Source organism: Tamandua tetradactyla, chromosome 12, assembly GCF_023851605.1.
Source record: "Tamandua tetradactyla isolate mTamTet1 chromosome 12, mTamTet1.pri, whole genome shotgun sequence".
NCBI classification, from domain to species: domain Eukaryota; kingdom Metazoa; phylum Chordata; class Mammalia; order Pilosa; family Myrmecophagidae; genus Tamandua; species Tamandua tetradactyla.
Window position 1 is genome coordinate 14,854,578 of NC_135338.1, and position 243,953 is coordinate 15,098,530.

The 243,953-nt window shown below is 40.1% G+C and overlaps 1 protein-coding gene, 1 long non-coding RNA gene and 2 pseudogenes across 14 annotated transcripts; all 4 read left to right on the forward strand.

Moving 5' to 3' along the window:
• The first annotated feature begins 22,076 nt into the window (after positions 1 to 22,076).
• On the forward strand, positions 22,077 to 127,273 carry LOC143651822 (mitogen-activated protein kinase kinase kinase 9-like). 12 transcript variants are annotated; one of them, XR_013160236.1, is made up of 13 exons: positions 22,077 to 22,486; positions 23,873 to 23,983; positions 29,255 to 29,355; positions 30,700 to 30,881; positions 67,277 to 67,340; positions 70,533 to 70,798; positions 71,337 to 71,410; positions 72,362 to 72,484; positions 73,648 to 73,800; positions 80,446 to 80,532; positions 100,811 to 101,014; positions 103,160 to 103,287; positions 114,049 to 114,609. XR_013160236.1 is itself a non-coding variant. In XM_077122642.1 (13 exons), the coding sequence occupies exons 3-6, from the start codon at positions 29,280 to 29,282 to the stop codon at positions 71,368 to 71,370; spliced, it is 558 nt and encodes a 185-aa protein (XP_076978757.1). In that variant the 5' UTR covers positions 22,077 to 22,486; positions 23,873 to 23,983; positions 29,255 to 29,279; the 3' UTR covers positions 71,371 to 71,410; positions 72,362 to 72,484; positions 73,648 to 73,800; positions 80,446 to 80,532; positions 100,811 to 101,014; positions 103,160 to 103,287; positions 114,049 to 114,199; positions 127,117 to 127,273. The 12 variants fall into 12 exon arrangements, 11 of the variants coding, with proteins under 11 accessions (XP_076978757.1, XP_076978756.1, XP_076978754.1 ...); XM_077122642.1 differs by lacking the exon at positions 67,277 to 67,340 and adding an exon at positions 127,117 to 127,273 and having other exon boundaries at positions 114,049 to 114,199; XM_077122641.1 differs by lacking the exons at positions 71,337 to 71,410; positions 72,362 to 72,484; positions 73,648 to 73,800 and adding exons at positions 64,777 to 64,911; positions 127,117 to 127,273 and having other exon boundaries at positions 100,835 to 101,014; positions 114,049 to 114,199.
• A 548-nt stretch (positions 127,274 to 127,821) lies between these two features.
• Positions 127,822 to 160,059, forward strand: LOC143651825 (uncharacterized). The gene is made up of 10 exons (XR_013160238.1): positions 127,822 to 127,936; positions 128,639 to 128,856; positions 139,820 to 139,888; positions 143,835 to 143,898; positions 144,283 to 144,429; positions 146,473 to 146,603; positions 150,070 to 150,163; positions 156,854 to 156,942; positions 158,931 to 159,007; positions 159,749 to 160,059. It is a non-coding gene; the product is annotated as an uncharacterized LOC143651825 (long non-coding RNA).
• Positions 160,060 to 162,855: 2,796 nt separating this feature from the next.
• On the forward strand, positions 162,856 to 168,133 carry LOC143651316 (large ribosomal subunit protein uL30 pseudogene; annotated as a pseudogene).
• Positions 168,134 to 176,907: 8,774 nt separating this feature from the next.
• Positions 176,908 to 216,150, forward strand: LOC143651824 (integrator complex subunit 9 pseudogene; annotated as a pseudogene). The gene is made up of 3 exons (XR_013160237.1): positions 176,908 to 179,168; positions 179,921 to 180,038; positions 215,688 to 216,150. The product of XR_013160237.1 is annotated as an integrator complex subunit 9 pseudogene (transcript).
• The last annotated feature ends 27,803 nt before the right edge of the window (positions 216,151 to 243,953 follow it).

Below are 243,953 nucleotides of genomic sequence, written 5' to 3' on the forward strand. Positions count from 1 at the left end.
TACCATTGCTAGGTATCTACTCAAAGGACTTAAGGGCAAAGACACAAACGGACATTTGCACACCAATGTTTATAGCAGCATTATTTACAATTGCAAAGAGATGGAAACAGCCAAAATCTCCATCAACAGAAGAGTGGCTAAACAAACTGTGGTATATACATACGATGGAATATTATGCAGCTTTAAGACAAGATAAACTTATGAACCATGTAATAACATGGATGGACCTAGAGAATATTATGCTGAGTGAATCCAGCCAAAAACTAAAGGACAAATACTGTATGGTCCCACTGATGTGAACGGACATTCGAGAATAAACTTGAAATATGTCATTGGTAACAGAGTTCAGCAGGAGTTAGAAACAGGGTAAGACAATGGGTAATTGAAGCTGAAGGGATACAGACTGTGCAACAGGACTAGATACAAAAACTCAAAAATGGACAGCACAATAATACCTAATTGTAAAGTAATCATGTTAAAACACTGAATGAAGCTGCATTGAGGTATAGGTTTTTGTTTTGTTTTGTTTTGTTTTGTTTTGATTTTACTATTATTACTTTTATTTTTTTCTCTATATTAACATTCTATATCTTTTTCGGTTATGTTGCTAGTTCTTCTAAACCAATACAAATGTACTAAGAAATGATGATCATGCATCTATGTTATGATGTTAAGAATTAATGATTGCATGTGTAGAATGGTATGATCTCTAAATGTTGGGTTAATTTCTTTTTTTCCGTTAATTAAAAAAAAAAAAAAAAGAGAAGGGATAATTGGAGATGAAGGGATACAGACTGTACAACGGGACTGGATATAAAAACTCAGAAATGGACAGCACAATACTACCCAATTGTAATGCAATTATGTTAAAACACTGAATGAAGCTGCATGTGAGGTATAGGTTTTTTGTTTTTGTTTTTTTTGTTTTTTTTCTTTCTATTATTGTTTTAATTCTTATTCTGTTGTCTTTTTATTTCTTTTTCTAAATCGATGCAAATGTACTAAGAAATGATGAATATGCAACTATGTGATGTTATTAAGAATTACTGATTGTACATGTAGATTGGAATGATTTCTAATTGTTTTGTTAATTCTTTTTTTAATTAATAAAAAAAAATGAAAAAAAAAAGTGTTCAAGCATATAAGGAAACAGTACACCATGTGTATTAATCTAAAAAAAAAAAAAACATAAGCAACGTATTTAGACCTCTAATAACTTCCAATTGCAGAATTACCAGGTATGAAGTATAAAGTAATTACAAATAATAAACTGAAAAGAATAAATAATTAATTCTAGAAAGGAAGTAGCCAAGAAGAAATAATTTCTAAAATTATCAGGCAGAGTTCAAAAGATAAAAAAATGAAAACTGTACTCACTGAAATTAGAAGCATTCTAGAGGTGCAAACTAGCAGCTTAGAGCTGAAGAGAAAGTTAGGAGATACACAGAATGAAGCTGACAGAGAAAAGAAGATGCAATATGCAAAACGGAGATAAAGAGACACAAAGACTGCATGAAGAGATCTTAGAAAGACATACAGACACAATGAGAGAGAGGAAATATTCAAAAGCACAAGGGCTGAGGATTTTCCCGTGATGAAAAGTTTTAGAAAGATAGCGGCAGGTGTCCATGCCTGCACGTAGTGCAGTGAGAGAATACAACGCCATAGTCAAAAAGACAACTCTACAACTCACGAGAGGAAAAGGGCAGGTGCTGACAGCACTGGCCCCCCTCCACCATGCCACAGGTTTCCTTCCAGGTCATGCAGACTCAGCATCGCAGCCACCCTGCAGAGCACTCAGCATTCCAGATAGGCCAAGCAGAAAAAACGGAGAGAAAAATATGGAAAATTTGCATTACCAAACCTAATTTAATGGATATATAGCAAAGATGATATATAGTTGGATAGGTAGACAGGTAGGAAGGAAGGGCAGAAGGAATAGGTATTTAAGGATTAAATATTTTTCTCAAGCACAAATGACACGTTTATAATATTAAGACATGAAGCAAAAGTGGAGTCCCAACAAACTGAGAAATATATTGATTTTCACTTTTTTCTATATTCTCTGATTTTGGTACAATTAGATCAAGAAAATTATCAAAGAGATCAACTTTAAACTTCTTATGAAAACTGTCTAACACAAACAAATGCAGATGGAGTGGTATACGGCGGGCTCAGGGGGCTCACACACCCCTCAAGTAGCTTCATCAATTATTCATCTGAAAACCAACCTTTCACCACCCCATTTGGGTTATTCTAAAGCAAGCGCATCCATAAATATTTAAGTCTCTAACTCCATAAAAGAAAGACTATTCTAAAAAATAACAACTACAATACCATTATATCAGCTAAAACTAACAAAAGTTCCTCAAATCGTCAAATATCCAGGCAGTGTTCAAATTTCCCTGATTATTTCATAACATTTTTTTAATTTGATCAAATCAAGGTCCAGATAATGAATATACACAATAATTGGTAGATTTATCTCTTAAATTCCAAGGATATACATTGCTAATATCCCATATGACTGGAAGTTTAAAACCACACTTCTAAAAAACTCATAGGTCACGGAAGAAATGATGATGGAACTTTAAACATGCTTATAACTGAATGAGGAGGAAGATACTAATATAGCAAACTTCTTGAAATGCAGTTAAAGCAATATATGAGGAAAATTTTATACTTATGAGGCTATATTAGAAGAAAGGGGAAAAATTAATTATTTAAACATTCACTCTAAGAAGTTAATGGAAGAGAAAAAAGCAGAAGGAAGGCCTAAAGGAAAGAATGGCTCATCAACACACAGAACTAAACATAATGGGGGACACAGGTGGCCATGGCTGTGAAGTCACCCCAGTGAAGACGGGTCCATTTTCCTTCCTCCCGAATCTTTGGCCTGTGGCAGCTTTCACCAAGATGTGAGAAATGCAATGTTTTGCCATCACTGTACCTGCCTGGCATTAGAAGGACCTGGATGGGCAGCGGCTGTGGCGGGGTGACCAGAGGGAGGGTGGACTGCTAAGGGGCTGGGCCCAGGTCCTCCTCAGGCCACTCCCTGCTGTGGACCCTCCACCCTGAGGCCCAGGGCTGAGCTCACTGTGGCTGGAGCCAGTGCAACTGTGGCCTCCGGAGCCCACGGGGTGGTGGACAGGCTCCACAGGCAGTGATACAATTTAATTCTCTTGACTTCTGGGAAGACGGTGGAATAAGGGAGGCTGAGTTCTCCCCACTCCATGGAACAACTGGAGAAATGACAGAAAAATGACTGGGGCTTCAGTCCAGGGTGCGAGTGACCAGAGAAGGTCTACAGCAGGCAGGGAGGTCCTGGAGTGGGGCCAAAGAGCACAGGGTGAGCGAGCGCATCATGACTCCACTGGGGACAAGTGGCGGTGCCCAGGTAAGTGTTGCTTCAGAAGGAGTGGGCGTCCCTGCACCCATCCTCTCCTGTGGCTGGCTCGAGAACTTCCCTCCTGGCTCCGTAGCTGGGGGTTCCCGGAAGGCAGCAGATTGCTTTCCCTACACAAGGGCACGGTGCTGGTCCCCACCCTGAGACAGGCCGCCCTGTTTCGGTTTTGGCAGAGACTGGGGGGGGCCTCCCCCTGGAAGGAGAGGGAGACACAGGGGAGACATCAGAGACCTCAGGAATGCACGGACAGAGAGGCAAGGACAGGGAAGTGTGCCAGCCCTGCGCCCCATGGCCGGCTGCACACCCCACAGGCACATTCAGGTTGGCTGTGCTCAGGGCAGCTGACATACCCAGTCCAGAGCCCAAGTCAGCTGACGAGAGAGAGCCTGGTGCCCACAGCCCCATCGGGCCCACCAATGGACTCTGTGGACGTGAACTCGGCTCACCCACAGCCTAGGGGTAGCCGCTCTTGGTACATACCAGGACCAGGGACCTGGCTGGAATTGCACGGTCTCCAACCAGCTCACCTGCACATGCTGGCCTGGGTGGGGGGGTGGGGGGTGGGAGGAGGCGGAGGAGGAGGTGGTGGTGGTGGCGGCGGCCCAAGTGTGCCACCTGCTGGGATGCAGTGGAAAGTGCAGCCTGGCAAACTGCCTGCCCGCTCCAAACGGGTCCTTGTGGAGTTGCATCCCTGCCTCAGGTCCAGGCCTTGGTCTGAAGGGGAATTACTGATGAACAAGAACAAATACAAAACCTCAGATGAGTGAAGGAAATCGGCTTTCAAAGTAACCTCATCAAGGGAACAGATGGAAGTGAAGGCAGTTCTCTAGTGAGTCTGTAAGTAATATTACCATATTGAAGGTGAACATGATTGAAATGGGTTGTATAGACCCACGTGTCCCACTGATTAACACTACAAATATAAACTAGTTCTTACAAAAACCATTTCAAAGGTATGATTTTCCCTGAAGTTTAATAGGGAAAACTGCTATTGCCTGCTACGGGCTGTATTCAACAGGAAACCATCAGCACTACCACAGCAACAGCAGAGGGAAATAATGCGGGAGGGACAAGAGCTAAGGGGAGGTTTTCTGTTTGGTGAGGGTGTGTTTATTGGTTATCTTTCTCTTGGAATCAATGATATTATCTAAAATTGAGAATGTGATGGACTGTGGACTTTGAGCACTATACTGATGCCTAATGAGTGAAGGTGGCTGAGGGAGGCACTGACTGAGGAGGAGATTGGCAAACGATGGTGTGGTCATGTAATCAAATATTGTGCGACCACAGAACAGAACGATGAGACATGCAACAATGTGAATGAACCAGTGAGACAACTAATGAGGCAAAATAAGCCAGAAATGAAGGAACAATATTGCATGGTCTCATTTAGAAAATGTGTATTAAAGGCCTAGACTGTAAGCTCTTATAGCAGACACATTTAGCCTGGACTGGTAATTGTTATTTCTGGATTTTAAGGCTGTTTCGTGTATCTATAACCTGGAATTCAGAGATAAGAATGAAGCCGATCAAGATAATTAAGAACACAGAGGTAAGGAAGACATTGTCTATATTTTAGAACAGCACCTACTCTTTGAGACCAAAGGAAGAAAGGTTTATATTCTGTAGCACATAATCTAACTCAGCCTGTCTGGATAGCTCAATTGAACAACTGAAATACAGGAGGACCAGAATAAGAAAGAGGTCTTTTAATCCTAAAAAGTTTTATGTAATGTCTGGATACATCCTAGAATACATTAAGCAGATAATCAAAAAGCATTGGCAAAGTCCCTTGAGGGATGGGAGAAAAAATATGCAACTTTTAAATTTTACCTACAGGGAATCCCCTGATACTCTGTAAAAACTTAGGGACACCAAACTCAATAGGCCATGCCCTTGATCTTGAGGCTTGCTCTTCTGAAGCTTATTAGGTAGCAGAGAAGCTTAGCCTACCTATAGGTATGCCTAAGAGTTACTTCTGGAGGACCTCTTTTTTTCTCAAATGTGGCCTCATTCTCTCTAAGCCCAACTCTGCAAGTGAAATCATTGCCCTCTCCCCTACATGGGACATGGCATCTGGGAGTGAAAGTCTCCCTGGTGGCATGGGCGAGGATTCCCAGGGATGAATCCAGATCTGGCACCGTGGGATCAACAATTCCATCCTGACCAAAAAGGGGAAAAAGTGTAACTAATAACCTATCAGTGGCTGAGAGAGTTCAAAGAGAATGTAGAGACGACTATGGAGGTTGCTCTTATGCAAGTTTCAGTTAGACCTTGCTACTTATTATACCTGCTAAACCCCAACCAGGACCATTCCAGCCAATCCTAAAGAATACCTAGGAAAATATATAAGATTTTACAAAGGTTCCATTCACTAGGGTAAATTTCCAAAATCCTATAAACTCCAGATGGGTCTTTGGGCCAAACAAGTCCTGAAACCCAGAGAGCCCAGCCTCTCCAGAACATCAGATAGTTCCATCTCCCTACCCCATATTAGTGACAGCCCCTTCCAACATGAAAAAGTTAGAATGGCCATAGCCCAAATACCCCTAAAGAGTGGAATACAGACTTCCGGAGAAGATGGCGGTTTAGTAAGACGCGCGGATCTTAGTTTCTCCTCCAGGACAGCTACTAGGGGAGTAGAAACAATACAGAACAGCTTCCAAAGCCACAACAGAGATAAAAAAGACAGCGTACCCCATCCTGGAATGGCTGGCTGGCTGAGAGAACTCGCTCTGGTGAGATCGCCGAGGGGTGTGGGCTTCACCGGGCGGGGCGGCAAGCGGCCGGAGTCACTCCCTTCCCCCTTCCCGGGCCGGCTGGGAGAATTGGACAGGCAGTCCCCTGAAACCGCGGCGGCTGGCGCCCACACCACACGCGGGCCCCCGGACCAACTGAGAGAATTGGATCAGAAATCCCCAGGCCGCGGAGAACGGTGACGGAGGGGGGCCCTTCCAAACCCGTGACTCCCCGGGAACGTGTACTCTCCCGGGCGGGCCGCTGCGGCTGGCGCCCTCCCGTCACGCTTGGCGCCCTGGGTCGACTAGGAAATTCAGACGGGTGCTTTCCCGGGCTGCGGAGGCCAGCGACCCTCCCCATGTTCGGACCCCGGGCCGGTTGGCACTCTTCCAAGCCACTTCGGCTAGCGAACCTCCCGGACGGCGAGAGTTTTCCAAAGTTAATGGACCCACAGCACCTTTTACTGGTGGGACCCGCAGACAAACGTGTGCCTCGTGCGCCACCTACTGGGCAGGATAAGAAAAACAGAACCCAGAGATTTCACAGAAAAATCTTCCAAACTTTTGGATCCAACACCCAGGGAAATCTGTCTAAATGAGCAGATGCCAGCAGAAGATAACGGATCACGCTCAAAAAGTTGAAAATATGGCCCAGTCAAAGGAACAAATCAATAGTTCAAATGAGATACAGGAGCTGAGACAACTAATGCTGAATATACGAACAGAAATGGAAAACCTCTTCAAAAACGAAATTGATAAATTGAGGGAGGACATGAAGAAGACATGGGTTGAACATAAAGAAGAAATAGAAAAACTGAAAAAACAAATCACAGAACTTATGGACTGAAGGAAAAAGTAGAAAAGATGGAAAAAACAATGGATACCTACAATGATAGATTCAAAGAGACAGAAGATAGAATTAGTGATTTGGAGGATGGAACATCTGAATTCCAAAAACAAACAGAAACTATAGGGAAAAGAATGGAAAAATTTGAACAGGGGATCAGGGAACTGAATGACAATATGAACTGCACAGATATACGTGTTGTGGGTGTCCCAGAAGGGAAAAGGAGGAGAAAAATTAATGGAAGAAATTATCACTGAAAATTTCCCAACTCTTATGAAAGACCTAAAATTACAGATCCAAGAAGTGCAGCGCACCCCAAAGAGATTAGACCCAAATAGGCATTCTCCAAGACACTTACTAGTTAGAATGTCAGAGGTCAAATAGAAAGAGAGGATCTTGGAAGCAGCAAGAGAAAAACAATCCATCACATACAAGGGAAACCCAATAAGACTATGTGTAGATTTCTCAGCAGAAACCATGGAGGCTAGAAGACAGTGGGATGATATATTTAAATTACTAAAAGAGAAAAACTGCCAACCAAGACTCCTATATCCAGCAAAATTGTCCTTAAAAATGAGGGAGAAATTAAAACATTCTCAGACAAAAAGTCACTGAGAGAATTTGTGACCAAGAGACCAGCTCTGCAAGAAATACTAAAGGGAGCACTAGAGTCAGATACGAAAAGACAGAAGAGAGAGGTATGGAGAAGAGTGTAGAAAGAAGGAAAGTCAGAAATGATATATATAATACAAAAGGCAAAATGGTAGAGGAAAATATTATCCAAACAGTAATAACACTTAATGTTAATGGACTGAATTCCCCAATCAAAAGACATAGATTGGCAGAATGGATTAAAAAACAGGATCCTTCTATATGCTGTCTACAGGAAACACATCTTAGACCCAAAGATAAACATAGGTTGAAAGTGAAAGGTTGGGAAAAGATATTTCATGCAAATAACAACCAGAAAATAGCAGGAGTGGCTATACTAATATCCAACAAGTTAGACTTCAAATGTAAAACAGTTAAAAGAGACAAAGAAGGACACTATATACTAATAAAAGGAACAATTAAACAAGAAGACATAACAATCACAAATATTTACGCACCGAACCAGAATGCCCCAAAATACGTGAGGAATACACTGCAAACACTGAAAAGGGAAATAGACACATATACCATAATAGTTGGAGACTTCAATTCACCACTCTCATCAATGGACAGAACATCTAGACAGAGGATCAATAAAGAAATAGAGAATCTGAATATTACTATAAATGAGCTTGACTTAACAGACATTTATAGGACATCACATCCCACAACAGCAGGATACACATTTTTCTCAAGTGCTCATGGATCATTCTCAAAGATAGACCATATCCTGGGTCACAAAGCAAGTCTTAACAAATTTAAAAAGATTGAAATCATACACAACACTTTCTCGGATCATAAAGGAATGAAGTTGGAAATCAATAATAGGCGGAGTGCCAGAAAATTCACAAATACGTGGAGGCTCAACAACACACTCTTAAACAACGAGTGGGTCAAAGAAGAAATTGCAAGAGAAATTAGTAAATACCTCGAGGTGAATGAAAATGAAAACACAACATATCAAAACCTATGGGATGCAGCAAAGGCAGTGCTAAGAGGGAAATTTATTGCCCTAAATGCCTATATCAGAAAAGAAGAAAAGGCAAAAATTCAGGAATTAACTATCCATTTGGAAGAACTGGAGAAAGAACAGCAAACTAATCCCAAAGCAAGCAAAAGGAAAGAAATAACAAAGATCAGAGCAGAAATAAATGAAATTGAAAACATGAGAACAATAGAGAAAATCAATAAGACCAGAAGTTGGTTCTATGAGAAAATCAATAAGATTGATGGGCCCTTATCAAGATTGGCAAAAAGAAGAAGAGAGAGGATGCAAATAAATAAGATCAGAAATGGAAGAGGAGACATAACTACTGACCTCACAGAAATAAAGGAGGTAAAAACAGGATACTATGAACAACTTTACGCTAATAAATACAACAATTTAGATGAAATGGATGGGTTCCTGGAAAGACATGAACAACCAACTTTGACTCAAGAAGAAATAGATGACCTCAACAAACCAATCACAAGTAAAGAAATTGAATTAGTCATTCAAAAGCTTCCTAAAAAGAAAAGTCCAGGACCAGATGGCTTCACATGTGAATTCTACCAAACATTCCAGAAAGAATTAGTACCAACTCTCCTCAAACTCTTCAACATAATCGAAGTGGAGGGAAAACTACCTAATTCATTCTATGAAGCCAACATCACCCTCATACCAAAACCAGGCAAAGATATTACAAAAAAAGAAAACTACAGACCAATCTCTCTAATGAATATAGATGCAAAAATCCTCAATAAAATTCTAGCAAATCGTATCCAACAACACATTAAAAGAATTATACATCATGACCAAGTAGGATTCATCTCAGGTATGCAAGGATGGTTCAACATAAGAAAATCAATTAATGTAATACACCATATCAACAAATCAAAGCAGAAAAATCACATGATCATCTCAATTGATGCAGAGAAGGCATTTGACAAGATTCAACATCCTTTCCTGTTGAAAACACTTCAAAAGATAGGAATACAAGGGAACTTCCTTAAAATGATAGAGGGAATATTTGAAAAACCCACAGCTAATATCATCCTCAATGGGGAAAAATTGAAAACTTTCCCCCTAAGATCAGGAACAAGACAAGGATGTCCACTATCACCACTATTATTCAACATTGTGTTGGAGGTTCTAGCCAGAGCAATTAGACAAGAAAAAGAAATACAAGGCATCAAAATTGGAAAGGAAGAAGTAAAACTATCACTGCTTGCAGATGATATGATACTATACGTCGAAAACCCGGAAAAATCCACAACAAAACTACTACAGCTAATAAATGAGTACAGCAAAGTAGCAGGTTACAAGATCAACATTCAAAAATCTGTAGCATTTCTATACACTAGCAATGAACAAGCGGAGGGGGAAATCAAGAAACGAATCCCATTTACAATCGCAACTAAAAGAATAAAATACCTAGGAATAAATTTAACTAAAGAGACAAAAAACCTATATAAAGAAAACTACAAAAAACTGTTAAAAGAAATCACAGAAGACCTAAATAGATGGAAGGGCATACCGTGTTCATGGATTGGAAGACTAAATATAGTTAAGATGTCAATCCTACCTCAATTGATTTACAGATTCAATGCAACACCAATCAAAATCCAAACAACTTATTTTTCAGAAATAGAAAAACCAATAAGCAAATTTACCTGGAAGGGCAGGGTGCCCCGAATTGCTAAAAACATCTTGAGGAAAAAAAACGAAGCTGGAGGTCTAGCGCTGCCTGACTTTAAGGCATATTATGAAGCCACAGTGGTCAAAACAGCATGGTATTGGCATAAAGATAGATATATCGATCAATGGAATCGAATAGAGTGCTCAGATATAGACCCTCTCATCTATGGACATTTGATCTTTGATAAGGCAGTCAAGCCAACTCACCTGGGACAGAACAGTCTCTTCAATAAATGGTGCCTAGAGAACTGGATATCCATATGCAACAGAATGAAAGAGGACCCATGTCTCATACCCTATACAAAAGTTAACTCAAAATGGATCAAAGATCTAAACATTAGGTCTAAGACCATAAAACAGTTAGAGGAAAATGTTGGGAGATATCTTATGAATCTTACAACTGGAGGCGGTTTTATGGACCTTAAACCTAAAGCAAGAACACTGAAGAAGGGAACAAATAAATGGGAGCTCCTCAAAATTAAACACTTTTGTGCATCAAAGAACTTCATCAAGAAAGTAGAAAGACAGCCTACACAATGGGAGACAATATTTGGAAATGACATATCAGATAAAGGTCTAGTATCCAGAATTTATAAAGAGATTGTTCAACTCAACAACAAAAAGACAGCCAACCCAATTACAAAATGGGAAAAAGACTTGAACAGACACCTATCAGAAGAGGAAATAGAAATGGCCAAAAGGCACATGAAGAGATGCTCAATGTCCCTGGCCATTAGAGAAATGCAAATCAAAACCACAATGAGATATCATCTCACACCCACCAGAATGGCCATTATCAACAAAACAGAAAATGACAAGTGCTGGAGAGGATGCGGAGAAAGAGGCACACTTATCCACTGTTGGTGGGAATGTCAAATGGTGCAACCACTGTGGAAGGCAGTTTGGTGGTTCCTCAAAAAGCTGAATATAGAATTGCCATACGACCCAGCAATACCATTGCTGGGAATCTACTCAAAGGACTTAAGGGCAAAGACACAAACGGACATTTGCACACCAATGTTTATAGCAGCGTTATTTACAATTGCAAAGAGATGGAAACAGCCAAAATGTCCATCAACAGAAGAGTGGCTAAACAAACTGTGGTATATACATACGATGGAATATTATGCAGCTTTAAGACAGGATAAACTTATGAAGCATGTAATAACATGGATGGACCTAGAGAATATTATGCTGAGTGAGTCTAGCCAAAAACTAAAGGACAAATACTGTATGGTCCCACTGATGTGAACGGACATTCGAGAATAAATGTGGAATATGTCATTGGTAACAGAGTCCAGCAGGAGGTAGAAACAGGGTAAGATAATGGGCAATTGGAGCTGAAGGGATACAGACTGTGCAACAGGACTAGATACAAAAACTAAAAAATAGCACAATAAAACCTAATTGTAAAGTAATCATGTTAAAACACTGAATGAAGCTGCATCCGAGCTATAGGTTTTTGTTTTGTTTTGTTTTGTTTTGTTTTTACTATTATTACTTTTATTTTTTTCTCTATATTAACATTCTATATCTTTTTAGGTTGTGTTGCTAGTTCTTCTAAACCAATGCAAATGTACTAAGAAACGATGATCATGCATCTATGTTATGATGTTAAGAATTACTGATTGCATATGTAGAATGGTATGATTTCTAAATGTTGGGTTAATTTCTTTTTTTCCGTTAATTAAAAAAAAAGGGGGGGGTAATTGGAGCTGAAGGGATACAAACTGTGCAACAGGACTGGATATAAAAACTCAGAAATGGACAGCACTATACTACCTAATTGTAATGCAATTATGTTAAAACATTGAATGAAGCTGCATGTGAGGTATAGGTTTTTTTTTCTCTCTATTATCGTTTTAATTCTTATTCTGTTGTCTTTTTATTTCTTTTTCTAAATCGATGCAAATGTACTAAGTAATGATGAATATGCAACTATGTGATGATATTAAGAATTACTGATTGTACATGTAGAATGGAATGATTTCTAAATGTTTTGTTAATTTTTTTAATTAATAAAAAAAAAGAGTGGAATACAAAAATCAAAGGTGATGGTGGTGTTAAACAGAGAACGAATATGATTGCTGAATCATTAATTGATATTTCTTTTAGTCTCCAGTATCTCAGAGCAGAAAGAAGTAAAAACAATTGGATGTGTCACATCTTCATGGAAACAATCAAACTGCTCCCACTCAACAATATTGAATGCGGATCAAAGGGTATGGCTTTTCTGGGGTCCACCAGATTCAGACTGGCACAGGGAACAAAGAATTACATAAGGAAAGAAATAAGACAACAAAACGAGCAATTCATGAAGAATAATCAGGAAGAGTAGAGGATGGATGAGCAGGAACAAAGAACAGAGGCAGGAAAATGACTCACTTTATGATACTGTACTACCAAACTTGAAACATGCATCGACCCTGCTGCCGAAATGGCTGCTGTGGGATGAGATGGAGAAGGGGGCAGGCAGCTTAGCACACCAGCGTTCTTGAGTTGCCACAGTGAGGTGAGCTGAGCACTCTGTGTGTGTGGAGCTCACAACAGCCCCTCTACTCTACCTGGTTTTACAAATGGTGAAACTCAGGTCCAATGGGGTGAAGTTTCACTGAAGGCCATGCAGCCGGTCAGTGGGGAGGCAATGGGGACTCTGAACCCAGGCAGACCCACCCTGGAACCCACACTATAAACGACCAGCCTCACTATGCACCAAAGAAAAACACATTAAGAGTCAATTTTCATACGCTAATGTCACTTTCAGCCTTAATTTAAGTCCTCTTAAAACTGGACAATGAACATACAAGAAACATTTACAATCAATATTTTGCATGAGTATTTAACAAAATCAGATTGGCATAATACTAAAATCATATTTAAAAAACTAGATCAAATATGATTTTTAGTAGCAAGTAAGCATAAACCAAAAAGGTGGCAAAAGGAATGCCAATCAAAGAAATATTATTCTAGAACTCACTTTCCATGACAGCTGTGGTACCAAAAGCATATTAATTTTCACAATGAAGAGCTCCTCCCAGGCAGGGTAAGGGAACACTGGAGCCATGTGCTGGTCCTAGGGCAGCTCTGCACAGAGTCTTCACTGGGGAGATGCCACATTCTAGCGCCTAAGGTGACGTGTGAGGGGCAGCCCATGGCGATGCCGAATATGAAACAGGGATGAGTAAATACCCTATCTTCAAAAAGCTCACAGAACAATGGCAGAGTGGGAAAAATAATTACAAAATACTGTGAAAATATACACAGTATTTATAAATGCTATAAAATAATCATCGCAGAGGCAGGGCTTCTGCATCTGTGCTGTGCCGTTTCACACCTGCTCCCTCTCTATCTGCCGAAGTTTAGGAGTTTTTAAAAGAATGTCTCCTGTTTCCAGTCTTTAATGACTCCAATTATAGGACAGCCCTTTTGTTAAACCTCTTTTTGGCCATGGTCTTTTCATTTACTGCCAGGTTATGTTGTACTCTTAGTATCATTATTTGTATATGTATTATTTTATAGCATTGTGAAAGAAATGACAGCGCAAAGAGAAAAAAGCCAAGAAATAACAGAAGGAAATGGACGCCACGAAACTTCGAAGAGCAGCGCCTTGGTGGGACCACTCAGCACCGCACATGAGGGCCCCTGTGCGCTGCGCACCTGAGCCGCAGGTGAGTGCACAGGGCCATCCTCAGGTAATGCCATCTACTCTCCTGAAAGCCAACGCGAGAGGGCAGCAGAAGGCCCTGCTCTCAGACCCTCCCTGGGGGCTGCACGAGATCCTCGGAGGGTCTCTGGAAGCCCTGCTGTTCCAAGGATCTACACCCCCAGGCCAGTCGAGCATAGCAACAGTGCCTCACCGCACATCCTCCCTTCTGGCCGGAACACTGCCCTGTAGGGCAGCAGTGACAGTAAAGAGGGCAGCTGTCCCCAGTGGGCTGCGGTTCCTAGACACCTGGCTATCTGCACCACCGCACGCCTGAAATGTGACACATGCACTGGAAACCTCTGCAGTTGTGGGAAATGCGATGCTATCAGATCGCAGTCTCAGTATGTACTAACTGAATTCTTAAAGTTTTTAAGGATTATGCATCTCCTCAGAGAATCCTCTCGTCAATTCCTGTCGATGAGGATGAAGACAAAGAAAGTAATAATATTTTTCCAACCTCTAAAGAAGTGACAAACTCGGTTTTCCAGCCTCGGATTGGGAGGCTGGAATATATATATAAAATGAGAAGTGACTGAAAACTCTGATATCCTGTAAAAATACAGTAATATGCTGCCAGGGTTGAAGAAGAAAATAAGGGTGATATTTCCCAAAAGTCCAGTAATGAATGAAGCACACACTCTCCCCACTACCACTGCACTCTGCTGGAAGGGGCACTGTGACACAGGCTTGGCGCCCCCAGTGCCAGCAGGTTGCAGGCTGCCAGTTGCATGGGCCTCGCTCCCCGGTGGGGCACAGTGCACAGCATCAGGCCCTCCCTGCAGCCATGTCCTCGAGATGTGCAGTCTCAGGCTTGCTTACAAGGGACCCCTCCTTCTAAACACACTGCACCACCATGTTTCAGACCCACCACCCACCTGTGAGAACCCCATGCTCTGAGTCAGGAGCATCCATGGAGGTTTGGCAACAAAAAGGCAGACGTTGGTCCTGCCAGGCTGGCTGAGCCACAACCTTCAGAGAAGAAACCCAGCTCATGTGCAGACACTGTGCGTGTGTTTTGTTTTTTCAGCTCCAGAAATGATTCTAAAACACAGTCACAGGTGAGAAATGCTGACAACACTGGAGGCCTACGTATAATTAAGCATTATATATAAAAGATTCATAATGTAATTTTCAGACTTCTTTTCTTCAAATCTATAATTTGTGAATTATCTTGGTATCTCCTCACAGGTCTTACATTCCAATCTGCAACTCCTCTCTGAACTAGCTTCTAACCGAATCAACAGGTATAGCAAAAAATATTGTAACATCTTTACCAAAGTTTAATATCATGCAGGATATTCCATTTTGTATATTATGACTTATGAATATCTTTGCAATATAAAACCTTTGTCAGTAACAAAGTACACTGACAGAATCGGGAAACTATTCTGTGATTTCACCTACTCAACAAATATCAATTTAAAACCTCTTCTTAAAGATCATGTATTTTTTGCCTATAGAACCAAACTTAACCCAATGAACAACAGGTTAAGCTTACTTAAAATTAGTCCTAAGAGTCACTCCCAAGAGAACCTCTATTGCTGCTCAGATGTGGCCTCTCTCTCTCTCAGCCAACACAACACAACTCATTGCCCTCCCCTTCTCTATATGGGACATGACTTCCAGGAGTGCGGACCTTCCTGGCAACGTGGGACAGACATCCTAGAATGAGCTGGGACTCAGGATCAAGGGATTGAGAAATACTTCTCTACTGAAAGGGGGCAGAGAGAAATGAGACAAAATACAGTGTCAGTGGCTGAGAGATTCCAAACAGAGCTGAGACGTTATCCTGGAGGTGATTCTTATGCATTAAATAGATATCACCTTTTCAGTTCAGTGTAGCAGAGGGGCTGGAGGGAAGTGCCTGAAAATGTAGACTTATGTTCCAATAGCCATGCTTCTTGAAGATGGTTGTATAAAGACAGAGCTTTTGCAATGTGACTGTGAAAACCGTGTGGCTGATGCTTCTTTTATCTACCTTATGGACAGATGAGAAAAACATATGGATTAAAAATAAATAAATAATAGGTGGAACAAATGTCAAAATACATTTAGTAGATTGAAATGCCAGTGATCAATGAATGGGAGAGGAAAGGGGTATGGTATGCATGAACTTTTTTTCTGTTTTCTTTTTGTTTCTTTTTATGAATTGATGCAAATGTTCTAAGAAATGACCACGATGATTAATATATAACTATGTGATAAAAAAGAATGTTCATATTGTGTTGATTGGTTTTATTAATAAAATTTTTTTTAATTAATAAAAAAAGAAGCCAGTCACAGTTCATGGTTGTAACAGATTATACTTTGTTTTTGCTACTGATGCACAGTCTTAACATTCTGCTAGTCTACTCCCCTAGAACACTGTACTGCACTCTATTCCTACCGTGGAATTTAAGAAAATGCTAAGAATAACTGAAAATTCTTAGGTCAGCATTTAAAACTTCCTTAAGCAGAACTCTATTCTAACATTTACAATAAATGCCCAATAGTGTTTGAAAATCTATGTCAGTTAATTACTTCTTCTAATGTGACTGAAGCAAGCATCTAAATGAAAAAGAAACCGTGGCATGTACACTAATAACTAATTAGAGTAGTAAATGGGATGAACTAAGTTAAATCAAATTTTTATCCCAGCATCCATTCTCAGATGCCTAATGGTTATTTTCTCAAGTACAGCAAAGTGAATCATAAAGGAAAACAAAGCATTATGAAAAATATGGTACGAAGCCTAAATAGACGGAAAAATGTGTTTCAACACTTATTTTCCTTGTCAAAAGACAAAAAGAAAACTCAAAGGAAAAGCCCTTAGCAGGAAGCGCTGCAGCAGCCGACGCTGCGGCTGCAGAGCCCTGTGGGAGGCAGGGACACCGCTCCTGAGGACACAAGGCGCACTTCCAAGAGGCCATGGGCGGGGTCGCCATGCACCAGGAGCCTCAGCAGGGAGCCAACCCACACAAGTTCCAGAAGGCACTTATTTTGAAAGGAAAACAGGATCAAAAACTATTTTTAAAAATCCCTAATTTTAAGAAGGATAAAAAAACACAAAGCATTATTTCACTATAACAAGCACACAATTTCTAGGAATATTTATGTGTTTACAGAGAACATAGTGTATTAAGTAAACCTAAAGTTTTAAATAAAGATTACTGTAAAACCCAAAAAGTTATTTTCTATTTAAAACACACTGTATTCTCCCTCATTTAGGAGGCTCTAAATTATTCTGGATTGATGCATTTTTGCATCATGGCACCAATAAATCCGATGCCATAAGCTCCCCATGTCACCACCCTCATCGTCTGCCTGTAAAACAACTTCCAAAAGGACTAATTGGGGGCCCAGAGAACAGAATCAAGAGGAAATTAGTCTTGTTCACTGAATAAAGTCATACCCATATCTGCTGATACTGAAAAACGATGCAAAGATGGACAACTATAATTTTTTCCTAGAAGTTTAAAAGACAACACTTGCCATGAAGTTACACTATGCCTATTTGCCCAGAAGGGGCATGCGATAATCTAATTCCAAAGCAGACACCGTGCACATGGATTCGGCATTAAAGAGCCTGATGAGTTGTTTTTATCCATACAATTCATAAGTGAAAATGAGGTGGTTGTGTTTTTACCAAAATGTTCGCACATCTATGAAGTCACAATATTAAAAAAACAAAAGCTCACCTTCACTTTTATCTTTAAAGATATCTATTGCATCAATCAAAATCATTAAGGAAAACATACAAATGCAAACTATTTTAAATAAAATAGGAAGTATAGGTCTCCAACAAGCTGATTGCTAAATTAATAGGTGTATCATCATGGAATAGACCCAAAAGTGCCTAATTAAGCACTTTCATTAACGTACTCATTATAATTCACCAGAAAGATACTGCTTCTTTCACAGGATCAAAAAGTACCCATGACGATAATCTGCCTTGGTACACAGGGGCTGCACTTGTGGAGCCTCTGACTTGGATAATGCAGGCAACAGTCAGAAAGCAAAGGGGTCAAAAAGGTGAAGATGCAGCCAACTCAATGGGAGAAAATATTTGGAAACCGTGTATCAGATAAAGGCTTGATATCCTGTGTAAGTAAAGAAAACATTCCACCCAACAAGAAAAGAACAAACAATCCAATTATAAAATAGGCAAAGAAGCAGTTGACCGACCGTGTTTTTCAAATACTGTTGGACATTTACTGTAAAATGACAGAATTCCAGCTAAGGAAGTTTCAAAGAAGACTGAGAGCAGTGGCACAGACAGATATTTGCACACTGATGTTCACAGCAGCATTATTCACAACTGTCAAAAGATAGAAACCATCCAAGTGTCCATCTACAGAGGAGTGGATGAACAAAATGTGGTACATACACATGATGGAATATAATGCAGCATAAGACAAAATGAGGTCCTGAAGCATATGACAACTTAGATGAACATTGAAGGCATAATGCTGAGTGAAATAAGCCATGCACAAAAGGATAGATACCTTATTATTCCACAACTATGACACCGGTAAAGATAAACTCAGAGGTTTATAATATAGAATATAGGGGACCTAGAGATACACGGAAGCTAGAGATGGGTGAATGGTCAGCTAATGAGGCTGAACTTAAATGTAAGGAACAGACAGAACCGAAGGCAGTTCATTAGTGGGTCTGTAAGTAATACTGCCATATTGAAGGTGAACATGATCGAAAGGGGTTGTATAGAGCCATGTATTCTAGTGATGAACACTATACATATAAATAAGTTCTTGCATGAACTACTTCAAAGGTATAAATCTCGTTCAAAGAAAAAATAACGTCCGAGTACAAGGAGAAAACAACTACTGCACACTGTGGTATATGTTTAACAGGAAGACATCACCAGTACCACAGCAATACCAGCGGTAAATAACTGGGGGGGGGGGAGGGAAAAGAGTTAAGGGGAGGTTTGGAAATTCTATCGGTGAGGGTATGTTTATCTGTTATTTTTCTCTTTAGAGCAATGAACACTGTCGAAGCTTGAGAGTGTTGATGATTATACAACTAAGTGAGATAATGCGAGAGATGGATTGTTGACAGTGGACATTATACATGATGCCCCATGGAGGGAGCTGGGCAAAAGATACACTGAGAAGTAGAATGGCGAACTCTGGTATGTATTTAGGATGGAATATCGTGCTCTTACAGAAAGGAATGAAGTCGTGAGGCAACCAACGAGGTGAATAAACCTTGGGGACATTATGTTCTACAAAATAAGCCAGAAAAAAAAAGAATATTGTATGGTCTCTTATAGAAAATATTTATAAGAAAATTTGGGTATGGATTTTAAGGTCTTATAGTAGTCACACTTAGTCAGGAGCTATAAATGTTATACCTAGATTTCGAGATGCTGTGCTATATACGTGGAATCCAGTACCTCCCTGGAACTTCGGCTACCTGTGTGACACCTAAGACTCAGAGTTGGAGTTCTGTAGCTCGGAAAGTCAGCATTACTACATGCAACAACTGCTAAAGAAACTGAAAAAGAGATCAGGTTTGAATTAGAGATAAGAACGAAGCTGACCAGGTCAGGAGTAAGGTAGAGCAGAATATAGGGGTAAGGAGAGCACTGTATTCAGAACTTTACCAACTATATGAGATCAAATGAAGAGAAGTTTATTTTGTCCAAAACCTAAATTTTCTGCAACACATAATCTAATTCAACATGTACAGACAGCTCATTTAAACAACCCAAGCACACAGAATCCAGAACGGTAATGAGGCCTTGTGATTCTGTACAGCTTAATATAATGCCAGATATATTTCAGAGTATGTTGACCAGATAAGTAAAATGTATTGGCAAAGTCCCTCGAGGAACGGGAGATGAAAATACGGAACTATTAAGCTTTGCCATGAAGGAAACCCCTGATACTGTCTCAAACGTTAGGCACTATTAAGTCAATAGGCAAAGCTCTTGATCTTGAGGCTTGCTCTTATGAAGCTCACGCACGTAGCAGCCATACAAAGCCTACCTATAGTATGCCGAAGAGTTACCTCCAGAGCACCTCTTTGACTGCTCAGATGTGGCCCCTCTCTCTCTAAACCCAACATAACAAGTAAAATCATTACCTTTCCCTCTTCATAGGACACGACATCCAGCGGTGAAAGTCTCCCTGGGAAAATGGGACATGACTCCGAGAGATGAGTCTAACTCTGGCACCACGGGATCCACAGTGCCTTCTGGATCAAAACGGGATAAAGAAATGTAATCAAATAAGGTATCAGTGGCTAAGGGAGTTCAAGTAGAGTCAAGAGGCTGCTCTGGAGGCTACTCTTACACAAGCTTCAGCTAGATACTGCTAATTACCACGGTCTGCCAACTCCAACCAACACCATTCCTGTCAACCCTAAAGAACACCCACGGCTTTATCAGAGACTCTACACAAGCTTCACACACTAAGATACTTCTAGAAACCTACGAACTCCAGATGGTTCCTAGGCCAAGGAAGTCCTGAAACGCAGAGGGACCAGCCTCTCCAAGAACATCAACTAGTTCCATCCCCCTATCTTATATTGTGGATACCCCTTTGCAACATGAAAAAGTTAGAATGGGCAGAGTCCAAATATCCCTAAAGATTGGGAGAAGGGTCAAAGGAGAAGGAGGTGTTATAACAGAGAATTTAGAATGTAACAAGTGAGCATGACTGCTAAATCACTATATTGCTATTTCTATTATGTCGCTAGTGTCTTGGAGCAGCTAGAAAACCCAAAATTGTGGAACTGCAACCCATATCAAACTCTTGTTTGATAACTATTTCTTACAATGTACTTCAAAATATATTCCTTATTGTATAAATGTTATATTCACAGTAAAAAAATATCATAAAAAATAAAAAGAAGGCAAAGGGGCCCACATAGGTGAGGCCCGCACCCCCTCCTCTTTAAGGTGCTTGGAGGAACTCAGAAGACCCCGCCAGACAGATGGGGCCCACGCCCCCACGGAGAAATATCTAAAACCAACCACTACAGGGGACATTTGCACACCATGGCACCAACCTCCTTAACAAGCAACAATCACTGCACTAACTTCTTAACCCAACGTAATACAATTCAATATTTTCAGCCACTGATTGCACATTTTAGGAGAAAAGCCACAATCAAACATCCAGTTGGACAGATTTGGCCTTTGGGTCAGCAATACTCATCAGACAGCGTTTCCAAAGGAAACTGAAGTCTGCGGGTTAAGCCAAAAACGCTCACAGGGAAGGGTTCCAGGCCACGCTGGTGGGGTCAGGGCTCGGCGAACAAGGACCCTAACCCTGAGGCCCGGCCAGCAGGCCCCTTCCCAGGCCGGAGCCCAGCTCCCGGCTCCCTGCTCCCTGACCCCGCTCCGCCGCCCCTCTCCTGCGCCCAGCCACCCCACTGCCGCGCCCACCGTCCCACTGCCGCGCCCGGCGCCCCACTCCCAGGCCCGGAGCCCCACTACCCACTTGCGCTACTCCTCGTGCCCCACCGCGTGTCCAGCGCTACACCCCGCTGGGTGCTCCTGCTACTCCTCATGCTCCGCACCCGTTCCCGCTACCCACCTCCCCCGCGCTCTGCCACCCTGCGCCGGCCCCGGCTCACCTTGCACAGCTGGAAGTGCTTGCCTGCAGCGTCTTGGCGATGTCTCCGGCTCGCGGCTGCCAGGTGGGAAGTTGGCGATGGCGGCGGCAGCGCGGCCTAGGAGATGGGCAGTCAGGCCGTCCAGCCTTTCCTGATGTTGAATTCGGCATGGTCTCGGCAAGCCCCCTCCAAAGGGTTCCTGCGACCCCAGGGTGTGCGCGCGACCCGTACAGGAAACACCACGACTGCGGCCGCGGGCGGCCCAACCCCCAACGCCCCCGTTGCTCCCGCTCCGGCTCAGGCTCCTGTCTGGCCTCCGCTCTCGGTGGCCACCACCTGGCCCCACGCAAATGCCCAGGACCCCGAGCCAGGCCGGACTGCCGCTGACTGGACCGCTGCGGCTCCCTGAGGGTCAGCAACGAGTGCCAACGCCAGCCAAACCGTAACAGACGCCAACGGCCGTGACCCTCACAATGTGCCACAGAGCGGCAAACAGGTCTCGACGCAGCAGGCGGCCAGTGTGCGCAGGAGCGGCGCGACCTACCAGGCCTCCGGGCGTGCGCAGGCGCAAGGTGTTCGTTCCCACTGAGCTTGCAGCCAGGCGTGCGCAAGCGCATCGAGAGGACCCCGGCTGGCGAACTTGGATATGCGCATGCGGGTCAGGGCCATTGGCATCAGTCGCGGCTTGGCGGGTGTTGGCACCCGTTGCAGACGCTCAGGGAGCCGCGGCGGTCCAGTTAGCGGCGGGCCAGCCTGGCCCGGGGTCACGGTCGTTTGCGTGGAGCTGGGCGGCCGCGACCAAGAGCGGAGGCCAGACGGGAGCGGGAGCCGGACGGGAGCCGCGAGCCAGAGACATCGCCAAGACGCTGCAGGCAAGCACTTCCAGCTGTGCAAGGTGAGCCGGGGCCGGCGCAGGGTGGCAGAGCGCGGGGGAGGTGGGTAGCGGGAACGGGTGCGGAGCATGAGGAGTAGCAGGAGCACCCAGCGGGGTGTAGCGCTGGACACGCGGTGGGGCACGAGGAGTAGCGCAAGTGGGTAGTGGGGCTCCGGGCCTGGGAGTGGGGCGCCGGGCGCGGCAGTGGGACGGTGGGCGCGGCAGTGGGGTGGCTGGGCGCAGGAGAGGGGCGGCGGAGCGGGGTCAGGGAGCAGGGAGCCGGGAGCTGGGCTCCGGCCTGGGAAGGGGCCTGCTGGCCGGGCCTCAGGGTTAGGGTCCTTGTTCGCCGAGCCCTGACCCCACCAGCGTGGCCTGGAACCCTTCCCTGTGAGCGTTTTTGGCTTAACCCGCAGACTTCAGTTTCCTTTGGAAACGCTGTCTGATGAGTATTGCTGACCCAAAGGCCAAATCTGTCCAACTGGATGTTTGATTGTGGCTTTTCTCCTAAAATGTGCAATCAGTGGCTGAAAATATTGAATTGTATTACGTTGGGTTAAGAAGTTAGTGCAGTGATTGTTGCTTGTTAAGGAGGTTGGTGCCATGGTGTGCAAATGTCCCCTGTAGTGGTTGGCTTTAGATATTTCTCCGTGGGGGCGTGGGCCCCATCTGTCTGGCGGGGTCTTCTGAGTTCCTCCAAGCACCTTAAAGAGGAGGGGGTGCGGGCCTCACCTATGTGGGCCCCTTTGCCTTCTTTTTATTTTTTATGATATTTTTTTACTGTGAATATAACATTTATACAATAAGGAATATATTTTGAAGTACATTGTAAGAAATAGTTATCAAACAAGAGTTTGATATGGGTTGCAGTTCCACAATTTTGGGTTTTCTAGCTGCTCCAAGACACTAGCGACATAATAGAAATAGCAATATAGTGATTTAGCAGTCATGCTCACTTGTTACATTCTAAATTCTCTGTTATAACACCTCCTTCTCCTTTGACCCTTCTCCCAATCTTTAGGGATATTTGGACTCTGCCCATTCTAACTTTTTCATGTTGCAAAGGGGTATCCACAATATAAGATAGGGGGATGGAACTAGTTGATGTTCTTGGAGAGGCTGGTCCCTCTGCGTTTCAGGACTTACTTGGCCTAGGAACCATCTGGAGTTCGTAGGTTTCTAGAAGTATCTTAGTGTGTGAAGCTTGTGTAGAGTCTCTGATAAAGCCGTGGGTGTTCTTTAGGGTTGACAGGAATGGTGTTGGTTGGAGTTGGCAGACCGTGGTAATTAGCAGTATCTAGCTGAAGCTTGTGTAAGAGTAGCCTCCAGAGCAGCCTCTTGACTCTACTTGAACTCCCTTAGCCACTGATACCTTATTTGATTACATTTCTTTATCCCGTTTTGATCCAGAAGGCACTGTGGATCCCGTGGTGCCAGAGTTAGATTCATCTCTCGGAGTCATGTCCCATTTTCCCAGGGAGACTTTCACCGCTGGATGTCATGTCCTATGAAGAGGGAAAGGTAATGATTTTACTTGTTATGTTGGGCTTAGAGAGAGAGGGGCCACATCTGAGCAGTCAAAGAGGTGCTCTGGAGGTAACTCTTCGGCATACCTATAGGTAGGTTTTGTATGGCTGCTACGTGCGTGAGCTTCATAAGAGCAAGCCTCAAGATCAAGAGCTTTGCCTATTGACTTAATAGTGCCTAACGTTTTAGACAGTATCGGGGGTTTCCTTCATGGCAAAGCTTAATAGTTCCGTATTTTCATCTCCCGTTCCTCGAGGGACTTTGCCAATACATTTTACTTATCTGGTCAACATACTCTGAAATATATCTGGCATTATATTAAGCTGTACAGAATCACAAGGCCTCATTACCGTTCTGGATTCTGTGTGCTTGGGTTGTTTAAATGAGCTGTCTGTACATGTTGAATTAGATTATGTGTTGCAGAAAATTTAGGTTTTGGACAAAATAAACTTCTCTTCATTTGATCTCATATAGTTGGTAAAGTTCTGAATACAGTGCTCTCCTTACCCCTATATTCTGCTCTACCTTACTCCTGACCTGGTCAGCTTCGTTCTTATCTCTAATTCAAACCTGATCTCTTTTTCAGTTTCTTTAGCAGTTGTTGCATGTAGTAATGCTGACTTTCCGAGCTACAGAACTCCAACTCTGAGTCTTAGGTGTCACACAGGTAGCCGAAGTTCCAGGGAGGTACTGGATTCCACGTATATAGCACAGCATCTCGAAATCTAGGTATAACATTTATAGCTCCTGACTAAGTGTGACTACTATAAGACCTTAAAATCCATACCCAAATTTTCTTATAAATATTTTCTATAAGAGACCATACAATATTCTTTTTTTTTCTGGCTTATTTTGTAGAACATAATGTCCCCAAGGTTTATTCACCTCGTTGGTTGCCTCACGACTTCATTCCTTTCTGTAAGAGCACGATATTCCATCCTAAATACATACCAGAGTTCGCCATTCTACTTCTCAGTGTATCTTTTGCCCAGCTCCCTCCATGGGGCATCATGTATAATGTCCACTGTCAACAATCCATCTCTCGCATTATCTCACTTAGTTGTATAATCATCAACACTCTCAAGCTTCGACAGTGTTCATTGCTCTAAAGAGAAAAATAACAGATAAACATACCCTCACCGATAGAATTTCCAAACCTCCCCTTAACTCTTTTCCCTCCCCCCCAGTTATTTACCGCTGGTATTGCTGTGGTACTGGTGATGTCTTCCTGTTAAACATATACCACAGTGTGCAGTAGTTGTTTTCTCCTTGTACTCGGACGTTATTTTTTCTTTGAACGAGATTCATACCTTTGAAGTAGTTCATGCAAGAACTTATTTATATGTATAGTGTTCATCACTAGAATACGTGGCTCTATACAACCCCTTTCGATCATGTTCACCTTCAATATGGCAGTATTACTTACAGAACCACTAATGAACTGCCTTCGGTTCTGTCTGATGCTTACATTTAAGTTCAGCCTCATTAGCTGACCATTCACCCATCTCTAGCTTCCGTGTATCTCTAGGTCCCCTATATTCTATATTATAAACCTCTGAGTTTATCTTTACCGGTGTCATAATTGTGGAATAATAAGGTATCTATCCTTTTGTGCATGGCTTATTTCACTCAGCATTATGCCTTCAATGTTCATCTAAGTTGTCATATGCTTCAGGACCTCATTTTGTCTTATGCTGCATAATATTCCATCATGTGTATGTACCACATTTTGTTCATCCACTCCTCTGTAGATGGACACTTGGATGGTTTCTATCTTTTGACAGTTGTGAATAATGCTGCTGTGAACATCAGTGTGCAAATATCTGTCTGTGCCACTGCTCTCAGTCTTCTTTGAAACTTCCTTAACTGGAATTCTGTCATTTTACAGTAAATGTCCAACAGTATTTGAAAAACACGGTCGGTCAACTGCTTCTTTGCCTATTTTATAATTGGATTGTTTGTTCTTTTCTTGTTGGGTGGAATGTTTTCTTTACTTACACAGGATATCAAGCCTTTATCTGATACACGGTTTCCAAATATTTTCTCCCATTGAGTTGGCTGCATCTTCACCTTTTTGACCCCTTTGCTTTCTGACTGTTGCCTGCATTATCCAAGTCAGAGGCTCCACAAGTGCAGCCCCTGTGTACCAAGGCAGATTATCGTCATGGGTACTTTTTGATCCTGTGAAAGAAGCAGTATCTTTCTGGTGAATTATAATGAGTACGTTAATGAAAGTGCTTAATTAGGCACCTTTGGGTCTATTCCATGATGATACACCTATTAATTTAGCAATCAGCTTGTTGGAGACCTATACTTCCTATTTTATTTAAAATAGTTTGCATTTGTATGTTTTCCTTAATGATTTTGATTGATGCAATAGATATCTTTAAAGATAAAAGTGAAAGTGAGCTTTTGTTTTTTTAATATTGTGACTTCATAGATGTGCGAACATTTTGGTAAAAACACAACCACCTCATTTTCACTTATGGAACAAAAACAGTTGAAAAATGAATTGTATGGATAAAAACAACTCATCAGGCTCTTTAATGCCGAATCCATGTGCACGGTGTCTGCTTTGGAATTAGATTATCGCATGCCCCTTCTGGGCAGATAGGCATAGTGTAACTTCATGGCAAGTGTTGTCTTTTAAACTTCTAGGAAAAAATTATAGTTGTCCATCTTTGCATCGTTTTTCAGTATCAACAGATATGGGTATGACTTTATTCAGTGAACAAGACTAATTTCCTCTTGATTCTGTTCTCTGGGCCCCCAGTTAGTCCTTTTGGAAGTTGTTTTACAGGCAGACGATGAGGGTGGTGACATGGGGAGCTTATGGCATCGGATTTATTGGTGCCATGATGCAAAAATGCATCAATCCAGAATAATTTAGAGCCTCCTAAATGAGGGAGAATACAGTGTGTTTTAAATAGAAAATAACTTTTTGGGTTTTACAGTAATCTTTATTTAAAACTTTAGGTTTACTTAATGCACTATGTTCTCTGTAAACACATAAATATTCCTAGAAATTGTGTGCTTGTTATAGTGAAATAATGCTTTGTGTTTTTTTATCCTTCTTAAAATTAGGGATTTTTAAAAATAGTTTTTGATCCTGTTTTCCTTTCAAAATAAGTGCCTTCTGGAACTTGTGTGGGTTGGCTCCCTGCTGAGGCTCCTGGTGCATGGCGACCCCGCCCATGGCCTCTTGGAAGTGCGCCTTGTGTCCTCAGGAGCGGTGTCCCTGCCTCCCACAGGGCTCTGCAGCCGCGGCGTCGGCTGCTGCAGCGCTTCCTGCTAAGGGCTTTTCCTTTGAGTTTTCTTTTTGTCTTTTGACAAGGGAAAATAAGTGTTGAAACACATTTTTCCGTCTATTTAGGCTTCGTACCATATTTTTCATAATGCTTTATTTTCCTTTATGATTCACTTTGCTGTACTTGAGAAAATAACCATTAGGCATCTGAGAATGGATGCTGGGATAAAAATTTGATTTAACTTAGTTCATCCCATTTACTACTCTAATTAGTTATTAGTGTACATGCCACAGTTTCTTTTTCATTTAGATGCTTGCTTCAGTCACATTAGAAGAAGTAATTAACTGACATAGTTTTTCAAACACTATTGGGCATTTATTGTAAATGTTAGAATAGAGTTCTGCTTAAGGAAGTTTTAAATGCTGACCTAAGAATTTTTCAGTTACTCTTAGCATTTTCTTAAATTCCACGGTAGGAATAGAGTGCAGTACAGTGTTCTAGGGGAGTAGACTAGCAGAATGTTAAGACTGTGCATCAGTAGCAAAAACAAAGTATAATCTGTTACAACCATGAACTGTGACTGACTTCTTTTTTTATTAATTAAAAAAAATTTTATTAATAAAACCAATCAAGACAATATGAGCATTCTTTTTCCTCACATAGTTGCGTATTCATCATCATGATCGTTTCTTAGAACATTTGTTGGCAACAAAAAGAAAACAGAAAAAAAACATTCATATATACCATACCCCTTACCCCTCCCATTCATTGATCACTAGCATTTCAGTCTACTAAATTTATTTTGATCTTTGTTCCACCTATTATTTATTTATTTTTAATCCATATGTTTTACTCATCTGTCCATAAGGTAGATAAAAGAAGCCTCAGACACATGGTTTTCACAGTCACACAGTCACATTGCAAAAGCTCTGTCTTTATACAACCATCTTCAAGAAGCATGGCTGTTGGAACATAGGTCTACATTTTCAGGCACTTCCCTCCAGCCTCTCTGCTACACTGAACTGAAAAGGTGATATCTATTTAATGCATAAGAATAACCTCCAGGATAACCTCTCAGCTCTGTTTGGAATCTCTCAGGCACTGATGTTTTATTTTGTCTCATTTCTCTCTTCACCCTTTCAGTGGAGAAGGTTTTCGCAATCCGTTGATGCTGAGTTCCAGCTCATTCTGGGATTTCTGTCCCATGTTGCCACGAAGGTCCACACTCCTGGGGGTCATGTCCCATGTAGGGAAGGGGAGGGCAGTGAGTTGTGTTCTGTTGGCTGAGAGAGAGGCCACATTTGAGCACCAATAGAGGTTCTCTTGGGGGTGCCTCTTAGGCCTAATTTTAAGTAGGCTTAGCCTGTCCTTTGTGGGGTTGTTTTGTTTTACAGGAAAAAATACATGATCTTCAAGAAGAGATTTTAAAATTGATATTTGTTGAGTAGGTCAAATCATAGAATGATTTCTCGATTCTGTCAGTGTACCTTGTTACTGACAAAGGTTTTATATTGCAAAGATATTCAGAAGTTGTAATATACAAAATGGAATGCCCTGCATGATATGAAACTTTGATAAAGATGTTAAGCTGTTCTGAGCTGTACCTGTTGATTCAGTTAGAAGCTAGTTCAGGGAGGAGTTGCAGATTGGAACATAAGACCTGTGAGAAGATACCAAGGGAATTCACAAATGATTGATTTGAAGAAAGGGAGTCTGAAAATTACATTATGAATCTTTTATATATAATGCTTAATTATACGTAGGCCTCCAGTGTTGTCAGCATTTTTCAAGTGTGAGTGTGCATTTACACACACACACACACACACACACACACACACCCCTATATACCTAAACACTCATAAAGGTGTGCTCTTTAGAATTTGGGTAAGGCAGATGTTTCCCAGAACCAAATCTATTGGCAGCAGGTTTGAAATCTGGAAGGCTTTTGGGCATGTTTAGTAGTACTAATATCAGTTATGTGTGTTATATCTGAAGTCTATCTTGGCTCATTTCTCAGGGAGCTCTCATGAGTACCTTGGCTGATGACACCTTACATTTGTGGAATTTACGTCAAAAGAGATCTGCCATACTCCATTCACTTAAATTTTGCAGAGAAAGGTAAGAATTGCCTTGGTTATCCTCTTCTATTTTGAAATGTATTTTCTTTGAGTTTTATGCTTTGATTTTGCTTTGCAAGGTAAGGACTTGATGTGCAGTATAACAAATAATTCAAAACTCCAGAGGATTTTCAGTAAAAAGCAAGTTTCCTTCCTTTTCAGACCCATCTTCTGCTCTAGAGGCAATCAAATAAATTTATTTTGTGTCCTTTTAGAAACACTCAAGCAAAAAATCTCTGCATATTATTCCCCCTTTTTCTTTTTTTGTACAAAAAGAACGTTCTGTTTCTCGAATTCACCACTTAATATATGTGATAGATTGATTGATATTGGCACATTTGAAACTTCCATGATCATTTAAAAACTTACTGGTATTCCATTCTGTAGAAGTGCCATAAATTACTCATTCACCCCATCAGTGGTATTTTCCCATGTTTTATCGTCCTCTTAAGGTTTCATTTTTTTGTGTATCATTTTTTGATCTTTCTGGACACATTTTAGCATGAAGGAAGAATGAGGATGCAGACACCATTGCTTCAGCCTGGGAGATGCATTTATTATGATAAAAACTGTATATGCTTCCCACTCTGCCTTTGAATTTCTAAAGTTGATTTGTTTGCCTCAAGAACTACTTGCTTTCCAGCTCATTATTTCTTTATTAAAGTATAGAATTATCATGGAAACTCTCTGACAATACAGTTGGAATAAGGGACCAGGAGAGCTCTCCACTGGAGGTGGGAAAAGGGGCTACAAAAAGTTTTCCCCTGGACCTGGGGGAAAGGCCGAGGGGCCTGTTCCAATAGAGCTGGGGGAGGGGCCGAGGGTGCTGCTTCAGTGGAGCTGGGGTGGGGGCCATGGGGCTTACTCCAGTGGAGCTGGGGGAGGGGAAACAGGACCTGCTCAGTAACAGTAAGATGTTTTTATTTATTTATTTATTTATTTAAATGTTTTAAACACAGTTTTATTGACATATAATCATCCAAAGTGTACAGTCAGTGGTTCACAGTATTGTCATACATTCATCACCACAATCAGTTTTTGAACATTTGTATTACTCCAAAATGAAATTTAATTGTAATAACATATTCTATGTATTCTGTATAACCCAGTATATCTAAGGCATTATCATTTCAATATGTAATCAATATAAAATTATGAACAAGATACTTTGCATTATTTATTTTGTACAATATCTTCAAATTTTGTTGCATGTGTTACCCTTACAGTACAAATCAGTTTGGACCAGCCCCATTTCAAATCCCCAGTGGCCATACATGACTGGTGGCTACCACATTTTACAGCACAATTTTAAAATATTTGCTTTCTCCCTTCATTAATAACCTAGGTTATCCTATATTTGGTGTTCCAACTGTTCTGTCTGATATTCCTGCCCTCCGGATTCGTTGTATCAGTGATAGGACTAATTATGGTGAAGAGGGCAATGCTTACTCGTTACTGCATCCTACCATCTTCAGCCAGAAAGGAGTATTTGAAAGAGACTTCTTCAAGACCAGATCAGAGGAAGAGGTACAGTTTATTATTTGAAAAGAGTTGAAAGAAACGTTTACTTCACCCAAACGCACAAAAATGGAAACATTTATTTATCAATGACTAGAATTTTAGGCTTTGCAAAACCTGAGCTGTTTTTTTACAGATGTCATCGGGACTGCGAAAATAGAGCATTCTTGATGAACACTGTTTGATTTGGTGTGAGATTTTGGTACAATTCTTGAAGTACAATTTATTCTATGGTAGAAAGGATATTTCGTGTCATATTCTCAATATGGCATATGTGTGAAAAGGAAGATGTTTTCCTGGACACTATTCTAAGTTAAGAAAAGGAAAGTGGTCTGATCCCTTCCTAATATAATATCTTATGATTTTGGACCTCAGGAACCAAAAAGTCAGCATGAGGAAGGCTACTTTCCCACCCTCTCTATGTACTGTTACCATATGTCTTAGATTATCTGGAAGAAGCACTGACTTAAAATATTATGACCTATTCTCACATCATGTCGTCTTTGTTTTGACTCAGAAAACATGGTCCCAGTATTCCCAGTGACCACTAGGAGCCACCAGCTAGGTCAGCACTGGCATGCTGACAGTCAAAGATTAATGGCAGTGCTTGGTTAGAGCAGCCATGGAAAGCATGAAAAGCAACTGCTTTGTCGGAACCTTTATATCAATAGCTAGAAACGATATGCAGAGGTTGCAGATGTGGTTCAAGTCAGTCTTGGACCTTGATGGCTTGAAATCTTACTATATACTAACCTAATTAGTATCAGATTCATTCCACACTTTATTCCAGCTGAGATGGGAGAAGGGAAGGGGAAACTCAGAGGCTGATGCTTGCTGACTGCCCACCCACCCCTGCCCCCCCAAAAAAGAAACTCAGTATCCTTCCCAGGGTATCAGAGAAGAAGCACCCTAGGCTGTATTTACACTTCCCTCCATCACTCTAAAGGCTTAAGAAATAGAACTTCTGCATTTCCAAAAGAAACAAAAATTTCCTGCTTGTTTCATGACGCCTAAAATTCTCTTAACTGGAAGTCTTCCTTTATCTTACAAATCTAGATTAAAAAGTAAGAAGTCGAAGACCAGGTTGGGTGATGATGCTAACTGTAAATGGGTGGGTTTCAGTTAAAGTAGTAGCTAATAAACCCCTGGTGAGACTCTGTGACAGGAGGCTGAACCGGGGGGGGCGTGCCTCCTGAGGACTGAGAAAGCAGGTGGGGAAGGTCTGAGATGCTAAAGACTGACGTGGACCACTTGATGAGTTCACAGTGGGAAGCAGTCTCTACCTACCTCTGCGTAGGGAAAACATAGAAGCTATGCACAGGGGTATTGAGGTGTTTTTGATGTATAGCTGCAGTTGCTGAAGTTCTGCTTTTCTGAATTTCAGGTGTATTTGCCGACAATGCTAATTTTCCACAAGGGTGCATCATTTCTAGTAGACCTTTTAATTCTTGTTGAGGTTCTATTCAGTGGCTGCATTCTGCAACTATTCTGTTTCTTTGTCTTTCTGGTTCATTGTCTAACCTTTCTTTTCATTTTCCTCCTTGATTTGCTCTGTGTGCTTCATAGGAAATGGTTTTCCTTTTTTTTAATTTTATTTTTTTAAATACCAAAAAATACCAAGCAAACGCAAACATTCCTATTTTGATCATTCTGTTCTACATATACAATCAGTAATTCACAATATCATCACATAATTGCATATTCATCGTCATGATCATTTCTTGGAACATTTCATCTATTCAGAAAAAGAAATGAAATGAAAACAGAAACAAAATTTATAATGCCATACCCCTTACCCCTCCCCTTCATTGATCACTAGCATTTCAAACTAGACTTATTTTAACATTTGTTTCCCCTGTTATTTATTTTTATTCCATATGTTCTACTCCTCTGTTGACAAGGTAGATAAAAGGAGCATCAGACTCAAGGTTTTCATAATGACACAGTTACATTGTGAAAGCTATATCGTTATATAGTCATCTTCAAGAACCACGGCTACTGGAACACAGCTCTACATTTTCAGGCAGTTCCCTCCAGCCTCTCCATTACATCTTGAATAACAAGGTGATATCTACTTGATGCATAAGAATAACCTCCAGGATAACCTCTCAACTCTGTTTGGAGTCTCTCAGCCATTGACACTTTGTCTCATTTCACACTTCCCCTTTTTGGTCGAGAAAGTTTTCTCAATCCCTTGATGCTGAGTCTCATCTCATTCTAGGGATTTTCTCAATTCCGTGATGCTAAGTCTCAGCTCATTCTAGGATTTCTGTCCCATGTTGCCAGGAAGGTTCACACCCCTGGGAGTCATGTCCCACGTAGACAGGGGGAGGGTGGTGAGTTTGCTTGTTGTGTTGGCTGGAGAGAGAGAGGCCACATCTGAGCAACAAAAGAGGCTTTCTTGGGGGTGACTCTTAGGCCTAATTTTAAGTAGGCTTTCCTATACTTTGTGGGGTTAAGTTTCATATGAACAAACCCCCAAACTAGTGGCTCAGCCTGTAGCTTTGGTTATCCAGACTGCTTGTGAGAATATAAAGAATTCAACTTGGGGAAGTTGAATTTTCCCCCGTTCTCACCATTCCCCGAAGTGGACATTCCAAATACTTTTTTTTTTTTTTTATTAACGGAAAGAGAAAAAAAAAAGAAATTAACACAACATTTAGAAATCATACCGTTCTACATATGCACTCAGTAATTCTTAACATCATCACATAGATGCATGATCATCGTTTCTTAGTACATTTGCATCGATTTAGAGGAACTAGCAACACAACAGAAAAAGATATAAAATGCTAATATAAAGAAAAGAAATAAAAGTAGTAATAATAGTAAAAAACAACAACAAACAAGCAAACAAACAAGCAAACAAAAACAAAAAAAACCCTATAGCTCAGATGCAGCTTCATTCAGTGTTTTGACATGATTACTTTACAATTAGGTATTATTGTGCTGTCCATTTTTGAGTTTTTGTATCTAGTCCTGTTGCACAGTCTGTATCCCTTCAGCTTCAATTACCCATTGTCTTACCCTGTTTCTAACTCCTGCTGAACTCTGTTACCAATGACATATTTCAAGTTTATTCTCGAATGTCCGTTCACATCAGTGGGACCATACAGTATTTGTCCTTTAGTTTTTGGCTGGATTCACTCAGCATAATATTCTCTAGGTCCATCCATGTTATTACATGGTTCATAAGTTTATCTTGTCTTAAAGCTGCATAATATTCCATCGTATGTATATACCACAGTTTGTTTAGCCATTCTTCTGTTGATGGACATTTTGGCTGTTTCCATCTCTTTGCAATTGTAAATAACGCTGCTATAAACATTGGTGTGCAAATGTCCGTTTGTGTCTTTGCCCTTAAGTCCTTTGAGTAGATACCTAGCAATGGTATTGCTGGGTCGTATGGCAATTCTATATTCAGCTTTTTGAGGAACCACCAAACTGCCTTCCACAGTGGTTGCATCCTTTGACATTCCCACCAACAGTGGATAAGTGTGCCTCTTTCTCCGCATCCTCTCCAGCACTTGTCATTTTCTGTTTTGTTGATAATGGCCATTCTGGTGGGTGTGAGATGATATCTCATTGTGGTTTTGATTTGCATTTCTCTAATGGCCAGGGACATTGAGCATCTCTTCATGTGCCTCTTGGCCATCCGTATTTCTTCTTCTGGTAGGTGTCTGTTCAAGTCTTTTCCCCATTTTGTAATTGGGTTGGCTGTCTTTTTGTTGTTGAGTTGAACAATCTCTTTATAAATTCTGGATACTAGACCTTTATCTGATATGTCGTTTCCAAATATTGTCTCCCATTGTGTAGGCTGTCTTTCTACTTTCTTGATGAAGTTCTTTGATGCACAAAAGTGTTTAATTTTGAGGAGCTCCCATTTATTTATTTCTTTCTTCAGTGCTCTTGCTTTAGGTTTAAGGTCCATAAAACCGCCTCCAGTTGTAAGATTCGTAAGATATCTCCCTACATTTTCCTCTAACTGTTTTATGGTCTTAGACCTAATGTTTAGATCTTTGATCCATTTTGAGTTAACTTTTGTATAGGGTGTGAGATACGGGTCTTCTTTCATTCTTTTGCATATGGATATCCAGTTCTCTAGGCACCATTTATTGAAGAGACTGTTCTGTCCCAGGTGAGTTGGCTTGACTGCCTTATCAAAGATCAAATGTCCATAGATGAGAGGGTCTATATCTGAGCACTCTATTCGATTCCATTGGTCGATATATCTATCTTTATGCCAATACCATGCTGTTTTGACCACTGTGGCTTCATAATATGCCTTAAAGTCAGGCAGCGCGAGACCTCCAGCTTCGTTTTTTTTCCTCAAGATGTTTTTAGCAATTCGGGGCACCCTGCCCTTCCAGATAAATTTGCTTATTGGTTTTTCTATTTCTGAAAAATAAGTTGTTTGGATTTTGATTGGTATTGCATTGAATCTGTAGATCAATTTAGGTAGGATTGACATCTTAACTATATTTAGTCTTCCAATCCATGAACACGGTATGCCCTTCCATCTATTTAGGCCTTCTGTGATTTCTTTTAGCAGTTTTTTGTAGTTTTCTTTATATAGGTTTTTTGTCTCTTTGGTTAAATTTATTCCTAGGTATTTTATTCTTTTAGTTGCGATTGTAAATGGGATTCGTTTCTTGATTTCCGCCTCAGCTTGTTCATTACTAGTGTATAGAAAAGCTACAGATTTTTGAATGTTGATCTTGTAGCCTGCTACTTTGCTGTACTCATTTATTAGCTCTAGTAATTTTGTTGTGATTTTTCTGGGTTTTCTACGTATAGTATCATATCGTCTGCAAACAGTGATAGTTTTACTTCTTCCTTTCCAATTTTGATGCCTTGTATTTCTTTTTCTTGCCTAATTGCTCTGGCTAGAACTTCCAACACAATGTTGAATAATAGTGGTGATAGTGGACATCCTTGTCTTGTTCCTGATCTTAGGGGGAAAGTTTTCAATTTTTCCCCATTGAGGATGATATTAGCTGTGGGTTTTTCATATATTCCCTCTATCATTTTAAGGAAGTTCCCTTGTATTCCTATCTTTTGAAGTGTTTTCAGCAGGAAAGGATGTTGAATCTTGTCAAATGCCTTCTCTGCATCAATTGAGATGATCATGTGATTTTTCTGCTTTGATTTGTTGATATGGTGTATTATATTAATTGATTTTCTTATGTTGAACCATCCTTGCATACCTGGGATGAATCCTACTTGGTCATGATGTATAATTCTTTTAATGTGTTGTTGGATACGATTTGCTAGAATTTTATTGAGGATTTTCGCATCTGTATTCATTAGAGAGATTGGTCTGTAGTTTTCTTTTTTTGTAATATCATTGCCTGGTTTTGGTATGAGGGTGATGTTGGCTTCATAGAATGAATTAGGTAGTTTTCCCTCCACTTCGATTATGTTGAAGAGTTTGAGGAGAGTAGGTACTAATTCTTTCTGGAATGTTTGATAGACTTCACATGTGAAGCCGTCTGGTCCTGGACTTTTCTTTTTAGGGAGTTTTTGAATAACTAATTCAATCTCTTTACTTGTGATTGGTTTGTTGAGGTCATCTATTTCTTCTTGAGTCAAAGTTGGTTGTTCATGTCTTTCCAGGAACCTGTCCATTTCATCTAAATTGTTGTATTTATTAGCGTAAAGTTGTTCATAGTATCCTGTTTTTACCTCCTTTATTTCTGTGAGGTCAGTAGTTATGTCTCCTCTTCCATTTCTAATATTATTTATTTGCATCCTCTCTCTTCTTCTTTTTGTCAATCTTGCTAAGGGCCCATCAATCTTGTTGATTTTCTCATAGAACCAACTTCTGGTCTTATTGATTTTCTCTATTGTTTTCAATTTCATTTATTTCTGCTCTAATCTTTGTTATTTCTTTCCTTTTGCTTGCTTTGGGATTAGTTTGCTGTTCTTTCTCCAGTTCTTCCAAGTGGACAGTTAATTCCTGCATTTTTGCCTTTTCTTCTTTTCTGATAAAGGCATTTAGGGCAATAAATTTCCCTCTTAGCACTGCCTTTGCTGCGTCCCATAGGTTTTGATATGTTGTGTTTTCATTTTCATTTGCCTCTAGGTATTTACTAATTTCTCTTGCAATTTCTTCTTTGACCCACTTGTTGTTTAAGAGTGTGTTGTTGAGCCTCCATGTATTTATGAATTTTCTGGCACTCCGCCTATTATTGATTTCCAACTTCATTCCTTTATGATCCGAGAAAGTGTTGTGTATGATTTCAATCTTTTTAAATTTGTTAAGACTTGCTTTGTGACCCAGCATATGGTCTATCTTTGAGAATGATCCATGAGCACTTGAAAAACAGGTGTATCCTGCTGTTGTGGGATGTAATGTCCTATAAATGTCTGTTAAGTCAAGCTCATTTATAGTAATATTCAGATTCTCTATTTCTTTATTGATCCTCTGTCTAGATGTTCTGTCCATTGATGAGAGTGGTGAATTGAAGTCTCCAACTATTATGGTATATGTGTCTATTTCCCTTTTCAGTGTTGGCATGTATTCCTCACGTATTTTGGGGCATTCTGGTTCAGTGCGTAAATATTTATGATTGTTATGTCTTCTTGCTTAATTGTTCCTTTTAATAGTATATAGTGTCCTTCTTTGTCTCTTTTAACTGTTTTACATTTGAAGTCTAATTTGTTGGATATTAGTATAGCCACTCCTGCTCTTTTCTGGTTGTTATTTGCATGAAATATCTTTTCCCAACCTTTCACTTTCAACCTATATTTATCTTTGGGTCTAAGATGTGTTTCCTGTAGACAGCATATAGAAGGATCCTGTTTTTTAACCCATTCTGCCAGTCTATGTCTTTTGATTGGGGAATTCAGTCCATTAACATTTAGAGTTATTACTGTTTGGATAATATTTTCCTCTACCATTTTGCCTTTTGTATTATATATATCATATCTAACTTTCCTTCTTTCTACACTTTTCTCCATGCCTCTCTCTTCTGTCTTTTTGTATCTGACTCTAGTGCTTCCTTTAGTATTTCTTGCAGAGCTGGTCTCTTGGTCACAAATTCTCTCAGTGACTTTTTGTCTGAGAATGTTTTAATTTCTCCCTCATTTTTGAAGGACAATTTTGCTGGATATAGGAGTCTTGGCTGGCAGTTTTTCTCTTTTAGTAACTTAAATATATCATCCCACTGTCTTCTAGCTTCCATGGTTTCTGCTGAGAAATCTACACATAGTCTTATTGGGTTTCCCTTGTATGTGATGGATTGCTTCTCTCTCGCTGCTTTCAAGATCCTCTCTTTCTCTTTGACCTCTGACATTCTAACTAGTAAGTGTCTTGGAGAATGCCTATTTGGGTCTAATCTCTTTGGGGTGCGCTGCACTTCTTGGATCTGCAATTTTAGGTCTTTCATAAGAGTTGGGAAATTTTCAGTGAAAATTTCTTCCATTAGTTTTTCTCCTCCTTTTCCCTTCTCTTCTCCTTCTGGGACACCCACTACACGTATATTTGTACGGTTCACCTTGTCCTTGAGTTCCCTGATACCTTGTTCAAATTTTTCCATTCTTTTCCGGATGGTTTCTGTTTCTTTTTGGAATTCAGATGTTTCATCCTCCAAATCACTAATTCTATCTTCTGTCTCTTTAAATCTGTCATTGTAGGTATCCATTGTTTTTTCCATCTTTTCTACTTTATCTTTCACTTCCATAAGTTCTGTGATTTGTTTTTTCAGTTTTTCTATTTCTTCTTTATGTTCAGCCCATGTCTTCTTCATGTCCTCCCTCAATTTATCGATTTCGTTTTTGAAGAGGTTTTCCATTTCTGTTCGTATATTCAGCATTAGTTGTTTCAGCTCCTGTATCTCATTTGAACTATTGGTTTCTTCGTTTGACTGGGCCATATGTTCAATTTTCTGAGCGTGATCCATTATCTTCTGCTGGCGTCTGGGCATTTAGTCAGATTTCCCTGGGTGTTCGACCCCACAGGTTGAAAGATTTTTCTGTGCAATCTCTGGGTTCTGTTTTTCTTATCCTGCCCAGTAGTTGGCGCTCGTGGCACACGTTTGTCTACGGGTTCCACCAGTGAAAGTTGCTCTGCGTCCTTTAACTCTGGAAAATTCTCGCCGTAGGGGAGGTTCGGCAGCCGAAGCGTCTTGGAAGAGTGCCAGTCAGCCTGGGGTTCCGAATGCGGGGAGGGTCGCCGGCCGCCGCACCACGGGAGAGTGTGCGGCCGAATTAGCTAGTCGGCCTGGGGTGCCAAGCGTGGCGGGAGGGCGCCAGCTGTCGCAGCCCGGGAGAGTGCACTGTTCCCAGCCGGACGGGGGAGTCACGTGTTTGGAAGGGATCCCCCGGTCACTGTTCTCCGCAGTCTGGGGATTTCCGACCCAACTCTCTCAGTTGGTCCGGGGGGCCTCGCGTGGTGGGGGCACCAGCCGCCGCGGCCTAAGGGGACTGCCTGTCCAATTCTACCAGCTGGCCTGGGAAGGTGGAAGGGAGGGACTCCGGTCGCTTGCCGTCCCACCCAGGAAAGCCCGTGCCCCTTGGTGATCTCACCGGAGCTGGTTCTCCCAGATAGTCAGCCGTTCCAGGATGGGGTACGCCGTCCCTTTGATCTCCCTCGTGGCTCCGGGAGCTGCTCTGTATTATCTCCACTCCCCCAGTAGCTGTTCTGGAGGATGAAAGGTGAGGGTGGCAAGGCTGTCGAGGCTGGTGGCGGAGGAGCCGGTGAAGGCGGAAGAGGGGAGAGGAGGGCGGGCGGGTCCACTGCTGCGGGGCGTGGGCGCCGCGCGGCGAGCTGGCGGACAAAAGACCAAATACTTTTTTATTCACTGTTCAAATGACTCTGGAATTTATCGGGGCATCACTCTGGACAAACCAACAAAATCTCCTGTCCTTCTCAAGGTTCCATGTACTTGTGGTGTTCAATTAAGCTGTCTACATAAGTTATATTAGGATATATTCCATTGTATGTATATACCACAGTTTGTTTAGCCACTTGCCAGTTAATGGACATTTTGGCTGTTTACCCTATTTCTATCTCCTGATGGTCTCTGTTACCAACAAAATTCTCCAAGTTTTTTCAGGAATGTCAGTTCATATCAGTGAGACCATACAATAGTTGTCCTTTTGTTTCTGGCTAATCTCAATCAGCATAATATCCTTAAGGTCCATCCATGTTGTTACATACTTCATAACTTTATTCTGTCTTACAGCCGCATAATATTCCATAGTTTATTCTGTCTTAAAGCCGCATTATATTCCATTGTATGTATATACCACAGTTTGTTTAGCCACTTGCCAGTTAATGGACATTTTGGCTGTTTCCATCTCTTGACAATTGTAAATAATGCTGCTATAAACATTGTTGTGCAAATGTCTGTATGTGTCCTTGCCCTCATGTCCTCTGAGTAGATACCTACCAATGGTATTGCCGGGTCATATGGCAGTTCTATATTTAGCTTTTTGAGGAAACACCCAACTGCCTTCCACAGTGGTTGTACCATTTGACATCCCCACCAACAGTAGATAAGTGTGCCTCTTTCTCCACATCCTCTCTAGCACTTATCATTTTCTATCTTATTGATAATGGCCATTCTGGTGGGTGTGAGATGATATCTCATTGTGGTTTTGATTTGCATTTCTCTAACAGCCATGGAAGTTGAGCATGTCTTCATGTGCCTTTTGGCCATTTGTCTTTCCTCTTCTGAGAAGTGTCTGTTCAAGTCTTTTGCCCATTTTGTAATTGAGTTGGCTGTCTTTTTGTTGTTGAGTTGAACAATCTCTTTATAAATTCTGGATAGTAGACCTTTATCTGATATGTCATTTTGAAATATTGTCTCCCATTAGGCAGGCTGTCTTTTTACTTTCTTGATGAAGTTCTTTGATGCGCAAAACTGTTTACTTTTGAGGAGTTCCCTTTTCTTTCTTTCTTTCTTCAATGCTCTTGCTTTGGGTGTAAGGTCATAAAACCGGCTCCAGGTATAAGATTTATAAGATATTTCCATACATTTTCTTGTAACAGTTTTATGGTCTCAGATCTAATGTTTAGGTCTTTGATCCATTTTGAGTTAACTTTTGTATAGGGTGTGAGATTTGGGTCCTCTTTCATTCTTTTACATATGCATATCCAGTTCTCTAGGCACCATTTATTGAAGAGACTCTTCTGTCCCAGGTGAGTTGGCTTGACTGCCTTATCAAAGATCAATTGCCCATAGATAAGAGGGTCTATATCTCAATACTCTATTCAATTCCATTGGTCAATATATCTGTCTTCATGCCAGTACCATGCTGTTTTGATCACTGTAGTTTCATAATATGCCTTAAAGTCAGGTAGCATGAGACCTCCGACTTCATTTTTTTCTCAGGATACTTTTAGCTATTTGGTACATGCTGCCTTTCCTAATAAATTTGGTTATGGATTTTTCTGTTTCTGAAAAGTAAGTTTTGGGGATTTTAATTGGTATTGCATTGAATCTGTAAATCAATTTAGGTTGAACTGACATCTTAACTATACTTAGTCTTCTGATCCATGAACACGGTATGCCCTTCCATCTATTTGGGTCTTCTGTGATTTCTTTTAACAATTTCTTGTAGTTTTCTTTGTATAGGCCTTATGTCTCTTTAGTTAAATTTATTCCTAAACATTTTATTCTTTTGGTTGCTGTTGTAAATGGAATTCTTTTCTTGATTTCCCCCTTAGATTGTTCATTACTAGTGTATAGAAATACTACAGATTTTTGAGTGTTAATCTTGTAACCTGCCACTTTGCTGTACTCATTTTATAGCTCCAGTAGTTTTGCTGTGAATTTTTTGGGGTTTTCAACATAGGGTATCATATCATCTGCAAACAGTGATAATTTTACTTCTTCCTTTCCAATTTTGATGCCTTGTGTTTCTTTTTCTTGTCTAATTGCTCTGGCTAGAACTTCCAACACAATGTTGAATAACAGTGGTGATAGTGGACATCCTTGTCTTGTTCCTAATCTTAGGGGGAAAGTTTTCAGTTTTTCCCCATTGAGGATGATATTAGCTGTGGGTTTTTCATATATTCCCTCTATCATTTTAAGGAAGTTCCCTTCTATTCCTATCCTTTGAAGTGTTTTGAACAGAAAAGGATGTTGAATTTTGTCAAATGCCTTTTCTGCATCAATCCAGCTGATCATGTGGTTTTTCTGCTTTGATTTGTTGATGTGGTTTTCTTATGTTGAACCCTCCTTGCATACCTGAGATGAATCCTACTTGATCATGATGTATAATTCTTCTAATGTGTTGCAGGATTTGATTTGCTAAACTTTTGGTGAGGATTTTTGCATCTACATTCATTAGAGAGATTGGTCTGTGGTTTTCTTTTTTTTGTAATATCTTTGTCTGGCTTTGGTGTGAGGATGATGTTGGCTTTGTAGAAAGATTCTGGAATGTTCGGTAAAATTCACATGTGAAGCCATCTGGTCCTGGACTTTTCTTTTTGGGGAGCTTCTTAATGACTGATTCAGTTTCTTTACTTGTGATTGGTTTGTTGGGGTTGTCTGTTTCTTCTTGAGTCAATGTTGGTTGTTCATGCCTTTCTAGAAAGTTGTCCATTTCATCTACATTGTTGTATATATTAGCATAAAGTTGTTCATAGTATCCTGTCATTACTTTTATTTCTGTGGGGTCAGTGGTTATATCTCTTCTTCCTTCCATTTCTGATCTTATTTATTTGCATCCTCTCTCTTCTTCTTTTTGTCAGTCTTGCTAAGGGCCCATCAATCTTATTGATTTTCTCATAGAACCAACTTCTGGTTTTATTGATTTTCTCAATTGTTTTCAATTTCATTTATTTCTGCTCTGTTCTTTGTTATTTCGTTCCTTTTGCTTGCTTTGGGATTAGTTTGCTGTTCTTTCTCTAGTTCTTCCAAGTGGACAGTTAATTCCTGCATTTTTGCCCTTTCTTCTTTTCTGATAAAGGATTTAGGGCAATAAATTTCCCTCTTAGCACTGCCTTTGCTGAGTCCCATAGGTTTTGATATGCTGTGTTTTCATTTTCATTTGCCTCTAGGTATTTACTGATTTCTCTTGCAATTTCTTCTTTGACCCACTGGTTGTTTAAGAGTGTGTTGTTGAGACTCCACATATTTGTGAATTTTCTGACACTGTGCCTATTATTGATTTCCAACTTCATTCCTTTATGATCTGAGAAAGTGTTTTGTATGATTTCAATCATTTTAAATTTATTGAAACTTGCTTTGTGACCCAGCATATGCTCTATCCTTGAGAATGATCCATGAGCACTTGAGTAAAAGGTGTATCCTGCTGTTGTGGGGTGTAATGTTTTATAAATGTCTGTTAAGTCTTGCTCATTTATTGTATTATTCAAATTCACTAGTTTCTTTATTAATCCTCTGTCTAGATGTTCTCTCCATTGATCAGAGTGGTGAATTGAAGTCTCCAACTATTATGGTAGATGTGTCTGTTTCTCTTTTCATTGCTTGCCTTATGTGTTTTGGTGCATTCTGACTCGGTGCATAAATACTTATGATTGTTATGTCTTCTTGCTGAATTGTTCCTTTTATTAACACATAGTCTCCTTCTTTGATGCTTTTAACTGTTTTACATTTGAAGTCTAATTAGTTGGATATTAGAATAGCTACTGCTGCTCTTTTCTGATTGTTACTTGCATAAAATATCTTTTCCCAACCTTTCACTTTCAACCTAAGTTTATCCTTGGGTCTAAGATGTGTTTCCTGTAGACAGCATATAGAAGGATCCAGTTTTTTAATCCATTCTGCCAGTCTATGTGTTTTCATTGGGGAGTTTAATCCATTGATATTTAGTGTTATTACTGTATGGGTAGTCCTTTTTTCTACCATTTTGCCTTTTGGATTTTATATGTCCTACCTAATTTTCCTTCTTTTCATCTTTACTCACAGTCTTCCTTTCTCCACTCTTCTCCACACCTCTCTCTTCTGTCTTTTCATATCTATCTCTACTGCTCCCTTTAGTATTTCTTGCAGAGCTGGTCTCTTGGTCACAAATTCTCTCAGTGATGTTTTTCCTGAAAACATTTTAATTTCTCCCTCATTTTTGAAGAACAATTTTGCTGGATATAGAATTCTTGGTTGGCAGTTTTTCTCTTTTAGTAATTTAAATATATCATCCCACTGTCTTCTTGCCACCATGGTTTCTACTGAGAAATTTACACATAGTCTTATTGGGCTTCCCTTGATTGTGATGGATTGCTTTTCTCTTGCTCCTTCCAAGATTCTCTCTTTCTCTTTGACCTCTGACATTCTGATTAGTAAGTGTCTTGGAGTATGGTTGTTTGGATCTATTCTCTTTGGGGTACGCTGCACTTCTTGGATCTGTAATTTTAAGTCTTTCATAAGAGTTGGGAAGTTTTCAGTGATCGTTTCCTCCATTAGTTTTTCTCCTCCTTTCCCCTTCCCTTCTCCTTCAGGGACACCCACAACACATATATTCGTGCACTTCATATTGTCATTCAGTTCCCTGAGTCCTTTCTCATATTTTTCCATTTTTTCCCTATATTTTCTTTTGCTTGTCAGATTTCAGATGTTCCGCCCTCCAGTTCACTAATCCTATGTTCTGCCTCTTGAAATCTACCATTGTAGTTTTCCATTAATTTTTCATCTCTTCTACTGTGCCTTTCATTCCCATAAGTTCTGTGATATGCTTTTTCAGAACTTCGATTTCTTCTTTTTGTTCATCCCTTGCCTTTCTTATATCCTCCGTCAATTCATTGATTTGATTTTTGATGAGGTTTCGATGTCTGTTCATATATTCTGAATTAATTGTTTCAATTCCTGTATCTCATTTGAATTGTTGGTTTGTTCCTTTGACTGGGCCATATGTTCAGTTTTCCTAGTGTGATTTGTTATTTTTTCCTGGCATCTAGGCATTTAATTACCTTAATTAGTTTATTCTGGAGATTGTTTTCACTTCTTTTACCTAGGGTTTTCTTGCTGGATGAATTTTGTTGTCTGTCTGTTCTTTGACATTCAGTTCAGCTTTTTGTGGACCTCTACCTTAGGTTTTGTTTAACAGAGGAGAATTTTTCAGTCCTTCTTTTCTTGTTTCTTGCCCTGCCTTTATGCTGTGCCTTACCTCCCTGTCCCACCCTCCACCCCACCCCCTGCCCCTGCAACCTGAACTCTAATTTCTGTCTCCCTGAGCTTGATTTTCTCTGATGGTTTGTTTGTAGTTACTAGGGCTTAACTTTAATGTCCTTAATCAATAACAGTCTTGTTTCCTTTGACACCAACTTCAGTAGTAAATGCAAACTATGTTGCTATACCCCTCCAGCCCCCCCATCTTTATGTAGTTCTTGTCTCATGTTACATTTATAACGTGTGGATTGAGTCCCAAACCACTGAATTATCATTGTATTCTATTCACCTGCCTTTTAGATCCTGAGGGAGATAAAAAGTGAAGTTCCAAGCCAAAATTACAAAAGTCCTATCATTACAATGTGTTACAGGCAAAACACATTGTTGCCCCACCAGAGATCTCTGCTTCTTCAGGCAGCTTCTAGCTCTTGTCTGTTGTCCTTTCCTTTCAGCCTGTAGAACCCTGTTGAGCATATGGGGTGGCTCGGGCCCTATGCACCCAGAAAAACATGTTCTCCAATGTAGTCTGCTCATGCAGTGTGTGCCCATTGTCAATAGGAGATTCTGATGAGGCCACCTCAATGAAGGTGTGGCCCAGCTGGCTCAGGATGCGTCCTGTGCTTTGACCAGAGGCCTCATGGGGAAAGTCACAGGGAGAGAAGGCAGGAGGGTGCCTGCAGAGGCTAGAGTCTGTGGGACACTGAAGAGAAGAGGTCGGCCAGGGGAGGCCACTGGGCACACTGTCCAGAGAGAAAGGAGCCTGGGGACAGAGGAGCCCAGAAAGGGAGGAGCCTAGGGAGGAAAGAGCCCAGGGTGGGAGGAGACTGGAAAGGAAGGAGCCTGGGTAGGAGGGAGCCAGGGGAGGGAGGAGCCTGGGGACAGGGGATTCCAGGGTCCAGGGCCAGAATTGTCTTAAGGACATGTGATCCAGAGGTTCCCAGTGTGTAACCCAAATGGTGTTTGTTTGGGCAGGTAGGAAGCTAAAAGAGCATTTCTTGTAGGGCTGGCTTAGTGGGGACAAACTTCTTCAGCTTTTCTTTATTTGGGAATGTCTTAATCTCACTCTCACATTTTTCAAAAATTTTAATGCAATTTTATTGATATATATTCACATACCATGTAATCATCCAAAGTGCACGGTGCTGAGTGTCATATGTAACTGCATTCATCGTCACAGTCGACTTTTTTGTGTAAAGAATAACATAGAAGGAAAAATCAATCAACTTCAACGCATACTGCAGCAATTAGTTGTAGAACAAATTTCAGATTTTAGTATGGGCTACAAGTCATAATTTTAGGTTTTTACTGCCATCTGCTCCAAGACACTAGAGTCTAAAATAAATATCAGTATTATGACTCAGGAGTCATACTCATTTGTTAAACCTGACCTTCTCTAAATAACTCCACCTTCTCTTTGGATCTTCCTCCCACTCTTTAGGGGTATTTGGACTATGCCCATTGAAACTTTTTCATGTTGGAAGTGGTTGTGGATAATACAGGGTACAGGGATGGAACTAGTTGATGCTCTGGAGAGGCTGGCTCCTCTGCAGTTTAGGACTTATCTGGCCTAGGGACCCATCTGGAAGTTGTAGGTTTCTGAAAGTAATCCTAGTGCATGAAACCTTTTAGAATCTCATATAAAACCCTAGGTATTCTTTATGTCACCCTCATTTTTGAAAGATGGTTTTATAAGGTAAAGAATTCTTGCTTGCTAATTTTTTGCTTTCTGCCCTTTAAATATATCATTCCACTGCCTCCTTGCCTTCATGACTTCCAATGAGAAATCAGCACAGTCTTTTGAGGCTCCCTTGTATGCGACATGTTGCGTCTCTCTTGTGGCTTTCACAGTTCTGACTTTATGTCTGACATTTCACAATTTAATTTTAATATGTTGTGCCATGGATCTGTTTGGGTTTATCCTGTTTGGAATTCATTCAATATTTTGCATATACATATTCATGTCTTTTGTTAAATTTGCAAAGTTTTCAGCCTTTATTTCTTTGAATATTATCTCTGTTCATTAAGTTTGTACACATCTAATGTTATGGCAGAGCTTTCCTTGATTGCCTGTAGTGAACCCGAAAAAAAAGGGAAAAACAGGTAACACATTCCCCAGCCTTTGCAGGTTGACCTGTGTGTGCTGTCTTTCAGGGCTTATCCACATGCTGAGTTTAGAATATAGCTCCAGACCAAGTTGTAGGGCCTCCTTGGTCCTTTCTGCTCATGAGTCTCAGGCTTGCATGCACACATGGTGCTAGGAAGTCCCCTGTTTACAGGGACACGAATGCCCCCTTTGTTCTAGGAAACAGTTCCCAGCAGTCCTGGGCCCTGCTGTGTCCTACAGCAGCAGTCCCCTCCCCCAGGCAGCACTTGACTGCTTTCCTGCAGCGTCCTGTAAGAGAGTTGGGTGAGCAGGTTCTGGGACAGACGGCCAGTCCCACAGACCACCATCAGATAGACATACATTCTCCCAGAGTGCATGCCATAGTCTCTCTGTTCCTGTGGAGCCAGGACCAGGGGAGAGGGGTCAAGGGGCTGGCCAGGCCACCACCAAGGCCTCTGGTTTGAAGTAGACTTCTCGATTCAGTGCTCATCCTGTGACCACAGTCGTTTAGCTGTTTTCTGGAGACAGGTCTTTCTGCACTTCTTGCTGGTTGCTCAAAGCTTCTGTTGGGGGAACGGAGCCCTGAAGCGTCTCAGTTCCTGATTTTAAAAATGATTTCTTTACCTATTTATTCATTTATATATTTTATTCAAAGACTATATATTAATTAGAGTTACAACTGCAGTTTCACTCTAGCTCCTTCTCTGAATTTGTCGACCTTTTGTGCACTGCAAGAAACTTTCCACCTCTGCTTGAAGTCAGGTGCAGTGTAGATCAAGATCAGCAGTCCTTTCTTTCATTCATGCTAATTGTTTGCAGAAATGACTTATTTCACCATCTTTAATTGTGTTCTTGTTTGTTTTAAATGGGTTAAGTCAGAAACTAGTAAGGATCTGCGATATTACCTTACTTACAAATTAACAATTGAATTAGTCTGCCACAATTTTACACGTGTGCACATGTACACACATCTGCATACACATGTACGGACATCTGCATGCACATGTATACACACACACATACACACACACACATGAGAACTTTGAGTTAGACACAGACAGATTGTTACTTAAAGTAGGTGCAGCAGCCAGAGCAGTGCCCCGTGTAGTGTGGTGATCGCCAGATGGTGCCTGCATGTGCAGGGGGCCCCTCACAGTAGAGGAACCCCAAATTGGGGAACTCTCATTTTAAGTAGATGATCTAGTGACCTCAGGAGAGGAAGAACCTTATCTTCGTTTTAGAATATTAGCAAATTCTGGGGAGAAGCAGGACAGTCTTTATCTTCACTGCTGGTCTCTCTGTGGATGTTGTGGAATGTCTGCTCTAGAAACATTTTTAAATTGCTATAAATGCCTTTGCTTGGGGGACCCCTGCTGTGCAGAAATGTGCAGTCTTCCTGGAGTTTTGCCTCCAGCAGTTGGGTCTCCCTCCAGCAATTTCCCCCTTTTCTTGTCTTAAAGCAGGACAAAACCCCTCTCCACTACTTGTCTTCTCCAGCTGCCATTCTTTGTCTTAGTCCCCTACACTCCTGTTCTCCCATCACTCTCTCTTCCCTGCTCCTCTTTCTCTCTCTCTTTCTTTAAAATTTTTATTAGAGAAGTTGGGGTTTTAAAGACCAATCATGCGTAAAATACAGGGTTCCTGGACACCAGCCACCCTATGACCAACCCCTTGTATTGATGTGGAACATTTATTGCAATTGATGATAGTATTTATTTTTTGATTGTGCTCCTTTTTTAAATACTTTAATTACCTTTGTTGTAATTGATGAAAAATTACCAAAATAGTACTATTAACTATCTTCCATAGTTTATAGTAGGTATATTTTTCCAGTATTACCACCCTATTATTAACGCCTTGTATTACTGTCATATATTTGTTACAGTTCATGAATCAAACAGCATTCTTGTACTCTTAGCTGTAGTCCATTGTCTACAATTGGATTTTCTGTGTTATACAGTCCTATACTTTTAATCGTTACTCCGTAGCATATGTGGCCTCAAGTTTCCCCTTTTAACCACATTCACCTGTATATGGAGTGCTGTTAATTACATGTACAATAATGTGCTGCCATCATCGCCATCTGTTTCCAAGCCATTACAGTCAAGCTAAGTGGAAATTCTGTACAGTCACCTGGTACTCTCCAATCTGGATTGGAGATCTTTGAGTTTCTTATTATAATTAGTTCGTATCAGTGAGATTGTACAATGTTTGTCCTTTTGTGCCTGGCTTCTTGCACTAGACAGTAAGTCCTCAAGGTTCATCCGTGTGGGTCTGCACATCAGGACTTCATTCCCTCTTACGGTTGGGTAGTATTCCATCACATGATGTACCGTATTTTATTTATCCAGTCATCAGTTGATGGACACTTGGGTTGCTTCTGTCTTTTGGCAGTTGGGAATAATGTCCCTGTGAACATTGGTGTGAAACTATCAGTTTGAGTCTCTGTTTTGAGTTCTTCGGATTGATGTATATACCAGTATTGATGTATATACTTGGTATATACCAAGAAGTGGGATTGCCAGATCATAGGATCATTCTATATTTAGCTTCTGAGCAACTGCCCAACTGTCTTCTACAGCAGTAGCACCATTTTTTTACATTCCCGTCAGCAATAAATGAATTTTCCTATTTCTCCACATTCTCCCCAACACTTAAGTTCTCTGATTTTTCATGGTAGCCATTCTAGTGGGTGTGAAATGATACCTAATTGTGGTTTTTGTTTGCATTTCCCTAATAGCTAATGATGTTGAGCATCTTCTCATGTGCTTTTTCGACATTTGTATGTATCCTCTTTGGAGAAATGTCTATTCGAGCATTTTGTCCATTTTTTAATTAGGCTGTTTGTTTTCTTAACGTTGAGTTGTAGGATTTCTTTATATATTCTGGATACTAAACTCTTATTGGATATGTGGTTTCCAAGCATTTTCTCCCATTGGGTAGGACCTCTTTGTAGTATGGATGTTTTGATATCATTTCACCCTCACTATATTTAAGAAAAAAATGGAGCCTCAGGTTTTGGATTAGCACTGACCTTGGACAAGTTACTTCATTGCCTTGTGTGCTGGCTCCCCACTCCCCACCTACAGACTCTTTTCTCTCCAAGGGCTGTGGTCTTCATCTTACCTGTGAAAATGAATGGAGGTGATTGTTGCACACCTTTGTGTGCCAGCCTGTCACAGCTGCTCAGGGGCTCACTAGGGCCCTGGACGGGTAGCTCCCTAGATCCCCAGAAGGCGTTTGTTCTCAGTAGATGCGCACTTCCCTTTCTGTAGCATGCATTTAAGTGGAAGGTAGCACTAACTGGTGAGTGTCCTCCTTGGCCTGTAGCCAGGCCCACAAGACCTTTCTCCACCCCAGGAGTCAGTGGCTTGGAGGGCCAGGCTGGAGGCAGGCCCTTGGCCACAATGCAGCCACTCCAGAGTGGTCACCTGTAAGATGGACATTCCTCATCTTACCAAACCCCAGGGGGCACACGGTAAAGTTAATATGCATAAAATAAGTGCATGTAAAGCGCTTAGGATAGGGTACAGCAGGAAGAACTCTCCTTGGTGGGGGTGGGGGTCTTGTTTTTAAAAGTATTGGTTTCCTTTAAGTAGTGATTTTGTAACTTGCAATACCACAGTAACTGAGCCAAAGAATTGACATAAGCAGTGTCTGCAGTGAACTTATTGAACAAGGAGCCTCCTTAGAGCCAGGGATCCTGACTGTTAGGTCAAATCTGCTCACATTGTGGGCAGCTCAGAGTGTGGCGCTCCACCAGCTCAGGGTAGGGAGCTGTCAGGGAGTGCGGCAGTGCACCCCAGACTGCACGTTGTGGCGTCCCATCAGCTCCACCAGCTCCCAGCCCTGCGTTCTGACACTTGGTGGGTGTGGGAGCTGTTAGGGGGCACATTAGTGCACCAAAGAAGTTTTATGCTCACAGGAAGATAAAATAGGCTAAAACCAACCAGCAGACTGAAACAGAAGCAGTCCTAAGCCTACCTTGACGGTGAGGGAAAACATTCCCCAAGTGCCCTTCTTGATTGGCATGTGGCTGCTGTCAGGGAGTCCCTGCCAGGAATTCCCCAGGCCACCTGCAGGCATCCCGAGTTCCTCCCAGTTCCACTTACCCACCAGTCTTTTTCATCACCCTGAGTTAGCATACCCAGGATTCTCAACATTTAAAGTTTTGAATGACAGTTTTTAAAGAATAATACTTGAAGCATTTTAAAGACTGGGAAATAAATTATTTGTGTAGGCATCCTTAATTTAGGACCTAATAGTATTATTAATGATTATCTCTCTTAATTGTATAGCTCTTTATTGATTATAAAACACATTTACATAAATGTTATTTATTCCCAGGGATCAAGAAAAATTCTGCCCCCTCCCCCCAACCTGAGTATGTTAAACACCGGAATAACTAAGCCTTATTGAAATTAATGTATTTCTACAGATACGTAGTTTTTCTTGATTCTAACAATCCAGTTTATAGTTTATATGTCACTGCTTCATTTGATGATTTAGAGAATAAAATAAGCATTAGTGCATTCTAAAGTAGTGGTTATGAAGTATAATATATGACATTCATTAATGATCAGAATTTCTTTCTAGCATAATTATCAGTGGAGCACTAATGTCTAAAATGACCTTAAGGAAAAAGGTGTTTGAAAAATTGGGTAATATATCCAGAAACCAGTCCGGTAGTGGGAAACTTGGTGTCAAAAAGGTGCTGCAGGAAGTGCCTGCTGCCCTAGCCTCCGATGTTCTCAGTAACATAAATCAATTAATGTGGAAACAAAAATTCGGTTAGCCCATTATACTCTTAGTTTGTGAGTAACATAGACTTAGACTATTACTGAAATACTACGTTTTGCATATAAGGCTTATAATCTGCTCAATGTTTATATATAGGGACTGAACACAGACTTGGTTAGCCAATGTAAAAGGACTTGGCCAAATATCGTTTCCCCAAAGGTTCTAAATTAATTCACTGCACATATTAAAAAAAAATCAGTCATAATATTGGAACAAATTAGAGCTAACATCAGAGTTTCTGTGTAGTTGCATCATCTTGGCTAAATGCTTTTCTCTGGAAGCTGGCTAAGGAGCCATGCACAGGCATCGATGGGAGGGGAACCTTGGTGGGTGGCCCCTTCCCCCAATCCCCACCCCCCACCCCAGTACCCAGACCTCCTGGGGTTCCTTTACCATTGACCTTATCATCCTCCACAAAGGAAATGACCAGCAGCCTGGAGGTTCCAGGTTGAGAACTAGGTACATAGACAAAATTTCAAAAGAAAAAATTATTCTCTGAATGTCCACAGGAATGGTAGTTATGATTTGATGCCCCCCAAAAAGTGTAAAAGATGGATAACTTCCTGGCATGAAATTGTGAGCAGTAACTAAGAAATTCTGACCTGAGCATAGGAAGGGACGTTTGAGGAGTCTGGTGTAGCCATATACCAGCTTCTCAGGCGTCCAGAGATCGCTTGGATCTCTGCCAGGAGCAGAGTGAGCTAGGGCCCAAAGGAAAGAATAAGGACAAGAGAATGAATAAATGCAGACATCTTTTCTTCTGTTAGGACAAGTTAAGTAGTTCCCCTAACTGTACTTCCATGACATGGTAACTTGTTACTGTAGAGATGTAAAGCAGTTGCAGGTGTTAGCACCTGAGGATGGGGTGCTGCTATTCCTGACCCCAGACGCAGGGGACAGCTGGAACTGGGCAGTGGGCAGTGGCTGGGAGGATCCAGGAGGGGCAGGCACTGTGGGAATCCAGAATCTGGATCTCTGTTTATATTTTTGAGGGCTTTTACCTCTGAATATAACTTTTTTCGTTACTGTCAATTTTGGTATCGGATATGCTTCCTTCATATAATAAATTGAGTAACCTTTATGTCCCCTTCCTCCCCTCCCTTCCTTCCTTCACCTCTTTTTTGTTGTTTCCAAAACAGAAGGAAAAATTAATAATTATCTGTTTCCTGAATTTTTGAGAGTATTCTTAAACTTTTTAAAACTAGTTCTTTTTTGTATACAATTCTTAAATATATTCAGTTCCATCCATGCATCCATGTTTATTAATCCTTTAGCTTTTCCAGCTTCTTGAATTAGTTTTGTGATCCAAAATATCATTGAGATTAGAGGCTTGTATTTCTTTCTTTTTTTTTCCAAATTCTCTTTACATTTAGTAAGAATGAAGTGATTAAATTAAAGTAGAACAAGCTTGGTGGACAATCAAGTCTGTGTTGGTTTGCGTCAGTTCACAAGGGCTCCTCAGAGTAGGGGCTCTTTTGCACAAATTCAGGTTCTTGTGTTATCCCTCACTGTGTATGCTCAGTAAAAGAAAGGCCTGGTGGGGAATTAGGAGTGATCGCGGTAACTTCAAATGAGGGAACTTGTCGCAACGTCTTGAAAATCGCATTTCCACTCACAAACAAAAAGCACAGCACTTTTTCCACAGGGCTCCTGCATCCTGGGGCGTGTCCCCGGGGTGGTGGCAGGTCCCCACTGGCAGGTCTCCATGCCGTCGCCGCGCTGCTCCCAGGTGTCCCACAGGTTTGCTCGTCCCTGGGCCCTGTCCTTCACTTGTTGGAAAATTGCCTCTGCTTCCCTGCCAATGCTTTCCAGATGGAGATGCTCTCTTCAGGGAGAAATAAATTCATCTCTCCATTGTATTCTTGAGTGCTTATATTTAATTTTATACAAACTATGCTTAATTGCATTATACTTATATTATTATACTTACTATATCGCACTTATATTATACTTATATTTATTTTTTTATTCACTCCTCATTTTATTTTATTTTAGTGAGCCTCATTTTTATTAATATGATTTGTCTAGTTATCTCTTTAAAGAAGGAGTTCATAGATTTATCTTATTTATTAATGTCTGTTTTACTTCTTTTTCTTTTTAAATAGTGTCTTGAGTTAAAATTTAATTTGCTTAGAAATAAAAAAATTCAGGGCAATGGGGTGAATTTGATGACAGACATAGTGAAAAAGGACAGCGGGTGTATTCTTTCTAAACAGTACATATATATATGTACATATATATATATGTAGGTATTTTTTCCCCCTTTGGACCCTTAAAGGACTCGACTAGTACTCTGATTATCAGCCCACCACAGTCTGAGATGTATCCTAGTGTTATAGTAAGCTACACAGAATTACAGGGCCTCATTTCCATTCTGGACTCCAGGAGTTTGGAGTGATTAAATGAGCTATCCAGACAGGTTGATTCAGATTATGTGTCACAGACAATTTAGGTTCTAGACATTATAAACTCTGCCTTTTGTTTCATATGTTAGATGAAGGTCTAGAGTATGTACACATCTTTTACCTTGTATTCTGATTTACCTTAGACCCAGCCAGATTGGCTTTGTTTTTAACTCTCATTGAGGACTGATCTCTTTTTCAGTTGCTTTAACTGTTTATTGCGTATGGCTGTGCTGACCTTCAGGGGTGTCAGGCTGGGACTTTTGCATGCTGTTGTGCTATACACTTAAGGTGGGTGCACCGTGTCTAGAGATGAGCAATAGGGGACAGAGAGATCCATGGGGACCTGTCCCCCCTTCTCAGGACCCATCCCACCTTCTTGACAGCACAGTGCCTCTGCTTCCCGAGGTTCAGAGACCTGCAGGCAGGCCCAGCTGCTCTCCAAGAAGACCCTGCCCATCAGCTCAGCCTTGCTAAGGGCTTCTCCCACAGCTGTCTGCACTGATGACAGCACTCAGGCTCCAGGCTAGCTCCACAATTTCCTTGACACCGCTGAGATTCTCAATCATCATAATCATATTTATCTCCTAAGCCAATTAACATATATCTAATAGCTGCTTTAATGTCCTTGTCTGGTAATTGCAACATCTGAGTTGTCTCAGGATCATCTTTTGACAGTCTTTTATTTGGACTGTAGGTCGCATTTTCCTGTCGATGTATAGATTTGTTTCTTTTCTTTTTGTTTATTTATTAAGATAAATTGTAGGTTCATAGAAAAATAATGCATAAAATACAGAGTTTCCATATATCACCATTTTCATAGCACCTTGCATTGGTGTAGTATATTTGTTACAATTGATGAGAGAAGACTTTTGTAATTTTACATTAGGGTTCATTGTTTTTTATGTGCTATAGTCCTTTCTTTTTATTTTCTGAATTTTTGTTCTAGGAACCTAAAATTTCTCCTTCAATCCACATTCAAATATATATTACAGTGATGTTAATGACATTCACAAAGTTGTGCTACCGTCACCACTATCCATTTCCAAAAATTCTCAGTCACCCCAAACAGAAACTCTGTAGCAATTAAGCATTATGTCTCCCTTCCTTATCCCCACCCTGGTCCCTGGTAACCTGTAGTCTAGTTTCTGACTCTAGGAATTTGCTTATTCTAATGATTTCATTTTAGTGATATCATACACTATTTGTCCTTTTGTGCCTGGCTCATTTCACTCTGCATAATGTCCTCAGGGTTCATTCATGTTGTCACATGCATCAGGACTTTATTCCTTCTTACAGCTGAATAATATTCCATCATAAGTGTAGATCACATTTTGTTTATTCATTCGTCAGTGACGGACACTATTCTAGTCATTTGTCCATTCTTTAATTGGGTTGTATGTCTTTTTGTTGTTGAATTTTAGAATTTCTTTTTTTCTAATACAAGACCATGAAGATGCTTCCTTATATTTTCTTCAGGAAGGTCTAGCTCTTTTTAAGGTCTTTGATCCATTTTTAGTTGATTTTTGCATATGATGTGAGGTAGGGGTCCTCCTTTTCTATTTTTGCATATGGACATCCAGTTTTTCCAACACCATTTGTTGAAGTCCAGTTGAGTGAGCCTGGCATCCTTGTCAAAAATTCATTGACTGTAGATGTAAGGATGATTTCCAAGCTCTCAGTTTGAGACCATTGGTTTCTATGTCTGTCCTTGCATCAGTACCATGCTGTTTGATTGTTGTGACTTTGTATTAATTTTAAGATCAGGAAATGTGAGTCCTCCAACTTTGTTCTTCTTTTCCAACATGGCTTTGGCCGTTCAGAGCCCTTTACCTTTCCATATTAATTTAATGATTGGCTTTTCCATTTCTTCAAATAAGGCAGTTGTAATTTTGATTGGAATTGTGTTGAATCTGTAAATGACTTTGGGTAGAATTGACATCTTAACAATATATTTAGTCTTTTAAACTGTGAACATGAAATGTCCTTCCATTTATTTAGGTCTTCATTGATTTCTTAATGTTTTATAGTTTTTTATGTATAAGTCCTTTACATCCTTGGTTAGATTTATTACTAAATATTTGATTATTTTTGTTGCTATTATGAACAAGATTTTTTTCTTCCAGTTTTCATTACTGGAAATTCATTCATAAAATTAGTAGAGAAACACTACTAATTTTGGGGTGCTGACTGTGTACCCTTCCACTTTGCTGAATTCGCTACTTAGTTCTTGTAGCTTTGTTTTCACTAGTGAGTATGATCCTTGTGGGTTTTTCATATATGCCCTTTATCATGTTCAGGACATTTCTTTCTATTCCTCTTTTTCTAAGTGATTTTATCAAGAAAGGATGCTGTATTTTGTCAGATGCTTTTTCTGAGTCAATTGAGAAGATCATTTGATTTTTCCACTTCGTATTACTAATGTGGTATATCATGCTAATTGATTTTCTTGTGTAAAACCACCCTTGCATACCTGGGATAAAACCTACCTGATCACAGTGTATAATTCTTTTCATGTGCTGTTGGATTCAATTTGCAAGTAATTTGTTGTGAATTTTTGCATGTGTTCATAAGGATATGGAATTGTAGTTTTCTTTCTTTTGATACGTTTATCAGGCTTTAGCTTTGGTATGAGGGTGATGTTGGTCTCATAGAATGACTTAGTGTTTTTAGAAGCATTTGAGTAGTATTAATGGTATTTTGCCTGGGTATTTGTTTAAATTCAACTGTGAAACCATCTATACTCCTGGGTTTCTTTGTTGGGAGGTTTTTGATGACTGATTGTGGTGGCTTGAAGCTGTATCTAACCCAGAAAATCATATCCTTAAAATTTTGAATCTGTTGATATATGAACTCATTGTAAGTAGGTCCTTTTTATGAGATTATTTCAGTTTGAGTGTGGCCCACTTTGATCAGTATGAGTCTTAATTCTCTTACTGGAGTCCTTTATAAGCAGAATGAAATGCAGGTGAAGAAAGAGAAAGCCTGAGGAAGCAAGCAGCTGAAGGTCACTGGAAGCAAGCAGCTGAAGGTCACTGGAACCTGGAATAGAAGAGAGAGGCCACCTCGTGCACTGCCAGGTGACACAGGGCCCAGGACCAAGGGCCACCGGCATCCAGCCCAAAGCACCAGTCTTTGGGAAGAAAGCATCACTGTGATGATGCCTTGATTTGGGCTTTCTTTTAGCCTCAAATCAAAGAATTAATGAATTCCTGTTGTTGACTTCAACCCACTGTATGGTGCTTGCTTGGCCAGCCAAGGAAGTAAAGGCACACTTGCTTTCCCACTAGTTACTGATTTGCTGAGACCTTATGCTTCTTCTCCTCAAGTCAGCGAGGGAAGTCTGTAGGTGTCTAGGGATTTGACTTCTTCATCTAAGTTATCTAATTTCTAGGTATACAGTTGTCCACAGTAGTCCTTTTTATTTCTGTGGGGTTGGTAGTAATGTTCCCCTTTCCATTTCTGATTTCAGTAATTTGTCTCTGCCTTTTTCTTTGTCAGTCTAGCTAAAGATTTGTCAATTTCATTGCTCTCCTCAAAGAACCAGTGTTTGGTTTTGTTGATTCTCTGTTTTTCTATTCTCTGTTTCTTTATCTCTGCTCTCATCTTTTTTTTTCTTTCTTTCTGCTTACTTTGGGTTTAGTTATTTTTTTTCTTGATTATCCAGTTTTGAGGTTAGGTCTCCGATTTGGGATTTTCCTCCTTTTTTTAATGTGAGTAAAACTATAAACTGCCCTCTCAGCACTGCCTTTGCCGTGTCCCTTAGTTTTGGTATGTTGTATTTTCATTTTCATTTACCTCCAGATATTTCCTCATTTTTCCATGATTTCTTCTTAGACCCATTGGTGTTTAACAGTATGTTTTTAATTTCCACATATTTGTGAGTTTTCCATTTCTCCCTGTGTTACTGGTTTCTAGCTTCATTCCATTGTGGTCGGAGCAGATAACTGTATGTGATTTTTGAATTTTCTAATTTTATGAGACATGTGACTTGCCACGTTGTCACTCCTGGAGCGCCTTTGCACAGCAGAGAAGACTGTGTTCTGCTGTTGCTGGGGGCGTGCCCGTCTCCACCCTCTCCCAGCTGGTGGCCCTGGCCTGGGCATCACCCTTCTTGAGGAATGCTCCTTTCTCTGTGTCCTGTGTTCGTCTGTCTGAAGTTGGGGTCTGTGAGCACCCAACAGACTGAGCAGGCTGCTTGGTCACAGCCCTGGACCGACAGCCAGAACCCCGCACACGGCTTGGCCCGCCGAGGGCCTGTGGGATGAAGGCATAGTCTGGTTCCACTGAGAGAATAGTTCCCGTCACTCAGATTGGAAATGCGTCCACTTCGATCAGCGTGGTCCAGAGTTTAGGTCCTCGCGGCACTGTGGCTTTCTTTTGATTTATGAACATGGTATACTTCACCATTTATTTATGCCTTCATTAGTATATTTCAAGAAGATTTTAAATTTTTCTTCTTTTAGTTTTTTTAAATTATTACTATGTCCTTTTTTTTAAGACAGACTTAAAAATTGTTTCTTTGTAGAATTCATTTTCTAACTATTCCTGGTGAATATGCAGTTGGTTCTTTCTTACAATGATTCTTTATCTGGCTACCTTGATAAACTTGTAGTAATAATAATTTTTATTGACATCCTTTTGGTATTTGTGTTAACATAATCATTCAACTTAGATTGAATTTTATTTATTGCAAACTTATGTGCTCCTAGGCAGCAAGGTAGTATAAAACAAAAACTAACAAATATACCCATATGCATGCATGCATGAAGTATGAAACTGCGTAACACCAGTTAGCAAGCCTGGAAATGGATAATGTAATCATTTGAGATGAACTGAATAGATTTGATAACCACTAGATCAGACAGAATTGACAAGAGAATTGGTGAATTAGTAGCAAGTTTTGGAGGATACATTCTGAGTGCAGCAGAAAGAATAAGAATAGAAGATAGAAAAACAGTTAATAGATGTTCTAGGAATAGAGACTTGAGGGAGTGTTTGAGGGAAAGTGTCTAAAGAAATAGTGAGACTGACAGTTCACCAGAACTGAAGGATTATTATATGTGAAGTTGTTAGAAGTACATATTAGCATGGTAGACGTACCCTTGCCTGGCTTGACAACTTAAGGACAAATTAATCTGACAGCAGGTTGCCCTTAACATAATAGATGCTGGAAGACTCTTGAGCTCCAGTATGATGTTTGGAAGAATTCTGTTTACAACTCATTATCATTTAATATTGAGCATATAGTAAAGGACATATTCAGACATACAAAGAATGCAATTTTACCATCTAAAGTTGCTTGCTCAGAGAACTACTAAAGGTATGCTCGTGCATGAGGAAAAGTGAATTCAGATGTGATAAGTATAATCCATGCAGTGTTGGCCCAACAGTGTGGTTGACTGCTGACTGCAAAATATGGCAAACAGTATATTTGTGATTTAAAGATAAGATGGTTAGGGGGTGCATGGGCAGTTCAGTGGTAGAATGCATGCTCCCCTTCCCTGTGGGAGACCCGGGTTTGATTCCTGGACCATGCACCTAAAAAACATGAGAGGAGGGTGCAGGCTCAGTGATAGAATTCTTGCCTTCCATGCTGGAGACCCAGGTTCAATTCCCAGAGCCTGCTTATGACAAAAAAAAAAAAGAAGATAAGATGTTTGGACATTTCTTTGAGAATAACTAAAATAATCTTATAAACAGAGAGCAGTATTGAATAATTTTTTAGAAAGTTTTAATGAGTATGTATCTTAGGAGTGTGGAGGTAACCACTAAAAGAGTAGAAAACCTTTGACATTAGAACCATTAGAGGAGCAAAAAGGAAGAAATTGAATCTATAGAGGTTGGGAAAGAGACAAAATGATGGGAAGGAAAGAAATGACTCAACCAGATGGCAGAAATCAGTTCATTATCTCCAATAATCTAGATAATTGTAAATGGATAAAATTTGCCTACCAAAATTTTAAGATTTTTCAAGCTGGATTTAAAAACAACAGTGTACAGCTGTTAAGTAGTTTATGAGAGATATAGCATAATGGCACATTAAGTTTGAAAATGGCAGGAAAAAGTTAGGAAAAAATGTACACATAATGGTAACAAAGACTACAATATTCCTAGAAGTAAGAGTGGCCAATAAGTGTAGTATTTATACGGAGAAAATATTAAAACATTATTGAAGGAATAAAAGAAGACCTAAACAAATGGAAAACTTCATCGGAAGGAATAGTAAAGTACTAAAATCTATCAGTTTCCCACAAATTCATATGTAAATTCAGTGCTATTCTAATGAAAATTGTTACAGGGTTGTTCATGAGACTTAATAAGTTGATCCTAAAATTCGTATGGAAAAAGAAAGTTCCAGAATAGTCCAAGACAATTTTGGAGAAGGAAAATAAAATGATTTCTGTAGCTATAAAGCTGTAGCAATGCTGTATTATGGTTTAGTAATTATAAGCAGAAGAAAAATGGACTTAAAAAACGGTATAAGGTGTCCAGAAACAACATGCTTGTGGAGAGTTAGAGCCTGGTCTGATAGAGGAGAGAGGTGGCCTTGCAATCAGTAAAGCACGCACTAAACAAGGCTGTCACCTAAATACGGAATACAGTCCCTACCTCGTTACAAAAACAAATTGCAAAGGAGTGAGAGACCTAAATGTGAAACAACCACAGAAAACAGACCAACTTGGGAGAATATGATGTGGGCAGTTTCTGTAAGACAAGGGACTAGAGGGCTTAAACAGCACACACAAAGGACTAGTAAGAGAGTGGCTGAGGTGCCTAAAAGTAAGAGTGCTGTGAAGGTGAAGGACACACCCCATCCATCAGATACTGCTGGTGAGAATAAAAGGCTGAGAATGACCTGTATACTATCCCTTTAAAAAAGCAAGGACTCCTTTCCCCAAATATTCTTCATGCCTTACTTATTTTATGAACATGAAGAAAAATAGTTGAGGATAAGTTCTAAGTTGTTAATATGACTTGTGAAGAGAACAGATTTTGAGGCAGAGGTGATAAGCATAGAATAAAAAATAAGACTAATAAAACAATTTAAAATTAGAATTAAAATTAGATGTAAATCAGTGCATAAAGAGGATCATATTTGTGTATATGTACTTATAGACAAAAAAGACTTTGAATAAAAATGATATAAGCCATATACTGGAAAGTATTTATATTGTATAAAGTATAATAAAAGATAAAAATCTTGTGTAAAAATGGGGAAAGATAATGAGATGTCTTACAGAAAATGAGTACAGTTCCTCATGAGGACCAGATTACTTTTATCATGCACGTGTTGTTTAAAAACACCTGACATCAGGTGGTGCGACGGTGGCTGAGTGGCAGAATTCTGACCTGCCATGCTGGAGACCCGGGTTTGATTCCCAGGTCCCATGCAAAAACAAGCAAACACCTGACATCTTCATCCCCAAAGCAAGCCGATTAAATGCAGAACTATAAGAAATCCTCTACACGAGATTTTTTCCATGTGCTACTCATTATTTCTGCATTTGATGTATTTGATGGTCACTCTTTCACTTTCTGCTGTACGGTTTCTCCATAGTTACCATGCTGCATATTGAGGTGTCATTTCACAAGAAAGGTGACCATTGAGGTTTATTTGGACAAATTTCTAAAACCTTTTAAATGTTTTATAAAAATTGAGATGTAATTAATAAGGAAATAGTAAATTAATGTAGTTCAAAACAACTTTCAAAGATCTCTAAAGCTAATTTTGTGAAACATTTATATTGTACTGTTTGACTGTAAATAGTGATAACAATGAAGATTTTTCTAAAGTAGCTGCAACCGTTTATCAGAAAAGATATACGGGATGATAAATCAAAAGGACATTCTTAGAACAGACTTACAAAGTGCTTTCAACTGACTCTGTTGTTAGTTTTAGTATATGTCTATGTTCAGTAAATTTTCATTATTTTTTCCTATTTCCTTGACCATTCATTCATTTTATAAACTTTGACTAAGTTTTTGGTCCCTGAAAATAGTGATACGTTCTGGGATATGGAAGTTATAACTGAGCAAGGTCAGCATGTTGGTAAATTAAAATACAGTTTTAATTTACTATACTATCCCTTTAAAAAAGCGATAGTATAGTAATTTCATTACATGACAGAAAATATTCTGTCATATGAATGTAATGAAATTTTCTATGAAGTTTTAAAGATTAATCAGAAAAGGGCTGTGTCTTATGTAAAGGGTTAACATGGGCACCCACAGGAGCAGAGCTGGAGTATTATTGGCAATTTGCTGCATTGCCAGGGCAGGGGGCTTTGCGGTGGGCTCTGTGGCAGTCATGATGCAGGCTGCCGGCTCAGGCCTCGCTGGGTGTGGGCCAGGGATGGTCAGTTGGGGAAGGTTGACCTGGTCTAGCTTCAGATCATCATCAGTGGGTATTTTTTGGTCTCCAGAGACTTTCAGGACTGGTGTGGCTCCTTGCTGTGTTAGTCAGGGTTCAGTGCAGAAACGGAAAGCACTCAGATGGTTCAGGCATGCAAGGTGTAATGCAGGGCATCACTGTCTGGGAGGTGCTGGGCCCTGCAAGTGGACGTATCGCTGCACCCCGGAGACCAGGTGCTGCGTATAAACCCCTGCTGCCTGCTTTTCTTCCCTATCCACAGAGCAGTAGATTCAACCCCTGAAGCAGCTGTAGGGGCTCCCTCTCCATCCTTGTGTGCTTCTACATTTGACAAGGTCCCTCACCATCCTCCTGTGCGTCTACATTTGACAAGGACCCTCTCCATCCTCATGTGTCTCCTTCGTGTGCTGAGGTCTCTCTCCATCCTCGTGTCTTCTACATGTGCTGAGGTCCCTCTCCGTCCTCATGTGTCTCCTACACATACCGAGGTCCCCCTCCATCTTCTTGGGTCTCCTACATTTACCGAGGTCCCCTTCCATCCTCGTGTGTCTCCTCCATATACTGAGGTCCCTCTCCATCTTCGTGTGTCTCCTCTATGTACCGAGGTCCCTCTCCATCCTCGTGTGTCTCCTGTGTGTGCTGAGGTCCCTCTCCATCCTCGTATGTCTCCTACATGTGATATGGTCCTTCTTCATCCTCGAGTTTCTTGTCTGTGTGCTGAGGGCTCTCTTCATCTTTGAGTCTCTCCTATATATGCCGAGATCCCTCTCCATCCTTGTCTTTCCCACATATGTCCAGGGCCCTGGGGCAGGTCCAAATCAAGGGGTCATCAAGGTGATGCTTCCCTCCCAAAGACAGTGGCAGTTGGGGTATGGCTGCCAGCATGATTGGTCCTTGTCATCTCTGTCATGTGACAGTGTACATGCAGCTTTCTCTGGCCTCTGCCTTCTCTTCTGGATTCCCGTACTTCCTTCTGGCTGTTCCTGTATCTTTTTCTCTCTCTGACCTTCCCTATAAGGCCTTCCGTAGTAAGATTATGATCCATCCTGATTGAGCTGGGCCATACCTTAGTTGAAGTAAGCTCATCAAAAGGTTGTATCTGTAAGAATTCACACCTGCAGGAATGGATGAAATTTAAGAACATGTTTTCTGGTATACAGAGCTTGAAGCTACTGTAATGGCTAAATGTTCAGTGCCATTTGTTTCATGGCTTCTTCCTGAAAATTGCTAGATTTCATCGTGGGTCATGTTCTTAGAGTCATTACATAACCCATAAATCTATGTTTTCTGTCACTATGGAGCTATAAATACAGACACGCATAGTCTTAAGTGTTCTAATATGCTGTCTCTTTAAATATTCAGTGGAATTGTCTTCTTAGTTTTAATTTTTATATGGAAGCCTTCTCCGTTATTCTTTAATTACCCTTTAAGCCCTCAGTACTCTTCCTGTACGTTCAGGGGTGTTGATGTCTTCTCACTAAGTGCTTGAGATCGTAGCATCCACTCACCTGTAGCTGACTCTCCGGTGGACACTGTAGAGGGTGCTGCCAACAAATGGTTGACTCCCTCATGGACACTGTAGAGGGCTATGCTAACCCATGGTTGACTCCCCAGTGGACACTGTAGAGGGCTCTGCTAACCCGTAGTTGACTCCCAGGTGAACCCTGTAGAGGGCTGTGCTCTCCCCTAGTTGACCCCAGGGGAACATTCTAGAGGACTGGAGCAGAGAGCCTGTGCCTACAGGCCAGGAAGTAGATCCGGCCACTCCTCCAGGCCCGTGAGAGTTGGCCTGTGGACTGAAAGCCAGGTGAAAGCCAGGGGTCAGGAGCATTCTGCCTGGAAGCAGCCTGAGCCCAGGTGGGGATGGTGATGGGGCCAGTGATACTCATGGTGGCTTGGAAGGGCACATGGCTGGACCACCAAGGATGTGCTTGGCACCCCAAGACTGCTCCTGATTCCTGACCCTTGCCTCCTCCTGCCCCAGCCCACGTGTTTGTGTGTTCTCGCCCCTGTGGGGAGGGGCATGGAGGGTGGCAGCCCACCCTCCTTGCTTTTCTGGAAGTACATGTGCGAGGGATCCTCTCACACATCTCCTGAAACCTGTGCACCTTTTCTCTCATTGCCTTTTGGGTTTTTCCTCTGGCAGGGTGACGTTTTTCCATCTGCCGTTCCAGAGTAGGTGGCTGTATATAGGTGCCAGATGAGGCAGCGTCCCAATCATGAACATGGAGGCCTTCTTGCTGTCTGGCCACGTCATCATGTGGAACAAAGCCATCGAGCTGTGAGTCCCCCACCTGCCCAAGAGTGCCTGGGCCCCCTTGGCCTCCTGCTCCCCTGTGCACACCCAGTTGGCAGTTTGCAGATTTGAGTGCTTTGTGCATACACCTGCAGGGACCCCGTGCACACCACAGTGCGTGTTTTCACATGAGTGTGAACCAGAACATGCTGTACACATTCATAAAGGTAGAATAATCTGTATTCAATACTGTATGTTTGAAACTGTAATCAGATCATCTCCCTGGATGATGTGATTTAGTCAAGAGTGGTTGTTAAGCTGGATTAGGTGACGACATGTCTCCACCCATTTGGGTGGGTCTTGATTGCTTTGCTGGAGTCCTATAAAAGAGGAAACATTTTGGAGAAAGAGATTCAGAGAGAGAGTAGAGAATGCTACAGCACCATGAAGCAGAGAGTCCACCAGCCAGAGACCTTTGGAGATGAAGAAGGAAAACGCCTCCCCGTGAGCTTCATGAAACCAGAAGCCAGGAGAGAAAGCTAGCAGATGACGCCGTGTCCACCATGTGCCCTTCTAGTCAAGAAGTCCTGACTATGTTCGCCATGTGCCTTCTCACTTGAGAGAGAAGCCCTGAACTTCATCGGCCTTCTTGAGACAAGATAGCTTTCCCTGGATGGATGCCTTAGATTGGATATTTCTATAGACTTGTTTTAATTGGGACATTTTCTCAGCCTTAGAACTGTAAACTGGCAACTGATTAAATTCCCCCTTTTGAAAGCCATTCTGTTTCCAGTGTATTGCATTCTGGCAGCTAGCAAACTAGAACAGATTTTGGTATCTGAGAGTGGAGTGCTGCTGCAGTTTGCAAATACCAGATATGTTGGAATGGTGTTTTGGATGGCTAAGGGGAAGATTTGGAGGAACTGTGAAGAGAATGAAGAAGTCCTGGAGTCCTTGAAGAGACTGTTGGTGTAAATGGAACCACTGCCACTCTGGACAAAGGTGGACACAAAAGGGAGAGATTGGAGTTTGCAGAGTAAGAACCGTGGAAGCTTGATCTGAAGCCAAGAAACCTCAGCCTGGAGAGTGGACACACCCATATACATGGAGAGGGTGAGTTTACCCTAAAGGGTGAGGATGAGTCTCCCACCTTGTTGCAGTGGAAGAGTCGTGCAGCCTCAGGCCTTGGAGAAGGTAGAACATGCTCCTTGGGGGACTGGGGAGAGCCTGGCTGCCGCCACATGGTGGGGTTCAGCATGTGGCCCAGAAATGGCAGAAAGCCCAGGGGTGGCCCTGATGCCTGGAGAGAGTGGAGCCAAGAAAAATGTGGTCTCCTTGATGTTCCCTGAGGTTGATTTGGAAAGAGGTGGGCCACTGCATAGGCCCTTGGAAAGGGTGGGATTGCCAGTTTCTAAAGATGAAGGGTAAATGACTTTCAGACTTTGAAATCCAATGGTGTTTGCCATGCGGGTTTTCCTTCCAGTTTCTCTGATCCTGTGACTGTCCTCCTTTGCATATTGGCATCAGATAACTTGTTTTGGGATTCACACGTCCACAGCCAGAAGAGAATTTTTTGCACCTGTTTAAGGTGATGCTTGTTATTGCCAAGTTGACGAGGGGTGGACATGTGGTAGTTAGATTCAGTTGTCAACTTAGCCAGGTGAAAGGCACCTAGTTTTGTTGCTGTGGATGTGAGCCATTAGTATGTGAATCTCATCTGTTGCTGCTTACATCTGCAGTTGGCTAGGAAGCGTGCCTACTGCAATGAATGACTTTTGACTTAATTGGCTGCTGCTTAAATGAGAGAGCGCAATGTAGCACAGCCAAAGCAGCTCAGCATACCTCATCTCAGCACTCGCAGCTCAGCCTAGGCCTTTGGAGATGCAGAAAGAAATCACCCTGGGGAAAGTTGTTGGAACTCAGAGGCCTGGAGAGAAGGCCAACAGAAACCATCCTGTGCCTTCCCACATAAGAAAGAACCTCAGTGGAAAGTTAGCTGCCTTTCCTCTGAAGAACTAACAAAATAAATCCCCTTTTGTTAAAAGCCAATCCATCTCTGTTGCGTTTCATTCTTGCAGCTAGCAAACTAGAACAGGCGGCATGAGGCCAACACTGACAGTCGTGTAGAAACCTCAGCTTGGAGAACTCTTCTGGGTACCGGTTTCTGGGGTATGGAATGCTTTGACTAAATCCAAGAGTCTTTCTTACACAGGAGGTCTGTAATTGCAAATTTTGCTGGCAAGTTATTTCCATCTTTTTTCCTCTTCCTGCTCTGATCCATATCAAGGTATTACTTACTGAAATGTTTGTATCCTTTATACAGACATCTTTATTTCCCATCTATTTACTCTCATTTAGTTGTATTGAAATTTTTGAGAAAAAAAGTCTAACTAACTTTTTTCCCTTTTAGGTCATCTAAATCTCACCCAGGACCTGTGGTCCATGTAAATGACAGTCCAATGGATGAGAGAAAGGTAGAATTTCTTCTGAAAGTTATATTTATGATATAAAAGAATGAATCTTGGTATCCTTAAGTATGTAAACTCTTCTAGGACTGTACTTACCAAACCTGAGATTGCTTACAAAGGTTGTATATCTCATATACCAAATGGCTTATTTATACATTATGAAAAACAAGTGAAAAAAGTAGAATCATTTAAAATTTTAAAGAACCAAAAGTACCCTAAAATTAACAATAAAGTTCAATACGCTTGAAAGTTTTTTGTTTATAATTGGCTTGTTCTAAATAGTTTACCAGATTTTTCTGATAATCCTGACTAAAAGTATTCTTTGATGGTTTTGAGTTATTTTCAACACACTTGATCAGTTTCTATGTTGATTATTACATGTTGCCTTGTGTTAGCATCATGTCTAGATCTCATCTCCTCTAAGCATTTCTTCATAAATTAACAATGTAGGTATTAAAGTGCATTATTTAATGTAACATTTTGAACCATCTTATGTCAATTATATGTAAGTTTTTAATTCTGAAACTAGTTTCATACAGTTGGCATTTCAATAAACTTAAAAAGAATAGAGTTTCCTTTCCCATAAATCTGGTTGCTAATCAAAGCCAGCCTGTGAGGTAGTTCTGTGTAATAGTAGCCTGCCTTCTGCCATAGAGTTTTCTGTGATACCTAAGTGAATGCTGGACAGTGTCTGTGCTCCCAGGGCCTGGCCACCTGGATGTCTGGGCTTGGGGTTGGGGTTTGCCCAGGTCTTCCCACCTTCTGTCCGTGGAGGCCCACAGTGTCTGTCGCACTACCCTCTTGGTAGAAATTATGATGAACCTGTTTACATAAAGTTTGCATTTAGAAAATTATCTTCTATCTCTTCTTCCTATTTCTAGTTCATTCATTCATTGACTCAGCAATTATTCAACAACTATTGGTACCCACCTTGTAAGTTTTTTTATTTTGGCTTTACATTTTCTGTATTATCTTTTTTTTTTTAATTGAGGAATCTTCAGACACATGCAGTCCATACATAGTGTACCATCAGTGACTCACATTATCATCACATTGGTGATCACCCTAATCATTTCTAGGACATTTGCATCACTCCAGAAAAAGAAAGAAAAAGAAAAAGAAAAAGCGCACACATTCCATACCCCTTCTACCTCCCTCACATTGACCACAAGTAGGTCAATCTACCCAAGTTTTTATCTTTTATTCCCCCATCCCCCATTATTTATTTATTTTAACCTTATTTTTTCACTCATCTGTCCATACCCTGGATAAAAGGAGCAATGAGACACAAGGTTTTCATAGTCAAACAGTCATATTGTAAAAGTTGTTTAGTTATACAGTCGTCTTCAAGAATCAGCGCTTCTGGAACACAGCTCAGTGGTTTCAGGTACTTCCCTCCAGCCACTCCAATACACCATAAACTAAAAAGGGATATCTACATAATGCCTAAGAATAACCTCCAGGATAACCTCTCTACTGTTTGAAATCTCTCAGCCACTAAAACTTCATTTTGTCTCATTTCCCTTTTGGTCAGGAAGGCTTTCTCAATCCCATGATGCTGCTACCCTGGAACACTTTTCCAGGTGCTAATCGTCTTCCTGTGTATCTCCTTTCCACTTTCATGGACATTTTGACATTCTCTTTGGGATGGAGGGCAAGTTTTATGAAAAGTTCATAAGTGTTTTATTCATATCTTGTCTCTGTTCTTTCTTTTTCTGTCCTCTACCTGCCTGCTCAGCTTTCCCCATAGCACATGCACACACGCACACGCACACACACACATATATGTATTTTTTTACTTCTGAGTTCCTTTTTTGCTATATTTTATTTTAGTCAAGAATGATTCTTGATAGTGGAGCATTTCATTGGGGAAAATTTAAGTTTCAGCCATTGAAGTGTTGTTGTGGCTCCTTTATTGAAAGAAACGTCCTGCTTTTTCAGTGTGGGTCTCTGGTTAATGACATTAAGTCCTCTCAAGCCTTAGCCTCCAACTGCCACCTCACTTCAGTTCCGCAAAGGGGAACTAGTGATAATAGTTTATATTCTAGGTTTTAAACTTTTATACACATCCTTTGTTCTCTTTCCTGTTTCCTGATTCCATACCCCCCACCCTCTTCCTGAGAACCAGTGTTATGTTCATTTATAAATTCATGCAGAAGGATAAAGGAGAAACTCAAAAGAGGTTCTGCCCACCTGTATGCTTCGACCCCAATTCTCAGAGCAGAATGGAAAGAAGCATTCTTGGCTCAGGATATGGGAATCGAAATGGGATTTTTGCCCCACTTCTGCTCCTCCAGTTTTCTGTCTCCTGCTGTCTTTCTCAGAAGGAAAAGAGAGTTCTCTGTCTGCATTTTTTAAGATTCTCTGTCTGGATGCCTTGAATTGCTGCAGAGGCACGGCCTGCTCTGGGATGACATCTTACATGTTCATTGAAAGTTCATTTCAAGGGTGTGTGGCAGAAGAGCAGGCGAGTTTGGTTTTGGCACAGACTTCAGGGAATGTTCTCTCTTCTTGCTGTGCTCTCACGATCTTTCCAGAGCAAATTATTATCCTTTCGAACCAGATGAGAGCTAAAACCACGTGCCTCAGTGGACTTATTCATCAAATAAAGAAAGATTTAGATGGCATACCTGACATACTTCTTGAACAGTCATCCTAAAATATATATTTGTTTTTATTTGAATGTTAGGTGATGCCTCGAGGGTGATTCATTTGCAGTGGACATATTTAAAGTTAAATCACATTAATTTAGTTCTGTTTGTCTTTTTTTTAATCCTTTATAAAATGAAAAATAAAATAAAATAGAACTTAGACTGCGGAGTTCAAATACATGACTATAGTTTTCAGCCACAGGCAATTTTAAACAAGGTTCAGAGAGTAGCTGGGAGCTCGCAGCTTCCCTCTCTAGGGGTTGGCCTGTGGCTTTAGCTACTCTGGCTGCATCCTCAGTATGCCTATGTTATGCCTTCCTTTCCCCACCATCCATGGTAGTTAGGGGCTCATTGATTAGTTAACTACCAGCCTCCTCTCTCCACTGGAGACTTGGAGCATGGGACACCTAGTACAAGTTCTGCAGGGCCTGGCCAGTCCCTCAGCTTGCCATGAGCATTTGCCCTCTGGGGGTCTCTGGCCTTACCCCCCTAACTGCTGTGCACTCAGTGTCCTGCTTCTCTCTCATGGTTCCCACCTGTCCTGCAGGCGCTCCGCACCTGGGAGGAGGAGCTGACTTGGGCTGCACTCCAGCAGAAAAACCTGGAAGAGTTGCTGCGGCACAGGGAGCAGGAGCTGGCTGAGTGGGAGATCGACATCCTGGAGTGGGAGCTTAACATCATCCTCCACCAGCTGTGCCAGGAGAAGCCCCGACTGAAAAAACGCATGGGCAAGTTCAGGACGAGCCGGCTGAAGCTCAAGAATGGCAACCACATCAGCCTTCCCTCTGGTCATTGGCCAGGAGCCTGCTGGAAGTGAGAACAGAGAGCCTGGTTATGGGGTGGGGCAAGGGCTTGTGGGGGGCAAGGATCCCTACCTACTCTGTCCCAGTAGTGGGGACTGAGCTTTTGAAAACACAAGATCTAGGGTTTCAAAATGGACCTTTGTTGAAATCAGCCATGCTGTTCAGTAGAAAGATGCTGGCCTGCTGAAAATCTCGCCCACTTTAGGGGCATTAGTGACTGTGACTGAACACAGAAAGTGAACTGATAGGTGAGTGTGGTCCAGGCTGCTAGAAGCATGGCTGCTCACATAGGCACCTTTCCTTTTAGGCAGACTTGGAGAAGGAAGCATGTGGTTAGGGTGGGGTGGGAGAGCAGTTTGTAGATTTCAAGGTGTATATGTGTGAGACAGGAGGAATCTTGCCTTTGCAGAATAGTTCATGTCAAGGTTTATGTAAATGACTAGTTCTCTGAATGCACTTGAGTTTATGTTTAACTCACAGGACTTTGATTTACACATAAGCTTTAGAAACACATTGGCTAAAAAAATATACATTTTTGACTTGTACAGACTCGGAAAAATGCAAAGAAATATGAAGCTATGAATTAGAATCTTTGTGGTGTATAATGCACCCATTGAAGAAGGTGAGTGTTCAAGTGTATGTTTGTATAGATAAAAATGTTCACTTGTGTTCTGATACATAAGGCCCAAGGAAACAAGGTTATTAGAAGTATAAGGAACTAAGGTAAAATAGCATGATAGGAACAGCAGTGGTTGGCTTTCAATGGTAGCTTAAGTATAGACAAGGGAATTAATTCACTGAAATTCAGTGAATGCGTTCATGGGATGTGTTTACTGATCTCCTTGCTGCATATCTTTTTCTTTTCAGACAACCTTGAGTCTTTGAGCACCTCTTGAGCATCTAACATGTGTTGAGCATATTGCCAGGTGCTAGGAATACAACTTAGTGGGGAGACCCAGGTGCAGACAAACAGCTGTTGTTATTCCTCTTTGACAGATGAGGAAAGTGAAACTCAGAAATTCAGAGCTAAACACAAACCCTGGTTTACTGTCCTTAAGTTCTACATTCTTTCTGCTGTACCATAACTGCCTTTGGAAGATATTAGAGTTTGGACCATCTCCCTCATTTCCTTATGTTGTACTCACCAAAGACTAGTTCTTAATACCCACCTCTGCCCCCCCTTAGTAAAAAAGCATCAGTCCTCCTACTTTGTTCCCTGAGGAAAGGGGGCAAGTACTAATAGATCATATGAAATAGAAAATTTTAAGTTAAATTTCCTAGAATAATATACAAGGTCTCATGGTCTAAAAAGCTATTCTAGATATATAATCATATATAACCTGTAAGTCTGTATTATATAGACAGCTTTCTGAAGACTGTCAAATGAAAGGTCACTCAGAAAATGAATTTTCCTCCTTTCTGTATCTCCACCTTCCATGTCCCTTTGGGGAAAAGAGGGGATTCTGAAAGAGAACATTTTCCAGGTGAACAATGGCCTGTTCAGTTTTCTTACATGAATTTGATATGGGAAAATTCAAATGTACATGGTATCTGTCTGTCTTTCCTCAAGCAGATTTCCAGCAGAAGTTCACAGTGCAGGCATCTCCATCCATGGACAAAAGGAAAAGTCTGATTAGCAACCGCTCTAGTCCTCCTGCAAGCCCCACCATCATTCCTCGCCTTCGCGCCATCCAGTGTGAGACTATTTCCTAAATTAGTTAGGGTCAGAACACACCAGGTGTCTGCTCTATCCAGCCACCAACGGGTCCAGGCTTGCTCCATCCATAACTTCTGCCACCTGTCCTCAACTGCATGTATGTACATGCAGTTCTCTCTGCATTAACTTTACTGTGGTCTCCTCTACCTTTTATTCTTAGTCAAATATCAGCAAAGGGTTTTGGGGGTATCAATGGTAGCTCAACTGATTTACAAAGGGATTTGCAATCTAGTGTCTTGTGTCGATACAGGTTGGTACCCTGGCCTGGGGCGCAGGCATGGCCTCTGCCATATTTGGGGCATCATTGTTTTTCTTTTGTCTGTCCTTCCCAGGGAAGGGCTTTTGCAAAGTCTGAGTCCTGAACAAACTTGCTAAATACTTTTTATGGTCAGCTGGATCTGGATCAATTTTGCTTTTATTGCAGTATGAAAAAATAAATTAAGTTAAAGAAATAATTTTCCTATTTTAAAGATAGAGAGATTTCACCAAAACAAAGGGGAAAAAATTAAATTAAAAAAACACGGACAGGCCACGATGGCTCAACAGGTAAAGTTCTTGCCTGCCATGCCAGAGACCTGGGTTCAGTTCCTGGTACCTTCCAGTGCGAAAAAAACCCCATAAAACTAAAAAACAGGATTTATGACTTTTATTGAAAGATCAAATCACTGGGGTCTTTTACATGTGTCCACAATTCACTGGAACTGATGGGCGCTTTTATATGCTCTAAATTTTGCCTCAGTCCCCTCAATTTCCTGTTTGATGGTAACTGGCTCCCTTCACACCAGTTTAGATGGTCCCCGAGGGTTTGACTGTTGCTCTGAGGTATCCATGTCAGAAGAATGCTCCTTTTCTCTTATATTTTGTATTTCTCTAGGCCTGTTTACTCTTGACTTTCTTCTCCTTAAGCTTGAACTCCTCATTTTCTTTGTTTCCAGATCTTTCTTCTTTTGCACTTTTGTACTTTTCATCTTCCTTAACCCCTTCTCTTCTTCTCTCCCACCTCTCTTCTCATCACCCACCCTTGCCTCCCCATCCCACCCAACAGAGTAAGTTGTTTAAGTCAGATCTGTTTGGAACTCTGATGTCTGGTTGGTCTGAGCTTCAGCTTTGCATTGGACTTTTGGGAAATTTGTAATTCACAGTGACACCAGGTGAATGTGGCAAAACCTGGAGGCCAGCCCAGTCATTCCTAAGGAGGAAGGTGAGGAGGAGGAGAAGAGGGCCCCAGTGAACAAGGAACGCACATGGGGGCCCAGTACTCTTGAACAGAAGGAACTTGCCTTGGGAGATGAAGGGTAAGAGCCAGATGATGTGAAATTCTTTCTCACTGAAAAATGGATGCACTATTTTAAAATACCTTTTTCTATGTTGGGTGTTTCAGTGCTTTCTGAGAAATCGCCTGATCTTTACAACAGAGTTTTCCAGTCTCTTTGTTCTCTGGAATTTCCTAGGACAGAGATCAGCAAACTTTTTCTCTGATGGGCCAGATGGTGAATAATATTTTAAGCTTTTCAGGCCATGGAGTCTCTTTCACAACTGATCAGCTCTATTGTGGTAATGCAAAAGCAGCCATGGAACCTGGACAGTACGTAAATGAGTGAGCTTGTCCAGTAAAACTTCATTCATAGAAACAGGTGGTGGGCAGGTTTGGGCCATGGATTGTAGTTGCCAGCCCCTATAGGTGTCCCACTGAAAGTGGTGAGCAGCCCAGGTATTAACCAGATATAAGTATTCTGGCTGAGTATGCTACTTATACCTGGCTCTTCCTTCCTCTTTAAAGGTTTGTTCAAGAGAGGAATCGGAGGACTCTCTTGCTAGAGATTCATACTGAAGCAGGGACCAGCAGAATAAACCTGGCCTGGTAGTGCAGTAGGATGTAACTCTAGGGCACAGTGCTTCTTTCAGGTCCCCTACCATAGCTACACTGACATGTGTGTGCCCCCTCTGGACAAAGCGCAATGCATGCCTTGATACCTTGCTTGTGCTTGTGTTCTGTTTGTGCCCTTGTGGCATAGGAGTTAAATTATCCTAGGTCCCAGCTCTGCTCAGGCCCATCACTCTGACTTCCTGGGAGTGAATCTTTCCTCCACTATTCCATTATTGTGATCCTCTGCTTCAGTTTCCTCATCTACAAAAGTGGGATAAAACTAGTCCCCATCTCATAAAGTTGATGTGGTGACTACATAAATCCACATTTGTGAAGTGCCTAGATTGTCTGGCTCATCATGAGTGTATATGAATATCAGCTGTGGTGATGACTATTCTCAGGTTCTCAGGCAATTTTGTTTCTATACCTGAAGAATGGCCATAGTGGTTTGTACTTCTTGTTCTTGGTGTGTGTTTAGAACTTAGACTTCCCTAAGTGTGAAGGTAAGCAGCACCCCACCCCACCTCTTGCCCTGGCTGCCCTTTTTAATGACTTTCTTTATGGCATGTAAGATTGAATATTAGGCTTTAGATTCCTGCTTACAGGTGTCTTGAATCTGTAACTGGCCTGGGTAATCCTTTGAATACTAAGATTTCATATTCGAAGTCTGTCTTTTCCTATGTCAGATTTTGGCTGAAGGTGACAATAACTATTTGTTTTATAAAAGATGGACTATCTGAAGCCAGGCTTCAGAAACCGATTAAATAACTTTGGGATGGAAAATTCAAATATGTAGAACATACTACCTGAGCTGTGAATGACTTCAGTGATTGACCCTTCATGGGATGGAAGTTACTCTTCCATACTACATTCTGTAGGAGTAGGAGCTAGTCTGTCCTTTGAACCCTGACTGGAATGGAGGTGAGCCCAGTCTGAGAAACTCAGTTACCCTGAATCCCTTGATATTGTTAACATGAGCATGATTCCAGATAAGGTTTGCTAGGTGGCTATAAATTCCAATAGGTTCAGTGGTTCTGCTTCATTTAAAGTTATTTCCTGCTTTCTCCAAAATGTTTCCTCTTTTATAGGACTTCAGAAACTAATCAAGACCAACTCAGATGGGTGGAGACATGTCATCCCTAATCAGTTTAACAACCGTTCTTAACTAAATCTCATCAACAGGGAGATGATCCCATCACAGTCCCAAATACACAGCATTGAATAGAGACTATTCTACCTTTAAGAAATGGGATCCATATTAAAACATGGCTTTTCTTAGGGGGCATATTCCCTTCAAACCAGCACATTCCACTCTGGCCCTAAAAAAGACATGTTTTCCCAAATACAAAATACATTATTTATAACAATATCAGAAATCCTTAAACCTATCAGTAGCAATACAATGAAGTAAAAAATTAGAGACAGTATAAAATCTCATTAAGTCAGTTACAGGCATGGTCTGTCCTAAGGCAAAATTCTCTCCATTTGCTCTGGACCTTTGAAAACTCACAACAAGTTATTTGCTGCCAACATACAAAGGAGGAATATTCATAGGATATATAATACATTTCCATAGGGAGGAAGGAACAGGGGTCACCGGACCCATACAGTTTCGAAAACCTGCAGGGCAAGTCCATTAGATTTCAAAGTCTGAGAGTCATTTATCCTCAGGGCTTTAGAAAGCGGCAGTCCCACCCTATCCAAATGCCTACGCCTGCCTCTCTCTGAATGCAACCTTGGGGGATATTGGGGAGACCACCTTTCTCTCGGCTCCACCCTCTCCAAGCATTGGGGCCACACCTGGGCTCTCTGCCATCTCCGGGGCACACGCTCAACCCCTCCATGTGGTGGCAGCCAGGCTCTCCCCCAACCCCAAGGAATGTACTTCACCTTCTCCAAGACCTGAGGCGGCATGACTCTTCCACTGCAACGAGGTGGAAGGCACATTCTCTGCCTTTGGGGCAAACTCACCCTCTCCACGGGCTTGGGTGGGTCCACTCTCCTGGCCTGAGGCTTCTTGACTTCAGACCTCAGCCTCCACGGTTTTGCCTCTGAAGTTATTTTCCCTCCAATGTGTCCCTTCTCTGAACCCCTCAGTCCAGACTGGCAGCGGCTCTGTTTATACAGGTCCCACAGCACTCTCGTTGGCTTTCTATGCAGTAGCCTTGGATCATGCCCATCAGACATAAGGAGTTTCCACAAATCTTTCCTGGATAACTCCATGTCCGATCCTGACTTTCTCTGAAATGGCTGGCTGGTTCCACATTTGGTTAAATCCACACTCAGGGCACTATACTCTGGAGTCTCCCTTTCTGTAGGCCCAGAATTTTCCAGGACCTCAATTTCTAGTTTCTTTTTACTCAAGAGTTCAGTTCTCAGCTTATCTCTTTCCTTTCGCATTTCACTATAAGCTGTGAGGAGAAACCAGGCTGCACTTTCAACACTTAATTTGGAGATCTCTTCTGCTAAATATACAAGTTCATGGCTTTTAAAATCTGCCTTCCAGCCAATACCATTAGTCAACTTTGCCAGATTATCTGCCATTTCAAAACAAGGATCACCTTCCTTCCAGTTTTCAATAACATGTGCCTCATTTCTTTCTAAGGCCTCATCAGAGGTATCTTTAGAGTCCACATTTCTACCAACAGTCTCTCCAAAGCAATCTAGGCCTTCTCTATCAAGCTTCTCACAACTCTTCCAGAATCTTTCCCATATCCATTTAAAAAGCCGTTCCAACATGTTTGGTATTTGCAAACTGCAGCAGCAGCACCCCACTCTCCGGTACCAAAATCTGTTCTAGTTTGCTAGCTGCCGGAATGCAATATACCAGAAATGGAATGGCTTTTTAAAAAGGGAAATTTAATGAGTTGCTAGTTTACAGTTCTAAGGCCGAGAATTAAAACAAGTCTATAGAAAAGTCCAATCAAAGGCATCCAGGGAAAGATACCTTGGTTCAAGAAGGCCGATGAAGTTCAGGGTTTCTCTCTCATCTGGAAAGGCACATGGTGAACACGGTCAGGGCTCCTCTCTCGGCTGGAAGGGCGCATGGCAAAACGGCATCATTGCTAGCTTTCTCTCCTGGCTTCTATTTCGTGAAGCTCCCCGGGAGGCACTTTCCTTCTTCAACTCCAAGGTTGCTGGCTCGTGGACTCTGCATTGTGGTGCTGCAGCATTCTCTGCTCTCTCTGAGTCTCTCATTCTCCAAAAATGTTTCTCTTTTATAGGACTTCAGAAACTAATCAAGACCACTCAGATGGGTGGAGACATGTCATCCCTAATCCTGTTATTAAATTTAATTTTATTTTGCATTAGAAAATATTAACTTTTGGCATTTTCTTCCTCCATATGTAAATTTGCCCTTGTAAACTTTTGAAACACGTCAAAATATATGATGTAACTTTCCTGATTCTCAATTCTTATTGACATAAAATGTTGAGTAAAGACCTCTTTAATGCCAGAGGTTTTTGAGAACCTCAGGAAGATAATGTTTATATTTTAGTATCTGTCAACAGAATAAAATATGTAATGACAAAAGGTATCTTGAATTCAGTAATGTTAACTGAATCTGTGTTTTGTGAATCTAGCATCATTGCCCTTTTTTAAAAATAGAACATCTTGAGGAGAATCCAGGATGTCGGCTTAGCGAGGTGTGGGATCTAGTTTGTCCTCCAGAACAGCTACTAAATAACCAGAACAGTACAGAATGGCTCCTGGGACCACATCAGTGACCAGACACACAGCGTACCCCAGTCCGGACCAGTTGGACCGTCTGCAAGCCCCCCAGAACCATGAGTTCCCCAAGCCAAGGCAGTTGGCACCCGTCCCCAACAGGCTGCTTCCCAGAGGAAAAAGAAAAGGGACTTTACCAGCAGCAGGGGCTGAGCACAACTTAGCTTCAAGTGTGGAATTAATTCACAAATTCTGACTACTAAAAATAGGCCCCCAGCTCCGGTGAACCTGGTCAGAGCAGAGCTGGCTCATTTTTGCCCTGGTGCTAGCAGGGCAGGGCTGACAGAAAAAGAAAAAAAAAGAAACAGGGTCTTTGTGGCTGTGTTTCTATGGAGGCTTAGCTGCCTTTGGATACAGTGGCAGGACTTCTGAGGCTGCAACTGCCCCAGGCATAGGCAGAAACAAACTTCTTTGAGAGTTTGTCTGGAGCCGGTGCCTTCCCCAGGGGAGGGGTGAGGCCCAGTTCTGGTGGAATCCCTCCCTCAAGGAATTCAGACCCCTGGGTTTCATAATTTGAAGCCATTAAAACCAGCCTACAACCTGTCCTCTGTACCATGCCCCCAGCGGTGACTGTCTACCAAAGTTAAAGGTACCACATGATCTTATGCTGGTGGGGCTTGCAGGCAGACAAGCGCCACATACTGGGCAGGAGAGGAAAAACAATGTCCAGAGACTTCACAGGAAAGTCTTTCAACCTGGTGGGTCTCACCCTCAGGGAAAACCAACACAGGTGACTCTTTCCTCCTAACAGGAATCCAGTTTGGTCTGGGAAAATCCAGCTGGGGTCTATAATACCTAAGTAGACTGTCCTAAGGGTGCGGGGAAAGGCATCATACAGGCAGGGCAAGAAATGAGAAAACAAAAACTGAAAATTTCTCCTCTGTTAAACAAAACCTAAACTGGAGGTCCAGAAAAAGGTGGACTGAAGGTCAAAGAAGAGATAGACAACAAATTGATCCAGCAAGAATGCCCTAGGGTGGGCCATGGTGGCTCAACAGGCAGGAATGCTTGCCTGAGATGCCAGAGGACGCGGGTTCAATTCCCAGTGCCTGCCCACGTAAAAAAAAAAAAAAAAAAAAAAAGGAATGCCCAAGGTAAAAGAAGTGAAAACAAACTCCAGAATAAACTGATTAAGGTAATTAAATGCCTGGATGCCAGCCAAAAATAACAAATCATATGAGGAAAATTGAAGATATGGCCCAGTCAAAGGAACAAACCAACAATTCAAATGAGATATAGGAGTTGAAATGATTAATTCAGAACATACGAACAGACAGTGAAAACTCCATCAAAAACCAAATCAGTGAATTGATGGAGGATATAAAGAAGGCAAGGAATGAACAAAAAGAAGAAACCAAAAGTCTGAAAACACATATCACAGAACTTATTGGAATGAAAGGCACAGTAGAAGAGATGAAAAAACAATGGAAACCTACAATGGTAGATTTCGAGAGGCAGAGCATAGGATTAGTGAACTGGAGAGCGGAACATCTGAAATCCAACAAGAAAAAGAAAATATAGACAAAAAAGTCAAATTTAATTCCCAGAGACTCAGGAATGGAATGACAATATGAAGCACATGAATATACATGTTGTGGGTGTCCCAGAAGGAGAAGAGAAGACAAAAGGAGGAGAAAAACTAATGGAGGAAATTATCACTGAAAATTTCCCAACTCTTATGAAAGACATAAAATTATAGATCCAAGATGTGCAGTGTACATGAAAGAGAATAGATCCAAATAGACGTACTCCAAGACGCTTACTAATCAGAATCTGAAGGGTCAAAGAGAAAGAGAGAATCTTGAAAGCAGCAAGAGAAAAGCAATTCATCACATACAAGGGAAGCCCAATAAGACTATGTGTAGATTTCTCAGCAGAAACCATGGAGGCGAGAAGACCTTGTTCACTGCCCTCCCTCACGGCCCCAGGACTGTGAGTGTGAAACTATGAGTGTGACTCCTGCTTCTGGAGCTCGGGTGTCCACATGGAGCCCAGAAGTGCACCGTGAGGATGTTCCCAGGCTGCTCCCCTGGCAGGGTCCCCCATCTAAGGCCTGTGAGGTGACCGGGGCCCCTGTGCCCGGTGGTCGAGGAAATGCCCCAGCTGCACCCCTTGCTGGGTCCTCCATCTGGGGGGCTGTGGGGTGACTGGGGGTTCTGCTCCCAGCACCCGACCATACACAGACTTGCCGGCTCCTGTCCCAGTTTTCAACATCCTTCACTCATCCCTTCCTCTGCCTCGTGGTTGTCGGGGTGTGAAAGTGTTGGAGCCAGCACCCTTGTGCCAACAGAACAGTGAGGTACCTGGGTGGGTTTGCATTAAAAAGTCACCTTTTCCCTTCCAGAGACCTCCTGTCCAGTGACGTTATGATGGAGCTCAGCATGGCTTGCATCTACCTGCATGAGACTACGAGTCCCAGGAGCAGTTCACCGTAAGCCCTCATTGGCCTGGGACCTCAGGGTGAGGCCGTGGGTGACTGGAAGTGCGTGCTTTCCCTGGTGAAGTCCATTGCCTTGGTCTGAAAGGTCTCTGTCCCTCGCAGAATGAGATGGTGCTTTAGGTGAAGACCCAGCCGCATCTCTGCAGCCCTTAAATGGTGGGGTGGAGCCTGCAGTGGGAGGAGCCTGCTGTGTAGAAGGAGCCTGTCATACCTGGTGGAGCCTGCTGTGTGGGTGGAGTCTGTCATATGGGGTGGAGCCTGCTGTGTAGGGCAGAGCCTACCGTGTGGGGTGGAAGGTGGAAAGCCCAGAGGGACAGAGTGCTGCATGCAGGTGACTCTGGAACTTCAGGGGAGTGTGGCACCTTCTGCAAGGCTGTGTGTGGCCACTTGCAATGGGTAGAGTCTGGTGGGGACCAGCTACTGACAGGCCAGACCCTCTACTCAGGATAGGTGGAGGCACTTCTGAGCAGGAGCTGCTCGAGCAGGGTTTAGGAAGCTGGTTGCTGGGTGGGAGCATGATCGTCTCAATACCCCACCTGTAGGGAAGCCCCAGCTTCCCTCACAGTGGACCGTTTTCTCACGTCTCCTCCCTCCCTCCCCACCCTCACACTGTGTGCAGGACCCATGTGGGATCTCTCTTCCCCATAAGGCCTGCTCTGTGTCATCGGCTTGTCCTCGAGCCCAGCAGAGGGATTAACACTGCCAGGAGCATGGCCCCATCTGGGACTGGATGCAGTGATGGGCACGAATGCCTAGTCCAGGGTGGGAAAAAGCGTGCCATTGGAGGGTGCACAGGGACAGAGGTGCCACCTTAGGTGCAGGGGCAGCGGGGATTGGGCCAAGGTTTCCAGTGTTGTTAAATCGGGACATCTGTGCCGGCGAAAGCAAGGAGCTATCCTCACCCTTCCTGGCCCCCAATCCCAGCCTCGTCCTCGGCCTCTCGGACTCTCCGCCTCGTCTGGCCTCACCCCTCCCGGGGCTCAGGCACACCCACAGCACCCTGGCCTCGAGCAGAGTGCTGCCGGCGCATTGTTGTCAGGGTGCATGGATGGGGCAGTGCCCAGCGGTGCTTTACCTCTTCATCTGGAGCTCATTGAAAGGTCCGCCCCTCTGCCTGCTCCCGGCTGGGGTGACGGCACCAGGCCAGCCCACTGGCTCCTGCTCTGCCACGCAGCACTCTCCTTCCAGCCCGGCATTGTCTCCCTCATGCTGGTCTTAGTGATGTGGATCCTGCACTCCAAGGCGTCTCAGGAGGGCTGGGTAGCACTGGCCCTGGTGGTCAGCCTCCCCGCCCCAGCCCACTGACCTCTGGCTGTCAGAGGAGGGAAATTGAATTTTTATAAGACTGATAGTGGTGGAGCAGTGTGTTTTAGCTGAGTCTGATTCAAAGAATAGGCCATTAATTGAGAGAGGAAATTGAAATGCATTTGTCTTGTATGTAAATGCTGTCACAAATATGAATGGGGTCAGAGCCCTGGCCTGTTCCCAGAATGAAGTTGACCCTTCAGAGGCAGCAGGTGGGGTGGGGGCCCTCACCTGGGGGTTCTGTCTGTCACCTGAGGCCCCCAAGGCCAGGCCCCACACACTCTTGCCCCCACTTTGCCAGGAGGTTGCACCAAAGCTGTTCTCTGGCCCCGAGGCCTGGTCATCTCACCATAAGTGACCGGGCGAGTCTTGTTGCCTCGTGGGTGCCTGCCCAGGGCCCCCACTCGGCTCCTTGGCCTGCAAACTTGCCAGGTCCCCACCGCCTGCATGTCCCTGGGAAGCCTGGCACTTGGGGGTTCAGGGGGTTTCTGCAGCTGTCCAGACAGTACACCAAGGCCTAGTTGAGATCATGTGGTCAGATAGGGGCCTAGGATGTCCTGGCCCTGGGCAGGGGCCAGGGGTTCCTGACGGGGAGGGGAGAAGGCCCATCAGCCCTGGCCCCTGAGAGCACCCACAGCCACCCTGTGGTGGGGAACGAGGCAGTACTCATGGGCTGGCGTGGAGGGAGGTTTCCCCTACAGGACTCTGTGCTGCATGGCCAGCTCAGCCTTGGGAAGATGAGGCTGGGAGGCTCAGTTTGGGAGAAAGGAAGATCTTCTGTGGGGTGTTGAGGAGGGAAGGGGCCCAAGGGGTGGCGAGGTGGGGTGTGGCAGGGCGCACTGAAGTGGCTGGGTCTGCAGAGCTGAGCGTGTCCTCCTGGGACTGCTGTCCCCTTTGGGCTGGGTCTCGGGCCCAGTCCAGCCTCCGAGTACTCACTGGGACCTTCCCTTCCATGGCTTCTCATCAGGTCATGGAGGGCAGCCAGGCCTCGGGGTGAGACCCTGATCTCAGCGCTGTGACTGTGCTTTGTCGGCCACAGCTTGGGTGGACTTAGGTGAGGCCGTGCATGTGGTGGGCCTGCCCTGGACAGCACCAGGTGTGGACAGGGCCAGGTGCTAGAACAGTGCTGAGTGCTCAGGAGAGTGTGCTGTGTGGACAGCATTGGGTGCTCAGGACAGCACGGGGTGTGGATAGTGCTGGGTGCTCAGGACAGTGTGGTGTGTGGACAGCATTGGGTGCTCTGGACAGTACAAGGTGTGGACAGTGCTGGGTGCTCAGCACAATGCTGGGCTTTCAGGACAGCATCAGGTATGGACAGCACAGGTATGGACAGGGCCAAGTGCTAGGACAGTGCTGGGTTCTCAGCACAGTGTGGTGTTCGGGCAACATTGAGTGCTCAGGACAGCACGGGGTATATACAGTGCTGGGTGCTCAGGACACCACGGGATGTGGACAGTGCTGGGTGCTCAGGACAGTGCTGGGTTCTCAGGACAGTGTGGGATGTGGACTGTGCTGGCTACTCAGGACAGCGCCGGGTGTGGACAGCACTGCATGTGGACAATTCTTGCATGTGGACAGCATCTAAATGTTAGCTGCTGCTGCCACCTGCCCTCCCCTCCAGGCGGCCTGTGTTTGCTGAGACCAGGGTCTCGACTGGGCAGCCCAAGGGGTCAGTTCATCCAGTTCTCATCTGTTACAAGGAGCACTGGAGAGAGATCTGTGTCACTTCAGTTGCTTTCAGCCAATGCATCTAGTGGGCTTCACTGCCGGCCCATGGGGTGGACTATGGTGAAGGTGAGGAGTGGTGGGCAGCGGGGTCTGTGTCTGAGGGGGAGCTTCAGGCATCAGCCGAGGCTTAGGGGCAGTTGGAGCAGAGGCTTTGGCACCCATGCAGTCTGGGTGGTTGGGTCAACGAGATTGCACTGCACACAGCCTTTGGCCCCCTGCTGACCCTCTTGTCCCCCACCTGGCAGCATTGACCTCTGAAGTGCCCTCTGCTCCCCAGCTCACAGTCTCTTGTGGCTCTCATTTCCCTGAGAAAACGCCCACGGCATAATACCTTCAGTGTCCTCCCAGCCTGGGCCCCCTCCCCCAGAGCATCTCTGGTCCCACCTTGGTCCCGGGTCCCAGCACACTGCTGGCTGCTGTGCAGTTCTTGGAATAACCTGCATGTTCCCACCCTAGGGCCGATGCTTGTGCTGTCCCTGGGACACTTCCTCCCTGGAAGTGCATGGACACCCCCCGACTCCGTGTGGCCTCTGCCATGGTGTCCTGTGGTCAGAGAGGCTGCTGGGTGAAGGTTCTGGAGCAGCCCTTGTAGCCCCTCCATCCTTCTGGGGTGTTGTGCTCAGCGAATGGGTTTGGGTTGATGACTGAGTCCCCAGGGGCTGAGCAGTGCTGGGGGTGGGAGGGCCCATGAAGTCCATCTGTGGATTAAATGTGGGTGCCTGTTACCCCCAGCAGGGAGGCAGGGGTCCAGGCGCATAGAGCTCAAAGGTGAGTCAGGTCGAGGAGCCAGATGGGGGTAGCTACACCCTGAGGGTGTAGCTGTCTCAAGTCACGGGCTGGTGAGCTCCCCAGGTACTGAGCTTGGTATTGGCCTGTCCTGGGAGGGAGGCATCCTAGAAGGCTCATGAAGCCTAGGGGACTTGCAGGAGGAGGGCAGGCTGTGTGTCCCGGTTGGGGATTGCTCTCTGCCCAGCATACAGCCTCCCAAGGCCCTGATCCCTTCCTGTGGCTGCCCGAGAGGATGACTCTGTCCCACAGGGTCCTGGCAGAGAGCCAGAGACCACAACCCGTCAGAAAGGCCGTGGCCTCTGAGTGGGTAGCCCAGGACCAGGGGCTGCACCGTTTGGTTTCTGTGTTACAGCCTTAAACGTGTTGGGTCTCCTGTCAACTTTGGTGAATCAGCGCCCCAAGAACATTTCTGTATGGATTCCGTATTGAATCACCAGCGAGTTTTTAAGAGTTTCCAATTCTATCCTCTGACCATGGGAAATAGAACATTAACTTTGTTTCCAGAAGAGAATCAAAGAGAGGAAATTGCTGTGCCCTGGAGGGCCCCTGAGAACACGCCGTGCCGCACACCAAACCCTAACCAACCTCACGGGTCATTCGAGGCCTCGCCGTGGGGCGATCTGAGCCTGGGTAACCCCGCGGTCAGGGAGGAGTGCTCCCCAGAGACACCCATCTTGAAACCTGGGTCTATACCTGCCACAGAGATGGGCACCTACCTGGCCTGGAGTACTGGGGTCTGGCATCAGTGCAGCTCCAGCAGGGGTCAGGCTTTCCAAGTGTCACCACACCTCTGGTCTCAGCATGCACCTCCCCTGGAGGACCTTTCCTGGTGTTGTCCTTGGGACGGGCGCGCCTCCATGGATATGATTCAGTTGAGTCCTTCCCTGGCCTCTGCCACCGAGCGAGTGCTTTGTGGGGTTTGTGACCTTCCATGGGGATCGCCTGGCCCCCTCCAAGACATGAAACCATGCAGCCCACAGAGGAGCATAAAAGACTCATCCCTCCTTCCCGAAGCCGGCACGTTGATAGAAGGATGCCATGGCAGTGACTTCTCTGGTCCCTGGTTTCCAAGTTGCTGAATGAGGTAGAAATGGCAAGTTTATTTTCATATGATTTCTTGTCACCTTCTCTGACTGCAACAGCATGGCATCACCCCAGGAAGCGTCGTAAGTGTTCTCTCCTGATTGTCTGACCTGAATGTCAAGAGAATGGAAGAAAGGGGCCATGGGGCCATTGCCAGCGTCAACATTGGTCAGTCATGACCCTGAAGCCAGGCTGTCCGTGGGGCCTCTCTTCCAGGCCTTGCTCCACGCAGGGCCCAGTAGCTGCAGAGAGACCCTCAGATCCCATAGCTGGAAGTGGGGTTTGTGCTGAACTGAGGCACGGAGCCCAGGGGGTTTGTGCTGAACTGAGGCAGGCTCGAACCTGCAGGGTGGCAGCTCCTTCCACTGTCCAGGCCGCGCCGTCCCTACTGCGGCTTCCTCCAGGGGTGTTGCTGGTGGCTTGGACTGCGACAGCCAGTGTTCCAGCTCTGCTGACCAGCAGGTGGGCATGTCCCTTCCTGCTGCCATTGACACCGCCAAAAAGCCTCTTTCCCTGGAGGGCCTGACGTCTCTTGAGGGCAGGCTGAGCCCAGAAGACTCTCCCACTCTCTGCAGACAGCTGGGAAGGAGCTGTGGGCCCTGTAAATCTGCTCCTGTACCAGAGCCTCCTGGACAGCCTGGCGGACCTGAGTTGTGGATGCTTGTGGTTGTTCAGGACCCTGTAGCAGCATGATGGGATGCCAGTCAGTCTTGTTTGTCTTGAGACAGTTTTTGTTACTAAGGTGCCCTGAGTTTGGGGCTGAGCCCCCAGGGCACCATGCAGCTCCATGCGGCCTGGACTGGGAGAGTGCAGGTACTGAGGACAGAGGGAAGGAACACAGGGTGCAGGTGCCAGGACAGAGGGAAGGAGCACAGGGTACAGTTCTTCAGAGGAAAAGCAGCTAACTTTCAACTGAGATTCTTTCTTACATGGGTAGCCGTGGGGAGGGTGTGGGTGGTGAGGTATCTCTGCTGGCCTTCTTTCCAACAGCTTTCCCTGAGGTGATTCCTTTCTGTGGCTCCAAAGTCCTGGGCTGAGCTGTGAGTACAGAGATGAGGTATGCTGAGCTGCTTGGATTGAGTGTTCTCATTTAAGCTTCCAGCCAGTTAAATGAAACATCATTCATTGTAGCAGACAGGCCGCCTTGCCGACTGCAGGTGTGCTCAGCAACAGATGAGCTTCACATGCCATTGTCTCATGTCCACAGCAACAAAGCTAGGCATCTTCACCTGGCCAAGTTGACACCTGGACTTAACTACCACAGCCAGTAACATTCAGGGTTTCTCCCTCAGCTGGAAAGGCACATGGCCAACATGGCAGCATCTGTTGGTTTTCTCTCCAGGCCTCTTGCTTATTGAAGTTTCCCAGGAGGTGTTTTCCTTCTTCACCCCCAAAGGTCATCAGCTGGTGGACTCTGTGGTTCTCTCATCCTTCTGTTGTGGTTCTTTGGCTCTCTTCTCATCCTCAAAAGGAACTCTCTCCAAAATGTCTCCTCTTTATAGGGTTCCAGTAGACTAATCAAGTCCCACATAGAATGGGTGGAGACGCATCTCCATCTAATGAAATTTAAAACCCAGAATTAAGTGAGTCACATATCTGGACATAACCTAATCAAACTTCCAAATGCTGGTACTGAATAGGGATTAGAAGAAATGGTTGCTTCTGCAAGATTGATTAGGATTAAAGCATGCCTTTTCTAGAGGATGTAAGCCCTTTCAGACTGGCACACGCCCCTACACAGGTTCTCCAGCTGAGGTGTGAGCTCCTGCAAGAGAGCTCTCCAGCTGTCTGCCACAGACTGGCAGTGGGTGGGCTGCCCAAGGGGGTGGGTAGGGTGCCAAGTGGGGGAGTGGGGTCTGCACGCTCCTGGCTGTGAGCTCCTACACTGCCATGTCCATGCCTTGGATGGCCTCTCTCCATGTAGCTGTAGAGATTCAGAGAAAAATCATTCAAAGTCTGACTGGGTTCCTCATGAAAATTTGTGAAAACTGAGAAACTGGTTCTGAAATTTATAAGGAAATATCAACAACCTAGAATAGCCTGAACAGCTTTGTGAAAGTACAAAACTGGAGGCCTCCATTACCCAGCTACGTCGTGCCACAGAACTTGGCTGAGTGAGCCAGTGCCAGGCCAGTGCAGGCCAGGTGAGCGGCCAGAGAACAGCGCCAAGAGCCGGGAGCAAACCTGTAAACAGACGGACTTTTGAGAAACTCACCAGAGCAGGTTCACTGGGGAGAGGACAAAGTTCTCAACCAATGGTGCTGTAGCAGCTCCATGGCCATAGGCAGAAACAGAAATTTGGCCAGCCCTGACAGCAAAACGTTAAAAAAATTGAACCCAGGTTGACCATAGGCCTAAATGTACACTAAAACTGAAAAACTTCAAGAAAACATTGCATCTCATTACATATTCCATCCTAAAAACATGGGTTTGAGAAAGATTCCTTATATGTTACTCTTGAAGCACCAACTAGTGTAAAATTCAAGATCAAGTTTAATTAGAGTTCATCAAAATGGAGCCCATTTGCTCTTCAAAAGACATTTGTAAAAAATAAGTGAGCAATTCACAACCTGGGAAGAAAAATTTGCAAACATGTTGAAGAAAAGACTTGTACCTAAACACTGTATAAGTAACTCAGTTAAAGAAAGATAGTTCAAAGTCTGAATGGACCCTGTTCTCGTTTGCCACCTGCTGAATGCAACACACCAGAGATGGATTGGCTTTTAATAAAAAGGGATTTATTTTGTTAGTTCTTCAGAGGAAAGGCAGCTAACTTTCAACAGAGGTTCTTTCTTATGTGGGAAGACACAGGGCGATCTCTGCTGGCCTTCTCTCCAGGCCTCTGGGTTCCAACGACTGTCCTCAGGTATTTCCTTTCTGTATCTCCAAAGGCCTGGGCTGAGCTGCAAGTGCTGAGATGAGGTATGCTGAGGTGCTTGGGCTGTGCTATGTTGAGCTCTCTCATTTAAGCACCAGCCAGTTGAATCAGACATCGACTGCAGCAGGCATGCCTCCTGGACGACTGCAGATGTAATCAGGAGCAGATGAGGTTCACATGCCATCGGTTCATGTCCACAGCAGTATAACTAGGCATCTTCACTTGGCCAAGTTGACACCTCCCACAGACCCCTCACCCAGGATTCAGAGGGGCAAACTGTGTGTGTGAGATGCTCGGCCTCACTTATCATGTGGGAAGTGCAGTCAAGGCTGCAATTTCCCCCTAAACACCACTGAGTTTCCAACATTTGCTAAAATAAAAAAGACTGATCACACCAAGCATGGCAAAAATATAAGGGAACTGGTACTCAGAGGCTACAGGTAGAAATGGACAGTGGAACCCCACCCAGAGAAGCATCCAGCAGCTTCTTGGAACGTTAAAATACACCTCTCCCATGACCCAGCCATTCCACTCCCAGGTATTTCCCTAAGAGACATGGAGGCCCATGTGCATGAAACTGTTCATCGTTCATGGTTTGGCTTCATTTGTAATTGCTAAACATGGCAAACTACTCAGATCATACTCAGCAGCGAATGGATAAACGTTGTGGTACATCTGTGCAGTGGGACATGCTCAGCAATACACAGGAAAGAGCACTCATACTACCTGGGTGTGGATGGATGTCGGCGTGATGGGCTGCATGGAAGCAGCCAGGGAAAAACAATGTGTCCTTTGGACTCTGTGTCATAGTCACGAAAAGGTAGACTGCTCCCTAGCAACAGAAAGCAGATTGATGGTTTCTGGGGGAGGGTGTGGGGTGGTAGGGGGAGGGTCACAAAGGGGCCAAGGAGACTTCTGGGTGGCAGACTCACTGGGGTGGGTCCTCAGGGGGTGGGTCCTCAGGAGGCGGGTCCTCAGGGGCAGTTACTTGAGGGTGGGTCCCCAGGGAGTGGGTCCTCAGGGGGTGGGTCCTTGGGTCCAGGTCCTCAGGGGGTGGGTCCTCCGAGGATGGTGGCTTGGAGTCAGGTCCTCAGAGGTGGGTACTCAGGGATGGTGGCTGCCCAGACCAGCAGCACTTGGGACCTTGCTGGGCCTATGGATTCCTGGGCCCCACCTGTTCCTGTGGACTCATAACCTGGGGTAGGCCCTCCAGGGACTCCGATGGGATTTGAGCCAGAGTTCTGACCCTCCAACTGCCTCCACCCCTCGGACAGGTATGGGCTGAAGCCTCTGTGGGGTCAGTCCTCCCAGGCCACCTACCTCCCCTTAGTTAGATTAAGAGCAGTTAATGAACACTTGTGGGTTCCTTCTATTTAGTATATTTTGTATGTCAGCCTCTTTTTTTTTTGTGATTAAGAAATGTTCAGAACTAGAGTGTGTTTAGAAAAATCTTGACGTGTAGAGCGGCTCAGTGCCCACAGGTTGCTGGTGCCTGCTTGGCAGATGTGAGCCAGGGGCATCTCTCTTTCCAAGGAGGCATGCAGAGGGCTTGGCTATTTCAGGTCTGCTTACACCATCAAAACTTGCTGTTCCTAAGATCTGATGTTTATTCATTGTTTGTCCAGCAGATCTTTCCTGCCACCTTGCTATGGCGTCACTGGCCTTGCCCGTCCTCACAGGGTAATGGGGATCCCGTGGTATGCTCCAGGGGCCTCGGTCCTGGGGGCCATGCCTGGCAGGGCGCTGAGGTTCGGGTCTTCATGGCACCCCATGTTCCATGCCCCAGGTGCTCTGTCTAATCCCAGGCGCCCGGTAGGGTCCTGGAGATCACAGACCAGCACCACCCTGGAAACCAGATGCCTTGGGAAGCCTTGGGTGAATGGTTGTAGCCAGTGAAGGTTGTCCTGTGCCCCCCAGGAGGCCCTTCCCCACAGAATCAGCACGGGTCACACTTACAATGCACACGGACAGGTGTACCTCCTTCCGTGCAGCCCTGTGATGGCAGTGTACAGGTCAGATTTGGCACCATGTGGGCTGTAATTGAAATGTACAGAAATTAAACATGATGCTCCTGCTCTGCCTGAGAGGATGCAGCACCCCTGGATGGGTGTCTACCTGGGCTCTGGGTGCCAACTGCTGCTGCACCCCCATGGGTGTCCTTTATGCCTTGAGTGCTGGCAACTGGCAGCCAGGTGCTCAGCTGTGCTCGGGTGACAGGGAGTGACGGTGGTGCCAGGCTCGCCGTCTCCCCCCGGCGCATCCTCTGCTCACCTGCTGCCCGGTCCTGCCTGACAGTTCCGTTCTGGATGTGATTTGGGGAGCTGGTGGCTGCCTTTTCAAACCAGTTGCCAGTTGCTGACATGTACATACTAAGCGCAGGTCATGCCTATCAGGAGACAGGCCCCATAAGTCAGGGCTGGAACCTAGAAAGAAGTGGGCAGCTGGGATGTGGCAGGGAGGGTGGCACCCCAGGATAGGAGGTCAGCAGGGACAGAGGAGGGAGGTGCCCTGGGGGAATGGGTCAACAGAGACAGGGGGTAGTGTTGCCCGGGGGAGGGTGTCAGCAGGGGCAGGGGAGGGTGGTCATGTCCCGGGGGAGAGGACCAACAGGCATAGAGGAGGGGCAGCAGGGAGGGAGGGAGATTGCCCGGGTCCTGAGGGTTTCATTTTAAATTGGGGCCTGGTGGACGGCCTCCTGTCCGGACCTCAGCCAGGCCGCACTTGCTGGGGCAGCCTCTTCCCCAACTACAGCCACCCTGAAGTGGGCGGGGCCACCTCCCCTGTCTAAGCTCCTGCCCCAGACCATTTTGTCCTGGAGCCTGCAGGTCAGGGGTGCTGGAGGGTCGGTCCTTGGGACGTGTTCGCCGCACAATATCCTTGTTTGCTGGGTTTTTAAGAAACTTGGGTTAGAAAACAACAGAGTTTTTAGCTTGTCTTCTATTTTTTAATTACCTGTTTTATTAACACACTGCTCTAATTGGTTTATTTCTCAGTAGGCCTGTGACAGTGAACACAAATAAATCATAGTATTATATATTTAATTATAATGACAATTTTGAGTTGTAGATTTAAGGGATTTTTCTTCCAGGCAGTTCAGGTCACTTTATAAACATTAGCCAGTGTTTCTAACTGCTGGCTTTGTGTAAAAATAATGATTCCATTTTATCAAAAAAGAATACTGAAAGTTTCTGGACTTTTTTCCTCGTCTATCTCAGGACTTATTCCAGGAACTGGAGGTTTTGATCTGCTCCTCATTGAGCATCTGCTTGCTGTTCACTAATCTTAATGCCTTTTTCTGTATCTTTTAGCAGTTCATCCTTGATTTTGAATTGCTCCCTCTGTGCCTTAGGGTCGCCGAAGCCTGTGGGTGGTGGGCATGGAGCGGATCCTGGGGCTGTGCTGAGCAGCTGTCCCAGGGGCACCGGCCTTTGCCCGTGCTGAGCTTCAGAACCTGAGGCTGCGCCTTGGAAGCCGCACGTGCTGGGAGGGACTGTTCCTCCTGCCAGCCTGGGGCTGGGCATGCTGGCCAGAGGGCCTGGGCGGTGTCCTCACGAAGGCCATCAAGGGGACCCAGGCCAAAGGAAAAGCGCAGACGGCGCAGGATGCAGTGAGATGCCTGGACACCATGCTCCGAGGAAGAGCCAGGGCTCTCTTTTACAACAATCCATGGAGTCCTCCCTGGTGTGACAGGCCAGACCGGCCTCAGGCGCCCCAGGCACATGGTGCCTGCATGCCCTCACTGCTCTGTTATCCCCATGTCCATCTTTTCAGGGCTGGGGCACAGAACAGCCTTGGCATGAGATGGAAGGACCTTTATTGCCTGTTGTTCTTCTAGATGAGCAGTTGACAATGTGAAACAAGGAGGGGACAGGCCTCCTGGGTGCTGACATAACCAGCTCCTCATAACAGCACTTTCCATGGACTGTGCATCCTCGACCCTCAGGCTCAGGGACAGCTGACCCTTGTCCCCCAGGCCTGCTTGTGCTGACGCAGGCTGTTTCAGACCCAGTCGGGACCTTTCTCAGCAGCCACAAGTAGGTTTCCCTCCTCCAGGACCTGAGGCACACCAGAGAGGGCTCTGAGGGAGAGCAGGTCCCAGTCCATGAGAGGAGCAGCAGGTGGACAGCTAGACTGAGGACAGCTCATTCCAGCCTCCCTCCTGCAAGCCTGGGGTGATATTCAGTGGAAACCTGGAAAGGGCCCCATCCCATCTCTTGATTCTTTTGGCTAGCGTCTGTTAATGACCCTCCTTTCCTACGTCTGTCCATCCTCCCTACCCTGAAACCCACAGAAATCCTTGCGGTGGGTTTGCATCTTTGGAACGATCCTGGTTGGGTAGAGGTGTTGGATCTGACTCTGCTTTGGTGCTTGCATGTGCAGCCGGGGCCAGGCTCATTGTGTCCCTTTGGGAAGACCCCGTGTGGCTTCTGCCCTCACCCCCAGCACCAGTGAGGCACCTTCCCTTGAGTTGGTGCTGCAGAGGGTGTGCTGGCTGTCGCGTCTGGGAGTCACCAGCCATGCCAGACCTTTATTTCATCAGCTAGGTGCCAACTGCAGCATCAACTTCACAGAGCTGTGGGGATGCACATTGCTGGGTCACAATCCCAGCTGGTCTGTGAAAACCAACCTCCATCCTGGCTTTCCTCTTGCTTCAGCTGTGGGCGGCCTGGGGCCTCAGAGCGAACTTGCCTGATGCAGCGCCTGCACGGGCACTTGGGTGTGATGGGGAAGGATGCTGAAGGCCAGGCCATGGGAGCGTGGGGACCCTGGCCATTTGATACCACCATGCCAGTTCCATCCAAAACAGCATGGCAGATGACAGGGCTGGACTGCGCTGGCAGTTCTCAGCTCTGCTGTCTCTGCAGCCATCTCCTCGAGTGTCCATGTCTTGTCCCACACCTGTGGGGAGCTCACGAACCATGGCGCCAGGGGCCACCACTGCCACGCACATCTCAGGGAGAGCACAACCGCCTGGTGCCCACCCCTGCACTGGGGCTGATGGAGGGTCCGCTGGGGCGCCGTCTGCCGGGAGCTGTCCCACAGACCCACCACCAGGGCCCTATTTCAAGGCCGCCAGAATGGGGGCCTGCCATTGACACCTCCAGTCTGCTGTGTGGATGTGTCTGCAGGGACATCTGTGGATGGTGGTTACCAGGGATGATGCCCACTCTAGGCCTGTGCTCCCAAAATTCAGATCAAGTCCGAGGGCTGGGGGTCCATGGGGGAGAGTTTGTTGTTTGGATTTTTCATGCTCCGCAGTGGCAGCATCTTAGCGCACCACTGTGTTTTCTGATGGAACAGTGAGATTTGGCGTTCCTGGGGCATGCTTCTTAGTTCCTGGAGGCAGTTCTGGGCAGCACAACCTGTGAGTCCAGCATAACCAAACAAATCCAGGACAGTAACAGCCGTTTCAGCTAATACTTCTACAGCAAGATCATTATGTTGATTTGATAGTATACTATATGGAACACAGATTTATATCCATAGTCAACGTTACTGGAGAAGTATTGCCGGCACACAACATCATCTTCGTTCTCTAGAGTCTATTCTATTTTCTAGAGTCCTTTGAAAAAATTTAATTTGAAAGGTAATTTTCCAATAATTTTTAAGGAAAACTCTTGTAAAGAACTCAGGCCTTTCTTTATAAAGCATCTTTTCAAAATCCTTTCCAATCATCTTTTTTTTTTTTTTAACATGGGCAGGCACCAGGAATTGAACCTGGCTCCTCGGGCATGGCAGGCAAGCATTCTTACCTGCTGAGCCACCGTGGCCCACCCCTTTCCAATCATTTTTTAATCACTGCTGTGTGAGAGATGTTATGTGAAATTTTCACTTGTAAACCTTTTTGTTTTTAGACACTTTTATGGCTAGAGTTTAATCAACCATTATAGTATACTAAGAAGATCAGCAGAGGTGAGTTTTCCACCTAGTGGGCCTGAGGTCAGTGTTTCAGAAAAGCCACCCTGCATTTTCTGAAGCTCAGGTCCCAGCATTTACTACATGAACGTCAGGTTTCTTTGCTATCATGGCAGTGTCCTGGGGAGGAGGGCAGAGCCAGGAAACCTTAGGATTTCAGATCTAAGTCAGGAATGCAGCAGTGTCTACCTCTGCACAGTCTCTGTTGGGAAGATGTGGTGCCATCCATGCAGTCTCTGTTGGGCCGACAACAGTGCCGTCCACCTCCGTGCGGTCCCTGTCCCAGCACAGTGCCAGGACTCTGCATCCATTCCCAGAGGCACTATACCCAGAATGAGCATCGGTGACTGGGTTCTTGGGTGCTCATTTTAATCCACTAGCTGATGTGATTAAACTAAGGCCTTTTAGCCCAGTGAGCAGCCCCAGTTGCAAGACTGAGTGACAGCGAGAGCATGTGTGCTTAAGGAAAGCCAGCTCACACGGGCCAGAGCAGAGCAGGGTGAACGCTGGCCAGGCTAGGAGAAGAGGGGTGCGAGGCCCCGTGCTATGGCTGTGGGGAGGTGACCACTGAACCCTGTGCTGCAGGTCATTCATGTGGAGAGGCCGGGCAGCTTTCAGGAGGGGGGAGATGGCTGACACGAGCCTCCCGGTCACCCACCCTGCTCTGCAAGCAGCCGGGAACTGCCTGAAAGCTGGGGGCATGGGCAGGGTGCAGGGGCCCATCCTGTGTGCTCGCACTGGGCGCCTTGGACAGCCTTCATTCCAGTGGCTCTGGCTGTCAGAGACCTGTGCCTGTTGTCCTCTGGGGAGCCCCTGTGTGAATCTTCTCCCTTCAGTCTACCACGTACATGGTGAGAGCCCCACACACCCCTTGCAGGCTTCTGGGCAGTTTCCAGGCATGGATTTGTTCTCGTTTTATTCCTTCCTTTTTAGGAGACCTTGCTGATAGTGGCACAGGTTTCTATAAATGAGCAAAGCCAGCAACCATGCTGGACTCAGGCCGATGGACAGAGCCATTTTGTAATCAGCTGTGAGAACCTCAGCTTCTGAGACAGGTTCGAGCTGTGCATGGGGGTGCATGGACAGGAGGGTGCTGGGACTTCCCAGTGCCACGTGGATCCTCTGCTGAGATTTATCCCTGACGGGCCTGCCGCCTCCAGGTGCTTTCATTCTAAACCACTGCAGATGGCGATTTTCAGGCCCATTTCTTTTACAGGCTTTTCCTTTGAGTTCAGGAATTGGGTCCCGCGCACATCTGCTCTCGGCCTTTGCGTGGCGCGGCCAGGCCCGGGACCCACTGCCCTCTGCCCATCCCCTCAGGCTCTGTGATTTCTCACTATCAGGGTCCTCCTTGTTCTGCATCGTGAAGTTGTCTGGGGACCCTCAGAGCAGGGTCACATTTAGAGGCACAGGCATGAAAAATTGGTGAATGCGCCTGCAGGGCCACGCAGCAGCCCTGCATCCCCAAGGTCAGGTCTGCACATGGCAGTGAGACTCATGCCACAGCCGGGACTGGCACTGCACCACAGGGTGCCCAGCCTGCACTTTGGCCACCTTCATTTATCCCTTCAGTGTGTCAGTCGGATGCTCCCAGTCCCAGGTAGAAGTTTGCTTAAGAACCAAGCACTTTCCTTACAATGGTACCTATTCCTCTTTGTCAGTCTGAGAAGGAAACTTCTGCATGTTTAAACTCGGTTGTTTAATTCATGCCATGTCTGTGGCGGCCCTAGAGGCGAAAGTTCTGCTTGCGAGCTCTGAACACCAGGCCTCTCCCTGGTCTGGGCATGGGACATGCATGGCTGCCTTCCCGCTAGGGCTGGGCCACGGGCTCTGGCTACACTCCAGTTCCAGGAATGTCCAGGCCGAGCCATGGCCACTGGCCTCACATCAGAGCTGCTACCTCTCCATTTTCTAGCATGTGGATGACCTAAAATAGATGCCTCTGAATTGTGAGCGGGAGCCCAGGCAGTTGTCCCAGCCACGTGGTGCCTCATAGCAACAGCTGATAGGTCCAGGTCCTGGGCACGGCTGCCCACGCCACCCTCCAGCCCTCACGGTTGACTCTGGGGCTCCGTTCAGTCACACCGACCAAGGACTGTTATGGCTCCTGGAGCTCTTCCTGACCCCAAGGCCAGGCACTACTTGTGTTTCTTCATTTGAAGAGTCTTTGACTTTTAGCTTATGAGAACCAGTGCAGGCAGCCCTCTGCTGTTTGGAGCAATGGCCACATCCAGTGTGGGGAGGGGCGCCTGCTGGGGAACGTGCATCCTGCCCCTCGAGGCCCTGCGGCAACTGTTGCCTGTGGGCTCAGCATGCTGGGCCATGACCTACCCTCAATTGGGAGATCCTCTGTCGAGGGAGACGGGTGTACGGGGTCACTTGCTTTTAAAATGTCTCGAGTTTAAAAAAAGAGTCACTTCTCTTAGCAGTTCCTTGAGAAGGCACTGGTGTGTTTCCCTTGACAGCTGTTCACACGGTGTGTACGTGTGGGGGCCACATGGGTTTTGTCTTTCATTTTGATTTTGTTTAACTACTAAAACTTGTGCTTTTGCTCCCCAAATTGGAGGGAGGCGGGTGGTGAAAAGACCCTGCTCTTGAAGAGATAAAGTCATTCTCAGCCCCAGGTTTGCTTGTCTGGAAAGCTCTGTGGATGTCAGAAGCTTGGGCCATCGGTCTTCTGTTCCAACCTGCTCACCCAAAAGTGTGCGTGAGCTCCTCTTCCCCTTTGTGGGGCCCTGAGACAACGGGCTCCCTGCTCCCAAACCCACCATTGGTCCACAAATGATGAGGCATCTGGGGGGCCCAACAGAGGTCTCGGCGTGCTTGAGCCCTGGTCCCCACAGCCCAGGGTATGTGCTTCCTCATTGTTGCTGCTCCTGGATATGGGTGTGCAGAGGCAGGGCCGGGACTGGGCCTGCTCCTTGGGGGCCACAGGCAAGCAGGACTCCTGGACCCGCCGTCTCTGGCATCCTGTGAGCACGTCATAAGATGCTGCATTTGCTGAGTGGCCCTCTCCGTGACATCCAGGGCTGACCCCCTCACCTCCCCTCTCACCCTCCTGGACCCCTCCTGGTCCATGACCCTGGACGAGCCTGGGTGGGCCTTCCCATCGCATCCATGGCATCAGTTCAACCCTGCCCATGGCACCACAATGTGCTGCGGAATGCAGGATGTAGGCATGGCCTTGCGCAGCCCCTGTCCCGCCCCACCAGGCCCCTCCTTGCCCCACCCAGCACCCCTGCACCCCCGCCAGGGCACCCTTTGCCATACTCCAGGGGTACTCTGTTCAGCCAGGTCCAGGAGGGCAGGGCCAGTGTCTGCTCGGCTTGGCATGGCTGTCCTGGGGCTCTGACACCCTGCCCGCAGTGAGGGCCTCCCTGGGCACCTCTGGGGCTCCCGTTCGAGTAGGTTCTGCCAGAGGTGAGCAGACATGTAGCTTTGAAAGCTGCTGGTGGCTTTGGATTGAGAGGCTGTGTTTTCAGTGGAGGGTGTAGCAGAGCTGTGCACGCCCTCCCCACACTGCAGGCTGCCTTCCTGGTTTCATCATTCTTAGCAGTAAACACTCTGTCTCTGTGCCTTTCCCTTGACATGCCTCTCACACAAGGTACACATTCCCCACAGAGGTGTGTTGTGTCTGAGCGCCAGACTCCCCCACCCACAAGCAGGGAGGAGAAGCTCTCTTAGGCCCTTGGTTGACTGTCCAATGGTTCCAGAAGCAAAGCCCCCTGGGTGCTGCTTCTCGAAGGTGAACAGAAACGGTCCTAGGAGATGGAAAGACTGTGCTTCTGGGCAAAGGACCCCACAGCAAATGCCAGTCCTGCCATAGGGGTGGGCACAGCCAGAGATAGCAAACCATAGCCTAGCTGAGTGGCAACTGCGGGGTGCCTCCCCACCATCCCTGTGCTGCTGACTGCTGAGGGTCCTGCCCCTGCCTGGGTGCACATTGGGTGGCATGCCTGCCCTCCGGCTCAGTGAGGAATGGGCAGCATGGCAGGACAGATGTCAGAGGGCACAGGCCTGGGGTCTGAAAGTCTCACCCACTTCTCACGTCCCGCTATCTGGTTGGAACATCTATTTGTCCAGCCAAGCAGGTCTGCTTACCAGTCGGTGTCCCCGGCCTGGGCTTGTGTGACCTCTGTGTCCTTCGCACTCAGGGTCTACCATGAGTGCCCCTGTGTCCTTGTTTAGGCCTCAAACAGTCAAAAGTCTCAAGAAAGATCACTCAAAACTCCACGCACATAGTAGAGAGTCAGCCGCCTCCCATCTGCTGCCTTCTCACAGGTCTGTTCAAGTGAGGCGTCCTTGCCGGCCTGGGAGAAATTGTGGTGGTTAAAATGGGCAGGGCCAGTCTGGGTGAGAGAATGCCAGTGTGGGGCGGGGCCTCCTTCCAGGCAATGCAGGGGCGTGCCCAGACGTGCTGCCCAGGACCCAGGGGGGTGACCTGTCCTTGGAGGCTTGGGGCCCCCTTGCTCCTCACTGCCCAGGTGTCAAGACATTGGGAGCTGCGATGCAGGAAGCAAAGTCTCCAGGGGTTGTATGGGTGCCCTCTGGGGTTGCTGGACAAGTGAAAGCCCCTCTTTTGAACAGTGTGGGGCTGGCCCACTGAGGACGGCTGAGGTCTTTCCAACAAGCTGAAGAGGTGGCACCATTCTTCTAACCAGAGCCACTTCTCCTTCACAGGTCCCTTGGCGGGGAAAGACAGGACCTGCAGGCCTGACCGACCTTGTGTCCTTTGTGCCCTTGACCCCAATTCTCCACCTCTGCTTTAGTCACGATGAGCCTGCTCAGTTTTTATCATGGCCTCTCGTGAAGTGCTGCCTGCATAAGAGTGGAGAACTCCTGTGAACCGTCTCATCTTGGGGGCGGTCCTGTGCTCCCATTGGCATGTACCTACAAGCCCCTTTTCCAGGGCAGGGCTGGGGTTCTGCACATTGTGATGCGTGGTGATTTTTATCTGGGAGCAGCCACAGGGACTCTCCCCTGTTTCGTGTGGTGTTCCTTTAAGAGAACAGCGAGAATGGTGCTGAGTGTTTTCCGCACCTTCCCTCAGGTCTGCAGGGCAGTGTGAGGGCGGCCGAGGGGTCGAGGGTCTCCCCATGGTGCAGAGAGCAAGGTCCACGGAGCAACACTGCTACGTTCTGTAAAAACAGAACAAAATGGTCACCTACCCATGTGTTCTTTTTAGTAGTAAAAATGAAATGTGGTTCTGGAATTGAATTTTATAACTGTGTGACTGGAGTAACACATAGGGGTTTTGGTTTTGTGTTGGTTTTGATGTCATTTAGTAGTTTTAGTTAAATGTCTTGCCTTCTGTCATGAGAATTTATTTGGGATCCTATCTCCCCTTTCTGGAAACATTTTCCTTTCCTATATGGCCAACTTTGCATAAAATGACATGTCCACACCCACCCCCGAGGGACAGGCCCCCTTCTGGGGGGCATCCACACGTGTTCTCGGCCTTGCTCTGAAACTGCTTCTACCCTACTTGCTTTCTCATCGATCCTGTCTGTTCCTGTCTCCTTCTCCAACCTGTTTTGTAACCCTGCCCCCCACTTATGTGATTCTTTGCTACTGCTTGGTCTTCTGAAAATGCTGACTTCTTGGCAGTGACTTTTTTACCAGGAAATAATAGCTAGTCATGTGGTAAGCAGTGCCTGGGGGGGCAACCGAGCCAACATAGGGGTTGGCTGGATGGATGTCATTTCTCCCTGACCTTGTTCAGTAAGGTCTACTTTACAACAAGGCCGTGAATGGGAGATGGTTTTCTTTGGAAATCTTCTCCTATAAGGGCTATTCGTGATTTGACCTCCGAAGAGAGGTAGGGAAGAAAAGGTCTTTCAGACGATAAGCCTGAAGTGGCTGACTGTCCCCAAACAAGAGCTGCAGGGGTCACCTCTGTGATGGGCCTCTCCTTTCTGTTGGGACTGGAGGGACCTGGCCCTGGCCCTGGCCCTGAGGGGCTATGGAGACCCACCTGAGTAGTGATTTCAGGGCAGCTTCTGCCTCCATGGCACATTGGAAGTAGAAAACCATACTTGACTGGCACACCCTTCCCAGCCGTGCCTGTTTCAATTTTAACATCAGCCAAGAACACACTTGCAGCCACATTCTGTTCTTTTTCCAGCATGGTAAGGGTCCCAGCTCTGAGAGGAAATAATTCATAGCATCGTCTAATTGGAATACTCATTACATGACTCTTAAGGTACTCTCCTACCTACTTTACCTATATCCCATTTAGAACTCAAAAACAGTTTGGTGGAGTAGATGGTATTGTTGTCTTGCCAATTTGACAGATAGCAAAACTGAGATGTACAGGGGTTACGTGACTTGGCTGAGGTCTGTGTTCATTTTAAATTATTTACCCCTAAATAGCCGTGTTCTCTTAAAGATTGATCCAGTCTTGTGGGGGCAGCCATGTTCTTTAATCCCGATTCAGTATTGTAGGGTGGGATCTTTTGATTAGGTTGTTTCCATGGAGATGTGACACCCAATCGTGGGTGTGGTCTTCTGTGGAGATATGACCCTACCCATTCAAGGTGGGTCCTGACTAGTTTACCTGGAGTCCTTTAGGGAGAAACATTCTGTATGAAGCAGATGCAGATATTTGGAGAGCCAACATGGACACACAGACATTTGGAGATGCAGAGCCCAGCCAACGTCACCATGTGCCTTCCCATGAACTGCTGAGCAGGCCAGAACCAGAAGGATCCCCAGGGTCTAAGAGCACCATTTGAAACCAGAAGCCAGGAGAGGATGCAGCCATTTTGAGTCAAGGTATAACCCTCTGAGTGCCTTAGTTTGGACATTTTTATGGCCTTAGAAGTGTAAACTCGTAACTTAATAAAAGTCATTCTGCCGTGTTGCATTCTGGCAGCATTGGCAAACAGAAAGTAAGTCTTCTAGCCAGGAGGAGGCAGGTGAGGGACTTGAACTTGGTGCCCTCACCCCAGAACCTGTCTTCATCACCACTCTGCCTTGACCAGGCTGAGAAAAGGACCCGAGTAAGGAAGTAGGTGTGAACCAGGGTGGAAGTAGTGGAGGAAATATTTGGTTTTAGATGTGTTGATTTAGGGATGGCTTTGATTGGGTAGTCAGTAAATTTGTGGGTTTTAAAGCTTAGAAGACAGATTTTTGCTAGAACTTGAGATTTGGGACTAACCAAATATGTGGAATGGTGTAGGACTGTATTGTATTGAGTAGATCTAATTTAACATTGCATTTTGTATTTATTATTGCATTTCAACCTTCCTGGAGGGAGGAGTAGAGATAAAGACTCCCATTTTGTAAATGAGGCTTTTCTGACATTGTGTGCTTGCCCAAGGCACTAGCTAGAACCTGGTGGAGCTAAAGGTAGACTTAATGAATACAGATAGGCCAGAAAAAAATATTTAAAATGAAGCATGGAGAGACAAAAGGAGTGGTGTTTTAGTGTCCTCGTTGCTAACGCACAGACCGTGCAATGAGCTGGTTGAAACAAATGTTTATTGGCTTCTAGTTCTGAGGCCAGGAGAAGTCCAAATGAAGGCATTACTGAGGTGATGCTTTCTCACAGAAGACTGTGGTGCTCAGGGCTGGCTGCTGGTGGTTCAGGATCCTGGGCTCCTTGGTCACCTGGTGTAGTAGTCAGGGTTCTCTAGAGAAGCAAAACCAACAGGAGATAGCTACAAATTTAAGATTTATAGAAGTATCTCACACACCTGTGGGAATGCTAGAGCCCTAAAACCAATAGGGCAGGCTGCAGGCTCCAACTCTGAGGAAGGGTCTAGATGAAGTGCACAGTAGGGACTCACTGGCTGAAGAAGTGAAAATCCTTTTACTCCTTAAAGGTCCTCAACCGATTGGATCGCATCTAACTGGTCGAATTTTCTCTGTGGGAGACATGCTCTTAGTTGATCATATATATAATCAGTCACAGCTGCAGTCAACTGACTGATGCCTTAATAAACCAGCCTTCTCATTTATCAGCCAGCCATGAAATGACCTTGCAGTAACAGTTAGGCCAGTGCTTCCCTGACCCGATACCTGGTGATATAGGCATTTTTTTTTTATCATGGGCAGGCACCAGAAATCGAACCCGGATCCTCTGGCATGGAGGGCAAGCATTCTTGCCTGGTGAGCCACTGTGGCCTGCCCTGATGTAGAAATTTAAAAATAAAATTTTAAGAAACAAATAATATACTTAGAATAACCACAAATGAATATCTTCATTAGCCTAAACTTAGGCTTATTTAAATAAAGTATCCAAATAATGATTGTAAAACCTGTGTTTGCACTGTAAGTTTCATGAATCAATTTAAAATTAAAGAAGGGGAGGAAAAATCTATAGATACAGATATCAAAGTTGCTTAGATTCTAAATATTATACATTATCTTCAATCCCATTTGATTAACAGTGAAAACTATACATTCTCAAAATATCAAGTAGAAAGTAATTGCAGATATGAACTTGGCTATAGTAGTGAATTTGTTACAGACATTTTCAAATTTTTGATTTCAGGAATTTGTTTTATCTAATGGTGCTATAGCTGCCTATAGTTATTTTTTTATCTTATTTTGTAAAATATAGCATATATATATATGTATATATATATATATATACACACATATATATGTGTGTGTGTATATATATATACACACACACACAAAGCAAAGAAACAAAAATCAATAATTTCAAACCACACTTCAACAAGCAGCTACAGGAGAGGTCCCAGAGTTTGTCATGGGCCACGATGCCCTCATCTCGGATTTTTCCTTCTAGCTACTCCAAAACACTGGTGGCTTTATCAAAGCCATAATGAGGAAAATCATATGGTATCTGTCCTTTTGTCTCAGACATCTTTCACTCAACATTATGTCCTCAAGTTTTGTCCACATTCTCATATGTTTTTTTGTTGTTGTTTTTCCTTTTTGCATGGGCAGGCACTGGGAATCCAACCCGGGTCTCCGGCATGGCTGGTGAGGACTCTGCCACTGAGTCACCGTGACCCACCCTGTCACATGTCTTGGGACGTCATGTTCTCTAACTGCTTCATAATATTCCATCAAATGTACGTACCACATTTCGTTTATCCGCTCTTCTTTTGAAGTGCAGTTTAGCTGGGTAAAGAATTCTTGGCTGGAAAGTCTTTCTCTTTCAAGATCAGAAATGTGCTATACCATTGCCTTCTCACCTCCATGGTGCCTCTTGAGTAGTCTGAACTCAGTCTTCTGTGTCTTCCCTTGTATGTGATAAGTCACTTTTCTCTTGCTGCTTTCAGGACTTTCTGCCTCTCTTCAGCACTTGACAGTCTGACTAGTATATGTCTTGGAGTAGGCTTATTTGGATTTATCCTATTTGTGGTTCATTGGGCTTCTTTTCTTCGCATATGTATGTGCTTTATAAGGGCTGGAGTGCTTTCCCCCATTATCTCCTCAACTAATCTTCTAGCCCTTTACTCAACTCTTCTTCTGGAACACCAGTGATTCTTATATTTATGTGCTTTGTGCTGTTCATTTCCTTGCAATCCAGTTCCAGTGTTTCCGTCTTTTTTGGCCACTTGTTCTTTTGTGCATTTGAGTTCAATGGTCCTTTCTTCTAGCTTGCTTTTTCTTCTCCCTCTTCAAAGGTGCTGTCGTGTGTCTCCAGGATATTTTTAATTTAGTCAACAGTATCTTTTATCTCTGTGAGAGCTGTTGTTTTCCTTTTTGTTCTTTCAAACTCTACTTTCTGCTCTTCTAGTGTCTTCTTGCTCTCCTTTATATCAGTAGGGGGGCCGGGCCTGGCACTCGGTGGGTTGTGATGTGGCTCAGCATGGCTCACTACCCCATCCCTGCCTCCCCATCTGGGTACTCCTAGGCCTATGGGCCTCTGTAGGTAGAGGGGCATGGTAGGCTCTGGGCACCAACCAGCTCAGGGGTCTCTGTGTGCAGGGAGAACAGGTTGACTGGCTTCTGGGTTCCCCATGGGAGCTCACGGCTGTGGATTCTCCCAAGCTAGGTGTGGGGGCAGGCAGGAGTGCAGGGTGGACCGTGGCTTCTGGTCCCACTGTTCCTGCCCCAGCCTGGGCAGGCCTCTGGGTTTAGCTTCTTAATGGAAAAGTGCTAGGAGGAAGGCCAGCCTTCAAAGCCGACCCCAGCCTTGGCATTTGTGCTGGTTTGTTTCTTAAGGCAGAAACCCCTAATAAAGGAATATTTTCACTGCCACAAAGGGGTGATTGTTGGAACTGGAGGGAGTCGGAGCCCCCGGCATCCCCCACCATGCAGTTTCCCCGCAGTGCTCAGTGTCCAGCTGTGCAGGGTCATGGCTGAAAAGCAGCAGCTGGAAAAGGACGAGCGCCGGGGACACACCCAAGGGCGGCCTCCCGGGCCCTGTGGCTGCTCCGCCCCCACTGGATGTCAGCTGTTGTTTTCTCACCAGCAGCGTAACAGTTATAAAAGCCCATATTTAATGTATTTATGTATCTGCAAACTGATTCTCTTGTTTCTGTTAGTAAACTGTTGCAGGTTCTAGATCTTTGGGCTCCAGCTCTGGCTGACCTGCTGCAGTGACCAGTGCAGGGGTGGCCTTCCATGTGCCGGCCATGTGGCCTTGGGCTTCCCTGAATGGCGTCGAGGTCTGGGAGGTGGGGACCTGGTGGGCCCTGTGTTGGGTGCGGATGGTTTGCCGTGACCTCAGCACAGGAATTTGACCTTTTCATGATGTGGACTGGAGCAGGTCGGCACAGCTGGCGGAGATGCTATCCAGGGCGTGTGGGTGCAGACAGGTAGACACAGTCCTAGGCACGTGGGCTCCATCCTGGTCAGGTGGGCATGGAAAGCTGGGTGTGGGCATTGGTCCTGCCACCCAGGACGGTAAGGTGGACCGTCCCCACCCTCCTCCTGTGACTTACACACTGATGCTGGCTTTCCTGGCAGGGAGGAGGTGCAGAAACCCCAGACACAGCCCCCTACCCACACCCGGCAGGGCGCAGCCACCTGCCCACACCCGGCAGGACACAATCCCCTGGCCACACCAGGCAGGACACAGCCCCCTGAATGATCTCTTTTTTTAGGATCTTAAGTATATCCTACCACTGCTTTCCTGCCTCCGTGGTGCTGGCTGAGTAGTCTCAACGCCGTCTAATGTGGTTTCCCTTGTATGTAGTAGATTGTTTGTTTCTTGTGACTTTTAGAATTTTCTGCTTCTCTTCCACATTTGACAGACCGATTAGTGTATATCATGGGGAAGGCTTATTTGGATTTATTCTGTTTGGAGTTCATTGGGCTTCTTTGACTTCTATATTTATGTCCTTTATAAGGGTTGGGAGGTTTTCCCCCATTCTGTTCTCAGCTACTCTTCCTAGCCCTTTACCCCTCTCTTCTCCTTCTCGAAAGCAATGATTCTTATATGTGAGTGCTTTGTTTTGTCCATCATTTTCCTGTGATCCAATTCAGATTTTTCCATCGTTTTACCACCTGCTATTTTGAGTGTTTGAAATAAGTTACCCTGTCCTCTAGATCATTTATTCTTTCTTCTGTCTCTTCAGATCTGGTGCTGTGTGCCTATACTATGTTTTTCATTTGGTCAAGAGAGCCTTTAATCTCTGTCATATCTGCTATTTTTCTATGTATCTTTCAGATTCCACTCTATGGTCTTCTACTGTCTTCTTGCTCTCCTTTATGTCATTTGCTGTCACCCTTCTTAAGTTGAGTCATACAAACATCTCTGATTAGTTGTTCGAATGTCTGAGGTTGTCTCTCCTTCCACAGTGGTAGATACTGAGATTGCCTCTCCTTCCACACTGGTAGATGCTAAGGGTGTCTCTCCTTCCACACTGGTACATGTTGAGGTTGTCTCTCCACCCACACTGGTAGGTAGTAAGGTGAGTTGAGTTCTGTGTCCACCTTGGCAGATGTTGAGGTTGACCCTCCATCCTCACTGGTAGATGCTATGGGTTCTCTGTCCATACTGGTGGATGAATAGTGGTATCCTTGGTGTAGGGTCCAGTCTTCCAAGTCCGCTGGTGGCTAATCATCTGGGTTTATCTTTGCATCAGATTTGTGTCTGACTGATCTCTAGGCCTCTGAAAAGTCGAGATTCAATCATTTTATAACCATTTTCTTGTCTCTTTCTAAATTTTTTCCAGCACCACTATATCCTTATTTAAATGTCTTTAATGTAGCGTTCATGATTTTAGTGGATCTTACATTTGTATGGGGATAAATTGGATAAGTTTCTTTTCCTTTTTTCTGTTCAATTTATATTATTGAGTGGTTCTGTTTTTTAAAGGTGATAAACCTTAAATATGGGTAGAGAAAAAACTGCAAGGAATGCAGAGGTAAAAATCATGGAACTCTATGATCATAGACTCTATGCTATGTTTACTGAGAAGCCAGTTAAGATAGTGGCTGAAAACAGACTGTATTTATGAGTTGGCAGGTCAGGGAGAGAGGTAGCAGGATGATGGTGCAAGGTGGGGAGGGTGGTACAGAAGAGAGAGCTTGCATTTGTTAAGAGAAGCCGGTTTTCACTGTTCTGCTTTGCTTCTGTTGTAATCTCTTCTGTTGACTGGCAGTTGAGCAGTTGCTGTGGACAGAGTCTGGGCAATTAGAAGTACACTCTCTTCAAAGACAAGGCAAAGATGTTTGTTTATATCACAATCACATTAGAAGTAGAGATTTAAAAATATTCTTTGTGTCTTTGCATAAGCTTGAGATTGTGAGTTCTATGCCAGTGGTGCTCACCTCCAGCAGGTGTTTGGGGAAGCCTGAGACAGCTTTCCTCGTCACAGCTTGGGGGGGGGCAGGGGGACAGGTCACTGCTTAGAGCCCTCCAGTGTGCAGGGCAGCTCGGCCCCCACTGTGCCCAGAAATGTCTCAACTCCTCCCCCTTCATTCTCTGCCTTGTCTGTCTGTCCTTTCCTCTGACTATCTCTCATACACCCTCCTTTTCTCTACAGTTCTGGCACAGGTTTAGTTAGAATGAGATTTGGGAACACAGAATTCTGCATTTTTCCCCTTTGTTACCACTCCTTTACTTTAAAACTCACATTCGCAAAAGTGCCATTATTGCCCTTTCTTCTGACTTCTAATGTTTTTCTCTAGCTCTTTCTTAACTTTAATTTTCATAAGCATGTAAAGTACAATTTATCTGTTTCTGTGATAACATTTTACATTTCTCTGACAGTTTTATCAAATACTAAAGGGATATTTTAACAACAGAATAATTGCATATAAATCTATTATTGTCTTAAAATTAAAATACCTTATATAATTTGTATTTGATAATTTCTTATAAATTATACGGCTCATGGCAGCAGCTCCAGCAGTCTGAAACAGGAAATCATCCTTGGCTGGAGACAACAGCGCCATGCCTGCCCCACCCTCCCCCCCACAGGCACCTGAGGGCAGGCCAGAGGGCCTCTGCCCCCTCCCCCAGGTACCTGAGGTCAGGCCAGAGGGGCCCTGCCCCATACCCCCTACCCCAGGCACCTGTGGGCAGGCTGGAGGGGCTCTCCCCCAGTGCCTCCTGGTGTCGGCCACTGTCCTGACCTCTGCCAATCAGATGGTGCATCCAGCATGCAGGAGGGGTCAGCAACGGGGTGTGTCTGGCTCCTCTGTATAGAGGACACACTAACAGACCAAAGCATGCTGTCTAGAAGCATGTATGGTCCTGTTCTCCACAGGCACCCAGCGATGAGAGCTGGGAAATAACACTTCTGTGGTTTCTTTTCTAAATCAGTAATTAGAACTTTCTGTTTTCCAAGAAGAGAAAGAATTTATTACTAGGCATGTAGTAGGAAAGCAGATGACCAAGTGGCCCAGAATCTGTCTCCTGAATTAAAGGAGGGTAAGGCCTACATAAACATTAACAAAGCTACTATTCTTATGTAAAATCTTTCTTTTCTAAACAGTACTCAAATGATTAAGAAAAACTTAATAAAAAAACTTTGCATTAAGAGCAAACTAACAAAACATGTTATTTTAACAGAGAGAAAACCAAACTTTAGTTTTATATGAATATTCAGTTTGACACAAAAGCTTTCTTTTTAAAAATATGTGATAAACTGGTTTATTAAATTTTGGACAGCAGTGACTATGACAGACAGAAATTCACTTTCATAAACTCCTTTTTACAAACTCTCTATATCCATTCAGGGTTTGTAGTCAACAATGACTACAACAAACAAAAGCCATTTATATCACTTTCCATATCTATCCCACCTATAGTTTTTATTTATCTAGGTTGCACATATTCAGAAATGAATTTGATGATAAATTCACAAAGCTTTTTGAACCTGCTTGCTTCCTCCCAATGAAGATGAGAAGAGACAGAGATATTATAAAATAAAGGAAGAAGGTAGAAATTTATGTGTGGGTTTGAAACACAGCCAGGCATCTATATACTTTATACTCCGAACACACAAATGATTACTTTGCAATATGCCTAAAATCTCTCAGTCAAATCCAGCACTGCCGTCAAATGTCAGAAAAGCCCAAGCTTGAAATGTAATCAGATTTTCAATATTTAAGGGATTTATATCCAGAAAAAATTCAAGTTTTCCACAGCATCATTCTCAACTGCTAAGAAATACCAGGATATATGTTAGTTTACAAAATTATGTTATAGCTTCTAAAAAAATCAGTTCAGAATTCTATATATTTAAATGCTTGCTTTCCCTCCCCTCTTCATATATAGAATGCACAAAGCATTTCTTATTTTTGTTATTTATGTTCATGTTTTGATACATATTCGGTTTCTTTCACTAGAGCAAATAGTAGAACTACTCGGGATTACAGGATTAGGATATATATACTTTTTTTATCTAGTACAGTGTGGTGTGTAAAGTTCTTGTGTGGCTGTGTATGGGTGACTTTATAATTCCCTAGTCTAATAAGATAACTGAAATGGGCTAAAAGGTAACATCATGGTTTCCTTTATTTCAGGGTCAGAACCTCACCCCTTAAGCAGTCTCCGGGTTACCAGGCGGAGCTTGTTCTCCAGCTGGTAGGGGTGGGTGGAGCCGCTGCAGCAGGTCAGCAGCCCAGCGCTCAGTTCTTCCCTCGGGCTCTGAGTGTGAGTGTGCACCCCGGGTGTGCTAGAGCATCTCCTGAAGCAGCACGTCATCAGACTCAGACCCGGGTCAGCCTTCTGAGTGATTCTCTCAGGGTCTGCAAAGGCTGCTTCCTGATACAAAAATGAAATCGCTCATAGGCCAGTGAGTTGTTTAAAGTTAGGGTCTCCCGTCCTGAAACAGGTTTTTATTACAATGTGGTATAGCGGAGGCTGGACAGCACAGACCCAGGAGGCGGCCTTCAGCCAGGTGTGCCTGTCTGGCCTTGGCCGGCTAATTCATGCTCCACCTGCTGGGCTTCACCTGTGGGTCTTGGAAGGTCTGAGTAAGAGTTTGGTTTTCATCCATGCTATAGCTGTATGTGTGTTATTTATCAATTCATGCCATCAGGTATATTGTGTTGATGATACATACTTTTAATTATAGCATGGCAGACTTATAAAGTGTTTTTCTTTCAAAAAATCATTGTTGTGATATGAGAGAAGCTTCATGCTGCCTAAAGTAGCCAAGATTCTCGAGGAAAACAGAACTGACAGGAGATACATATTGTAAGAATTTGAGATTTTTGTAGAAATTGGCCCACGCAGCTGTGAGGACGGGCATGTCGAATTCCACAGGACAGGCTACAGGCCTGGAGGGCTGATGAAGGTCCTCAATGGATCTCCTCAATGGATCTCCCAGGAGAGGCCAACCAGCTAAAAGAGAGGTAGAAGCTCCGTCTTCTGACTGCTGAGCTCATCACTTCTTTTAACACCTTTAGCTGATTGGATGAGGCTCTCATTGCTGAAGACCTCTCCTCAGTTGATTGTAGATGCAGTCAACCATAGATGCAGCCAACTTACCGCTGATTTAAGCCCATGAAACATCCTCACAGTAATAGGCCAGTGCTTGTGTGAACAGACAACTGAACACTAAAGCCAGGTCAGATTGACACCTGAACCTAACCATCACAGTCCAGCCCTTTGTCAACTTGGCAACCAGACATATCTCCTTAAGCCATACTTAATCTCTAAATAAAAACAGTAGCAGCCATATTTTTACCTAACAGTACTCAGCTGTCCTGTGTGCTATTGGAAACAGTAACTTTCCCCAGAATAGGGTGCAAATCTTTGGGTAATGTGCACTTTAAAACTTATCCCATAACTTAAATACTAAGACATGAAGTTAATACATATTATGACATATGATAAGGATGTAAGATAGGGAAAAAGAAAGACGTTTGCTTTATGTACATATACAAACATGCTCATAACAAAATGAAATATCCATATTCTAGTTGTTAGCTGCTGGAATGCAATATAGCAGAAATGGAATGACTTTTAAAAAGGGGAATTTAATAATTCTAGTTTACAGTTCTAACACCAAGAAAATGTCCCAATTAAAACAAGTCTATAGAAATGTCCAATCAGAGACATCCAGGGAAAGATACCATGGTTCAAGAAGGCCGATGAAGTTCAGGGTTTCTCTCGCAAGTGGATGGGCACATGGTCAACACAGTCAGGGTTCCTCTCTCATCTGGAGGGCACATGGCAAACACAGCGTCATTTGCTAGCTTTCTCTCCTGGCTTCCTGTTTCGTGAAGCTTCCCAGGAGGCATTTTCCTTCTTCATCTCCAAAGCTCACTGGCTGGTGGACTCTATATTTCTTGTGGCTATGTTGTTCTCTTCTGCTCTCAATCTCTTTCATTCTCCAAAATGTTATAAAGACCCACCCAAATGGATGGAGACATGTCTCCAGTTTAACAACCACTCTTGATTGAGTCACATCTCCAGGGATATGATCTAATTACAGTTTCAAACATACAGTACTGAATAAGGATTAGAAGAAATGGCTGCCTTTACAAAATGGGATTAGGATTAAAACATGACTTTTCTAGGGTACGTACATCCTTTCAGACCAGCACAATCCATAATCATTATAGTCCTTTCTGTACCTGGTCATGAGGTTGTAGTTTGTATGTATCACTGCTTTTTTCTGCTACCCATTCCATGTTCCCTTTACCCTCGGCAAACACCTCAACTGGTCATAGTTCATTGCCTGGTGGGGTGACCCAAACCTTCATTCCTGAATGTCTGGGCCATTGATACTCCTGCCTCGATTGGGTTGTTACAGTTTTCCATTGTGTTTAAGGATTCCAGCCCAGTGACAGCAGTTCACACCATGCAACTACAGAGGTCTTGAGGGATGATGGTGCTTGTCTCACAAATTCATTTCTCCCAGTTGTGGTAAAAGGTACATCCTCCAGACATTCCTGCGGTGTGTGAGCAGGTCTTCCGTGGTGAAACCACTCTAACATTCCTTTTTCTCTAAGCCTCTGGATCCCCTCATTCACATCACACTGGGTCAGTTCTGACATTTCAGCCTCAGGAATCTTTGGATCCCTGTGTCAGCCAGCCAACCATCCAAACCAACTATTATGCTCTTTTTAACCCCTAGAGCTGCAATACTGAATGCAGAATCTCTGCTTAGTGGGCTCATATCAATAAATTCAGCCTGATTCAGCTTTATATTCCTCCCATCATTATCCCACACCCTTAATATCCATCCCCACACACATTCCCCTTGTTTCTGTCTGTATAGATTAGAAAACTCCTGCAGTCTTTGAGAGTGTATGTACCTGCTCACGGGTCACACTTTATACCTCACTTTGGGGGCCTGTTGGGACTTTAGTCTGGTGAATGGGTCTTGAAGAAAAGAGGGGTGGTGGGGGTGGGTCACAAAGAAGTAGAAACGTCTTTCAAATCAAGTACCTCAGCGCGTTCTGTTGCCGTTTCATCTGGTGAAGTAGGATTAGTCTCTCCAGGCTGAGATCTGAGGACCGTTGCCGGCACAGCAGGGTTAAGCTGTTCGGGTGAGGGTGGGTGGCAGACCGCAGGGTGGGCTGGATGTCGGGTCGCTGTTTCCTCAGCAGACCAGACAGGTTTATGTGGCAAAGACTCGGCAGAATCCAGGGTTCCAGTGTTCCCACTGCCGTCGTTATCAACCCTGTGTCCCCCTTCCAGTTTTCAGGACTTCCAGTCAGTGCCCTCTGAACAGCTGCCACCCCTCAGGGCATTCAGTTTACGTTGTGACTCAGCCACCCTTAGGATGAATCCCTGGTCTCGGTTTCAGAAAACTCAAATCTGTGGCTACTAAAAGAAGATTTTCATTCAGAGCACACATGGAAACTTTCACATCCTTCATGTGGCACTTACGTGGAGAATTTGAAACCTTGAGTTCACCCCTTTCTTTTATAGCTGTATGCAGCTTATCTAAGGACAACCAGCCAGCATCATTATACTCTTAACTCCACAGAGCTCTGCTAAGGTGTCACCCAGAGTCTTGCCTTGTATAAGCATCTGTGTGACCGTAACCAGTGGTGATATTTTGTGTATCTCTATTGCCAACTCACGCCATGGACTGTCAGTGGCATCGTAGTTATTGGGAATAGATTCATTAGTACCTTTGAATCCAATTAGAGTGGAAAACCAATTCCCAAAGCCCTACAACCAGTTCAAAAATCTCATTCTTACGATTCTGTTTCTGAAGACCCACTCCAAGTACCGTAGCTGTGTTCACCAGGGTTCTCTAGGAAAACAGAATCAACAGGAAATACATGTATATATAGATATTATGAGACGTTTATAAGATTATCTCATGCAAATGTGGGGGTGGGCAAGTCCGAATTCCCTAGGGCTGGCCACAGGGTGGGTGCTCCAATGAGATTGTCGATGGTTTCCCAGGGAAGCTGTCTCAAGTGGGGATGGAAAACTCCCCCCAGCTGCTGTCACCACTTCTCCTTTTAAAACCTCCGGCTGGTTCGAGATTCGGTGCCGAAGCCTCTCCTTAATTGACTTGGGGTGCAGTCAGCTGCAGGTGCAGTGTACTGACTGGTGATCTAAGTCCAGGAGATGCCCTCTCAGTAATGGGCCGTGCTTGTGTGGCCAAGCAGCTGGCCACCCCAGCCTGGCCGCATGGCTGGCACTTCCCTGTGGCACCCCTCGTGCTCAGCCTGCACCCAGTCTCCTCCCAATCCTCCCCTTTGCTGTCCTGCCCTGTGAGAGCACAGCCATCCTCTTGACGTGCTCCTGCCCGATCCTATAGTAGGTGTATGTTGGGGTGCGATTCAGAGCAGCGGAGTGCCAGCCTCAGGGAAGCTGCCGATAGCTGGGCTCACACCTCACTGGGCCCCCAGCTGGGCTTTGACTGGCCCTGCTGTGCATTTTTAAAATTTGAGTTTGTGGCCAAGATGTTATTTAATGTGAAAATCCGTATTCATAGCATCTGTTGCCTGTCCCCACTCCTGCCTGGCAGCAGCTGGGGTAGCCCTTGGGCATGTGCTCTGCAGCCCCTCTGGCCCAGCCTGGCTCCCTGGCTCGCTTCGGAGCAGGTCAGTGGCTGGGGCAGCTCTTGGGCCTCAAGTGGGTGTGTGCTGTGCAGCCCCCGGCCTGGCCCTCTGGCTTCCTTTGGAGTGGGTTGGCTGTCCACACCTGCTCCTTTTTAGGGTCGTGTTTGTGGCTCCTGACCCAAAACTAAGACGTTGGATGGGACACCACAAAGGGTGGACTGCAGGATTTAGGCTTCCCCGCTCCCTTCCCACCCTCCAGACGGAGGCGAGGTGCCCTGTGGCCCTGCGGGGGCGGCTGAGGTGCACGGTCATGTCTCCAGGTGCACCAAGCACACTGGGTAAATGACCTGGAGAAGGTGGAGACCACCCCTGCACCGTCTGGTTTCAGACAGGAATTTCCTGAAAAGCCCATTTTCCCCTGAAATATTTGCTCTTTCTCCTTTGTCCAGCATGACTTCTGGCAACTGCGATGGCATCGTGACGTGGACTACTTGCAGAAGGCGGCCCTGCTCTGTCTGGGCACGGCCGAGCTGCATGGTGGCAGTGACCCCCACCATAGGGAGCCCCGCTCGCCCCGCAAATCCCGGCAGCCATCTGGAGGTGAGGAGCAGGGGCGTTGGTGGGGGGACCTCTGCCATCCATGCTGCCCTGCCTCAGTCTGTACATAGCTGTCGCAAACCAGAAAACGCACGCCTTTTATTTTTGGTTTTCTCTTGCTTTGTTTTACCTTTTATGAGTTGTAAAATATCACATACATACAAAGCAAAGAAAGGAAAAAGCAATAATTTTCAAAGCACCCTTCCCTGAGTCATCAGAGTAGGTTGCAGAGTTGGTCCTGGCCACCGTGCCACCCCCACAGGCCCTTCCAGCTGCTCTGCACACCGGGGGCTGCGGGGAACATCAGCGCAGAGACTCGGCACCCCACGCGGTCGCTGAGACTCTCTTCTCTGTTATTCCTCCACCTTCCCCTGACTTTCGTTTTTAAGAATTTAACAGTGTAAAAGAACCACAGTGGCAGACTTCTTTGGCTAAATTACTATGATGGGGTAATTTGTGTCATTATTATAGAATGTAAGTTAATTGTCTTCTAAGAGCTTTATGGTACTGGTTCTTACATTTAGGTGTGTGATCCAAGTTGAGTTAATTTTTGTATAACATTTAAGGTAAATGTCCTCTTTCATTCAATCAACAGATATCTGTTTCTCCCATGTCCATTTATTGGAGACTATTTCGTTCCAGTTCAGTGGATTTGGGGGCCTTGTTGAAGATCAGTTGACCATAGATTTGGGGGTTTGTTTCTGCTCTCTTGATTCGATTCCATTGGTCAGTACTTCTATTTTTTGCCAATACCATGCTGTTTTGACCACTGTGGCTTTATAATAAGTTTTTAAAGTCGGAGTGTTAATCCTCCCTCTTCAGTCTTCTATTTTAGGATGCTTTTAGCTATTCAGGGTCTCTTTCCCTTCCAGATGAATTTGGTAACTAGCTTTTCCAAGTCTTTAAAGTAAGTTGTTGGAATTTTTATTGGTGTTGCATTGGATCTGCAGATAAATTTAGGTAGAATTGGCATCTAAACTACATTTGACCTTCTCATCCATGAGCATGGAATGTCTTTCCAACTATTTAGATCTCATCTGATTTCTCTTAACAGTGTTGCATAGTTAGTTCTCTGTGTACCAGTCCACTTCCCTAGCTAAGTTCATTACTAGGTGATTCTTTTAGTTGCTATTTTAGATGGAATTTTTTCCTTAATTAACTCCTTGGTTAGGTCATTGTTTCTATATAGAAACATTACTGATTTTGCACATTAATTCTGTATCCCGCCACCTTGCTGAATATGTTTATTAGCTCAAGTAACTTTGTTGTAGATTTCTCAGGATTTTCCAAGTATAGAATCATGTCATCTGCACATAATGGAAGTTTTTTTTCTTCCTTTACAATTTGGTTGCCTTTTATTTCTTTTTCCTGCCAACTTCTAGCACAATGTTGAGTAGCAGAGGTGACAGAAGGAATCCTTGGCTCATTCCCGATCTTAGGGCAAAAGCTTTAAGCCTCTCACCAATGACTATGATGTTGGCTGTGGGTTTTTCATATATGCCTTTTCTCATGTTGACAGACTTACCTTTGATTCCTACCTTTTAAAGTATTTTTATTAGAAAAGGATGTTTAATTTTTTTAAATGCTTTTTCAGCATCAATTGAGACGACCGTGTGATTTTTCCCTTTCAATTTCTTAATGTGCTGTATTACATTGACTGATTTTCTTGCACTGAACCACCATTGTGTTCCTGGTATAAACCCTACTTGGTCGTGGTGTATAATTCTTTTAATGTGTTGTTGAATTCAATTTGCTAATATTTTGTTGAGGATTTTTGCATCTGTGTTCATTAGGGAGATTGGCCTATAGTTTTCCTTTCTTATAGCATCTGTACCCAGTTTTGGTAGTAAAGTGATATTAGTTTCATAAAATGAGTTAGGTAGTGCTCCTTTTCGCTCGATGTTTTGGAGAAGTTTGACCAGGATTGATGTTAGTTCTTTTTCAGAATGTTTGTTAAAATTCCCCCATGAAGCCATCTGGTCCTAGGCTTTTCTTTGTAGGAAGGTTTTTGATGACTGATGAGGTTTCTTTACTTGTGATTGGTTTGTTGAGATCTTCTATATCTTCCTGAGTCAGTGTAGCCTGTTTGTGTGTTTCCCACAATTTGTCCCTTTCATCTAATTTGTTGGCACATAGTTTGTAGTATCCTCTTACTTTTTTTTTTATTTCTTCAGGATTTGTGGTAACAACTCCCTTCTCATTTCTGAATTTATTTAATTTGCATCCCTTTTTTTCTTCATCAGCCTTGCTAGTGGCCTATCAATTTAACTGATTTTATTAATTCCACAATTTTAGGTATTTACTTTTAACTGCTCTAAGAGGCTAGAAACTAAAGTGAATAGCAGTATACTGATTCAGCAATCATACTAGTTTGTTAAACCTGACCTTCTCTGTATAACTGCACCATCAGCTTTGATCTTTCTGTCCCATTCTTTAGGGGTATTTGGGCTATGCCCATTCTAACGTTTTCATGTAATAGGGGCAGTCTGTAATATGGGATAGGAGGATGGAACTTGTTGATGTTCTGGAGAGGCTGGGCCCTCTGCATTTCAGGACTTACCTGGTCCAGGGACCCATCTGAAATTGTAGGTTCTGGAAAGTTACCATAGTGCATGGAACCTTTGTAGAATTTTATATAATGACCTAGATGTTCTTTTTTTTTTTAATTTAGAATATCTAATTAAAGTGATGATTTCTAAGAGCTTTATTTTCCAAAAGCAAACCAAATCAAAACAAAATATAAACAGCAACCATGAGACTAAGACTACCATAAACAACTGCTAGACCTATTTTCAACTAAAACACAATAGTAGGACAGTATCTAATTCCAGAGGATTCAATGAAATGGTGTTGTTCAGTTTGTCTATACTAAACATATGTATATATAAAATATTATCCTAGACATTATAAAAATAACAAAGTCCAATAAAAACATCAAATGTAGCATCAATTAAATGACAGCAGTTAAACCAAAATGCAAACAATTATAGTTACTTTTATTTTTTATTTATTTTTTTTTACTATTTTTATTGATAATCAACATGCAAACACAAGCATTCTTAGCATACAAACATTCCATACATGGTATATAATCAGTGGCTCACAATATCATCACATAGTTGTGTATTCATCACTGATCATTTCCTAGAACATTTGAATCACTCCAGAAAAAGAAATAAAAAGAAAAAAGAAAAAAATCCATATATACCATACCCCTTACCCCTTCCTCTCATTGACCACTAGTATTTCTATCGACCAATTTATTTTAACATTTGTCCCCCTATTATTTATTTTTAATCCATATTTTTTACTCATCTGTCCATACTGTAGATAAAAGGAGCATCAGACACAAGGTTTTAGCAATTACACAGTCACATTGCAAAAGCTATATCATTATACAATCATCTTCATGAAACATGGCAACTGGAACACAGCTCTACGTTTTTAGGCCCTTCCCTCTAGCCTCTCTAATACACCTTAAACTAAAAAGGGGAAATCTGTAAAATGTGTAAGAATAACCTCCAGGTTAACCTGTTTTTGCTTTGTTGAATTTGTAGATAACTACGTACAGATTTCATATTAAACTGATGCAAGATGATTTCCACCTTGTTCTTGATGTCATGTTAGGAAGCATCAAGGTTCTTGATGCTTGGTTGTGCACATAGGAAGTTAAAAACCTGCTGTAAATTTCATTACTCTCCCATTGTTGGCATAGGATATTAGTGTTTCACAGAAATCCAGAACTTTTTCAGGAGGAGATCATTAAATCTCATCTTGAGTGTGTTTTTCCTTCTTGACACCATCTTCTTAGCCTGAGTAGAAGAGTCAGAGAGAAGTTTTCTTATCCAGTTTTGTACCTGTTTGCAAAGAGAGGGAAAATATTGTACTATTTTGTTCAATTTTGTTCTTCCAGGTCAGCAAGTCCAATTAAAGCAAGTCTATAAAAATGTCCAAATTAAGGCACCCAAACTGTGTAGACTTGCAGACCACCACCTGTCACCAAATTAAGGCACCAACAAGAGGTTACCTTCACTTAAGAAAGGTCAATAAAGTTCAGGGTTTCTCTCTCAATTGGAAAGGCACATGGCAAACATGGCAACATCTGCTAGCTTACTCTCCAGGCTTCTTGTTTCATGAAGTTCCCCCAGGGCACTTTCCTTCTTCATTTCAAATGGTCTCTGACTGTGAACCATTGATTGTACACTCTTGATAATTGCATGGTATGTGAATATATAATATCATTTATATATAAATATATAAAATTATTTTATCAATAAAATTGCATTAAAATTAGAAACACAAAAACAAAAAAATGAGAAAAAGAAAAAAGTCAGTCTTATGACTTTATAGTTATACTTTGCATTTAAAATGTTTTCTAAGAATGTTTGGATATGTTGATGAGTTAAAATTTGATTAATCACATATCTATTTTAATAAATTATGTACTATCTTTAAAAAAAAGCCTCACCCATAATTGGGTGTGCCATATCTCCATGGAAACAACCCAATGAAAGATTGCATCCTAGATGTTAGGTCTACCCCACAAGATTGGATTAGGATTAAAAGAGCATGGCTTTTCTTTTTTTTTTTTTAACAGAACAGAAAACCAGCACATTCTACCCTGTTTCAGACCAGCACATTACACCCTCTGAACCCCAAAAAGGCATGTTCTTTCCATATACAGAATATATTCATTACATCACAATATCACAAAAGCTTTAAACTATTTCAGTAATAATAGAAAGTCAGAAGCAGTACAAAAATCTCATCAAAATAAGCCACATGCATAATTTGTCCTAAGGCAAAATTCTCTTCCGGCTGTGGACCTGTGAAGCTTAGAACAAGTTGTCTGCTTCCAGTACACAATGGAGGGGCAGTCATAGGATGAACATTCTCATTGTCATAGGGAGAAATTGGAAGGAAATCAGGTCACTGGACCCAAACATTTCCAAAACACTGCAGGGCAGACTTCCTTAGATTTCGAAGTCTGCAGAACCTTTATCATCCTCAGGGCTTGGGAAAGGAGCAGTCCTGCCCTTTACAAACATTTCTGCAGTGGCCCTGTTCTCTCCAATGTGGGAATGGCGCTTGCAACCTTGGGGAACATTGGGGAGACCACCTTTTTCTCAACTCCACCCCCTCCAAGCATTGGTGCAGCACTCTGACTCTCTTCCATCTCTGAGGCACATGTTCAACCCTCTCAGATCACTGCAGTGGCAGTGAGGCTCTGCCCAATGCTCCAGGAATGTGCTCTACTCTCTCTGAGACTCAAGGAGATGAAACTCTTCTGCCTGTCCACTGCCTCCAGGGTAAACTCACCCTTTCCATGTGGATGTGCAGGTCCTTTCTCCTGGTCCGAGATTTCACGGCTTCAGACCTTAGCTTCCATGGTTTTACTGCTGAAGTTTTTTTTTTCCTTCAGTTTGTCCCTTTTAATCCAGATTGGCAGTGGTTCTGTTTATACAGATCTCACAAAAAATATGTTGGTTTAGCATGTACTATACAGGGGTTAAAACCATCAGACAATAGGACTTAACAGAGATCTTTTCTGTTTAACTCCCATCTCCAATCCTGGCTTGTCCTGACATGGCTGACTGGTTCCATGTTTGGTTCAATCCTCATGTGTGCCATTGCTGCTGCTGCTGGGGTCTCTGTTTCTGAAAACTCAGAACTTTTCAGACCATCAATTTCTGGCTACTTTGTACCCAAAATTTCAGTTCTCAACTGGATTTTAATCTAAGCTACAAGAAGAAACCAGGCTGCATTTCCATATTTAGTTTGAAGATTTCCTCAACTACATATCCTAGCTGGTTGCTTTCGAATTCTCCTTTCCATCTAGCACCAGGACTCAATTTTGCCAAATTCTCTGCAAATTTAAAACAAGGATCATCTTTCTTCCAGTTTGCAGTGGTGCATTGCTCATATCTAAGCCCTCATCAGAAGTATCTTTAATGTCCATATTTCTACCAACAGTCTCTTAAAAGCATTCTAGGCCTTCTCTGTCAAGCTCCTCACAACTCTTCCAGAATCTTCCCCTTTTCCATTTCAAAAGCTTCGCAAGATGTTTGGTTTTTGCAAACCACAGCATCTCACTTCTCTGGTACCAAAATGTGTTTAAATCTCTTTTGGTTTGTTCAGGGTGCTGGAATGCAATATTCCAGAAATGAATTGTCTTTAATAAAGTGGATTAATTAAGTCAGAAGTTTACAGTTCTGTGCTGGCTTGAAATGATGTATGTACCCTAGAAAAGCCCTGTTTTAATCCTAATCGCATTTTGTAGAGGCAGCTGTTTTTTCCATTCCCTATTCAGTATTGTATGTTTGAAATGCAATGAGATCATCTCCCTGGAGATGTGATTTAATGAAGAGTGGTGGTTAAACTGGGTTAGGTAGAGGCATGTCTCCATCCATATGGGTATATCTTGATTAGTTTCTGAAGTCCTATAGAAGAGGAAACATTTTAGAGAATGGGAGAGTCAGAGAGAGCAGATCAGAATGACATAGCCACGAGAAACAGAGTCCAAAAGCCAGAGACCTTTGGAGATGCAGAAAAATGTCTCCCAGGGAGCTTCATGAAACAGGAAGCCAGGAGAAGAAGCTAGCAGATGATGCCATGTTTGCCATGCACTCTTCCAGATGAGAGAGGAACCCGGACCATGTTCAACATGTGCCTTTCCAGATGAGACTGTGCTCGCCATGTGCCTTCTCACTTGAGAGAGAAACCGAGAACTTTGTCTGCCTTCTTGAACAAAGGTATCTTCCCCTGGATGCCTTAGATTGTACATTTCTATAGACATGTTTTAATTGGGATATTTTCTCGGCCTTGGAACTGTAAACTAGCATCTGATAAATTCCCCTTTATAGAAGCCATTCTGTTTATGGTATATTGCATTCTGGCAGCTAGCAAACTAGAAGAAGTTCTAAGACCATAAAAATGTTAAAACTAAGGCATTCAAGAAAGATATTTTGATTCCACATAATGGTCAAATGGCATCAGAGATTTCTTGTCAGCTGGGAAGGCATAAGGCTGGCACCTGAGGTTCTTGTTCCCTGTTCATTTCTTTATTTCCGATTCCAGTGGCTTCCTCTCTGGGCATCTATGGGCCCTCGCTTAGCTACTCTGTACGGGCTTTCTCCAGGTTCTGGCTTGCTTAGCATCTCATGGGAAGGTATAGAGTGACTCTTGCTGGGCTGTGGTTTCTAACATCTCTCCAAGCATCTCTGTTGGTACTGTAAGCATCTCTGTCGGCATCCCAAGCATCTCCAAGTATCTGTGTCTGAGCTTTTACTCAAATATTTCCCTGTCTCGGCTCTTTTAAGGACTGTAGTAAGTTAAGACCCAACTTAAATGGGTGGGGCCAAACCTCCATGGAAATAATCTAATCAAAAGGTCACACCCACAATTGAGTAGACCACATCTCTGTGGAAGCAACTGAATCAAAATGTTCTACCCTAAACAATGGGCTTGCCCCCACACAATAGGATTAGAATTAATAGAATATGGCTTTTCTGGAGCACAGAACAGATTATAACCAACTCAGGGGGAGACTAGTGACAACAATGGCTTGGACTAAATGGTAGTAGAAGGTGTGGTGAAGTGATCGGATTGTGGATGTATTTTGAAAGTACAACTATTAGGACTTCTTGGTGGATTGAATGTCGAATGAAAGAACCCATACATCCTATATCCCTTACCCCTCCCTCTCATTACCACTAGTATGTTAATCCACCTCATTTTTTTAACCCCTAGTCCCCATCTGTTACTTATATTTGTCCTTATTTTTTTTTTTTTTGCTCATCTGTCCATACCCTGGATAAAAAGGAACATCAGACACAAGATTTTCACAATCACATGGTCACACTGTAAAAGCTGTGTAATTATACAGTCATCTTCAAGAATCAAGGCTACTAGAATACAGTTCAACAGTTTCAGGTACTCCTTCTAGCCACTCCAATATACTGTAAACTAAAAAGGGATATCTGTATAATGTATAAGAATAACCTCCAAGATAACTTCTTGACTGTGATTGAAATCTGTCAGCCTCTGAGACTATTTTATCTCATTCCTCTCTTCCCGCTTTTGGTCAGGAAGTCTTTCTCAATCCTATGATGCTGGGTCCTGACTCATCCCTGAGAATCATGTTTCATGTAATTAGCAAGATTTACATTCTTGGGAGTCGTGACCCACTAGGGGAGAGGGCTGTGAATTCTCTTGCTGAGTTATCTTAGAGAGAAAGGTCACTCCTGAGCAACAAAAGAGGTTTTCTTGGGATGACTCTTAGGCATTATTATAAGTAGACTTAGTCTATACTTTGCAGGAATAAGCTTCATCAGGGTGAGCCCCAAGATCGAGGGCTCAGCCTGTTGAATTGGTTGTCCCCACTGCTTGTGAGAATATCAGAAATTCCCCAGATGGGAAAGTTGAATATTTCTTCCTTTCTTCCAAGCCCCCCAAGAGGACTTTGCAGATATATGTTTATTCTCTGCTCAGAAGAAATACTTTTTTTTTTTACCATTTTTTGTACTTTATTAATTTTTAATTTTTTTAAATACCAAAAAAATACCAAACGTGAACATTTGTAAGTTTTGATCTTCTGTTCTACATATATAATCAGTAATTCACAATATCATCACATAGTTGCATATTCATCATTATGATCATTTGTTGGAATATTTGCATCTATTCAGAAAAGGAAATAAAAAGAAAACAGAAAAATATGAATACATACAATTACCCCCACCACTTCCCCTCACCGACTACCAGCATTTCACTCTAAATTTATTTTAACATTTGTTCCCTCTATTGTTCATCTTTATTCTGTATGTTTTACTTGTCTTGATAAGGTAGATAAAAGGAGCATCAGACACAAGGTTTTCACAATCACACAGTCACATTGTGAAAGCTATATCATTATACAGTCATCTTCAAGAAACATGGCTACTGGAATACAGCTCCACATTTTCAGGCTGTTCCTTCCAGTCTCTTCAGTACATCTTGACTAACAAGGTGATGTCTATTTAATGCATAAGAATAATCTCTAGGATAACCTCTTGACTCTGTTTGGAATCTCTCAGCCATTGACACTTAATTTGTCTCATTTGACTCTTCCCCCTTTTGGGTGAGGAGGTTTTCTCAATCCCTTGATGCCGAGTCTCAACTCATTCCAGGATTTCTGTTCCATGTTGCCAGGAAGGTCCACACTCCTGGGAGTCATGTCCCATGGAGTCAGGGGTAGGCTTGAGCTGGCTGTGTGTGCTGGCTGGCACACGTGGGGCTCACTTGCTTTGTTCGACTTCTCTGCATAGGTGGGGAAAGAAGCTGGCTTCCTTCTCCCTCTGAACACCTCTGGCCCAGAGGACACAGCAGTGTGCTTTCTCATGGACGTGCCTAGCCCAGCATGGCACACTCCCCTCGTGTTTCCCGGGACTTTCTCTCTGTCTTCTCACCTGTGTTCTGTTTTGTTTCTTGCATGTGCAGTTTTGTAAAGCAAGCTCAAGGTACTGTATCTTGCAGCTCATCTGTCTCCAGCGTGAACTCACCATGAGTGACTCTGCTGCGATGTCCCAACGTGGCTTCGTGAACACATTGCAAACATTTCCCTCCTCCCCTGACTCATCTGCTTAACGGGGCAGCTCCCGGGCAGCCTTCCCACATCCTGGCATCCTCATGTCCCCTGGCCTAGCCCTTCCTCTTCTTTCACTTGCATTGTCTGTCCTGTGTCTGCTCTCTGTCCATGTGCCATCCCTCATATCTTGAGCGTGTCTGACTCTCCTGAGTTGACTGCTCAGGCTGCCGCTGGACTCATCATCTCTGTGGCTCACATGGAGCTGGGGACCCTGCTTGCCCAGCCAAGGGCCCTCAGAGGGCAGGGGTGGCAGATAGCACTGGCCAGGGGCTCACCGATGACACTTGTGGGCCCTCCCAGCCCTGCTTGCCCTACCTTTCTTCCCTAACTGCACCTGTGGTTCTTGGGAAGCCTCTGTTTCAGAGGCGTAGAGCAGCTGGGCAACTTTGAGGCTAGCGTTAGACCAGCTGGGGCCAGAGGTGCCCTGGGGTGCCCCCCTGGCAGTGGCCCAGCCTGGCTGGCAAGCTGCCTGCTTAGACACTCCTACTGGGAAGCTGCTCCTAGTTGGCTCGTCCCCCAGGACTGACTGCTTAGGAGGAGGCCAGATGCTCAGGTGAGGAGTGGTTGGAGGGTCAGGCTCCTAGACAGAGGGGCCGGGTGCCCTCCTAGGGTAAGGACATGTGTTGGATCCTGAATAACTAATTCACATGGTGGAATAAGATGCAGGCATTGGTGTCAGTGGGTCACACAGCAGCTGCTGCATGTGGTCAGCACTGGAGGGGAGCTGACTGTCCCAGCAAGGGCCATGCTTGGAACTGCTGCAGCTTCTTTCAAGGCCCTAAGGTTGCTGCATTAGCCATGGTGCTGTCCTCCTTGGCACAGCTGACCATCCGGCATGTCATGCCTTGGGAAGGTGTGGAGAGGTTCCTGCACGTGGTCTCTGAAAAGAGGCCCTAAGGGGAACTCGGTACCACAGGCTGACAGGCGACCCACTGCCTTTGTCTGTCCTGTGCTGTTGGTGAACTTGGTGGGGAAGGGCAGAGGGTGAGAGACATGTGCTTGGCTAGACAGGGGCAGAGAATGGGAGGCCCTATGTCAGACAGAGCAAGCAGCAGGGCAGACAGAGGCAGTCCCAGGAAGGCAGGAGTGGGTATACCTGGGCTGATGCTGAGATACCAGCCGCAGAGGGAGGCAGGGCATGCAGATTCGAGAGTGGTGGGAGATGCTCGAGGGGCTCTGTGTGCCCAGGAATGTCCAGTGAGATGCATCTGGATGGCAGTCTCTGGGGATGTGAGGGCACCAAGAGGCTGGTGGATGCGGCTGGAGAAGGGCTAGCATAGCCATGGTATGGCCCTGCTCTGGCTATAGCACTTCACGCCATTCAACTCTTGCTTCCCGGGAATTGCCCCAGAGCCTGCCAGCCTGTGCACCCTTCGATCCAGCTGACAGCACAGCCTCTCCATGCTATGGGTGCTGCCAGGAGGGAGAGTCAGGCGAAGGGTTGAGGGGCCACCCCTGCCTGCCCTGTGACACAGCCCCTGGGATTCCAGCCATTCACCTGTTGGCCCATCGCTGCTCCTCACAGTAAACTGCGGCTGGACCCAGGACTTGTATCCATGTCCGTGTGGACCACCTCCCCAGAAGCTAGTCATGGGTTTCTGGATTCAGTGGCCTGAGGCAGTGTCTGGCCTCCAGCCCCTCAGTGCTTCCTAAGTTTGATGAACTGTCCTCTTTGTTGCCGTCTGTTTTCATGAGGTTCAGAATGGCTGAGTCAGACTCTGTTTTGGTTCCCACGGGCGACAGGCTGTGGGTTGAAGCCAGAGAAACAGAAGGTAGGTCAGTTGCAGGAAGTCTCTGGAACAGGCCCAGCTGCACTTCCAGAGGGAGATGAGTAGATCCTGGCCTGGGGTGGCACATGCCTGCCAGGGCTGCGGTCAGATGGCCAGAGAGGCCACCCACACACTACCCTGCCTGGCCCCCAGACTGGGCTCCTCTGTTCTGTACAGATGTGTGAGGCGCCCTCTGACATAGGCTCCCACACCCCTGCAGCCCAGACTTCTCTGAGAAGGGGCCAGACTTGGTGCTCACTAGCCTCGGAGGGGCCAGCTGGAGGCCCAGCTCGTCCCAGTCCTCTGCAGGTCGCCTGTGGCCTCCTTGGGCTGCGGCTCTGCCTTGTTGACCAGTGTGGCCAGGTCTGGCTAGACCACACATCTCCGTCAGATACTTGTCTCCTCTTTAGTCTGAACCCGGCTCCATGACTGCCTTGCTGAGGGGCCCTGAGCACATACCCTCCTCCGTAGGCTCAGTCCCCTGCTCTGTAAAATGGGGACAGCAGCAGTGCCTGGGGCTCGGAGTTGCTGCGAGGGTTGGGTGAAGGGAGGTGCGGGGAGCTGAGGCCTGCATGCCAGTTGGGAGAGTTCCTTGTGAGGCTGAAGGCTGTGGTGCTGGCCGAAAGGGGGGCATGGGCTGTGGTTGCCTTCCTGGGGGACTTATTCAATATGAGCCAGATGCCAAAGGCTTCCCTTGCCCACTGGGGCTGTAGAGTACACATAGGGTGGGGGAGGGGGTAAGGGCCTTTACTAGCCTGGAAGTGGGGCTGACCCGGTGTTGCTGGATCTATGTGGGCCAAAGAAAGGGGGCGTCGGTGGCCAAGAGGGGCACGTCCATGTCCCCATCCCTGCCCTAGTCCCAACTTTGGGCTCCTGAAAGTGGTGGTTGCCAGGCAGTGCTGAGTGCCCTGCCCTGGTACACCACATACCTCGCGTCGGCTCCACTGGGACTGGCTGTCCTGGCCTCCTTCACATCAGGACGTATCTCTCCTCCGACCCCCTCACAAATGTCTTCCTGCTTCTGGCTTGTGCTTTTTTCCTGGGGGGTGGACATGGGGGAGTGCCTTTTGGAGAAATGGCTGTGTCTTTGGGCCCTTCCACTCAGGTCTCCCTGGCAGGCTCGGAAAGGGCGACTGCCTCCTGCCTCTCCATCATTCTGCCCCATTTGAATGGTGCTCTCCCTCCTTTCCCCCTTTTGTCTTTTCTGGGCTGAGGGTGCGAATCCTGGGAGCCAGTCTGTACCATCTTGCTGCCTGCCGAGGCAGGCAGTCAGTCTGGGGGTGGTAAGGGACTCCATGAATGGCATTTGGAAGCCGGTTCCCCAGAGCTCTGGGTGGGCCTCTCTAGAACTTCTTCTGCCTCGACTCTGAGGAGTCTTGAGGGCTCCTGCTGCCCCTCCTCCCTCCTTTCCTGGCACCACCCTCCAGCCCTCCATTGCTGCGTGTCCATCTGCCGCTTCCTCTAGGCTAGGCAGAGCGGCGGGGCAGGCGCAGGTGCCGGTCGCTCACCCATCGTCCTCCCCACAGTTGGCAGCAGAACTCGGCCAAGGCGCGCTCCGTGTGGGCACAGCGCGCCAGCCAGCTACGGCTGCAAAACCTGCGCGCCAGCTGCGAGGCCTCTACAGCGAGCTGGACCCTGAGGAGCGGCTGCTCTGGCCACCACGCTCCACCTGCGGCCCGACATGAAACCTGGACCGGCCCCTGGTGGCGTTGCCGGGCCGCGACGGCTCGCGCGCTCCCACGGGGGCCACGGCCCGGCCTGGTGCCGATGGCTCCGACGCTGCCGAGCCCGCCCGGCCGCCGTGCACCCGGCCGACCCGCCCCGCAGGCACCACCGCCACCGTGACAAGGACAAGGCCCCGACCCCCGCGGCGGGGGCGGGGGCAGGAGCAGAGCGAAGGCCCCAGGGCGGAGGGCAGGGAGCCCGGGGCCCGGGAGGAGCGGCCTCGGCCGCGCCGCAGCCACAGCAAGGAGGCCGCAGGCTCCCGGACGGCAGGGCTGAGCGCGCGCGGGGCCCAGGCCCGGAGGGCGGCCGGCGCCACCACCGCAGGGGCTCTCCTGAGGAAGCGCCCGAAAAGGAGCCGCGGCGCCACTGCACCCACCGGCACGCGCCCGAGCGGGGCGAGGATGTCCCCGGTGCCGGGGCCAAGGCCGAGCGGCGGGCGCGGCACCGCGGCGGCTCGCGGGCCGGCAACAGGGAGGCGGAGAGCGCCAAGGAGCCGGCGCGGTGGCACCGGCTGCGGCACAAGGCGTTGTCTGCGCGTGACTCCTTGGAGAAGGAGGTCGTGGAGAAGGAAGGCGAGGCTCTGGGCAAGGAGCAGGATGCCGGCCGGAACCATCAACCCAGGTGAGTCCTTGGGCCCACAGGGGCGAGTCGGGGAGACAGCGGGGCAGCTTGGGTGTGGGGTGAAGACCTCCAGGCAGCCCGCCCTATCCCTTGCGGTGGTCTGCACGTACCTTTCAGGGCTAAGGTATGGAGCTTGGCAGAAGGGTCTGATCATTACAAGGAGCCCGGGAGGAAAAGAGGGCTTGTGGAGAGATTGTTGGGACTGGCTTGGGAGGCCCTGACTTGGGAATGGTAGGAGAGGAGAATAAAGTGTCCAGGGAGAAGAGAAAATGAGGGAACACTGTGGAGGAGGGAGAGGTGGGAAAGAAGTAGCCTGAGGGCGGTAGCCCCAGCGGGCTGATCCTGGGCTGTGAGCACTTTTGGGTCAAGGAGGTCTGCCTAAGCCAACCGTCTTTATAAGCCCAGTGCATAGCTGGGAGGTCAGTGCAAGGCCTAACCTGGGCTTTAGGAAGCATCAAACTCTAGGTCTCTTCATCCTGCAGACGACTTTGCCGCTCCTGTGTGTGACGATGCCACTCTTGCCACCTTCCACACGCAAAGGCACAGAAGTGCACAGATGATAATAATTTTATGAAATGCCAGAGAAGCAGAGGAGGTGGTCAATGTTTTCTCAGTCTGGGTAGGGGACTAAGGAGCTGAGTTTGCAGAGTGAACAGGAGTCCCGGGCGGTGTCAGACCCTGGGATGTCATTCTTGGTTGCAGGGAGCCGCACTGTGACGTGGAGGCCAGTGGGATGATGGGTGTGGGCCCTGTGCACACACTCCCCAGCACCTCTCTCCAGAAGGTGATGGAGCAGCCAGAAGATGGTGACAAGCAATGAAACGTCTCTCGGATGGGCAGCCAGCCCTCGGACCAGAGTGCTACAGCGCACACCCCAGTGAAGTTGAGAGGCCCTCCTGGAGAGAGCACGGTTGTCCCCAGTGAGTATCTCCCTGCTCCAGCAGGGCCCCCGTCCTTTTCCGTTGGCAGCTGCCTGGGCATCCAGTGAACCAATGTGGTCGCTCCCAGCTAGAGAGAAAGGCCTTTGCTGTCAACGCCTGTCTTTCTGTCCCTTGCTTCGAGGTGCCCAGAAGTAACTCAGGCTCTATTCTTATCTTCCCAAAAGATTTATAGGTTACTGGCTAAGTGCCAGGTGCATGGTGAGGTGCTGGGGGACCAGCAGGAGGGAACAGTGGGTGCCAGGTGGGTATCCAGTCTAGCTGAAGATGTACCACAATCATAGGCCTTTAGAGTTGTGCTCTAGAGTTACAAGGTTGTCTAAAGTTGTAAAAAAAAACCTTTTTTCCTTCCCAAATAAAATTTTTTAAATTAGAGAACTTGGTGGTGTTCAGAAAGATTATGGAGAAAATACTGAGTTCCCATATACTCACCCATATTTAAAAAAAATTATTGATTAACCTTTACACACAGACATTCCATACATAGTGTATAGTCAGTGGCTCACAATGTCATCACATCATCACCATGATCATATTTTAGAACATTTACATCACTCCAGAGAAAGAAATAAAAAGAAAAATGAAAAACTCATACATACCATACACCTTATCTCTCCCTCTCATTGACCACCAGTATTTCCATTTACCCAATTTATTTTACCCTTTATCCCCCATTATTTATTTATTTATTCTTTTTATTTATTTTTCCTCACTGCCATTTTTAACATTTTGCATTATTGTAGTACGTTTGTTACAATTGATGAGAAAATATTATCATAATCTCACTATTAAACATAGTTCATGGTTTAACATAGTTAGTTCACTGTTTCCATTGTCAGTTCAGTGGATTTTTAAAATTTTTTATTCTAGTTGTGTACGTACTACATAGAATTTCTTCTTTATTCACGTTCAGGTATGTGACTCAGTGCCGTTAACTATGCTCACGTCATTGTGCCGCCATCACCACCATCTATTATCAAAACTTTCCATCATCCCAAATAAAAATTGTACATTTAAAAAAGTTTTTTATTGTGTAATAAAATATTTATACAAATGAAAGAAAAAGCAATAATTTTCAAAGTAACTCTTTTACAGTTATTTACATAACAGATTTCAGACTTTGTCATGGGCTACCATTCCACTATTTCAGATTTTTCCTTCCAGCTACTTCAAAACACTGGAAGCTAGAAGGAGTGTTAATGTAGTGATTCATCAGTTGTACGCATTTGTTAAATCCTATTTTGTCTGTTATAACTCCTTCTCCTTTGATCCTTCTTCTAACCTATAGGGATCTTTAAGGAGTGCCCATTCTGACTTTTTCACATTGAGAAGGGGTATCAACACTAAAGGATAGGGGGATGTAATTAATTGATAATCTTGGACAGCCTGGTCCCTCTGGGTTTCAGGATTTATGGCCTAGGAACCCTTTGGAAATTATGTGTTCCAGGAAAGCAAATTTTGTGCATGAAACCTTTATAGAGTCTCAGTTTGCACTCTAGGTGTTCTTAAGGGTTAACAGAAGTCATGTTGGTTGGCAAACCATGGCAGTTAGCACTGTCTAACTGAAGGTTGTAGAAGAGTAGCTTCTGAAATTGCCTCTCAAATCTATTTGATCTCTTAGCCACTTTCATTACCCTTTTTTTCTCCCTTTTGATCAGGAAGGCATTGTCAATCCTACAGCGCCAGGACCAGACTCATCCCTGGGAGTCACGCCCCACATTGTCAGGAGACTTTCATCCCTGAATGTCGTGTCCCATGGAGAGGGGACATCAATGAGTCTCCTTGCAGAGTTGGGCTTCGAGAGAGAGAGGCCATATCTGAGCAACAAAAGAGGTCCTTCAGAAGTAACCCTTAGGTCTCATTATAGGTGGTCTTAGTTTCTTCCCTTCAGAAATAAGTTTCCTAAGGGCAAGCCTTAAAATCCAGGGCTTGGCCTATTTTCTAGGAAGTCCTCAGTAGTTGAGAGGGTACATGGGTTTTCCCAGTTGGGAGATTTAATAGTTTCAATTTTTTTTCTTCAGACCCTCAAGAGGCTCTACCAATACTTTTTAATTATCAGTCCACCACAGTCTGAGATGTATCCTGGTATTATGTTAAGCTGTCTAGAATTACAAGCTCTCATTCCTGTTCTGGACTCCAGGAATTTGGGTTGTTTAAATGAGCTATCCAGACAGGTTGATTCAGATTGTATGTTAACAGAAAATTTAGGTTCTACACATAATAAAGCTTTCAGTTTTTGATCTCATACAGTAGGTAAAGGTCTAAATGCTATACATTTAAAAAATTATGTATTTGTATTGATTTCATTTTGTTAGGTTGTAGATTTACAAAAATATCATGCATAAAATACATCAAAAATGACATCTTCATACACTGCCCTATAACAGCTTGCCTTAGTGAAGTGTATTTGTTATAATTCATGAAAGAATGTTTTATACTTGTACTATTAGCTATAGTTCATCATCCACAACAGGGTTCATTGTGTTGTACAGTCCTGTTTTTCCTTTTAATTTTCATTCTAGTAACATATATATGACTTAAAATTTCTCTTTTTAACCACATTCACATTTATAATTCAGTGCTGTTAATTATATTGACAATGCTGTGCTACCATCACCATCATCTATTCCCAAAACTTTGTAATCAAATCAAATAGAAATTCTGTAAAATTTAAACATTAGCTACCCATTCCCTACCCCCAGTCCAGCCCCTGGTAACCTATATTCTAGATTCTGACTAGTTTTGCTTGTTCTAATTATTTCATATCAGTGAGCTCATACAATATTTGTCCTTTTGTATATGGCTTATTTCACTTAACATAATGTCTTCAAGGTTCATCCATGTTGTTGCATGAATCAGAACTTCATTCCTTTTTAATCCTGAATAATAATTTATTGTATACCTATACCACATTGGGTTTTTTCATGACTTGATGGACATGTGGGTCTCTTCCATCTTGTGGCAATTGTGAATAATTCCACTGTGAATATTGGCATGCAAATACCTGTTCAGGTCCCTGCTTTTGATTCTTTTGGGTATATATACCTAGTAGTGGGGTTGCTGGGTCATATGGTAATTCTGTACTTAACTTTCTGAAGAGTTCGAAACTATTCCACAGTAGCTATACCATTTTACACTCCCACCAGCAATAAATGAGTGTTCTATTTCTTTATATCCTAACACTTGTAATTTTCTGTTATTTTAATAGTAGCCATTCTAGTGGGTGTAAAATGGTATCTCATGGTTTTGATTTGCATTTCCCTAATAGCTAATGCTGATGAGTATATTTTCACTTGCTTTTAAGCCATTTGGAAAAATGTCTATTGAAGTCTCTTGCCCGTTTTTAAATTGGATTGTTTTCTTTTTATAGTTGAGTTGAAGGATTTTTTTATATATTCAGAATATTAAACCCTTATTGGATACGTAGTTTCCAAGTATTTTCTCCTGCTGTGTAGGTTATCTTTTCACTTTTGTGATGAAGTCCTTTGATGTACAAAAGTTTTAAGTTTTGAGGAGGTACCATTGATCTTTTTCTTTTGTTGCATGTGCTTTGGGTGTAAAAGTTTAAGAAACCATTGCCTAACACAAGATCCTTAAGGTGCTTATGATGCTTCCCTATGTTTTCTTCTAGGAGTTTTACAGTCCTGGTTTGTATATTTAGGTCTTTAATTCATTTTGAGTTAATTTTTGTATATGGTGTGAGATAGGGATACTCCTTCATTCTTTTACATATTGATAACCAGCACCATTTGTTGAAGAGACTGTTCTTTCCCAATTGAGTGGACCTGGCAGCCTTGTCAAAATCAATTGGCTGTAGACTTGAGGGTCTATCTCCAAACTCTCAGTTTGATTCCATTGGTCTATATGTCTATACTTTCGACCACTGTAGCTTTGTAATAACCTTCAAAGTCAGGAAGTCTGAGTCTTCCACTTTTATTCTTTTTCAAGATGTTTTTGGCTGTTTAGGGCCCTTTACCATTCCAAATAATTTTGGTAATTGGCTTTCATTTCTGTAAAGTAGACTGTTGTCATTTTGATTGGGATTGCATTATCTGTAAATCATTTTGGGTAGAATTGACATCTTAAAATATTTAGTCTTCCAATCCATGAGCCTAGAATGTCCTTCCATTTACTTAACTATTTTTTAAATTTCTTTTAGCAAAGTTTTGTAATTTTCCATATATAAGGCCCTTTACATTGTTGGCTAAATTTATTTGTAGATATTTGATTCTTTTGGTTGCTATTGCAAATGAAATTTTTTCTTCATTTACTCCTCAGTTTGCTCATTACTGGTGTGTAGAAACACTAATGATTTTCGTGTGTTCTTCTTGTACCCTGACAATTTGCTGAATTTCTTTAGTAGCTCTAGGAGCTTTTGGGGGGAGGATTTTTTAAAAACTTTTTTAAAAGTTTTGGTGTAGGTTATAGTTCCACGATTTTTCATTTTTTCTTCTAGCTGCTCTAAGACACTATAGACCAGCAGAAATATCAATATAATAATTCAGCACTTTGTTCATTTGTTAAATCCTGTCTTCTTTGTTATACTCCTCCTTCTCTTTAAATATGTTGTTGGCAAGTTATGATAGGTAGCAATGTCCAACTCCAGCATACGTACAAGTAACCTCTAATGTAGCCTCTTGATTCTATTTGAAATCTCTCATCCACTGATATTTTATTTGTTACACTTCTTTTCCCCCATTTTGGTGATCTTGTAGCTTTGTTGTAGATTTTTCTGGACTTTCTTTATATATAGGATCATGCCATCTGCAAATAGTGAAAGTTTTACTTCCTCCTTTCCAATCTGGATGTTTTCATTTCTTTTTCTTGCTTGATTGCTCTGGTTAGAACTTCCAATATAATTTGAATTACAGTGGTGAGCGCCTCTTTGTCTTGTTCCAGATCTTAGAGGGAAAAGCTTTCAGTCTTTCACTATTGAGTATGATGTTAGCAGTGGTTTTGTCATAAATGCCCTTTATCATGATGAGAAAGTTTTCTTCTGTTCCTATCTTTGAAACTGTTTTTATTAAGAAAAGATACTGGATATTGTCACATGCCTTTTCTGCATCAATCAGGATGATCATGTGGTTTTTTTCCCTTTCATTTTGTTAATGTTGTGTATTACTTTAATTGATTTTCTTATGTTGCATACCTTGCATACCTGGGATAAATCCCACTTGATCATGGTGTATAGTTATTTTAATGTGCTGTTGGATTTGATTTGCTAATATTTTTGTTGATGATTTTTTTTCATTTATATTCATCAGAGAAATTGGTCAGTAATTTCATTTTCATGTAGTATCTTTCTCTAACTTTAATATTAGGGTGATGTTGACCTCATAGAATGAATTAGTGTTCTTCATCTTCAAGTTTTTGGAAGAGACTGAGCGGGATTGATATTACTTCTCCTTGGAATTCACCTGTGAAGCCATCTAGTGCTGGGCTTTTCTTTGTTGGAAGGTTTTTTTGATGATTGATTTAATCTCTTTACTTGTGATTGCTCTGTCCAGAGTTTCTGTTTTTTTCTAGAGTCAGTGTAGATTGCTTGTGTGTTTTTAGGATTTTTTCCATTTCATCTAGGTTATCTAATTTGTTGTCATATGGTGGTTCATAGTATCCTCTTACTGTCCTTTTTATTTCCATGGGGTCAATAGTGCTGTCTTCCTCTCATTTCTTATTTATGTATTTTCTTTTTTTCTTTGCCAGTCTAGCTAAGGGTTTATTAATTTTACTGATCTTTTCAAAGAGTCAACTTTTGATTTTATTGATGCTCTCTATTGTTTATATTCTCTAATTTATTTCTGCTCTAATATTTATTTCTTTTTTTGGTTTTAGTTTGCCATTCTTTTTCTAGTTCCTTCAGGTATGCATTTAGGTCTTTGAATGTAGCTTTCTTCTTTTTTAATGTAAGCATTTAGGGCTACACATTTACCCACTTCCAAACTTAGGGTTAAGTTTGCAGGTAACAAACTTTACTGCATATCATAAGTTTTTAGTATATTTTTATTGTGAAATATAATATGTATACAAAAGAGCAATAAACTCAAAATACATTATAATGGTTAGTTATAGAACAGATTTCAGAGTTTGGTATAGATTACAATTCCACAATTTTATGTTTTCCTTCTAGCTGCTCGTAGACACTGGACTAAAAGAAATATCAGTATAATGATACCGTAATCGTACTCATTTGTTAAATGCTACCTTCTCTGTAGAACTCCTCCTTCTCCTCTGATCCTTCTCCCAATCTGTAGGAGTATTTGGACTATGCCTATTCTAACTTCTTCTTGTTGGAAAGGGTGCTCAGTTATATGGGGTAGGGAAATGGAACTAGTTGATGTTCTGGAGAGGCTGATCGCTCTTCATTTCAGGACTCATCTGGCCTGGGAACCCATCTGGGGGTGGTACGTTTCTGGAAAGTCATTTTAGTACATGAAACTTTTGTAGACTCTGAAACAGAGCCCTAGGTATTCTACAGGGTTAATAGGAATGGTGTTGGTTGGGGCTTGGCAAACCATGGTAAATAGCAAAATCTAACTGAAGCTTGCATGAGAATAGCCTCCAGAGTAGACTCTTGACTCTATTTGAACTCTCTCAGCTTCTGATACCTTATTTGTTACAATTATTTTCCCCCATTTGGTCAGGAAGGCATTTTGATCCCACAGTACCAGGGCCAGACTCATCCCTAGGAGTCATTTCCCATGTTGCCAGGCCCACAGTTTTCTTCTAGGTAACTTCTAAAAGAGACATACAATATTTGTTGTTTTGTTTTGGCTTATTGTGTACCACATAATGTCCCCAAGGTACATTCACCTCGTTGGATACCTCACAACTTTGTTCCTTTCTTGCACAGTATTCCATCATATGTATACACCACAGCTCACCATTTTACTTCTCAGTCAGTACATCCTTTAGCTGCCTCCATCACTGGGCATTAAGGATAATGACCAAAGTCAACAATCCATTTCTCACATTATCCTCACTTAGTTGTACAGTCATCAACACTCTATTTTAGACAGCTTTCACTGCTCCAAAGAGAAAAGTAGCTGATGAAGACACACTCACCAGATAGAAAGTCCAAACCTCCCTTAATTCTTGTCCCTCCTCACAATTATTTACTCCTGGTATTGCTGTGATACTGTTGATGTCTTCCTGTTAAATATAGGCCATAGCATCCAATAGTAGTTTTCCCCCATACCTCTCTATTATTCTCTTTGTCCAAAATTCATATCTTTGAAGAAATTCATGCAAGAACTTATTTACATTTGTAGTATTAATTGGTGGGACACATGGGTCTATACAACCCCTTTCAATCATGTTCACCCTCAATATGGCTGTATTACTTATGGACCCACTAACAAACTTGCCTACATTTCTATCCATTCCCTTACATTTAAGTTCAACCTCATTAGCTAACCATTCACCTACCTCTAGCTTCCGTGTATCTCTAGGTGCCCTATGTTCTATATCATAAGCCTCTGAGTTTACCTTTACCAAGATCATAATAGCAAAATCATACAGTATCTATCCTTTTGTGTCTGGCTTATTTCACTCAGCATTATGTCCTTAAGGTTCATTCATCTTGTCATATGCTTTCGGACCTTATTTCGTCTTACTGCTGCATAATATTCCATCGTATGTATAAACCACATTTTGTTGATCCACTCGTCTTTTGATAGGAACTTGGATTGTTTCCATCTTTTTGCAATTGTGAATAATACCACTATGAACATCGGTGTGCAGATGTCTGTTTGTGTCACTGCTTTCCGCTCTTCTGGGTATATACTGAGTAGTGGTATTGCCAGGTCATAGGGCAACTCAGTTTATTTTTCTGAGGACTCACCAAACTGTCTTCCACAGTGGCTGTACCATTATACTTTCCTACCAGCAGTGAATAAATGTTCCAATTTCTCCACATCCTCTCCAACATTTCCTGTTTGTTTAATAGCAGCCATTCTTATAGCTGTGAGGTTGTCTTGATCTGCATTTCCATTATAGCTAATGAAAATGAGGATCTCTTCATGTGTATTTGCTCTTTGGAGTAATGTCTATTCATGTCTTTACCCATTTTATAATTGGGTTGTTTGTTCTTGGTGTTGTTATTTAGTTGTATGATTTCTTCATGTATATAGGTTAACAAACTTTGTCTCATACGTGATTTCTAAATATTTTTTACCACTGAGTTGGCTGCTTCACCTTTTTGACTAAGCCTTTTTAGGCATAGAAGCACTTTATTTTTAAGATTTTCCATTCATCTATTTTTGATTCTGTTGCTTGTGCTTTGGGTGTAAAGTTTAGGAAGCTACCTCCTATTACTAGGTCTTGAAGATGTTTCCCTATGTTTTCTTCTAGAAGCCTTATGATGTTAGTTCTTATAGTTAGTTCTTTGATCCAATTTGAGTTAATTTTTGTATTGGGTGTAAGGTAAGTGTCCTCTTTCATTCTGTTGTCCATTGTATATCACAAGTTTTGATATGTTTTCATTCAGCTCAAGATATTGCTGTATGTATCAGAACATCATTCCTTTTTACAGCCAAATATTCCATCGTGTGTATTTTGTTTATCCATTCATCAGTTGATGGACACTTGTGTTGCTTTGGTGTTTTTACAGTTGTGAATCATGATTGGAGTTGTATTTATGTGGTTGTACATGTTTGTTCAAACTCATAGAAACAGGTAAATTTTATTTAGGTAAGTTATACTTAATTTAAATGATAGTTAATCATGAGCACATCATATGATACAGAATTCCTACCCCGAGAATCCACCCTGAATTAATAAAAACCTGTTTCTATCCACAAACCTGACCTAAATATTTATAGAAACATTATTTATAATCTCCAAAAAACTGCATGCAACCCAAATGTGTTCCAGTGGGTGAATGTATAAACAAATGTGGAACATTCATGCAGTGGAATGCCACTCATAGGTAAAAAATGGCTGTTGGTACAAGCAGTACCTGGTGAATCTCAAATGCATTATCGTAAGTGAAGGCAGCCAGACTAAAATGTTTGCTTACTGTATTGTTCCCTTTATATGGCATTCTGGCAAGGACAGAACCAGAGAGAGTATCCAGGTCAGTGACTCCCAGGAGTTGGGTTGGGGACAGGTGAGAGAGCTCTTCTGTATCCTGGTTATGGTCTGAATTACCTGACTTCATTTGTTTCAACTCACAGAACTGTTAAACTGAAGGGAAAATACCTTTACTGTATGTACATTAAAGAAATAAGAACTTTGCAATTAGAACAAGATAGCCTGGTCACCCTAGGCTGTTCACTACTTATATTTAAATGCTCTGTGGGGTTATTGTAACTTCCCCAAGAATAAGTAGAACAACTTGGATGCCTCTGGTGTCTAATAGTAGAGTTAAAAGCAAGTTTTTGTCATGCATATTGCTCTTGACCTGGGCTGCATGCTGGTCAGAGTCGGGCCACTGGCAGGTGTATGTGGCCTTGTCTGACTGTTGCCTCTTCCTCGTGGCCGGTAGGGTGGCAGTGCACCTGGGTCTCAGGGTGCCACTTGCTTCTCTTCTAGCCTGGCCTCCTCATGGGCCATGGATGGGCCCTGATGGAGGCAGTGTTTGGCCTGGAGTGGGGGGCCTACCCTGGAGCCCGCAGTGATGCCTGTTCCCTTGTGTGGGGGAGATCTGAGGGTTGGCAGGTCTGTGAGAGTCCTTTTTTCCTCTCCACCAAAGTTATTATTGTGGATCACTTATTTTTCTTTTTGCATTAAAAAAATGTGATAAGCTTAGTCTTGGTGTTTTGTTGCATCTTACTAACTTTACCTGGTATGTGGCAAACCTTCCTTGTTTTTTACTTTGAGAAACCTTTCCCTGTATGTCTTTGAATATCCATTCTGCTTATTTTCTCTTTGTCATTCAAATACCCCTGTCACTCCCTTTGGCTTTCTGTGTCTGAAACCCAGAGGCCTGGAGAGAAGGGCAGCAGAGACCTCCCTGTGCCTTCCCACATAAGAAAGAACCTCAGTTGAAAGTTAGCTGCCTTTCCTCTGAAGAACTAATGAAATAAATCCCCTTTTATTAAAAGCCAATCCATCTCTGCTGTGTTGCACTCCAGAAGCTAGCAAACTAGAACAGTGTCTCAAAGAATAAGATATCTAGGAGTAAATTTGACCGAGGATGGAAAAGACTTATATACTGAAAACTGCAAAATATTGCTGATACAAGCTACAGTATGAATGAACCTTGAAGACATCATGATGCATGAAATAAGTCATGTAGAAAATAATAAATATAATAAGATTTCATTTACATGAAATGTTACATGTTACATGGTGTGGGTAGGAAATAGGGAATGAGGAGTAATTTCTTAATGACTGCAGAGTTTCTGTTTGGGGTGATGAAAACGTTTTGATAATGGATGGTAGTTATGGTATCACAGTATTGTTGGATGTGATTAATATCACTGAATTTTACACATGAAAGTGTTTAAAATGGGAGAATTTGTGTTGTATCTGTGTTACCACATTGAAAATTAAAAAGAAAAGGAAGCATAGTTTCTAGTATCAATATGATTTGAATATTTGAAAATGGTGCTAGTTTTCTGCTTTCACCAATTTTGATAAAATATTTTTTAGTTCTGTTCATGCAGGTAAAGAAAGCATGTGATTTTCACCCCTACTGTATACCAAGTCAAGCACCAGTACTCTGTTACAGGTTTTAAGATTTTAGATGGACTGATAGGGAATGAACTAGTCCATGAAAAAGCTGTGAGGAAATACAAATAAAGTCTTGTTCATGGAACTCTGCAAGTCCTTGTAGAGTCGAATTAGGTACATGGAGGTAGGAAAATCCAGGATTCAATGATGAGTGCCTGCTGGACCAATGGAGAGTTACCAGTTCTGCTAGTAATATGATAAAATTATGCCTACTGTTCTTTACTTTCATGCTTTACAGAATACTCTCCCACCTCCTCCCCTTATTTTTCAGAAAAAAACAGTGAGAGAAATGACTGCCAGAGTTTCTACAGGAATGGAAGTTCTGCTGTCAACATTGGAGGTAAATTACTAACAGGCTTTAATTATGCTAGGTACAAATACCTAGCAGTGGAGAAGATAAAAAAATACATGAAGTGTACAATTTTCATCTTAGAGGTAAACCCAATAAATATGTTTGTTTTATCTTTTAAATTGTCATTTAAAATAGTGGTATTGATATTATATTAGGTGAACATCTAAGCACATTTTGCTGTGCTTATAATAAATGATAACCATAAATTTTAATCTTAATACTCCATTTTAATTGGTAATAGAAAATAAGCCTAACTGGAAATAAGAATTTCACTTAAAAATAATTTTAAATTATCAGCATTGGTAATTTTTATTATATTGTGTTAGCTGTTTTACTACACATATTTGTTGAATATCTATATTATATTGATAACTGAATATCTAATCCAGTGTTATAGTTTTGAGTGGATGAGCTAGATGCATTCAGAATCATCATTATATGTTTTATTCAGCACATTGTTAAGAATAAGGAATGGGTTCGTATTCTTCTCATCTTAGCATCATAAAGATGATAGTTCTTTGTAAACTGACCTTTTTAATACAATCTCAACTAAAATCCAAATGAAAATAAAAAGAATAAGAAGGGAATTTCTGAAAAATGAGAAAGGACCAGGCTTACTAAATATCAAAGCATATCATAAAGCATCAGTAACTAAAATAGCTCATGAATAGATAAACATCAGTGTACCAGAATGGAACGTCCAAAAATAAAATGTTTTGGGAAACTTAGTACTATTTGATAAAGATAGCATTTCACATCAGTGGGAAATAGAGGAAATATTTAATAAGCAGAATTGGAATAAATTGGTAGTCACCTGGAAAAGCATAAAGTTATTCCTCACATCCCACAGAAAAATATCTTCTACATTAAGCAAAGATTTAAATATGAAAAATGAAATCATAAGAGTAGTAGAGGAAGTAATGGAGGAAATTTAAAATAATCTCACAATATGGAAGGCTTTTCTAAGTATGAAAAAAAACAGATATAGAAAAGATTGATGAACTCAACTATATTAACAAAATGCATGGGGGTAAAATACATAAAAAAATCAAAAGATACTTGGCAAGCTGAGGAAAAATAACTTTCAACAGATATGATTTTGTTAATATATAAAAAAAATCTGTGAATCAGTAAGAAAGCAAAAGGAAAAACATGTAAAAGTTCAGAACAGACAGCACTCAGAAAAAGAATACAGTTGGTACTTAAGATCACTTTTTTTTTGTCACGTTGAGGGTCCTTTTTTTTTTTTTTAACTTTTTTACTGTATAACATATATCGAAAGCAAAGAAATAAAAAAGCATTAGTTTTCAAAGCACTCTTCAAAAGGTTGTTACAGGACAGATCCCTGAGTTTGTCAAGGGCTACCATACAATCCTCTCAGATTTTTTCTTCTAGCTGCTCCAGAATACAGGAAGCTAGGCTTAAATCTTTTTTATCACCACAATTGACTTTTTCTCTTTCATTTTTGTGAAAAATAACATATGCAAACAAGCAGTAAATTTCAAAACACAGCAGCACAATTATTTATTTGTAGAACATATTTCAGAGTTTGACATGAATTACAATTCCACAATCTTAGGTGTTTGTTTATAACCCTACCTTCCCTGTGTAACTCCACCACCACCTTTGATTTTTCTATCCTTCTCTTTAGGGTGTTTGGGCTATTGCCATGCTCACATTTTCATGTTTAAAGGGGCTGTCAGTAATATGGGGTAGGGAGATGGAACTAGCTGATGTTCTAGAGAGGTTGGGCCCTCTAGGTTTCAGGACTTATCTGGTCCATGGACCCATCTAGAGGTTGTAGGTTTCTGGAAAGTTACTCTAGTGCATGGATCCCTTGTGGAATCTTATATATTGCCTTAGGTATTCTTTAGGAGTGGCTGGAATGGTTGTGGTTGTGGTTTAGCAGGTTGTGATAGGTAGCAATGTCTAAACAGAAATTTGTGTAAGGGCAACCTCCAGGGTAGCCTCTTAACTCTATTGGACCTCTCTCAGCCACTGATACTTTATTAGTTACACTTCTTTTAATAAAAGAAATGTAATGAAAGTACATCATTTGCACTTCTTTAGATTGTACAGGCTTTGAGAAGCAGTTACCTTTCACCATTGCTGATGGGAATGTAAACAGCTCCTTGGAGGACAATTTTGTGGTAATATCTAACAAAATAAATGCTCATATTCTTTCACCCAGAAATTCTAGAAATTTATCCATATATAGGTATACTTGATCATACGTAAAGATATGTTCTTAGTTATTTATTGCAATTTGTTTTTAATAGCAAAAGGCTAGAAGCAACTAGATATCATTCAGTTGGTAATTGGTTAGATAAGCAATGGCCTAGCCATATAATGGTCTATATTATATAGACCTTGATGAGAAGGGAGAGGCTCTTTATTTATTGATATGTAAAAGTATCAAAGTGCGAAACAGTGTCTATAGGGTGACACCATTTGGAGAAATAAACCTGTATTTTATAAGGTTTAAGGGTTCCGTGCACTAGAGGGTTCACATGCATGTGTGTGTGCACAATCCCTTTGGAAGAACACACAGGAAACTGACAACAGAGGGTGCTGGGGAGTCACCATACACTTTCCGGGGCTTTTTAAACTGTGCTTCATTTACTTATTTATTTATAGAATGATGATGAATTAAAATGACAAATTCATTCTTGTAATGATATTGACACTAAGAAAATAATAATAATAACTCAAATTGTTCATGTCAAGAATAAGAGACTGGAGTGATAAAGGAGAATAGTGGAAACTTGAATACTTTTGCTATAAGAGAAATTGGAAAGCTCATCTATAGATAGTTCCTGCTAAAATTTACTATCAGGGAATTGCCTGATACTGTGTCAGACATTAGGGATGCCCAAATCAATAGGCCAAGCCCTTGATCTTGAGGCTGAGTCTTGTGAAGCTTACGTAGGTAGTGGAGAGGCTTAGCTTCCCTGCAGTTATGCCTAAAAGATACTTCTGGATGAACTGTTTTGTTGCTCAGATGTGACCTCACTCTAAGTCCAACCCTGTAAGTGAAATCATTGCCCTCCTCACTACGTAGGACATGATATCCAGGGGTAAAAGTCTCCCTGGTGACATGGGAGATGACTCCTGGGGATGAGTCTGACCCTGGCATTGTGGGATGAACAATTCTATCTTGGCCAAAAGGGGAAAAGAAATATAACTAATAAAATATCAGTGTCAGAGAGAGTTCAAATAAAGTCGAGAGCCTACTCTGGAGGTCACTCTTAAGCAAGCTTCAGTTACACATTTTTACCTATCATAACTTGCCAAGCAAAACCATTTCAGCCAATGCTAAAGAAAACTAGGGCAATATATAAGATTCTATAAAAGTTCCATGTATTAGGGTAACTTTCCAGAAACCTACGACCTCCAGATGGATCCCTGGACCAGGCCCAGCCTCTCCAGAACAGCAGCTAGTTCCATCTCCCTACCCTATGTTATTGACAGTCCTTTCCAACATGAACCAATTAGAATGGCTGTAGCCCACATATCCCTAAAGAGTGAGATAGAATTATACAGAGAAGGTAGGGTTTAACAAATGCTGAATCATTAAATTGATATCTCTTTTAGTCTCTAGTATCTTAGAGCAGCTAGAAATAAAAACTGAAAATTGTGGAATTGTAACCCATGTCAAACTCTGAAATCTGTTCTAAAACTAATTGTTGTGCTGTGCTTTGGAATTTATTGCTTTTTTGTACGTGTGTCGTTTTCCACACACACAAAAAAGTCTTCAAGTACTTGTTGAAGAGCGCTTTGAAAACTGTTGCTTCTTTCTTTCTTTGCTTTGTGTGTTTTATATTATACAATAAGAAAAAATAAAAACAATAATATATGGGTAGTTCCCAGTTGGTTGAAAAAGTTTGGGAATCACAAATTTACAATGTTTTAATGAAGCAAATATTTATTTCAGAACACGAAAGATCTTCAAACTGCACTTAATATCTAAAGCATTCTTGTTGAGCTGATGTCAGCTGGTAAGTTTTTGTTTCCTTTAGTCTAATTTCTATGTATAAACAGTGAACAACAGTGTATCATGTATACTTTTTTTGAAAATTTCTGGTCCTTTTGATATAGAACTTTTTCTGTATGTTGGAATTTGGCAATTAAACTATCATACCTCGTATTGGGTCTGTTCTTTGGTATTGAGTATCCCTTATACTACTCTGCAACCCATGTGTTTGAGAACCTTGAACCTGTCAACTCTTTCTGTGCTATTTCGAAAAACAAAATCTGATTTCCTAAAGCAAAATCTGATTTTGGGAGTGATTACTTTAAAGATTTCTTGGCTGCTTATAAATTGTGATGCATAATGTGTTATGGAAAGATTTTTTCTTTTTAATTTTTTCTTAAAAATATAGGTGGTGGCTGAAGATCAAGTTTCTTAGTTGCCAAAGGTGGTTCACAAATACTGTTACAGTTACTTATGAATGCCAGCAAAGAATCTCCCCCAAATGAGGAGTTAATGGTGCAGATTCATTCTATTCTTGCAAAGATTGGACCAAAAGGTAAGGGTTGCATTTAAATGGTTAATTATTTCTGAAACTGTCTTTGTAACATTAACTTTATCTGCCCTTGAAAATGCTAAATTTTTAAAATCTAAAATGCTACTGCTTTTTCTTGGTCTTAGTAATGTAATTTTTTTTTTATGGTCAGCAAGTGACCTACAAGGATTGGGGATCCAAAATTTATGAGGAATTCTTTTGCATGTGAAAGAAAAAGGAAGAGAAATGTTTCAGAACCACAAGTGTGTTTTGTGTGTGCATGCTCATGTGTGTGTATAAATGATACAGATAACATGGGTATTAAGGCTAGAAGCAGGGAGTTTGGTTGGAAATGTTTTAAGGAACATAGAGATAACATATGCCATTGCTTTTCATTAATAGTTATATTTGTGCTGCATGGTCTCAGTGTTCAGGAAACTTGAAATCTAGTCAGGCCAAAATACACATGAAAAATCATGAGACTGATTTTTATAACAGTAACACATGTAAAATATTAAAAAATGTAAATTAAGAAGACTTGGAACACTGGATAAAGGAGGAGGTTGATTTAGGTTGTCAGAGAAAGACAAAGAGATTAAAATGCTCTTCAAATTATTAGAAGAGTTATTTTTAAGAGTTTTTCTGCCATTGTCTCATGGCTTCCATTTGCATTTTGAACTTTGAAATATTGAGTTAAAATGCTTATTCAGGAAAGTGAGGTCGTATGTGCATATCATTTTTATGCATGTATGTTTGTTTTATGGCTATCTTTATGCATTATATAAATATTTAAATAAAATTTTTAAGGAGTGTTTAAAGTCAATATCCCTGAGATAACTAATTGTCCAGGTGTCTTAGGGACCTTTAGATTTAAACATATGCAGCTTATTTAAGTAATAGGTTAGTGGTCTCTTAAGGACATGCCGTTTATTTAAGTAATAGGTTAGTGGTCTCATATTTTCCTTTAACTCTTGTGTTTGAGATGTAAGGGCTCCCTCTTAAGAGTTTTGCTGAAAAAGTATTGTTCTTGCAAATGAGAAATAAAATAAGAGAAACTAAGTATATTGTCATTTCTTGCCTTCTACTCTACGTAGAGCCAGTGTATCTTTTTAATCTAATTTTCATGAAATTAAATTAGCATATTGATATCTTTAATTTCCCTTTTATATATCCTGAAAGCCCCTTTTAAGTTGTAGTTTATTTTATTTTCTCCTACACAGTCTTTTAAATTCATGTTTTTATTTTGCTGTTTGCCCAGTTTTTCCATATTTATGTCATTCAAGGATATTATACAGTAATTTCTTGAGTGATTTTTCTATCCTTATTTTTTTCTTGTAAGGTGAGAGTAATTTTCCTTCAGGAATGTTCAGTTCTTTTTCCTTAAAATTCCTGTTTATGAAATATCTCTGCTGGTTTGGCTTGCTTTCCTTGCTTAAAATCTTAGCAGTCTAAATTGTTATCTAGGTTTTCTCTTGCTCTTTTAATCTCTTTCTGAAAAGAAAAATCAAGAGCTACTTCTTCTTTTTTCTCTTCTTTCTTTGTCAAGAAATTTATCCTTTTAGGGATTTATTTGATAATATTTGTCAAGTTATTTTCTATATAAGCTGTTAATTTAAAAAATATTCTTTTATAAGTCTGAAAATATAGAGTTCATTTTAAATAAATATGATTGATAATGGGGATTTAGATTCTTTACTATTACCTTGAACTGTGGGATGGTGTTCCTGGGAAAAATATTGAACTGGATGGTCTTATACCTGTGCTGGGCCAGCTAAGGTTTTCCTTTCATGACAACCTCAGTGCCAGGCTACTGCAACCCCCTTGCCCTCACCCCCATCTTCCTCTTAGGACCATCTTTCAAGCCAGTCAACCATGTTTCAAAAATAGAAGGACTGTTTTTAAAAATCATACAGAAATGGTAATGATTTTAATTGTTTCAGTACAACTTTATATGTTATCATTTGAATTCCTAATGTAAATTTAAAATATCATTGCTTTGTGATATCTTCATTTCATTTAATAATTACACATGAATAAATTGTGATTTATCTTTTTTTCTTTGAACAGATAAGAAATTTGGAGTGAAAGCCAGAATTAATGGAGCTTTGAATATAACCCTGAATTTGCTCAAACAGATTTGCAGAATCATCACTTAGTTCTGCCTTGTCTTCAGCTTTTACGTGTATATTCTGCCAACTGTGAGTATTTCAGAACAGCTTTTAGTTACCTTAATGTTGTGAAGTTACACAAAATAAAAGTTTTAAAATAGCTTAGGTCCATAAATCTCCAAACTTTGTGGACAGTGAAAGATTTAATATGGCTTATTGTAGCTCCTAACCTCAACTATAACAAAACTAATGTCGGGTATGAAGGTGAATTGATAGTATCTTTAGAGTTCTTATAAATTCTCCTAATTTGTTCTTATAAATTTTGCTAATTTGTAAAGGACTGTTGTGAAGGTGGATGAGTTGGCAGCCTGTGGAAAATTTGTGGAAGTATCTGAGGGTATTGGCAGCTTGAAAGATTACCAGTGCCTCTTTAGATGTTCCAAGACAAGAGGAAAGCTGAGAAGGAAGGCGTCAGTCAGCAGAGTCCCTTGGAGCTAATTGTTTTCAGCAATCAATAGGGAAGTGGTAGAAGAGAGCATGGGTAATATGGGCACCACTGAGTAAGCTGGATCACAGACACAGCTGCAGATGCAGTGTCCCCCAGAGCACATGCAGACTCTCATTTCACGGTATTAGGTCTCAGACCCATATGGATTTTCATTTCTGTTCTCTGGTTGCCGAATTAGATGATGAAATAAGAAATTGATCCAGAATTGAGTTGCAGAATATTATTATAAAATAATAGTGAAAGTGCTAGATGTATATGTGTATATATAAATGTATGTATGTATGTATGTGTATATGTGCACAGACACATAAATCCCCCTTGAAAATAGGCTACAAGTATACTCAGAAGAAAATTTTTTTTTAATGTTGTCGATATTTTTATTTCTAGGTTGAATATATCTCCCACACTTGTGTTTTCTCATTTGAGAAAGGTCTTTTTTTTTTTTTTTACCCCTTGACCATTTATTATAAGCCCTTAGTGTTTTTCTTACTGACATTTGTAGAATATTAATATAAATGTTTTGCATGCTTGGATCAGCCTTACAATTTTGGTAATGTAAAAAGGAAATTGTAAAGTACAGAGTAGATTTTTTTTTTAGGAACTGTTGTAAAGTGCTTGTTCTAGTTTGCTAGCTGCCAAAATGCAATATACCAGAAATGGAATGGCTTTTAAAAAAGGAAATTTAATGGGTTGCTAGTTCACTGTTTTAAGGCTGAGAAAATGTCCCAGTTAAAGCAAGTCTATAGAAATGTCCAATCTAGGGCATCCAGGGACAGATAACTTGACTGAAGATGGCCGATAAAGTTCAGGGTTTCTCTCTCAAGTGGGAGGGCACTTGGCAAACTGTCAGAGTTGCTCTCTCATCTGGAAAGGCACATGGTGAACACAGTCAGGGTTTCTCTCATCTGGAAGGGAACATGGCAAACACGGCATCATCTGCTAGCTTCTTCTCTTGGCTTCCTGTTTCATGAAGCTCTCCGGGAGGCATTTTCCTTCTTCGTTTCCAAAGGTTGCTGGCTGGTGGACTCTGCTTCTCATGGCCATGTTATTCTGCTCTGCTCTCTCTGAATCACTCTCATTCTCCAAAATGTTTCCTCTTTTATAGAACTTCAGAAACTAATCAAGACCCACCCAAGTGGTGGAGGTCATCTCGTCACCTAATCCAACTTAACAACCACTCTTGATTAAATCACATCTCCAGGGAGATGATCTAATTGCAGTTTCAAACATGCAGCATTGATTAGGGGTTAGAAGAAATGACTGCCTTTAAAAAAAATGGGATTAGGATTAAAACATGGCTTTTCTAGGGTACATACATCATTTCAAACCAGCACAGAGCCTATGTTCTAATTCCTACATAAGTTACATAAATTGTAAATTCCTATGCCAATACATTGGTCCTTTGTGATTTCTTCTTTGCTTCTTTTTTATTTTTAAAGCAGTGTTGTTGAGATATATTCACACTACACAGTCCATTCAAAGGGTACTATCAGTGGCTTTCTGTGTAATCACCGTAGTTGTGCATTCTTCACCAGAATCAATTTTATAACATATTCTTTACTCCAAAAAGAAAAACCCATACCCCTCTACCCCCCATCTAGAAGAAAATCATTTTGAACATAAGTAATTAACACATATAATTAAAAAGAACACAAGGAAATGGATGAATTAGACATCTAATAAAAAAAGTCAGAGACAGCAGTAAACAAAGAAGCAGAAAGAATGATACAGTAAAGGAATAAATAACAATACATGTGATAGAAAATAGAAAATGTTCATTTAAAAATATAGAACTGGGAGTAAATGGGTGTTTCAGTGGTAGAATGCTCACCTTCCATGTGGGAGACCCAGGTTCGATTCACAGACCATGTACCCCACCCCCTCTCCCCACCAAAATATATGTATGTATAAAACCAAGTTGGATTAAAATAAAGCAGATAAATCACTGATTCCTACCCTCCCCAATTAAGGGTAAAGGGAGATAGCGCAGCATAAAATTAAAAGAAATAATGGAGTGGTAGAAATTAGAATTATGTTTAGAATTTTAGGTGCTACATTTTAGTAATGTTTTTTGAATTAGCCTCTAGAAGTCTAGCAAATGGTTTGTAATTTTCTTGATAATGTTTGTTAAGAGTTTGAAATGTTGGGCAGAATTTTCTGATTAGGTAACTTTTTATATATTCTATGAAAATAAGTGAAATTGTTTCCTTTTTTTCCCTATGACAATTGCTTTCATTAAGGTCCTCCTTATCTCTTTTTCAACCTCCTAATGTGTTTTTCAAATCCATCTTCCCCAGAGTGGTGGGAATTCTGATCTGGTTATTTTAAAATGCAGGTATGATTTGTTCCTTTTGGGTGATTCCCTCTAGCTGAAAGAATTAAAAATTTGGGGGCCTTTCATAAATGTTTTGTATCTCCTTTTCCCACCTCAACTTCCCATTCAGCATGCCTTTATCTGACATTGCATGCTTTAACAATCTGTATCTGCTCATACCCATGGTGTTCGCTGTCTGCTTTGTTGTCCAAGTTATCTCTGTCTCCAGGGATATTCCAGAGCCACATCCACTCCTTAACTCCTCCTGCCCCTGTTCCAGCCAATTCCTGCTCCCTTTTACAAACTGAGCCCAGGCATCATTTTCTCCAGAAATGCTTTCTGTCCTACTCTCCATTAAGGGCTCTTCGATGGTTTAGGCTAAATAGCCTCTACAACTCTTAATCTACATAGGAAGTAATTGAGTAATTATCTTTTTGTTGTTTCTGTCATTCTTTTCTACACTGTCTTTGTTTATTTTGTCTCTGCATTCCCTTGATCTGGTATTAGTGGAGTTTACTAAATTTAGCAAATAAACAAATGGGGCAACTTAATTATTTTTTATAATTTTTTTGTTTTTTATAACTTGTTTCATAATTTTCCTGCAACTTCCCATAACAATTTCTCTCTTTGAGTGATTAGCTAAAATAAACGTTGCAAGTGTCATTTATTGCATATCAAGTATACAGATTTTTGCTTATTGAGGTGATTAATCATTTGCATCATTTCCCTACCAGCTGTGAATTCAGTATCCTTAGGGAAAAATGGAGTTGTGGAACTGATGTTTAAAATTATTGGACCATTTAGTAAGAAGAATTCAGGTCTTATGAAGTGAGTAAATGTTTTTAATATAAATAGAGGTTTAGCCTATATTATTCTGTGCCTCATCTCATAGACCTCATCTTGATATATACAACAAACAGGTTGAAGTAAATTGTATCTGGTGTTCTCTCTTAGTCTTTGTGATTTTATTGTGATAACAACTTTCTTTAGTATTCCATTTAACCTCAAAGGTATATCAAAATTAGAAAATTTTAAAATTAAATATAGTGTTCAAAGAAATTTAGATTTTGAACATTGCTACAAACTGTGAATAAAAAGAGAGAAGGATCATTTATAGAGTATCATTCATTTAGAAACACTTATTGAGTCCCTACTATGCTCCCCACCCAGTTTTGCAATCTTTTAATGGCTCCTTCCTTTATTCTCATGATTAGGTGAATATGTCTTAAATGTATACATTCCTTTTCTCAAAATCATGTCATTCTGTTTTCTTTTAATATATATATACATATTCATAAGTGTGTTAACCTCAGAAAATAAATCAGTTTCCAATCATTTGCTTATATTTAATATTTTTTTCCAGCATATTGGAGGTAATTTTTTGTATGGAATTTTTCAAGCATAATAGAGTTAAGTAGAGTAAATATTTTATTAAATGAAATAATTATATTAATTTAATTATTGTAGTTTTGTGTTATATTCACAGTTACAAACATTCTCCCATTTTTTGCCTCATTAATTCTCTTTCCACACTTCTGTTTATTTGTTTTTGCTTGGATATTTTAAAACAAATCCTAGATTTCCCCTATGCCTCATTTTTTTTCTGCATGCAATTCCCAGATATTTTATCAATTTTGCCTTAAATAGTTTAGAATTTAGTTCTGATAAGGACTTAAAATAACCGTAATTCTTTAATATATCCCCCAAATTATGAATTCTTTAAAACAATCTAAAATTCAGTTTACAATCAGTTTTCCCCATTTGTCTCAAAATTGCCTTTTTACAATTGGCTTGTTTGAATTAGAATCCAAAGTACATACTTTATTCTTCATTATATGTAGGAAATTTCCAAACATATGTAAAATGTAAATAGAACAATATAATGACTCCTAATGTACTCATCAACCATTTTATCAACATTCTGCCATTTTTATTTCATTTATTGCTACTTCCTTTTTGTCTGGAGTATTTATAACATGGTTTTTAAAAATCAAATGTCAGCCCTCTGTAAATTCTTCAGTATGATCATTATAGGATTTAGCTCCCCCCCCTTTTTTAATATTAGCACAATATTGTTTGTATACCCAACAGTATTACTAATGATCCCTTAATGTCGTATAATATTTTCTGATTGTCTGAGAAATATCTTTTAACAGTTGATTTATTCAAATTGGGATACACATGAGGTCTGTCAATTGCATTTGATTGATATGTTTTATGTTCTTTTAAAATCAGTAACAGTCTTCCCTATTTGGTTTTGTTTATTTGTTGAAAAGTCTGGGGTAGTAGTGTGTAGAATGTCCCACATTCTGGATTCGGAAGACTTTATCCTTGGGTCGTTTAACATGTGGGTATATCTCTCATGATACATAGAGCTAGAAGGTTGATTAGATTTGAGATCTTTTGTTTTTTGGTCAAAATATTTCATAAAGTGTACTTAGTACTTTGTTTGGATTACTTAGCATAATTGAGTTGGGGTGATCGGTGTGTTATAAATGTTTCCATCAACTTTTCACCTGGTGAGTTAGTAATCATTCATGACTTTGCTAGATCCATAATTTTAATTGGGGTTCCAAAATAGTTTTCTGATTATCTTGCTTTACACTTACTAGCTGTGATTCTTTTATAAAGAAGAACCCTTCCGGATCCACTATTTGGTTAAATTCCAAATTTAACATTTGAGCATTTCCAGTTTTTTCACTCTTTCTTAATAAAGGCCAGAATATTTTAGATTGTACCCTTCTTGAAAATGAGAGTTTACTTGCACATATAATTATTTATCAAGTATTTGGTGAGGTGGCTCAACATATTCGCTAAAGGAAAAATCTTACTCAATCCTTTAGCACCCAGTGAAATGCAGGACAGGAAAATGATTATATCACAATTGGTACAACAAACTTACAGAATCACTGCAGTGTAATGGTTTAAACAGTGTGCTTTTCAGGCTCACAGACCTGGGTTTGAATGTTAGCTCTGTCACTTAATTTTTGTGCCACCATACAAGTTGCTTAACCTATTATGCCCCGGTTTCTTATATGTACAATGTTAATAATATTAATACCTACATCAGGAACTTGTTGTGAGGATTTAATGAAATGATTCCTATAACTCACACAATACCTATATTAATGCAATGTATTAGTATAGTCAAGCAGTATAGTATTATGGGTGTGAATGAATGAATCCTAGTTGATACCAAAAGTATATTTACTATTTATATGTCATTCCTCTCCTTGATTCTTAAAGTTCTTGATAATTTATCTTTTATTTAATGGTCATGATCTCTTATTTAATATTCATAATACTTTATTGTAACCAATTGCCAAAACCAATATAAAATGATCCTAGGGGATATGAAACATTTCAGAGTATTTAAGAAGTAACTTTCTATTGTACCATTTTTGAATATTGAAAACCACGTAGAAATCAGTGGGTCTGAAATTTCTGAAAAAAAAATTTGGTTATCTAACTCATTCCTTCATTGTCCTGTTTTTGTGTTAAAAAGAAAAACTAAGTTTTTACTTTATTTTTGTTTTAAAACTAATAAGCCATTCATTGTTCAAACATCTGTATCTTGATCTCTTGTCATTTTTAGTAACCTAATCATCTCTCCCCAAAAAGGCACTTCTTCTTTACCACTAATATATGCAACTTTTATTTTATTTCCTCATGTTTGATTTTCATTTGTTGAATAGTTTTTTCATAGGTGTTTACATTTTATCACATTATCTAGATTGTAAAATTATCTGTAGATAAGATAATTTTCTGTCCTCTAATGTTCTATCCACAAAGAACCAGCTACTGTAGGTACCTTGTAGGCATTCAGCAAATGTTTAATAATGAATGAAATGCTTAAGCTTGACAACATACTTATTTTTAATTCAGATTAATTAGTTAATTTTAGTAGTCGAAATCTTATGAGAGATTCTGTAGTGTGTAGTTATATATTTCTGAAGTTATTGAAATTAAGTACCATTTCTTCAGTAACTCACTTTTTAAAAACAACTATTTGAATTACAAGTTTTCACAGTGGTAATATAATATGGCTATATATAATTAAAGTTGAGTAATAAGTTGGTTTAACTGTGGGGAACTTAGTATTTATGATCAAGAAAATATAAGTGCCTTCAATTTTTATTATTTATTTTTTTAACTTTTTTCTTTTTTTGTCTTTTTTTATCTTTTTTGTGTATTTTTTTATAATGCCTTCAATTTTTATAGCTATTCCTCTGTCCTCTAATGATGGTAAAATTTTTGAGACATTGTTTAGACTCACTATTCTCGTTGGTGCCTTATGACTGAAAAATATTAAGAGCTCATACTTCTCTCCAAACTTCTAACTTTCAAAGTAATTTTTCATTTTTTATAACCTTAAATAGGAGTATTTTTGCTTGATAGAACTAATCTAAAGTGAGAAATCTAAGAAAATATGTGTAGAATTTTGGAGTTATGAACTAAATTTGTGTTAAAACTCTGTCAGCATCAGATACAAGTACAATAGTTGATTCCTACCTGATATAAAGACATAGGCATTGTTAATTATTTTCTTTTAAAAAAATTCATACTTTCTTAATATTTCAAACTTTCTATTTGATTTGAAGCTGAATGGAAGATGCATATTGAGAAACACCATAAGTAATTGACAATAACAAAGATACATTCTGGAATAGATAATAGGATAATTATCAGAAAAGATTGTGTGAATTTACTATTGTAGATTAATTTTACTAGTTTTGTTGTTGTTTGTGTTTTCTTGTGTTGACAGAGTTGCTTTAGACACTCTTGCTGCATTGCTAAAATCAAGTAAGTTTTCAAATACCAGAAATAATAGATTCTGTATTTGCAAGTATTATACCTATTACATTAAAGAAACTGGAAATCTAGTTTTAGTCTACATCCAAGCTTCCAATAATATGAATTTAGTTTATAACATTTTAATGTAAAAATTGATTTTATTTTCCAGAACATTGATATTCTTTATTTTTTTTTCATCTTAAGTTTTAATAATGTAAATATCAATAGACATAATCTCCATAAACAAAAGCTCTTGGGGAGACTCAGTACATTTTAAGAGCATCAAGGGGTCCCAAGACAAAACAGTTTGAGAACCATGTATGAGACAAAGGCAGAAGAGAAAGAAGGCTATTTATTTTAGGTAATTCAAATATGAACAAGCCATGTGGGATGGCTAACAAAAAGGTTAGCTTTCGGGTTAACAGTGGAAGTGGTTCATCAATGAGAGATGAGAAAAAGAATCAGGAATACTGAAATATCATTAAAGATACAAATGTTTATGAGTACAATCATAATATGCATGGCATTTAACATTGATATTCTTTATAACTAAGGTCATGTTATTAATTGAGCTATAATTTATTCAGTATACTTATATGATTTATTCAAGTACATTGACTTCCCACTTTTAAATTATATTTATAAACTTAAAGCCCTGTTGGTAGAAGAAAATAATATGCAGATATTATGTGAATATAATTCTTCAAAGTGAAGCTAATATGGTATTTAGAACTTTTACTATGAAGAATATCTTGTGCAACTACTGCCTCTTGCTAAATATGTTACATCCCACATATGATTTTCACTTAGATCCTTCTTATTAGAAATTTTGTTTCTACCATAAATTCAAATTTATCATATTTACAAAGTTACTATTAATGTAAATTTCAGTCTAATAAACTCATTTCCAAAATAAAACATTATTTTCAAGCTGAAGAGTTGAAATAAAAGGGTCTTACCTTAATACGATGTCTTTGAATAGTAATCATTTACATTTACATGTTCGTTTTTTTCTCTCCAAGAGAAACACCATAAGTAATTGACAATAACAAAGATACATTTTGGAATAGATAATAGGATAATTATCAGAAAAGATTGTGTGAATTTACTATTGTAGATTAATTTTACTAGTTTTGTTGTTGTTTGTGTTTTCTTGTTGTGTTGACAGGGTTACTTTAGAATCTGTATTTTAAACATTAATTTTTATTAGCAGTATCAGTAAGTAGCTTTAAAATTAAAGGCACCACCCCCATGGATGATTGTTTGACTAAAATTAATATTTTATTTGACCACAGTAGTACTTTAAACTTAAAGCTTTGTGTTGACAGCTTAAAATTTTTTCCCCAAAATGTAGTTCATCAAAAACTGTCTCAAGGCTGAGACCAGCTTGCCCTTTAATTTAAATTACCAGAATTGTTTTTTTAAGTAGCCAGAAATGATTAATTTGGTAAAGGTTTATGATATGTTAAAAATTCACCTTAGCTATTAGTATTATATAACAAAATTCTTAGTTAACAATTTTATCCTTGAAATGAAATGTGCTATTCAGATTAGCAATCTTGATTTATTTTTATATATGATGTAATAAATTTAGACCAAGATCAGAGTATTTAAATTAATTTGTAGCCTAACTTTGATGTTCCGTGACTTTGTCATTCAAATTGTGTAAAGACCAATTGTTAAATTAAGATATATATTTTTAATTTTGATTAAAACAACTTTTACTAAAGTTTACTAATTATCAAGGATCCCGAATGACATATTCATTCTAAATTAATGAAAACTAAAACCCTTGTCAATTTCAAGTATTTTATAGAAATCAATCAACCTATGATGATTGAAATCCATTCTCTTCAATTTTAAATAGTAGTCTTCTTTTTACTCTTATTCTTTAAAGGAGGGTGGTAGGCAAACATATCTGTTTACTCCATGAGGATAAAATAGTAACTGACAGGTAGAATGACTAGTTTATACTTAAAATGGTTTCATATGGATACTAAATAGGACAAAAGTTTAACAATGCAAAATAGCATTTAGTAGTACATTGCATATTTAAAATTCAGCATGGCCTTTGGAGCATTGTCATTTACTCATTTTAAATATTTGCTTCTGTGGGGGGAGGATTTACTTTAAAAGGATAAATTATTATAATAAACCTGGGAGAGTGTAGAGCAAAGAATATGTAGACACATGCAGTCCAGAAAGATAGGCAGTTCAGTTGGCATTGTTGGAGTATAGTCTAGAAGCCTAAGTCTAAAGGTGAATTAAGTTGTCTTTTAATCAGGGAGGGAAGAAGAGATAAAGGCTAATTAGAAGTTTGGTGTCCTGAATACATGAATAAAAATCCCTTTACCAATCTGTTTTAATTGTGCTCAGTTGCAAATTGCAGATAGCTGTGTTCACTTCCCTTAAGGGTCACTTAGCACATGTGTTTTGAATTATGACCAAGCTCCTGATTTAATCTTTCCTGAAGAAAAATTAAATACCATTTTAGCTATTGAGAATTCCAGTGGAAACACACAAAGTTTGTAACAGGAGTTAGAATGATGATAGCTTTTAACCATATTTTATTCACATTATGTAAAGAAAGTATATATATCCATTTAAAATACCTAAAATCAGTTGAACTGATTTTGTACATAGGTATAATCTTAGCAAACTGGCTATTCTAGGCACAATAGTGATTTTAAAGCTTTCATATAAGACAGCTTTCTCCCCTGGCAGGTTTCTTCCAGGTCTTTGATGTCGAAACGTAATTTCTGAGAGGGAATTATTAAGTTTGATTATCCCAGTGTCTCTACATTATGTTTTAGGTATGTATTAGCCCATTTGGAAACTTCAGTAATTCTTTCAGGCAACTAAAAACAGTGGAGCCTACTGTTGCACTATCTTAGTATCCATGCGATGAACCAAGGGGTCATTTTATAGGTAAACTCGAGATGAGGAAGAGATTGATTTTTCTTTATAGCTAAATAACCTCAGGATAGATTGGCATTCTGCATTACCTTGCATCTTTATAGCTGGCCCACTGATGTGATGTTCGATTTTGCCATCTTAGTAAAAGGCACCCTTTTGGTTAAGCATGTGAAATGTTAAAACTTAAAAAAATAATCAAATTATTTCAAATTTATGGATTCATTTCCTTTATTCCACACCAATAAAATTGACCATTTACAAAAAACTATAATTTAGTTTTCATTACATTAAAAAATCAATGACCAGAAAGCACAGTATTCTACTTATATAATGCTCCTTACATTTCATTTACTAAAAAGTTGTATAAGTGTTTTTACTTAATGTTGTATGGCATAAATTGTATATAATTCCTGGGTATTTAGAGCAATTCATTTCAGTGGAAACAAAATTTTTAATAACTACAATCCAATCGAGTTCATTTAAACAAAAACAAAGTTTGTAATAAAAGTAATGATGATAATGACTTAAAATCATATTCAGATCTATAAGTTAAAGATATACATTCCATTGGTATTACCAAAATGGGTATATTCATAAGTTCTAAGATATATGAAACTTTTGTTATAAACAGTTGAAAAGATGTAACCTTAATTTTTTAAATGAAATTTAAAAACCACTAAACAAAACATGGATAGCTTTCTGGAAAATGTTATAATTTGCCCTATGGAATGTTCCATATTTATTTTATTAGATAAATATTGTTTAAATATGTGGTTGCCATGGTTTTCTTTGGGGGAAAAAAAAAACTTACCACAATATTGAGGTAATATTCTCTGATCTATTCTAACACTTTCTCTTGTCATTTTTGTAATGTTCTTTCTCAATATTCTTTGTTAAAGAAACAAATGCCAGGAGAGCTGTAGACAGAGGATATGTCCAAGTGCTTTTAACAATTTATGTAGATTGGTACTGCCATGATAATCACCATAGAAACATGCTCATTCAGAAAGGAATTTTACAGAGTTTAAAAAGTGTTACAAACATTAAGTTGGGAAGAAAAACATTTTTTGATGCCAATGGGATGAAAATTCTATATAACACTTCTCAAGTGAGTTTTTAATTTTCTCCCTATTATTGTGATTATGTGCTAATGATATAATTTGGTTCTTAAGAAAATGGAATTGGTGTACATAATACTCAGAAAAGTGAAAGTATGTTAAATATTTTTTAAAAATGTTGAAACTAAAAGACAGAATCATTTCTCACATGTGACCTGAGACTCAATTGGAGAAATTGGTCAGTGCACAGACTCTGCAAGGAGAGATCCCCCCCTGCAAAGTAAAAGAAAGATGCATAAATCCATCCACAGTCAGGAAGGGGTTCCATGTCATCATGTTTTCTAGGATGTGCAGTTGGCTGTACTCAGTTTTGGGGGGGTTCCCTCAGAAGATATTTGTGGATTAGGCAGTTTGTTATCTGTAAGTGTTTTTATGTCTTCTTACTGGATAGAGCCTTTTTTTGAGTAGAGAAGGTACAAAAATGAAACCTGGAGTTGAAAATTCTAGTTCTGCCATCTTAAGCATAAATACTCTTGACAATATCTTCAGCATGATTTTTTTCTGGCATCTTTAGAAGGCTATCAGCTATGCAGAATGGGGGATGTTCTGATGCAACATTTTTTTGCTCTTATAAGGCTGTAATTATTAGAAATCTGTCTTTTTGAGAATTTTAGTCATTTAACCTCTTCGTGTTCTCTTGGTCTTACACATGACATACATAATCTCTTTCTTTGTGACAGTAGTTAAGATATCTGAATACACATTTCATGGTTACCCTGGTTTCTTTGTCTAGGCTGATCACCTGCATTTCTTTTTGTTATTCTTAGCATGGGCAGGGATGGACATTTGATCTATGGGGAAGAGCATCGTATGTGAAGCCAAAGACTCTGGGTTTAAATCCTTGGTAGGTGACCTTCTTTATGCCACTTGACATTTCTGAACCTTAAGTTCGCATCTATTGTGAAAACTCAGATGTAAAAATACATATTGAAAACTTTACATTGTATCAAACTACTATCAAAATATCAATTATTCATAATATTAATATCATTACATGACATAGTTTTTATCCCTTCTTCATCTTAACCCTTCCCAAGATAAGATATCGGGATAGCAAATCAATCTCTTAAAATTTTAAATGGCGATATTCAGGTTATTATTTTATAAGTTGGCCAACTAATTTAAGAGATATTTTTGTATATTAACTGATACAGTTTTAAGAAAGGCTCAGCCAAATGCATGGTATCTCTGTTTCTTTTTATTTCTTACATCTTTTTAAATTTCATATGACATTTTTTTACTTTTTAATTTTTTTTCCTCTTCCCTTAAATTTCTATGCTCTTGGCTTTCTTAGTCCCTGTAAGTCATTCATAGATAGTACTTTGTTGACTTTTGGTACCAATGATTGTACTGATTTCTGCTTAGTTAAAATATTTAAGAAAAGTACTACTAAGTTTGTCACATGAGTTTTCTATTTACAAAATGATATGTCTTAAAGCTATTTTTATAGTTATACTCAGTTAAAAATTTTTTTTGCAATACTTGTCTTTAGAAAATTATTAATGTGTTACTTTCTGCAGTAATGTAAAATTGGATTAGTTAATTCACCAAAGGTATGTTTCTTTCTTTTTTCCTTAAAAAACAGGAATGCTTGGCAGTCTGGACCCTTGATCCTCTTGTCAACACCTCCAGTTTGATAATGAGGAAGTGTTTCCCTAAAAATCACCTGCCACTCCCAAAGATTAAAAGTTCTTTTCATATCCAGTTGCCAGTCATTCCTGTAACTGGCCCTGTGGCCCAACTCTACAGTTTACTCCCTGAAGGTAGGACCACATGGTAACAGCTGGCCTGGAATTATGCAGCTCTTTTGACTTTTTTACTTTTGTATAACTCCTTAGAGAAAAAAAAAAGACCTTAATGAACATGATAAAACTCTCACAAATATTTTAATTAATAAATATGTCTTTAGATATAAGGAATTGAGATATAGTAATTAAGGGTAATAGTGTTGAAGATGTTGCATGTATGTGGATAAATAAATGTTATCACCATGAAAGCATTCTTTGATAGTTTATATGAATTTCCAGAGTAGTATATACATTAAATGTTTAGGCAATTATATTTGTAACTTTTTCAAAGCTTTTTTGTAATTTGTAATTTTTAAAAATTAAATTTGTAGCTTTTTAGTGAATGTTGTGTTTTTTTCAGGATGTATGAGTTTTCTTTTTATTTCTTTTTCTGGAGTGAGGAAAATGTTCTGAAAAATGATCTTGGTGATGAATATACAACTATGTGATGATATCGTGAACCATTGATTGCACACCGAGTATGGAATGTTCATATGTTAAGAATGTTCGTGTTGTATGGTGATTGGTTTTATTGATAAAAATTAGAAAAAATCCCCTAATCATCAAAAACATGGCTTACACCTTACAAAAAATTGCATATGAGTTATTTGAATGAAAATAAGATTATTGGGGGTTGAGTTTTGCATTTTTTGTACAATACTGTAGATGTGTTGTAAAAGGAAGTAAAAGTTTAAACTTAATGTGGGGAAAAGGAATTTTTTTGATAAGATCTAGTAAAATGGGAAAGAGAAGGTAGTCTAGGCTATAAATGGAATTTCTGCAATATTTTCTTATCAGTTGATCATGTCTTTGCAAGTCTTTTATTGATATGTGAAAGATTATTTGAAATGTTATTTAAATATTTTTCAAGTAATTATAATTAGTTTTATTATCCTTGAAATACATTTATCAATGATATATATCATAAGATACACTGTTACGATTTTTTTGAGCACCTGAGTTCCCTGAAGGAGAAGAAACTTCTTTATTTTTCTGTGCTGCTATAAACCACTCAACAGTGTCCTTTCATTTCAGTCTGAACTCCCTTTAGCATTGCTTGTAGGGCAGTTCCCCCATTCTAGTGGTAATGAATTATTTATCTGAGAATGTCTTAATCTTGCCTCATTTTTGAAAAAGAATCTCACTAGATATAGAATTCTTATCTGAGAGTTGTTTTCTTTCAGCACTTTAAATATTTCTACCCACTGCCTTCTTAGCCTCACATGTTACTCTTCTCTTGCAGCTTTCAGAACTCTTTGTCTTTTGCATTTGATAGTGTAATCAGTACGTGACAGTATATTTTTCTTCATATTTTTCCTGTTTGGTGTTTTCTGAGTTTGCCGGATGTGCATATTTACATCTTTTGCTAAGTTTGGGAAGTTCTCTGTCATTATTTCTTTGACTAGTCTTTCTGCCCCTTTTTATCTTTCTTCTCCTTCTGGAACTCCAGATGTATATATTGATGCGATTAATGGTGTCTCATAACTGTCCAGGATATTTTCACTTTTAATATTTCTTTTTGCTCCTCACCGTAGCTCATTTCAAGTATCTTGTCTTTAAGTTCACAGATTCCTTCTTCTGCCAACTCCTTTATGCTCTTGAAAGTCTCCTGGGCCTTTTTCATTTCTATTATTATGTTTTTCAACTCCAGCAGTTCTGTTTGGTTCCTTTTTAAACATTTATATCTCTTTACTTAGACTTTCCTATTGTTCACTCATTGTTTTCCTGACAGCCTGTAATTCTTTCTCTGTACATTCTTTCATCTCCTGAGGCATTTTTAAGATCATTTTAAAAAGGCTTTGTTCAGTATATCTATATTCTTGTCTTCTTTGAAATATTTTCTGTATTTTTGTCCTCTTCCTTGGGCCATCATTTCCTGTTTGCTTGTCTTGTACTCTTTTGTTGCACACTGAACATTTTAATATTTAAAAAAAATATGAACTCTGGGATTTACTCCCTGGGATGTCTATTTTCTGGTTTTGTAACTATTGGTGATGAGACAGAGTTGTCTTGAGCATCGTCTCCTATCAGAAAGGTCTGCCCAAGGCAGATGGTTGCAGGTTGTCCCCGTCCTTCTGGGCGTCTGTCTTGTCCTGAGCTTTTGCTTGTTAGTTGTTTTGGAGTTTCCTTGACTACAGGAGTTTGGTTGTCCCTTCTGTTTCCCAAGAAACAAACCTCCCTCTCCCATGTATCTGAAGCCCGCAGACCTTTGTCCCAGACCATCTGTTGCTATAGTTTTTTACCCTCATTGCATTGTCTCATAATGTTTTTGCCAGAAGGGCAAATTCTGGGAGGAGGATCCCCCAGAGTGTGCGTGTGGGGGGAAGGGGGTAATTTCCCAATTTGATCTTTCCCAGCCAAAATAGTGTCAACAGCCCACAATGGGGTGCAGGCTAGCTCTAAATTGCCCTGAGAAGGGGGTCCTGAGGGGCGCCAAAAGCTTCTCTGCTGGCTCCTTAAAGCTGACCTTTCCTGGCCTGCCCAGCAAATTCAGCCTTTGAGCTAACTTTCCCTGCAGCCATAGGGGAGCCCCTGTGTCTTTAACTCTCCACTGCCTTCACCCCTGTCCAAGGAGGGTTGAAACAGTGGCTATCCCTATATTTGTCCATGGCAGGTTGAAACAATCATTGCCCTTAGGACCAGGACTCAGTGATCCAAAGTCACTAGTCAACAGCTGTGATCAGTGATCTACGTACACACCCCTGTTCTTGGAGAAGAAGATTTTTATGTCCCTTTCTGTTAGCAGCAACTAGATTGTTAAATACAAAGCAAGAACAAGCAAATCAGTTTTCTTATCAAGATATTCAAATGGATAAATATTTCATTTAAAGAAATTCTCAGATTGGGTTAGAAAACAAAATTCAGCTCTTTTCTGGCTGAATTCATGGAGGGTGTCAAAGAGAAGATGGTTACAGCTGTACTAGAAACCCTTAAGAAAAAATGAAGTAATTTTGCTGAACTGAAGATCAAGCGCTTGAGAAAGAAGTTTGCCCAAAAGGTGCTTCAAAAGGCGATGTGCTGGTGCACCCACTTTGGCAGCACATATAAGATTAGCATGGCCCCTGTGCAAGGATGACATGCAAATTCGTGGCAATGTGCCTGTTTGAATCTCTTGTGTACCCCAGGAAAGCTGAGTTCTTTCATCCTCATTCAATGTTTCTGGGTGAGATCTTTTTTATTGTTTCCATGGAAATGTGACCCATCAAATTGTTGGTGGTAATTTTTTATTAAATGGTTACCATGAAGATGTGTCTCCATCCATTCAAGGTGGGGTTGCTCGCTGGAGCCATTTAAGAGGAAACTATTTTGAAAAGAATTTTAGAATCAATAGAGCCAAGAGAGCCACACAGCCAGAGATCTTTGGATATGGGGAAGGAGAACAGCCCCAGGGAATCCTGATGAAATGAGAAGCCAGGAGAGAAAGCTAGCAGATGTTGACATGTGCCTTTCCAGCTGGCAGAGGTATTTTGGACCCATCTGCCTTTCTTAAGTGAAGGTATCCTTTTGTTGGTGCCTAAATTGAATATTTTCAGGGCCTTAGAATTGCAAACTTGCAACTTAATAAATTCCATTTTTAAAAGCCATTGCAGTTGTTATATTGCATTCCAGCAGCTTACAAAGTAAAACAGGTAAGGAGGCAGCTTATTTTTGAAAAAGCTAAATACTATCACAAGGAATATAGGCAGATGTACAGAACCGAGATTAGAATGGCTCAAATGGCAAGAATAGCTGGTAACTTCTGTATACCTGCAGAACCCAAACTGATGTTTGTCATTAGAATCAGAGGTATCAATGGTGTGAGCTCAAAGGTCTGAAAATGTTGCAGCTTCTTTGCCTTCACCAAATCTTTGTTGGCAGCTTTGTTAAGCTAAAGACCTCAAAGAGCATGCTAAGAATTATGGAACCATGTATTGCATGGGGGTACCGGAACCTGAAGTCAGTGAATAACCTAATCAGTAAGTGTGGTTATGGCAAAATCAATAAGAAGCAGATTGTCTTGAAAGATAGCTAATTGCATGATCTCTTGGTAAATATGGTATCATCTGCATGAAGGACCTGACTCATGAGATCTATACTGTTTGGAAATCCCTTCAATTTATCTTATCTCAGAGGTGGAATGAAGAAAAGACCACCCTTTTTTAAAAAAACTTTTTTCATTGCATGGTATAACATATATACAAAACAAAGAAATAAAAAAGCATTAGTTTTCAAAGCACTCTTCAGCAGGTTATTACAGGACAGATCCCAGAGTTAGTCATGGGCTACCATACAATCCTCTCATATTTTTCCTGCTAGCTGCTCCAGAATATAGGAGGCTAGAGGGCTTAAATACTTTTTATCATCACAATCAGCTGTTTTTTCTTTCTTTTTTTGTGAACTATAACGTATATATAAAAAAGCTATAAATTTCCAAGCACAGCACCACAGTTATAGAACATAATTCAGACTTTGATATGGGTTACAATTTCACAATTTTAGGTTTTTACTTCTAGCTGCTCTAAAATACTAGAGACTAAAAGAGATATCAATTTAATGATTCTCCATTCATATTCATTCATTAAGTCCTATCTTCTGTGTAAAATTCCATCATCAAACTTTGATCTTTTGAGACCTCTCTTTGGGGTTGTTTGGGTTATGGCAATTCTAAACTTTTGCTATTGGAAGTGTCTGTCACTAATATGGGGTAGGGAGATGGAATTATCTGATGTTCTAGAGAGGCTAGGCTAGGTTTTTGGACTTATTTGGAGCAGGAACCCATCTGGAGGTTGTAGGATTCTGGAAAGTTACTCTAGTGCATGGAACCCTTGTGGAATCTTATGTATTGCCCTAGGTGTTCTTTAGGATTGGCTGGAATGGTTGTGGTTGGTGTTTGGCTGGTTATGACAGGTAGCAAGTTCTACCTAAAGCTGACATAAGAGTAACCTCCAGAGTAGCCTCTCAACTCTATTTGAACTCTACCCGCCACTGATATTTTATTAACTACACTTCTTTCCCCCCCCCTTTGGTCAAAATGTAATTGTTGATCCCATGGTTCCAGGTCTGGATTCATCGCAGGGAGTCCTCTCCCGTATCGCCAGGGAGACTTTCACCCCTGTATGTCATATCCCACATGGGGGGAGGGCAATGATTTCACTTGCAGAGTTGGGCTTAGAGAGATTGCAACATCTGAGCAACAACAGAGGTCCTCCAGAAGTAACTCTTAGGCATGTCTGTAGGTAGTCTAAGCTTCTCCACTACCTGCATAAGCTTCACAAGATTAAGCCTTGTGATTGAGGGCAGGGCCTATTGATTTGGGTGTCCCTAAAGTTTGACATTATATCAGGGGATTCTCTGATGGTAAGGTTTAATAGTTTCACAGTCTTTCTCCCTCCTTCAGGGGACTTTGCCAGTACTTTTTGATTATCTGCTTAATATGCTCTAGGATGTTTCCAGGCATTATAATGATCTATACAGGATTAAAGGACCTCTTTCTTATACTGTGCTTTCTGTGTTTCGGTTGTTCAAATGAGCTATACAGATAGGTTGAATTAGATGATGCACTACAGAAAATTTCAGTTCCAGACCAAATAAACCTTTCTTACACTGGTCTCACAGACTATATGTGGTTCTACTCTCTTTGTTACCCCAAGTGTTCTGAATTACTTTAACCCCAACCTGTTCAGCTTTGTTCATATCTCTAAATATCAGGTTACATATATAAAACAGCCTCTTATAACCCAGAAATAATAATCACCACTCCAGGCTAAATGTGTCAGCTCTAAAAGCATACAATCTAGGCCACTGTTTTCTTATAAGCGTTTTCTAAAGGTGACCATACCATTGTAGATTTTTTGTTCCTGGTTTATTTTGTCTCACCAAATGTCCCATATGTTCATTCACATTGTTGTATGCCTCACGACATTGTTCCTTTTTGAAACAGTAGAACCTTCATTCATAAGTATACACCATCGTTTACCAATCTACTTCTCCGACAGTGCATCCTTCAGCCACCTGCATTCATTGGGCATCATCTAGAGGACCCAAAGTCCAAATCCATCAACATTCTCAATTTTAGATAGTTTCATTTTTTCCCAAGAGACAGAAAACCAATAAACAGACCCTCACCAAATAAGATATCTAAACCTCCTCTTAAGTCTTGTCCTTCACCCCATTATATACCTCTGCTGTTGGTGTGGTAGTGCTGATGGTTTCCTTTTGAACATAGCTCATAGCATGCAATAGTGGTTTTCCCCCTGTACCCTGGACTTAAACACTCTTTATATGAGAATCATATCACTGAAGTAATTCTTATGAGAACTCATTCATGTTTCTAGTGTAAGTCAGCAGGACATGTAGGTGTATACAACCCATTTCAATCTTGTCCTAGACCCACTAGAGAATCACCTTCACTCCTATCCCCTTACATTGTAGTTCAACCTCATTAGCTAATGGTTCACCTATCTCTGGGTTCTATTTAACTCTTAAGTCTCCTATATTCTGTATTATAAGACTCTGATTATACTTTTATGCTGGTCATAAAAGTGGAATCATACAGTATGTGTCTTTTTGTGTCTGGCTAATTTCATTCAGCATTATGTCCTCAAGGCTCATCCATCTTGTCATATGCTTTAGGATGTCATTTTGTCTTACTGTTGCATAATATTCCATCATATGTATATACCAGATTTTCTTGATCCACTCTTCTGTTGATGGGCGTTTAGTTTATTTCCGTCTTTTGGCAATTGTGAGTGATGCTGCTATGAACATCAGTGTGTAAATGTCTGTTTGTATCATTGCTTTCAGCTCTTCTGGGTATATACCAAGTAGTGCTATGATTGCTGGGTCATAGGACAACTCGATATTTAGTTTCCTAAGGAACTGCCAAACAGTCTTCCATAGTGGCTACACCATTATACATTCCCACCAGCAGTGTATAATTGTTCCAGTTTCTCCACATCCTCTCCAGCATTTATAGTTTCCTGTTTGTTTAATATCAGCCATTCTTATAGGTGTGAGGTGGTATCTCATTGTAGTCTTGATCTGCATTTCCTTTATAGTCAGTGAAAATGAGCACCTCTTCATATGCTTTTGAGCCATCTGTTTTTGCTCTTCAGAAAAATGCCTAATCATATTTTTAGCCCATTTTATAATTGGATTGTTCTTTTGTTGTTGAGTTGTATGATTTCTTTGTATATACAGGAAATCAAATCTTTGTCCAATATGTGATTTCAAAATATTTTCTCCCATTGAGTTGGCTGCCTCTTCACCTTTTTGGCAAAGTCTTTTGAGGGGCAGAAGCATTTAGAGTTTGAGGAATTCCCATTTATCTACTTTTTCTTTTGTTGCTTGTGCTTTTGGGTGTAAAATTTAGGGAGCTACCTCCTATTACTAAGTCTTGAAAATGTTTCCCTACATTTTCTTCTAGAAGCTTTATGGTACTGGCTATTTTATTTAGATGTTTGATCCACTTTGACTTAGCTTTTGTGTAGGGTGTAAGATAGGGTTCCTCTTTCATTCTCTTGGCTATTGATATCCAGTTTTTCCATGCCCAATTATTGGAAAGACTATTTGTCCTCGTTCAGAGGATTTGGGGGTCTTGTCAAAAATCAGTTGACCGTAGATTTGGTGGCCTATTTCTGCACTCTTGATTCAATTCCATTGGTCAGTGCTTCTGTCTTTGTGCCAGTACCATGCTGTTTTGACCATTGTGGCTTTATAATAGGTTTTAAAGTCAGGGAGTGTTAATCCTCCCTCTTTGTTCTTCATTTTTTAGGATGTGTTTAGGGATTCGTGGTCTCTTTCCCTTCCAGGTGAATTTGGTAGTTTGCTTTTCCAAATTTTTAAAGTAAGTTGTTGGAATTTTGATTTCTATAGATCAATTGAGTGAGAATTGACACTTTAAGTATATTTAGCCTTTTGATCCATGAGCAGGGAATATCTTTCCATATTGCCTTTGATTTCTTTTAGCAATGTTATGTAGTTTTCTGTGTACAAGTCCTTTACATCTGTAGTTAAGTCCAATCCTAAGTATTTAGTTACTATTTTGTTCTTTTAGTTGCTATTTTGAGTGGAAGTTTCTCCTTAACTGACTCCTCAGCTAGGTCATTGCTTTGTATAGAAATGTTACTGATTTTTGCACATTGATTTACTATCCCACCACCTTGCTGAATTTATTAGTTCAAGTAACTTTGCTGTAGATTTCTCCAGACCTTCCAAGTATAGTATCATATTATCTGCAAATCATGAGAGTTTTACTTCTTCCTTTCTAATTTGGGTGCCTTTTATTTCTTTGCCCTGCAAAGAATATATTTTATTAAAAAAAGAAATATATTTTATTTCTTTGCCCTGTTGAATATAATAGTGGTGACGGTGGACATCCTTGTCTTGTCCTTTGTCTTAAGTGGAAGGCTTTCAGTCTCTCCCCATTGAGTATGATGATGGCTATGAGTGTTTTATGTATTGCCTTTATCATTTGAGGTTGTGGTTACCTTTGATTCCTATCTTTTACAGTGTTTTTATCAGAAAAGGATGCTGAATTTTGTTGACTGCTTTTTCAGCATCAATTAAGATGATCATGTGATTTTCCCCTTTTAATTTCTTAATGTGTTGTATTACATTAATTGATTTTTAGTGTGTTGAACCATCCTTGCATTCCTGGTATAAACCCCACTAGGTCATGGAGTATAATCCTTTTAAAGTGCTGTTGGATTCAATTTGCTAATATTTTATTGAGAATTTTTGCGTCTATGTTCATTAGGGAGATTGGCCTGTAGTTTTCCTTTCTTATAGCATCTTTACCTGGTTTTGGCATTAAAATGATATTAGTTTCATAAAATGAATTAGGTGGAGTTCCTTTTTCCTAAGTTTTTTGGAAAAGTTTGAGCCGAATTGGTGTTAGTTCTTTCTGGAATGTTTGATAAAATTTCCCTGTGAAGCCATCTGGCCCTGGACTTTTCTTTGTAGAAGATTTTTGATGACTGATTGAATGTCTTTACTTGTGATTGATTTGTTGAGATATATGCTGTTTCTTCCTGAGTCAGTGTAGCTTGTTTGTATGTCTCCAGAAATTTGTCCATTTCATCTAAGTTGCCTAGTTTGTTGGCATATAGTTGTTCATGGTATCCTCCTATGATTTCTTTTATTTCTTCAGGGTCTGTGGTAATGCATTCCTTCTCATTTCTGATTTTGTTTATTTGCATCCTCTCTTTTCTTTGTCAGTCTTGCTAGTGGCTCATCAATTTATTGATTTTCTCAAAGAGCCAACTTTTGTTTTTATTGATTCCTTCTATCCTTTTGTTCTCCTTTCATTTATCTCTGTTTTAATCTTTGTTATTTCTCATCTTGTATTAGTTAGGGTTCTCTAGAGAAACAGAATCAACAGGAAATATCCATCAATATAAAAGTTACGAAAGTACCTCACATAACCATGGGAACATAGAGGCCAGAATCTGTGGGACAGTCTGTGAAGCTGATGACTCCAATGGAGGGTCTGTACGAACTCCACAGGAGAGGTTCACCTGCCAAATTAGGAAGAGAAGAGAGTCTGTCTCTTCCAAATCCTCCTTAAAGGGCTTCCAATAATTATATTAAGCATCACTCATTGCAGAAGAAATTCCCCTTGACTGATTGCAAATGGAATCAGGTGTGGATGCAGCGATATGATCGTGCTTTAATTCTGTGAAATGTGCTCATTGCAACAGACAGGCCAGCAGACAAACAGGTACCACCACCTGGCCAAGCTGACGCATGAACCTGACCATGACAATTCTATTTGCTTTGGACTTACTTTGCTGTTCCTTCTCAGGTTCCTCCAGGCGTGCTCTTAAGTCCTCGATTTTTGCTCTTTCTTATTTTTTAATATAGGCATTTAAGGCAATAAATTTCCCTCTCAGCACATCCCTTAAGTTCTGATAAGTTGTATCCTTATTTTCATTCATCTCCAGATAGATACTGCTTTCTCTAGCAATTTCTTCTTTGACCCACTGTTTGTTTAAAAGTGTGTTATTTAATCTCCATATATATGTGAATGCTCTCATTCTTTGGTGGTTATTGAGATGCAGCTTCATCCCATTGTGATCAGAGAAAGTGCTTTGAAGAATTTCAGTATTTTAACATTTATAAAGACCTGTTTTGTGCCCCATCATATGATCCATCCTGCAGAATGTTCCATGAGCACTAGAGAAGAAGGTATAACCTTATTCTTTGGGGTACAGTGACCCCAAAGAATATCTATTAGGTCTAATTCATTCATCAAATTATTTAACTTCTCTATTTCCTTGTTGATATTCTCTCTGGTTGTTCTACCTATAGAGGAGACTGGTGTGTTGAAGTCTCCTACTATTATTGTTGAAACATCTATCACTCCCTTCAGTTTTGCCAATGTCTGTCTCATATACTTCGGAGCTCCTTGATTGGGAGTGTAAACATTTATGATTGTTATAAATTCTTGGTGAATTGACCCTTTAATTAGTATATAGTGTCATTCTTTGTCTTTTATGATGTCTTTAGATTTGAAGTCTATTTTGTCCAATAGTAGTATAGCTTCTCCTGCTTTCTTTTGGTTACAACTTCCATGGCAAATCTTTTTCCATCCTTTCACTTTCAGTCTATTTGTATCCTTGTGTCTAAGGTAAGTCTCTTATAAGTAGTATATAGCTGGATAAGACTATTTCCTTTTGTAGAAGGGAATGATGCTGACAACAGGGAAGACCAGTAATAGGCTTATTAGAAGGATGAACTAAGGTGTCTGCTATGACTATTTTTGTAATCTGTTCAATTAATAAACAGTGACTGCATTCAAATTGAAAAAAAAAAAGAAAACAAAATCCAATTAACTGGTAAATGCTGCAGACTAAAACAGCATGATGGAAAGCTGGGCAAATGTGTGTCTGTTATCACCAGTCCCAAAAAGGAGGAGAAGACAGCTTTACTGTTATACAAAATATAAACACAGTTTTAAAGGTTTAGCATTGATGTTATGTTGAGGGATGTAAGCCAGATACAAAAGGACAGATATAGTATGATCTCACTGATATGAAATAATTAGAATAAGCAAATTCATAGGAATGAATGTAGATTACCAGGGGATTGAGCAGGAAATGGAGATTTAATGCTTAGATCATACAGAATTTCTGTTTGAGATGATGGAAAAGTTTTTGTAATGAATGGTGGTGATGAGAGCATAATTTTGGAAACATATTTAACAGCACTGGATCATATATTTGATTGTGGATAAAAGGGGAAATGTTAAGTTGTGTTACAAGAAAAACAAGTTTTAAATCCGTAGGACTGTATAACACAGTGAACTATAGAGTAAACCATGGGTCGTAGCTAATAATGTAATTATAAAAAACTTCTTTCATCACTTGTAACAAACATACCACCCTAATAATATTAATAATAAAGGGTGTTAAAAATGGGGTGGTATTATTTTCTTTATAGTTTTTCTGTAACCCTAGAACTTCTTTAATAAACTTTGATACAGAATAGCAAAGATTATTTTATACAAGGTAGAGAGCAACATTCATGCCAAATAATAGTATAAGCGGAAATAAAGGTGTAATCATTTGAATTACAAAATGATCCTCACATCTTTTGATAGACATAGTGTTAGTGAGTGATGTTAATTTACTTTTAGGTTCTTGACAACTTAAATAGAGGAGGTTAAACCAATCCAAATGGATGTTACATTCTTTTGAAAATATGATTGAAATAGACAATATTTTAGGAAAATATAAATTACTAAAATGGATTTAAATATTGGAAAACTTGACCCTGAATCTGCGATCAGGTTGCCTTCACCAAATGCTAATGACTTTATAGATTACTCCGCTCAGCTTTCAGGATATTTTCCTATGCTTTATTTTCCAGAGCATAGAGACTAAAAGGGAAGGTAAGAAATTAGCATGATGATGGAAAACAAAACATGGTAAGAATATTTTGAAACAATTTACAGACCAGTGTCACTCATGAAAATAAATGTAAAAGCCCTAAATAAAACATTAACAAATTGAATTTAGCAGTATTTTTCAAGTATAGGACACCTTGACCAACTGAAGATTATTTTTAGGATAGTAAGTTCAGTGTGCTATCAGGATTTTAAGTAGTATAATTATTATCAGCAGATAAAAGGAAGAAAACCAAATGATTCTATCAGTAAATGCATTAAAGAGATTTCATAAAAATCATTATCAGCTCCAAATGAAATCTCTTAAGTAAACCAGAAATAGAATGGTTGAAGTACTGTACTCAGTTATATGTGAAGCCTCAAGGTACTCTTTTTCCCTTGGCTTCCCCACATGCATGGTCCCCATGTCCTTTTACTTTCTACTTCCTGAGTTTTCCCTAATGCGTGCTCTCCATTCCCATTACTGCTGTACTGGCCCAGACACTTACTGCTTTTTGCCCTGTTAATTGGTCTCCATCCATTCTCTCCCACTCACACCGGCCAGAGTGATCTTTTGAGAATGTATGTATAATTAAGCTACTCTCCTCTTTAAAATTGTTTGTGTTTGTCTTCTATAGATTAAAAAAATATAAACTACCAGATGTGTTATGTTACCCCCTTCATTTTCTAATTCTTATTTTCCTCTCTTGCTGCTTTTCCAAGTATATGCTGCATCGTAGTCATACTTTACTTGTTATTTTCTGAAGATACCACTTGCTTCCTTATCTTAGAGTTTTAGTTTCTTCTTTCTAAAAGCCACGCTCACCCTTTCTTGTAATCATAGAAAAATCTAATATACTTTCTTCACAGGACTGCTTAAATATTACCTGTTCTGTGATCACTGTAATGATTGATAAACTCTTGGCCCTTTTGCAATTAGTTGTTCCATCTTTGGTTTTCCCATAGCATTTTTTTTTAAGATCTTCTTCTTTTGAAGAGGGAGATATATATCATTCTTTTTTTTCAGCATTTTAAAATATATCTTCTGTGTTATACTCACTTGTTTATCTCTGCTTTTTAATCTCATGAGCTCTGTGAGGGCAGTGATTATATTTACACATCATTTTTAAAATTCTCAGCAAACAACACAGTACATGGCACATGGTAGTCATTGAAACAAGTAAATGGAGGTGAATATAAAGGGATGAGGTGAGTTAGTGAAATTTAATGTAAAAAGTAAATGGATGTTTCATGGAGGCTCTTGTAACATGAGACATTATTGAGCTTTTAAACTGAGAACATTAGTAAAAACCTATTCAGTTTTGCACTGCTTTCCAAATTTTAAAGCACTTTCACATATTATCTCTTGGGTTTTTTAATGTTGACTTGGGACAGCCCTCTAGATGTTTTTAATAAGAAATCACATTAATTTTTCCTTTGGTGATTGAAAAAACATCATATATATAACAGTCTGCTTTTTGAAGTGCATGCTATAGAATGCTTACCTCTGGCCTAATTACTTATAGCATACTTTGTGTCACAGTAATGATGGAGTGGATGAAAGTGATGACAATGATGATACTTATTTAGAAGCTGAAAATGAAACCAAAAATGAAGATGACCTAGATCAAAATTTTAAGGTTAGTATAAATTTCTGTCATTAGATAGCTTTGTAAATTATATATGCTACAGTTCTAAACAAAGATTGAGGAAAGGGAGATGGCTAATAGTAGATGAATTTTTTGTCCACAGTTTTTTTTTACTGTGATGACCATGGATATTAACTTATTGAAAGAACAAATAATGTTTCTTCAAAGCCACTGGCCTTTAAAGTAACTTACTCTTTCTTTCTCAGACTAGGAAGATTTTGTCTGTTTTGACTTAGGTTTTGAAAGTATTTCAAATAAAGTAGTTTGAGATTATTGTGGCAGTTTAATCCAAAACATGTTACTCTCTCTTCAGCAATCTTTTGAGGATACAAAAATAGTAGGAAAATAGTGTATAACTGATGGGTTTTTGTGAGAATTTGTATTTATGTAATGATTAGATTTCAGTTAATTTGACCAGGAAATAGACAGAAGTGATGATTAAATTTGGAAAAGAAAATTATTGTCATGTTAACTGTTAGGTAAAGGAAGCAGGTGAGTTTCCAGAATTATATTGTGTCTCTGGAAGTCTAAAAATCTGGTAGTTTTGCTTTATTCACTGGTAGAGAGGGCTGTTTTAGCCCTCTAAAAAATGGCTGCTGGTCTCCTTCATTTGCCAACTATTTAGCTTTTTGATGTTTAGGGGTGGGGTGGTTAATTTGACTCTTGTCTTATTGGGACTTTTTGTCTCAGAATACCATACTAATAATGGCATATAATCAATATTTGATTCCATCTGAAGATAGAATCTAAGATATTGGAAGGTGATTTCTATCTTAGCAGGTATAGAAACATTTTCAGTACTTCGAGGTGTGATCATCAGGACAGGCTTTGGCGAAATTATCAAGTAAGCAAATGGTCACAGCAGTGAAATATGCTTGTCCCCACCAGGAGCAGAGTAACTATTAAAAACTGCATGTGTGGTTTTGAACATGATGCAAATTAATGAACTGGTAGGATCCAAGATAGAAGCAATTTTAGTTCTGTATGTAAAGTACTCCTTAGATAATAGGAGCTATATTCAAGACAACTGGTTAGATTCTTTGGGATATGTTTGGCAGTAGCAACGTTTCCCAGGTCAATACTAAGTCTGTAGTGTTAAAATACTGTATTTTGAGAGAAACCTTTCTAACATGTGCTATATGCTTCTATACCTATTAAAAACAAAGTAGGCTGAATATAATTTATTCTGTTTTTCATGGCTCAGATTCTCATTAAAAATATGTTGAGATGACTGCAGATGTAAAGGCAGAGAGATTAGTGGGGAAATAGGGTTCAGTAGGAAGTATAGCAATGGCTCTGATTTTGCTGCTTGGAAGGTGTGAGTGTGTGTGGAGGGGGTGAATGCAGACTTTTTTTTAAGTGCCATTTGAAGGTAAGTTGCAAAAATCTTTTTATGAATCCTTTACCCCTAAATATGTCAATGCAAGAATGATGGTCCCTCATATACCCATTATGAAGTTATCAGTTTTACAGTAATGTCATAGTTTTCTCTAGTCTGTTATTCCTGTTTCAGTTTTGTCAGTTTATCTAACAATGTTTTTGTTTTTGTATTTTTTTTTTTTGCATGGGCTGGCACTGGGAATCGAACCGAGGTCTCCGGCATGGCAGGCGAGAACTCTGCCTGCTGAACCACCGTGACCCCCAACAATGTTTTTTATGAGTTTTCTTTCTCTTGCTCATATAGAATCTAGCATCACACATTTCATTTTCTTTTCTTTTTAGTCTCCTTTGATCTGGAACATTTCCACAGCTTTCTTTGTCTTTTGTGACATTGACATCTTTGGAAAATAGAGTTTTTGGCTTGCATTGTTCATTGGAGTATCAATGATTATTCACATTTCCCCCACTTGCCCTCAGCACAGCAGTTATGATTATAATAAGAAAAAGCAATAGTTTGTATTTATTGAGCACTTACCTTACATTAGGCCACACTTCTTACTTATAGTAATCATTTAATCCTCAGAGCAATCCTATGGGGTACATAGTATTAATATGCCTGCTTTACAGAAGAGAAAACTGAGGCACAGAGAGGTTATCAGTTTAGCTATTAAGTGTGTAGAGCTAGGAATCAAAACAAAATAGTCTGATTTAAATGTCTACTCTCTTTTGCCACTTTACGATACTAAAATATTAGTTTCCTTCAAGGGCTTTAGAATTGTTGGTTCTTTGAGACTGCTGAGCTGTATTATCTTTTTCTTCTTTATACCTGTGTGCCTCTTATTCCTAATGCTTCTCACATCTGAATATTTCCTTATTCTTTTTATCTGAATCCCATCACTCTGTTGTTTAAGGTGAAGTACTCTATTGTTATGGGTATAATCTTTGTATTTTATTATGGTTGTGGACTTATTTTTTCCTCATCGTGGTGATACCATTCCCTTTCCCCAGATTTCCCAGACTCTGGAGTGTTTATAGAAACTTGGAGGTTCTAGAAGACTCATCTCTAGGGATCCAAGACTTATCTGTATATAAGCTTCAATGCATTCTTTTTTCCCTCTTTAACTTGAGAATAACTCTAAGGAGTGGTAGCTGGTTGTTTTGTTTCTTTCTCTTGGGTTTGTGTAGTAGTTCTCCAACTTTGTTTTTCCCCAAACCAGACATACCACAGAATTTCCTCTTGTTGAGTTTCGAAGTACTGTAGTTTTCTTTCTCAGGATGCCTGTTTTACAAGTAAAATCCTTTAAAAAAAAAAGTTGAGAGTTTTTTGGTTTGCCACCTATCTACCGACTTAAGGATGCAAAAATCCATCTCCAAACCACATCATCTCTACAGTTCTCCTACCCTGAGTTTGGGGCGGAGATTTGTCCAGAAGAGCGGATGAAGGCAGGGAGGAGTAATGTGAGTGAGTAATGGGACACAACGAGCTGCTACCCCGCACCATGTCGCCAGCCCAAACGCCCAGGATCAGGACCTCACGCACGCTTCTCAGCCCAGGCCCAGGAAAAAGCTATGTCTCTAGCTATTTAACTTCTTATCTATAGACATTTACTCAATACAAACATATCATACAAGTACACGTCACACAGTTTAAAACAGTTGTGTACACACCAAATAAATCAACGTACCTCAAAATCACCTTAGTTACCCAAACTCCAAACTGCAGACCCTACCTCCAGGATTCAAACCTTCCGCCCAGTTTAGGAAACAAGGAGAAAGAGTTGGGGAGCAGCCAACGCCTTTCACTTACAGCCCCCCACAAAGTGCCCCACCCCATACCCTGCGTCTGGGTCACACACTCTGAAGCCCCTGATTCTTCCCTCTTCTCAATCGGGCCGCTTAAGAGACCCTTCCCAGCCCACACACTTTCTCCCCAAAACCCCTTTTAAAAAAAAAAGTGAAGAGTAAGAAGTAAGGGAAAAGACTTGAGGAAGTCCGGCTTCAAAACCTCTCGACTCACCTCAGAATCCTTGCTGAGTTCTCTTCGCCCGGCACAGCCCCCTCCCCAACGTCCCAGTACGAAGGTCTGAGTATTGCCTGTCAGGGCATCCAACGTTACCATGCAATGTGCTCAAATTCAAATCAACCACCATTATGTTAGACTGTGGACTGGACATGACTTCTACCCTCAGTTTCCTTCCTTTGCCACTTGTTCAAAGGAGCTAAAGGAGTGCTCAGGTCATGTATTTGTGGATTCTGTTCCTGAATTCTGCTTACCAGAGACCGAGCTAATAGATTTGTCTACGGTAGATGTGATCCTCATCTCTAACTATCACTGCACGATGGCACTGCCCTATATCACTGAGCATACCGGTTTCACAGGCACAGTATATGCTACAGAACCCACCGTTCAGATTGGCAGGCTTCTCATGGAAGAGCTGGTGAACTTCATTGAAAGAGTGCCGAAGGCTCAGTCTGCCTCCTTGTGGAAGAATAAGGATGTACAGCGGCTGCTGCCTGCTCCCCTCAAGGATGCAGTAGAAGTGTCAACCTGGAGAAGATGCTATACAATGCAAGAGGTGAATTCTGCTCTTAGTAAAATCCAGCTAGGGGGATATTCTCAGAAAATTGAGCTTTTTGGTGCAGTCCAGGTGACTCCTCTCAGCTCTGGCTATGCCCTTGGTAGCTCCAACTGGATTATCCAATCCCATTATGAGAAAGTGTCTTATGTCTCTGGATCGTCTTTGCTTACTACACATCCCCAGCCCATGGACCAAGCTTCTCTCAAAAACAGCGATGTTCTCATTCTGACAGGACTTACTCAGATTCCAACTGCAAACCCAGATGGCATGGTAGGAGAGTTCTGCAGCAACCTTGCACTGACAGTTCGGAATGGAGGTAACGTGTTGGTTCCCTGTTACCCTTCTGGAGTGATCTATGACCTCCTGGAATGCCTCTATCAGTACATTGACTCAGCCGGCCTCTCCAGTGTCCCTTTCTACTTCATCTCCCCAGTGGCTAACAGTTCACTTGAGTTTTCCCAGATTTTTGCTGAGTGGCTTTGTCACAACAAACAGTCTAAGGTGTATCTCCCAGAGCCTCCTTTTCCTCATGCAGAGCTCATTCAGACCAATAAGCTGAAGCACTATCCCAGCATCTATGGAGATTTCAGCAACGATTTCAGACAGCCATGTGTTGTGTTCACTGGGCACCCTTCTCTCCGGTTTGGAGATGTGGTACACTTCATGGAGCTTTGGGGAAAATCTAGTCTCAATACTGTCATATTCACAGAACCTGACTTCTCATACCTGGAAGCACTGGCTCCCTACCAACCTTTGGCCATGAAATGCATATATTGCCCCATTGATACCCGACTGAATTTCATCCAAGTGTCAAAGTTGCTTAAAGAAGTACAGCCCCTTCATGTAGTATGTCCTGAGCAGTATACTCAGCCACCCCCAGCACAGTCACACAGGATGGACCTGATGATCGATTGCCAGCCACCTGCCATGTCCTATCGACGGGCTGAGGTCCTTGCCCTGCCCTTCAAACGCCGATACGAGAAGATTGAAATCATGCCTGAGCTAGCAGATTCCCTGGTGCCCATGGAGATTAAGCCTGGCATTTCCTTGGCAACTGTTTCGGCTGTTCTGCATACTAAAGATAACAAGCATGTTCTTCAGCCTCCTCCAAGGCCCACCCAGCCCATGAGTGGTAAGAAGAGAAAGCGGGTAAGTGATGACGTTCCAGACTGCAAAGTTTTGAAACCTTTATTGAGCGGCTCCATCCCTGTAGAGCAGTTTGTACAGACCCTGGAGAAGCATGGCTTCAATGATATTAAGGTGGAAGACACAGCCAAGGGCCATATTGTCCTGCTCCAGGAAGCTGAGACACTCATCCAGATTGAGGAAGATTCAACCCATATTATTTGTGACAATGATGAGATGCTCAGGGTACGACTGCGAGACCTTGTCCTCAAATTCTTACAAAAGTTCTAAAATGGAGCATCTAAGCCATTTCTACTTCCCTGAAATCCTACAGCCCTTCATTATGGCTACCCAGTGCAAGTCAGCTGAAGAAGGGGATAAAAAGCTGTTGGATACATCTTGTAATATTCTCTGGTTGAAATAATGAAGTAGTTTTTCTTGAGGGAAATAATTGGGAAACATGGCCAGAATTTTCTGACAAAACTTTCTGTTTAACTTTAGATTCATTTCCTCCCTGTCTGGGTCTGTTTGAGAAGCCAGGGTGGTAGGGCAAAAAGTTGAAGAGTAGCATTAAGAGTGCCAGAAGCAGCTTTCCAAGAGTTGAACAGTGGAAGGGAAGGTAAAAAGATGACTGACTCATTGTCTTATGTAGTATATATGTTTGGTTTTCATGGTTTCACAGGCCTGGGGCAAAGGAACAAGTGTTTGATTTTGTTTTACTTACCTGCCTACAGTGCTGCACCTAAAAAGAAAGATGGTCCCCCAAAATAGTAAAATTAACCCATCCATCCGTATTTTATATTGTGAGCCCATTTTGTTAATAAAATTTATTTTAATATAGAGGTAAAAAAAAAAAAGTTGAGAGCCACCATGTAAGACTAATATTTTCACCAAAAAATATTGAACTAGTATGTTTAGAAAAAAATACCTTTGTAGATTATTTTAGAAGTGATTGTCTGTTTATTGGAAATCAAGAAAAATATTATATATTATTGCTCATCAATGCATAAAGGATATATAAGGTCATATGTTCATGTAATAATTGCACAGTAATACATAATTAACATGGGAGTAGGGAGATTGCGAAGACCACGCTTTTGACTTGAATTTCATGATATGGTTCTTCTGTCTTGAAGATATCAAATACTATGTTATATTAGAATATCTATTGACAAAACCAAACAATAACAACCCCAAAATGATAAGGAAATTTGAATTTAAGATAAAATTAATAAATCTTTTATTCAGTGTAAGTATTCTATAACTCTAAAGGCCTGTAATTAATCATTTGGAAAATTTAAATCTAAACTGTATCTCTGCAATTTTTAATGATTTTTTTTAACTGGTGACATTCTATTTTTATTATTTCAGACTGATGGTATTGAAACGGATATTAACAAACTAAAACCCCAAACAAGAACCAGGACAAACGATAGAAGAATTAAAAATGTATGAACACCTTTTCCCTGAGCTTGTTGATGATTTCCAGGTATAAATATAGAAAATTCAGCATCTTAACTGGTTTTTATAAAGAATTCTTTATTTCTTTCCCTTAAGCCTATAATGACTTCTTTCAATCTGTTTTTCATTTCTAATAAATAAAAGTAGTATTGCTTTTTTGAGGACCTGGAGAAATTCTGTGAACATTCTGAGCTGCAGATTGCTTATCTTTAATATAAGTAGGGTTGGACGGCCTCTTTTTTTTCATTAATTTTTAAATTTTTTTATAATACCAATGAACACCAAAGGCAAATGTTCTTAACTTTTGATCATTCCGTTCTACATATGTAATCAGTAATTTAAAATATCATCTCGTAGTTGCATATTCATCATCATGATCATTTCTTGGAAAATTTGCATCTGTTCAGAAAAAGAAATAAAAAGAAAACAGAAAAAATTCCTACATACCATACCCCTTACCCCTCCCCTTCATTGATAACTAGCAATTCAATCTAAATTGATTTTAACATTTGTTCCCCCTATTATTTATTTTTATTCCATGTGTTTTACTAGTATGTTGAAAAGGGAAAGTTGAATTTTCCCCCTTTCTCACCATTCCCTGAAGGGGACTTTGCAAATACTTTTTTATTCACTGTTCAAATCACTCTGGGATTTATCGAGGCATCACTCTGGACAAACCAACAAAATCTCATGTCCTGCTCAAGGTTCCATGTACTTATGGTGTTCAATTAAGCTGTCCACATAAGTTATATTAGGAAATGCACTAGTCAAAATATGATTTTTATACCAAATAAACATTTCTTGCTTTATTCTCACACAGAAGTTAAAATTTTAAAATATTAATTACCATCTATTTTCAGCACCCTTTGGTAATGACATTCCTTTGTTCTTCCTCATGCAAAAACATTTTTAAAATTTGTACATTTAATCACTGTCATTATACACTCTAGGCATTCCTAGATTATACCATCTCAGTCTTTTATCATCTGTCTTTCTTTCTGATTTAATTTGTGCCCCCAGCCCTCCTCCCTCTATAATTCTCTTCATTCAGTGTTTTAACATAGTTTTATTACAGTTAGGTAGTATTGTGCTGTGCATTTCTGAGTTTTTACATTCAGTCCTGTTGCACAATCTGTATCCCTTCAGCTCCAATTACCGATTATCATAGCCTATTTCTATCTTGTGATGGTCTCTGTTACCAATGAAATTCTCCAAGTTTATTCACTAATGTCAGTTCATATCAGTGAGACAATACAGTGTTTGTCCTTTTGTTTCTGGCTTATCTCACTCAGCATGGTGTCCTTAAGGTCCATCCGTGTTATTACTTACTTCATAACTTTATTCTGTCTTACAGCTGCATAATATTCCATCGTATGTATATACCACAGTTTGTTTAGCCACTCTTCTGTTGATGGACATTTTGGCTGTTTCCATCTCTTCGCAATTCTAAATAATGCTGCTATAAACGTTGTGTAAATGTCCGTTTGTGTCCTTGCCCTCATGTCCTCTGAGTATATAGATACCTAGCAATGGTATTGCTGGGTCAAATGGTAATTCTATATTTACTTTTCCTTTTTGAGGAACCACCCAACTGTCTTCCATAGTGGTTGTACCATTTGACATTCTCACTAAAAATGGATAAGTGTGCCTCTTTCTCCACATCCTCTCCAGCACTTGTCATTTTCTGTTTTATTGATAATGGCCATTCTGGTGGGTGTGAGATGATATTTCATTGTGGTTTTGATTTGCATTTCTCTAATAGCCAGGGAAGTTGAGCATCTCTTCATATGCCTTTTGGCCATTTGTATTTCCTCTTCTGAGAAGTGTCTGTTCAAGTCTTTTTCCCATTTGGTAATTGGATTGGCTGTCTTTTTGTTGTTGAGTTGAACAATCTCTTTATATATTTTGTATACTAGTCCTTTATCAGATATATCGGTTCCAAATATTGTTTCCCATTGTGTAGGTTGTCTTTTTACTTTCTTGATGAAGTTCTTTGATATGCAAAAGTGTTTACTTTTGAGGAGTTCCCATTTCTTTCTTTCTTTCTTCAATGCTCATGCTTTGGGTGTAAGGTCTAGGAAACTGCCTCCTAGTATAAGATTTATAAGAGATTTCCCTACATCTTCTTCTTACAGTTTTATGGTCTTAGATCTACTGTTTAGGTTTTTGATCCATTTTGCATTAATTTTTGTATAGGGTGTGAGATATGGGTCCGCTTTCATTCTTTTGCATATGGATGGATATCCAGTTCTCTAGACACCATTTACTGAAGAGACTGTTCTGTCCCAGGTGAGTTGGCTTGACTGCCTTATCAAAGATCAATTGTCCATAGATGAGAGGGTCTATATATAAACACTCTATTCTATTCCATTGGTCAGTATATCTATCTTCATGCCAGTACCATGCTGTTTTGACCATTGTAGTTTCATAATACGCCTTAAAGTCAGGTAGCATGAGACCTCCAACTTCACTTTTTTTTCTCAGGATGCTTTTAGCTATTCAGGGCACCCTGCCCTTCCTGATAAATTTGGTTATTGGTTTTTCTATTACTAAAAAGTAAGTTTTGGGGATTTTATTTGGTATTGCATTGAATCTGTAGATTAATTTAGGTAGAATTGATTTCTTAACTATATTTAGTCTTCTAATCCATGAACACAGTATGCCCTTCCATCTATTTAGGTCTTCTGTGATTTCTTTTAACAATCTCTTATAGTTTTCTTTGTATAGGTCTTTTGTCTCATTAGTTAAATTTATTCCTAAATAAATTATTCTTTTGATTTCAATTGTAAATGGAATTTTTTTCTTGATTCCCCCTCAGAGTGTTCACTACTAATATATAGAAACACTACAGATTTTTGAGTGTTGATCTTATAACCTGCCACTTTGCTGTACTCATTTATTAGCTATTCTAGTTTGTTAGCTGCTGGAATGCAACACACCAGAGATGGATTGGCTTTTAATAAAAGGGGATTTATTTTGTTGGTTCTTCAGAGGAAAGGCAGCTAACTTTCCACTGAAGTTCTTTCTTATGTGGGAAGGTACAGGATGGGCTCTACTGGCCTTCTCTCCAGGCCTCTGGGTTCCAACAACCTTCCCCAGGGTGATTCCTTTCTGCATCTCCAAACGCCTGGGCTGAGCTGTGAGTGCTGAGATGAGGTATGTCGAGCTGCTTGGGATGTGCTAAGTTGTGCTGTTTGATTTAAGCACCAGCCAATTAAGTCAAGCATCATTCATTGCAGCAGGCATGCCCCCTAACTGACTGCAGATGCAATTAGGAACAGATGAAATTCACATACCATTGGCTCATATCTGTAGGAACAAAACTAGGTGCCTTCACCTGGCCAAGTTGACAACTGAGTCTAACCACCACATTAGCTCTATTAGTTTTGCTGTGGGTTTTTTTGGGTTTTCGACATATAGTATCATATCGTTTGCGAACATGTGTTTTACTTTCTCCTTTCCAATTCTGATGCCTTGTATTTCTTTTTCTTGTCTAATTGCTCTGGCTAGAACATCCAACACAGTGCTAACAGTGGTGATTGTGGACATCTGTGTCTTGTTTCTGATCTTATGGGGAAAATTTTCAGGTTTTTCCCATTGATGATGATGTTAGCTGTGGGTCTTTCATATGTTCCTTTTATCATTTTGAGGAAGTTCCCTTCTATTCCTATCCTTTGAAGTGTTTTAAACAGGAAAGGATGTTGAATTTTGTCAAATGCCTTTTCTTGATCATCAATCGAGATGATCATGTGGTTTTTCTGCTTTGATTTGTTGATATCGTGTATTTCATTTGTTGAAGTTCTTGTGTTGAACTATCCTTGCATACCTTGGATGAATCCTACTTGATCATGATGTATAATTCTTTTAATGTGTTGCTGGATTTGATTTGCTAGAATTTTGTTGAGGGTTTTTGCATCTATATTCATTAGAGAGATTGGTCTGTAGTTTTCTTTTTTTGTAATGTCTTTATCTGGCTTTGGTATGAAGGTGATGTTCGCTTCATAGAATGAGTTAGGTAGCTTTCCCTCCTCTTCCATTTTTTTGAAGAGTTTGAGCAGGATTGGTACTAATTCCTTCTGGAATGTTTGGTAGAATTCACATGTGAAGCTGTCTGGTACTGGATTTTTCTTTTTGGGGAGCTTCTTAATGACTGATTCAGTTTCTTGTGATTGGTTTGTTGAGGTCGTCTATTTCTTCTTGAGTCAAAATTGGTTGTTCATGCCTTTCTAGAAAGTTGTCCATTTCATGTACATTGTTGTATTTATTAGCATAAAGTTGTCCATAGTATCCTGTTATGACTTCCTTTATTTCTGTGGGGTCAGTGGTTATGTCTCCTCTTCCATTTCTGATCTTATTTATTTGCATCCTCTCTCTTCTTTTTGTCAATCTTGCTAAGGGTCCATCAATCTTATTGATTTTCTCATAGAACCAACCTCTGGTTTTGTTGATTTTCTCAGTTCTTTTCATGTTCTCAGTTTCATTTATTTCTGCTCTAATCTTCATTATTTCTTTCCTTTTGCTTGCTTTGGGGTTAGTTTATTGTTCTTTCTCTACTTCTTCCAAGTGGACAGTTAATTCCTAGATTTTTGCCTCTTTTCTTTTTTTTCAATTTTGAAAAATCAGTGAGATTTATTCACAAAATTTTCTTAGATGGCAGCCATTTTATATTTCCCTTTTGTTGAATTCTTCCAAATATTACTCCATTATTATTTTCTGCCACAAAAGTTTTAAATGTCATAAACATATTTTCTTAGAATATAAATTGATTTATCAATTTTTGTAATATTGCCATTGATTTTTAAAATTATTTATTAATTAAAAAATTAACAAATGAGCTAAAACATCAATGTATATAATCAGTAATTCACAATATCACCACTTAGTTGAGTATTCATTTCTTAGAACATTTGCATCAATTCAGAAAAAGAAATAAAAAGGCAACAGAAAGAGAAAACAAAAACAAAACGAAACAAATTATACATACCATACCCCTTATCCCTTGCTTTCATTAGCATTTCATACTAAATTTATTTTAACATTTATTCCCCCTATTATTTATTTTTATTCCATATGTTCTACTCATCTGTTGACAAGGTAGATAAAAGGAGCATCAGACACAAGGTTTTCACAATCACTCAGTCACATTGTGAAAGCTATATCATTATTTAGTCATCATCAAGAAACATGACTACTGGAACACAGCTCCACATTTTCAGGCAGTTCCCTCCAGCCTCTCCATTTCATCTTGAATAACAAGGTGATGTCTACTTAATGCATAAGAATAACCTCCAGGATAACCTCTCCACTCTGTTTGGAATCTCTCAGCCTTTGCCACTTTGGTTCATTTCACTCTTCTCCTTTTGATCGAGAAGGTTTTCTCAATCCCTTGATGCTAAGTCTCAGCTCATTCTAGGATTTCTGTCCCACATTGCCAGGAAGGTTCAAACTCCTGGGAGTCATGTCGCATGTAGACAGGGAGAGGGTGGTGAGATTGCTTGTTGTGTTGGCTGGATAGAGAGGCCACATCTGAGCAACAAAAGAGGCTCTCTTGGGGGTGACTCTTAGGCCTAAATTTTAAGTAGACTTGACCTATCCTTTGTGGGGTTAAGTTTCATATGAACGAACCCCAAGACAGACTGGGGGCTCAGCTTGTAGCTTTGGTTGTCCACACTGCTTGTGAGAATATCAAGAATTCAACTTGGGGAAGTTGAATTTCTCCCCATTCTCACCATTCCCCAAAGGGGACTTTGCAAACACTTTTCCACTCACTGATCAAATCACTCTGAGATTCATCGGGGCATCACTCGGGACAAACCAATGAAATCTCATGTCCTACCTGAGATTCCAAGTACTTAAGGTGTTCAATCAAACTATCTACATAAGTTATATTAGGAAATGCACTAGTCAAATATAAATTTTGTACCAAATAAACATTTTTTGCTTTAGTTTCACACATAAGGTGAGATTTTAAAATATTAATTACCATCTATTTTCAGCACTCTGCAGTAATGACATTCCTTTGTTCTTCCTTATGCAAAAACATTTTTTAATTTGTAAATGTAGTCACCGTTATTGTACACTAGCCATTCCTAGATTGCACCATCTCAGTTTTTATTGTCTATCTTTCCCTCTGGTTTCTTATGTGCCCCCAGCCCTCCTCTACCCTCTGTCATTCTCATTTTCAACTTCATTCAGTGTACTTACATTATTGTGCTACAATCATGTAGTATTGTGCTATCCATTTGTGAATTTTTATATTCAGTCCTGTTACACAATCTGTATCCCTTCAGCTCCAATTACCCAACATCTTACCCGGTTTCTATCTCCTGGTTGTCTCTGATACCAACGAAATATTCCAAGTTTATTCACTAATGTCAGTTCATATCAGTGAACTATACAGTATTTGTCCTTTTGTTTTTGGCTGATATCACTCAGCATAATGTCCTCAATGTCCATCTACATTGGTACATACTTGATAACTTTATTCTGTCTTAAAGCTGCATAATATTCCATCGTATGTATATACCACAGTTTGTTTAACCACTCTTCTGTTGGTGGACATTTTGGCTGTTTCCATCTCTTTGCAATTGTAAATAATGCTGCTATAAACATTGGTGTGCAAATGTCTGTTTGTGTCTTTGCCCTTATGTCCTTTGAGTAGATACCTAGCAATGGTATTGCCTGGTCATATGGCAATTCTATATTCAGCTTTTTGAGGAACCGCCAAACTGCCTTCCACAGCAGTTGTACCATTTGACATTCCCACCAATAGTGAATGTGTGCCTCTTTCTCCACATCCTCTCCAGCACTTGTCATTTTCTGTTTTATTGGTAATGGCCATTCTGGTGGGTGTGAGATGATATCTCATTGTGGTTTTGATTTGCATTTCTCTAATGGCCAGGAAAGTTGAGCATCTCTTCATGTGCCTTTTGACCATTTGTATTTCCTCTTCTGAGAAGTGTCTGTTCAAGTCCTTTTCCCATTTTGTAATTGGATTGGCTGTGTTTTTGGTGTTGAGTTGAACAATCTCTTTATAAATTCTGGATACTAGACCTTTATCTGATATGTCGTTTCCAAATATTGTCTCCCATTGTGTAGGCTGTCTTTTTACTTTCTTGATGAAGTACTTTGATATGCAAAAGTGTTTACTTTTGAGGAGTTCCCATTTCTTTCTTTCTTCAGTGCTCTTGCTTTGGGTGTAAGGTCTATAAAACCACCTCCAAGTATAATATTTATAATATATTTCCCTACATTTTCTTCTGTTTTATGGTCTTAGACCTAATGTTTAGGTCTTTGATCTATTATGAGTTAACTTTTGTATAGGGTGTGAGATATGGGTCCTCTTTCTTTCTTTTGCATATGGATATCCAGTTCTCTAGGCACCATTTACTGAAGAGACTGTTGTGTCCCAGGTGAGTTGGCTTGATTGCCTTATCAAAGATCAATTGTCCATAGATTAGAGGGTCTATATTTGAACACTCTATTCGATTCCATTGGTCAATATATCTATCTTTATGCCAGTACCACGCTGTTTTGACCACTGTAGCTTCATAATATGCCTTAAAGTCAGGCAGCGTGAGACCTCCGACTTCATTTTTTTTCCTCAGAATACATTTATCTATTCGGGGCACCCTGCCCTTCCAGATAAATTTGCTTACTGGTTTTTCTATTTCTGAAAAGTAAGTTGTTGGGATTTTGATTGGTATTGCATTGAATCTGTAAATCAATTTAGGTAGAATTGACATCTTAACTATATTTAGTCTTCCAACCCATGAACACGGTATGCCCTTCCATCTATTTAGGTCTTCTGTGATTTCTTTTAACAGTTTCTTGTAGTTTTCTTTGTATAGGTCTTTTGTCTCTTTAGTTAAATTTATTCCTTCATATTTTATTCTTTTGGTTGGAATTGTAAATGGAATTTGTTTCTTGATTTCCCTCTCAGATTGTTCATTAATAGTGTATAGAAACACTACAGAGTTTTGATTGTTCATCTTGTACCCTGCCACTTTGCTGTACTCGTTTATTGGCTCTAGTAGTTTTGCTGTGGATTTTTCAGGGTTGTCGACATATAGTGGCATATCTTCTGCAAACAGTGAGAGTTTTACTTCTTCCTTTTCAATTTTTAATGCCTTGTAATTCTTTTTCTTGTCTGACTGCTCTGGTTAGAACTTCCAACACAGTGTTGATAACAGTGGTGATAGTGGACATCCTTGTCTTGTTCCTGATCTTAGGGAGAAAGTTTTCAGTTTTTCCCCATTGAGGATGTGGGTTTTTCATATATTCCCTTTATCATTTTAAGGACATTCCCTTGTATTCCTATCCTTTGAAGTGTTTTCAACAGGGAAGGATGTTGATTTTTGTCAAATGCCTTTTCTGCATCAATCGAGATGATCATGTGGTTTTTCTGCTTTGACTTGTTGATATGGTATATTACATTCATTGATTTTCTTATGTTGAACCATCCTTGTATACCTGGGATAAATCCTACTTGGTCATGATGTATAATTCTTTTAATGTGTTGCTGGATTGGATTTGCTAGAATTTTGCTGAGGATTTTTGCATCTATATTCATTAGAGAGATTGGTCTGTAGTTTTCTTTTATCGTAATATCTTTGTCTGGCTTTGGTATGAGGGTGATGTTGGCTTCGTAGAATGAATTAGGTAGCTTTCCCTCCTCTTCCATTTTTTTGAAGAGTTTGAGCAGGATTGATACTAATTCTTTCTGGAATGTTTGGTAGAATTCACATGTGAAGGCATCGGGTCCTGGGCTTTTCTTTTTGGGGAGCTTCTTAATGACTGATTCAATTTCTTTACTTGTGATTGGTTTGTTGAGGTCATCTATTTCTTCTTGAGTCAAAGTTGGTTGTTCATGCCTTTCTAGAAAGTTGTCCATTTCATGTACATTGTTGTATTTATTAGCATAAAGTTGTCCATAGTATCCTGTTATGACTTCCTTTATTTCTGTGGGGTCAGTGGTTATGTCTCCTCTTCCATTTCTGATCTTATTTATTTGCATCCTCTCTCTTCTTTTTGTCAATCTTGCTAAGGGTCCATCAATCTTATTGATTTTCTCATAGAACCAGCTTCTAGTTTTATTGATTTTCTCAATTGTTTTCATGTTCTCAATTTCATTTATTTCTGCTCTAATCTTTGTTATTTCTTTCCTTTTCCTTGCTTTGGGGTTAGTTTGCTGTTCTTTCACTAGTTCTTCCAAGTGGACATTAATTCCTTGATTTTTGCCCTTTCTTCCTATTTGATATAGGCATTTAGGGCAATTAATTTCCGTCTTAGCACTGCCTTTGCTGTATCCCATAAGTTTTATATGTTGTGTTTTCATTTTCATTATCCTCGAGATATTTACTGATTTCTCTTGTGATTTCTTCCTTGACCTGGTTGTTTGAAAGTGTGTTGTTGAGCCTCCACATATTTATGAATTTTCTGGCACTCTGCCTATTATTGGTTTCCAACTTCATTCCTTTTTGATCTGCGAAAGTGTTTTGTATGATTTCAATCTTTTTAAATTTATTGAAACTTCCTTTGTGACCCAACGTATGGTCTGTCCTTTAGAATGATCTATCAGCAGCTGAGAAAAAGATGTATCCTGCTGTTGTGAGGTATAATTTCCATAAATGTTAAGTCTAGCTCATTTATTGTATTTTTCAGATTCTCTGTTTCTTTATTGATCCTCTGTCTAGATGTTCTGTCCTTTGATGAGCATGTGGAATTGAAGTCTCCAACTATTATGGTAGATGTATCTATTCCTCTTTTCAGTTTTTGCTTCATGTATTTTGGAGCATTCTGGCTTGGTGCATAAATATTTATGATTGTTATGTCTTCTTGTTGAATTGTTCCTTTTATTAATACATACTATCCTTCTTTGTCTCTTTCAACTGTTTTACATTTGAAGTCTAATTTGTTTGATAGTTGTATAGCTCCTCCAGCTCTTTTCTGATTATTTGCGTGAAATATCTTTTCCCAACCTTTAACTTTCAACCTGTGTTTATCCTTGGATCTAAGATGTGTAGACAGCATATAGATGGGTCCTGTTTTTTAATCCATTCTGCCAATCTATGTCTTTTGATTGGGGAGTTTAATCCATTAATATTCAGTGTTATTACTGTATGGGAAGTACTTTCTTCTACCCTTTTGCCTTTTGATTTTTATATGTCATATCTAATTTTTCTTCTTTTTACCATTACTGATAGCCTTCCTTTCTACACTCTTCTCCACACCTCTCTCTCCTGTCTTTTCATATCTGCCTCTATTGCTCCCTTTAATATTTCTTGCAGAGCCAGTCTCTTGGTTACAAATTCTCTCAGTGGTTTTTTCTCTCAAAATGTTTTAATTTCCCCCTCATTTTTGAAGGACACTTTTGTTGGATATAGAATTGTTGGTTGGCAGTTTTTCTCTTTTAGTAATTTAAGTACATCACCCCAGTATCTTCTCACCTCCATGGTTTCTGCTAAGAAATCTACACATAGTCTTATTGGGCTTCCCTTATATGGGATGGATTGCTTTTGTCTTGCTGCTTTCAAGATCCTCTCTTTGTCTTTGACCTCTGACATTCTGATTAGTAAGTGTTTGGAGTATGTCTATTTGGATCTATTCTCTTTGGGGTACACCGCACTTCTTGGATCTGTAATTTTAAGTCCTCCATAAAAGTTTGGAAATTTTCAGTGATAATTTCCTCCATGAGTTTTTCTCCTCCTTTTCCCTTCTCTTCTCCTTCTGAGACACCCACAACGCGTATGTTCGTGCATTTCATATTGTCATTCACTGCCGTGAGTCCCTGCTCATATTTTTCATTTTTTTCCCTATATTTTCTTTTGCTTTTAGGATTTCTGGTGTTCTATCCTCCAGTTCACTAATCCTGTCTTCTACCTCTCAAAATCTAACGTTGTAGGTTTCCATTGTTTTTTCATCTTTTCTACTGTGCCTTTCATTCCCTTAAGTACTGTGATTTGTTTTTCAGACTTTCCATTTCTTTTTTTGTTCAGTTCTTGCCTTCTTTATATCCTCCCTCAATTCACTGATTGATTTTTGATGAGGTTTTCCATGTCTGTTCGAACATTCTGAATTAATTGTTTCAACTCATGTATTTCCTTTGAGTTGTTGGTTTGTTCCTTTGACTGGGCCATATTTTCAATTTTCCTAGTGTGATTTAGTATTTTTTGCTGGCATCTCGGCATTTAATTACCCTAATTTATTTATTCTGGAGATTGTTTTCACTTCCTTTACCTAGGGTTTTCTTGCTGGATGAATCTGTTGTCTGTCTGTTCTTTGACATTCATTTCAGCTTTTTCTGAATAGCTTAGGTTTTGTCTAACAGAGAAAAATTCTTCAGTTCTTGCATTCTTGTTTCTTGCCCTGCCTGTATGGTGCCTTTTTCCCTCCACCCATGGAAGGGTCTACTTGGGTATTATAGACCCCAGCTGGATATTTCCAGACCAAACTGGCTTCCTGTCAGGAGGAAAGAGTCACCTGGTCAGTTTTCCCTGAGGGTAAGCCCTAGCAGGTTCAAAGATTTTCCTGTGAATTCCCTGGGCTCTGTTTTTCTTATCCTACCCAGTTTGTGGCATTTGTCTGCCTACAGGTCCCACCAGCATAAGATGATGCAGTACCTTTAACTTTGGTAGACTCTCCCTGCTCAAGGCATGGTGGAGACAGAGGAGAGCTTGTAGGCAGGTTTTAATGGCTTCAAATTACCAAGCCCTGTGTGGTCTGAATTCCTTGAGGGAGGGATTCCACCTGAGTTGGGCCTCACCCCTCACCCCTCCCTTGGGGAAGGTACAAGCTCCAGACAAGGTCTCTGACAAGCTTGTTTCTGCCTATGCCTGGGGCTGTTGCAGCCGGAGAATTCCTGCTGCTATATCCAAAGACAGTCAGGCCCTTGTAGAAACACAGCCACAAAAACCTGTTTCTTTCTTTTTTCTTTTTGTGACATCCCTGCCCCCTTGGCGCCAGGGCAAAAATTAGCGACCTCCACTTTGACCAGGTTCACCTGAGCTGGGGGCCTATTTTTAGTAGTCAGAATTTGTATGTATGTGTGTATATATTTACAGGGGTGGGGGGAGCTGTGCATGTTCCGGGAATTGAACCCATGAAAACAACCTTCCACCACTGAACCACTTATGCACCCTCCAATATGTTTTAACCCTTGTTCTCCCTATTTTTTTTCCATACCCCTTTCTACTCCCTTTCATTGATCACTAGTATTTCAATACACTCAATTTATTTTAACATTTGTTCCCCCTTTTATTTATTTTTAATCCATATTTTTTACTCATGTGTCCATACCATAGATAAAAGGAACATCAGACACAAGGTTTTCACAATCACACAGTCACATTGTGAAAGCTATATCATTATACAGTCATCTTCAAGAAACATGGCTATAGCTCTATAGTTTCAGGCACCTTAGAAGGTGATTCATTAATGTTACTTACCCTTGTTTACTAGAATATAATCAATTTATCCTAGATTACTAGTGGTAACCATTGATTGATGTCAGTAGATCTAGTTTCTTATTCTCACTCTGCTGCTAACTTCTGGTGGGTCCTTGAGTAAGTCTCTGGAACTGTCCAGGGTCTTAAACTATAAGGGGTTTAAACTAGATTATCTCAAAGATTTATTTAGCCCTTGTTGCCCATCCTTCATTCCACACACTTAATTCCTAGTTGCTTGAAGAAAACAACTTTAATGTGCACTTATATGCGAGGAATACAAAAGAAATATTTGCCAGCTAATGTTTAAACTTCACATTTCCAGTTATTCAGGTTTTCCTTTGGGATCTTATGGGCCTTTGATGCAGTGACAGTAGCAGCACGTTGCTCCTCTCATTCCCGCCATGCTTTGGTGCCCCCAAAGATTTGAGGTCAGGGATGCTAGAAGAGAGGCGGGAAGGAAAGAGAGGGTTGTTGACAGAAAAAGGAAAATGAGGGCCTGGCAGAGGCATTTAGGAAAGGGTACAAGGTGAGTTTCTTCCATTTAACCTACAGTAAATATTTGCTGTTCATTTAACCCCTTCATGGTCAGGCCAGAACCACTTGAAAGTACCTCCCCCAGAAGACAAGAAATACTGCTAAATCATAGCAGAAACATGTCATTGAAGGAATTTGGGGAGGGAATTGATTGTTGTATGAAGAAAATGCCTGCTTTCTTCTCTATTTATATATATGTGAGAAATACATTATATAATTATAAACAGAAGTACTCTTGAGGAGGGAAAAGAAAATAATAATTTTATAATGTGTGTCAAGGCCAGGGTTTTGATTATCATTCTTTCACAATCCAGTTCTTTTTTTTTAAACATGATCCATTCTTCTTGCTTCTTTACCTGTAGATTCCCGATTTCCCAACCACAGTTCATCACCCAGAAATAGGGTACCTGCATGTACCTTATCAACAACTGGCCCACTTGTCCTTTGTAGTTTGGATGTTCCTAAAGCAGGTGCCTATTTTTTGACCTCTCTCAGTATGGCAAAGACAGATATATCTGCCTGTAATAACTCTGAGAAGTCTTCTTACTGAGTGAGTTATACCTTTTTATTGTGTTTAAGCAAAAAAAAAAAAAAAAAACGCTTAAGTGAAACAGCACAGGGTGCACGTGTGGGTCAGTGGTAGAATGCTTCCCTTTCATGCTGGACACCTGGGTCTGGACCATGTCCCCCCCCCAAAAAAAAGTGAAACAACACAGTTTTATTTATTTACATATCAGAAAGTAATTATATTGGCACTTGACTATCTTTCTCACTTTTAAGTTTCAGAGGAATGCACTGTTCAAATACTTTATTTTTTCAAGTGTGTGTTTGAACCGTAGGCAGTGTTTTTTTTAAGAATGCAATGTTATTAAGATATCTTCACATACCATTACAGATGATCTCAAGTATACAATCACTGGCTCACAGTATCATCTAAGTGATGTGTTTTGAAGATTAAAAAAGCTGGTTACTTCCATTTTGGAAGTGCTTGAGAGAATTTTCTTCAGCCTCAGTCCTGATAGATCATGAAGTATTAAACATTAATGAAATTAGCTATGGATGTGGCTTTTTCCACTTGGATTTGCATGTCATTTTCATCATCAACCACTTAAGCTTAAAATTGTTTGATGCGTTTGCTTGAATCCTACACACTACCCACTTTTTTTCCAGATGTGTTAAGGTTTCTGTTCAGTGGCCAGATGGAGGCAAAATGAATGTCATTTGAAAGATAAATATGGTATTTTAAAGTACTTATCAGATTCTTTTGAGGTGACCTTACCATGCCTTTAAAGCTATTCTTTAACAGTTTCCTTGGCGACAGTTACTTATAATTTTATTTAATTATTCTTGGTGACAGTTACTTATAATTCTATTTGTTCTTGTTTCTTTCCCTTTTTTTCTGCATTAAAGGAGCTTTAGTGGGAGACTCTGCACAGGTGGACTGACACTGAAGATGATGACAGCCCTGAGCGGGGGAGGGGCACATTTCTATAGGATAATTGGCAGAAAGTGCAGAAAGGGAGGTGGTAGGGGTTTGCTCTTGTGCAGAATATTGGAGGTGTCAAAAATTCTACATTGTCAAAGCTCTCTTACTTCTGTGGTGGCATAATGGTGTATATCTGGTAGCATGACAACATTTACCATACGGGCTTTTGTTATGCTTTGTTTTTCTTTCTTTTTTCCTTTTTAATTCGGTTTTGATTTTTTATCAAAGTTGTATATGCATAGAGTTTAAAAGGATCAAATGGTTTTAATATAGGTTAGTTAGGAAAAGAACAGTAGCCCCATTTCCCATCTGCTATTTCCTGTAATTACTTTAGCATATTTTAAAAATTAATCTAATTTTTCTAAAAATATGCTTAAAGTGCCATGTCTTGGTTTTTCCTGCCATCTTTCTTTGGCTTTATTACTACTTTTGCATTATCATTTTAAGATAGGCCCTCCTTACTTTTCAGCTTTTTTCATATAATTTGGGACTATAAGTTCCCCACTAATTTCCCTTTTATTTGCATTCCACAACCACAAATTGTGATACTAAGTGTTTTCATTATCTTTGTTCCAAAACTTAATTTCCATTATGATTTTTTTTCTTTGATTCATTGGTAATTTTGAAGGTGGCTTCTTAATTTTCAGTTTTTTAACATCTCTTTTATTGATTTCTGACATATCATAGAAAGATAAGAGGACTACTCTTTATGATTATAGTCTTTTGAAATTTTTGAGGCTTCTTTTATGACCTTGAATATGCTCAGCTTTTGTTACTGTTTCTTGTGTGCTTCAAAAGAATTGTTCCATAGCATTCTTTGCATGTAGGTATGCATTTGCCTATTAGCACAAGATTATTAATCACGTTGAGAAGTTCTTTCGTAGCCTGTGGATTTTTGTTCCTGTTTATTCTATAAAGTAATGTTGAAAGTGTGTGAGAAATTTCTTGCCATAATAAAATGTCAGTGGATGAGAGATTTCAAACAGAGTCAAGAAGTTATCCTTGAGGTTATTCTTACGCATTATATAGATATTCCCTTTTAACTTTAAGGTGTACTAGAGAGGCTAGAGGGAAGTGCCTGAAAATGTAGAGCTATGTTCCAGTAGCCATATTTCTTGCTGAAGAATGTTTAATGATATAGCTTTCACAGTGTGACTGTGTGATTGTGAAAACCTTGTGTCTATGCTCCTTTTATCTATGGTATGGGCTCCTTTTATCTATGGTATGGACAGATGAGTAAAATATATGGATTAAAAATAAGCAAATAATGGGGGAACAAATGTTACAATAAAATGAGTAGACTGAAATACTAGTGAAATAATCAACAGGAGTGGTAAGGGGTATAGAAAAAAAATAAGGGGAACAAAGGTTAAAATACATTAGGTAGATGGAAGTACTAGTGATCAATGAGTGGGTGTATGGTATGTATGAGTTTTTTCTTTTTTTTTCTTTTTCTGGAGTGATGCAAATGTTCTAAAAATGATCATGGTGATGAATATACTTCTATGTGATGATTTTGTGAGCCATTGATTGTACATCATATATGGAATGTTAAGAATGTTCATGTTTGTTGTTTTGGAATGTCAACTAAAAAAAGAAAAAATACTTTTAAAAATAAAATTGTAAAAAGAAAAAAACTTTCTTGCCATGATTGTATGTTTCTCTTTGTTATAGCTCTTAGCTTTTTACATATATTTTTGAAGCTTATTCATTGTGTATAAATGGAAATAGATTTTCTGTTCATTTTGAATTGAACTTTTAATCCAATGAAGTTACTTTCTTTATCTGTAAGACTTTGTCATAAAACAACTTATTAATTTGTGTTAATCTGGTTATATTAGCTTTGATTATTTAATTGATATCTTTTAAAATCCTTTTACTTTCAACTTTTTGGTATCCTTAAAATGTGTATCTTTAAATAGCTTAGTGTTGGATTTTTAAAACTCCAACAGTTCTTTGTCATTTAACTGGAAAGATCATTTAGTGCATTTATATATAATATTATTATTCTCATATTTAGATTTATATTTATGAGATCTTATTTTATCTTTTCATTTGCTTTTCTAATGTAATTTTATTGAGATATATTATATATGCACATACCATATAATCATCCAAATCGTACAATCAGTGATTCATGGTATTATCACATAGCTATGCATTTTTTTAACTTTTTTTTGTATAATATAACATATCTATAAAGCAAAAAAAGGAAAAATCAACAGTTTTCAAAGCACTCTTCAACAAGTAGTTACAGGACAGATCCCAGAGTTTGTCATGGGCTACCATACCATCATTTCAGATTTTTCCTTCTAGCTGCTCCAGAACTTTGGAGGCTAGAAGGAGTAAATACTTTTTTTTAATCATCATAATCAACTTTTTTTTCTATTTTGTGAAAAATAACATATATGAAAGAGCAATAAATTATGAAGTTCAGCACCACAATTGGTTGTAGAACAGATTTCAGAGTTTAACATGGGTTACAACTCCACAATCTTAGGTTTTTACCTCTAGCTACTCTAAGATACTGAAAACTAAAAGAGATATCAATTTAATGATTCTACAGTCATATTTATTTGTTAAATCCAATTATCTCTGTATAACTGCACTGAGACCTTTGTTCTCTCCATCTCTTTTTTTAGGGGTATTTAGAATACAGCCATTCTAACTTTTTCATGTTGGAAGGGGCTATCAACAGTATGGGATAGGGAGATGAAACTAGCTGATGTTCTGAAGAGGCTGGGCCCTCTAGGTTTCAGGACTTGTCTGGCCAGGGACCCATCTAGAGATTGTAGGTTCCTAGAAAGTTTCTAGTTCATGAAACCTTTGTAAAATCTTATGTATTGCCCTAGGTCTTCTTCAGGATTGGCTGGAATGGTTTTGGTTGGGGTTTTGCAAGTTATGATAGGTAGCAGTGTTTAGCTGTAGCTTGCATAAGAGCAAACTCCAGAGTACCTTGAACTCTATTTGAACTCTCTCGGACACTGATACTTTATTAGTTAACACTTCATTTTCCCCTTTTGGTCAGGATGGAATTGTTGATCCCATGGTGCCAGGGTGAGACTCATCCCTGGGAGTCCTCTCCCATGCCGCCAGAGACATTCTCACCCCTGGATGTCATGTCCCACGTAGGGGGAGGGCAGTGATTTCACTTACAGAGTTGGGCATAGAGACAGTGAGATCACATCTGAGCGACAACAGAGGCCCTCCAGAAGTAACTCTTAGGCATGCCTATAGGTAGTCTAAGCTTCTTTGCTACCTACATAAGCTTCATGAGAGTAAGCCTCACGATTGAGTGTGTAGCCTGTTGATTTATTTGGGTGTCCCTAAAGTTCGACACAGTATCAGGGTATTCCCTAGTGGTAGAGTTTAATAGTTCCATATTTGTTCTCCCATCCCTCAAGGGACTTTGCAAATCTTTTTTGATTATCTACTCAATAAATTTTAGGATATATCCAGGCATTACATTAAGTTATACAGGATTAGAGACCCTCTTTCTTATTCTGGGCTCCCTGTGTCTTGGTTGTTTTAATGAACTGTACAGATAGGTTGAGTTAGATTATGTGCTACAGAAAATTCCAGACAAAATAAACCTTTCTTCCTTTGGTCTCAAAGAGTATGTGTGGTTCTAAAACATAGACAGTGTTTTCTTTATCCATGTTCTGAATTACTTTAACCCCAACCTGATCAGCTTCATTGTTATCTCTAAAAACCAGGATTTATATATATGTATATACATATATAAATAGTTTCTCAAAATCCAGAGATAATACCACTCCAGACTAGATGTGTCTCCTATAAGAGCTTGCAATCTAGGCCCTTGTTTTCTTATAAGTATTTTCTAAAGAAGACCATACAATAATTGCTCTTTCATTTCCATCTTATTTTGCCTCACCAAATGTTCCACAGGTTCATTCACATTGTTGCATGCCTCATGACTTTGTTTCTTTTTGTAGCAGCATAGTATTCGATCATATGTATCTACCATCATTCACCAATGTACTTCTCAGTCAGTGTAGCTTTCAGTCACCTACATTCATTAGGCATCATATATAATACCCAAAGTCCCATAGTCTATCAACACTCTCAATTTTAGGTAATTTCATTGTTCCCCAGAGAAAGATAACCAATAAACACATGCTTACCAAATAGGAAATCTAAACCTCCTCTTAACTCTTGTCCCTCCCCCCATTATTTACCTCTGCTGTTGCTGTGGTACCACTGATGTTTTCCTCTTAATCATAGCCCATAGCATGCAATAGCAATTTTACCCCTGTACCCTGGACTTAAACACTGTACCATGTTTACATCCTGTACCATGGACTTAAAGTTGTATAGGTCTATACAACTCCTTTCAATCTTGTTCACCTTCAATATGGTAATATTATTTATAGACCTACTAGAGAATTGTCTTCAAGTCTATCTATTCCCTTATATTTGCATTCAATTTCATTAGCTAACTGTTCACTCTTCTCTAGTTTCTATGTATCTCTAAGTCCCCTATATTCTGTATTATAAGCTTCTGATTTTACCTTTACCATGGTCAGAAAAGTGGAGTCACACAATATCTGTCCTTTTGTATCTGACTTATTTCACTCAGCATTATGTCCTCAAGGCTCATCCATCTTGTCATGTGCTTCAGCACATCATTTTGTCTTACTGCTGCATCGTATATATATACACCACATTTTGTTAATTCACTTGTCTGTTGGTGGGCATTTGGTTTGTTTCCATCTTTTGGTGATTGTGAATAATGCTCCTAAGAACATCTGTGTATAAACATCTGTTTGTGTCATTGCTTTCAGCTCTTCTGGTTATATACCAAGTAGTGCTATTGCTGGGTCATAGGGCAACTCAATATTTCATTTCCTAAGGAACCACCAAAGAGTCTTCCATGCTGACTTCACTATTATACATTCCCACCAGCAGTGCATAAGTGCCCCAATATCTCCACACCCTTTCCAGCATTTGTAGTTTCCTATTTGTTTAATAGCAGCCGTTCTTATAGGCATGATGTGGTATGTCATTGTAGTCTTGATCTGCATTTCCCTTACAGCCAATGAAAATGAACATCTCTTCATGTGCTTTTGAGCAATCTGTATTTGCTCTTCAGAAAAAGTGCCTATTTATATCTTTAGCCCATTTTATAATTGGGTTGTTTGTTCTTTTGTTGTTGAGTTGTATGATTTCTGTATGAAATAGGATATCAAACCTTTGTCTGATACATGATTTCCAAATATTTTCTTCCATTGAATTGGCTGCATCTTCACCTTTTTGACAAAGACTTTTAGGTATGGAAGCATTTGATTTTGAGGAATTCCCATTCATCTATTTTTTGTTTTGTTGCTTGTGCTTGTGATGTAATGTTTAGGAAGCTACCTCCTATTACTAGGTCTTGAAGATGTTTCTTCTAGAAGCTTTGTGGTGCTAGTTCTTATATTTAGATGTTTGGTGCACGTTGAGTTAATTTTTGTATAATGTATTAGGTATAAGTCCTTGTTCATTCTTTTGGCTGCTCATATCCAGTTCCCCCATGCCCATTTATTGAAAAAATTATTTTGTCCCATTTTCATTGGATTTGGGGCCTTGTCAAAAATCAGTTAACCATAGATTTGATAGTCTAATTCTCCTTTCTCTATTTGATTCCATTGGTCAATACTTCTGTCTTTGTGTCCATACCATGCTGTTTTGACCATGTGGTTTTATAAGAATTTTTAAAGTCAAGGAGTGTGAATCCTTCCATTTCATTTTTCTTTTTTAGGATGCTTTTAGCTATTTGGGGTCACTTTCCCTTCCTGATGGAAATAAGCTTTTCCAAGTCTTCAAAGTAGGTTGTTGGAATTTTGATTTGATCTGTAAACCAATTCGGGGAGAATTGACATCTTAACTATATTTAACCTTCCTGTCCATGAGCAGGGAGTGCCTTTCCACCTATTTAGGCCTTCTTTGATTTCTTTTAGCAATGGTATGTAGTTTTCTGTGTACAATTGCTTTGCATCCCTAGTTAAGTTCATTTCTAAGCACTTGATTCTTTTATTTGCTGTTTTTTTTTTTTTTTTTTTTTAAAGACAGAGAAGGAAGGAAGGATAGAAGGAAGGAAAGGAGGAAGAAAGGGAAACATCTTTAAACATTTTCTTATTTTTATTATATATTTTGTTTGTTTGTTTGTTTTTTACATGGGCTGGGGCCGGGAATCGAACCGGGGTCCTCCGGCATGGCAGGCAAGCACTCTTGCCCGCTGAGCCACCGCGGCCTGCCCTTATTTGCTGTTTTGAATGAAGTTTTTCCTTAATTCACTCCTCAGCTAGGTCATTTCTTGTGTATAGAAACGTTACTGATTTTTGCACATTAATTTCATATTCCGCCACCTTCTGAATTTGTTTGTTAGTTCAAGTAACTTTGTTGTAGATTTCTCTGGATTTTCCAAGTACAGTTATGTCATCTGCAAATAATGAAAGTTTTATTTCTTCCTTTCCAATTTGGATGACTTTTATTTCTTTTTTCTGCCTGATTGCTCTAGCTAGACATTCTAGTGTAATGTTGAATAATAGCACTGACAGAGGGCATCCTTGTCTCGTTCCTCGTCTTAGGGGGAAAGCTTCCAGTCTCTCTCCTGTGAGTACAATGCTGGCTATTGGTTTTTCAAATATGCCCTTTATCATACTGAGGAACTTACCTTTGATTCCTTTCTTTTGAAGTGTTTTTATCAGAGAAGGAAATTGAATTTTGTCAAATGCTTTTTCAGCATCAATGAAGATGATCATGTGATTTTTCCCTTTTGATTTGTTAATGTGCTGTGTTACATTAAGTGATTTTGTTATGTTGAACCATCCTTGCTTTCATGGTAAACCCCACTTGGTCCTGGTATATAAGTCTTTTAATGTGTTGTTGGATTTTATTTGCTAATAATTTATTAAAATTTTTGTATCTGCATTCATTAGGGAGATTGGCCTGTAGTTTTCCTTTCTTGTAGGATCTTTACCTCATTTTGATATTAAAATAATATTAGCTTCATGAAATGAATTGGGTAGAGTTCCTTTTTCCTCAACGTTTTGGAAAAATTTGAGCAGTTTTGGTGTTAGTTCTTTTTCGAATGTTGAACAAAATTCCCCCTGTGAAGCCAGTTGGCCCTGGGCTTTTCTTTGTAGGAACATTTTGAAGACTAATTGAATCTCTTTACTTATATTGTGATCTTTTTCTTCCTGACTCAGTGGAGCTTGTTTGTGTGTCTCCAGGAATTTGTCCATTTCATCTAAGTTGTCTAGTTTGTTGGCATATTGTTGTTCACAGTATCCTCTTATAATTTCTTCAGGATCTGTGGTGGTGCACCCCTTCTCATTTCTGATTTTATTTATTTGCATCCTCTCTCTTTTTATCTTTGTCAGTCTTGCTAGTGGCCCATCAATTTTACTGATTTTCTCAAAGAACCAACTTTTGGTTTTATTGATTCTTTCTATTGTTCTTTTATTCTGCCTTCATTTAACTCTGCTTTAATCTTTGTTATTTGTCTTCTGTTTGCTTTGGGGTTAGTTTGCTGCTATTTTTCAAGTTCCTCCAGGTGAGCAGTGAAAGTCCTCGATTTTTGCTCATTCTTTTTTTTTCAATATAGGCATTTAGGGAAATAAACTTCCCTCTCAGCACAGTCTTTGCCGCATTCCATGTTTTGATATGTTGTATTCTCATTTTCATTTATCTCCAGATAGCTGCTGATTTCTCTAGCAATTTCTTCTTTGACCGGCTGATTGTTTAAGAGTATGCTATTTAATCTCCATATATATGTGAATGTTCTCATTCTTTGATGATTATTGAGATCTAACTTCCTTCCATTTTGATCAGAAAAAGTCTTTGAATAATTTCAGTGTTTTTAAATTTATGCAGACCTGTTTTGTGCCCCAGCATATGATCTATCCTGGAGAATGTTCCATGAGCACTAGAGAAGAATGGATTTACTGGTGTTTTGGGGTGTAATGACCTATATATGTCTGTTTAGTCTAATTCATTTATCAAGTCGTTTAACTTCTCTGTTTCCTAGTTGATTTTCTGTCTGGTTGTTCTGTCTGTAGTGGAGAGTGAAAGTCTTATACTATTATTGTTGAAAGATCCATCATTCTGTTCAGTTTTGCCATGTCTGTCTTATGAACTTTCGACCTCCCTCATTGGGAGCATAAACGCTTATGATTGTTTGTTCTTCTTGGTGAATTGTCCCTTTAATTAATACATAGTGTCCTTTTTCTTTCTTTTGATTTCTTTACATTTGAATTCTATTTTGTCCGATATCAGTATAGCTACTCCTACTTTTTTTGGTTACAACTTGCATGGAAAATCTTTTTCCGTCCTTTCACTTTCAGTGTGTCTTCATCCTTTTGTCTCAGATGAGTCTCTTGTAAGCTACATCTAGTTCAATTATATTTCTTAGTCCAACCTGCAAATCTGCATGTTTTAATTGGTAAGTTTAGTCCTCAACATTCAAAGTTATTACTGAAGAGGCATTTCTTGAATCTACCATCATATCCTTTGGATTTTATTTGTCAGAACTATATATCCCTTTCCCTTTTACTGTTTTTATCCTTTAAGTTACTCTTACTGGTACTCTTCAATTCTGTGCCATCCTCCAGACCTCCCTCTTCTGTCTTTTTTTTTTCAACTGGCAGAACTCCCTTTAGTATTTTTTGTTAGGCCGGTCTCTTGTTGACACATTCTTTCAGGATTTGTCTGTACGTGAAAATTTTAATGTCTCTCTCAGTTTTGAAGGACAATTTGGCTGGCTTCAGAATTCTTGGATGTAAGTCTTTCTGTTTTAGGATCTTAAATATATCATACCACTGCCTTCCCACCTCCATGGTGACAGTTGAGTAGTCTGAACTCATTCTTATGTGGTTTCCCTTGTATGTAGTAGATTGTTTTTCTCTTGCCCCTTTCAGAATTATCTGCTTCAACATTTGACAGACTGATTAATGTGTGTCTTGGGAAAGGCCTATTTGGATTTATTCTGTTTGGAGTTCACTGAGCTTCTTTGACTTGTATATTTATGTCCTTTATAGGGGTTGGGAAATTTCCCCCCATTATATGCTCAATTGATCTCCCGAGCCCTTTATTCTCCTCTTCTCCTTGTGGGACACCAATGATTCTTATATTTGTGTGCTTTGTTTGGCCCATCATTTCCCTGAGATCCAATTCAAATTTTTCCATCTTTTTGCCATTTGCTATTTTGACTTTTGTAAATCAGTTGTTCTGTCTTCTAGTTTGCTTATTCTTTCTTCTCCCTCTTCAAATCTGCTGTTGTGTGTCTCTAGTATGTTTTTTTATTTGGTCTACAGAATTTTTAATCTGTGTGATATCTGGTATTTTTCTATTCGTTCTTTCAAATTCCTCTTTATGCTCTTCTAGTGTCTTCTTGATCTCCATTATGTCATTAGCCATCCATTTATTTTATTTAGTAGAGGTGTATGAACATCTTTGATTAGTTGTTCCAACGTCGGTGTTTCCTCTGGTGTTTTAATTTGGTCATTAGGCTGGGCTATATCTGTCTGCATTGTGATATGTTTAGTGATCTTCTGTTGTTTGTGGTGTGGATGTGTAACAGAATGCAGGGTAAAAGGCATGGCAGAACCGTGTGGTGATGCATTACAGTGCAGATATAGGCACAGGTTGGGGATGTGCCATGCTGGTGCCTATAAAATTGGGAGCCCAGTGGCAGGGGGGGTGGATATGGCTATGTGAGTTCATGCTCTAGGGGGCAGGACCCTGGTATGTGTTGGTCTAAGGCACAGGTCCCTTTGTGCACATAACAGAGCTATGGCAGTGGGTCATCGTTATGCCTGCATGGGCTGGGCTTGGATATAACGCAGCTGCTGAGGTCAGCACTATCCCAGAGTTGGGGAGCGTGACTGGGTACCATCAGCACATGTGCATCTAGGAATGTGGTGAACTGATGCACCTGTGTGCAGGGCTCACGGTGGGTGGAGTGGGGTGGTATGACTGTATGGGCTGTGGGCGGGTATAGCCTTGGGTATGGAGGTAAGCACCTGGTCTTCTTTCTTCTCTTCTGGATTCCATTTAATCTTATTGCTTTCTGTGGCTTTCTCTCTAATGTCTGAATTCACTCCAGTAATAGGATTAAGACCCATCCTGATTGGGTTGGGCCACACATAGCTTAACTGGAGTAGTCTCATCAAAAGGTCCTACTTAAATGGGTTCATACCCACAGGAATGGATTAGACTTAAAAACATGCTATTCTTAATTGTCTGCTGTCATCTCCTTTCAACCTGAAGAACTCCCTTTAGCATTTCTTGTAAGGTTGCTGTTTGGTGATGAAGTCCCTCAGCTTTTGTTTATCTGGGAAAATCTTAAATCCTCCCTCATTTTTTCTTTTTTAATTTTTTAGTAACATATATACAACCTAAACTCCCCCCTATAACCACATTCAGATATATAATTCAGTGATAGCTACATTATAGTGTTGTGCAACCATCATCATACATTATCAGATCCTTTTCATCATTCCCAATAGAAATTCTATATCAAATTTTGAAAAATAAGTTATACCAGATGCAGAATTCTTGGATGGCAATTTTTGTTTTCAGTACTTTAACTACGTCTTCCCAGTGCTTTCTTTCAATTTAAAATCAGTACTTAATCTTACTGAGGCTCCCTTATATGTGACATGTTGCTCCTCACTCGTGGCTTTCAGAATTCTCCCATTATCTTGGCATTGGACAGTTTGATCATAAACATGGTATAGTGTAGGTCTATTTTGGTTTCTCAAGCTCTGTTCACTTTTCTTCATTCTTTCCTCTTTCTGCTCCTCAAAGTGGATGTCTTCAGTCTTCCTATCTTTAAGTTCACTTTCTTCTGCCAGTCTCCAATCTGGTGTTGGAGTCCACTGGGAAATTGTTAATTTCTGTTACTATGGTCTTCAGCTCTGTTTGGCTCCTTTCATAAGTGTTCTCTCTCTGTTGATATTCTCTTTGTATTCGTCTACCATTTTCCTGGTCTCCTCTAGTTCTTTGTCCATGTTTTTCTCTAGCTCTCTGAGCACATTTAGGATCACTTTTTAAAAGTCTTTGCCTGGACAGTTCCAGGACTAATCCTCCTCATTGATGGTTTCTAAAGCCTTCAAGTTCTCCTCTGCCTTGGCCATCACTTCTGTTTCTTTGTGTATTTTGTTACCTGTTGTTGAAACCTAGGCCATTTGATACTTTAGTGTGTTATCACTAATTTAGATTCTGAGGAGGCTTGACTCCTCCTAGTGCTATCACAGAGCTCTCCTTAAATGCTGGAGATAAGAAAAAAATAGAAAAAAAAGAAGGAAAAAAGAAAACCTCTTTCCAGTCTTTAAATACTGACCTGTGTGACTGCTCTCCTTCCGGGCTTATGCATACAACGAGTTCGAGAATAGTTCCAAGCCAAAGCATAGAGGCCCCTCTGATCCTTTCTGTGCCTCTTGTGTTGGGCATGCATGGTACACAGCACTAGGAAGGCCCATTCACAAGGATATGAATGTCCCCTTTTTCTAAGAAATAATTTTCTCATGGTACGGGCACAGCATGGTATGGCCAACAGCCAGCAATCCCTTGCCCCAGGCAAACACTTGACTGCTCTCCCACTGTGTTCTGTAGAAGGGCTTGATGAGGCACCTTCTACATGCAGGGCAAATTCTTCTACATGCAAGGCAAATTCAGGCCACCAACAGACGGATTGGTCCAGACACATATCCTCCCAGTACATGCATAAAGGTTATTCTGCTTCCTCTGGAACCAGGACCAGTTACCAATCATAGTGCAGAGCTATTTGGAACAGCACAATCTCTTGTGAGAAGTGCCAAAATTAACTGTGTTCTATAGGCAAAGATTTAAGAAATGATTTTTCCCTATGAAAAAATTTGTAGATGAGTTCAAGCTTCTCATTCTGATAAGTCTCTTGTTCTCTGTTGTGCTTTCTTGGTTGCCGGGGTGAGACAGAAAAAAAGGACAGTTTGACAGTCAGCTCACAGGCCCCAGCTCCTCTTATCCCTGTGAGCAATGTTTACTGAGTGTTCTAGTTTGCTAGCTGCCGGAATGCAATATACCAGAAATGGAATGGCATTTAAAAAGAGGAATTTAATGAGCTGCTAGTTTACAGTTCTAAGGCTGAGAAAATGTCCCATTAAAACAAATCTATAGAAATGTCCAATCAAAGGCATCCAGGGAAAGATACCTTGGTTCAGGAAGACCAGTGAAGTTCAGGATTTCTCTCTCAAGTGGAAGGGCACATGGTGAACACAGTCAGAGTTTCTCTCTCATCTGGAAAGGCAGATGGTGAATATGGTCAGAGTTTCTCTCTCATCTGGAAAGGAACATGGTAGACATGATCAGGATTCCTCTCTCATCTGGAAGGGCACATGGCAAGCCTGGCATCATTCTTCTCCTGGTTTCCTGTTTCATGAAGCTCCCTGGGAGGCATTTTCCTTCTTCATCTCCAAAGGTCTCTGGCTGGTGGATTCTGCTTCTTGTGGCTATGTCGTTCTGCTCTGCTCTCTCTGAATCCCTTTCATTGTCCAAAATGTTTCCTCTTTTATAGAACTCCAGAAATTTATCAAGAACCACCCAAATAGGTGGAGACACATCTCCCCTAATCCAGCTTAACAACCACTATTGATTGGGTGACATCTCCAGGGAGATGATCTGATTACAGTTTCAAACATACAGTATTGAATAGGGATAATTCTGCCATTTTATGAAATGGGATTTTGGTTAAAACATGGCTTTTCTAGGGTCCATACATCCTTTCAAACCAGCACTCTGAGTATGATTAATTTTGGTGCTTTTAAAATAATTTTAATTTGTGAATGCTAGAATTTTACAGATCGTTCTGTTTTCTATTAATTTTATCCATGGATAAGTTTTCTTGATAGCTTTATTGAGATATAATTTATATACCATAAAGTTTACTCATTTAAAGGGTACCATTCAATTATTTTAAATATATTTACAGAGTTGTACAACTGTCACCATAATCTTAGATTATCACATTATAATGGATACATTTAAAAAAATTTCTTGTGGTAATATATATATATATAATTAAAATTAGTTATTTTAATTCTTTTTAGTGGCATAATTCAGTCAGTGGTGGTAATTACATTTTCGATTTGCATAACCATCATTACTATTTATAGAATTTTTCATCATTCCAGATGGAAACTCTGTATCCATTAAGCAGTAAGTCCCCCTTTGCCCTTTCTTCCTGCCTCTGTTAACCTCTAATATACTTTCTGTCTCCATGAATTTACTTAAAAATTGAATCATACAATATTTTCTATTTGTGTTTGGCTTATTTCACTTAGCACAATGTTTTCAAGGTCCATCCATGTTGCTGCATGTATCAGAACTTCATTTTTATGGCTGAATGATATTCCATTACATGTAATGCCACAGTTTGTTTTTCTGTTCATCTGTTGATAGACATTTGAGTTTTGTTTCGACTTTTTGACTATTGTGAATAATGCTCCTGTGAACATTGGCAAACATATATTTGCTTAAATCCATTTTTGTTTTTTTGTTGGGGGTACATACCTTGGAGTAGAATTCCCAGGCCATATGGTAATTTTATGTGTAACTTTTTTAAAAACTGACAACTGTTTTCCATAGTGTTGTCTCATTTTACATTTCCACAAGCAAGACAATTTCTTCACATCCTTGCCAACACTCGTTATTTTTATTTTTAAAATAATAGCTATTCTAGTGGGTGTCAAGTGGTATCCCTTGTGGTTTTGATTTTCATTTCCCTAATAAATAATATTGAGCATCTTTTCATGTGCTTATGGACCATTTGTCTATCTTCTTTGGAGAAATGTCTATCAAGCCCTTTGTACATTTTAAAAATTCAGTTCTTTTCATTACTGGGTTGTAGGAATTCTTTATATTCTACATTTTAAAACCTTATTAGATATATGGTTTCCAAATATTTTCCCATTTTGTATGATGTCTTTTTACTTTCTTGATAATGTTCTCCCCCTCCCCCCACCCCCACCCTGCATGGGCAGATGTCAGGAATTGAACCTGGGTCGCTGGCACAGCAGGTGAGAACTCTGCCTGCTGAGCCACCATGCCTGCCCTCTTGATAATGTTCTTTTATTGCTCATGCTTTTGGTATCATATCTAAGAATTCGTTGTCAAATTCAAGGTCATGAAGATTTACCCTTATGTTTTTTTCTAAGAGTTCTATGATTTTTAGTTTATATATGTAGTTTGTTCATTAAAAAAAATTATTTCAAAATAATTTCAAACTTACAGGACAGATGCAAAAATAATTCAAAATCCATAGAGAACTCCAACAAACCCTCCACTCAGATACGTGGATCACCAACTTTTAACATTTTGAAACATTTGCCATTCCTCCCTCCCTCCCTCCCTCCCTCCTTCTTTCCTTCCTTCCTCCCTCTGTCCCTCCCTTCCTTCCTTCTTTCCCTCTCTCTCTCTCTCTTTTCCTCCCTCCCTCCCTCCCTCCCACTCACCTCCCCCTTTTATTCTCTTTCTTTTGAACAGACTTGGCACCCTTGTTTAAAATCAATTGGCCATATATGTATGGGTTTATTTCTGAAATTGGGTAAGTTTTTCATAAGGATAAATGTTTAACATAAATAGCACGTTTATACCTATCTTGCATCATCTTGTGACCATTGTATGTCAGGGAGGATTATATGACTTATAACTTTTATATTGAGATGTCAGAGCAGGGAGATGATGTAAGTGAAATTTGCAATAATATTATTCATATTAATCCGATGAACATTTGTAGATTCTATGTAAATATTTAAACAATAAAGCAAGGCTTATTTATGTAGATTCTTTATGCAAGTGTATACTATCATGCTTTATTGATACTTCATGTGCAGCAGAGATCTAAAATATAAAGACTTCATAAATAAAAAATACATTTTAGTATTAAACATCGATAGATCATATTAAAGGGTCAATGAATGCATATATATAGAATTACTATAAATATGTGCTGAAGGAATTTGTAAATCAAAGCAGAAAAGTGAAGCAATGTTGCTATAGGCTATTGTGTTGCTATACCCAGAGCTGCTCTTCCTTTCACCAATCACAGGATCTTTTGCTATAACTTGTTCTACCAGGATTGTGTATAAATTTTTGTAATCATAGTTTGTATTTTTTTGATAATCTATGCTTTTTCTGTGCCTATTAAATGTCCTATTCATCTATTTAAGCAAGCAAGGTACAGGGCCATATTGTAGATAAGCGTTTAACTGTGTTACAGAGCAAAGGCAGCATAAAGGACTCTAATTCTATTTGAGAGGGACCCCAGATTATCCTGTCAGTGGCAGAGCCTTTTTTATTTCTTTTGAATTAGTCCTTTTTTCCTCTCAATCTTTGTTTTGCTCTCCTCCAATTGAGCGGAGATTAATTCAGCAATTTGCAATTTTCTGTAGATTAGAGTATAATTTCCATTTGAGAAAGGGTTGTTTGCTACTTTTAGTAAAGGAAAAGGTAGAGACAGTCCATATTAAATCTGATAACCAGCCAGACACCAACGCCAATCATTTAAAGGAGGGAACTAAACATAGAGAAGCAATGAGATGTATATATTTCAGGGGTGGAACTACTTCAGCTTTGCCCTAGACTTCCCCTGATGTCACCAGGATTTCCCATCTGTGTAATGCTTCAAGGATGACCAAGGCTCCATTAGGGCTGAGCCTTGGTATGGGTAAGAAGTTCAACCTGTGGTGGTAGTGGTAGGGTGTTGTTAATTTCTCAGAAATAAATTGATTCAATAAATGAACCTTCATTGCAGTCATATGGAATTTTTAGGAAGCAAGACAGTTGAAGTTTTAATGGAAATTTGGGGAAGGGAAGGAATGGGAGTCTGAGAAGCCAGCATCAAAGTGTTTTGGTTGGCTTTTTGGACTGCCTGATTCAGAGGGATGTTTATAAATGCCCCTAAAATAAAGATTTCCTATATATCATTCCAGTGTGGACTTTTCCCCCAAAATTTTATTGTAAAAGATTTTCAAACTTATATCAAAGTTGAAAAAATTTTATGGTAAACACCAATATACTTAGCACCTAGAATCTTATGTGGTCTCTTCCTTTTTATTGTGTGATTTCCTATTTATTATTACAGGATGGCCCTGAATGATGATGTTTACCTGTTACTCATTAAATTATTCTCTGTGATAACTGGTGCTTGGAGTTAATTCTTTACAGCACTTTGAAGCATAGAATTCACTTAGATGACTTTTCTCTAAGTCTTAACACACTAATAAACATATTTTTAGGGTGAGCCCATCTACCATTCTAGTTGCACATTTGACAAGATCTGAAAATTGCGGCACTCTCTTTTGATATTGGTACCCCAGCTAACTTTTCAGCTTTGAACACAAAGTCCTTGTTCTGGATCTTCTCTCCCATTTGAATCATTAATGATGACCTTTCCAGAAATTCAATTCTCAATTATTACTGAAGAAAATTAGGGAAAACAACAGTTTGAAAAATAAAAATGTAAAATAATCCAGAAAACCTGTTTTCATTTCAAACTCAAGTCCTCAATGACATTATTTTCAAGAAAAAGAAATTTAGTAACCAGTTCTTAATTTTTCTGAGCTTTCCTGCTTATTCTGGTTGAGGTACAAGAAATGAAATTATAATGAAGATGGGGAGAGAACAGACACATTCTGCTCTCAAATTTTTAGAATTAGTTGAGTAACTTTCCATTTCTTTCTTCCTTAAATTCACACTAAAGTTGCAGTAACTAGACAGTTACTTACCTTAGAGGCGAGGCTGAAATAGATCCCTGGACATCTCCTGGGTTTTGCTAGGAGAATGGTCTCCAAATGGCAGGTCTCCACTATTTTCACATTTCCTTAGCAGAAGGTGTGTCTGTGTGCTGAGCAGGCAGCTAACCACGTGGTGAAAGCAGCACCGGCCAGGCTGCCCTGGGCCTTGTTCCACTGCTCCCGCATCACCATGTGCTGACATGGTCTGAGGTAAGAGAAGAGCACCTGGAGGGAGCCGGATTGAAAGACAACTACCGAGGTTAAGTGTTGCTGGCATTGCTGTGGATCCCAGACAGCTCAGGAGAGGTAGTTCTGGTTATGGTATGAAATTTTGGGGAGTTTTCTTGGACAGAAAAGTCAGTTTAGAAATGGTATAACCATGGAAGAGATATGCCACTGAGAAAGCTAAAAATATATCATTCCATCTCCCCATACCCTACTCCCCAGAAACTTCACATATTCAAGTCACTTTAAGCCTCTGGGAATAAAAGTTTTAAAAAGAATGTCACATTCTTAGTGGGCAGAGGCCACCTCTTCTTTATTTTCATATCTCCAGCATCTAGTGTATTCTGGATACATGCTATAGTATACATGCTATAGACATTTGATTGTTGAAGGGAGGAAAAAATATAAATACATGCAGACTCTTTCTAAACATATCCTCTCTTTTGAGGATATTGTGCTGGTTTGAAACTATTATGTACCCCAGAAGAGCCATGTTCTATGAATCCTAATCCAATTTTATGGGGGCAGCCATGTTCTTTTAATCCTGATCCAATATTGTAGGGTGGGACCTCTTGATTAGATTGTTTCCATGGAGATGTGACCCAACCAATTATGGTTGTGACCTTATGATTAGATGGAGAGGTGACTCCACCCATTCAAGTAAACTTACTAAGTTTACTGGAGTCTTTAAGAGAGTGTACAGAGAAAGAAAGAGTTCAAAACCAATACAGGTACAGATGTTTGGAGATACAGAGGAAAACACCAGAAGGACACACAGGATCTGCAAGAGCTGTTTGAAACCAGAAAGTGGGAGAGCAGTCCAGCTGATATTGCTATGTGCCTTCCCGTAAGATGCTAAGCAAGTCAGAACCCAGAGTTTTGCCCTGGAGAAGCTAAGGGAGGGCACACAGACACAAGAGAGGAAGCCACTGGAATCAGAAGCACAAAGCAATGAAGCAGGAGCAGGGACCTCAGACACCAGCCACATGTCTTCCCAGCCAACAAAGAAATCCTTGACACCATTTGGTCTTTCTTTGGAGTCAAGGTATATTTCTCTGGATGCGTTAGTTTGGACATTTTTAAGGCCTTAGAACTGTAAACTTGTATAAAAGCTATTATTCCATTTCTGGTATATTGCATTCCAGCAGCATTAACAAACTAAAGCAGATATGAAATTAGGATATTTTTTCTTTGCCTTTCAGTGTGGTTAGATTTTTTGTATAATTTCAAAAGGTCACTTCTTGACCAAAAGGGGGAAGAGGGAAATGAGACAAAGTGTCAATGGCTGAGAGATTCAAAATAGAGTCAAGAGGTTATCCTGGAGGTTATTCTTATGCATCAAGTAGATAACATCTTGTTATTCAAGATGTAATGGCGAGGCTGGAGGGAACTGCCTGAGAACATAGAACTGTGTTCCAGTAGCCATGTTTCTTGAGGATGATTGAATAATGATACAGCTGTAACAATGTGACTGTGTGATTGTGAAAACCTTGTGTCTGATGCTCCTTTTATCTACCTTGTCAACAGATGAGTAGAACATATGGAATAAAAATAAACAATAGGGGGAACAAATGTTAAAATAAATTTAGTTTTAAATGCTAGTGATCAATGAAGGCAAGGGGTAAGGGGTATGATAGGTATAATCTTTTTGTTTGTTTTTTTCTCTCCTGTGTTCATTTTATTTCTTTTTCTATTGTCTTTTTGTTTCTTTTTCTGAATTAATGCAAATGTCCTAAGAAATGATGAATATGCAACTAGGTGATGATATTGTGAATTACTGATTATGTATGTTGTTTTATTTTGTTTCTTATTTTTAATTAATAAATGAATTTTAAAAAAGTCACACCCACAATTGGGGTCACATTTCCAAGGAAACAGAGAGACAGCCTCTCCCCATGCAGGCCTAGAGTGTTTCCCTTGTGATCTTGCCCTCAGGTACTGCCTTTCTCAAATTTTATGCCAAGTTCCACATGAGTTCCATTGACTAGGTTTCTAGTCATCTGTTTCTTCATTTAACATATTTATTACATGATCACCACTTACCAAATTCCTGTTCTTCCTGCCTCAGGCCCAGAAACATTTTGCATATTTCTGATCTCATCTCTTCAGTGTTGATGTTAATAATTTAATTCTGAGACACCTTGCTGAGACTCTTTAGTATCACCCCACTTTGAATTTTTGAGGCGGCTTGTATGTTAAAAAGTGAAGAAGAGATTCAGAGAGAGCAGAGAATGCTGCAGCACCACAAAGCAGAGAGTCCACGAGCCAGTGACCTTTGGAGATGAAGATGGAAAATGCCTCCCGGGGAGCTTCATGAAACAGGAAGCCAGGAGAAGAAGCTGGCAGATGACGCTGTGTTTGCCACGTGCCCTTCTAGATGAGAGAAAAACTCCGACTGTGTTCACCATGTGCCTTCTCACTTGAGAGAGAAACCCTGAACTTCATCGGCCTTCTTGAACTAAGTGCATTCCGGCAGCTAGCAAACTAGAACAGAGATGAAGAAGGAAAATGCCTCCCGGGGAGCTTCATGAAACAGGAAGCCAGGAGAAGGAGCTAGCAGATGATGCCGTGCTCACCATGTGCCCTCCCAGATGAGAGAGGGACACTGACTGTTTGCCATGTGCCCTTCCACTTGAGAGAGAAACCCTGAAATTCATCGGCCTTCTTGAACCAATGTATCTTTCCCTGGATGCCTTAGATTGGACATTTCTATAGACTTGTTTTAATTGGGACATTTTCTCGGCCTTAGAACTGTAAACTCACAACTTATTAAATTCTCCTTTTAAAAAGCCAAAAAAAAAAAAAAAAGTGAAGAAATAGCATTAGAGGATTATAAAAAGCATTATATAAAATATTTACCTTTAAAATATTAATGCTTTTAAAATACCCTGAATGGAAAATCATATGTATATTTGGAGTTGACAAGTCTGAATTCAAGGCTCTTTGACACAGTGGGGTCCCTGACCAATCATTCTGTTTTGGTGCTTCATGATGTGGGCCCTGCCTGTTCATGCCCGCATGGGATCCTCAGCTGCATGTTCTAAGCTTGGGAAATGATGGTTTCCTGCCAGGTTCTGATTCTGGCTTCCTGACTAGCACTATGCAAGGTAAATTCTGTTGATCAGTTCAGTGTTGAGTACCTTTTAGTGCTGGGCACCATGCATGCTGAGGTTACAGAAATGAGCAGTCTTAGCCCTCAAGGAGCTTACTGTCATCTAAGCAGATTATTTCAGCCAAATACAGTGAAAAGATCAAGAGATGGACAGGAAGCCCTGGGAACACAGATGAGGGAAATTTAGTCCAGTTTGGGGATTTAGGGAAAGCTACCCAGAGGAGCTCTTGCCCAAGGTAGGCCTTGAAAGATTAGCCGGTGTGAGCAAAGACATGAAATAATATTAAAAGGCATGAAATGACATGGTTTGAGGGGGTAACCACAAATGGTTCAGTATTGTATAAAGTTGTAGGGGAGAAGAAATGAAGTTGGAGGAGTGAGGGACTAGATTATGGAGGGCTGTGAACACCATGACAAGGGGCTTGGACCTCATCTGCTGCAGTGGTTTTCTAATGAAAACTTTTAGTGTGGGGAGATTTATGTTCTGGACTGATCAGTCAGGTAATAGCGTGAAAGATGGATTTGGGAAGGGCTGTTCGGGAGGTACAGATACCAAGGAAGTGGGAATGGGAAGGGGGGGTTAATTTGGGAACTATCATTAGTCAGTAGAATCACAGAATTTGATAACCAACTGGGTGTGGGGAGTGGGGAGTAGAAGGGCTCAGAGGTTTCTGAGTTGGGAAACTGAGTGAATATAGGAGACAAATTATAGGCAGAAGAACAGATATAGGAGGCAAGCTCGCTTCCTTCTTTGCAGGACTACTTTTCTAGCATGATGCCTTGTATTCGGTAAGTGCTTAATGAATGTCACATTTTTTAAACCTGCAGTGGCATCACATATTCTAAGTTCTCTTAGAATATATTATATAGTATATACACTCATATATTAGAAGATGAGTAATTAGTATTACACCAGAGAGCCTATCCATTTGTGAACATGACCTGGCTCTTTCCTCCAACTATATCTCTGAACACAACCTCACCAACCTCATTGTACTTCTGTCTCCTGAGGTTGTACTTTTCAAGTTTTTCCCTCTGTCTGAAATGCTCTTATCCAAACTACTCTTTTCAAGTGGGTCTTATTTTCATTTTTCAGATCTCAGTTCAGACGTCACCTATTTAGAGATGCTTCCTCGATCCCTGGGCCAGTCGACAAGTGATTGTCTTCCAGTTCCAAACACACCATTATATACTTGCATTGTGATGCTGTCACTGGAACTGTCTTTGGCCAAGGGGATTCTTGTTAGGTTCAACAAAAGGTTGCATTAGACTAAAAGAGCCTGGAAAACAGGATGAAGGAAGGGCTTTGTGTTCTTTCCTGTTTGTTTGTTGTTTCTGTCATTGTCATTCTGGCAACAGCAGCTGATTCCAGCCTCCATTTGGGGGTGGGAGTGAAGCACCCAGAATAAGCAGCTGGACAGAACCTTCCCTTAGAAGCTCAGTTTCCACCCCCAATGGGTTCTGACCAATAAACTAGATTCCTAATCTCTTCTTTCCACCGCTACCCTCAGCCCTACTTGTTGTTGTTGCTTCCTGTTATTATTATCTCTGATGGCTTAGTGTTTCCTTTGTATTTTTCTAGGTCTCCAACCTTTATTTAATTTATTCCTATATTAAAGTTTCTCTATTGAAATACTTAGTGTGATATTTGCTTTTTTTTAGGGGTGGGGTGAGGTGGGATACATGGTCTGGGAATCGAACCTGGGTCTCCTGCATGAATATCTACTTTTTAAATTTTATTTTATGGCTGAACCTTGACATGACCACTGAATCTGAACAGGACTCCACCTAGGTATTCTCTAGATTACAGAAGAAATAAATATTGGCAATTGAATAAACAAAATGTTTAGAATCAAGCAATTCTTTATTCTTCTGATTGATGAACTCTGTAACCATTAAACTCGCTGTTAGAGAGAGTCCAGGGTAACACTTTTTATGAGCATGTTAGAATGCAGCATATCAATTAACTTACATCCACCGTCATTGGAATAATAAGATATACAGTCTATTTGCTTTGAATTCTATACTTACATAAATCCCTACTTTCTAAAATTGGGAATGATAATGACTTACCTTGTTAAAATTTCATGAAGATCAAGGATTAGAAAGGGTAATCCACAAAGTTCTGTTGTAATTTTAAAAAGCAAACCATCCAAAGTGTCCACTTGCTGAAATATGCAGCATCATTCAAAAGCATTTACTTGGTAAATTTAATCTGTTCACGTTCTCTTTTCATTGTATGATACAGTTTGAAACACAGAACCACAAATGCAGGTTAAAAAGGAACTGTTTAACTTTCACAGCAATAATTAAGAATCTGAAAACATCTTCCTTAGTCTTTTATTTAAGTACCAACTACTAGGGCAAAGAAGTATTGCAATAACTTATATACACTTAATCCTAAGTAATTCTGGTAAAATAAATGCAAATCGATCAAATGACATTGATTTCTGCTGTGCCAAAGTAGAAGCATTTCACTGAATCTTTAAAAATTTTCTTTATCCAATCTCAAAGGTATTCATATCTAGTCCTTTTTTAATTCAGAAGAAAAAATGACCCTTTTCTCCCAGGATAATTGGGTCACCAGAGTCCATAAATCAAGCTCCTCCTTCCTCCTCCTTTTTCTCCATCTGGACCTTACTTTGTTTTTTATTTTAACATGGGCGGGCACCGGGAACTGAACCCGGGCCTCCGATAATGGCAGGCAAGAACTCTGCCACTGAGCCACTGTGGCCCACGCTGGCCCTTACTTTTGCATCTTTAATATTCCACCACTGCTGTTTCTCCTGTCTCAAAACACATAAATAAATATCATCCTTTTACCCTGTTACCAGTTCAAGCTTTCTTTTCTCATGCACAAATTCCAAAATTCACAGTTTCCATTTTGCAGTCTGGTTTTTTACCTCAATCCACTATTGAAGTTGAGCTCTTGCAGCTTACAAATTGTTGCTTAATTGGCAGTTCTTTTTTAGCCTTCATCACACTTGACATTTCTTTTGCATTTGACAGCTGATTATCTTTCTTCTTGAAATTCTTTCCTCCTTGGCTTTTGGGATGCTGCACTACCCTGTTTCTTCTCTTCCACAAACTATTCTTACCCAGATTCCATTCATGTCTTTTTCCTCCAATACCCCCCAAAAGGGTATTACCTAAGGCCCTATTCTCTTCTCATGTCAAGCTCTTCCAGATACCTTTCAAGCTCTTCCAGATATCTTTTCTCTCTACCCTTACATTTCAAATATCACTTTTCAAATGATCCCCAAGGTTGTATCCAGCCAAAATCTCTTTTGTGAACACCTAACCTATATTCTCAAATGCTAATAGGACATGGTATCTCAAACACATGTCCAAGCTCATTAGTTCCTCCACAAAAATCCATTTTCTTCTGACTTTCCTTTTTTGTTGTTAATTGTTTAACATTTTCTCAGTCAGCCAAGACTGCAGACTTGAATCATCTATAACTCCTCTAACTCTTTTCCGAAGCTTGAAATCAGTCATAAAATTCTCTCCAATTCATCTGTCCTGGCATTCCTATCACCATCACTCTACCACATGGTTAAGGCTATCATCACCCCTCATCTGCACAACCATGACCTTTTTTTTTTTCAATTTTAATTTTTTTTAAATACCAAAAACACCAAATAAATGCAAACATTCTTATTTTGATCATTCCATTCTACATATATCATCAGTAATTCACAATATCATCACATAGTTGCATATTCATCATCATGATCATTTGATGATGATCATTTCTATTCAGAAAAAGAAAATGAAAACAGAAGAAAATTTATACATACCATACCCCTTCCCCCTCCCTCTCATTGATCACTAGCATTTCAAACTAAATTTATCTTAACATTTGTTCCCCCTATTATTTCTTTTTATTCCATATGTTCTACTCATCTGTTGACAAGATAGATAAAAGGAGCATCAGACGCAAGGTTTTCACAATCACACAGTCACGTGTGAAAGCTCTATCATTATACAATCATCTTCAAGAAACATGGCTACTGGAACACAGCTCTACATTTTCAGGCAGTTCCCCCCAGCCTCTCCATTACATCTTGAATAACAAGGTGATGTCTACTTAATGTGTAAGAATAACCTCCAGGATAACCTCTTGACTCTGTTTGGAATCTGTCAGCCATTGATACTTTGTCTCATTTCACTCTTCCCCCTTTTGGTCAAGAAGGTTTTCTCAATCCGTTGATGCTGAGTCTCAGCTCATTCTAGGGTTTTTCTCAATCCCTTGATGCTGAGTCTCAGCTCATTCTAGGATTTCTGTCCCACGTTGCCAGGAAGGCCATGACCTCTTCTTGACTGGGGTCTCCCCAATTCAATCTATCCTACTCAGTGCTGCCAGGGAATTTTCCCTAAAAGGGTAGCTGTGATCATGACACATTCCTAATCAAGAATCTTTAACAGTTTTATTATCTCTACAATAAATTCAAATTTCTTAACCTGGCATTCAACAACTTAATAATTTGGGCCTCAAACATGAACTTTTCCAGCTTTACAAATATATCAATTTTCTGTTTCTATAGCATAGGGTTAAGAGCATGGACTTTGGAGTTGAACAGATAGGCTTGAATCCTGGCTCCTCCTCTTATTATCTTGGCTATTAGTTTCTTAGTCTTTCTGTGCCTTAGTTTCATCCTCTTTAGTATAGGAATAATAACCCTCATAGTGTTGTTGTGAAAATTAAACATATTAGAAATGTGCTTAGAACAGTATCTTGGCTATAGTATGCTCTACATAATTTGTTTTATTGAACATTTACTGATGCCTACCATGTGCTGGGTACTCTTCTAAGGACTTTGAGATAATGTCAGTGTATGTATAACAAAGCATACACAAATTCCTATGTTCATGGAGCTTTCATTTTATAATAAAAATAATTATTATTGGTTGTAACCGATTCTCTGTTTAGACTGCTCTTATTCCTGCACCATCATCTTCAAAATTCTACTCTTCTTTGAAGACCCATTAGAATGCTATCTTACCCCCTTGAAATCTTGCCCTGTGGAAAGATCTCTTTTGAACTCCTCCAGTCCTTTATATCTGTATTATAGATTTATCATATCCTACACACTCTACTGTAGATTACCAAATATTAAATCTATCAAATATTATGGTTACTTGCACAGGTTTTACCTCTCTTAATAGAGCTAATGTCAGCTACGATGTTCTGTTCATCTTTATAAATAGTAACATGATGTATCTTGTGCCTAAGCATATCATAGATGTTTAAAAATATTTCTTGAATAGCTGTAGGAAAAACTCTTTAATTTGACCCCAATTAACTAATCTTATCTTCTTCAAGTATGAATACAAAAGAAAATTTAAAATAGGACATTTTATTTTCAATTCTAGAAATATCAACTATCAGTAACAAATATTTGTTGTTTACCACTTGGCTTCATTTATCATCATAATTTGGCAATTAATTTACTAGTAGGCCAATTTTGATAATTTGTTTTCCTAAGACTACTCTAAGGCATATTTAATGTCCCCTGTTGCCACCATTTGGAAAAAAGCCTCTAAGATTTTATTGAAGGAGCCATTGTGGATAGAGTATATTTCATTTGTTGCATTTTCTATGGTCAGGAAAGTCTTTCCCCATTTTTCACTTCCTTTCTAATATGATAAAAAAATCTTCAGGTACTCATTTGCAGTTTTTCTGGCTCATTTTTTTCTCTATTCCAAAGAACTGTAGAATTTTGCAATTTGTTTTTGTGGCATTTAAAATGGGAATTTAGGTGTTTTTTTTTTAAATCATCAAATATCTCACCTCTCAATTTGAGAGGTATTCTTCAGCTATGACCAGGGAAGATCGGATCAAATGCAGGGTCTCTCCTACTTTCCAATCTGTGTTTTCTGGATCATAATGTATTTTCTCCAAATGTGATACTAAAATTTAGTTATATTGCATGACATTTAAAATTTTCTTTAGACCACTTGACTTTGCTGGGCCATCTTAACTATTTTTTTTTTATCAAGACAGAAGTCTATCATAAGGGCATGTCAATCTTCTCTCTCTCTTTTTTAATATATGAATATTTTATTTTTGAAATACTTCAGTTTGAGGCACATATACAAATATACATATCCTAATGTGTATATTTTGAGTATCTTTAATAAAGCATGTTAACTGAGATTTGTGCCTCTTCATTGGCTTCTTGGTTCCAAACCTATTATTTTACTATAATTTTGTTAGTACAAAAAGTCTCATTAAGTTATTAAAACTTTTTTCTATCATTAACCATTTTCCATTTTACTTAAAAAATCAATTTCAGTAAGATGTAATTTATGTGCAATAAAATGCACTCATTTCTTTTTTTGATTTTTTTTTTTTTTACATGGGCAGACACTGGGAATTGAACCCAGGTCTCCAGCGTGGCAGGTGAGAATGCTACCTGCTGAACCACCATTGCACTGCCCAATTCACTCATTTTAAAATGTACAATTTGCAGTCTGCTCTTTTTAATAACAAGACCAACACAATAAACTTTTAAATAATGACCAAGTTTTTTTTTATTCATTAAGTTTCAGTATCATTACAGAAAATGTTATGGTACAGAGTTGTTTAACATTATTTTTTCTTTGCTCTTAATTTCCACACGAATGCTGGTAACACTAATATCTGCACAAGATCAGTCTTTGATTTTATTTTTTGTTCTGTACAATTTTAAATGTATTGGTTAAAAAGGCTGTCAGCACTTAACATTTTTCCCCCAGTTTGTTTGTTCAAATAAAAGGTATCCAGTTACTGCCCAAGACTACTGTGCCATGAGGCTACTGGGATGAGAAACCTCCCTGGGTGCTCTGCAGGGGTGGCTCTCCTTGAGGCGAGGCAGGGCCTCCACCCAGCCACTCTGCTTTTGGCACTGTGCACATAAACATGAGATGCATGATAAAGAACAAGCAAAAGCTCTGTACAGCAGTTATGAAGCATACTAAGAAGGGAAATCCAGGTGTTGCCTATAGTAGTATAAATAAGCAGACAGCCTTAATTTAAGAGCATAAGTAGATGCATTTTAAAGATGAGAAAAACACAAGTTCTGCAGGCACCTATCGCTGTCTATTAAAAGCTATTGCTATCAGACCTAGCATTGAACACACAAAGCCATTTGCAAGAAAGGAAAAATTTGCTTTGATATAATCAAAGTAGAGCTGTCTATTAAGATTTATTTTTAGGTGATTTTTCTTTAAAAGGTATTTAAATTCATTTGAAACACTGTTCAAGATGTAGACTATATAGATCAACTTTTGTCTCCAAATCAGAAAAACTAGCTGTGCCGTTGCATATTACAGGATACAGTCAATGATATGTGGACATGCATCAAAACTTCCTCCCACTGGTAACCATCATAGCCATCCGATGACCATGACATCCACCACCTCACCCTTATGGAGCTCCACGTACTGCACTGTCTTTGGAGATAGCATCAACAATTCATTGGCACTGCGCATGCTCATAAGATGGCTGCTCATCTGATTACCTATAAAGAAATACTCTCATTACAGCAGGCTGAGAGTCATAGGGCATACTTCTGGAGCCCTTGAAGTATTTTTTAACATGAAAACTGATTAACATAAATGTTCAAGAGGAGAGAGATGATCAGACTTCCCAGTACCTTTTACAAGTAGCCATGCTATTGTATCCTACCACCTTCTCACTAAAACTTAAAAAATAAGCATTAGAAATTATTGCTTGAAAGTGTAAAACCAGAATTTTATTGCACTAGGAAAATGCTGCAGAATTTTTTCAATTCAGGCTAAAATGTTATGTGTGTTTGAAAAGAGAGGCTTTTAAATCATATTAAAATAATAATTATAATGGCAGCTATCAGTTATTTAATATTTACTAAGTGCCACACATGATGCTATGTACTTTAATTATCTTTATTTGATTCTCACAAGATTCAAAAGAAGTTAGAGTCCTACTACCTAGTTAGTGGCTGACTTCAGTGCAGGTCTCTCTGATGGCAAAGCCCATGTGCACAGTATGTTAGCTTATGTTTGCATTTGGTAGGATCTTTGCTTAAAGAATAATATAATTTTGTGGAGTTACATGAAAAGGTAGGCAGTATATGCCCATGGTTAAGCTAACTGAGATAGCCATTTTTTTGTGGTTCTAAGTGTATTGTTTGTTTCCTTAATTAAAAACATTAAAAGAATCAATTGCAAATGTTATGTTGTATATGTTACCACAATAAAAAGAATCAAATGTGTCAAACAGAAGTGAATAAATTTTTTTCATAGTTTCTTCACAAGCAGCTGTTCCTTTTCCAGTTAGAGGTGAAATTATTACATTTTAATGGTATTTTACTGAAATGTAGAAGACTTTATTAACCAATATATTTATGTGTGCTGACATTACAGTTCAGTACATAACATCATTTAACTTAAAAAAGGACATATTTACTATGTTCTTCAATACTTAAAGAATGATGCATCATGGATAAATAGACACTTTTTTTGTGTTGCAGATGGATATTTCACTTCTGATGACTTTTTCTACTCATTCAAAATTGGACAGTCACTGGGGTTAGGACTGCTCTTCTGTCTCCTTTGAATATATGCCTGAAATACAGCAGACATTCAAGAGACAAAATTGTATCATTTGGTATAGTAATATATGATATGGTCTGCATGGAAATGCCTAAGGGAGAGAATTAGGGGGAAAAAAAGGAGACCATTCTGTCCTTCCTTTTTGTCTTGCCCATCTTGGTAAGAAATCACCTCAAGGAATTCTCGTGGTGAAATAAGGCAAACAATTAATTGCAAATGCAGCTCTCTTTTACCACAGAGCTATTTATATGGTATAGAAGGGCATAAAGAAGGTACTAATCAATACTTCTCAGGGAATTTGAGAAAGGCTTTATAGGTGATGTGATGCTTGAGTCGTATAGAATGAGTAAGGAATTTTCCAGGCAGAGAAAGGAGGTGGTGGTAGTGATGGAAGAATCACAGGCATAGGCAGGGAGCTCATGTCCATTCTGGAAGCAGCAAATAGCTGGTGTGGTCATAGTACAGGATGGGAAACAGATGAAGTTGAGGCCATGAGATGCAAGGATTCCTTTACCTTCTTGAAGTGTTTGGATTTAAACCTACAGTAATGGAAAGCACTGAAGGATTTTAATTGGAGATACTCACATAACTGGAATTAGAAAAGGGATTAAAGAGGAGGCAATATTGGATGAAGAGAAACCATTAAATATGCCAAAGGTTATAAAACTAGTAAATGTTGGAGCAATCATTCAAATCCAGGTTTATATGGCTACAAATAAGAGGATACAAATGAGAGAGGAGGCCTAAGAAGAATGGTGAAGATTTAGAATAGCAATGAGGAATGGAAGAAGTGGATTTGTTTGATTTAAAGGATTACCAATGGGAATTTGGCCCCTGCTAAGACTGGAGATTTTTAAATTGAAACTGGTAACTTGAATAGCTAAATATTCTTGTCTAGTTGTGCTTAGCGCTGGAAATAAAAGTGAAAAACAAATAAGTGAGAATTGATCCAAGTGTGTGGATTCTCAGAGTAGACAGCAGTACAAGGAAGAAAAGATTAAAAAGTTGAGAGTGCTGGAAGAAAGCTGAAAAGATACACCATCGGTTTTAGGGTAGATGAACAAAGTGGTGATGCAGAAGGGGCCATGGAGTAAAAGAAAAGCGTAGGAATTATAGAAGTAAGTATTTATGCTCTGTGTTATATCTACTGATAGGTAACTTGCCATTATTCCCAAATTATATACCAGATTTGGTGACTTTTCAGATGATGTTGATTTTTCAGTTCAGGCCATTGGAAAGGATGTGCGTATGGGTTACTGAAGTAGAAATAAAGGTACTTAGAAGTACCTAAAGCAATTGATAGGGGGTTGACTATGTCTCAAAAGACTATGAGACATTTGTCAAAGACCTGAATGTGTGTGGGGAATGGCCTCTGGAAGATTTTATAACAATAATAAGGAAAAGGTGAAAGATCTGAAGGTTCTTAGAAATGGATTGGGGCTAAAAGCTACACAGTATGAGGAAGAGGGTTTATGAGAAACCACATAACCAAAGGGGATTCTGTTTTGGGTAGAGGCCCAAGATGACATTGCCATGGTCCTGGGTGGTGCTGGAAGCTTAGGTTCTGTTGAGGTCTGGTCAAGGTTTCCAAAGAGTGGTTAAAGGAGATTTATTATTACTATAGTAACGTTTTGATTGATGCTTTGGAAGTTATGAGGTACTGTCTTCATTAGTATACAAAAGAAGTCCTTAAGTATATCCACCCTATAAATCATATAAAATTTATCACGTAACTTCAAAATTCTTGTACATGCTGGCATGGATCAGGGTCAAATTCATGTTTCCAAAATTTCTAATAATCCAGCTATATTTTTCATTTCCTAATAATAAATTTAAATCAATTTACATTTCTTACATCATAGAGAGTTCTGTCATTTAAAATATCTATTTTTTAATCCATATGCCATAATATTCTCACATAACAGGCAACCAACAATATCTTTTGATGATCAAAGACTGATTTTAGTACAATAAATCATTATATTTCTCTCTACATTTGCAAATACTTTAGTAATTTTCAGACCATATAAACATTTTGTTGAAACACTTTGTACTTCACTGCTTATGAGATCAGTTGGAAAGCGTTCATCAGTGCTTATGGTGTGTGGAACAGGACTGTTCACAAGAAGAGGAAAGGGGACAAATTAGACTAGTCTGGCAGCATTGCAACCCTCTCCCAGGACATGCTGATCTGGTCCCATGGGACACAGAGGTATTTTTCCCTTTCACCTCTCTCAATCACTGCCTGAGATGGCTGGCCCGTTAACATTATTGGGAGTTATCACAGATGTTTAGAAAGAAAAAAGTTGAGAACAAGGGCACTAAAGGGGGCTTGGATGGGATATAAAGGAAACACATGACAGGATATCCTTCAATGAATTGCTAGAATTGTGTTTCTGATTGGCTACTGAAAATCAGAAATATTTCAACTTCAACCATAACTGACCAAGGAAAGAGGACAAGTGCTTGTTCTGAACTGATATTCTTCAGAATGCTTTGCTATAAAAGGATGACACTTTCTGTGCTGACCCTTTAAAATAATGCAGTATCACCCTACTCACAGGGTGGTTACATTGGATTCCAGCAGTGTGAGTTACCAACGCCAGCGCTATAAGCAACAAGAATTGGTAGAGGCACCGACTAGGGCAACTGTATCGACTGATCTGATAATGGAGAACAGTAGTAAGTATGTTGGTAAGCTGCATCTCATATGGTCAGAAGATAGAGACAATAATCTTTATGATACATTTCAAGAAAGTGAATAGGATTATTCTAAATTTGTAGTTGTGTGTTACTGAAGATGTGGTGATGATTTGGGGAACTAAAAAAAAAAAAAAAAGAAAAAGATGCAAACAGCCAAGCATATTTAGGAGCTACATTCTGGCAGCCCCAATAACACTGCTCTGTGGTAAAAAGGAGTTTGACTGATTTTTGTACCAGTTCTCGATTCTCTGAGCTGGCAGGAAATGGGTAGTATCATGAACAATGTACTGAGCATCAGTTTGAATACAGAGCATCATCCTGTCACTGTTGTCAGAATGGATGACTGCCACAATGTCACTTTTAAAGAAGAGATGGTGGATGTTAAAATGAGAAATAAATGAAAGGATTCATAAGAGCTTTACAAAGGTGAAAGTCAAGACTTCCTTCTCTCTCTTATAACAACGTAGGTTTTTCTTATTACCTAAATTTAGCACATATAAAAACTGTAAATTCAGTATACAGGTTTGAATGCCTCAATCTAAATTTTATAGCTCCAATCTTCAACATGGTCAGAATACTTTTTGTTCATTGATATCTTAATTTTTCTTTTTCCATTTAATTTCACATAAGTCCACCACTGTGATTACTGAAAAAAAATTTGTTTTCAGAAATATCTAGTTGAACTTTTATTAAAATTTTAACAAAAGGAGATCTCTTCACCTACTAGTTTACAAAGTCTCAGTATTTATAAGGTCAGCGTTAAGAGTTATAGCCTACATTTTTAAAAAATGTTTTTATCCTATAGGTTCTTAGAGCATTATTTGATTAATAGTTCATCTTTCTCTTCTGTTTTATGTTCTTCCTGTCAATTAATCAGCATGCTGTCATATCTGAATTTATTTTAGAGTTCTTGAAAAGTAATGATTTGGTGTTATAGCTTATATTGCCCAGAAAGTTGCTCATTAATAAAGCACAGTGTGTAATAATTAGTTGCACAGTAGTAAATCAATTTCAATGTGTTGGTGGAGGAGACTATAATTTCCAAATATGTTTATGAAAAGTTTAACTCCTCAGCCTTAGTAGTCCTTTTTCAAATGATGTAGCCACCCTTTCCTTTTGAATCACCTGGGTCTCTTTCTAGCCTTCTGATTGCCTTTTTCTTCACTGTTTAAAATTTATCAATGAGCTCAGAGAAGAATTTAGCAAGTTCATTGCTGTCCTTTGTGAGTTTACAAGGGGAAAGAGAATTCTATACAGGTCTAGTGTGTAGGGCGATGCCAGCCACATCTTATTGACCATTTTGCCCTTAGATATCCACTCAAATTTTTAGGCCTTTCTCTCTGGATTCCCATATGGATGTCTGGATGGAGAAAATAATTCAGTTTAGAAGTAGCAGGGGAATAAAAGAGGGCTTTCCCTTCCATTTTCTATCATGAAAATGAGAATACAACTGCATTTTCCCTCAAAACTAATTTGAAATTCTGGATGTTTGCTTTGGGCAGTTAGAAAACCATATCCTTAATTGTTATCAGTTTTCAATTTTGGTTCCTTGCCATTAGAAAACATTACCCTGGCTTTGGTGATGGTTGGCCGTGGATCCAAGATGCCTTGCATCTTTCTCAGTGCAGGCACAACAGAGAGATTGCAGGTGACCACGGCTGACATGGGATTCCCTGAAAGTGAACCAAATGGTCATTAATAGTACACACATTAAAAACTTGCCAAAAATTTTATCTGTCTATACTTTTAGGTATCAGAGAGTGTTAGAAGTGACTATTAGTTTTCCTCTTCTGAAGCACCTTGAATCTAAAAGAATGCCAGAATATAACTATGCCAATCAAATGCCACAAAGGGTGTAAACATTTGGGTACATCAGTGAAGTGCAGAGAATTCTGATGCCCCAACATTATTTAACACCATTATAACAGAAATATAAATTTATTTCTGCTTTCCTGAGAGCCATACATTGAATGCAATTACTAATCTTGATAAGTTTTAAAGCAGTTTAAAGTTTATGTATCTACTTGCTAATTTTCAAATGTTTAAAATTTACTATGATAATATATGTTCAGTACAAAAATTACAAAATACAGATAATCAGAAATTTATCCGTAATCCCTCATACCAAGAAATTTCTTTAAAATTTAAAAATAAAACCAAATGATTGAGAGCTGAAGGACTTGGAGACAAAAATAAAGTTCTTTAAAAAGAATTTGAGGAATCCAAATGTAAGTCTCCAAAAAGAAATCTGGGTGTGTCATGCACTTCAAAGAGAGAAAGGGTGGGCTGTGAATTAAAGAATGGGCTGGGAATAACAGATTTGGTTTTTGGATAGCATCATTAACTAACCAAGCTGTTAGACACTGTATAAATTCCAAACCTCAGTCTAACTTTACTCATTCACAGAATGAAGGGCTGGACTACACAAATCTCAAGATCCCTTGTGCATCTTAAAACTCTAATTTTATTAATAATTTTATATAGTTGTACAGGAGTATGTATATATATATTGGAAGTGGATAATGGGCTATTAGATTTAGCCTTACCTTGGCTAGTGATGTTAATTGTACCTTCAAAGTAAAAGGCAATGCTCAGTTTAGCCTATTGTTAGCTTTAACCACATCTTCAATATTAAAAAGATAGACAAGTATCTTTTTATTTTTAGTTGCAAAAAGTGATGAGTGACACTAATTGTTTCAATGAAAAATGAATTGATCAACAGAACAGCAGGCTCTTGGTGGAAATCAACTGCTTTTCCTGTTCCTCAAAATAGAAGCAGATAGTGTGATTGTGAAAACCTTGTGTCTGATGCTCCTTTTATTTACCTTATCAACAGATGAATAAAATATATGGAATAAAAGTAAATAGGGGGAACAAATGTTAAAATAAATTTGGATTGAAATGCTAGTAATCAATGAAAGGGGGGGGGAGGGGTATGGTATGTATGAATTTTTTTCTGTTGTCTTTTTATTTCTTTTTCTGAATTGATGCAAACATTCTAAGAAATGATCATGACAATGAATATGCAACTATGTGATATTGTGAATTACTGATTATATACATAGAATGGAATGATCATAAGTTAAAAATGTTTGCATTTGTTTGTTATATATTTTTTTAATTAAAAATTAATAAATAAAAATTTAAAAAATATATAAGCAGATACAAAATTTTCTGGAAAAGCCAAAAAAAAAAGTCATTGATCCACTGTTCAACAGTGATTACAGAATTTCTGTAATAAAACTGCTTTAGAAAGTTATTCTATGAAAAAGTAAAATGCTCTGAATAAGAAAAAAGCTAGAAGGATAGACACCAAAAGGTTGCAAATAGTGGTTATTTTGGGGTAGGATGGGATAAAGGATATTGTTTCTTTTTGCTTATTTGTATTTTTTAAATGTTTTGTGCTGAGCATGTATTGGCATGGTAATTTTAAAAAGTAAAAAAAAAAAAAAAATAGCAAGTATATACACAAATTGCTTCAAAAAATACCAAGATTAGAAATGGCTTTCAATTCATGGTCCTTAGGAAAACAGGGGAAAAAGTCTGATTTTGAAAATCCTTGTAAACCGAACCCCTTTGCTTTTTCTACAATTTGAACATGTGAGTTGTTGTTGCCCTCTTTTGGTTTATTTGAGTGAAGCAGAGAAAATTTTAAATTACAGTAGGTTATTTAACTGTTATTTCTTTGGCAGATAAGCAACACTTCATTAGTAGTGGCAAAATAGGGTCCCACTATAAAATTCTTTGTTATATTATCAACTGATGGCCTGTAGGACCAAGCTATATTCTGAGAAAAAGTAAACAGTTTCTTCTAGGCAAACAAAGCTAGGAAGGAAGGTCATATTTATGTAATAGTTGTCAGAATATCCAAGAAAATATTAAAGACCCCAGGGGGTCTTTATTGTTGATACATTTTGAAGATAACTTTACCTTACATGTCCTAGCTCTCACTATTTTCCTCATGATAGAAATATAATTTCTTTTATGCTTACAGTTAGGGGTTTCAAAAATGTTTTCATTTCTAAATTCTTCTGTCTTCTTCTTCCCTTTCTTTATATCTCTATTTTTAAGATTTGTTATTTAATATAAAGCAAATAAACATGCCAAAGTCAACCAGATTTGTGACTCTAAAAGTAATAACTAGGTTATTTTTTGAAGGAATCTGTGATAAAAAACAGGGAATGGGAAATTGCTACAGACTAGAGGGTAATTTTAAAAAGTAAAATAAATTAAAGTAAATCCATGAAACATTTATCAGGATTAGTAATGGCTTTAAATGTATGGCCTTCAGGAAAGCAGAAATAAAATTGTGAATTTGAAAATCCTTATAAACAAAACCACTTTGCTTTTTCTTCTATAATCTAGACATCTGATTTGCTTCTCACATGGGAAGGGGGGCAGTTGTGAGGGCAGGGGGAATAAGATGGGGCAATGGTGATACCACATTGATGCTGAATGGGATTTAACTGAGAGCATCAGCACTAGTAGCCCCTTCCCTCCCCACCTCCTGCCTTCCCCCCACTCCCAGCCCAGATATGGCAAGGACCAAGACCAGCTTCATATTTTTCACTCTAATATTTGCTTGGGTGATTCGAGGCCCTTTGAACTCCTAAGCACACTATTTCTTGTTGTGGGGGTTGACTGGACTGCTAACTTCAACCGCTTTCCTGTAAGGAAAAGGCAGATGCCCCTGAAAGATAGAGTGATAGCTAACATTTGATTATCATCATAGGGTTTGGAAAGCACTTTGAAAGATACTATCCAATTTGACTTTCACACCAACCCTATGAAGGAGATATTAATGATCTCCATTTCATAGAGGAAGAAATAGGCTCAGTGAGGGTAAGTGATTTATTCAAGGTTATTCAATTAATAATAGCTGGGACTTGATGTCTTTCAGATTCCAAATCGAGGGCTCTAATAGGGTCATTTGGGAAGTCCAAAAAGATTTGGTCATTTCTCCAGAAAAAGCAAAATAAATTATTTCAATTATTCTTACCTGGTAGTGCAAAGATTATTTTTCTTATACCATCAATATCCAAAGTTGCAAATGTTGTTGGCAGGCTAGAGATAAAAAGAGGTACTGTAAGTGATTGTTAAGTAATATGATGAGTAAATTGAACACTCCAGTTTCCTTGTTCAGTGACTATCCATACAGATTATTTATCATATAAAATCACATGAAAACAATTTTCTGTTGACTCTCCTGTAAACTTTGTTAACTTGAAGTGTTTCAAGATCATTTAAATTGTTTTTAGCATCTTCTGCTTTCAAGTAACCAAACTTCCCAGTTTCCTGTAGCTTTTTTTTCTGTCAGTGCCATAGAAATGTACTCCAAATCATGGCATTTTCCCACCCTTATCATTAACAATGTCTATATTATTTTTTGTCGGAAATTTACAACAATCATCTTTATTTTCAGAAGACTGCTTACTATATAATACAGCCCAATCAGATAACTGCATACTCAAAATGAGTATGTTTCAATATTTAAAAACTACTCTTGAGTTAATACTATAAGACTCTTAGAGAGAAATATCTTCAGGACCTTGTAGTAGTTAATGGACTTTTGGATTTTACATCAAAAGCACAAGGAACAAAAGAAAAAAACAGATAAAATAGATTTTATCAGAATTTAAAACTTTTGTGCCTCAAAGGATGTTATAAAGAAAGTGAAAGACAACCTACAGAATGGGAGAAAATATTTGGAAAGCATATATCTGATAAGCATTTAATATACAGACAATAGAAAGAATTTCTACAACTCAACAACAAATAACAGCCACATGAAAAATGGGCAAAGGACTTGAATAGATATTTTGCCAAAGAAGATATATAAACCTGCACATGATGCTAAACATCACTAGCTATTAGAAAGACGCAAATTAAAACTACAGTGAGATACCACTTAATAAGTACTAGGATGGTTATCATTCAAAAAATTGAAAATAACAAGTGTTGGTGAGATGCTGAGAAACAGTAACCTACATACATGTTGGCAGGAATGCAAAATGGTACAGCTACTGTAGAAAACAGTTTTGCAGTTCCTTAAAACATTTGGTATAGAATTACCATAGAACCCAGCAATTGTACTCCTAGGTATATACCCAACAGAATTGAAAGCAGGAACTTGGGGAGAAACTAGTACACCAATGGTCACTGCAGCATTATTTACAATAGCCAAAAGGTGGAAGCCCCAAAATTGTCCATAAACAGAAGGATGGATAAACAAACTGTGGTGTATATATATATACACACACATATATATACATATATATATACACACACATACACACAGAGGGATTAATTTAGCCATGAAAAGAAGTGAAGTGCTGATACATGTTACAACATGGATGGACCTTAAAAATATACAAATATCATATGATTTTTTACATGAAATACTTAGAATAAGCACAGTCATAGAGATAGAAAGCAGAATAGTGATTACCAGAAGTGTTGGGTGGGGAGTTATTGCTAAATGAGTATGAGTTTTGGTTTGGGATGATGAAAATAGTCTAGAAATAGTGCTGAAAATTATACAGTATCGTCAATGTATTTAATGTCAAAGAATGGTCCACTTAAAATAGTTAAGATTATTTTTATGTTATATATATTTTACCAAATTGAAAATAAATTATTTGAAAAAGTATTCTCAACAGTAAACATAAAAAAATATTTCCTCCAATAAAGTGAGTTTTTTGAAATGACAAAATAAATGAAATACTAAGGCTAGGACAAAATTAAAATAATAGTAATTTTAAAATATTCTCAAAATTATACCTTCTCCAGATCCTGACATGAACCCTTATAACTGAGAGTGTAGGGAGGGATGAGTGACATAGAGGAGGCAGGAAGTTGAAAACAGTTTTTCTTTTCTATTGACTGCCTTTTATATAGAACTTCCAGTAAAAATTTCATTATTTTAATGAAACTTGAGTCATACAGAATCTCTAGGGAATCCTGAAATTTCCATATAGCTGAAAAGTTATCTTTTAAGCACACAAATTGTTTTTAATATTTTTGCAAGTTGATTTTTAAAAAATGGATTATTCACTCATACTTTTACAATAATATGTTTGCACTAACATTTTTTGATGATTAACAGCAATCATAAGCTTATTCTACTCTACTGTAATACACTAATGTTATAAGGGTATTATGGATTATTTTTACCTATAAACCATAACCCCATAGTGCTGTATTTCTACAGTTCTTGTTTCTGTTTTTTTTCCCTTTTTAAATTTTTTCCCTTTCTGTTATTCTCTTGAATTCCAGACTGCCATAATTTCCACCCTTAAAGCTGGCTTTAGATTTGGGAACCAGATAGGGATAGTAGTAGTAGTAGTATTGTTTTATTGATAATAATAATAGTTATAATAGAAGCTACAATTTTAATGGTAGTGATTATGTATTGCATCCATTATTTCACTTAAATCTCACAACAATCCTGTTAGGTGACAGTTATGATCCCATTTTACAGATAAGCTTAAACTATTTGGTCAAAATTGCTCAGCCTACTGGGGAAACAAAGATTTGAACCAAGGTTTTTCTAACTTTATGGCTTATATTTGGATAAGGTTCTCACAGGGTGTGCTGTGAAGTGTTAATATAAGGCCTTTATGACATCTGTTTTGGCTAATCTGGGGCCTTTTTTGCTTACTTCCTGATTCTTTGCTGTGTTTTAGAAAAGTTGAGATTTTCATGTGGATTTACTGATAGGTTATCTGGCAATGACTGTTACTGTGTGATGAAAATAATTTCAAAGACACATTTTTGGTAACAGCTATGTTCATTACAGATAACCTATAGAAATAGTGATTGGTAGATCCGGCTGATATTACTGTAAATGTTTTTTCTAGTATCTCTGCCTCTAAAAATGAAAGAAGTTAATTGCAATTTGAATGCACTGTATGTGGGAAGAGCAAAGCTAATCTGTACTTGAGCTTTTTCTATTTCTTTCTGTCCTACTGTTAAGTAAAAACTATCTTAAAATTCTTCTTTCATTTAGAAAGTATAAAATTCTGACCAATTAAATGAGCCCATTTAAATTTCTTAAACACTTAGGATAATCATATACCCAGAGGCAAAAAATGACACTTATTTATAAGCTCTTTTGCAGATAAATACCCTATGCCTACAATGTGGAATTATTAAAAATGTCTGGAAACCTTAACCAAATTACCTTATTGATAAAGGTATTCTGTTCTTTCTTTTCAAAACATGCACCTGGGTGACAATTTTGGAGATACATTCTCAAAATTCTTAGAGGAATAAAATAAAGAATTTAGGCTATGTAGGTATAGAGGCCATTATATTCTTCAATTTTAAAAAACTAAAAGGAAAGGTTTCTGACCAAATGTCAATATTACATGCAAGTGTTCTTTGATTTCCACATTTATAATAAAATTCTCTGATTTTTAAAAAAAAATCTGTGGTATCCATTTACAGACAGCTTCCTTTATGGACAAAGAATAATCCACCTTTGCACTGTCATTTCTTAAAAGTGATCTACATGGAGGGCATGAGGGTAATTCAGCAGTAGAATTCTTACCTGCCATGCAGGAGACCCAGATTCAATTCCAGGCCCATGCACCACCCAAAACAAACAAACAAAGAAACAAAATTCAAGAAATGGCACTGCAATAATGGGATAGTCACATGGAAAAAGAATGAAATGTGACCCCTCCATACAGCATACCAAAAAAAAAGGGGGATCTACATGCCCCTTCCAACATGAAAAAGTTAGAGTGGGCATAGCCCAAATACCCCTAAAAAATGGAAGATCAAAGGTCAGGTAACAAATGAGTATGTATGCTGAATCATTATGCTGGTATTTCTTTTACTCTCCAGTGTTGTGGAACAACTAGTAGTAAAACCCTAAAAATGGAATTGTAACTCATACCAAACTCTGAAATCTGTTCTACAACTAATTGCTGTAGTTTGCTTTGAAATTAATTGCTTTTTGTATATATGTTGTCACAAAAAGAAAAAAAAGTCAATTATGATGATAAATGCATAGCTGTATGATATATTATAAACCACTGATTGTACACTTTGGATGATCAGGGTATGTGAATATATATCAATTTAAAAATAGTAGATAAATAAATAGAAATTCCAGCATCCAGCCTCCCACCCTCATCCCAGACAGTGTGATCTGCATCCATTTAATTATTTTCCTTTGTTTTTGACAATAGCTAGAACTTTGGCTTTTGTAACATGCTTATTGTGTTTCTTTTAGTCCAGGAGAGGAAAAGAAAAGATAGTTTTTGTATTGTTGTGCTCATTTACTTATGAGTAAATTGAGACTGCAAGAAGTTTTGTAAATTTATTATACCCAGACCTATCTTACTTATACAGTGGTTTTTATTAGGTAATTAGGATTTATTAAGTAAATCACAATATTATTTCAAACTGAAAATGATATGTATGTCATGTTTTATGAGCCACCGTCACACTGCCAAAAAAGTTTTTTCTGATCACCCATTTTATATTAGCTTCTCTCTATTACTTACTTTTTTTTAATTCACCAAATGAAATGAACAAAAACATGAAAGTGATACCAAGAGAAATGTATAAAAATAGATTCAACATCATATCCAACATTTAAACAAAGTTCAATATAGATATACCAGGCAGAAAAAGATATAAACAACATTTACAGATTTATGGGTGGGTAATTTCTATATTTGATGAAAATCATGACTCATTACATATAGGAATAATAGTGTGCCCATGTAAAATTAAAATTAATCCACTTGCAAGCATATCATAATACAACTGCAGAACCTCAAAGTGAGAAAACTTTAAAAATAGCTAGAGAGAAAATGCAGGTTACCATGAGGGGAAAAAAGTTAGACTGAGAGCAGATCACACAAAAGAATCACCGATAAAGGTAAAATACAATGTACCTCCACCTTAATTATTCAAAACGTAGGATGAATTAAATACATGTTCACACAAAGGAAAACTGTTGTTGCCACTAAAAAGCCAACACTTAAACAGCACTTCTACTGAACACACTACAGATCAGAGGGAATTATACAGAAAAGAAACAAGATGCTAAGAAAATGTTCAAGAAATTAATTATTTTACATGTTTGCAAATTTGTTTAACTCATGACTTATCAATAATAAAAAGCATGACTAATCTCAGAGGAATAACAATAATTTACTTCCAATGCAAGAAATACAACAAAGGGTACACTGAAATGAAAATCTAAAATGGGCCGTGGTAGACACAGTAAACCAATTGCGCAGTTTACCTAAAAAATTCATGTTAAACAGATGACAAAAGTATGGCTGCCAAGCCAGCTGAGAAAATATGAATTGAGTGACCCAAAAGAAGAAAGGAAAGAAAATAAAAACAAAAAACAAACAACAACAGAAAACACCAACAAAACAGGGTGACGCACAAAATAAGATGGTAGAAATCAATACAAATTTATATATGATTACATCTCCAAAATCATGTGGAATAGTTTAATTCAATTGTCTCAGTAACTGATAAATTATGCAGGCAAAAAAATAGAAAGATAGAAATACAAACACTTAAAAATATAGAGGTATAAGCAGATATGTTTAAAGACCAGTAAAATAAAGAAATCTCTGGCATGATTAATGAAAAATAAAATGAAGTTAAATTAAATTTTAAAAGCACATGAAAGTAATAGTAAGAATATAAAGGGGACATAGAGATATAGAAATATTTCTAAAATAAAATATGAAAAATTGAATGCAAAACTTTTGTCTATTCAAATATCAAATTCCCTAGAAAAATATGAATATAAAGCTTTCTAAAGAATATATCTAACTAGAAATACATCTAGTTAAATAATCATATTTAATAACTTAACCATAACAAAAATCCCAGAGATCTACATGGTTTAATTTTAGATAAGCCATTACTACAATTCAGTATTCTAAGTAATCATAAAGAAAATCAGTTTGATTACCTCAATAAATATAAATGTGAAACAGAAATATTCTTAAACTAATAAAGAATATCCATCAACATTATACAACTAGGTAATCAAACCGAGATGAAAAGAGATTTATTTTACAGAAATATTCCAGCCAACAAATAAAGAGATGTGTGAATTCAAGTGAATTTTACAATCTAATAAGTTAATTGATTTTGGCAACAATCAATAACCGCTAGTGACAAAAAAGATGAAACCAGGCACAAAACTTCTGACGAAAGAACACACCATCACCTCTGATGCAGAGCTGAGTGTGAATCCAACCAAACCTCTAACTTCAACTTGTAAATTACAGGAAATAGAAGGAAGAAAGTATTATGTTAGGGCATCATCATGGAGAAACGGTCAGCAAAGTCTGAAAAGTAGAATAGTTGCAAAATCCGTATATTAAAAGCACATTTACATCACAGGAAATGAAGCCAGAGTGTTAAAGAATGCACACTTGGGTGACAAACTATTAAGAAAAGCAAGGATATGATTAGTATAAATGCTCAAGATATTGGTTACACTTAATACAAAATGGTTCTGATTGGAATGTGGTGAGTTGAGAGTTTCCACAGTGGCTGGCAAATACAGTTTCCTGGCAAGAATTTTGACTCTGAGTGTTCTGTGATAATAATTCACTAAGCTATACATTTTCAATGTTTTTGTGTATTGCTACATTTTACAAAGAGAAGTGTAAAACAGGGAAAACAGAGTGAATAAAAAACAAAATCAAATTGCAGGCTGCTTACCTAAAAGACCCTTCAAATACGTATTTATTCAATAACAGTGCTGAAATATATAAAGGAAAACTAGCAGAACATGTAGATATAAATAATGAACAGTTATGTATGGAGGCTTTAACATACCCAGGAACTGACAGAAAATCATACCAAAATTAGACTGGCAAGGATAAGAAAATCTGAAGAAATTAATAAACAAATTTGACCTAAGTAGCGTATACAAACCTTGCAACTGATAAACTCAGAAAACAACTTCCTGTCATGTGCCAATGGTATATTTGATGAAGTAGATCCTATGAGTGACAATTAATTAATCAGTCTTAACCTTTAAAATATTTAAACCATATGCAATATATGCTCTGACTGTAGTAGAATTAAACCATAAATAAATTGAAATATAATGACAAAAACCACCAATGTTTGCTTCTTAAAATTGATGTCAAAGGTGAAAGCAAAACAGAAATTGCAGTCAACATTGAGCTGCACGGCAAGCAATACATAGTTTTAATAGATACATAAAAAGAAAGGCCTAAGAGACAGAAAGGAACTCTGTTAGACATAGCAACATAAAAAAATGGAACCAATTAGATTCAAAATCAAATAAAACCTGTACGGTTCATAATACAAAGGAGGGAAGAATAAACGAAATCAAAGAATAATGGAGCATTATCTATCTCGTCTCATTTAGATTAAAACCATTCTGAGAAGAAATGCAGAATTATTCATTAACTTTTTACAGAAAGTTTCTAAGTCCACAAGCACCATTCTCTGGCTTTCCTCCACAGTGTCCAATGTGTTCCATCAATATTTCTGTGACAGCCCCCTAATTCTGAGTATTTCATCTACAGATGTTTGCTTTTCTGAGCCTGTGGTCTTAAGTATATGTGTTGATGTCACCTTCCTATATTCTGGTTTTCTTTATGTCACATATTTATATCTCCAAAAATGCTTAAGATTGTTCTGTGGTAGTCCATGGCAAAGCCTTATTCACCTAACCCCACAGTTGTCAATTCTCAGTTTGTTTTTAATTACTGGGTTTTCTGCTCTCTTTGGTGCCACTGCAAATCAAGCATCTTAGTTACTTTCTCATGGTTGTGTCCTACTCCATGTTGCCTCATTCATAAAAGGCATCATCTATAGCCTGTGGCACAGAGAGACAAAATGCTCTAAGGAAATTTTTCAATGGAAATTTTGCAAACTTCTGAAAAAAATATTTGAATGAAGTTTATTTTACACTTGAAAGACACTCTTAATTCTGAATCTGTTCCTGTACAATATCTAGAATTTGTTGTCTGTAAATGCCTGCATTGTTTACATATGTGACAATGAGCTATACATCTCTTTGTCCTAATTTTTCATACTCAATACTCTTAAATAATTCATGCATTCTGCTGCAAAGCACATTGTTAAAGTGCTTTGGAAATGTTTGGGATGATTGTGAGCTCAAAAACTAAGAATGACAACACATGGTAAAGATTAACTATGAGTACCTTAACAGGTACCTATACCTGAAATACCTTCAATGTAATAAATACTGCCACATGAGAAGAAAAAAAAGAAAGGTTGAGCATCAATTATCTTAAGAATTAAAGTGAAAAAGCTAGAAGAGAACAGCTGATTAAACCTAAGAGTAGAAGACACAATAAAGCTCAGAGATCAATGAAATAGAAAAATATAATAACATAATATGTGGAAGGGGGGGACAAAAGTAGTAGTTGTTTCCTTGAAAAGATAGAAAATTGATAAACCCTGTTGCAAGAGTAATAAAAAAGAAGGCACAAATTATCAAAAAGAAAATTTTAAAAGTTACAGATTCTATGGACATTGAAATTATACTAAGAATATAATGAAAACAAATATTGACTAATAAATGAGTAGAGAAAATTTGCAAATGATGACTTAACAAAATAGAAAATCTGAATAGTCCAATGTATATTGAAGTAATAACTTTGTAACATAAATTCTTCTTATGAAAAAACATTTTAAAAAAAAAGACTGCATGCTTACATGACTTCACCAGTGAATTCATCTGAACATATAAAGGAAAAAAACATTATTATGCAAATATGTAAAAAGAGTAATGGAAGCACTACTTAACTTATTTCATAAGGCTAAAGCAAATATGACACAAAAGCTTGAGAAAAGCATTACAAAAACAAGGGAACTTATAGGTCTATTACTACAAGGCACACTGTTCCAAAAATTTCTAAACAAAATATTAGCAAAGCAAATCAAATCCAAAATTCCAAGAATGCAAGATAAGTTTTAAGATTCAAAAATTAATAAGTCTATTTAACAAATAAATGAAAATAATCACATAATCATAATAATGCAGTTAAAGCATTGACAGAATTCAACATATATTTATGGAAAAAGTCTTAGCAAATTATTTATAGAAAGAAACTTTTTAAATGATAAATGGCATCTACAAGTAAACTTATATTGCATAATGCAATAATGAAACATTTTTTCCTAATAAGAATTAAGACAGAACGTCTACTAGACGAAATTAGAAAAATTGTACTAGGGACCTAAGCAGTGAATACAAGGTGTTTCTGCATGCTAGCAATAAGTCAGAACTTATAATTATCTTATATGTTATATTATAATATAATTACTGTATATAAATGCCATTGTAATAGCATCAGAAAACTCAAAACTCAAGGAATGCACTGAACAATATATAACAAGAACTCTACTGAGAAATCTATAAAATATTACTGAGAAGAATGAAATGAGAGCTAAACAACTAAATACCAAGAGGTGCCATGTTTATATATTAAAGAATAGATACTTTAAAACTGATAGATATCTTCCCACTTGAACACCTAGCATTATTTCTTTGTCTGTTGCATACTGGCAAAGTGAATTTTTTAATTATGTGGAAATACAAAGGGGGCGATCTGGGAGGTAATACTAAAGAAGAACAAAAGTGAATACATACAAATATCCCATCTCATTTGATGACACTGCAATTCAAACAAAGTGGCATTTTTATTTTGCAATAAAAAGGATTCTGGGTCAACTGGTATCTACATGAACAAAACTGGGAACTCATTCTTATTTCACATCATACTAGAAAGCTCATATTTACCTAAATATAAATATTAAAATAACAACACTCTAATGATAACACAGAACTTTTTTAATGAGCTCGTCTAGACAAGCTTTCTTTTAAGACACAGAAAACACTTGCCATAAATAAATGATACTACACTGCACTTCATTATTTATATGTAACTTTTTGCTCAAAGACATCATTAAGAGGGCGGAAAGGAAAGCTACATGGTGGGAGCAAATACATGTAATAAATAATCTAGGAGCTCATTTTCAATATATGTATTAAAAATTCCTACAAATCAATGAGAAAAAGAACATTTTTAGAAATAATGGGCTAAGGCACTTTTCAAAAGGAGGATATCCAAGTAAGTATCTGAAAATATTCTCAGCAGCAGTAGCTATTAGAGAAATGATGACTGCATCTGTAATGATGTAAAATTCACTCAAATTTCTAAAATGGGAAAAAAAACACTGATAGCATCAAATACTGGCAAAGATGAGGAGTAATCTAAGGTTTATATGAGTATAAATTGGCACAAACACACCATAAAACTGTCAGTATAGCCTAAAAAATGAACAGAGGTGAAATATAATGCTGCAAATCAACTCCTAGATATATATGCAACAGAAAATATATTTATGTGTAAAGGAACACACAACACAAGCATGGTCACAGTATCTGTCATCATCTCACAGCTACACCCTGATAAAGAAAGGGCAGTAACCATAGAGTAGAATTGTATGTAACCACCGCTGTACTCCACAGTGCATAGCAGCCACCTTTCCATACTTTCCCAAAGGTAAACGTGAAACACAAGAACAAAAAAAAGAAAAAAAATTGTATGAAAAATGTTTTAAAATATACTACTACTGAAACCAAATAGAAGAATCTCAGAGACCTGAGCAAAGGAAGGAAGAAACAAAAGACAATAGACTGGATGAATTCATTTTCATAAAGCTCAGAAAGAGGCCAAGTCAATATATGCAGACAGATAATCAAATAGTGGTTAACTGTGGTGGGTAATGACTTGTGGGGGCACAAGTGCAGCCCCTCATAAAGCGGTTACGTTCTACATCAAAATTAGGGTGTCAGGTAAATGGGCATGGGCTTACTCGATAAAAATTATGGCACCGCACCAATAAGATCTGTGCATGTTATGGTATATACACTGTACATTTATGACACATTAACACCTAAAAGCAAAATTCTGCATAAATATAAATTAATAGTGAAATAGTAGAAGCATTCCTTTTAACATGGAAAAAGGCAATAATTCACACTTACACTGTATGATGTATAATTTTACTGAAGTTTCTCGACATCCCAGTAACAGAAACATTTAAAAGTTAAGAATTAGAAAGAAACAAATAGCTCATGAAGACACAATTTTACACACGAACTCTCAAGAAGGTTTAAAGATATTTTTTTCTTTAGTAAAGAATGTAACTAAGAAAAGTCAGAAAGTTTTATATAATATTTGCACACACATACATATATATTTAATATATACATATATATTTCTCCAAAAGGTTTAAATTTGTATAAAAACAAAAACATTACACAAAAATCTTTGCTTATTCTCACCCATTAATAAGTTAGAAAATTTAATTTTGGAACAAGATTACATTTACAATAGTAAAATAATATAAGTAACAAAGTAAGTTTAGCCCCATGAAGGGCTTATGGTGAAAACTGTAAACTTTATTCAATGCATTTCTTTGTAATTATAAAAAAACAGTTGTACCAAGTTAAAAATTTATTTTTCTTAATGCATATGTCACTTACCACATTAGAAAATAAACTATCCAATGATTTATCTGTGAAACCAATACACTTCCAAACAAATCTCAATAGATTCTATGGGTACTTTCTACAATATAGAAAACTAACTTCAATTATGACTAATTAATTAATTAGAATAAATATATTCCATTTTCAAGATGTCACAGTGAATAATAGGGACTGCCAATTATTTTATAAGTAATGCTAAACTATAATTGTAAAATATAATATTCTGATTTATGTCACTATGGATATTGATTGTTATGTATGTAATAATGGCCAATATACCAAATTAATACATTTTACAGCTCAAGCTGCATCTAATTCATTCTGTTCAACTACAGCTTCAAATAAAAATGCAAAATAATCTAGCACCTAAAATATGTTAAATAACGATGTTAAAAAAGTGAAATCATTAGTATAATGCACAGAGACCCCCCACACACAAATAGACCAAAACTCCTAGTTGAACTTAAAAATTTTCTATGTTTCTAAATTTCCATAGGGTAAAAAGCTGTCACTAAGCAAAATAACAACCAATATCTGAAAGCTACCTCTTGATTTCTGAGAACCAGCTCACAATTTTAATGATTAATTTGCCTAATTCACTTTAATATAGACACCCACAACAGATGGAAGGAGAAAACAAACCAAAACATAACCCTATAACTGAACTTGTACTAAACCCCCTCCCACATCCCCAAATAAGCACAGTTAACTTTCATTCACTTCAAGTCAAATCAACTTGAGACCAATTAAGAATGAGTATGTTCTCTTCTTGACCTCTCCTATCTCTCTTTGCTAGTTTCTTTTACATCTCACTTGCGTTGGTTACAATCTTAAAACAACTGCTGACTCAAATCCGGAAGGTCCAGAGCCTTTTTAGGACAGCTCTGCCAAGAAATGTCCCACACCTGCTTCCTCTGCCCCAGGTTGCATGCCTCACCAATTCTCCAGTGGGTCTCTCTGTGGACACTTAGCTGCTGCTCCCCGGGCCCTGCAGATTTCACCAGGTGTTTATCCTTGTACAGAGACCAGAGACCAACCTTGGGCAGGAAAATTAAAGCCACCATGAATAACAAAGTCATCTGCAGAAATCTCTTTTGTTTCTCTTCATGGCAAATGAGGACCGAGGAGAAAAGTTAAAGGAGATGATTCCCTGACTGCTTCCGCCGTTTAAAGCCCTTTTTTCTGCCCTGGGAAGCACCGGAAACTGATGAGAAGCTCCAAATTTTTGTTGCGTGCTCAGCACCAATCTGCAGGATTCGGAGGGAGTTGGCCATCTGCGGAACAAACGCACAAGTTTACTTTCCCCAGAAAACTATGGCGAAGGCACTGGCTGTTGGCTTAGAAGGAATGACTGGACGAGGATAGCATGAAGCGTATCGACCTCCATTAATATAAGCAATGGAATAAACATGCTCATTTCGTAGAGGAATCATAAGTTATGACAAAGTCAACAGCAGGTGGGACTGAGGGACGGGAAGGCTGACCTCCCGGCCCCGAAACGTGGCGGGCCGAGCTGGGGAGCAA

Excerpts from the sequence above, each read along its gene's own strand:
- LOC143651822 (XM_077122634.1), top strand. The coding sequence starts at position 29,280 with ATGACACCTTACATTTGTGGAATTTACGTCAAAAGAGATCTGCCATAC. Across the intron at positions 30,882-70,532 it reads AGACCAGATCAGAGGAAGAG|GCGCTCCGCACCTGGGAGGA; the intron begins GTACAGTTTATT and ends CCTGTCCTGCAG. Across the intron at positions 70,799-80,445 it reads TGGCCAGGAGCCTGCTGGAA|AGACCTCCTGTCCAGTGACG; the intron begins GTGAGAACAGAG and ends TTTCCCTTCCAG.